We start from the raw sequence: 288,358 nt of genomic DNA, 5'->3' as shown, positions 1-288,358 counted from the left end.
CATTTATTCACTGCGAACGTGGTATTCCTTGAATCTCAACTCCAGGCAGGCTTTCATAAAAGCACTGGCAAATGTCCAAGTAACCCAATGCTGGTTTTCAGCGGCCTGTTCATACACACAGGCGTGCTCTTCAACTGGCTATCCAATAAACCCTAGTCAGCCCTTCATATAAATGTCCACACAACCCAGACTTCAGAAATCATTGGAATCTCAACTCCAGTATGTTCCATTAATTCACTGCTAATCTGGTGTTCTTTGAATCTCCACTCCAGGCAGCCTTTCGTTTCATCTCTGGTAAATGTCCAAGTAACCCAATGATGGTTTTCAGCGGCTTGTGCTGATCACTGGCTATCCACTTCACCCTGTCATCTCTTCATTTTCCTATCTACAGAAGCCAAACATCAGAAATCATTGCAATCTCCACAGAAGAAATTTCCGTTCATTCACTTCGAGTCTGGAATTCATATGAATCTACACTATACGCAGGCATTCGTTACAGCACTGGTGAGTTTAACTAGAAACTTGAAATCATCTGAATCTGCACTCTAAAATCAACCAAGGGCTGCTTTTAATCTTCCTATCCACACTGCCATTCTGGTGGAAAGCACATCAGTAGGACGAATGCGTCACGCTGCCAGCCTGGATAAGCCATTTTCAATTCCTTGTTCTCTCAGAGAGCCCGAGAGTATCTGGCCTTCTTGGCAAAGCCTGGAAAGACACCTCTGAAATATTCCATATGCCAAAATTACAGTCAACGCAAGACTCCAAACGAAGACGCTACTGAACCGTGGCAGTAAATCAATGAAGTCCGGGAGGAATGGGAGAGTGACAGTGATCCACAGGGCTGAGTAGTGAATTCATCTCAATATCCAATGTTTAAAGCCTGTGATTCTTCTCGTTCTCCACGAATTCGAGTCAAATTAGAAATCTGTCAAGTGAGCATTTGCTGTCAACTATCACCAGGCCTGCTGTTCAGCTCCTTAACCAGTCGAATATAGTATTCTGTTCATTAACCCTGCCACACTAACGAGGGACCTGAGTTCATCTAAATATCAACACCTACATATCTGGTTTTCATCTGCCTGTAAACTCAATCAAGCCGAAGTTTTTATCATCCCGTCCACTCTAACCAGGCCTGGTGTGCATGGACTTCTGAATCAATCGAAAACATGTGGTATTCTCCCCGTCAACGCCACCCAGCGGTGGTGATGATCCTATGCCTCTAAAACTCATCAGGTTTGGGATTCTTCTGCATGACCCAGTAACCCAATGCTACTGGTCACGGGCCTGTTAACATACCGCAGGCGTAGTGCTCACTAGCTATCCACTCCACCCTGGTCAACTCTTTGTTTACTGGTGCCCATAATACAGAGTTCTGAAATCATTGGTATCTCAACTACAGAATGTACCATTCATTCACTTAGAACCTGGAATTCATCTAAATCTCCACTCCAGGCAGGCTTTCGTTACATCACTGGTGAATATCCAAGTAACGCAGTGATGGTTTTCAGCGGTTTATTCACACTCGCATGTGTGCTGTTAGGTCAGCTCTTTCTTTTCCTGTCCACACAATCCAGATTTCAGATATCATTGGAATCTCCACTACAGAATGTTCCACTCATTCACTGCGAGTCTGGAATTTATCTGAATCTCCAGTCCATGCAGGTTTTCCTTACACCAGTGTTGAATGTCCAGGTAACCCAATGGGCTTTTCAGCATCCGGTTCACACTCGCAGGAGTGCTCTTCAACTGGCTATACTCTCCACCATGGTCAGCTCTTTCTTTTCCTGTCCACACAAACCAGACTTCAGAAATCATTGGAATCTCCAATAAAGAATGCTCCATTCATTCACTGCGGATCTGGAATTCATCTTAATCTCCACTCCAGGTAGGCTTTCGTTACACAACTGCTGAATGTCCAAGTAACCAAATGCTGGTTTTCAGTGGCCTTTTCACACTCGCAGGCGTGCTGTTCAACTGGCTATCCTCTCCACCCTGGTCAGCACTTCATTTTCCTGTCTACACATCATTGACTTCAGAAACTATTGGAATCTCCACTACAGAAAGTTCCACTCATTCACTGCCAATCTGGAATTCATGGAATCTCCACTCAAGGCAGGCTTTCATTACACCACTGGTAAATGTCCTAGTAACCCAAAGCTGGTTTCCAACATCCTGTTCTCCCTCGCAGGCATGCTGTTCAACTGGCTATCCACTCCACCCTGGTCACCTCTTCATTTCCTGGTGCCCGTAACCCACAGTTCTGAAATCATTGGAATGTCCACTACAGAATATTGCATTCATTCACTGCGAATCTGGAATTCATCTGAATCTCCACTCCAGGCAGGATTTCTTTACACCACTGGTGAATGTCCAAGTAACCCAATGCTGTTTTTCAGTGGCCTGTTCACACTCGCAGGCTTGCTCTTCAACTGGCTATCCAGTCAACCCTGTTCAGCTCTTCAATTTCCTGTCCACACGACCTTGACTTCAGAAACCATTGGAAACTCCACTACAGAATTTTGCATTCATTCACCGCCAATCTGGAATTCATCGAATCTCCACTCGAGGCAGACTTTCATTATACCACTGGTGAATATCCAAGTAACCCAATGCTGGTTTTGAGCGTCCTGTTCACACTCGCAGGCGTGCTGTTCAACTGGCTATCCACTCCAGCCTGGTAAGCTCTTCATATTCCTGTCCACAAAACCCAGATTTCAGAAATCATTTGAATCTCCTCTACAAAATTTTCCAATCATTCACTGCCAATTTGGTGTTCTTTGAATCTCTACTCCAGGTAGGCTTTCGTTACACCACTGGTGAATGTCCAAGTAACCCAATGGTGGTTTTCAGCGGCCTGTGCTGATCACTGGGTATCCACGCCACCCTGGTGAGCTCTTCATTTTCCTGTCCACACAACCCAGACATCAGAAATCATTGGAATCTCCATTGCAGAATGTTCCGGTCATTTACTGAGAGTCTGGAATACATTGAATATCAATTTTACGCATGCATTCGTAACAGCACTGGTGAGTCTACCAAGAAACATGAAGTCATATGAATCTGCACTCTAAAATCGTTCATGTCCTGCTTTTCATCTTCCTATCCACACTTGGATTTGGCGCGAGAGCACAGCAGTAGGACGAGTGCGTGAAGCAGCCAGCCTTTCCGAGCCGGGTTCAATTCTTCTCCCTCTCAGAGAGCCTGGGGAGCTACCAAGAATATCTGGCCCTCGTGGCAAAGCCTGGCAAGACACCCGTGAAATATTCCATATGCCAAATTTACAGTCACCACAAATTTCCAAATGAAGACAGTACAGAACTGCGCCAGCCAATCAATGAAGTCCGGGAGGACTGGGAGAGTGAAAGCGATCTACACTGCTGAGTAGTGATTTCATCTCAGTATCCAATGTATTAAGCCTGCGTTTCTTCTCGTTCTCCATGAAATCTAGTCGAATTCGAAATCTGCCAATTGAGCATTTGCTTTCAACTCTCCCCAGGCCTGCTGTTCATCTCCCTATCCAGTTGATTATAGTATTCTGCTCATTTACCCTGCCACACTACCGAGCCACCTCAGTTTATCTAAATATCAACACCTACATATCTGGTTTTCATCTGCCTGTGCACTCAATCAAGCCGAAGTTTTCATCATACCTTTCACTCCTACTAGAGCTGGTGTGCATCGACTTCTAAATTAATCGAAACCATATGGTACTCTCCTGGTGAACGCCACACAGTGGTGGTGATGATTGTATGCCTCAAAAACTTGTCAGGGTAGGGATTCTTCTGCATGTCCCAGTAACCCAATGCTAGTGTTCAGCGGCCTGTTCACATACCACAGGCGTGGTGTTCACTGGCTATCCACTCCACCCTGGTAAACACTTCATTTCCTGGTGCCCATAAACTAGAGTTCTGAAATTATTGGTATCTCCAGTATAGAATGTTCCATTCACTTACGGCGAAACTGAAATTCATCTGAACCTACACTCCAGGCTGGCTTTCGTTACAACACTGGTGAATATCCAAGTAACACAATGCTGGTTTTCAGCGTCCTATTCACACTCGCAGGCATGCTGTTCAACTGGCTATCCACTCCACAGCGGTCTTCTCTTTCTTTTCCTGTCCACACAAACCAGACTACAGAAACCATAGAAATCTCCACTACAGAATGTTCCATTCATTCACTGACAATCTGGAATTGGTCGAATCTCCACTCCAGGCAGGATTTGGTTACAACAATGGTGAATATCCCAGTACCCCAATGCTGGTATTCAGCAGCCTGTTCACAAACGAAGGTGTGCTCTTCAACTGGCTATCGACTCCAAAGTGGTCAGCTCTTTATTTTCGTGTTCACACAACCCATACTTAAGAAATCATTGGAATCTTCAGGACAGAATGTTCCATTAATTCACTGCCAATCTGGAGATCATCGAATCTCCATTCCAGGCAGGCTTACGTTACACCACTGCTGAATGTCCAAGTAACACAATGCTGGTTTGCAGAGGCCTGTTCACACTCGCAGGCCTGCTGTTCAACTGGCTATCCACTCCAATTAGTCAGCTCTTCATTTTCCTGTCCACACAAACCAGGCTTCAGAAATCATTGGAATTTCCACTACAGAATATTCCATACATTCACTTCCAATCTGGAATTCATCAAATCTACACTCCAGGCAGGTTTTCATTACACCACTGGTGAATATCTAAGTAACGCAATGTTGGTTATCGGCAGCCTATTCAAACTCTCAGGCCTGCTGTTCAACTAGCTATCCACTCTCACCTGGTCTGCTCTTCATTTTCCCATCCACGAAACACAGAATTCAGAAAACATTGGAATCTCCACTACAGAATCCGCCATTCATTCACTGCCAATCTGGAATTCATCGAATCTCCACTCCATGCAGATTTTTGTTAAACCACTGTTGAAAATCCAAGTAACCCAATGGTGGTTATCAGGATCCTTTTAACACTCGCAGGCCTACTGTTCAACTGGCTTTCCACTCCACCTGGTCAGTTCTTCATTTTCCTGTCCACACAAACAAGGCTTCAGAAATCATTGGAATCTCCACTACAGAATGTTCTATTCATTCACTGCGAATCTGGAATTCATCGAATCTCAAATCCAGGCAGGATTTCGTTACAGCACTAGTGAATATACAAGAAACCCATTGCTGGTTTTCAGCAGCCTGTTTAAACTCGCAGGCCTCCTGTTCAACTGGATATCCACGCTAACCTGGTCTGCTCTTCATTTCCCTGTCAATACAACCCAGAATTCAGAAATCATTGTAACCTCCACTACAGAATTTCCATTCATTCACTAACAATCTGGAATTCATCAAATCTCCACGCCAGGCAGATTTTCTTTACACCACTGGTTAATATACAATTTCCCCAATGTTCACCACTGGTTAATATACAATTTCCCCAATATACAATTTCCCCAATTTCAGCAGCCTGTTCACAGTCGAGGCGTGCTGATCAACTGGCTCTCCACTCCACCATGGTCAGCTCTTCATATTCCTGTCCACACAACTCAAACTTCAGAAATATTTGGAATCTCCAATAAGAATGTTCCATTCATTCACTGCCATCTGGAATTCATCGAATCCCTACTCCAGGCAAGTTTTCTTTACATCACTGGTAAATATCCAAGTAACGCAATGCTGGTTATCAGCAGCCTGTTCAAACTCGCAAGCCTATTCTTCAACTGGCTATCCAGTCTAACATGGTCTGCTCTTCATTTTCCTATCCACACATCCCAGACTTCAGAAATCCTTGGAATCAACACCACAGAATGTACCATTCATTCACTGTCAATCTGGAATTCATCGAATCTCCGCTACACCACTGCTGAATGTTGAAGTAACCAAATGCTGGCTTTCAGCGTCCTGTTCAAACTCGCAGGCGTGCTGTTCAACTGACTATCAATTCCAGAGTGGTCAGCTCTTTCTTTTCCTGTCCACACAACCCAGATTTTAGAGATCATTGGAATCCCACTACAGAATGTGCCATTCATTCACTTCGCATCTGGAATTCATCTGAATCTCCACTCCATGCAGGCTTTCGTTAAACCACTGGTGAATGTCCAGCTAACCCAATGCTGGTTTTCAGCGTCCTGTTCACACGCGCAGGGGTTCAATTCAACTGGATATCCACTCCATAGTGGTCACCTCTTTCTTTTCCTGTCCACACAAACCAGACTTCAGAAACCATATGAATCTCCACGACAGAATGTTCCATTCTTTCTCTGACAATCTGGAATTCATCGAATCTCCACCCCAGGCAGGCTTTCATTACAACCCAATGCTGGTTTGCAGAGGCCTGTTCACACTAGCAGGCGTGCTATTCAACTGGCTATCCACTCCACAGTGGTAAGCGCTTTCATTTCCTGTCCACACTTCCCATACTTCAGAAATCATTGGAATATCCACTACAGAATGTTCCATTCATTCACTGCCAATCTGGAGATCATCGAATCTCCACTCCAGGCAGGCTTTTGTTATAACCCTGCTGAATGCTTTAACAATGCTGGTTTTCAGAGGCCTGTTCACACTTGCAGGCATGCGGTTTACCTGGCTATCCACTCAAATCTTGTCAGCTCTTCATTTTCCTGTCCACATTACCCAGTTGTCAGAAACCATTAGAATCTCCACTACAGAATATTCCATTCATTCACTGCAAACATGGACATCATCTGAATCTCCATTTCAGGCAGGCTCTCGTTATACTACTGCTGAATGTGCAAGTAACCCATTCCTGGTTTCCAAAGGCCTGTTTACACTAGTAGGCATGCTGTTGAACTGGCCAAACACTCTACCCTGGTCAGCTCTTCATTTTCTTGTCCATGCAATGTAGAATTCAGAAATCATTGGAAACTCCACTACAGAATTCCATTCATTCACTGCCTATCTAAAATTCACCGAATCTCCACTCCAGGAAGGCTTTCGTTACACCACTGGAGAATGTCCAAGTAACCCAACGCTGGTTTTCAGCATCCTGTTTACACTCGAAGGCGTGCTGTTCAACTGACTATCCAATCAACCCTGTTCAGCTCTTCATTTTCCTGTCCACACAACCAAGACTTCAGAAATCATTGGAATCTCCACTACAGTATGTTCCATACATTCACTGCCAATCTGGAATTCATCGAATCTCCACTCCAGGCAGGATTTCGTTAAACCACTGCTCAATGTCCATGTAACCTAATGCTGGTTTTCAGCGTCCTTTTTACACTCACAGGCTTGCTGTTCAATTGGCTATCAACTCCACAGTTGTCAGCTCTTTCTTTTCCTACCCACACAAATCAGACATTAGAAATCATTGGAAACTCCACAAAAGAAAGTTTTATTCATTCACTGCCAATCTGGAGATCATCGAATCTCCACTCCTGGCAGGCTTTGCATACACCACTGCTGAATGTCCAAGTAACATAATGCTGGTTTTCAGCGTCCTGTTCACAGTCGCAGGCGTGCTGTAAAACTGGCTATCCACTGAAGCCTGGTCAGCACTTCTTTTTCCTGTCCACACAAACCATTCTTCAGAAATAATTGGAATCTCCACTACAGAAAATTCCATTCATTTACAGACAATCTGGAATTCATCGAATCTCCACTCCAGGCAGGCTTTCGTTAAACCAGTGTTGAATATCCAAGCCACCCAATGCTGGTTTTCAGCGGCCTGTTGACACTTGCAGGCGTTTAGTTCAACTGGCTATCAGCTCAACCCTGGTCAGCTCTTATTTTCCCGTCCACACAAACCAGGCAACAGAAATAATTGGAATATCCATTACAGAATGTTCCATTCCTTCACTGCCAATCTGGAAATCATCTGAATCTCAACTCCAGGCAGGCTTTCGTTACACTATGTTGAATGTCCAAGTAACACAATGCTGGTTTTCAGCGTCCTGTTCACACTCGCAGGCATGCTGTTCAAGTGGCTATCCACTCCACAGTGGTCAGCTCTTTCATTTCCTGTCCACACAACCCAGACTTCAGAAATCATTGGAATCTCCACTAGAGAATATTCCATTCATTCACTGCCAATCTGGAGATCATCGAATCACCACTCCAGGCTGGCTTATGTTACACCACTGCTGAAAGTCCAAGTAACCCAATGCTGGTTTTCAACGTCCTGTTCACACTCACAGGCATGCTGTTCAACTAGCTATCCATTCCACTCTGGTCAGCTCTTTCATTTCCTGTCCACACAACCCAGACTTCAAAAATCATTGTAATCTCCACTACAGAATGTTACATTCATTCACTGCCAATCTAGAGTTCATCGAATCTCCACTGCTCTTTCATTTCCTGTCCACACAACCCAGACTTCAGAAATCATTGGAATCTCCACTAGAGAATATCCCATTCAGAAATGATTGGAATCACCACTGTAGAATGTTCAATTCATTCACTGCTAGTCTGGGGTTCTTTGAATCTCCTCTTCAGGCAGGCTTTCATTACACCACTGGAGAATGTCCAAGTCACCTAATCGTGATTTTAAGTGTCCTGTTCACAATCCCAGGCGTGCTGTTCAACTGGCTTTCCACTCAACCCTGGTCGGCTCTTCATTTTCCCATCCACACAACAGAGGCTTCAGAAATCAATGGAATCTCCATTAAAGAATGCTCCATTCATTCACTGGCAATCTGGAATTCATCTCAATCTCCACTGCAGGCAGGCTTTCATTACACTCTCTTGAATGTCCAAGTAACATAATGCTGGTTTTCAGCGTCCTGTTCACACTTGCAGGCGTGATGTTCAACTGGGTATAAACTCCAACATGGTCAGCTCTTCATTTTCCAGTCCACACAACCCATACTTCAGAATCATTGGAATCTCCACTATAAAATGTTCCATTCATACACTGCGAATCTGGAATTCATCTGAATCTCCACCACAGGCAGGCTTTCGTTACACCACTGGTGAATTTCCAAGTAACCCAATGCTGGTTTTCAGCATTCTGTTCACAGTCGCAGGCGTGCTGTTCAATTGTTCATCCACTCCACAGTGGTCAGCTCTTTCATTTCCTGTCCACACAACCTAGACTTCAGAAATCATTGGAAAGTCCACTACAGAATGTTCCATTCATTCACTGCCATCTGGCGATCATCGAATATCCACTCCAGGCATGCTTTAATTACACCACTGTTGAATGTGCAAGTAACACAATGCTGGTTTTCAGCGTCCTGTTCACGCTCACAGTCTAATTGTTCAACGGCTATCCACTGAACCCTTGTCAGCTCTTTCATTTCCTGTCCACAAAACCCAGACTTCAGAAATCATTGGAATCTCCCCTACTGAATGTTCCTTTCATTCACTGACAATCTGGAGCTCATCGATTCTCCACTCCAGGCAGGCTTTCGTTACACCACTGGTGAATATTTAAGTACCCAAATGCGGCTTTTCAGCGGACTGTTCACACTGTCAGGTATGTTGTTCAACTGGCTATCCACTCCAACCTGGTCAGCTCTTCATATTCCTGTCAACATAACCTAGACTTCAGAAACAATTAGAATCTCCACTACAGAATGTTCCATTCATTCACTGCGAATCTGGAATTCATCGGATCTCCACTCCAGGCAGGCTTTCATTACACTACTGGTGAATGTCCAAATAAAAAAATGCTGGTTTTCAGCGGCCTGATCACGCTCGCAGGCGTTCGGTTCAACTGACTATAAACTCAACCCTGACAGCTCTTCATTTTCCTGTCCCCACAACCCAGACTTCAGAAATCATTGGAAACTCCACTACAGAATGTTCCATTCATTCATTGCAAATCTGGAATTCATCTGAATCTCAACTCCAGGCAGGCTTTCGTTAAACTACTGGTGAATGTCCAAATAACCCAATGCTGGTTTTGAGCGTCCTGTTCACACTCGCATGCGTGCTGTTCAACTTACTATCCACTCCACAGTGGTCAGGTCTTTCATTTCCTGTCCACACAATCCAGACTTCAGAAATCATTGGAATCTCCACTACCGAATATTCCATTCTTTCACGGCCAATCTGGAGATCATCGAATCTCCACTCCAGGCAGGCTTTCTTTACATCACTGGTGAATGTCCAAGTAACCCAATGCTGGTTTTCGGCGTCCTGTTCACTATCGCAGGCATGCTGTTCAACAGGCTATCCACTCAACCCTGGTCAGCTCTTCATTTTCCCGTCCACACAAACCAGTCTTCAGAAATCTTTGGAATATACACTACAGAATATTCCTTTAAATCACTGCCTACTTGGAATTCATCTCAATATCCACTGCAGGCAGGCTTTCGTGACACTACTGTTGAATGTCCAAGTAACAAATGCTGGTTTTCAGCGTCCTGTTCTTACTCGCAGGCGTGCTGTTCAACTGGTTATCTACTCCAACCTGGTCAGCTCTTCATTTTCCTGGGCACACAACCCATACTTCAGAAACCATTGGAATCTCCACTATAAAATGTTCCCTTCATTCACTTGCAATAATGAATTCATCTGAATCTTCAGTCCAGGCAGGATTTCGTTACACGATGGGTGAATGTCCTCGTAACCCAATGCTGGTTTTCAGAGACCTGTTCACAGTCGCAGGCGTGCTGTTCATCTGGCTATCCACTCCACCCTGGTCCGCTCGTCCTTTTCTTGTCCACATAACCAGACTTCAGAAATCTTTGGAATCTCCACTACAAAATGTTCCATTCAATCACTGGAATCTGGAGATCATCGAATCTCCACTCCAGACAGGTTTTCATTACACGAATGCTGAATGTCCAAGTAACCCAATGATGGTTTTCAGCGTCCTATTCACAGTCGCAGGCTTGGTGTTCAACTGGCTCTCCACTCAGCAGTGGTCAGCTCCTTCATTTCCTGTCCACACAACCAAGACATCAGAAATCATTGGAATCTCCACTACAGAATGTTCCATTAATTCACTGGAATCAGGATATCATGAAATCTCCACTCCAGGCAGGCTTATTTTACACCACTGCTTATTGCACAAGTATCCCAATGCTGGTTTTCAGAGGACTTTTCACACTCGCAGGCATGCTGTTCAACTGGCTATCCCCTGAACCCTGGTCGTCTCTTCATTTTCGTTTCCACACAAATCAGATTTCAGAAATCATTGGAATCTCCACTACAGAATGTTCCATTCATTCACTGGAATCGGGTGATCATAGAATCTCCACTCCAGGCAGATTTTCGTTTCACCACTGCAAATGTTGAAGTAACCCTATGCTGGTTATCAGCGTATTGTTCAAAATTGCAGGCGTGCTGTTCAACTAGCTATCCAGTGAACACTGGTTAGCTCTTCATATTCCTGTCCACACAACCCAGATTTCAGAAAACATTGGAAACTCCACTACAGTATGATCCATTCATTCACTGCGAATCTGGAATTCATCTGAATCTCTACTCCAGACAGGCTTTCGTTAAACGACTGTTTAATGTCCAAGTAACCCAAAGCTGGTTTTCAGCGTCCTGTTCACATTCGCAGCCGTGCTGTTCAACTGGCTATCCACTGAAATTTGGTCAGCTCTCCATTTTCCTGTCCACATAACCCAGACTTCAGAATTCATTGGAATATCCACTAAAGAATGTTTCATTCATTCATTGCCAATCTGGAGATAATCGAGTCTCCACTCCAGGCAGGCTTTCCTTATACCACTGCTGAATGTCCAAGTAAACAAATGCTAGATTTCAGAGGCCTTTTCACACTCGCTTGCGTGCTGTTCAGCTGGCTATCCACTGAACCCTAGTCAGCTCTTCATTTTCATATCCATCCAACCCAGATTTCAGAAATCATTGGAATCTACACTACAGAATGTTCCATTCATTCACTGGAATCTGGAGATCATCGAATCTCTACTCAAGGTAGGCTTTAGTTACACTACTGTTGAATATTCAAGTAACACAATGCTGGTTTTCAGGGTCCTGTTCACATTCGCAGGTGTGCTGTTCAACTGGCTATCCAATGATCCCTGGTCAGCTCTTAATTTTCCTGTCCACCCAACCCAGGTTTCAGAAATCATTGGAATATCCACTCCAGAATGTTCCAATAATTCACTCCGAATCTGGAATTCATCTAAATCTCCACTCCACGCAGGCTATGGTTAAACCACTCGTGAATGTCCAAGTAACCAAATGCTGGTTTTCAGCGTCCTGTTGACAGTCGCAGGCGTGCTGTTCAACTGGCTGTCCACTCCACAGTGGACAGCTCTTTCATTTCCTGTTCACACAACGTAGAATTCAGAAACCAGTGGAATCTCCACTAAAGAATTTTCCATTCAATTACTGCCAATCTGGAATTCAAGGACTCGCAGCCGTGCTGTTCAATTTGCCATCCACTTAACACTGGTCAGCTCTTCATTATCCTGTCCAAACAACCCAGACTTCAGAAATCATTGGACTTTCCATTAAACAATGTTCCATTCATTCACTGCGAATCTGGAATTCATCTGACTCTCCACTCCAGGCAGGTTTTCGATACACCACTGGTGAATGACCAATTTACACAATATTGGTTTTCAGCCGCCTCTTCATACTCGAAGCCGTGCTGTTCACTGGCTATCCGCTCAAGCCTGGTCAGCTCTTCATTTTCCTGTCCACAAAACCCAGACTTCAGAAAGCATTGTAACCTCCACTATCTATAATTCATCTGACTCTGTTCTCAAAGCAGGTTTTCTTTATACCACTGGTGAATGTCCAAGTAGCACAATGCTGGTTTTCTGAGGTCTGTTCACACTCAAAGCCGTGCTGTTCACTGGTTATCCACTCAATACTGGTCAGCTTTTCATTTCCTTTCCAAACAATCCAGACTTCAGAAATTATTGGATTCTCCACTACAAAATGTTCCATTCACTCACTGCGAATCTGGAATTCTTCTGACTCTGCACTCAAGGCAGGTTTTTGTTACACCACTGTTGAATATTCAAATAACCCAATGCTGTTTTTCAGTGGCATGTTCACAATAGCAGCCGTGATATTCAGTTGGCTATCCACTCAACCCTGGTCAGCTCTTCATTTTCCTGTCCACCAGCCTTCAGAAAACATTTTATCTCCACTACAGAATGTTCCATTCATTCACTGCGAATCTGGAATTAATCTGAACCTGCACTCCAGGCATGCTTTCTTTACACCACTGGTGAATGTCCAAGTAACCCAATGTTGGTTTTCAGTGGCCTGTTCACACTCGCAGAAGTGCTGTTCCATTGCCTATGTACTCCACCCTTGTCAGCTCTTAATTTTCCTCTCGAAACAACCCAGACTTACAGAAATCAGTGGAACTTCCACTACAGAATGTTCCAAATATTCACAGCGAATCTGGAATTCATCTGAATCTCCACTCCAGGCAGGTTTTCGTTACACCACTGTTGAATGTCCAAGTAACCCAATGCTGGTTTTCAGTGGCCTGTTCACAATCGCAGACCTGCTGTTCAATTTGCCATCCACTCCACCCTCGTTAGCTCTTCATTTTCCTTTTCACACAACCCATCCTTAAGAAATTATTGTTATCTGCACTACAGTATGTTCCATTAATTCACTGCAAATTTAGAATTCATCTGAAACGGCACTGTAGTCAGTCTTTCGTTACAGCACAGCTGAATGTCCAAGTAACCCAATGGTGGTTTTCAGCGGCATGTTCACACTCTCAGACGTGCTGTTAAATTGGCTATCCACTCAATGCTGGTCAGCTCTTCATTTTCCTGTCCACACAGTCCAGCCTTAAGAAATCGAGAACAGGCCGCTTAAAACCAGCATGGGTTACTTGGACATTCACCAGTGGTGTAACGAAATCCTGCCTGGAGTGGAGAGTCAGATGAATTCTAGATCATACGGGTTACTTGTACGTTAAACAATGGTATAAGGAAAGACTTCCTGGAGTGCAGATTCAGATTAATTCCATATTCGCAGTGAATGTATGGAACAATCTGTAGTGGAGATTCCAATGATTTCAGAATGCTGGGTTGTATTGACAGGAAAATGCAGAGCTGACCAGAATTGAGTGGATAAGCAATTGAACATCATGTCTGCGAGTGTGAACATGCCGCTGTAACGAAAGCCTGCCGGGAGTGGAGATTCAGATGAATTCCAGATTGGCAGTGGATGAATGGAACATGCTGTAGTGGAGATAACAATGATTTCTGAAGGCTGGGTTCTGTGGATAGGAAAATGAAGAGGTAACCACAGTTTAGTGGATGGAACTTGAACAGCACGGCTGCGAGTGTGAACAGGCTGTTGAAAACCAGCATTGGGTTACTTGGACATTCACCAGTGGTGTAACTAATTCCTGCCTGGAGTTGGAGAGTCAGATGAATTCCAGATTCGCAGTGAATGAATGGAACGTTCTGTAGTGGAGACTCCAATGATTTCTGAAGGCTGGGCTGTGTGGACAGGATAATGCAGAGCTCACCAGCATTGAGTGCATAGGCAATTGAACAGCATGTCTGCGATTGTGAACATGACGCTGAAAACGAGCATTTGGTTACTTGGACATTCACCAGTGGTGTAACGAAAGCCTGCCCGTAGTGGAGATTCAGATGAATTCCATATTCGTAGTGAATGAACGGAACATTACGTAATGGAGTTTCCATTGATTTATGAAGGCTGTGCTGTGTGGACAGTAAATTGAACAGCTGAACAGTTTTGAGTGGATAGCCTTTGAATAGCAGGGCTGCGAGTGGTAACAGGCTGCTGAAAACCAACTTTGGATTACTTCGACATTCACCAGTAGTGTAATAGAGAGCTGCCTTTAGTGGAAAATCAGATGAATTCACGATTTGCAGTGAATGAATGGAACAGTCTGTAGTGGAGATTTAAATGATTTCTGAAGGCTGAGTTCTGTGGACAGAAAAATGAAGAACTGACCAGGGTTGAATCGATAGCCAATTGAACAGCAAGGCTGCGAGTGTGAAAAGACCTCTGAAAACGAGCATTCGTTACTCGCACATTCCCCAGTGGTGAAATGAAATCCTGCCTGGAGTGGAGAGTCAGATGAATTCCAGATTCGCAGTGAATGAATGGAACATTCAGTAGTGGAGATTCCAATGATTTCTGAAGGCTGGGCTGTGTGGACAGGAAAATGAAGAGCTGACCAGGGTTTAAGAGATAGCCAGTTGGACAGCACTTCTGCAAGTGTGAACAGGCCGCTGAAAACCATCATTGGGTTACTTGGACATTCAACAGTGGTGTAACGAAGGACTACCTTTGTTGCAGATTCAGATGAAATCCAAATTCGCAGTGAATGAATTGAATATTCTGTAGTGGAGATAACAATGATTTCTAAAGTCTGGATTGTGTGTACAGGAAAATGAAGACTTGACCATGGTTGTGAGGATAGCCAATTAAACAGCACATCAGCGAGTGTGAAAAGGCGGCTGAGAATCAGCATTGCGTTACTTGGACATTCACCAGAGTTGTATCCAAAACCAGCCTGATGTGGAGATTGAGATATATTCCAGATTCGCAGTGAATGTGTGGAACATTCTGCAGTGCAAGTTCCAATGATTTCTGAAGTCTGGGTAGTGTGGACAGGAAAATGATTAGCTGAGCAGGGTTAAGTGGATAGCCAATTGAACAGCACGTCTGCGAGTGTGAACATGCCACTGAAAACCAGCATTGGGTTACTTGGACATTCAAGAGTGTGTAATTAAAACATGCCTGGAGTGGAGAGGCAGATGAATTCCAGATTCTCAGTGAATTAATGGAACATTCTGTAGTGGAGTTACCAATGGTATCTAAATTTTGGGTGATGTGGACATGAAAATGAAGAGCTGAACAGGGTTGAGTTGAGTGGACAGCCCATTGAACCGCATGGTTGCGAGTCTGAGCAGGCCGCTGAAAAGCAGCATTGGTTTAATTGGACAATCAGCAGATGTATAACGAAAACCTGCTGGTAGTGGAGATTCAGATGAATTCCAGAATCGCAGTGAATGAATGGAAAATTCTGTAGTGGACATTCCAATGATTTCTGAAGGCTGAGTGATGTGGACAGGAAAATGAAGATCTGAACAGGGTTGTGTGGATAGCCAATTGAACAACACGTCTGCGATTGTGAACAGGCCACTGAAAATGAGCATTGGGTTACTTGGACATTCACCAGTGGTCTAACGAAAATATGCCGGTATTGGAGATTCAGATGAATTCCAGATTCGTAGTGAATGAACGGAACATTGTGTAGTGGAGATTCCAATGATTTCTGAAGGCTGGGCTGTGTGGACAGTAAAATGAACAGCTGACCAGTTTTGCGTGTTTAGCTAGTGAATAGCAGGGCTACTAGTGGGAACAGGCTCCTGAAAACCAGCTTTGGGTTACTTGGACATTCACCAGTGGTGTAACAGATATCTCCCTTTAGTGGAGATTCAGATTAATTCAAGATTCGCAGTGAATGAATGGAACATTCTGTAGTGGAGATTTAAATGATTTCTGAAGGCTGAGTTGTGTGGACAGGAAAATGAAGAGCTGACCAGGGTTGAATGGATAGCCAATTGAACAGCAATGCTGCGAGTAGGAAAATGAGGCTGAAAACCAGCATTGTGTTACTTGGACATTCAACAGTGGTGTAACAAAAACCTGGCAGGAGTGGAGAATGAGATGAATTCCAGATTCGCAGTGAATGAATGGAACATTCTATAATGGAGATTCCAATACTATCTGAAGGCTAGTTTATGTGGACAGGAAAATGAAGAATTCACCAGGGTTGAATCTGCAGCCAATTGAACAGAACGGCTGCATGTATGAAAAGTCCGATGAAAACCAGCATTGGGTCACTTGGACATTCACCAGTGGTGTAAAGAAAACCTGGCTGGAGTTGAGATTAAGATGAATTCCAGATTCGCAGTGAATGTATGGAACATTCTGTAGTGGAGTTTCCAATGATTTCTGTAAATCTGGGTGGTTTATACAGGAAAATGAAGAGCTGACCAGGGTTTAGTGGATAGAAAAATGAAAAGCACGGCTGCGAGTTTGAACATGCCGTTGAAAACCAGTATTGTGTTACTTGGACTTTCAACAGTGGTGTAACCAAAACCTGCCTGAATTGGAGAGTCAGATAAATTCCATATTCGCAGTGAATGAATGGAACATTCTGTAGTGGAGATTCCAATGATTTCTGAAGGCTGGGTGATGTGGGCAGGAAAATGCAGAGCTGAACAGGGTTGAGTGGATAGCCAATTGAAAAGCATGGCTGTAAGTCTGAGCAGGCCGCTGAAAACCAGCATTGGGTTACATGGACATTCACCAGTGGTGTAACGAAAACCTGCCGGTAGTGGAGATTCCGATGAATTCTAGATTCGCAGTGAATGAATGGAACATTCTGTAGTCTAGGTTCCAATGCTTTCTAAAGTCTGGATTGTGTGGACAGGAAAATGAAGAGCTGACCAGAGTTGAGTGGAGAGCCAAATGAACAGTATGGCTGCGATCGTCAACAGCCCACTGAAAACTAACATTGGGTTACTTGGACATTCAACAGCGGTGTATCGAAAACTTGAATGCAGAAGCAGATGAATTCCAGATACCCAGTGAGTGAATGGAACATTCTGTAGTGGAGGTTACAAAAATTTCTGAAGTCTGGACTGTGTGGTAAGGAAATGAAAAGATGACCAGTGTTGAGTGGATAGCCAGTGAACAGCACGGCTTCGAGTGTGAACAGACCGCTGAAAACCAGCATTGGGTTACTGGGACATTCACCATTGGTATAAAGAAAGCCTGCCTGGAGAGCATTTTCAGATTAATTGCACATTCGCAGTGAATGAATGGAACATACTGTGGTGGAGGTTCCAATGACTTCTGTATATCTGGGTGGTTTAGACAGGAAAATGAAGAGCTAACCATGGTTGAGTGTATGGGAAATTGAACAGCACAGCTGGGAGTGTGAACAGGCCGCTGAAAACCAGCATTGTGTTACTTGGTCATTCACCAGTGGTTTAACGAAAACCTGCCTGGAGTGGAGAGTCAGATGAATTCCAGATTCGCAGTGATTGTATGGAAAGTTCTGTATTGGAGGTTCCAATGATTTCTGAAGTCTGGTTGGCGTGGAGAGGAAAATGCAGAGCTGACCAGGCTTGAGTGGATATCCAACTGAACAGCACGTCTGCGAGTGTGAACATGCCGCTACAAACCATCTTGAGGTTACGTGGACAGTCAACAGTGGTGTAACGAAAGTATGCCTGCAGTGCAGATTCAGATGAATTCCAAATTCGCAGTGAATGAATGGAACATTCTGTAGCGAAGATTCCAATAATTTCTGAAGGCTGAGTTGTGTGGACAGGAAAATGAAGAGCTCACCAGGGTTCAGTGGATAGCCAGCTGAACAGCACGACTGCAATTGTAAACAGGCCACTGAAAATGAGCACTGGGTTACTTGATCATTCCCCAGTGGTGTAAAGACACCTTCCTCGTGTGCAGAGTCAGATGAATTCCAGATTCGCAATGAATGATTGGAACTATCTGTAGTGGAGATTCCAATGATTTCCTAAGCCTGGGTTGTGTGGACAGGAAAATGAAGAGCTGACCAGGTTTGAGTGGATAGCCAATTAAAGAGCACGTCTGCGAGTGTGAAATGGCCGCTGAAAACCACCATTGGGTTACTTTGACATTCAATAGTGGTGTAACGAAAGACTGCCTGCAGTGCAGATTCAAATGAATTCCAGATTCGCAGTGTATGAATGGAAATTTCTGTAGTGGGGATTTCAATGATTTCTGAAGACTGCGTGATGAGGACAGAAAATGAAGAGCTCAACAGGGTTGAGAAGATAGCCAATTGAACAACACAGTTGCGATTGTGATGAGGCCGCAAAAAACTAGCATTGGGTAACTTGGACATTCACCAGTTGGGTATTGAATTCCTGCCAATAGTGGACGTTCATATGTATTCCAGATTCGCAGTAAATGAATAGAACATTCTGTAGTACACATTTCAATGATTTTGGAAGGCTGGGTTGTGTGGACAGGAAAATGAAGATCTCACCAGGGCTGAGTGGATAGCAAATTGAGTAGCACGTCTGCGTGTGTGAACATGCTGCTGAAAACCAACCATGCGTTACTTGGACATTCAATAGTGGTGTAACGAAAGACTGCCTGCAGTGCAGATTCAGATGAAATCCAGATTCGCAGTGAATGAATGGAAATTTCTGTAGTGGAGATTTCAATGATTTCTGATGGCTGCGTGATAAGGACAGAAAATGAAGAGCTCAACAGGGTTGAGCGGATAGCCAATTGAACAGCACTTCTGCGAGTGTGAATATGCCGCCTAAAACCAGCATTGGGTTACTTGGACATTCACCTTATGTGTCACGCAAACCTACCGGTAGTGGAGATTCAGATGAATTCCAGATTCGCAGTGAATGAATGGAACATTTTGTTGTGGACATTCCAATGATTTCTGAAGGCTGGATGATGTGGAGAGGAAAATGACGAGCTGAACAGGGTTGAGTGTATAGCCAGTTGAAAAGCATGAGTACGAGTCTGAGCAGGCCACTGAAAACCAGCATTGTGTGACATGGACATATACCAGTGGTGTAACGAAAACCTGCCTGGAGTAGAGATTCAGATAAATTCCAGATTCGCAGTGAATGAATGGAACTTTCTGTAGTGGAGATTCCAATGGTATCTGAAGTCTGGATTGTGTGGACAGCAAAATGAAGAGCTGACCAGTGTTAAGTGGATTGCCAGTGAACAGCACGGCTTCGAGAGTGAACAAAGCACTGAAAACCAGCATTGCGTTGCTTGAACATTCAACGGTGGTCTAACGAAAGCCTGTCAGGAATGGAGATTCAGAAGAATTCCAGATTCATAGTCAATGAATGGACCATTCTCTGTGGAGATTCCAATGATTTCTGAATGCTTGGTTGTGTGGACAGAAAAATGAAGAGCTTACCAGCATTTAGTGGATATCCAATTGAACAGAACCTCTGTGAGTGTGAACAGGCCGCTGAAAACCAGCATTGGGTTACTTGGTCATTCACCAGTGGTGTAACGAAAACCTGCCAGTAGTGGAGATTCAGATGAATTCCAGATTCACAGTGAATGAGTCGAACATTCTGTAGTGGAGATTTCAATAATTTCCGAAGTCGGGATTGTGCAGACAGGAAAATTAAGGGCTCACCAGTGTTGAGTGGATAGACAGTGAACAGCACGGCTTCGATAGTGAAAAAACTGATGAAATCCAGCATTGCTTTACTTGGACATTCACCAGTGGTATAACGAAAGCATGCCTGGAGTGCAGATTCAGATTAATTCCAGATTCGCAGTGAATGAATGGAACATTCTGTATTGGAGTTTCCAATAATTTCTGAAGGCTGGGTTGTATGGACAGGAAAATGAAGAGCTGACCAGGGTTGAGTGGATAGCCAATTGAACAGCACGGCTGCGAGTCTGAACAGGCCGCTGAAACCAGCATTGGGTTACTTGGACATTCACCAGCGGTGTAACGTAAACCTGCCGGTAATGGAGCTTCAGAAGAATTTCAGATTCGCAGTGAATGAATGGACTGTTCTCTAGTGGACATTGGAATGATTTCTGAAGTCTGGATTGTTTGGACAGGAAAATGAAGAGCTGAATAGGGTTGAGTGGATAGCCAATTGAACTGCATGTCTGCGAGTGTGAACGGGCCACTGAAAACCAGCATTGGGTTACTTGGACATTCACCAGTAGTCTAACGAAAGCCTGCCTGCAGTGCAGATTCAGATGATTTCCAGATTCGCTGTGAAGGAATGGAACATTCTGTAATGGAGTTTCCAATGATTTCTGAATGCTGGGTTGTGTGGACAGAAAAATGAAGAGCTTACCAGCATTTAGTGGATAGCCAATTGAACAGAAACTCTGTGAGTGTGAACAGGTCGCTGAAAACCAGCATTGGGTTACTTGGTCATTCACAAGTGGTATAATGAAAACCTGCTGGTATTGGAGATTCAGATGAATTCCAGATTCGCATTGAATGAATGGAACATTCTGTAGTGGAGATTCCAATGATTTCTGAAATCTGGATTGTGCAGACAGGAAAATGAAGGGCTCATCAGTGTTGAGTGAATAGCCAGTGAACAGCACGGCTTCGATAGTGAAAAAACTGATGAAATCCAGCATTGCTTTACTTGGACATTCACCAGTGGTATAATGAAAGCCTGCCTGGAGTGCAGATTCAGATTAATTCCAGATTCGCAGTAAATGAATGGAACATTCTGTAGTTTGTTTATACATTTCCTCTGAGTTGCAGAATCCAGGTCACTAACCATAGTAGGCAATACAATTTTAGAATGTAACATACTTGGGCTGGAGCGATAGCACAGTGGTAGGGCGTTCGCCTTACAAGCGGCCAACATGGCCGACCCGAGTTCGATTCCTCCGCCCCTCTCGGAGAGCCCGGCAAGCTACCGAGAGTATTAGATATGCCAGACACAGTAGCAACAAAGTCTCCAATAGAGACGTTACTGGGCCCGCTCGAGCAAATAGACGATCAATGGGAGGGCCTTTACCTTTTACCTTACATACTGAGGTAAATTTAGCCTCTTTTAGAAGTCATTGGATTGAATGTGTTTTTTTTTAAATTCATTAAGGTGCCTCTTTTTCTTGACTTTGTCCATTAATATTTATCCATATATGCCTTTGCAATAACTAGATTGTGAAAAGATAACAAGTGTTGTAACAATAATCCATTGTTTGAGGTGCTTGCAGTTGTCTTAAAAAATTAAAGTATTGGGTTTTTTTTCCAGAAAAAAATGATTTTTTTTATCAAGCAAATTTCCTCTCAGGAAGTTTATTCATGACACTATTTAATTTCTCTCCTAAAACATGGATTGTTCCATCAGTCTAACACAGCCCAGGATTTCTGTCTTCGTATTAAAAGATGAAGCTTAGAACTGGATCAATTGTCCCTTTCTCTTTTGATCGCCTCCCAGTTCAAAATGCTTGCACCTCTTAATGGCCAGCATTCTCTTAGATCTGCAGTTGGGCTCGACACATTCAAATATCAACACAATCTTCTTTGGAGTTTTAGCCTTCTTCCGGAAAATAGGCTTAGTTTGACCTCCGTAACCACTCTGCTTCCTATCATAACCACGCTTTCCCTGAGTATACAGAGAATCCTTGCCCTTCTTGTACTGTGTGACTTTGTGGGGCTGATGTTTGCCACATTTCTTACAAAAAGTCCGGCGGGTTTCGGTACGTTCACCATGCTTGCGGCAGCGGTGTCTGCGAGGAAAGGAATGATTTCTGAAGAATGGGTTATGTGGACAGGAAAATGAAGTGCTGAACATGGTTCAGAGGATAGCCAATTGAACAGTATGGCTACGAGTCTGAACAGGCCGCGGAAAAGCAGCATTAGGTTACTTGGATATTCAACTGTGGTGTAAAGAAAACCTGCCGGGAATAGAGATTCAGATGAATTCCAGATTGAATGAATGAATGAATGAATGGAACTTTCTGTAGTGGAGATAGCAATGATATCTGAAGTCTGGCTTCTGCGGACAGGAAAATGAAGAGCTGACGACTGTTGATTGGACAGCCAGTGAACAGAATGGCTTCAATTGTGAACAATCCGCTGAAAACCAGCATTGCATTACTTGGACATTCAACAGTGGTGTAACGAACGCCTACCAGGAGTGGATATTCAGATGCATTGCAGATTCGCAATGAATGAATGGAACATTCTGTAGTGGACTTTCAAATGATTCCTGAAGGCTGGGTCGTGTGGACAGGAAAAAGAAGAGTTAAACACTGTTGAGTCTATAGCCAATAAAACAGCATGGCTGCGAGTATGAAAAGGCCTCTGAAAACCAGTATTGGGGTACTTGCACATTCTCCAGTGGTGTAACGACAACCTGCCGGTATTGGAGATTCAGATGAATTCCATATTCACAGTGAATGAATGGAACATTCTGTAGTGGAGATTACATTGATTTTTGTAGTCTGGATTGTGTGGAATGGAAAATATAGAGGTGACCAGTGTTGAGTGGATAGCCATTGAACATCACGGCTTCGATTGTGAACAGACCACTGAAACCAGCATTGCGTTACTTGGACATTCACCAGTGGTGTAAGGAAAGCCTGATTGGAGTGCACATTCAGATTGTATGGAACATTCTGTAGTGGATATGCTGATGATTTCTGCAGGCTTGGTTGTGTGGACAGGAAAATGAAGATCTGACCAGCATTGAGTGGATAGAATATTGAACAGCACGTCTGTCAGTGTGAACATGCCGCTGAATACCAGCATTGGGTTACTTGGACATTCACCACTGGTGTCACGAAAACCTGCCTGGAGTGGAGATTCATATGAATTCCAGTTTCAGAGTGACTGAATGGAACATTCTGTATTGTAGGGTCCAATGTTCTCTTAGGTCTTGGTTGTGTGGATAGGAAAATGAAGAGCTGCCCAGGGTGGAAAGTGTAGCCAGTGATCAGCAGGGCTGTGAGTGTTAACAGGCTGCTAAGAACCAGCTTTCGGTTACTAGGACATTTACCAGTGGTTCAACAAAGACCTAACTGTAGTACAGATTCAGATGAATTCCAGAATCTCAGTGAATGAATATAACGTTCTGTAGTGGAGATTTAAATGATTTCTGAAAGCTGGGTTGTGTGGACAGGAAAATGAAGAGCTGACGAGGGTTGAATCGATAGCCAATTGAACAGAACGGCTGCGAGTTTGAAAGGGCCGCTGAAAACCAGCATTGCGTTACTTGGACATTCACCAGTGGTGTAATGAAAAACTGCCGGAAGTGGATGTGGAGATGAATTCCGGATTCGCAGTGAATGAATGTAACATTCTGTACTGGAGATAACAATGATTTCTGAAGTCTGGGTTGTGTGGACAGGAAAATGAAGAGTTGACCAGGTTGAATCGATAACCAATTGAACAGAACGGCTGCGATTGTGAACAGGCCGCTGAAAACCACATTGGGTTACTTGTACATTTAAAAATGGTGTAACGAAAGCCTGATTGGGGTGCACATTCAGATTAATTCCAGATACGCAATGAGTGAATGGAACATTCTGAAGTGGATATTCCAATGATTTCTGAAGTCTTGGTGTTGTGGACAGGAAAATAAAGAGCTGACCAGGGTTGAGTGGATAGCCAATTGAACAGAACGGATGCAACTGTGAACAGGCCGCTGAAAACGATCACTGGATTACTTGGTAATTCACCAGTGGTGTAACGATACTGCCTGGTGTGAAGAGTCAGATGAATTTCAGATTCGCAATGAATGAATGAAACAATATGTAGTGGAGATTCCAATCTTCTCTGAAGCCTGGGTATTGTGGAAAGGAAATGAGAAGCTGACCAGGGTTGATTGCATAGCCAATCTAACAGCACTGCTCCGATTAGGAACAGGCCGCAACAAACCAGCATTGGGTTACTTGGACATTCACCAGTGGTGTAACGAAAACCTTCCGAGAGTGGATGTTGAGATGAATTCCAGATTCGCAGTGAATGTATGGAACATTCTGTAGTAGAGTTTCCAATGATTTCTGAAGGCTGGGTTGTGTGGACAAGAACATGAAGATCTGACCAGCATTGAGTGGATACCAATTGAACAGCACGTGTGCGAGTGTGAACATGCCGCTGAAAACCAGCATTGGGTTACTTGGACATTCAATAGTGGTGTAAGGAAAGACTGCCTGCAGTGCAGATTCCGATGAATTCCAAATTCGCTGTGAATGAATGGAACATTCTATATTGGAGATAACAATGATTCCTGAAGCATGGGTTATGTAGACCGGAAATTGCAGTGCTGAGCAGGGTTGAGTGGATAAGCAGTTGAACAGTATGGCTACGAGTCTGAACAGGCCGCTGAAAACCAGCATTGGGTTACTTGGACATTCATCAGTGGTGTAACGAAAACCTGCCGGGAGTAGAGATTCAGATGAATTCCAGATTTGCAGGGAATGAATCGTACTTTCTGTAGTGGAGATTACAATGATATCTGAAGTCTGGATTGTGTGGACAGCAAAAGGAAGATATGACCAGTGTTAAGTGGATAGCCAGTGAACAGCACGTCTTCGAGTGTGAATAACCCACTGAAAACCAGCATTGCGTTAATTGGACATTGACCGGCAGTGTAATGAAAGCCTGCTGGGAGTGGAGATTCAGATGAATTCCAGATTCGCAGTGAATTAATGGAAAATTCTGTAGTGGAGATTCCAATGATTTCTGAAGTCTGGATTGTGTGGACAAGAAAATGAAGAGCTGGCAGTGTTGAGTGGATAGCAAGTGAACAGCACGGCTTCGAGTGTGAACAGACCACTGAAAACCAGGATTGCGTTGCTTGGACATTCACCAGTGGTGTAACGAAAGCCTACCGGGATTGGATATTCACATGAATTCCAGATTCGCAGTGAATGAATGGAACATTCTCTAGTGGAGATTCCAATGATTTCTGAAGTCTTGGTTGTGTGGATAGGAAAATGTAGAGCTGCCCAGGGTGGAAAGTATAGCCACTGAACATCAGGGTTGCAAGTGTGAACAGGCTGTTGAGAACCAGCTTTTGGTTACTTGGACATTTACCACTGGTTCAACAAAGACCTACCTAGAGTGCAGATTCAGATGTATTCCAGAATCGCAGTGAATGAATGGAACATTCTCTAGTGGAGATTTAAATGATTTCTGAAGGCTGGGTTGTGTGGACAGGAAAATGAAGAGCTCACAAGGGTTGAATTGATAGCTAAATGAACAGAACGGTTGTAGTTTGAAAGGGCCGCGGAAAATCATCATTGTGTTACTTGGACATTTTCCAGTGGTGTAAAGAAAAACTGCCTTTAGTGAAAGTTTAGATGAATTCTGGATTTGCAGTGAATGAATGGAACATCTTGAAGTGGAGATCACAATGATTTCTGAAGGCTGGGTTACGTGGACAGGAAAATTAAGTACTGAACAGGGTAAAGTGGATAGCCAATTGAACAGCATGGCTACGAGTCTGAACAGACCAATGAAAACCAGCATTGACTTACTTGGACATTCACCGTTGGTGTAATGAAAACCTGCCGGGAGTAGAGATTCAGATGAATTCCAGATTCGCAGGGCATGAATGGAAATTTCTGTAGTGAAGATTCCAATGATATCGGAAGTCTGGATTGTGTGGACAGCAAAATGAAGTGCTTACCAGTGTTAAGTGGATAGTCAGTGAACAGCATGGCTTCGAGTGTGAACAGAGCTGAAAAGCAGCATTGCGTTACTTTGACATTCACCAGTGGTTGTAACGAAAGCCTGCCTAGAGTGCAGATTCAGATTAATTCCAGATTCGCAGTGAATGAATGGAATATTTTGTAGTGGAGTTTCCAATGATTTCTGAAGGCTGGGTTGTGTGGACAGGAAAATGAAGAGCTGACCAGGGTTGAGTGGATAGCAAATTGAACAGCACGGCTGTGAGCGTGAAAAAACCACTGAAAACCAGCATTACTTTACTTGGACATTCACCAGTGGTGTAACGAAAGCCTGCCGGGTTTTGTTAGTGGAGATTCAGATGAATTCCTGATTCGCAGTTAATTAATGGAAGATTCTTTAGTGGCGATTCCAATGATTTCTGAAGGCTGGGATGTCTGGACAGGAAAATGAAGAGCTGGCCAGTGTTGAGTGGATAGCAAGTGAACAGCACGGCTTCGAGTGTGAACAGACCACTGAAAACCAGGATTGCATTACTTGGACATTCAGAGGTGGTGTAAGGAAAACCTGCCGAGAGTGGATGTTCAGATGAATTCCAGATTCGCAGTGAATGTTTGGAACATTCTGTAATAGAGATTCCTATGTTTTCTGAAGGGTGGGTTGTGTGGACAAGATAATTTCGATCTGACCAGCATTGAGGGTATAGCCAATTGAACAGCACTTCTGCAAGTGTGTGCATGCCTCTGAAAACCAGCATGGGGTAACTGGGACATACAATAGTGGCGTAATGAAAGACTGCCTGCAGTGCAGATTGCGATGAATTCCAATTTCACAGTGAATGATTGGGACATTCTGTATTGGAAATAACAATGATTTCTGAAGTCTGGTTTATGTGGACAGGAAAATGAAGTGCTGAACAGGGATGAGTGGATAGCCAATTGAATAGCACGGCTACGAGTCTGAACAGGCCGCTGAAAACCAGCATTAGGTTAACTGGACATTCACAAGTGGTGTAACAAAAACCTGCCGGGAGTAGTGTTTCAGATGAAATCCAGATTCGCAGTGAATGAATGGAGCTTTCTGTAGTGGAGATTCCAATGATATCTGAAGTCTGGACTCTGGACAGCAAAATGAAGAGCGACCAGTGTTAAGTGGATAGCCAGTGAACAGCAAGGCTTCGAGTGTGAACAAACCATTGAAAATCAGCATTGCTTTACTTGTATATTCACCAGTGGTGTGACGAAACCCTGCCGCGAGTGGATATTCAGATGAATTCTAGATTCCCAGTGAATGAATGCAACATTCTGCAGTGAATGAATGCAACATTCCAATGATTTCTGTAGGCAGGGATGTGTGGACAGGAAAATAAAGAGCTGACCAGGGTTGAGTGGATAGCCAATTGAACATCACGGCTGCGATTGTGAACAGGCCACTGAAAACCAGCTTTGGGTTACTTGGACATTGATTAGTATTGTAACAAAAGCCTGATTGGAGTGCACGTTCAGATTAATTCCAGATTCGCAATGCGATTGTGAAGAGGCCGCAGAAAACAAGCCTTTGGTTATTTGTACATTCACCAGTGGTGGAACGAAAACCTCCCGAGAGTGGATGTTCAGATGAATTCCAGATCCGCAGTTAATGTATGGAACATTCTGTAGTAGAGATTCCATTGATTTCTGAAGGATGGGTTTTGTGGACAAGAAATTTAAGATTTGACCAGCATTGAGGGGATAGCCAATTGAACAGCACGTCTGCGAGTGTGAGCATGCCTCTGAAAACCAGCATGGGGTTACTTGGACATAAAATAGTGGTGTACCGAAAGACTTCTGCAGTGCAGATTGAGATGAATTCCAAATTCGCAGTGAATGAATGGAACATTCTGTAGTTGAGATAACAATGTTTTCTGAAGGATGGGCTATGTGGACAGGAAAATGAAGTGCTGAACAGGGATGAGTGGATAGTCAATTGAGTAGCACGGCTATGAGTCTGAACAGGCCACTGAAAACCAGCATTGGGTTACTTGGACATTCACCAGTGGTGTAACGAAAACTTGCCGGGAATAGAGATTCAGATGAATTCCAGATTCACAGTGAATGAATGGAACTTTTTGTACTGGAGATTCCAATGATATCTGAAGTCTGGACTGTATGGACAGCAAAAAGAAGAGCTGACCAGTGATAAATGGATAGCCAGTGAACTTCACTGTTTCGAGTGTGAACAAACCACTGAAACCAGCAACGTGTTACTTGGACATTCACCAGTGGTGTAACTAAAGCTTGCCGGGAGTGGATATTCATTTGAATTCCAGATTCGCAGTGAAGGAATGGAACATTCCGTAGTGGATATTTCAATGATTTCTGAAAGTTGGGTTGTGTGGACAGGAAAATGAACAGCTGACCAGCACTGAGTGGATAGAATATTGAACAGCACGTCTGTGAGAGTGAACATGCCGCTGAAAACCAGCATTTGGTTACTTGGACATTCCACACTGGTGTAACAAAAACCTGCCTGGAGTGGAGAGTCAGATGAATTTCAGATTCAGAGTGACTGAATGGAACATTCTGCAGTCGAGTCTAAAGTTTTGGTTGTGTGAATAGGAAAATGTAGAGTTACCCAGGATGGAAAGTATAGCCAGTAAACTGCAGGGTTGCGAGTTTGAACAGGCTGTTGAGAACCAGCTTTCGGTTACTTGAACATTTACCAGTGGTTCAACAAAAAACTGCCTGGAGTGCAGATTCTGATGTATTCCAGATTCGCAGTGAATGAATGGAACATTCTCTAGTGGAGATTTATATGATTTCTGAAGGCTGGGTTGTGTGGACAGGAAAATGAAGAGCTGACGTGGGTTAAATCGATAGCCAAATGAACAGAACGGCTGCGAGTTTGAAAGGGCCTCTGAAAACCAGCATTGCGTTACTTGGATATTCACCAGCGGTGTAACGAAAAGCTGCCAATAGTGGATGTTCAGATGAATTCCGGATTCGTAGTGAATGAATGGAACATTCTGTAGTGAATATGCCAATGATTTCTGAAGGCTGGGTTGTGTGGACAGGAAAATGAAGAGCTGACCAGCATTGAGTGGATAGAATATTGAACAGCACGTCTGCCAGTGTGAACATGCTGCTGAAAACCAGCATTGGGTTACTTGGACATTCACCACTGTTGTATAGAAAACCTGCCTGGAGTGGACAGTCAGATGAATTCCAGATTCGGATTGACTGAATGGAACATTCAGTAGTGAAGAGTCCAATGATTTCTGAAGTCTTGGTTGTGTGGATAGGAAAATGAAGAGCTGCCCAGGGTGGAAAGAGCAGCTAATGAACAGCAGGGCTGCGAGTGTGAACAGGTCGCTGATATCCAGCTTTCGTTTACTAGGACATTTACCAGTAGTTCAACAAAGACCTTCCTGGATTGCAGATTCAGGTGAATTGCAGATTCGCAGTGAATGAATGGAACATTCTGTAGTGGAGATAACAATGATTTCTGAAGGCTTGGTTGTGTGGACAGGAAAATGAAGAGCTGACCAGGGTTGAGTGGATAGGCAATTGAACAGCACAGCTGCGACTGTGAACAGGCCGCTGAAAATGATTAATGGGTTACTTGGTCATTCACCAGTGGTGTAACGAAACCTACTTGATGTGAAGACTCAGAAGAATTCCAGATTTGGAGTGACTGAATGGAACTTTCTGTAGTGGAGATTCCAATGATTTCTGAAGGCTGGAATCTGTGGACAGGAAAATGAAGAGCTGAGCAGGGTTCAGTGTATAGTCAATTGAACAGCACGGATGCAAGTGTGAACAGTCCGCTGAAAACTGGCATTGGGTTACTTTGTCATTCACCAATGGTGTAACGAACACTGCCTGGTGTGGAGGGTCACATGAATTCCAGATTCGCAGTGAATGTATGGAATAATCTGTATTGGAGATTCCAATGATTTCTGTATGCTGGTTTGTGTGGACACGAAAATGAAGAGCTGACCGTGTTGAGTAGAAAGTCAATTGAACAGCATGGCTGCGGTTGTGAACAGGCCGCTGAAAACCAGCATTGGGTCACTTGGACATTCAACAGTGGTGTAACGAAAGCCTGCCGGGACTGGAAAGTGAGATGAATTCCAGATTCGCAGTGAATTAATGGAACATTCTGTACTGGAGATTCCACTGATTTCTGAATGCTGGTTTGTGTGGACAATAAAATGAAGAGCTGAGAAGGGTTGAGTGGATAACCAATTTAATAGCACGTCTGCAAGTGTGAACAAACTGCTGAAAAACAGCATTGCGTTACTTGGATTTTCATCAGTGGTGTAACAAAAACCTGCCATGGCAGGATGTTCAGATGAATTCCAGATTCAGAGTGAATGAATGGTACATTTTGTAGTGGAGATTTAAATGATTTCTGAAGTCTGGATTGTGTGGACAGGAAAATGAAGAGCTGACCAGTGTTGAGTAGATTGCCAGTGAACAGCACGGCTTCCATTCTGAAGAGATCACTGAAAACCAGCATTGCGTTACTTGGACATTCACCAGTGCTGTAACGAAAGCCTAACGAGAGTGCAGATTCAGATTAATTCCAGAATCGCAATGAATTAATGGAACATACTGTAGTGCAGGTTCCAATGACTTCGGAAGCCTGTGCGACGTCGAGAGGAAAATGAACATCTGACCAGCAATTATTGTATTGCCAATTTAATAGCACTACAGCGAGTGTGAACAGGACACTGAAAACCAACATTGGGTTACTTGCTCATTCAACAGTGGTTTAACGAAAACCTGTCTGGACAGTCAGATGAATTTCAGATTCGCAGTGAATATATGGTACAGTCTGTAGTGGAGATTCCAGTGATTTCTGAAGGCTGTGTTGGGTGGACAGGGAAAAGAAGAGCTGAGCAGGGTTGAATCGATAGCAAATGAAACAGCACGGCTGCGAGTATGAAAAGGTCGCTGAAAACCAGCATTGGGTTACTTGGACATTCACCAGTGGTGTTTCAAAAGCATGCCTGCAGTGCAGATTCAGATGAATTCCACATTCGCAGTGAATGAATTTAACATTCTGTAGTGCAGGTTCCAATGATTTCTGAAGGCTGGTCGATGTGGACAGGAAAATGAAGAGCTGACCAGCATTGAGTGTATTGCCAATTGAACAGCACGTCTGCGAGTGTGAACAGTTCGCTGAAAACCAGAATTGGGTTACTTCGACATTCACCAGTGCTGTAACGAAAGCGTAACGAGAGTGCAGATTCAGATTAATTTCAGAATCGCAATGAACGAATGGAACATACTTTGGTGGAGATTCCAATGATTTCTGAAGGCTGGATGATGTGGACAGGAAAATGAAGAACTGAACAGAGTTGAGTGGATAGCAAATTGAACAGCATGGATGCGAGTCTGAACAGGCCGCTGAAAACCAGCATTGGGTTACTTGGACATTCACTAGAGGCATAACGAAAATCTGCCGGTAGTGGAGATTCCGAAGAACTCCAGATTCGCAGAGAAGGAATGGAACATTCTGTAGTGGAGATTTCAATGTTTTCTGAAGGCTGAATTGTGTGGACAGGAATATGAACAGCTTATCAAGGTTGAGTGCATAGCCAATTTAACAGCACTGCTTGAGTGTGAACTGGCTGCTGAAAACCAGCTTGGACATTTGCCAGTGGTGTAACAAAAACCTGCTTATAGTGGATATTAAGATGAATGCCAGATTCACAGTTAATGAATGGAACATTCTGTATTGTAGATTCCAATGATTTCTGAAGGCTTGGTTTTGTGAACAGGAAAATGAAGAGTTGAACAGGGTTGAGTTTATAGTCAATTGAACAGCACGGCTGCGAGTCTGAACAAGCCGCTGAAAACCAGCATTGGTTTACTTGGACATTCACGAGTGGTGTAACGAAAACCTGCCAGGTGTGGAGATTCAGATGAATTCCAGATTCGCAGTGAATGAATGGAACATTCTGTAGTGCAGATTCCAATGATTTCTGAAGACTGAATTGTGTGGACACGAAAATGAATACCTGACCAGAGTTGAGTTGATAGGCAGTGAACAGCACGGGTACGAGTGTGAACAGACAGCTAAAAATCAGCATTGCGTTACTTGGACATTCACCAGTGGTGTAACAAAAACCTGCCGAGAGTGGAGATTCTGATGAACTCCAGAATCGCAGTGAATGATTGGAACATACTGTAGTGGATGTTCCAATGTTTTCTGAAGTCTGGGTTGTGTAGACAGGAATACGAATTGGTGACAGGGTTGACTGGATAGGCAATTGGACAGCAGGTCTGTGAGTGTGAACTGGCCCCTGAAAACCAGCATTGGTTTACTTGGACATTCACGAGTGGTGTAACGAAAAACTGCCAGGTGTGGAGATTCAGATGAATTCCAGATTCGCGGTGAATGAATGGAATATTCTTTAGTGCAGTTTCCAATGATTTCTTAAGTCTGAATTGTGTGGACACGAAAATGAAGAGCTGACCAGAGTTGAGTTGATAGCCAGTGAATAGCACGGGTACGAGTGTGAACAGACCGCTGAAAAATCAGCATTGCGTTACTTGGACATTCACCAGTGGTGTAACGAAAACCTGCCTGGAGTGGAGTTTCAGTTGAATTCCAGATTCCCATTGAATGTGTGGAATATTCTGTAGTGGAGATTCAAATGATTTTTGAAGCCTGGTTTGTTTAGACAGGAAAATGAAGCGTTGACCAGGGTTGAATGAATAGCCAATAGAAAAGCATGGCTGCGAATGTGAACAGGCCTCTGATAACCAGCATTGGGTTACTTGGACATTTAACAGTGGTGTATCGAAAACCTGCCTGGAGTGCAGAGTCAGATGAATTCCAGATTCGCAGTGAATGAATGGAACATTCTGTATTGGAGATTTCAATGATTTCTGAAGGCTGGGTTGTGTTGACAGGAAAATGAAGAGCTGAACAGGACTGAGTGGATATCCTATTGAACAGCACGGCTGCGAGTCTGATGAGGCCGCTGAAAACTGTGATTTCTGAATTCTGGATTGTGTGTACAGGAAAATGAAGAGCTGACCAGGGTTGAGGGGATATCCAATTAACAGCATGACTGCGATTGTGAACAGGCCGCTGCAAACCAGCATTGGGTTCCTTGGACATTCTCCAGTGGTGTAACGAAAGCCTGCCTGGAGTGCAGTTTCAGATTAATTCCAGAATCGCAGTGAATGATTGAATCATTCTCTAGTGGAGAGTCCAATGATTTATTATGTCTGGGTTGTTTGCATAGCAAAATGAAGAGATGACCATGGTGGAGTGGATAGCCAGTGAACAGCAGGGCTGCAAGTGTGAACTGGCTGCTGAAATCCAGCATTGTGTTACTTGGACATTCACCACTTGTGTAAAAAAACCTGCCTGGAGTGGAGATTAGGATTAATTCTAGATTCGCAATGAATGTTTGTAACATTCTGTAGTGGAAATTCCAATGATTTCTGAAGTCTGGATTGTGTGGACAGGAAAATGAAGAGCTGGCCAGTGTTGAGTGGATAGCCAGTGAACACCACGACTTCGAGTGAGAACATACTGCTGAAAACCAGCATTGTGTTACTTAGATATTCAGTAGTGGTGTAACCAAAGCCTGGGTTGAGCGCAGATTCAGATTAATTGCAGATTCGCAGTGAATGAATGGAATGTTCTGTACTGGAGATAACATTGATTTCTTTAGGCTGGTTTTTGTGGACGAGTAAATGAAGAGCTGACCTGGGTTGACTGGATAGCCAATTGAAAAACACGTCTGTGAGTGTGAATATGCCGCTGAATACCAGCATTGGGTTACTTGGTAATTCAGCAGTGCTGCAATGCAAACCTGCCTGTATTGGAGAGTTTGATGAATTCCAGATTCACCGTGAATGAATGGAACATTCAGTAGTGGAGATTCCAATGATTTCTGAAGGCTGGGTTATGTGGACAGGAAAAGAAGAGCTGACCATGGTTGAATCGATAACCAATAAAACAGCACGGCTGCGAGTATGAAAAGGCCGCTGAAACCCAGCTTTGGGTTACTTGGACATTCACCAGTGGTGAAACGAAAGACTGGCTGCAATGCAGATTCAGATGAATTCCAAATTCGCAGTGGATGAATGGAACATTCTGGAGTGGAGTTACCGATAATTTCTGAGGGTTGGGTTCTTTGTAAATGAAACTGTAGTGTGAACAGGCCGCTGAAAACCCGCATTGGGTTTCTTGGTCCTTCACCAGTGGTGTAAAGAAAGCCTGCTGGAGTGCAGTGGTGTAACCTTCACCAGTGGTGTAACGATAACCTGACTGGATTGGAGAGTCAAATGCTTTCCAGATTCACAGTGAATGAATGGAACATTTTGCATTGGAGATTCCAATGTTTTTTGAAGGCTGGGTTATATGGAGAGGAAAACTAAGATCTGAACAGGGTTGAGTGGATACCCAATTGAACAACACGGATGCGAGTCTGAACAGGCTGATGAAATCCAGCATTAGTTTACTTGGACATTCACGAGTGGTGTAAAGGAAACCTGCCAGGAGGGAAGAATCAGATGAATTCCAGATTCGCAGTGAATGAATGGGACATTCTGTAATGCAGATTCCAATGATTTTGAAGTCTAGATTGTGTGGACAGGAAAATGAAGAACTGACGTGTGTTCAGTTGATAGCCAGTGAACACGAGCTACGGCTACGAGTGTGAAGAGACCGCTGAAAACCAGCATTGCGTTACTTGGATATTCACCAGTGGTGTAAAGAAAGCCTGCTGGAGTGCAGATTCTGATTTATTCCAGAATCGCAGTGAATGAATGTAACGTTCTGTAGTGGAGAGTCCAATGATTTCTTAAGTCTGGGTTGTCTGCATAGCAAAATGAAGAGCTGACCAAGGTGGGTTGGATAGCCAGTGAACAGCAGAGCTGCGACTGTGAACTAGATGGTGAAAACCAGCTTTGGGTTACTTGGACTTTCATAAGTGGTGTAACAAAAACCTGCCCGGAGTGGAGATTTAGATGAATTCCTCATTCACAATGAATTAACGGAACATTATGTAGGGGAGATTTAAATGATTGCTGAATGCATGGTTGTGTGGACAATAAAATGATGAGCTGACCAGGGTTGAATCGATAGCCAATAGAAAAGCACGGCTGCGAGTATGAAAATGCCGATGAATACGAGCATTGTGTTACTTTTACATTCACCAGTGGTGTAACGAATACCTACCGAGAGTGGAGATTCATATGAATGCCAGATTGGCAGTGAATGAATGGAAAACTCTGTAGTGGAGATTCCAATGATTTCTGATATCTGGATTTTGAGGACAGTAAAATGAAGAGCTGACCAGTGTTGAGTGGATAGCCATTCAACAGTACGGATTCCAGTGTGAACAGACCACTGAAAACCAGCATTGCGTTCCTTGGACTTTCACCAGTGGTGTAACGAGAGCCTGACGAGAGTGCAGATTCAGATTAATTCCAGATTCGCAGTGAATTAATGGAACCTTCTGTAGTGGAGTTAAAAATGATTTCTGTAGGCTGGGTTGTGTGGACGGGAAAATGAAGAGGTGACGAGGATTGTGTGGATGGCTAGTTGAACAGCACGTCTGCGACTGTGAACAGGCCGCTGAAAGCCATCATTGATTTACTTGGACATTCACCAGTAGCGTAACGAAATACTGCCTGCAGTGCAGATTCAGATAAATTCCAGATTTGCAGTTAATGAATGGAACATTCTGTAGTGGAGATAACAATGATTTCTGAGGTCTGGATTATGTGGACAGGAAAATGATCAGCTAACTTGGGTTGAGTGGGTAGCCAATTGAACAGCACTACTGTGAGTGTGAACAGGCTGCTGAAAACCAGCATTGGGTTACTTGCTTATTCATCAGTGGTGTAACGAAAACCTGCCTGGAGTGGAGAGTTAGATGAATTCCATATTCGCAGTGAATGAATGGAACAATCTTTAGTGGAGCTTCCAATGATTTCTAAAGGCTGGGTTGGGTGGACAAGAAAAAGAAGAGCTGACCAGGTTTGAATCGATAGCCAATAAAACAGCACGGCTGTGAGTATGAAAAGTTCGCTGAAATCCAGCATTGGCTCACTTGGACATTCACCAGTGGTGTAAGGAAAATCTGCATGGAGTGGAGATTTAGTTGAATTCGAGATTCGCATTGAATGTATGGAACATTCTGTAGTGGAGATTCCAATGATTTTTGAAATCTGTGTTTTATGGACAGGAAAATGAAGAATTGACCGGGGTTGAGTGGATAGCCAATTGAAAAGCATGGCGAAGATTGTGAACAGGCCACTGATAAAAAGAATTGGGTTCCTTGGACATTCAACAGTGGTGTATCGAAAATCTGCTTGTAGTGCAGTCAGATGAATTCCAGATTCGCAGTGAATGAATCAATCATTCTGTATTGGAGATTCCAACGATTTCTGAAGGTTGGGTTGTCTGGACAGGAAAATGAAGAGTTGACCAGGGTTGAATCGATAGCCAATTGAACAGCGCGCCTGTGAGTAAGAAAAGGCCGCTTAAAAATAGCATTGGATTATTTTGACATTCACCAGTGGTGTAACGAAACCTGCCTGGAGTGGAGATTCAGATGAATTTCATATGCGCAGTGAATGAATGGAACATTCTGTAGAGGAGTTTCAAATGATTTCTGAAGTCTGTTTTGTGTGGACAGGAAAATAAACAGCTGAACTGGTTTGAGTGGATAGCCAATTGAACAACACATCTACTAGTGTGAACATGCCGCTGAAAACCATCATTGGCTAAGTTGGCATTCACAAGTGGTGTAACGAAAGTCTGCCTGCAGTGCAGATTCAGATGAATTTAAAATTCGCAGTGAATGCATGGAACATTCTGTAATGGAGATAACAATGATTTCTGTAGGCTGGGTTGTGTGGACGGTAAAATGAAGAGCTGACCTGGGTTGAGTGGATAGCGAATTGCACAGCACGGCTGCGAGTGTCAACAGGCCACTGAAAACCCGCATTGAGTTAATTGGTCATTCACCAGTGATGTAAAGGAAACCTGCCTGGAGTGGAGAGTCAAATGTATTCCAGATTCAAAGTGAATGAATTGAACATTCTGTAGTGGAGATTCTAATGATTTATGAAGGCTGGATGATGTGAACAGGAAAATGTAGGGATGAACAGTGTTGAGTGGATAGCCAATTTAACAGCACGGCTGCGAGTCTGAACAGGCCACTGAAAACCAGCATTAGGTTACTTGGACAATAACCAGTGTTGTAACGAAAGCCTGCCTGGAGTGGAGATTCAGATGAATTCCAGATTAGTAGTGAATGTAGGGAACATTCTGTAGTGGAGTTTCCGATGATTTCTGATGGGTGGCTTGCGTGGACAGGAAAATGAAGAGCTGACCAGTGATGAGTGGATAACCAGTTGAACAGCAATGCCGCAGTTCTGAACAGGCCGCTAAAAGCCAGCATTCGGTTCCTTGGACATTCACCAATGGTGAAATGAAAACCTGCCGGGAGTGGAGATTCAGATGAATTCTATATTCGCAGTGAATTAAAGTAACATTCTGGTAGTGGAGATTCCAGTGATTTCTGAAGACTGGGTTATGTGGACAGGACAATGAAGAGCTGAACAAGGTTGAGTGGATAGCCAATTTAACAGTACTACTGCGAGTGTGAACAGGCCACTGAAAATCAACTTTTGGTTACTTGGTCATTCAGCAGTAGTGTAAAGAAAACCTGTCTTTAGTGCAGAGTCCTATGAATTTCAGATTCGTAGTGAATGTATGTAACAATCTGTAGTGGAGATTCCAATGATTTCTGAAGGCTGGGTTGGGTGGACAGGAAAAAGAAGAGCTGACCAGGTTTGAATCGATAGCCAATAAAACAGCACGGGCTGGAGTATGAATAGGTCGATGAAAACCAGCATTGTGTTACTTTGACATTAACCAGTGTTGTAACGAAAGCCTGCCTATAATGCAGATTCAGATAAATTCAAGAATCGCAATGAAAGATTGGAACATTCTGTAGTGGAGAGTTTTCTTATGTCTGGATTGTTTGCATAGCAAAATGAAGAGCTGACCAGGGTGGAGTGGATAACCAGTGAACAGCAGGGCTGCAAGTGTTAACTGGCTGCTGAAAACCAGCATTTGGTTACTTGGACATTCACCAGTGGTGGAATGAAAACCTGTCTGGACTGGAGATTCAGATGAATTTATGATTAGCAGTGAATTTACGGAACATTCTGCAGTGGAGGTTCCAATGATTTCTAAAGGATGGGTTGTGTGAACAGGAAAAGGAAGAGTTGACCAGGGTTCATTCGATAGCCAATCGAACAGCATGACTGGATTGTGAACAGGCCGCTGAAAACCAGCATTGGGTTTCTTGGACATTCAACAGCGCTGTAACGAAAATGTGCCTTGAGTGCAGAGTCAGATGAATTCCAGATTCGCAGTGAGTGAATGGAACACTTTGTAGTGGAGAATCCAATTATTTCTGAAGTCTGGACTGTGTGGACAGGAAATGAAAAGCTGACCAGAGTTGAGTGGATAGCCAGTGAACAGCACGGCTTCGAGTGTGAAAAGACCACTGTAAACCAGCATTGCGCTACTTGGACATTCACCAGTGGTGTAACGAAATACTCCCTGGATTGGAGAGTCAGATGAATTCCAGATTCGATGTGAATGAATGGAACATTCTGTAATGGAGGTTAAAATGATTTCTGAAGGCTGGGTGATGTGGACAGGAAAACGAAGAGCTGACCAGGCTTGAGTGGATAGCCAATTGAACAACATGGCTGCGAGTCTGTACAGGATGCTGAAAACCAGCATTGGGTTACTTGGTAACTCACCAGTGGTATAACGAAAGCCTGCCTGGATTGAAGATTCAGATCCAGTTTTGAGTGGATAGCTAGTGAATAGCAGGGCTGCAAGTGGCAACAGGCTGCTGAAAACCAGCTTTGGGTTATTTGGACATTCACCAGTGGTTTAACAGAGATCTGCATTTAGTGGAGATTGAGATGAATTCAAGATTCGCAGTGAATGAATGGAACATTATGTAGTGGAGATTTCAATGATTTCTGAAGGCTGAGTTCTGTGTACAGGAAAATGAATAGCTGACCAGGGTTGAATCGATAGCCAATTGAAGAGCGAGTGTGAAAATGAGGCTGAAAACCAGAATTGTGTTACTTGGACATTCAATGGTGTTGTAACGAAAACCTGGCAGGTGTGGAAAGTCAGATGAATTCCAGACTCGCAGTGAATGAATGGAACATTCTATAATGGAGATTCCAATGATATCTGAATGCTCGTTTGTGTGGACAGGAAAATGAAGAACTCATCAGGGTTGAATATGTAGCCAATTAAAGAGAACGGCTGCGAATATGAAAAGCCCGCTGAAAACCAGCATTGTGTCACTTGGGTATTCATCAGTGGTGTAACGAAAAGCAGCCTGGAGTGGAGAGTCAGATGAATTCCAGATTCGCAGTGAATGAATGGAACATTATCTATTGGAGAGTTCAATCATTTCTGAAGTCTGGGTTGTGTGGAAAGGAAAATGAAGAACTGACCGGTGTTAAGTGGATAGCCAGTGAACAGCAGGGCTGTGAGTGGGAACAGGCTGCTGAAAACCAGCTTTGGATTATTTAGACATTCACCAGTGGTGTAACAAAAGCCTACCTGGAGTAGAGATTCAAATTAATTCCAGATTACAGTGAATGAATGGAACATTCTCTATTGGAGATAACAATGTTTTCTGAGTGATGGGTTGTGTGGACAGTAAAATGAAGAACTGACCATGGTTGAATTGATAGCCAGTTGAACACCACGTCTGCGAGTATGAAAAAGCCGCTGAAATCCAGCATTGGGTTACTTGGACATACACCAGCGGTGTAACGAAAGCCTACCCGGATTGGAGATTCAGATGAATTCCAGATCCGCAGTGAATGAATGGAACATTCTGTAGTGGAGAAAACAATGATTTCTGAAGGCTGGGTTGTGTGGACAGGAAAATGAAGAGCTAACCAGTGTTTAGTGGATGGCAAATTGAATAGCACGGCTGTGAGTGTGAACAGGCCACTGAAAACCAGCATTGGGTTACTTGGACATTAACCAGTGGTGTAACGAAATCCTGCCTGGAGTGGAGATTCAGATGAATTCCAAATTCGCATTGAATGAATGGAACGTTCTGTATGGAGATTCAAATGATTTCATAAGGCTGGGCTGTGAGGACAGGAAATTGAAGAGCTGACCAGCATTGCGTGGATAGTCAATTGAAAAGCACGTTTGCGAGTATGAATAGACCGCTGAAAACCAGCATTGGGTTACTTAGACATTCACCAGTTGTGTAACGAAAACCTGCCGGTAATGGAGATTCCAATGAATTCTAGATACACAGTAAATGAATGGAATATTCTGTAGTGGAGATTCCAAAAATTATTGAATTCTGAATTGTGTGGACAGAAAAATGAAGAACTGACCAGTATTGAGTGGATAGGCAATTGAACAGCGAGGCTGTGAGTGTGAACAGACCGCTGAAAACCAGTATTGCGTTACTCGTATTTTCACCAGTGGAGTAATGAAAGCCTGCCTGGAGTGCAGATTCAGATTAATTCCCTATTCTCAGTGAATGAATGGAACATTCAGTAGTGGAGATTCCAATGATTTCTGAAGGGTGGGCTGTGTGGACAGGAAAATGAAGAGCTGACCAGGGTTTAGAGGATAGCCAATTGAACAGCATGTCTGTGAGTGTGAACATGCCACTGAAAACGAGCATTAGGTTACTTGGACATTCAAGAGTGGCGTAACGAAAACCTGCCTGGAGTGGAGAGGCTGATGAATTCCAGATTCTCAGTGAATGAATGGAACATTCTTTGCTTTAGATTCCAATGATTTCTGAAGGTTTGGTGATGTGGACAGGAAAATGCAGAGCTGAACAGGTTTGAGTGGATAGCCAATTTAACCGCATGGCTGCGAGTCTGAACAAGCCGCTGAAAGCAGCATTGGGATACTTGAACATTCTCCAGTGGTGTAACGAAAACCTGCTTGTATTGGAGAATCCACTGAATTCCAGATTTGCAGAGAATGAATGGAACATTCTGTAGCGCAGGTTCCAATGATTTCTGAAGTCTGGGTTGTGTGGACAGGAAAATGAAGTGCTGACCAGTGTTTAGTGGATAGCCAATTGAACAGTAGGGCTGTCATTGTGATCAGGCCGCTGAAAACCGCATTGGGTTATTTGGACATTCAAAGGCGGTGTAACGAAAACCTGCCTTGAGTGCAGAGTCAGATGAATTCCAGATTCGCAGTGAGTGAATGGAACATTCTGTAGTGGAGTTTTAAATGGTTTCTGAATGCTAGGTGGTGTGGACAGGAAAATGAAGAGCTGGCTAGGGTTGAATCGAAAGCCAGTAGAACAGTAAGGCTGCGAGTCTGAAAAGGAGACTGAAAACCAGCATTGTGTTACTTGGACATTCAACAGCGGTGTAACGAAAACCTGGCAAGAGTGGAGAGTCAGATGAATTCCAGATTCGCAGTGAATGAATGGAACATTCTATAATGGAGATTTCAATGATTTCTGAAGGCTCTTTGGTGTGGAAAGGAAAATGGAGTGCTCACCAGTGATGAATCGGTAGCCAATTGAATAGAACAGCTGTGAGTATCAAAAGGCCGCTGAAAACCAGCATTGCGTCACTTGGACATTCACCAGTGGAGTAACGGAAACCTGCCTGGAGTGGAGAGTCAGATGAATTCCAGATTCGCAGTAAATGAATGGAACATTCTGTAATGGAGAGTCCAATGATTTCTGAAGTCTGGGTTCTGTGAACAGGAAAATGAAGAGCTGACCAGTGTTAAGTGGATAGCCAGTGAACAGCAGGGCTGAGAGTGGGAAAAGGCTAATGATAACCAGCTTTGGGTTTCTTGGACATTCACCAGTGGTGTTGCAAAGGCCTACCTGGAGTAGAGATTCAGATTTATTCCAGATTTGCAGTGAATGAATGGAACATTTTGTAGTGGTGATAACAATGTTTTCGGAAGGCTGGGTTGTGTGAACATTAAAAGGAAGAGCTGATAATGGTTGAATCGATAGCCAGTTGAACACCACATCTGTGCGTATGAAAAAGCCGCTGTAAACCGGCATTGAGTTACATGGACTTTCTGCAGAGGTGTAATGAAAGCCAGTGTTAAGTTACAATGATTTCTGAAGTCTGGTCTGCGTGGAAAGGAAATGAAAATCTAACCAGTGTTGAGTGCATAGCCAGTGAACAGTACAGCTTTGAGTGTGAACAGACCGCTGAAAACCAGCATTTCGCTACTTGGACATTCACCAGTGGTGTAACGAAAGCCTACCTGGAGTGCAGGTTCAGATTGTTTCCAGATTCGCATTAAATGAAAGGAACGTGCTGTAGTGGAGAATCCAATGGTTTCTAAACGCTGCGTGATGTGGAAAGGAAAAGATAGAGCTGAAAAGGGATGAGTGGATAGCCCATTGAACAGCACGGCTGCGTGTCTGAACAGGCCGTTGAAAACCAGCATTGGGTTACTGGGACATTCACCATTGGTATAACGAAAACCTGACTGGAGAGCAGATTCAGATTAATTCCACATTCGCAGTGAATGAATGGAACATACTGTAGTGGAGGTTCCAATGATTTCTGTATATCTGGGTGGTTTAGACAGGAAAATGAAGAGCTAACCAGGGTTTAGGGGATGGGAAATTGAACAGCAGAGCTGTGAGTGTGAACAGGCTGCTGAAAATCAGCATTGGGTTACTTTGTCATTCACCAGCTTTGTAACGAAAACCTGCCTGGAGTGGAGAGTCAGATGAATTCCAGATTCGCAGTGAATGTATGGAACGTTCTGTAGTGGAGGTTCCAATGATTTCTGAAGTCTGGGTGGTGTGGAGAGGAAAACGCAGAGCTGACCAGTGTTGTGTGAATAGCCAATTGAACAGCACATCTGCGACTGTGAAAATGCCGGAGAAAACCAGCATTGGGTTACTTGGACATTCAACAGTGGAGAAACGAAAACCTGCCTGGAGTGGAGAGTAAGATAAATACCAGAATCACAGATAATGAATGGAACATTCTGTAGTAGAGATTTCAATGATTTCAGAAGGCTGGGTGATGTGAACAGGAAAATGTAGAGCTGACCAGTATTGGTTGGATAGCCAATTGAACAGCACAGCTGCGATTGTGAACATGCTGCTGAAAACCAGCATTGCGTTACTTGGACATTCAACAGTGGTGTAACGAAAACCTGCCCTGAGTGGAGAGTCAGATGAATTCCAGATTCGCAGTGAATGTATGGAACGTTCTGTAGTGGAGGTTCCAATGATTTCTGAAGTCTGGGTGGTGTGGAGAGGAAAACGCAGAGCTGAACAGGCTTAAGTGGATAGCCAATTGAACAGCACAGCTGCGATTGAGAACATGCTGCTGAAAACCAGCATTGTGTTACTTGGACATTCACCAGTAGTGTAACGAAAAGCAGCCTGGAGTGGAAATTCAGATGTATTCCAGATTCGCAGTGAATGTATGGAACATTCTGTAGTGGAGTTTCCAATGATTTCTGAAGTCTGTGTGGTGTTGACAGGAAAATGAATATCTGACCAGGCTTGAGTGGATAGCCAATTGAAATGCACGGCTGCAAATCTGAACAGGACGCTGAAAACCAGCATTGTCTTACTTGGACATTCACCAGTGGTATAACGAAAACCTGCCAGAAGTGCAGATTCCGATGAATTCCAGATTCACAGTGAATGAATGGAACATTCTGTAGTGGAGGTTCCAATGATTTGTGATGTCTGGGTTGTGTGGAAAGTAAAATGCAGAGCTAAACAGGGTTGAGTGGATCGCCAATTGAACAGCACGGCTGCGTGTCTGAACAGGCCGTTGAAAACCAGCATTGGGTTACTGGGACATTCACCATTGGTATAACGAAAACCTGACTGGAGAGCAGATTCAGATTAATTCCACATTCGCAGTGAATGAATGGAACATACTGTAGTGGAGGTTCCAATGATTTCTGTATATCTGGGTGGTTTAGACAGGAAAATGAAGAGCTAACCAGGGTTTAGGGGATGGGAAATTGAACAGCAGAGCTGTGAGTGTGAACAGGCTGCTGAAAATCAGCATTGGGTTACTTTGTCATTCACCAGCTTTGTAACGAAAACCTGCCTGGAGTGGAGAGTCAGATGAATTCCAGATTCGCAGTGAATGTATGGAACGTTCTGTAGTGGAGGTTCCAATGATTTCTGAAGTCTGGGTGGTGTGGAGAGGAAAACGCAGAGCTGACCAGTGTTGTGTGAATAGCCAATTGAACAGCACATCTGCGACTGTGAAAATGCCGGAGAAAACCAGCATTGGGTTACTTGGACATTCAACAGTGGAGAAACGAAAACCTGCCTGGAGTGGAGAGTAAGATAAATACCAGAATCACAGATAATGAATGGAACATTCTGTAGTAGAGATTTCAATGATTTCAGAAGGCTGGGTGATGTGAACAGGAAAATGTAGAGCTGACCAGTATTGGTTGGATAGCCAATTGAACAGCACAGCTGCGATTGTGAACATGCTGCTGAAAACCAGCATTGCGTTACTTGGACATTCAACAGTGGTGTAACGAAAACCTGCCTGGAGTGGAGAGTAAGATAAATACCAGAATCACAGATAACGAATGGAACATTCTGTAGTAGAGATTTCAATGATTTCAGAAGGCTGGGTGATGTGAACAGGAAAATGTAGAGCTGACCAGTATTGGTTGGATAGCCAATTGAACAGCACAGCTGCGATTGTGAACATGCTGCTGAAAACCAGCATTGCGTTACTTGGACATTCAACAGTGGTGTAACGAAAACCTGCCCTGAGTGGAGAGTCAGATGAATTCCAGATTCGCAGTGAATGTATGGAACGTTCTGTAGTGGAGGTTCCAATGATTTCTGAAGTCTGGGTGGTGTGGAGAGGAAAACGCAGAGCTGAACAGGCTTAAGTGGATAGCCAATTGAACAGCACAGCTGCGATTGAGAACATGCTGCTGAAAACCAGCATTGTGTTACTTGGACATTCACCAGTAGTGTAACGAAAAGCAGCCTGGAGTGGAAATTCAGATGTATTCCAGATTCGCAGTGAATGTATGGAACATTCTGTAGTGGAGTTTCCAATGATTTCTGAAGTCTGTGTGGTGTTGACAGGAAAATGAATATCTGACCAGACTTGAGTGGATAGCCAATTGAAATGCACGGCTGCAAATCTGAACAGGACGCTGAAAACCAGCATTGTCTTACTTGGACATTCACCAGTGGTATAACGAAAACCTGCCAGAAGTGCAGATTCCGATGAATTCCAGATTCACAGTGAATGAATGGAACATTCTGTAGTGGAGGTTCCAATGATTTGTGATGTCTGGGTTGTGTGGAAAGTAAAATGCAGAGCTAAACAGGGTTGAGTGGATCGCCAATTGAACAGAACGGCTGCGAATCTGAGCAGGCCACTGAAAACCAGCATTAGGTTACTTGGACATTCAACAGAGGTGTTAAAAAACCTGACTTGAATGCAGAGTGAGATGAATTCCAGATTCACAGTGAGTGAATGAAACATTTTGTAGTGGAGAATCCAATAATTTCTGAAGTCTGGATTGTGTGGAAAGGAAATGAAAAGCTGACCAGTGTTGAGTGGATAGCCAGTGAACAGCACGGTTTCGAGTGTGAACAGACCACTGTAAACCAGCATTGCGCTACTTGGACATTGACCAGTGATGTAACGAAAGCCTGCCTGGAATGCAAGTTCAGATTAATTCCAGATTCGCAATGAATGATTGGAACGTTCTGAAGTGGAGAATCCAATGATTTCTGAAGGCTGCGTGATGTGGACAGGAAAATGAAGAGCTGAAAATGGTTTAGTGGATAGCTAATTGAACAGCACGTCTGCGAGTGTGAACATGCCGCTGAAAACGAGCAGTGTGTTTTTCGTGGACATTCCCCAGTGGTGTAACAAAAGCCTGCAGGGAGTGGAGAATCAGATGAATTCCAGATTCGCAGTGAATGAAAGGAACATTCTGTAGTGGAGATAACAATGATTTATGAAGGCTGGGTTGTATGGACAGGAAAATGAAGAGCTAACCAGGGTATAGTGGATGGCAAATTGAATAGCACGGCTGCGAGTGTGAACAGTCCGCTGAAAACCAGCATTGGGTTACTTGGGCATTCACCAGTGTTGTAACTAAATCCTGCCTGGAGTGGAGAGTCAGATGAATTCCAGATTCGCAGTGAATGAATGGAACTTTCTGAAGTAGTGATTCCAATGTTTACTGAAGTCTGAATTGTGTGGACAGGAAAATGAAAAGCTGACCAGCATTGAGTGGATAGCCAATTGAACAACACGGCTGCGAGTGTGATCAAACCGCTGAAAACCAGCATTGGATTACTTAGACATTCACCAGTGGTGTAACCAAGCACTGCCTCAGTGCAGATTCAGATGAATTCCAAATTTGCAGTGGTAAAAGTTAAGGTAAAGGCCCTCCCGTTGATCGTCGATTTGCTCGAGCCGGCCCAGTAACGTCTCCATTGGAGACTTTGTTGTTACTGTGTCTGGCAAACCGAATACTCTCGGTAGCTTGCCGGGCTGTAATATTCTGTAGTGGAGATAACAATGATTTCTGAAGTCTGGATTTTGTGGACAGGAAAATGAAGTGCTGACCAGGGTTGTGAGGATAGCCAATTGAACAGCACGTCAGCGAGTGTGAAAAGGCCTCTGAAAACCAGCATTGGGTTATTTGGACATTCAACAACGGTGTAACGAAAACCTGCCTTGAGTTCAGAGTCAGATGAATTTCAGATTCGCAGTGAATGAATGGAACATTCTGTAGTGGAGATTCCAATGATTTCTGAAGTCTGGATGGTGTGGAGAAGATGATGAAGAGCTGACCAGGGTAGAGTGGATAGCCAATTTAACAGAATGGCAGCGATTGTGAACAGGCTGCTGAAAACCATCATTAGGGTAACTTGTACATTAAACAGTGTTATAATGAAAGACACCCTGGAGTGCAGATTCAGATTAATTCCAGATTCGCAGTGAATGAATGGAACAATCTGTAGTGCAGATTTCAATGATTTCTGAATTCTGGGTTGTGTGGACAGGAAAATGAAGAGCTGACCAGCATTGATTGGATAGCCAATTGAACAGCACGTCTGCGAGTGAGAACATGCCGCTGAAAACCAGCATTGGGTTACTTGGACATTCAGCAGTGGTGTAATGAAAGCCTGCCTCAGTGCATATTCAGATGAATTCCAGATTCGCAGTGAATGAATGGAACATTCTGAAGTGGAGTTACCAATAGTATCTAAAGGTTGGGTGATGTGAACAGGAAAATGAAGAGCTGAACAAAATTGAGTGGATAACCAACTGAACAGCACCGCTGCGAGTCTGAACAGGCTGCTGAATACCAGCATTGGCTTACCTGGACAATCAGCAGATGTATAACGAAAACCTCCCAGTAGTGGAGATTCAGAAGAATTCCAGATTCGAAGTGGATGAACGAAACATTCTGTAGTGGAGATTCCAATGATTTCTGAAGGCTGGGCTGAGTGGACAGTAAAATGAACAGCTGACCAGTTTTGATTGAATAGCTAGTGAATAGCAGGGCTGCGAGTGGGAACAGGCTGCTGAAAACCAGCTTTGGGTTACTTGGACATTCCCCAGTGGTGTAAAAGAGATATGCCTTCAGTGGAGATTCAGATGAATTCTAGATTCGCAGTGAATGAATGTAACATTCTGTGGTGGATTTTTAAATGACTTCTGAAGGCTGGGTTCTGTGGACAGGAATATGAAGAGCTGACTAGGGTTGAAGCGAAAGTCAATTGAACAGCAACGCACGAGTATGAAAAGGAGGCTGAAAACCAGCATTGTGTTACTTGGACATTCAACAGTGGTGTAATGAAAACCTGGCAAGAGTGGAGAGTCAGATGAATACCCGATTCGCAGTGAATGAATGGAACATGCTATAATGGAGATTCCAATGATTTCTGAAGGCTCTTTGGTGTGGACAGGAAAATGGAGTGCTCACCAGTGAAGAATCGGTAGCCAATTGAATAGAACGGCTGCGAGTGTAAACATGCCGCTGAAAACCAGCATTGGGTTACTTGGACATTCAGCAGTGGTGTAACGAAAGCCTGCCTCAGTGCATATGCAGATGAATTCCAGATTCGCTGTGAATGAATGGAACATTCTGAAGTGGAGTTACCAATAGTATATAAAGGTTGGGTGATGTGAACAGGAAAATGAAGAGCTGAACAAAATTGAGTGGATAACCAACTGAACAGCACCGCTGAGAGTCTGAACAGTCCGCTGAATACCAGCATTGGCTTACCTGGACAATCAGCAGATGTATAACGAAAACCTCCCGGTAGTGGAGATTCAGAAGAATTCCAGATTCGTAGTGGATGAATGAAACATTCTGTAGTGGAGATTCCAATGATTTCTGAAGGCTGGGCTGTGTGGACAGTAAAATGAACAGCTGACCAGTTTTGATTGAATAGCTAGTGAATAGCAGGGCTGCGAGTGGGAACAGGCTGCTGAAAACCAGTTTTGGGTTACTTGGACATTCACCAGTGGTGTAACAGCGTTATGCCTTTAGTGGAGATTCAGATGAATTCTAGATTCGCAGTGAATGAATGGAACATTCTGTTGTGGATTTTTAAATGATTTCTGAAGGCTGGGTTGTGTGGACAGGAATATGAAGAGCTGACCAGGGTTGAAGTAAAAGACAATTGAACAGCAATGCGTGAGTATGAAAAGGAGGCTGAAAACCAGCATTGTGTTACTTGGACATTCAACAGTGGTGTAACGAAAACCTGGCAAGAGTGGAGAGTCAGATGAATTCCCGATTCGCAGTGAATGAATGGAACATGCTATAATGTAGATTCCAATGATTTCTGAAGGCTGGTTGGTGTGGACAGGAAAATGAAGAGCTCACCATTGTTGAATTGGTAGCCAATTGAATAGAACAGCTGTGAGTATCAAAAGGCCGCTGAAAACCAGCATTGCGTCACTTGGACATTCACCAGTGGAGTAACGGAAACCTGCCTGGAGTGGAGAGTCAGATGAATTCCAGATTCGCAGTAAATGAATGGAACATTCTGTAATGGAGAGTCCAATGATTTCTGAAGTCTGGGTTCTGTGAACAGGAAAATGAAGAGCTGACCAGTGTTAAGTGGATAGCCAGTGAACAGCAGGGCTGAGAATGGGAAAAGGCTGCTGATAACCAGCTTTGGGTTTCTTGGACATTCACCAGTGGTGTTACAAAGGCCTACCTGGAGTAGAGATTCAGATTTATTCCAGATTCGCAGTGAATGAATGGAACATTTTGTAGTGGTGTTAACAATGTTTTCTGAAGTCTGGGTTGTGTGAACATTAAAATGAAGAGCTGACCATGATTGAATCGATAGCCAGTTGAACACCACATCTGCGAGTATGAAAAAGCCGCTGAAAACCGGCATTGTGTTACTTGGACATTCAGCAGGGGTGTAACGAAAGCCAGAGTTAAGTTACAATGATTTGTCAACTCTGGACTATGTGGAAAGGAAATGAAAAGCTGACCAGTGTTGAGTGGACAGCCAGTGAACAGCACAGCTTCGAGTGTGAACACATGCCTGAAAACCAGCATTTCGCTACTTGGACATTCACCAGTGGTGTAACGAAAGCCTGCCTGGGATGCAGGTTCAGATTATTTCCAGAATCGCAGTGAATGAAAGGAATGTTCTTTAGTGGAGAATCCAATGTTTTCTGAAGGCATGATGTGGAAAGGAAAAGGAAGAGCTGAAAAGGGATGAGTGGATAGCCAAGAGAATAGCACGTCTGCGTGTCTGAACATGCCATTGAAAAACAGCATTGTGTTTCTGGGACATTCACCATTGGTATAACCAAAGCCTGACTGGAGAGCAGATTCAAATTAAATCCAGATTCGCAGGGAATGAATGGAACATACTGTAGTGGAGGTTCCAATGATTTCTGTATATCTGGGTGGTTTAGACAGGAAAATGAAGAGCTAACCAGGGTTTAGGGGATGGGAAATTGAACAGCACAGCTGCAAGTGTGAAGAGGCAACTGAAATCTAGCATTTGGTTACTTTGTCATTCACCAGTGGTGTAACGAAAACCTTCCTGGAGTGGAGAATCAGATGAATTCCAGATTCGCCGTGAATGAATGGAACACTCTGTAGTGGAGATTCCAATGATTTCAGAAGGCTGGGTGATGTGGACTGGAAAATGCAGAGCTGAACAGGATTTAGTGGATAGCCAATTGAACAGCACGGCTGCAAGTATGAGCAGGCCGCTGAACACAAGCATTGGGTTACTTGGACATTCACCAGTGGTGAAACGAAAACCTGCCTATGGGGCGTATTACGATGAATTCCAGATTCGCAGGTAATAAATGGAACATTCTGTAGTGGAGGTTCCAATGATTTCTGATGTCTGGGTTTTGTGGACAGTAAAATGGAGAGCTCAACAGGGTTGAGTGGATAGCCAATTGAACAGCATGGCTTCGAGTCTGAGCAGGCCACTGTAAACCAGCATTGGGTTACTTGGACATTCAACAGTGGTGTAAAAATTCCTGCCTTGAGTGCAGAGTCAGATGAATTCCTGATTCACAGTGAGTGAATGAAACATTCTGTAGTGGACAATCCATAAATTTCTGAAGTCTGGATTGTGTGGAAAGGAAATGAAAAGCTGACCAGTGTTGAGTGGATAGCCAGTGAACAGCACGGCTTCGAGTGTGAACAGACCACGGTAAACAAGCATTGCGTTACTTCGACATTTACCAGTGATGTAACGTAAGCCTGCCTGGAATGCAAGTTCAGATTAATTCCAGATTCACAATGAATGAATGGAACGTTCTGTAGTGGAGAATCCAATGATTTCTGAAAGCTGCGTGATGTGGTCAGGAAAATGAAGAGCTGTAAAGGGTTTAGTGGATAGCCAATTGAACAGCACATCTGCTAGTGTGAACTTGCTGCTGAAAACGAGCATTGTGTTTTTCTTGGACTTTCAAAAGTTGTGTAACGAAAACCTGCCTGGAGTGGAGAGTCAGATGAATTCCAGATTCGCAGTGAATGAATGGAACATTCTGTAGTGGAGATTCCAATGATTTCTGAAGGCTGGGTGATGTGGACAGGAAAATGCAGAGCTGAACAGGTTTGAGTGGATAGCCAATTGAGTAACCCGGCTACGAGTCTGAGCAGGCCACTGAAAAGCATCATTGGATTACTTGGACATCCACCAGTGTTTTAATGTAAATCTGCCGGTAGTGGAGATTCCGATGAATTCCAGACTCGCAGTGAATGAATGGAACATTCTGTAGTCTAGGTTCCAATAAATTCTGAAGTCTGGGTTGTGTGTACAGGAAAATGAAGAGCTGACCAGGGTTGCGTGGAGAGCCAATTGAACAGTACGGCTGCAATTGTCAACAGGCTGCTGAATACGAGCATTGGGTTGCTTGGATATTCAGCAGCGGAGTAATGAATAAATGCCTTGAATGCAGAGTCAGATGAATTTCAGATACGCAGTGAGTGAATGGAACATTCTGTAGTGGAGGTTACAATGATTTCTGAAGTCTGGGTTTTGTGGAGATGAAAATGAAGAGCTGACCAGGGTTGAGTGGACAGCCAGTGAACAGCACGGCTTCGAGTGTGAACAGTTGGGTGAAAACCAGCATTGGTTTAATTGGTCATTGATCAGTGGTGTAACGAAAACATGCCGTGAGTGGACGTTCAGCTGAATTCCAGATTCGGAGTTTTTGAATGGAACATTCTGTAGTGTAGATTTAAATGATTTCTGAAGGCTGGGTTGTGTGGAGAGGAAAATTAAGAGTTGACCAGGGTTGAATCGATAGCCAATTGAACAGCGCAGCTGTGAGTAAGAAAAAGCTGCTGAAAAACAGCATTGGGTTACTTCGACATTCAACAGTGGTGTATCGAAAACCTGTTTGGAGTGGAGATTCAGATGAATTCCAGGTTCGCAATCAATGTATGAACATTCTGTAGTGGAGATTCCAATGTTTCCTGATTTCTGGGTATGTGGACAGGAAAATGAAAAGCTGACTAGGGTTGAGTGGAAAGTCAATTAAACAGCACGGCTGCGATTGTGAACAGGCCGATGATAACCAGCATTGTGTTCCCTGGACATTCAAAAGTGGTGTAACGAAAAGCTGCCTGAGGTGGTGATTCAGATGAATTCCAGATTCGCAGTGAATGAATGGAACATTCTTCAGTGCAGATTCCAATGATTTCTGAAGTTTGGATTGTGTGCACAGGAAAATGAAGAGCTGACCAGTGTTGAGTGGATAGCCAGTGAATAGCCTGGCTTCGAGTGTGAACAGACCGGTCAAAAGCAGCATTGTGTTACTTGGACATTCACAAGAGTTCTAACGAAATCCTGCCTGCAGTGCAGATTCAGATGAATTCCAGATTCGAAGTGAATGTACAGAACATTCTGTAATGGAGATTCCAATGATTTCTGAATGCTGGCTTTTGTGGACAGGAAAATTAAGAGCTTACATGCATTTAGTGGATAGCCAATTGAACAGAACCTCTGCGAGTGTGAAAAGGCCGCTGAAATCCAGCATTGGGTTACTTGGTCATTCACCAGTGGTATAACAAAAACCTGCCGGTAGTGGAGATTCAGGTGAATTCCAGATTCGCAGTGAATGAATGGAACACTCTGCAGTGGAGATTCCAATGATTACGACATCTGGATTGTTTGGACAGGAAAATGAAGAGTTGACCAGTTTTGAGTCGATAGCCAGTGAACAGCATGGCTTCGTATGTGAACAAAACCGCTGAAAACCAGCATTACGTTACTTGGACATTCAGCAGTGGGGTAACGAAATCCTGCCAAGAGTGGATGTTCATATGAATTCCATTTCGCAGTGAATGAATGGAACATTCTGTAGTGGAGATATAAATGATTTTTGAAGGCTGGGTTGTGTGGAGAGGAAAATGAAGCGATGACGAGGGTTGAATCGATAGCCAATTGAACAGAATGGCTGCGAGTTTGATAGGGCCGCTGAAAACCAGCATTGCTTTACTTGTACATTCACTAGTGGTGTTACGATAAACTGCCTGTAGTTCATATTCAGATGAATTCTGGATTACAGTGAATGAATGGAACATTCTGCAGTGGAGATAACAATGATTTCTGAAGTCTGGGTTGTGTGAAAGGAAAATGAAGAGCTGACCAGGGTTGAGTGGATATCCAATTGAACAGCACGGCTGTGATAACCAGCATTAGGTTACTTGGACATTCAGCAGCAGTGTAACGAAAACCTGCCGGGAGTGGAAAATGAGATGAATTCCAGATTCACAGAGACTGAATGCTATATGCTGTAGTTGAGATTCCAATGATTTCTAAAGGCTGGATTGTGTGGACAATAAAATCGAGAGCTGACCAGCATTGAGTGGATAGCCAATTGAAACAGCACGTCTGCTAGTTGAACATGTCACTGAAAACCAGCATGGGGTTACTTGGACAGTCAACAGTGGTGTAACGAAAGAATGCCTGCAGTGCAGATTCAGATGAATTCCAAATTCGCAGTGAATGAATGGAACATTCTGTAGTGGAAGTTCCAATGTTATCTGAAATATGGGCTCTGTGGACAGGAAAATGAAGAGCTGACCAGCATTAAGTGGAAAGCCAATTGATCAGCACCTCTGCGAGTGTGAACATTCCGCTGAAAACCAGCGTTGCTTTTCATGGACATTCACTAGTGGTGTAACGAAAGCCTGCCTGGAGAGCAGATTCAGATGAATTCCAGATTCGCAGTGAATGAACGGAACATTCTCTAGTGGAGATTCCAAAGATTTCTGAAGGCTGGGTTATGGGGACAATAAAATCGAGAGCTGACCAGCATTGAGTGGATAGCCATTTGAAACAGCATGTCTGCGAGTACGAACATGCCGCTGTAAACCAGCATGGGGTTACCTGGACAGTCAACAGTGGTGTAACGAAAGTCTGCCTGCAGTGAAGATTCAGATGAATTCCAAATTCGCAGTGAATGAATGGAACATTCTGTAGCAGATATTCCAATGATTTCTGAAGGCTGGATTGTGTGGACAGGTAAATGAAGAGGTGACCAGGGTTGAGTGGATTGCCAATTGAACAGCACGACTGCGAGTGTGAACAGGCCGCTGAAAATGAGCACTGGGTTACTTGGTCATTCCCCAGTGGTGCAAGGAAACATGCCTGGTGTGAAGAGTCAGATGAATTCCAGATTCGCAGTGAATGGGTGGAACTATCTGTAGTGGAGATTCCAATGATTTCTGAAGACTGGATTGTGTGGACAGGAAAATGAAGAGCTGACCAGGGTTGAGTGGATAGCCAATTGAACAACACAGCTGCGATTGTGAACAGGCCGCAAAAAACGAGCATTGGGTTACTTGGACATTCACCAGTGGGGTAACGAAATCCTGCCAATAGTGGGTGTTCAGATGAATTCCAGATTCGCAATGAATGAATGGAACAATCTGTAGTAAAGATTCCAATGATTTCTGAAGGCTGGGTTCTGTGGACAGGAAAATCAAGAGCTCACCAGGGTTGAGTGGATAGCAAATTGAACAGCACGTCGGCGAGTGTGAACATACCGCTGAAAACCAGCATTGGGTTACTTGGACATTCAATAGTGGTGTAATGAAAGACTGTCTACAGTGTAGACTCAGATGAATTCCAAATTCGCAGCGAATGAATGGAACATTCTGTAGTGGAGATGTCAATGATTTCTGAAGGCTGGGTTATGTGGACAGGAAATGAATTGCTGAACAGGGTTGAGGGGATATCCAATTGAAAAGCATGGCTAGGAGTCTGAACAGATCGCTGAAAACCAGCATTGAGTTACTTGGACATTCTCCAATGGTGTAACGAAAATCTGCTGGCAGTAGAGCTACAGATGAATTCCAGATTCGTAGTGGATGAATGTAACATTCTGTAGTGGATATTTCAATGATTTCTGAAGGCTGCGTGATGAGGACTGAAAATGAAGAGCTCAAAGGGTTGAGAGGATAGCCAATTGAACAGTACGTCTGAGAGTGTGAACATGCCGCCTAAAACCAGCATTGGGTTATTTAGATATTCAGCAGATGTGTAATGAAAACCTACCGGTAGTTGAGATTCAGATTAATTCCAGATTCGCAGTGAATGAATGGAACATTTTGTTGTGGACATTCCAATGATTTATGAAGGGTGGGTGATGTGGACAGGAAAATGAAGAGCTGAACAGGGTTGAGTGTATGACCAATTTAACAGCATGGCTATGAGTCTGAACAGGCCGCTGAAAACAAGCATTGTGTTACATGGACATATACCAGTGGTGTAACAAAAACCTGCCGGGAGTAGAGATTCAGATGAAATCCAGATTCGGAGTGAATGAATGGAACTTTCTGTAGTGGAGGTTCCATTGATATCTGAAGTCTGGATTGTTTGGACAGAAAAATGAAGAGCTGACCGGTGTTAAGTGGATAGCCGGTGAACAGCTCGGCTTCGAGAGTGAAAAAAGCACGGAAAACCAGCATTGCATTAGTTGGACATTCAACAGTGGTGTAACGAAAGCCTGCCGGGTGTGGAGATTCAGAAGAATTCCAGACTCACAGTGAATTAATGGACCGTTCTCTAGTGGAGATTCGAATGATTTCTGAAGTCTGGATTGTGTGGACAGGAACATGAAGAGCTGACCAGTGTTGAGTGGATATACAGTGAAAAGCCTGGCTTCGAGTGTGAACAGACTGGTGAAAACCAGCACTGCGTTACTTGGACATTCACCAGTGCTCTAACGAAAGCCTGCCTGCAATGCCGATTCAGATGATTTCCAGATTCGCAGTGAATGAATGGAATGTTCTGTAATGGACATTCTAATGATTTCTGAATGCTGTGTTTTGTGGACAGGAAAATGACGAGCTTACCAGCCTTTAGACGATAGCCAATTGAACAGAACTTCTGCGAATGTGAACTGGCCGCTCAAAACCAGCATTGTGTTACTTGTTCATTCACCAGTGGTGAATGAAACATTCACCATTCTGTAGTGGATTCACAGATTCGCAGTGAATGAATGGAATATTCTGTAGTGGAGATTCCAAAGATTTCGACGTCTGGATAGTTTGGACAGGAAAATGAAGAGTTGAACAGTTTTGAGTCGATAGCCAGTGAACAGCATAGCTTCGAATGTGAACAAAACCGCTGAAAATCAGCATTAAGTTAATTGCACATACAACAGTGGTGTAATGAAAGCCTGCCTGGAGTGCAGATTCAGATGAATTCCAGATTAGCAAAGAATGAATGGAACTTTCTGTACTGGATATTCCAATAATTTCTGAAGGCAGGGTGATGTGGACATGAAAATGAAGATCCCAACAGGATTCATTTCATTTTCATGTCCACACAATCCAGACTTCAGAAATCATTCGAATGTCCACTAGAGGATGGGCCATTCATTCACTGAGAATCTGGAATTATTTTGAAGCTCCATTCCCGGCAGGTTTTCGTTACACCGCGGGTGAATGTCCAAGTAATCCAATGCTGGTTTTCAGCGGCCTGTCCAGACTCGCATCCGTGCAGTGCAATCGGCTATCCACGCAAACCTGGTAAGCTATTCATTTTCATGTCCACACAATCCAGACTTCAGAAATCATTGGAACCTCCACTAGAGAATGTTCCATTTATTCTATGCGAATCTGTAATTCATCTTAATCTCCACTCCAGGCAGGTTTTGTTACACCACTGGTTAATGACCAAGTAAACCAATATTGGTTTTTAGAGGCCTGTTCACACTCGCAGCCATGCTGTCCAATTGGCTATGCACGCAACTCTGTTCCGGACTTCATTTTCCTTTCCACACAACCCAGTCTTCATAAATCATTGTTATCTCCACTACAGAATGTTCCATTCATTCACTGCGAATTTGGAATTTATCTGAATCTGCACTGCAGGCAGTCTACCGTTACACCAGTGGTGAATGTGCAAGTAACCCAAAGCTGATTTTCAGCGGCATGTTCACACTCGCAAATGTGCTGTTCAATTGGCTATCCACTCAGTGCTGGTCAACTCATCATTTTCCTGTCCACACAACCCAGCCTTCAGAAATCATTGGAATCATCTCCACTACAAAATGTTCCATTCATTCACTACGAATATGGAATTATTCTGAATCTGCATTCCAGGCAGGCTTTCGTTACACCACTGGTGAATGTTCAAGTAATGCATTACTGGTTTTAAGCTGTTTGTTCACATTCGAAGCCGTGCTGTTCACTGGCTATCCATTCAACACTGGTCAGCTCCTCATTTTCCTCGCCACACAATGCAGACTTCAGAAATCATTGGAATCTCCACTACAGATTGTTCCTTCCATTCACTGCGAATCTGGAATTCATCTGACTCTTCACAACAGGCAGGTTTCGTTACACAACTGGGGAATGACCAAGTAACCCAGTGCTCATTTTCAGTGATTTGTTCACAGTCGAAGCCGTGCTGGTCACTGGCTATCCACTCAACACTGGTCAGCTCTTTGTTTTTCCTGTCCACACAATCCAGACTTCAGAAATAATTGGAAATCATTGGAAACATCTCCACTACAGAACGTTCCATTCATTCACTGCGAATCTGGAATTAATCTGAATCTGCACTCCAGGCAGGCTTTCGTTAGACCACTGTGACTGTCTAAGTAACCCCTGCTGGTATTCAGCGGCATGTTCACACTCGAAGAAGTGCTGTTTCAATTGGTTATCCACTCAATGCTGGTCAGCTCTCGATTTTATTGTCCACACAATCCAGACTTCAGAAAACATTGGAATCTCCACTAGAGAATGTTCCATTCATTCACTGTGAATCTGGAATTCATCTCACTTTCCACTCCCGGCAAGTTTTCGTTACACAACTGTTGAATGCCCAAGTAACACAATTCTGGTTTTCAGCGGCCTGTTCACAAACGCAGTCGTGCTGTTCAATTGGCTATCCACTCAACCCTGGTCAGCTCTTCATTTTCCTGTCCACACTACCCAGAATTCAGAAATCATTCCTATCTCCATGACAGAATGTTCCATTCATTCATTGCGATGTTCCATTCATTCATTCATCTGAACATCCACTACCGACATTTTTTCGTTAAACCACTGGTGAATGTCCAAGTAATGCAATGCTAGTTTTCAGCGGGTCTTTCAAACTCGCAACCATTCTGTTAAATTGGCTTTCGATTCAACCCTCGTCAGCTCTTCATTTTACTGTCCACACAACCCAGCATTCAGAAATCATTTAAATCTCCACTACAGAATGTTCCATTCCTTCACTGTGAATCTGGAATTCATCTGAGTCTGCACTCCAGGCAGATCTTTGTTGAACCACTGGTAAATGTCCAAGTAACCGAAGGCTGGTTTTCAGCAGCCTGTTTAGACTTCCAGCCCTGCTGTTCACTGGCTATACTTTCCACCCTGGGTAGCTCTACATTTTCCTATCGACACAACCAAGATTTCAGAAAACATTGTACTCTCCACTAAAGAATGTTCCATTCAGTCACTCCGAATCTGGCATTCATCTGACTCTCCACTCCAGGTAGGTTTTCATTACACCAGTGGTGAATGTCCAAGTAACCCAATGCTGGTTTTTAGTGCATGTTCACACTCACAGAGATGCTGTTTAATTGGCGGACCAGTGTTAAGTGGATAGCCAATGAACAGCGCATCTTCGAGTGTGACAACCCACTGAAAACCAGCACTGCATTACTTGGACATTCTCCAGAGGTGTAACGAAAGCCTGCCTGGATTGCAGATTCAGATTAATTCCAGATTCACAGTGAATGAATGGAACATTCTGTAGTGGATATGCCAATGATTTCTGAAGGCTGGATTGTGTGTACAGGAAAATGAAGAGCTGACGAGGGTTGAATCGATAGCCAATTGAACAGAAAGGCTGCGATTTTGAAAGGGCCGCTGAAATCCAGGATTGCGTTACTTGGACATTCACCAGTAGTGTATCGAAGAACTGCCTTTAGTGGATGTTCAGATGAATTCTGGATTCGCAGTGAATGAATTGAACATTTTGTAGTGGAGATAACAATGATTTCTGATGTCTGGGTTGTGTGGTCAGGAAAATGAAGGGCTGACCAGGGTTGAGTGGATAGCCAATTGAACAGCAAGGCTGCAATTGTGAACAGGCCGCTGAAAACGATCACTGGGTTACTTGGTCTTTCACCAGTGCGGTAACGAAACCTGCCTGGTGTGAAGAGTCAGATGAATTACAGATTCGCAGTGAATGAATGGAACAATCTGTAGTGGAGATTCCAATCATTTCTGAGGCCTGGGTTGTGTGGACAGGAAATGAGGAGCTGACCAGGGTTGAGTGGATAGCCAATTGAACAGCATGGCTGCGATTGTGAACAGGCCGCTGAAAACCACCATTGGTTTACTTGGACATTCACCAGTGGTGTAACTAAAACCTGCAGAGATGTTGGATGTTCAGATGAATTCCAGATTTGCATTGAATGTATGGAACATTCTGTTGTAGAGATTCCAGTGATTTCTGAAGTTTGGGTTGTGTGGAAAAGAAAATGAAGATCTGACCAGCATTGAGTGGATAGCCAATTGAACAGCACGTCTGCCAGTGCGAACATGCCGCTCAAAACCAGCAATGGGTTACTTTTACATTCAATAGTGGTGTAACGAAATATTGCCTGCAGTGCAGATTCAGATGAATTCCAAATTCGCAGTGAATGAATGGAGCATTCTCTAATGGAGATAAAAATGTTTTCTGAAGACTGGGTTATGTGGACAGGAAAATGACGTCCTGAACAGGGTTCAGTGGATAGCCAATTGAAGATCATGGCTAAGAGTCTGAACAGGCCACTGAAAACCAGCATTGGGTTACTTGGACATTCACCAGTGGTGTAACGAAAACCTGCCGGGAGTAGAGATTCGCAGTGAATGAATGCAACTTTCTGTAATGGAGATTCGAATCATATCTGAAGTCTGGATTGTGTGAACAGCAAAAGGAAGAGCTGACCAGTGTTAAGTGGATAGCAAGTGAACAGCACGGCTTCGAGTGTGAACAGATCTCTGAAAACCAGCATTGTGTTACTTGGATATTGACCGGCGGTGTAACGAAAGCCTGCCGGTAGTGGGTATACAGATGAATTCCAGATTCGCAGTGAATGAATGGACCATTCCATAGTGGAGATTCCAATGATTCCTCAAGGCTGTGTCGTGTGGACAGGAATAAGAACACTTAAACAGGGTTGAGTCTATAGCAAATAAAAAAGAAAGGCTACGAGTATGAAAAGTCCTCTGAAACCCAGAATTGGGTTACTTGAACAATCTCCAGTGGTGTAACGACAACCTGCTGGTAGTGGAGATTCAGATGAATTCCAGATTCGCAGTGAATAAATGGAACATTCTGTAGTGGAGTTTACAATAACTATTGTAGTCTGGCTTGTGTGGAATGGAAAATGAAGAGGTGTCCAGTGTTGAGTGGATAGCCAGTGAACATCACGGCTTCGATTGTGAACATACCACTGAAACCATCATTGCGTTACTTGGACATTCAACAGTGGTGTAACGAAAGCCTGATTGGAGTGCACATACAGATTATTTCCCGATTCGCAGTGAATGTATGGAACATTTTGTAGTGGATATGCCAATGATTTCTGCAGGCTTGGTTATGTGGACAGGAAAATGAAGAGCTGACCAGCATTGAGTGAATAGAATATTGAACAGCACGTCTGCCAGTGTGAACATGCCGCTGAATTCCAGCAGTGGGTTACTTGGACATTCACCACTGATGTAACGAAAACCGTCCTGGAGTGGAGAGTCAGATGAATTCCAGATTCGGAGTGACTGAATGGAACATTCTTTAGTGGAGAGTACAATGATTTCTGAAATCTTGGTTGTGACGATAGGAAAATGTAGTGCTGCCCAGGGTGGAAAGTATAGCCAGTGAACAGCAGGGCTGGAAGTCTAAACAGGCTGCTGAAAACCAGCCTTTGGTTACTTGGACATTTACCAGTGGTTCAATAAAGATCTGCCTGGAGTGCAGACTCAGATGAATTCCAGATTCACAGTGAAGGAATGGAACATTCTGTAGTGGAGATAACAGTGATTTCTGAAGGTTGGATTATGTGGACAGGAAAAGAAGAGCTGACCAGGGTTGAATCCATAACCATTAAAACAGCACAGCTGCAAGTATGAAAACGCCGCCGAAAACCAGCATTGGGTTACATGGACATTCACCAGTGGTGTAAAGAACACCTGCCTGGAGTGGAAAATCAGATGAGTTCCAGATTCGCTCTGAATGTATGGAACATTTAGTAGTGGAGGTTAAAATGATTTCTGAATTATGCGTTGTGTGGACAGGAAAATAAAGAGCTGAACAGGGTTGAGTGGATAGCCAATTGAACAGCACGGCTGCTAGTCTGAACAGGCCGCTGAAAACCAGCATTGGGTTACTTGGATAATCACCAGTGGTGTAACTAAAGACTACCTGCTGTGCAGATTCAGATGAATTCCAAATTCGCAGTGAATGAATGGAACATTCTGTAGTGGAGATAACAATGATTTCTGAAGGCTGAGTTGTGTGGAGAAGAAAATGAAGAGCTGATAAGGGTTGAGTGGATAGCCAATTTAACAGTACTGCTTCAAGTGTGAACTGGCTGCTGAAAACCAGGTTTGGGTTACTTGGACATTCACCAGTGGTGTAACAAAAACCTGCCTGGAGTGGATATTCGGATGAATTCCAGATTCGCAGTGAATGAATGTAACATTCAGTATTGGAGATTCCAATGATTTCAGAAGGCTGGGTTGTGTGAACATGAAAATGAAGAGCTGAACAGGATTGAGTGGATAGCCAATTGAACAGTATGGCTGCGAGTCTCAACATGTCGCTGAAAACCAGCATTGGGTTACTTGGATATTCACCAGTGGTGTAACCAAATCCTGCCTGGAGTGGAGATTCAGATGAATTACAGATTCGTAATGAATGTATGGAACTTTCTGTAGTGGAGGTTCCAATGATTTCTGAAGTCTGGGTTGTGTGGACAGGAAAATGAAGAGCTGAACAGGGTTGATTGGACAGCTAATTGAACAGCACGGCTGCGAGTCTGAACAAGCCGCTGAAAACCAGCATTGGATTACTTGGATATTCACCAGTGGTGTAACGAACACCTGCCAGGGATGGAGATTCAGATGAATTCCAGATTCGCAGTGAATGAATGGAAAATTCTGTAGTGCAGATTCCAACGATTTCTGAAGTCTGGATTGTGTGGACAGGAAAATGAAGACCTGACCAGTGTTGAGTAGATAGCCAGTGAACAGCACGGGTACGAGTGTGAACATACCGCTGAAAATCAGCATTGCGTTTCTTGGACATTCACCAGTGGTTTAACGAAAACCTGCCTGGAGTGGAGATTCAGTTGAATTCCAGATTCGCAGTGAATAAAGGAACATTCTGTAGTGAAGGTTCCAAAGATTTTTGAAGCCTGGGTTGTATAGATAGGAAAATGAAGAGCTGACCACGGTTGAGTGGATAGCCAATTGAAAATCATGGCTGCGAATGTGAATAGGCCTCTGATAACCAGCATTGTGTTACTTGGACATTCAATAGTGGTGTATCGAAAACCTGCCCGGAGTGCAGAGTCAGATGAATTCCAGATTCGCAGTGAATGAATGGAACATTCTGTATTGGAGATTTCAATGATTTCTGAAAGCTGGGTTGTGTGGACAGGGAAATGAAGAGCTGAACAGGACTGAGTGGATATCCAATTGAACAGCACTGCTCCTAGTCTGAAGAGGCCGCTGAAAACCAGCATTTGGTTACTTAGACATTCACCGGTGGTGTAACGAAAGCCTGCCTGGAGAGCAGATTCAGATTAATTCCAGAATCGCAGTTAATTATTGGAACATTCTGTAGTAGAGAGTCCAATAATATCTTATGTCTGGGTTGTTTGCTTAACAAAATGAAGAGCTGACCATTGTTGAGTGGATATCCAGTGAACAGCACGAATTTGAGTGAGAACAGACCGCTGAAAACCAGCATTGCGTTACTTTGAAACTCACCTGTGGTGTAATGAAAGTCTGGGGCTGATTCATATTCATTGCAGATTCACAATGAATGATTGTAACATTCTGTAGTGGAGATAACAATGATTTCTGTAGGCTGGTTTTTGTGGACGGGAAAATGAAGAGCTGACCTGGATTGACTGGATAGCCAATTGAACAGCATGGCTGCGACTGTGAACAGACCGCTGATAACCAGCATTGGGTTACTTGGACATTCACGAGTGGTGGAACGAATGACTGGCTGGAGCAGAGATTCAGATGAATTCCAGATCCGCAGTGAATGAATGGAACATTCTTTAGTGGAGATAACAGTGATTTATGAAGGCTGAGTTGTGTGGACAGGAAAATGAAGAGCTGACCAGGGTTGAGTGGATATATAATTGAACAGCATGGCTGCGATTGTGAACAGGCTGCTGAAAACTAGTATTGGGTTACTTGGGCATTCACCAGTGGTGTAACGAAAGCCTGCCTGGAGTGCGATTCAGATTAATTCCAGAATCGCAGTGAATGATAGAAACGTTCTCTAGTGGAGATTCCAATGATTTCTGAAGGCTGGGTTGTGTGGACAGAAAAACGAATAACTGACCAGCATTGAGTGGATAGCCAATTGAATAGCACGTCTGCAACTGTGAACATGCCGCCGAAAACCAGCATTGGTTTACTTGGACATACACCAGTGGTGTAATGAACGACTGCCTGCAATGCAGATTCAGATGAATTCCAAATTCGCAGAGCATGAATGGAACATTCTGGAGTGGAGTTAACAATAATTTCTGAGGGCTGGGTTGTGTGGACAGGAAACTGTAGACCTGAGCAGGGTTGAGTGGATGGCCAATTGATCAGCACGGCTACGAGTGTGAACAGACCGCTGAAAACCCGCATTGGGTTACTTGGTCCTTCACCAGTGGTGTAAGGAAAACCTGCCTGGATTGGAGAGTCAAATCATTACAGATTCACAGTGAATGAATGCAACATTTTGCAGTGGAGATTCCACTGATTTATGAAGGCTGGGTTATATGGACAGGAAAACGAAGATCTGAACAGGGTTGAGTGGATACCCAATTGAACAACATGGATGCGAGTCTGAACAGGCTGATGAAAACCAGCATTGGTTTACTTGGGCATTCACCAGTGGTGAAAAGAAAACCTGCCAGGAGAGAAGATTCAGTTGAATTCCAGATTCGCAATGAATGAAGGGAACATTCTGTAATGCAGATTCCAATGATTTCGAAGTCTGGATTGTGTGGACAGGAAAATGAAGAACTGAACTGTGTTGAGTTTCAGGCCACTGAAAACCCGCATTGGGTTACTTGGTCATTCAACAGTGGTGTAACGAAAACCTGCCTGGAGTGGAGAGTCAAATGTATTCCAGATTCACAGTGAATGAATTAAACATTCTGTAGTGGAGATTCCAATGATTTATGAAGGCTGGGTTATGTGTACAAGAAAATGAAGCTCTGAACAGGCTTGAGTGGATAGCCAATTTAACAGCACGGCTGCGAGTCTGAATAGTCCGCTGAAAAAAAGCATTGGATTACTTGGACATTCACCAATGGTGATAAGAAAACCTGCCGAGAGTGGAGATTCTGATGAATACTAGATTCGCAGTGAATGAAAGGAACATTCTGTACCGGAAATAAATTTATTTCTGTAGGCGGATTTTTGTGGACAGGAAAATGAAAAGATGAACAGAGTTGAGTGGATAGCCAATTTAACAGCACGGCTGCGAGTCTGAACAGGCTGCTGAAAACCAGCATTGGGATACTTGGACATTCACCAGTGGTGATACAAAACCTTGCCATAAGCGGAGATTCAGAATAATTCCAGATTCGCAGTGAATGAATGGAACATTCTGTAGTGGAGATAACAATGATTTCTGAAGGCTGTGTTGTATCGACAGGAAAATGAAGAGCTGACCAGGGTTGAGTGGATAGCCAATGGAACAGCACGTCTGCTAGTGTGAAAATGCCGCTGAATTCCAGCATTGACTTACTTGGCATTCACCAGTGGTGTAATGAAAGTCTGCCTGCAGTGCAATTTCAGTTGAATTCCAAATTCGCAGTGATTGAATGGAACATTCTGTCGTGGAGATAACAATGATTTCTGTAGGCTGGGTTGTGTGGACAGGAAAATGAAGAGCTGACATGGGTAGAGTGGATAGCGAATTGAACAGCATGGCTTCGAGTGTGAACAGGCCACTGAAAACCCGCATTGGTTTACTTGGTTATTCACCAGTGGTGTAACAAAAACCTGCCTGGAGAGGAGAATCAAATGTATTCCAGATTCACAGTGAATAATGGAACATTCTGTTGTGGCGATTCCAATGATTTCTGAAGCCAATCTAACAGCACTGCTGCGTGTGTGAACTGGCTGCTGAAAACCAGCTTTCGGTTAATTGGACATTTACCAGTGGTGTAAAAAAAAACCTGCCTGGAGTGGAGATTCGGATGAAATCCAGTTTCGCAGTGAATGAATGGAACATTCCGTAGTGGAGATAACATTGATTTCTGTAGGCTGCTTTTTGTGGACAGTAAAATGAAGAGCTGACCAGGTTTGAGTAAATAGCCTATAGAACAGTACAGCTGCGTGCATGAAAAGGTCGTTGAAAATCAGCATGGGGTTACTTGGAACATTCAGTATGGGAGATTCCAATGATTTCTGATGGGTGCCTTGCATGGACAGGAAAATAAAGAGCTGAACAGGGTTGAGTCGATAACCAATTGAACAGAAAGGCTGCGAATGTGAACAGGCGCTAAAAGCCAGCATTCGGTTCCTTGGACATTCAACAGTGGTGTAACGAAATCCTACCTGGAAGAGAGTCAGATGAATTTCAGATTCGCAGTGAATGAAAGTAACATTCTTGTAGTGGAGTTTCCAATGATTTCTGAATGTTGTGTTATGTGGACAACAAAATGAAGAGCTGAACAAGGTTGAGTGGATAGCCAATTTAACAGCACTAATGCGAGTGTGAACAGGCCACTGAAAACAAGCTTTAGGTTACTTGGTCATTCAGCAGTGGTTTAACGAAAACCTGCCTGTAGTGGAGAGTCACATGAATTCCAGATAAGCAGTGAATGAATGGAACAATCTGTAGTGGAGATTCCAATGATTTCTGAAGGCTGAGTTGGGTGGACAGGAAAAAGTAGAGCTGACGAGGGTAGAATCAATAGCCAATAAAACAGCACGGCTGGGAGTATGAAAAGGTCGCTTAAAACAAGCATTGTGTTACTTTGACATTAACAAGTGTTGTAACGAATGCCTGCCTGGAGTGCAGATTCAGATAAATTCCTGAATCGCAGTGAATAATTGCAACATTCTGTAGCGGAGAGATTTCTTATGTTTGGATTTTTTGCATAGCAAAATGAAGAGCTGGCCAGGGTGGAGTGGATAGCCAGTGAACAGCAGGGCTACGAGTGTTAACTGGCTGCTGAAAACCAGAATTTGGTTACTTGGACATTCACCAGTGGTGTAACGAAAACCTGCCTGGAGTGGAGTTTCAGATGAATTTAAGATTAGCAGTGAATGTACGGAACATTCTGTAGTGGAGGTTCCAATGATTTCTGAAGGCTGGTTTGTGTGGACAGCAAAATGAAGAGCTGACCAGGGTTGATTCGATAGTCAATTGAAGAGCACGGTTGGATTGTGAACAGGCCGCTGAAAACCAGCACTGGGTTACTTGAATATTCAATAGTGGTATAACGAAAACCTGCCTGGAGCGGAGATTCAGATGAATTCCAGATTCACCGTGAATGAACGGAATATTCTTGTAGTGGAGATTCCAATAATTTCTGAAGGCTGGGTCATGTGGAAAGGAATATGAAGAGCTGAACAAGGTTGAGTGGATAGCCAATTTTACAGCGCGGCTGCGACTCTGAACTGGCCGCTGAAAACTAGAATTATGCTAGTTGGACATTCAACAGAGGTGTTACGAATACGTGCCAGGAGTGGAGATTCAGATGAATTCCAGATTCTTAGTGAATAATGGAACATTCTGTAGTGGAGGTTCCAATGATTTCTGAAGTCTGGATTGTGTGGACAGGAAAATGAAGACCTGACCAGTGTTGAGTGAATAGCCAGTCAACAGAACGGCGTCAAGTGTGAATAGACGACTGAAAAACAGCATTGCGTTACTTGGACTTTCACAAGTGGTGTGAGGAAAGCCTGCCTGGTGTGCAGATTCAGATTAATTTCAGATTCGCAGTGAATGAATGGAACATTCTGTAGTGGAGATAACAATGATTTCTGTACGCTGTGTCTTGAGGACAGGAAAATGAAGAGCTGACCGTATTGAATGGATAACCAATTGAACAGCACGTCTGCAATTGTGAACATGCCGCTGAAAACCAGCATTGCTTACTTGTAAATTCACCAGTGGTGTAACAAAAGACTGCCAGCAGTGCAGATTCAAATGAATTCCAAATTCGCAGTGAATGAATGGAACGTTCTGTAGTGGAGATTTAAATGATTTCTGAAGGCTGGGTTGTGATGAAAAGAAAAAGAAGAACTAACCAGGGTTGAATTGATAGCCAATTGAACAGACGGCTGCGAGTAAGAAAAGGCCGCTGAAAATCAGTATTGAACTACTTGCACATTCACCAGTGTTGTAAGGAAAGACTGCATGAAGTGCAGTTTCACATGATTTCCAATTCACAGTGAATGAATTGACATTCTGTAGGGGAGATAACAATGAGTTCTGAAGTTTGGGTTCTGTGGACAGGAATATGAAGAGCTGACCAGGGTTGAGTGGATAGTCAATTGAACAGCATGCCTGCTTTTGTGAACAGGCCGCTGAAAACGAGCATTAGGTTACTTGGACATTCAACAGTGGTGTAAAGAAAACTTGCCTGATGTGGAGATTCATATGAATTCCAGATTTGCAGTGAGTGTATGGAACATTCTGTAGTGGAGGTTCCAATGATTTCTGATGTTTGCGTTGTGTGGACAGGAAAATGATGAGCTGACCAGGGTTGAGTGTAGAGCCAATTCAACAGCACTGCTGCGAGTCTGAACAGGCCGCTGAGAACCAGCATAGGGTTACTTGCACATTCACCAGTGGTGTAACAAAAACCTGCCTGGAGTGCAGATTCAGATAAATTCCACTTTCGCAGTGAATGAATAGAACATTCTTTAGTGCAGATTCCAAAGTTTTCTGAAGAATGGGTTGTGTGGACATGAAAATGTAGAGGTGACCAGGGTTGAATCAGTAGCAAATTGAACAGCATAGCTGTGACAGTGAACACTCCGCTGAAAACCAGAATTGGGTTACTTGGGCATTCAGCACTGGGGTAACGAAAACATGCCTGAAGTGGAGATTCAGATGAATTCCAAATTGGAATTGAATGAATGGAACACTTTGTAGTGGAGATTCCAATGTTTATTGAATTCTGGGTGTGTGGACAGCAAAATCAAGAGATTACCAGTGTTGATTGGATAGCCAATTGAACAGCACGGTTGCGAGACTGAACAGTCCACTGAAAACCAGCATTGGTTTACTTGGACATTCAACAGTGGTATAACGAAAACCTTCCAGAAGTGGAAAATCAGATAAATTCCAGTTTCGCAGTGAATGAATGGAACATTCTGTATTCAAGATTCAAATGATTTCTGAAGTCGGGTATATATGGAAAGGAAAATGAAAATCTTAACTGGGTTGTGTGGATAGCCAATTGAACAGCACAGCTGCAAGTCTGAACATGACGCTAAAAACCAGCATTGGGTTACTTGGACATTCACCAGTGGAGTACCGAAATCCTGCCGGGAATGGAGATTCAGATAAATTCCAGATTCGCAGTGAATGAATGGAACATAGTCTAGTGGAGTTAACAATGATTTCTGAAGTCTGGATTGTGAGGACAGAAAAATTTAAATCTGACCACTGTTGAGTGGATAGCCAGTAAACAGCACGGCTTCGAGTTTGAAAAGGCCACTGAAAACCAGCATTGCAATACATAGACATTCACCGGTGGTGTAATGAAAGCCTGCCTGGAGTGCAGATTCAGATTAATTACAGATTCACAGTGAATGAATGGAACATTCTGTCGTAGAGATTCCAAAGATTTCTGAAGTCGGGGTTTTGTGGACAAGAAAATGAAGAGCTGACGAGGGTTGAGTGGATAGCCAATTGAACAGCACTTTTGCGACAATGCACAGGCCGCTGAAAACCAGCATTGGGTTACTTGGTCATTCAGCAGTGGTGTAATGAAAACCAGCCTGGAGTGGAGAGTCAGATGAATTCCAGATTCGCAGTGAATAAATGGGACATTCCGTAGTGGACATTCCAATGATTTCTGAAGGGTTGGTTGTGTGGACAGGAAAAAGTAGAGTTCACAAGGATTTAATCAATAGCCAATAAAACAGCACGGCTGCGAGCAAGAAAAGGCCGCTGAAAACCGTTATTGGGTTATTTGGACATGAACCAGTGGTGTAACGAAAACCTGCTTGGAGTGGAGATTCATATGAATTCCAGATTTGCAGTGAGTGTATGGAACATTCTGTAGTGGAGGTTCCAATGATTTCGGATGTTTGCGTTGTGTGGACAGAAAAATGATGAGCTTACCAGGGTTGAGTGTAGAGCCAATTCAACAGCACTGCTGCGAGTCTGAACAGGCTGATGAGCACCAGCATAGGGATACTTGCACATTCACCAGTGGTGTAACGAAAACCTGCCTGGAGTGCAGATTCAGATAAATTCCACTTTAGCTGTGAAAGAATGGAACATTCTCTAGTGCAGATTCCAAAGGTTTCTGAAGAATGGGTTGTGTGGACAAGAAAATGAAGAGGTGACCAGGGTTGAATCGGTAGCAAATTGAACAGCATAGCTGCGACAGTGAACACTCTGCTGAAAACCAGAATTGAGTTACTTGGTCATTCAGCACTGGGGCAACAAACAATTGCGTGAAGTGGAGATTCAGATGAATTCCAAATTGGCATTGAATGAATGGAACATTCTATAGTGGCGATTCCAATGTTTATTGAATTCTGGGTGTGTGGACACAAAAATGATGAGATGACTAGGGTTGAGAGAATAGCAAATTGAACAACACGGCCTCGATTGTGAACAAAATTCTCAATGAATGAATGGAACATTCTGTAGTGGAGATTCCAATGATTTCTGAAAGGTACCCTATGTGGACAAGAAAATGAAGAGCTGAACGGTGTTGAGTGGATAGCCAATTGTACAGCACGGCTGCGAGTCTGAACATGACGCTAAAAACCAGCACTGGGTTACTTGGACATTCACCAGTGGTGTAACGATATCCTGCCGGGAATGGAGATGCAGATGAATTCCAGATTCACAGTGAATGAATGGAACATTCTCTAGCGGAGATAACAAAAATTTCTGAAGTCTGAATTGTGTGGACAGAAAAATGAAAAGCTGACCAATGTTGAGTGGATAGCCATTAAACAGCACGGCTTTGAGTGTGAAAAGACCGCTGAAAACCAGCATTGCATTACATAGACATTCAACAGTGGAGTAACGAAAGCCTGCCTAGACTGCAGATTCATATTAATTCCAGATTCGCAGTCAATGAATGGATCATTCTGTAGTGGAGTTAACAATGATTTCTGAAAGCTGGTTTGTGTGGACAGGAAAATGAAGAGCTAAACAGGGTTGAGTGGAACGCTAATTTAAGAGCACGTCTGCGACTGTGAAAATGCCGCTGAAAACCAGCGTTGGGTTACTTGGACATTCACCAGTGGTGTAACGAAATACTGGCTGCAGTGCAGATTCAGATGAATTCCAAAATTCACAATGAATGAATGGAACATTCTGTAGTGGAGATTCCAATGATTTCTGAAGGCTGACCTATGTGCACAGGAAAATGAAGAGCTGAACGGTGTTGAGTGGATAGCCAATTGAACAGCACGGCTGCGAGTCTGAACATGACGCTAAAAACCAGCACTGGGTTACTTGGACATTCACCAGTGGTGTAACGAAATCCTGCCGGGAATGGAGATGCAGATGAATTCCAGATTCGCAGTGAATGAATGGAACATTCACTAGTGGAGATAACAATGATTTCTGAAGTCTGGATTATGTGGACAGAAAAATGAAAAGACGACCAATGTAGAGTGGATAGCCACTAAAGAGCATGGCTTCGAGTGTGAACATGCCGCTGAAAACCAGCATTGCATTACATAGACATTCAACAGTGGTGTAACGAAAGCCTGCCTGGAGTGCAGATTCAGAATAATTACAGATTCGCAGTGAATGAATGGAACATTCTGTAGTAGAGATTTCAATGATTTCAGAAGTTGGGGTTTTGTGGACAAGAAAATGAGGAGCTTACGAGGGTTGAGTGGATAGCCAATTGAACAGCATGTTTGCTACAGTGAACAGGCCGCTGAAAACCAGCATTGGGTTACTTGGTCATTCAGCAGTGGTGTAATGAAAACCAGCCTGGAGTGGAGAGTCAGATGAATTCCAGATTCGCAGTGAATAAATGGGACATTCCGTAGTGGACATTCCAATGATTTCTGAAGGGTTGGTTGTGTGGACAGGAAAAAGTAGAGTTCACAAGGATTTAATCAATAGCCAATAAAACAGCACGGCTGCGAGCAAGAAAAGGCCGCTGAAAACCGTTATTGGGTTATTTGGACATGAACCAGTGGTGTAACGAAAACCTGCTTGGAGTGGAGATTCATATGAATTCCAGATTTGCAGTGAGTGTATGGAACATTCTGTAGTGGAGGTTCCAATGATTTCGGATGTTTGCGTTGTGTGGACAGAAAAATGATGAGCTTACCAGGGTTGAGTGTAGAGCCAATTCAACAGCACTGCTGCGAGTCTGAACAGGCTGATGAGCACCAGCATAGGGATACTTGCACATTCACCAGTGGTGTAACGAAAACCTGCCTGGAGTGCAGATTCAGATAAATTCCACTTTAGCTGTGAAAGAATGGAACATTCTGTAGTGCAGATTCCAAAGGTTTCTGAAGAATGGGTTGTGTGGACACGAAAATGAAGAGTTGACCAGGATTGAATCGGTAGCAAATTGAACAGCATAGCTGCGACAGTGAACAGTCCGCTGAAAACCAGAATTGGGTTACTCGGTCATTCAACACTGGGGCAACGAATAACTGCGTGAAGTGGAGATTCAGATGAATTCCAAATTGGCAGTGAATGAATGTAACATTCTGTAGTGGAGATTCCAATGTTTCCTGAATTCTGGGTGTGTGGACACGAAAATGAGGAGATGAATAGGGTTGAGAGAATAGCCAATTGAACAGCACGCCTGCGATTGTGAACAAAATTCGCAATGAATGAATGGAATATTCTGTAGTGGAGATTCCAATGATTTCTGAAGGCTGACCTATGTGCACAGCAAAATGAAGAGCTAAACGGTGTTGAGTGGATAGCCAATTGAACAGCACGGCTGCGAGTCTGACCATGACGCTAAAAACCAGCACTGGGTTACTTGGACATTCACCAGTGGTGTAACGATATCCTGCCGGGAATGGAGATTCAGGTGAATTCCAGATTCGCAGTGATTGAATTTAACATTCTCTAGCGGATATAACAATGATTTCTGAAGTCTGATTTGTGTGGACAGAAAAATGAAAAGCTGACCAATGTTGAGTGGATAGCCATTAAACAGCACGGCTTTGAGTGTGAAAAGACCGCTGAAAACCAGCATTGCATTACATAGACATTCAACAGTGGTGTAACGAAAGCCTGCCTGGACTGCAGATTCAGATTAGTTACAGATTCGCAGTGAATGAATGGAACACTCTGTAGTAGAGATTTCAATGATTTCAGAAATTGGTGTTTTGTGGACAAGAAAATGAAGAGCTGAAGAGTGTTGAGTGAATAGCCAATTGAACAGCACGTTTTCGACAGTGAACAGGCCGCTGAAAACCAGCATTGGGTTACTTGGTCATTCAGCAGTGGTGTAGTGAAAACCTGCTTGGAGTGATGAGTCAGATGAATTCCAGATTCGCAGTGAATAAATGGGAAATTCCGTAGTGGACATTCCAATGATTTCTGAATGCTGGATTGGGTTGTGTGGATAGGAAAATGAAGAGCAGACCAGGGTAGAATCAATAGCCAAAAAAAAGCACGGCTGAGATTATGAAAAGGCCGCTGAAAACCATCATTGTGTTACTTGAACATTCACCATTATTGTATCGAAAATCTTCATGGAATGGAGATTCTGATGAATTCCAGATTCGCAGTGAATGTGTGGAAAATTCTTTCGTGGAGGTTCCAAAGATTTCTGAAGTCTGGGTTGTGTGGACAGGAAAATGAAGAGCACACCAGCCAAGAGTGCATAGCCAGTTGAATAGCAGGCCTGCGAGTTTGAATTGGATGTTGAAAACCAGCATTGGGTTCCTTGGACTTTCACAAGTGGTGATTCCAATGATTTCTGAAGGCTGGCTTGTGTGGACAGGAAAAAGTAGAGCTTACCAGGTTTTAATCGATAGCCAATAAAACAGCACGACTGCAAGTATTAAAAGCCCCCTGAAAACCATTATTGGGTTACTTGGACATTCACCAGAGGTGTAACGAAAACCTGCGTGGAGTGGATATTCAGATGAATTCCAGATTTGAAGTGAGTGTATGGAACATTCTGTAGTGGGAGTTCCAGTGATTTCTGAAGTCTGCGTTGTCTAGACAGGAAAATGAAGAGCTGACCAGGGTTGTGTGTAAAGCCAATTCAACAGCACGGCTGTGAGTCTGAACAGGACGCTGAAAACCAGCATTGAGTTAACCAGTGGTGTAACGAAAACCTGCCGGGAGTGGAGATTCATATTAATTCCAGATTTGCAGTGAATGAATGGAACATTCTATTGTGGAGATTCCAAAGATTTCTCAAGGCTGGGTTGTGTGGACAGAAAAATGAAGAGCTGACCAGGGTTGAGTGCATAGGAAATTGAACAGCACGGCTGGTACAGTGAACAGGCCGCTCAAAATCAGCATTGGGTTACTTGGTCATTCAGCACTGGAGTAATGAAAACCTGCCTGGAGTGGAGATCCAGAGGAATTTCAAAATCCCAGTGAATAAATGGAACATAATATAGTGGAGATAACAAAGATTTCTGAAGGTTGGGTTGTGTAGACAGGAAAATGGAGTACTGACCAGGGTTAAGTGGAGAGTGAATTGAACAGCACGGCTGCGATTGTGAACAGGCTGCTGAAAACCAGCATTGCATTACTTGGATATTCACCAGTGGTGTAAAGAAAGACTGCCTTGGTTGCAGAATCAGATGAATCCCAGAATCGCAGTAAATGAATGGAACATTTTCTAGTGGAGTGTCCAATGGTTTCTTAGTTCTGGTTTGTTTGCATAGCAAAATGAAGAGCTGACCAGGGTGGAGTGGATAGCCAGTAACAGCAGGGCTGAAAGTGTGAACTGGCTGCTGAAAACCAGCTTTCGGTTACTTGGACATTCACCAGTGGTGTAACAAATCTGCCTGGAGTGGAAATTTGGATGAATTCCAGATTCGCAGTGAATGAAAGAAACATTCTGTAGTGGAGATTCCAAAGATATCAGAAGGCTGGGTTGTGTGGACAGGAAAATGTAGAGCTGAACAGGGTTAATTGGAGAGCCAATTGAAGATCATGGCTGCGATTGTGAAAAGCCCACTGAAAACCAGCATTCGGTGACTTGGATATTCAACAGTGGTGTAACGCAAACCTGCCTGTAGTGCACGGTCAGATGATTGGAAAATTCTGTTGCGGAGATTCCGATGATTTCTGAAGGCTGCTTTGTGTGACCAGGAAAATGAAGTGCTGAACAGGGTTAAGTGGGGAGTCAATTGAAGAGCACATCTGCGAGTGTGAACATGCCGCTGAAAACCAGCGTTGGGTTACTTGGACATTCACCAGTGGTGTAACGAAATACTGGCTGCAGTGAAGATTCAGATGAATTCCAAAATTGGCAATGAATGAATGGAACATTCTGTAGTGGAGATTCCAATGATTTCTGAAGGATGAGCTATGTGGAGAGGAAAATGAAGAGCTGTACGGTGTTAGGTGGATAGCCAATTGAACATCATGGCTGCGAGTCTGAACATGAGGCTAAAAACCAGCACTGTGTTCCTTGGACATTCACCAGTGGTGTAACGATATCCTGCCGGGAAAGGAGATTCAGATAAATCCCAGATTCGCAGTGAATGAATGGAACATTCTTTAGCGGAGATAACAATGATTTCTGAAGTCTGGATTGTGTGGACAGAAAAATGAAAAACTGACCAATGTTGAGTGGATAGCCATTAAACAGCACAGCTTCGAGTGTGAAAAGACCGCTGAAAACCAGCATTGCATTACATAGACATTCAACAGTGGTGTAACGAAAGCCTGCCTGGAGTGCAGATTCAGATTAATTACAGATTCTCAGTGAATGAATGGAACATTCTGTAGTAGAGATTTCAATGATTTCAGAAGTTGGTGTTTTGTGGACAAAAAAATGAAGAGCTGACGAGGGGTGAGTGGATAGCCAATTGAACAGCACTTTTGCGACAATGCACAGGCCGCTGAAAACCAGCATTGGGTTACTTTGGTCATTCAGCAGTGGTGTAGTGAAAACCTGCCTGGAGTGGAGAGTCAGATGAATTCCAGATTCGCAGTGAATAAATGGGACGTTCCGTAGTGGACATTCCAATGATTTCTGAAGGGTTGGTTTTGTGGAAAGGAAAAAGTAGAGTTGACCAGATTTTAAACAATAGCCAATAAAACAGCACGACTTCGAGTAAGAAAAGGCCGCTGAATACCACCATTGGGTTACTCGGACATGCACCAGTGGTGTAAGGAAAAACTGCCTGAAGTGGAGATTCATATGAATTCCAGATTTGCAGTGAGTGTATGGAACATTCTGTAGTAGAGCTTCCAATGATTTCAGATGTTTGCATTGTGTGGACAGGATAATGAAGAGCTGACCAGGATTGAGTGCATAGCCAATTTAACAGCATGGCTGCCACAGTGAACAGGCAGCTCAAAATCAGCATTTGGTTACTTGGTCATTCAGCACTGGAGTAATGAAAACCTGCCCGGAGTGGAGATTCAGAGGAATTTCAAAATCCCAGTAAATAAATGGAACATAATATAGTGGAGATAACAACGATTTCTGAAGGTTGGGATGTTTGGACAGGAAAATGCAGTGCAGACCAGGGTTAAGTGGAGAGCCAGTTGAACAGCACGGCTGCGATTGTGAACAGGCCTCTGAAAACCAGCATTGCATTACTTGGATATTCACCAGTGGTGTAAAGAAAGACTGCCAGGGGAGCAGAATCAGACTAATTCCAGAATCACAGTGAATGAATGGTACATTCTCTAGTGGAGTGTCCAAATATTTCTTAAGTCTGCGTTGTTTGCACAGCAAAATGAAGAGCTGACCAGGGTTTAGCGGATAGCCAGTGAACAGTAGGGCTGCGAGTGTGAACTGCTTGCTGAAAACTAGGTTTTGATTACTTGGATATACACCAGTGGTGTAACAAAAAAATGCCTGGAGTGGAGATTCGGATGAATTCCAGATTCGTAGTGAATGAAAGGATCATTCTGTAGTGGAGATTTAAATTATTTCTGAAGGCTGGGTTTTGTGGACAGTAAAATGAAGAGCCTACCAGGGTGGAATAGATAGCCAATAGAACAGCATGGCTGCGAGTATGAAAAGGTCACTGAAAACCAGCTTTGGGTTACATGGACATTCACCAATGGTGTAACGGAAAGTTGACTGGAGTGGAGATTCAGATGAATTCCAGAGTCGCACTGAATATATGGAACATTCTTTAGTGGAGGTTCCAATGATTTCTGAAGACTGGGTTGTGTGGACAGGAAAATGAAGAGCTGACCAGGGTTGAGAGCATAGCCAATTAAACAGCACGGCTGCGATTGTGAACAGACCGCTGAAAATCAGCATTGCGTTACTTGGACATTCACCAGTGTTTTAACGAAAACCTGCCTAGAGGGGAGATTCAGTTGAATTCCAGCTTCGCAGTGAATAAAGGAACATTCTGTAGAGAAAGTTCCAATGATTTCTGAAGCTTGGGTTGTGTGGACAGGAAAATGAAGTGCTAACCAGGGTTGAGTGGATAGCCAATTGAACAGCAAGGCTGCGGCTGTGAACAGGCCGCTGAAAACAAGCATTGGATTACTTGGTCATTCAGCAGTGGTGTAACGAAATCCTTCCTGGAGTGGAGAGTCGTATGAATTCCAGATTCGCAGTGAATGAATGGAACATTCTGTAGTGGAGATTCCAATGATTTCTGATGGCTGGTTTGTGTGGACAGGAAAATGAAGAGCTGAACTGCATTGAGTGGATTGCCAACTGAACTGCACCTCTGCGAGTGTGAACATCCCACTGAAAAACCGCATTACGTTACTTTGACATTCACCAGGGTGTAAAGAAAGCCTGCCTGGAGGGGAGATTCAGATGAATTCCAGATTCGCAGTGAATGTATGAAACATTCTGTAGTGGATGTTCCAGTGTTTTCTGAAATTTGGGTTGTGTGATCAGTAAAATGAAGAACTGTGCAATGTTGAGTGTTTAACCAATTGAACAGAACGGTGTGACAGTGAATAGGGCGCTGAAAACCAGCATTGGGTTACTTGGACATTCACCAGTGGTGTAACGATAGCCTGCCTGGAGTGGACATTAGATGAATTCCAGATTGGCAGTGAATGAATGGAACATGCTGTAGTGGAGATTACAATGATTTCTGAATTCCAGGTTGTGTGAACAGGAAAATGAAGAGCTGACCAGGTTTGAGTGGAAAGCCAGTTGAACAGCACGCCTGCGAGTGTGAAAATAACGCTGAGAACCAGCATTGGGTTACCTGGACATTCACAAGTGCTGTAACGAAAGCCTGCCTGGAGTGGAGATTCGATGGACTCCAGATTGGGAGTGAATGAATGGAACATTCTGTAGTGGAGGTTCCAATGATTTCTGAAGTCTGGGTTGTGTGGACAGGAAAATGAAGAGCTGACCAGGGTTGAGAGGATAGCCAACTGAACTGCACCTCTGCGAGTGTGAACATGCCGCTGAAAAACTGCATTATGTTACTTTGACATTCACCACGGTGTAAAGAAAGCCTGCCTGGAGGGGAGAGTCAGATGAATTCCAGATTCGCAGTGAATGTATGGAACATTCTGTAGTGGATGTTCCAGTGTTTTCTGAAATTTGGGTTGTGTGAGCAGTAAAATGAAGAACTGTCCAATGTTGAGTGTTTAACCAATTGAACAGAACGGTGTGACAGTGAATAGGGCGCTGAAAACCAGCATTGGGTTACTTGGTCATTCAGCAGTGGTCTAACAAAAACCTGCCTGGAGGGTAGAGTCAGATGTATTCCAGATTCGTAGTGAAAGAACGGAACATTCTGTATTAGAGATTCCAATGATTTCTGAGGGCTGAGTTAAGTGGACTGGAAAAAGAAGAGCTGACCAGCATTGAGTGGATAACCAATTGAACAGCACGTATGCGAGTGTGTACATTCCGCTGAAAACCAGCATTGGGTTCCTTGGACATTCACCAGTGGTGTAACGAAAGACTGCCTGCAGTGCAGATTCAGAAGAATTCCAAATTCGCAGTGAATAAATGGAACATTCTGTAATGGAGAATAACAATAATTTCTGAAGGCTGGGTTGTATGGACAGGAATATAAAAAGCTGACCAGTATTGATAGGATAGCCAGTGAAAAGTAGGGTTTCGAGTGTGAATAGACTGCTGAAAACCAGCACTGTGTTACTTGGACATTCACCAGTTGTGTAAAGAAAGCCTGCCTGGAGTGGGGATTCAGATGAATTCCAGATTCACAGTGAATGTAAGGAACATTCTATTATTGAGATTCCAATGATTTCTGAATGCTGGATTGTGTGGACAGGAAAATGAAGAGCAGACAAGGTTAGCGTGGATAGCCAGTTGAACAGCAGGCCTGCGAGTTTGACAAGGCTGCTGAAAACCAGCATTGGGTTACTGTGATATTCAGTAGTGGTGTAACGAAATCCTGCCTGGAGTGGAGATTCTATGAATTCCAGAATGGCAGTGATTGAATGGAACATTTAGAAGTGGAGACACAAATGATTTCAGAACTCTGGATTATTGGCACCAGGAAATGAAAAGCTGACCAGGGTGGTGTGCATAGCCGTGAACACCATGACTGCGGTATGTGAACAGGCCACATTGGGTTACTTGGATATTCACCAGTGGTGTAACGAAATCCTGCCTTGAGTGGAGATTCGATGAATTCCAGATTGGCAGTGAATGAATGGAAATTCTGTAGTGGATATTCCAATGATTTCTGAAGTTAGGGTTGTGTTGCCCGGAAAATGACCAGGTTTCAGTATGAGCCAGTTTAACAGCACGCCTGCGAGTGTGAACAGGATGATGCAAACCAGTATTGGGTTATTTGGACATTCACCAGTGGTGTAAAGATAGCCTGCCTGGAGTGGACATTAGATGAATTCCAGATTGGCAGTGAATGAATGGAACATGCTGTAGTGGAGATTACAATGATTTCTGAATTCTAGGTTGTGTGAACAGGAAAATGAAGAGCTGACCAGGTTTGAGTGGAAAGCCTGTTGAACAGCACGCCTGCGAGTGTGAAAATAACGCTGAGAACCAGCATTGGGTTACCTGGACATTCACAAGTGCTGTAACGAAAGCCTGCCTGGAGTGGAAATTCGATGGACTCCAGATTGGGAGTGAATGAATGGAACATTCTGTAGTGGAGATACCAATGATTTCAGAACTCTGGGTTATTAGCACCAGTAAATGAAGAGAGGACCAGGTGGAGTGTATAGCCAGTGAAAACCACGCCTGCGGTATATGAACAGGCTGCTGATACTTGGCATTGGGTTACTTGGATATTCACCAGTGGTGTAACGAAAGCCTGCATGGAGTGGAGATCCAGATGAATTCCTGATTCGCAATTAATGAATGGAACATTCTGTAGTGGAGATTTCAATGATTTCTGAAGTCTGGGTTGTGTGGAAAGGTAAAGAAAGAACACACTACTGTGGAGTAGATATCCAGTTGAACAGCACGCCTGCGAGTGCAAACAGGATGCGGAAAAACAGTAGTGGGTTACTTGGACATTCACCAGTTTTGTAACAAAAGCCTGCCTGGAGTGGAGATTCAAAGAATTCCTGATTGGCAGTGAATGAATGGAACATTCTGTAGTGGAGATTCTAATGGTTTTTGAAGACTGGGCAATGTGGACAGGAAAATGAAGAGCTGACCAGGCTTGAGTTGATAGCCAGTTTAACAGCACTCCTGCGAGTTTGAAGAGGACTATGAAAACCAGCTTTGTGGTACTTCGATATTCACTTGTGGTGTAATGAAATCCTGCCTGGAGTGGAGATTCGATGAATTCCAAGTTAGCAGTGAATGAATGGAAATTTCTTTAGTGGAAATTACAATGATTTCCCAAGTCTGGTTTGTGAGGACAGGAAAATGAAGAGCTGACCACGGTGGATTGGATAGCCAGATGAACAGCAGACTGGCGAGTGTGAATAGGCCTTTGAAAACCAGCATTGGGTTACTTGGAAATTCAGAAGTGGTGTAACGAAAGGCTGCCTAGAGTGTAGATTCAGATGATTTCCAGATTTTCAGGGAATGAGTGGAACATTCTGTAGTGTCGATAACAATGATTTCAGAACTCTGGGTAATTGGCACCAGGAAATGAAGAGCTGACCAGGGTGGAGTCGATAGCCCATGAACACCACGCCTGCGGTATGTGAAGAGGCCGCTGACAACCAGAATTAGGTTACTTGGATATTCACCAGTGATGTAACGAAATCCTACCTGGAGTGGAGATTCTATGAATTCCAAATTCGCAGTGCATGAATGGAAATTCAGTAGTGGGGATTCCAATGAATACTGAAGGCTGGGTTGTGTGGACAGGAAAATGAAGAGCTGACCAGGGTTGAGTGGAAATCCAGTTGAATAGCATGCCTGCGAGTATGAACAGGATGATGAAAACTAGCTTTCGGTTACTTGGATATTCACTAGTGGCCTAACGAAAGACTGTCTGGAGTGGATATTCAGATGAATTCCAGATTCGCAGTGAATGATTAGAACATTCTGTAGTGGAGATTCCAATGATTTCTGAACTCTGGTTTGTGTGGAGACGAAAATGAAGAGCAGAGCATGTTAGAGTGGATAGCCAGTTGAACAGCAGTCCTGCGACATTGAACAGGCTGCTGATAACCAGCGTTGGGTTACTTGGATATTCAAGAATGTTGTAACCATATCCTGCCTGGAGTGGAGATTCCATGAATTCCAGATTGGCAGTGAATGAATGGAACATTCTGTAGTGGAGATTCCAATGATTTACGATGTTGGGGTAGTGTGGACGGGAAAATAAAGAGCTGACCAGGGTTCAGTGAATAGCCAGTTGAACAGAACACCTGCGAGTGTGAAGAGGCCTCTGCACACCAGCATTGAGTTACTTGGACGTTCAGCAGTGGTGTAAAGAAATCCTGCCTGGAGTGGAGATTCGATGATCTCTAGATTGGCACTGAATGAATTGATATTCCAATGATTTCTGAAGTCTGGCTTGTGTGATTAGGAAAAGAAAGGGTTGACCAATGTGGAGTGAATGCCAGTTGAACAGCAAGCCTGCGAGTGTGAACAGTACGCTGAAACCCAGCATTTGGTTACTTGGACATTCAGCAGTGGTGTAACAAAACCGTGCCTGGAGTGGTGATTCGATGAATTCCATATTGGCAGTGAATGATTGTAACATTCTGTAGTGGAGATTCCAATGATTTCTGTAGTCTGGATTGTGTGGACAGGAAAATGAATAGCTTAACAGTGTTGTGTGGATAGCCAGTTGAACAGCACGCCTGCGAGTGTGAAATGGCCGCTGAAAACCATCATTGGATTACTTGGACATTCGCCGGTGGTGTAAAGAAATTCTGCCTGGAGTGGAGATTCGATGAATTCCAGATTCGCAGTGAATGAATTGAACATTCTGTAGTGGAGATTCGAATGATTTCTGAAGTCTGCGTTGTGTGGAACAGATAATAACGAGCTGACCAGGTTTGAGTGTTTAGAGAGTTGAACAGCATGCCTTCAAGTGTGCACAGGCCTCTGAAAACCAACATTGCTACTTGGGCACTCAACAGTGGTGTAACGAAAGCCTGCCTGGAGTGGAGATTCAGATGATTTCCAGATTTGCTGTGAATGAATGGAACATTCTGTACTGGAGATAACAATTATTTCAGAAATCTGGGTAATTGGCACCAGGAAATGAAGAGCTGACCAGGGTGGAGTGGATAGCCAGTGAACACCACGCCCGCGGTATTTGAACAGGCTGCTGACCACTAGCATTCGGTTACTTATATATTCACAAGTGGTTTAACGAAATCCTGCCTTGAGTGAGATTCGATGAATTCCAGATTGACAGAGAGTGAATGGAAATTCTGTAGTGGAGATTCCAATGAATTCTGACGACTGGGTTGTGTGGACAGGAAAATGAACAGCTGACCAGGCTTGAGTGAATAGTCAGTTGAACCAAATGCCTGCGAGTGTGAAGAGGCCTCTGAACACCAGCTTTTTGTTACTTGGACAATCAGCAGTGCTGTAAGGAAATCCTCCCTTGATTGGAGATTCGATGAGTTCCAGATTGGCAGTGAATGAATAGAAATTCTGTAGCGGAGATTCGAATGATTTCTAAAGTCTTCGTTGTGTGGACAGGAATATGAAAAGCTGTCCAGGGATGAGTGAAAAGCCAGTTGAACAGCAAGCCTGCGAGTGTGACTAGGACGCTTAAATCCAGCTTTGGGTTACTTGGACATTCAACAGTGGTGTAATGAAAGCCTGCCTGGAGTGGATATTCAGATGAATTACAGATTCGCAGTGAATGTATGGAACATTCTGTAGTGGAGATTCCAAAGATTTCTGAAGCCTGGTTTCTGTGGACAGGAAAATGAAGAGCAGACCAGGTTATCGTGGATAGCCAGTTGAACAGCAGGCCTCTGAGTTTGAGCAGGCTGCTGATAACCTGCATTGGGTTACTTGTATATTCACCAGTGGTGTATTGAAACTCTGCCTGGAGTAGGAGATTCGATATATTCCAGATTGGCAGTGAATGAATGGACCATTCTCTTCTGGGGATTCCAGTGATTTCTGAAGTCTGGGTTGTGTGGACAGGATAATGAAGAGCTGACCAGGATTGAGTGAAGAGCCAGTTCAACAGCACGCCTGCGAGTGTGACCAGGCCTCTTAAAACCAGCAATGTGTTACTTGGACATTCACCAGTGGTGTAACGAAAGCCTACCTGGAGTGGAGATTCAGATAATTTCCAGATTTGCAGTGAATGAATGGATAATTCTGTAGTGGAGATAGCAATGATTTCAGAAATCTGGGTTACTGGCACCAGGAAATGACAAGGGTGGTGTGTATAGCCAGTGAACTCCACACCTGCGGTATGTGAACAGGTCGCTGACCACTAGCATTAGGTTACTTGGATATTCAACATTGATGTGACGAAATCCTTCCTGGAGTGGAGATTCGATGAATTCCAGATTGGCAGTGAATGAACGAAAATTCTTTAGTGGAGATACCAATGATTTGTAATGTCTGGGTCGTGTGGACAGGAAAATGAGCTGACCAGGGTTGAGTGGAAAGTCAGTTGAACAGCACGCCTGCAAGTGTTACCAGGACGCTGAAATCCATCATTCTGTTACCTGCACATTCAGCAGTTATGTAACGAAAACCTGCCTGGAGTGGAGATACAGTTGAATTCAAGATTCGCAGTGAATGAATGGAACATTCTGTAATGGAAATTCCAATGACTTCTGAAGTCTGGCTTCTTTTGAAAGGAAAATGAAGAGCAGACCAGGTTATCATGATAGCCAGTTGAACAGCAGGACTGCGAGTTTGAGCATGCTGCTGATAACCAGCATTGGGTTACTTGGATATTCACCAGTTGTGTAACGAAACCCTGCCTGGAGTGGAGATTCGAAGAATTCCAGATTGGCAGTGAATGAATGAACTTTCTGTAGTGGAAATTCCAATAATTTCTGAATTCTGGGTTTTATGGACAGGAAAATGAAGAGCAAATGAGGTTGGCGTGGATAGCCAGTTGAACATCAGGCCTGCGAGTTTGAAACGGCTGCTAAATACCAGGATAGGGTTACTTGTATATTCACCAGTGGTGTGAAAATTAGCAATCTGTTACTTGGACATTCAGAAGTCGTGTAACGAAAGCCTACCTGTACTGGAGATTCGATGATTTCCAGATTGGCAGTGAATGAATGGAACATTCTGTAGTGCAGATTCCAATGATTTCTGAAGTTGGGTTGTTTGTACAGGAAAAGAAAGAGAGGACCACTGTGGAGTGGATAGCCAGTTGAACAGCAGGCCTGCGAGTGTGAACAGGACGCTGAAATCCATCATTGTGTTACTTGCACATTCAGCAGTTACCCAACGAAAGCCTGCATGGAGTGGAGATTTAGATGATTTCCAGATTAACAGTGAAAGAATGGAACATTATGTAGTGGAGATTCCAATGATTTCTGATTCTGGGTTATGTGGAAATGAAAATGAAGAGTTGACCAGGTTGGAGTGGAGAGCCAGTTGAACAACATTCCAGCGAGTGTGAACTGGCTGCTGAAAATAAACATTGGGTTACATGGATATTCACCAGTGATGTAACAAAAGCCTGCCTGGAGTGGAGATTCTATGAATTCGTGATTCGCAATGAATGAGTGGAACATTCTGTACTGGAGATTCCAATGATTTTTGACGTATGCGTTGTGTGGACAAGAAAATTAAGAGCTGACCGGGGTTGAGTGGGTACTCAGTTGAACAGCACTCCTGCGAGTTTGAACAGTACGCTGAAAACCACAATTAGGTTACTTGGACATTCACCAGTGGTGTAACGAAAGCCTGCATTGAGTGGAGTTTCAGGTTAATTCCAGATTCGCAGTGAATGAATGGAACATTCTGTAGTGGAGATTCCAATGATTTCTGAAGTGTGGGTTGTGTGGACACGAAAATGAAGCGCATACCAGTGTTGAGCGGAAAGCCAGTTGAATAGCCCGCCTGCCAGTGTGAACAGGACACTGAAAACCAGAATTTGGTTACTTGGACATTCAACAGTGCTGTAAAGAAAGTTAGTTTGAAATGAAGATTCGATGATCTCCAGATTGGCTGTGAATGAATGTAACATTCTGAAGTGGAGATTCCAATGATTTTTCAAATCTGGGTTGTATGGACAGGAAAAAAAAGAGCTGACCACTCTTGAGTGGATAGCCAGTTTATTAGCTCGCTTGCGTGTGTGAACAGGACACTGAAAAACAGCATCGTGTTACTTGGACATTCAGCAGGGTGTAACGAAATCGTGCCTGGAGTGGTGATTCAGAAGAATTCCAGAATCACAGTGAATGAATGGAACATTCTGTAGTGGACATACCAATGATATCTGAAGTCTGGGTTGTATGGACATGAAAATGAAGAGCTGACCAGGGTGGATTGGAGAGCCAGTGAACACCATGCCTGCGGTATGTGAACAGGCCGCTGACCACTAGAATTTGGTTACTGGGACATGCAGAAGATTCCCAACCCTGACGAGTTTTAGAGGCATATGATCATCACCACCACTGGGTGGCGTTGAACGGGAGAGTACAACATGGTTTCGATTGATTCAGTAGTCGATGCACACCAGGCCTGGTTAGAGTGAACGGGATGATGAAAACTTCGCTTGATTAAGTGCACAGGCAGATGAAATCCAGATATATAGGTGTTGATATTTAGATGAACTCAGGTGGCTCTGTAGAGCGACAGGGTTAATGAATAGAATTCTATATTCGACTGGATAGGGAGCTGAATAGCAGGCGTGGGGAGAGTTGACAGCAAATGCTCAATTGGTAGATTTCGAATTAGACTCGATTTCATGGAGGACGAGAAGAAACGCAGGTATAATACATTTATATTGAGATGAATTCACTACTCAGCAGTGTCGATCGCTGTCACTATCCCAGTCCTTCCCGTATTCAATGATTTTCTGGCACGGTTCAGTAGCGTCTTCATTTGGATACTTGTGGTGAATGTAATTTTGGCATATGGAATATTTCACGGTGTCTTGCCAGGCTTTGTCACGAGGGCCACATACTCTCAGTAGCTTCCCGGGCTCTCTGAGAGGGCGAGGAATTGAACCCGGCTCGGCCAGACTGGCTGTGTGACATACTCATCCTACTGCTGTGCTTTCGCGCCAGATTGGCTCTGTTGTTAGGAAGATAAAAAGCAGCCCATGGATGATTTTAGAGTGCAAAATCAGATGTTTCCAAGTTTCTGGTTAGACTAAACAGTGCTGTAACGAATACCTGCGCAGAGTGGAGATTCAGATGTATTCCAGACCCACAGTGAATGATCGGAATATTCTGTAGTGGAGATTCCAAAGCTTTGTGATGTCTGGGTTCTCTGGACAAGAAAATGTAGAGCTGAACAGGGTTGAGTGGATAGCCAGTTTAACAGCACGCCTGGGAATGTGAACAGGACGCTTAAAACCAGCATTGTGTTACATGGACATTCAGGAGTGGTGTAAAGAATGCCTGCCTGGAGTGGAGATTCGATAATCTCCAGATTGGCAGTGAATGAATAGAATATTCTGTATTGCAGATTGCAATGATTTTTGAAATCTGGGTTGTGTGGACAGGAAAATGAAGAGCTGACTAGGTTGGAGTGGAGAGCCAATTGAAGAGCATGCCCGCAGTGTGAAGAGATTGCTGAAAACTAGCATTCGGTTACTTGGACATTCAGCAGTGGTGTAACGAAAACCTGCCTGGAGTGGATATTCAGATGAATTACAGATTCGTAGTGAATGAATGGAACATTATTTAGTGGAGATTCCAAAGATTTCTGAAACCTGGATTCTGTGGACAGGAAAATGAAGAGCAGACCAGGTAGTCGTGGATAGCCAGTTGAACAGCAGTCCTGCGAGTTTGAGCAGGCTGTTGATAACCAGCATTGGGTTACTTGGATATTCACTAGTGGTATTTCGAAATCCTGCCCGGAGTGGAGACTCGATGAATTCCAGATTGGCAGTGAATGAATGGACCATTCTTTTCTGGGGATTCCAGTGATTTCTGAAGTCTGGGTTGTGTGGACTGAATAATGAAGAGTTGACCAGGGTTGATACAAGAGCTAGTTCAACAGCACTCCTGCAAGTGTGAACAGGCCTCTTAAAACCAGCATTGGGTTACTTGGACATTCACCAGTGGTTATAACTAAAGCCTGCCTGGAGTGGAGATTCAGTTGATTTACAGATTTGCAGTGAATGAATGGAATATTCTGTAGTGCAGATAGCAATGATTTCAGAAATCTGAGTTACTGGCACCAGGAAATGAAGAGAAGACAAGGGTGGAGTGTATAGCCAGTGAACACCACACCTACGGTATGTGAACAGGCCGCTGTCCTCTAGCATTGGGTTACTTGGATATTCAACAGTGGTGTAAGGAAATCCTTCCTGGAGTGGAGATTCGATGAATTTCAGATTGGCAGTGAATGAATGAAAATTCTTTAGTGGAGATTCCAATGATTTCTAAAGTCTGGGTTGTGTGAACAGGAAAACGAAAAGCTGACCAGGGTTGAGTGGAAAGCCAGTTGAACAGCACGCCTGCGCGTGTGACCAGTACGCTGAAAACCACATTGGGTTTCTTGGACATTCACCAGTTGTGTAACGAAAGCCTGCATGGAGTGGAGTTTCAGTTAAATTCCAGATTCGCAGTGAATGAGTGGAACATTCTGTAGTTGAAATTCCAATGATTTATGAAGTCTGGGTTTTGTGGACAGGAAAAGAAAGAGCTGACCACTGTGGGTGGACAGAGAGTTGAACAGAACTCCTGCTAGTGTGTACAGGACGTTGAAAACCAGCATGAGGTTACTTGGACATTCACCAGTACTGTAACGAAAGTCTGCCTGGAGTGGAGATTCAGATGAATTCAAGATTCTCAGTGAATGAATGGAACATTCTGTAGTGGAAATTCCAGAGATTTCTGAAATCTGGCTTCTGTGGACAGGAAAATGAAGAGCAGACCAGTTTGTCATGATAGCCAGTTGAAGAGCAGGACTGTGAGTTTGAGCAGGCTGCTGATAACCAGCATTGGGTTACTTGGATATTCACCAGTTGTGTAACGAAACCCTGCCTGGCGTGGAGATTCGAAGAATTCCAGATTGGCCGTGAATTAATGGGACTTTCTGTAGTGGAGATTCCAATAATTTCTGAATTCTGGGTTTTATGGACAGGAAAATGAAGAGCAAACGAGGTTGGCGTGGATAGCCAGTTGAACAGCATGTCTTCGAGTTTGAAACGGCTGCTAAAACCCAGGATAGGGTTACTTGTATAATCACCAGTGGTGTAACGATATCCTGCCTGGAGTGGAGGGTTGATGAATTCCAGATTGGCAGTGAATGAAAGGAACATTCTATAGTGGAGATTCCAATGATATCTTGAAGTCTGGTTTGTGTGGACAAGAAAAGAGCTGACAGGGGTTGAGTGGATAGCCAGTTGAACAGCAGGCCTGCGAGTGTGAACAGGCCTCTGCAAACCAACATTGGGGTATTTGGACATTCAGCAGTAGTGAAACGAAATCCTAACTGGAGTGGTGATTCGATGAAATCCATATTGACAGTGAATGAATGGAACATTCTGTAGTGGAGATTCCAATGATTTCTGCAGTCTGGTTTGTGTGGACAGGAAAATGAATAGCTTACCAGTATTGAGTGGATAGCCAGTTGAACATCACGCATGCGACTGTGAACTGGCCGCTGAATACCATCATTGGGTTACTTGGACATTCGACAGTGGTGTAATGAAAGCCTGCCTGGAGAGGAGATTCGATGAATTCCAGATTGGCAGTGAATGAATGGAACATTCTGTAGTGGAGATACCAATGATTTCAGAACTGTGGGTTATTGGCACCAGCAAACGAAGATCTGACCAGGGTGGTGTCGAGAGTCAGTGAACACCACGCCTGTGGTATGTGAACATGCCGCTGACAACCAGAATTGGGTTACTTGGATATTCAACAGTGGTGTAACGAAATCCTACCTGGAGTGGTGATTCGATGAAATCCATATTGGCAGTGAATGAATGGAATATTCTGTAGTGGAGATTTCAATGATTTCTGCAGTCTGGGTTGTGTGGACAGGAAAATGAATAGCTTACCAGTATTGAGTGGATAGCCCGTTGAACAGCACGCCTGCGACTGTGAACTGGCTGCTGAATACCATCATTGGGTTACTTGGCCATTCGACAGTGGTGTAACGAAAGCCTGCCTAGAGTGGAGATTCGATGAATTCCAGATTAGCAGTGAATGAATGGAACATTCTGTCATGGAGATACCAATGATTTCTGAAGTCTACTTTGTGTGGAACAGATAATATGGAGCTAAACAGGGTTGAGTGTTTAGCAAGTAGAACAGCATGCCTTCGAGTGTGCATAGGCCTCTGAAAACGAACTATGGGTTACTTGGACATTCAGCACTGGTGTAATGAATGCCTGCCTGGAGTGGAGATTCAGTTGATTTCCAGATATGCGGTGAATGAATGGAACATTCTGTAGTGGAGATAACAATGACTTCTGAAGTCTGGGTTGTGTGGACAGGAAAATGAATAGCTTACAAGGGTTGAGTGGATAGCCAGTTGAACAGCACGCCTGTGAGATTGAACAGGACGCTGAACATCAGCATTGGGTTACTTGGATATTCAGCAGTGGTGTAACGAAAGCCTGCCTGAAATGGATATTCAGATGAATTCCAGATTGGCAGTGAAGGAATGGAAGATTTTATAGTGTAGATTTCAATGATTTCTGAAGTCTGGTTTGTGTGGACAGGAAAATGAATATCTGACCAGGTTGGAGTGGATAGCCAGTTGATCAGCACGCCTGTGAGTGTGAACAGGCAGCTGAAAACTAGCACTGTGTTACTGGATATTCACCAGTGGTGTAAAGAAATACTGCCTGGAGTGGAGATTCGATGAATTCCAGATTGGCAGTGAATGAATGGAACATTCTGAAGTGGAGATTCCAATGATTTTTGAAATCTGGGTTGTGTGGACAGGAAAAGAAAGAGCTGCCCACTCTGGAGTGGAAAGCCCGTTTAATAGCACGCTTGCGAGTGTAAACAGAACGCTGAAAACCAGCATTTTGTTACTTGGAAATTCAGCAGTGGTGTAATGAAATCGTGCCTGGAGTGGTGATTCAGAAGAATTCCAGAATCGCAGTAAATGAATTGAACATTCTTTAGTGGCGATACCAATGATTTCTGAAGTCTAAGTTGTATGGACAGGAAAATGAAGAGCTGACCAGGGTGGACTGGATGGCCAGTGAACACCATGCCTGCGGTATGTGAACAGGCCACTGACCACTAGAATTGGGTTACTGAGACATGCAGAAGAATCGCAACACTGACGAGGTTTAGAGGCATACGATCATTCTCACCACTGGGTGGTGAGAACCGGGAGAGTACCATACGGTTGACCAGGAGAGTTCCATATGCTTTCGATTGATTCAGTAGTCGATGCACACCAGGCCTGGTTAGAGTGAACGGGAAGATGAAAACTTTGCTTGATTAAGTGCACAGGCAGATGAAAACCAGATATATAGGTGCTGATATTTAGATGAACTCAGGTCTCTCAGTTGTGTGGCAGGGTTAATGAATAGAATTCTATATTCGACTGGATAGGGAGCTGAACAGCAGGCCTGGGGAGAGTTGACAGCAAATGCTCAATTGGTAGATTTCGAATTCGACTCGATTTCGTGGAGAACGAGAAGAAACGCAGGCCTAATACATTGGATATTGAGATGAATTCACTACTCAGCAGTGTGGATCGGTTTCACTCTCCCAGTCCTCCAGGACATCATTGATATGCTGGCACGGTTCAGTAGTGTCTTCTTTTGGAGACTTGTGGTGACTGTAATTTTGGCATATGGAATATTTCACGGGTGTCTTTCCAGGCTTTGCCACGAGGGCCAGATACTCTCGGTAGATTCACGGGCTCTCTGAGACGGCGAAGTATTGAACCTGGATAGGCCAGTCTGGTTGGGTGACACACACGGCCTACTTGTGTGCTTTCACGCCAGAATGGCAGTGTGGATAGGATGATGAAAAGCAGCTCATGGATGATTTTAAAGTGCAGATTCAGATGATTTCAAGTATCTGGGTAGACTCACCAGTGATGTAACGAATGCCTGCGTACAGTGGAGATTCTGATGTATTCCAGACTCGCAGTGAATGGTCGGAACATTCTTTGGTGGAGATTCCAAAGGTTTGTGATGTCTGGGTTCTATGGACAGGAAACTGAAGAGTTGACCACGGTTGAGTGTATAGCCAGTTGAACAGCATGGCTGCACGTGGGATCAGGACGCTGAAAAACAGCATTGTGTTCCTTGGAATGGAACATTCTGTAGTGGAGATTCCAATGATTTCTGAAGTGAAGGTTGTGTGAACAGGAAAATGAAGAGCTGAGCAGGTTGGAGTGGATAGCCAGTTGAACAGCACGCGTGTGAGTGTGAACAGAACGCTGAAAACCAGCATTGGGTTACTTGGATATTCACCATTGGTGTAACGAAAGACTGTCTGGAGTGAATAATCAGATGAATTCCAGATTCAGAGTAAATGAATGGAACATTCTGTAGTGGAGATTCCAATGGTTTCTGAAGTCAAGGTTGTCTAGACAGTAAAATGAAGAGCTGAGCAGGTTGGAGTGGATAGCCAGTTAGACAGCACCCCTGTGAGTGTGAACAGGATGCTGAAAACAAGCATTGGGTTACTTGCATATTCACCAATGCTGTAACAAAAGCCTGCCTGGAGTGGATATTCAGATGAATACCAGATTCGGAGTGAATGAATGGAACATTCTGTAGTGGAGATTTCAATGATTTCAGTACTCTGGGTTATGAGCACCAGGAAATGAAGAGCTGACCAGGGTGGAGCGGAGAGCAAGTGAACACCACGCGTACGGCATGGAACAGGGCGCTGACCACTAGCATTGGGTTTCTGGGATGTGCAGAACAATCCCAACCCTGACGAGTTTTAGACCATACGATCATCACCACCACTGGGTGGCATTGACTGGGAGAATACCATATGGTTTCAATTGATTCAGAAGTCGATGCACACCAGGCCTGGTTTGAGCGGACGGGATGATGAAAACACTACACCTGCGAGTGTGAACGGGACGCTGAAATCCAGCATTGGGTTACTTGGACATTCAACAGTAGTGTAACGAAAGCCTGACTGGAGTGGAGATTCAGATGATCCAGATTTGCAGTGAATGAATGGAACATTCTGTAGTGGAGTTTCCAATGATTTCTCAAGTCTGGGTTTTGTGGACCGGAAAATAAAGTGGTGACCAGAGTTGAGTGGTTAGCCATTTGAACAGCACGTCTGCGAGTGTGAACAGCACGCTCAAAACCAGCATTGGGTTTCATGGAAATTCACCAGTGGTGTTGCGAAAGCCTGCCTTGAGTGGAGATTCAGATGTATTCCAGACTCACAGTGAATGACCAGTACATTCTCTAGTAGATATTCCAGTGATTTCTGATGTGTGAGTTCTGTGGACAGGAAAATGAAGAAGAGACCAAGGCGGAGTGGATAGCCAGTGATCAGTACAGGCCGCTGTAAACCATCATTAGGTTACTTGGATATTCACCAGTGGTGTAACGGAAGTCTGCCTAAAGTGGAGATTCGAAGAACTCCAGATTGGCAGTGAAAGAGTGGAACATTCTGTAGTTGAGATTCCAATGATTTCTGAAGTGAAGGTTGTGTAAACAGGAAAATGAAGAGCTGAGTAGGTTGGAGTGGATAGCCAGTTGAACAGCACGCGTGTGAGTGTGCACAGGACGCTGAAAACCAGCATTGGGTTACTTGGATATTCACCATTGGTGTAATGAAAGTCTGTCTGGAGTGAATATTCAGATGAATTCCAGATTCAGAGTTAATGAATGGAACATTCTGTAGTGGAGATTCCAATGGTTTCTGAAGTCAAGGTTGTCTAGACAGTAAAATGAAGAGCTGAGAAGGTTGGAGTGGATAGACAGTTAGACAGCGCCCCTGTGAGTGTGAACAGGACGCTGAAAACAAGCATTGGATTACTTGCATATTCACCATTGCTGTAACGAAAGCCTGCCTGGAGTGGATATTCAGATGAATACCAGATTCGGAGTGAATGAATGGAACATTCTGTAGTGGAGATTCCAATGACTTCAGTACTCTGGGTTATGAGCACCAGGAAATGAAGAGCTGACCAGGGTGGAGCGGAGAGCAAGTGAACACCACACATGCGGCATGGAACAGGGCGTTGACCACTAGCATTGGGTTTCTGGGATGTGCAGAACAATCCAAATCCTGACGAGTTTTAGACCATACGATCATCACCACCACTGGGTGGCATTGACTGGGAGAATACCATATGGTTTCAATTGATTCAGAAGTCGATGCACACCAGGCCTGGTTTGAGTGGACGGGATGATGAAAACAACATGCCTGCGAGTGTGAACGGGACACTGAAATCCAGCATTGGGTTACTTGGACATTCAACAGTGGTGTAACGAAAGCCTGCCTGGAGTGGAGATTCAGATGATCCAGTTTCGCAGTGAATGAATGGAACATTCTCTAGCGGAGATAACAATGATTTCTGAAGCCTGGGTTTTGTGGAAAGGAAAATGAAGTGGTGACTAGAGTTGAGTGGTTAGCTAGTTGAACAGCACATCTGCGAGTCTCAACAGCATGCTCAAAACCAGCATTGGGTTACTTGAAAATTCACCAGTGGTGATGCGAAAGCCTGCCTGGAGTGGAGATTCAGATGTATTCCAGACTCGCAGTGAATGACCGGAGCATTCTGTAGTGGAGATTCCAGTGATTTCTGATGCCTGAGTTCTGTGTACAGGAACAAGAAGAGGTGACCAGGGCGGAGTGGATAGCCAGTGATCAGTACAGGCCACAGAAAACCAGCATTGGGTTACTTGGACATGCAGTAGTGGTGTAACGAAAGCCTGCCTGTAGTGGAGATTCAGATGAATTACAGATTCGCAGTGCATGAATGGAACCTTCAGAAGTGGAGATTCCAATGATTTCTGAAGTCTGGTTTGTGTGGACTGGAAAATGAAGAGCACACCAGATTAGAGTGGATAGCAAGTTTAACAGCAGGCAAGTGAGTTTGAACAGGCTGCTGAAAACGAGCATTGGGTTACTTGGATATTCACCAATTGTGTAATCAAAGCCTGCCTGGAAGGGAGATTCGATGATTTCCAGATTGGCAGTGAATGAATGGAACATTCTGAAGTGGAGATTCCAATGCTTTCTGAAGTCAAGGTTGTGTGGATAGGAAAATGAAGAGCTGAGCAGGTTGGAGTAGATAGGCAGTTGAACAGCACGCGTGTGAGTGTGAACAGGATGCTGAAAACCAGCATAGGGTTACTTGAATAATCACCATTGGTGAAACGAAAGCCTGCCTGGAGTGGATATTCAGATGAATTCCAGATTCGGGGTGAATGAATGGAACATTCTGTAGTGGAGATTCCAATGGTTTCTGAAGTCAAGGTTGTGTGGACAGGAAAATGAAGAGCTGAGCAGGTTGTAGTGGATAGCCAGTTAAACAGCACATCTGTGAGTGTGAACAGGACGCTGAAAACCAGCATTGGGTTACTTGGATATTCACCATTGCTGTAACAAAAGACTGCCTGGAGTGGATATTCAGATGAATTCCAGATTCGGACTGAACGAATGGAACATTCTGTAGTGGAGATTTCAATGACTTCAGTACTCTGGGTTATGAGCACCAGGAAATGAAGAGCTGACCAGGGTGGAGCAGAGAGCAAGTGTGCACCACGCCTGCGGCATGGAACAGGGCGCTGACCACTAGCATTGGGTTTCTGGGACATGCAGAAGAAACCCAACCCTGACCAGTTTTAGTCCATATGATCATCACCACCACTGGGTGGCATTGACCAGGAGAATACCCTATGGTTTCAATTGATTCAGAAGTCGATGCACACCAGGCCTGGTTTGAGTGGACGGGATGATGAATACAACACGCCTGCGAGTGTGAACAGTACGCTGAAGTCCAGCATTGGGTTACTAGGACATTCACCAGTGGTGTAACGAAAGCCTGCCTGGAGTGGAGATTCAGATGATCCAGATTCGCAGTGAATGAATGGAAAATTCTGTAGTGGAGATTCCAATGATTTCTCAAGTCTGGGTTTTGTGGACAGGAAAATAAAGTGGTGACTAGAGTTGAGTGGTTAGCCATTTGAACAGCACGTCTGCGAGTGTGAACAGCACGCTCAAAACCAGCATTGGGTTACATGGAAATTCACCAGTGGTTTGCGAAAGCCTGCCTGGAGTGGAGATTCAGATGTATTCCAGACACCCAGTGAATGACCGGAACATTCTCTAGTGGATATTCCAATGATTTCTGATGTGTGAGTTCTGTGGACAGGAAAATGAAGAGGAGACCAAGGCGGAGTGGATAGCCAGTGATCAGTACAGGCCGCTGTAAACCATCATTAGGTTACTTGGATATTCACCAGTGGTGTAACGGAAGCCTGCCTGTATTGGAGATTCGAAGAACTCCAGATTGGCAGTGAATGAATGGAACATTCTTTAGTGAAGATTCCAATGATTGCTGAAGACTGGGTTGTGTGCACAGGAAAGGGAAGAGCTGACCAGTGCAGAGTGGATAGCCAGTTTAACAGCATGCCTGTGAGTGTGAACAGGCTTCTGAAAACTAGATTTATGTTACTTATACATTCACCAGTGGTGTAACGAAAGCCTTCTTGGAGTGGACATTCGATGAACTCCAGATTGGCAATAAATGAATGGAAAATTCTGTAGCGGAGATTCCTAATATTTCTGAAGTCTGGGTTGTGTGGACAAGATAATTAAGATCTTTCCAGGTTGGATTGTGTCGCCAGTTGAAGAGCACGCCTGTGAGTGTGAAAAGGCCGCTAAAATCCAGCATTGGTTTACAAGGTTATTCACTAGTGCTGTAACGAGAACCTGCCTGGAGTGGAGATTCGATGAATTTCAGATTGGCAGTGAATGAATGGAACATTTTGTAGTGGAGATTCTAATGGTCTCTGAAGTCCAGATGGTGTGGACAGGAAAATGAAGAGCTGACCAGGGATGAGTGGATAGCCAGTTCAGCAGCACGCCTGCGAGTGTGAACCAGCCCTGGAAACCAGCATTGGGTAATTTGGACATTCACCAGTGGCGTAAAGAAAGCTTGCCTGGAGTGGAGATTCCGATGAATTTCAGAATCGCACTGAATGAATGGAACATTCTGTAGTGGAGATACCAATGATTTCAGAACTCTGGATTATGGGCACCAGGAAACGAAGTGCAGACCAGGGTGGAGTGGATAGCCAGTGAACACCACACCTGCAGTATGTGAACAGGACGCTGACCACTCGCATCAGGTTACTGGGATATGCAGAAGAATCCCAACCCTGACAACTTTTAGAGGCATACGACCATCACCACAACTGGGCGGCGTTGACCGGGAAAGAACCATATGGTTTCGATTCATTCAGATGTCCATGCAAACCAGGCCTGGTTAGAGTGGACGATGATGAAAACTTCTGCTTGATTGAGTGCACAGGTAGATGAAAACGATATATGAAAATGTTCGCATTTAGATGAACTCAGTTTGCTCGGTATTGTGGCAGGGTTAATGAACAGAATACTATATTTGACTGGATAGGGAGATGAAAAGCAGGCCTGGTGAGAGTTGACAGCAAATGCTTAATTGGCAGATTTCTAATTCGAATCGATTTTGTGGAGAATGAGAAGAAACGCTGGCATAATACAATGAATATTGAGATGAATTCACTACTCTGCAGTGTGGATCGCTGTCACTCTCCCAGTCCTCCCGGACACTATTGATTTGCTGGCACGGTTTAGTAGCATCTTCATTTGGAGACTAGTGGTGACTGTAATTTTTGCATATGAACTATTTCACGGGTGTCTTGCCAGGCTTTGATACGAGGGCCAGAAACTCTCGGTAGCTTCATGGGCTTTCTGAGAGGCGAAGAATTAAACCCGACTCGGCCAGGCTGGCTGCGTGAAGCACACGTCCTACTGCTGTGCTATCGCCCAAAATGGCAGTGTGGATAGCAGATGAAAATCAGCCCAGGGATACGTTTAGAGTGCAGATTTAGATGATTTCATGTTTCTGGGTAGCCTCACCAGTGCTATAACGAATGCATGTGTAGAGGGGAGATTCAGATGTATTCCAGACTCAGAGCGAATGCCCGGAACATTTTGTAGTGGAGATTCCAATGATTTCTGATGTCTAGGTTGTGTGGAGAGGAAAATGAAGAATGAACCAGGGTGGAGTGGATAGCCAGTAAACAGCAAAAGTGGCTGAAAACCATCATTGGCTTACATGGGTATTCACCAGTAGTGTAAAGCCTGCCAGGAGTGGAGATTTGAAGAACTCCATATTGGCAGTGAATGAATGGAACATTCTGTAGTGGAGATTCCAATGATTTCTGAAGTCTGGTTTGTGTGGACAGGAAAATGAAGAGCTGATAAGGGTGGAGTGGTTAGCCAGTTGAACAGCACGCCTGCGAGTGTGAAAAGTCTGCTGAAAACCAGCATTGTGTTACTTGGATATTCACCAGTGGTGTAATGAAATCCTGGCTGAATTGGAGATTCGATGAATTACAGATTGGCAGTGAATGAAGTCAACATTCTGTAGTGAAGATTCCAATGATTTCTGAAGTCTAGGTTTTGTTGACAGGAAAATGAAGAGGTGACCAGGTTTGAGTGGATAGCCAGTTGAACACCACGCCTGCGAGTGTGAACAGGCCTCTGAAAACCAGCACTGGGTTACTTGGACATGCAATAGTGGTGTAACGAAAGCCTGCCTGGATTGAAGATTCGATGATCTCCAGATTTGCAGTGAATGAATGAATCATTCTGTATTGGAGATTCCAGTGATTTCTGAAGTCTGGGTTGTGTGGATAGGAAATGAAAGATCTGACCACTGTGGAGTGAAGAGCCAGTTGAATACCATACCTGCGAGTGTGAACAGGACGCTAAAAACCAGCATTGGGATACATAGATATTCACTAGTGGTGTAACGAAAGCTTGCCTGGAGTGGTGATTCAGATGAATTCCAGATTAGCAGTGAAAGAGTGGAACATTCAGAAGTGGAGATTCCAATGATTTCTGAAGTCTGGTTTGAGTGGACAGGAAAATGAAGAGCAGTCCAGATTAGAGTGGACAGCGAGTTGCACCACAGGCCTGCGAGTTTGAACAGTCTGCTGAAAACCAGCATTGGGTTACTTGGATATTCACCACTGGTGTAGCCATAGCCTGCCTGGAGGGGAGATTCGATGAATTCCAGATTGGCAGTGAATGAATGGAACATGCTGAAGTGCAGAAGCCTATGATTTCTGAAGTCTGGGTTGTGTGGACTGGAAAATTAAGATCTGACCAGGTTAAGTGGACAGCCAGTTGAACCGAACGCCTGCGAGTGTGCAGAGGCCTCTGAATACCAGCATTGGGTTACGTGGACATTCAGCTGTGATGCAATGAAAGCATGCCTGGAGTGGAGATTCGATGATCTCAAGTTTTGAAGTGAATAAATGGAACATTCAGTAGTGGAGGTTCCAATGATTTCTGAAGTCTGGGTTGTGTGGAAAGGAAAAGAAAGTGCTGACCACTTCTAGATTCAATAGCCAGTTGAACAGCAGGCCTGCGAGTGTGAACAGGACGCTGAAAACCAGCATTCTGTTACTTGGATATTCACCAGTGGGGTAAAGAAATCCTGCCTGGCGTGGAGATTCAATGAATTCCATATTGGCAGCACATGAATGGAACATTCTGTAGCGGAGATTCCAAAGATTTCTGAAGTCTGCGGTGTGTGAACAGGAACATGAAGAGCTGACCTGGGTCGAGTGGATAGCCAGTAAAACAGCACCCGTGATTGTGAACAGGACGCTGAACACCAGCATTGGGTTACTTGTACATTCAACAGTGGTGTAATGTAAGCCTGCCTTGAGTGGAGATTCGATGAATTCCAGATTGGCAGTGAATAAATGGAACATTCTATAGTGCAGATACCAATGGCTTCTGAAGTCTACGTTGTTTGGACAGAAAAATGAAAAGCTGAGTAGGGGGGAGTGGATAGCCAGTTGAACAGCACGACTGCGAGTGTGAACAGGAGGCTGAAAACCAGCATTGGGTTCCTTGAACATTCACCAGTGGTGTAATGAAAGCCTGCCTGGAGAGGAGATTCGATGAACTCCAGATTGGCATTGAATGAATGGAACATTCTGTCGTGGAGATTCCAATGGTTTCTGAAGCCTGGTATGTGTGGAGAGGAAAAGAAAGGGCTGACCAGTGTGGAGTGTATAGCCAATTGAACAGCACGCCTGCGAGTATGAAAAGGACGATGAAAACCAGCATTGGGTTACTTTGACATTCACCAGTGGTATAACGAAAGCCTGCCTGGAGTGGAGATTCAGATGATCCAGATTCGCAGTGAATGAATGGAACATTCTGTAGTGGAGATTCCAATGATTTCTGAAGTGAGGGTATTGTGGAAAGGAGAGTGAAGAGGTGACCAGGGTGGAGTGGATAGTCAGTTGAACAGCACTCCTGCGAGTGTGAACAGGCCACTGAAAACCAGCATTGGGTTACTTGTATATATACCAGTGGTGTAACCAAAGCCTGCCTGGAGTGGAGATTCATATGAATTCCAGATTCGACCTAAATGAATGTATCATTTTATAGTGAATATAACAATGATTTCAGAGCTCTTGGTTATGGGCACCAGGAAATGAAGAGCTGACCAGGATCGAATGGATAGCCAGTGAACACCACGCCTGCGGTATGTGATCAGGCCACTGACCATTAGCATTGGGTTACCTGGATATTCACCAGTGTTGTAACGAAATCCTGCCTGGAGTAGAGATTCAGATGAATTCCAGATTCCCAGTCAATGAATGGAACATTCTGTAGTGGAGATTCCAATATTTTCTGAAGTCTGAGTTGTGCGGACTGGAAAATGAAGAGCTGACCAGGGTTTAGAGGATAGCCGTTGAACAGCATGCCTGCGAGTTTGAAGAGACTAGCTGAAAACAAGCATTGGGTTACTTGGATATTCACCAGTGGTGTAACGAAATCCTGCCTGGAGTGGAAATTCTATGAATTCCAGATTGGCAGTGAATGAATGGAACATTTTGTAGTGGAGACACCAATGGTTTCTGAAGTCTGGGTTGTGTGAACAGGAAAATGAAGAGCTGACCAGGGTTGTGTGGATAGCCAAATGAACTGCACGCCTGCAAGTGTGAATAGGCCGCTGAAAACTATCATTGGGTTACTTGGACATTTACCAGTGGTGTAATGAAAGCCTGCCTAGAGTGGAGATTCAGATGAATTCCAGAATCGCAGGGAATTAATAGAACGTTCTGTAGTAGAGATACAAATGATTTCAGAATTCTGGGTTATGGGCACCATGAAATGAAGAGCTGACCAGTGTGGAGTGAATAGCCAGTGTGCACCACGCCTGCGGTATGTGAACAGGCCGCTGACCACTAGCATTGGGTTACTGTGACATGCAGAAGAATCCCAACCTTGACGAGATTTAGAGTCATATAATCATCACCACCACACGGTGGCGTTGACCGGGAGAGTACCATATGGTTTCAAATTGATTCAGAAGTCGATGCACACCAGACCTGGTTAGAGTGGACGGGATGATGAAAACTTCGGCTTGATTGAGTGCACAGGCAGGTGAAAACCAGATATGTCATGTTGATATTTAGATGAACTTAGGTCGCTCGGTAGTGTGGCAGGGTTAATGAACAGAATACTATATTTGATTGGATAGGGAGCTGAAAACAGGCCTGGTGAGAGTTCACAGCAAATGCTCAGGTGGCAGATTTCTAATTCGACTAGATTTCATTGAGAATGAGAAGAAACACAGGCCTAAGACGTTGGATATTGAGATAAATTCAGCAGAGTTGATCACTGTCACTCTCCCAGTCCTCCTGGACTTCATTGATTTGCTTGCACGGTTCAGTAGCGTATTCGTTTGGAGACTTGTGGTGACTGTACTTTTGGCATATGGAATATTTCCCGGGTGTCTTGCCAGGCTTTTCCAGGAGGGCCAGAAACTCTCGGTAGCTTCCTGGCTTTCTGAGCAGGTGAAGAATTGAACCCGGCTCGGCCAGGCTGGCCGAGTGACACACTCGTCAAACTGCTGTGCTTTCGCGACAGAAAGGCAGTGTAGATAGGAAGCTGAAAAGCAGCCCATGGATGATTTTAGAATGCAGATTCAGATCATTTCCAGTTTCTGGGTAGACTCTCCAGATGTGTAACGAATGCCTGCTAGAGTGTAGATTCAGATGTATTCCAGACTCGCAGTGAATGACCGGAACAAACTGTAGTGGAGATTCCAATGATTTCTGATGTCTGGATTCTGTGGACAGGAAAATGAAGGGCTGCACCGGGTGAAGTGGACGGCCAGTGATCAGCACAGGCCGCTGAAAACAATCATTGAGTTACTTGGACATTCACCAGTGGTGTAACGAAAGCCTGCCTGGAGTGTAGATTTAGATAAAATCCAGAATGGTAGTGAATGAATGGAACATTCTGTAGTGGAAATTCCAATGATTTCTGAAGTCTGGGTTGTGAGGACAGGAAAATGAAGAACTGACAAGGTTGGAGTGGATACCAGTTGAACAACAGGACTGCCAGTGTGAGCAGGACAATCAAAACCAGCATACGGTTAATTGAATATTCACCAGTGGTGAAACAAAAGCCTGCCTAAAATGGAGATTCGATGAATTCCAGATTGGCAGTGAATGATGGAACATTCTGTAGTGGAGATTCCAATGGCTGCTGAAGTCAAGTTTGTGTGGACAGGAAAATGAAGAGCTGACCAGTTTGGAATGGATAGCCATTTGAAAATCACGCCTGCGAGTGTGAAAAGGATGCTCAAAACCAGCACTTGGTTACTTGGATATTCACCAGTGGTGTAACGAAAGCATGCCTGGAGTGGAGATTCAGATGAATTCCAGATTCGAAGTGAATGAATGGAACATTCTGTAGTAGAGATTCCAATGATTTCAGAACTCTGGGTTATTGAAGAGCTGACCAGGGTGGAGTGGATAGCCAGTGAACACCACACCTGCGGTATGTGAACAGGCCGCTGATCACTAGCATTGCATTACTGGGACATGAAGAAGACTCCCAGCCCTGACGTGTTTTAGAGGCATAATCATCACCACCACTGCGTGGCATTGACCGGAGAATACCATATGGTTTCGATTGAATCAGAAATCGATGCACACCAGGCCTGGTTAGAGTGGACGGGATGATGAAAACTTAGGCTTGATTGAGTACACAGGCAGATGAAAACCAGATATGTAGGTGGTGATATTTAGATGAACTGGGGTGGCTCGGTAGTTTGGCCATAACATTCTCTAGTGGAGATTGCAATGATTCCTGGAGTCTGGGATCTGTGGTATGGAAAATGAAGAGCTGAACAGGGGGGAGTGGATAGCCAGTGATCAGCACAGACTGCTGAATCCATCATTGCGTTACTTGGACATTCACGAGTGGTGTAATGAAAGCCAGCCTGGAGTGGAGATTCGATGAACTCCAGCAGTGAATGAATGGAAAATTCTGTAGTGGAGATTCCAGTGATTTTTGAAGTCTGGGTTGTGTGGACAGGAAAAGAATGTGCTGACCCCTCTGGAGTGATAGCCAGTTGAATAGCACGCCTGCGAGTGTGAACAGGAAGCTGAACACCAGCATTGGGTTACTTGTACATTCACTAGTGTTGTAATATTAGCCTGCCTGGAGTGGAGATTCGATGAATTCCAGATTGGAAATTAATGAATGGAACATTCTGTAGTGGAGATTCCAATGGTTTCTGAAATCTACGTTGTGTGGACAGAAAAATGAATATCTGACCAGGGTGGAGTGGATCGCAAGTTGAACAGCACGACAGTGAGTGTTAACAGGACGCTGAAAACCAGCATTGTGTTCCTTGGACATTCACCAGTGGTCTAATGAAAACCTGCCTGGAGTGGAGATTCGATGAAATTGGACGTGAATATATGGAACATATATATATTCCATAAATGGAATATATGGAACATTATGTAGTGGAGATTCCAATGTTTTCGGAAGTCTACGTTGTGTGGACAGGAAAATAATGTGCTTAACACGCTTGCGTGGATAGCCAGATGTACAGCACGCCTGAAAGTGTGAAGAGGACGCTGAAAACCAGCATTGTGTTACTTGGACATTCACCAGCGGTGTAACGAATGCCTGCCTGGAGTGGAGATTCAGATGAATTCCAGATTCGCAGTGAATGAATGGAACATTCTTTCGTGGAGATTCCAATGATTTCTGAAGTCTGGGTTGTGTGGACAGGAAAATGAAGAGATGACGACGGTGAAGTGGACAGCAAGTTAAACAGCACGCGTGCAAATGTGAACAGCACGCTGAAAATCAGCATTTTGTTACTTGGATATTCACCAGTGGTATTACCAAAGCCTGCCTGGAGTGGAGATTCAGATGATGCAGATTAGCACTGAATGAATGGAACATTCTACAGTGGAGATTCCAATGATTTCTTAATTCTGGGTTGTGTGGACAGGAATATGAAATGCTGACCCGATTTGAATGGATAGCCAGTTGAACAACAAGCCTTGGAGTGTGAACAAGACCGTTCAAAACCAGCATTGTGTTACTTGGACATTCAATAGTGGTGTTGCGAAAGCCTGCCTTGTTTGGAGATTCGATGAACTCCAGATTGGCAGTGAATGAATGGAATATTCTGCAATGGAGATTCCAATGATTGCTGAAGTCTGGGTTTTGTGGACCGGAAAAGGAAGTTCTGACCAGAGTGGAGTGGATAACCAGTTGAACAGCATGCCTGTGAGTGTGAACAGGCCGCTGAAAATCAGCATTGTGTTACTTGGACATTCACCAGTGCCGTAACGAAAGCCTGCCTGGAGTGGAGATTCGATGAACTCCAAATTGGCAGTCAGTTAATGGATCATTCTGTAGTGGAGATTCCTCTGATTTCTGAAGTCTGGGTTATGTGGACAGGAAAATGAAGAGCTGTCCAGGGTGGATTTTGTCACCAGTTGAACAGGACGCCTGCGAATGTGAACCAGCATTGTGTTCTTTGGACATCACCAGTGGTGTAGCAAAAGCTTGCCTGGAGTGGAGATTCGATGAATTCCAGATTGGAAGTGAATGAATGGAACATTCTGTAGTGGAGATTACATTGGTTTCTGAAGTTTGCATTGTGTGGACAGGAAAATGGAGAGCTGACCAGGTTGGAGTGGATTGCCAGTTAAACAGCACGCCTGCCAGTGTGAACAGGCCACTGAAAACCAGCATTGGGTTACTTTCATATTCACCAGTGGCGTAACGAAAGCCTACCTGGTGGGGAGATTTGATAAATTCCATACTATCAGTGAATGAATGGAACATCCTGTAGTGGAGATTCCAATGGTTTCTGAAGTCTAGGTTTTGTGGACATGAAAATGAATAGCTGACCAGGGTCGACTGAATAGTCAGTGAAGAGCATGCCTGCGAGTGTGAACAGGACACTGAAAACCATATCCGGTTACTTTAATATTCACCATTGATGTAACAAAAGCCTGCCTAAAGTCGTGATTCGATGAATTCCAGATTGGCAGTGAATGAGTGGAACATTCTGTAGTGGAGATTCTAATGGTTTCTGAAGTGTAGGTTGTGTGGACAGGAAAATGAATAGCTAACCATGGTCGAGTGGATTGTGAGTTGAAAAGCACGCCTGTGAGTGTGAACCGGCTGCTCAATCTAGCATGCAGTTACTTGGACATTCAACAGTGGTGTAACGAAAGTCTGCCTGAATTGGAGACTCTGATGATTTTCAGATTTGCAGTGAATGAATGGAACATTCTGTACTGGAGATACCAATGAGTTCAGAACTCCGGGTTATGGGCACCAGGACATGAAGAGCTGACCAGGGTGGAGTGGATAGCTAGTGAACACCACGACTGCAATATGTGAACAGGCCGCTGACCACTAGCATTGTGTTACTGGGACATGCAGAAGAATCACAACTCTGTCGAGTTTTAGAGGCATACGATCATCACTACAACTGAGTGCCGTTGACCGGGAGAATACCATATGGTTTCGATTGATTCAGTAGTCGATGCACACCAGGCCTGGTTAGAGTGGACGGGATGATGAAAACTTCGGCTTGATTGAGAGCATAGGCAGATGAAAACCAGGTATGTAGGTGTTGATATTTAGATGAACTCAGTTTGCTCAGTAGTGTGGCAGGGTTAATGAACAGAATACTATATTTGATTGGATAGGGAGCTGAAAAGCAGGCCTGGTGAGAGTTGACAGCAAATGCTTACTTGGCAGATTTCTAATTCGACTCGATTTTGTGGAGAACGAGAAAAAACGCAGGCCTAATACATTGGATATTGAGATGAATTCACTACTCAGCAGTGTGTATCACTGTCACTCTCCCAGTCCTCCTGGACTCCATTGATTTGCTGGCCTGGTTCAGTAGCGTTTTCGTTAGGAGACTTGTGGTGACTGTAATTTTGGCATGTGAAATATTTCACGGGTGTGTTGCCAGACTTTGCCACGAGGGCCAGATACTCTCGGTATCTTCCCGGGCACGCTGAGAGGGCGAGAAATTGAACCCGGCTCGGCCAGTCTGGCTGCGGGACACACACGTCCTACTGCTGTGCTTTCGCTTCAGAATGGCAGTGTGGATATGCAGATGAAAAACAGCTTATGGATGGTTATAGTGTGCAGATTCAGATGATTTCATGTTTCTGAATAGACTCACCAGTGCTGTACGACTGCCTGCATAGAGTGGAGATTCAGATGTATTCCAGACTCGCAGTGAATGACCGAAACATTCTGTAGTGGATATTCTAATGATTTTTGATGTCAGGGTTGTGTAGACAGGAAAATGAAGTACTGACCAGGGTGGAGTGGATAGCCAGTGAACAGCACAGGCAGTTGAAAACCATCATTGGGTGACTTGGTTGTTCACCAGTGTTGTACCAAAAGCCTTCCTGGAGTGGATATTCGAAGAAATCCAGATTGGCAGTGAATGAATGGACCATTTTGTAGTGGAGATTCCAATAATTTCTGAAGTCTGGGTTTTGTGGACAGGAAAAGAAAGAGCTGACCATGTTGGTGTGGATAGCCAGTTTAACAACAAGCCTTCGAGTGTGACCAGGCTGCTGAAAACCAGCATTGGGTTACTTGGACATTTACCATTGGTTTAACATTTGCCAGTGGTTTTGTGTGTAAAAAAATGGCCGTCGTTCTGGCCGTTTCCCCAGTCCAGGGAGGTCGATGGTGATTGTCAGGTCAAGGAAGGAAACAGGGGCCAAGCTGGTTGGTCTTAGCAGCAGTTTATTATGTGGAAGAGATATATGTCATGAAGTCCCCAGGATCTCTCAAGCACGTGAACCTTTGTTCTCTCAGTTTCTGTCCTCAGTCCTATCTTCCCAGGTTCTCTGAGCCCTGAAATCTCCCTTATATAGAACATAGTACCTCTAAAGGGAGCAATATAGTGATGTCATCAAAAGGAGTTACAGAAAGAACATTGAGGCACAACATATATTGTTTCTTTACATCCGCAGGCCAGTAATCCTTTTACAAAATACAAGCACTTGGATTAGCACAACAAAGACAAGTCTGGTAGAGCTTGGAATCTACATCTCCAAAATCAACCAGCTTGGAGCTAGGAATCTACATCCCAAAGATCGGGCCTGGCTTAGCACCTGGGACCTCCATACCTAAGGCCAGCTAGTTTCCTATGTGATAAGAGAAACTGCCTCAATATACTGAAATCATTTACTGAAGGCAGTTTGAAGGGGAAAAAGTTCAGTCTCATCCAAGCTAGTCAGGACACAAAGGAAAACTTCTTCTAGGAGTTGTTTCACCTCTCCTTGTCAAACCAACATATAAGCATACATTTTGTATGGACACAGTAAGAAATATTTTGAGCTTATAAAATTGCTCTCCCAGGGCCATCTCAATCTCAGACTCCAGTGCTCAGGCCAGGTAGCTTTCCAATTCCTAGCAGCAGTGTCCTTGTCTCATCGTTAATTTTGGATCATGACAGCATTTGACTATGATCAAACTCTTAACTGATAGTTAAGTATCGTGGCACCTTGGCCAGGCCCATAGCGATGCCAGGGTAGCACATAACTTACCGGCTTGCCCTGGTTCCATCCAGTCCCACGCCGGGACCCTGCCCTTGGGTGCTAGGAAGGGGGGCAAATGAGGCTTAAGTTTAGAAGGCAGATGCCCAGGAGTGAATAATAGTCTAAGCCAATCAATTCCTAAGTTACGAAGCATATTAATTAATTGTCTTCCTGTATCTATAGAAAAGGACATTGCATTAAAGTAAACTGCTCAAAAGACATCAGGAGAGGAGAAAGGCAATATTAACTTAAAGTAAAGCTTCAGTGTCTAAGAAGGATGAGACCTTACAAATTGGTTGGGGAACACAGCATAGCAGTGTTTACAGACAAACAAAGTAATAGGAATGACTTGGGAGCACTGTGATGGGTGCAACCTGATAGACCTAAGCTCCGTGTACTCCAAGAGAAAATCTGCCTGGAGTGAAATTCGATGAACTCCAGAGTGGTAGTGAATGATTGGAACATTCTTTAGTGGAGATTCCAATGATTTCTGAAGTCTGGGATGTGAGGAAAGGAAAATTAACAGCTGACCAGGTAGTTTTGGATAGCCAGTTGAACAGCACGCATGCAAGTGTGAACAGGCCACTGATAACCAGCATTGTGTTACTTGCACATTCAACAGTGGTGTAACGAAAGCCTGCCTGGAGTGGATATTCAGATGATTTCCAGATTAGAGAGAAAGAATGGAACATTCTTTAGTGGAGATTCCAATGATTTCTGAAGTCTGGGTTGTGTGGATAGGAAAATTAAGAGCTGACCAGGTTGGAGTGGATAGCCAGTAAAACAGCACTCTTGTGAGTGTGAGCAGGGCGCTGAAAACCAGCATTGGGCTACTTGGATATTCACCAGTGGTGTAACTAAAGCCTGCCTGGAGTAAAGATTTGACTAATTCCAGATTGGCAGTGAATTAATGGAACGTCCTACAGTGGAGATTCCAGTGATTTGTGAACTCTGGGATGTTTGGACAGGAAAATGAACAGCTCACCAAGGTTAGAGTGGATAGCCATTTGAACAGCAGGACTGCGAGTTTTACAGGCCTCTGAAAACCAGCATTGTGTTACTTTGACATTCAGCAGTGGTTTAATGAATGCTTACCTGGAGTGGAAATTCAATGATCTCCAGATTGGCAGTGAATTTATGGAACATTCTGTACTGGAGATTCCAATGATTTCAGAAGACTGGGTTGTGTGGACAGGAAAATGAAGAGCTGACCATGGTTGAGAGGACATCCAGAAGAACAGCATGACTGCGAGTGCGAACAGTCCTCTGTAAACCAGCATTGGGTTACTTGGACATTCACCAGTGGTGTAATGACAGCCTGCCTGGAGTGGAGATTCGATGAATTCCAGATTTGTAGTGAATGAATGGAACATTCTGTAGTGGAGAATCCAATGGTTTCTGAAGTCTGGGTTGTCTGGACAGGAAAAGAAGACCTGACCAGGGTGGAGTGGATAGCCAGTTGAACAGCACGCCTGTGAGCGTTAATGGCACACTTGAAAATCATCATTGTGTGACTTGGTTATTCACCAGTGGTGTAATGAAAACCAGTCCGGTGTGGAGATTCCATGAAATCCAGTTTGGCAGTTACTTAATGGAACATTCTCTAGTGGAGATTCCAACGATTTCTGAATTCTACGTTTTGCGGACAGGAAATAAATGAGCGGACCACTGTGGAATGGATAGTCCATTGAACAGCACACCTTCGAGTGTGAATAAGACGCTGAAAACCAGCATTGGGTTACTTAGACATTCACAAGAAGTGTAATGAAAGCCTAACTGTAGTGGAGATTCAGATAAATTCCAGATTCGCAGTGAATGAATGGAACATTCTGTAGTGGAGATTCCAATGATTTTTGAATTCTGTGTTGTGTCGATAGAAAAATAAATACCTGACCACTGGGCACTGGACAGCCAGTTGAACAGCACTCCTGCGAATGTGAATAGGACTTTGAAAACCTGCACTGGGTGACTTGGACATTCACCAGTGGTGTAACAAAGTCTACATGGAGTTGAGTTTCAGTTAATTCCAGATTCGCAGTGAATGAATGGTACATTCTGTAGTGGAGATTCCAATGATTTCAGAATTCTGGGTTGTGTGGACAGGAAAAGGAAGAGCTGACCAGGTTTGAGTGGATAGCCAGTTGAACAGCATGCCTACGAGTGTGCACAGTCCGCTGAAAACCAGCATTGTGTTATTTGGATATTCACCAATGATGTAACGAAACCCTGCCTGGAGTGGAGATTCGATGAATTCTAGATTGTCGGTGAATGAATGAAACATTTTGTAGTGAAGATTTTACTGGATTCTGAAGTCTAGGTTACGTGTATAGGAAAATGAAGGGCTGACCAGGGTTGAGTGGATAGCTAGTTGAAGAGCAGGCCTGCGAGTTTGAACAGGCTCTGAAAACCAGCATAGGGTTACTTGGACATTCATTAGTGGGGTAACAAATGCCTGCCTGGAGTGGAGATTTGATGATCTCCAGATTGGCATTGAATGAATGAAACATTCTGTAGTGCAGATTCCAATGATTTCTGAAGTCCAGTTTGTGTGGGTAGCAAAAGAAAGACATGAACACTGTGGAGTGGATAGCCAGTTGAACAGCACGTCTGCGACTGTGAACAGGACGCTGAAAACCAGCAATGGGTTACTTGGACATTCACCAGTGGTGTAGCGAAAGTCTGCCTGGAGTGGAGATTCAGAAGAATTACAATTTCGAAGTGAATGAATGGAACATTCTGTAGTGGGGATTCCAATGATTTCTGAAGTCTGGGATGTGTGAACAGGAAAATGAAGAGCTTACCAGGATGGAGTGGATAGCCAGTTGAACAGCACGTCTGCGAGTGTGACAAGTCCTCTGAAAACCAGCACTGGGTTACCTGGACATTCAGCAGTGGTGTAACGAAAGGCTGCCTGGAGTGGAGATTCGATGATCTCCAGACTGGCCGTGAATGTATGGAACATTCTGTAGTGGAGATTACAATTTTTTCTGAAGTCTGGATTGTGTGGACAGGAAAATGTAGAGCTGACCAGGTTTGAGTGGAAAGCCAGTTGATCAGCACGCCTGCGAGTACGAACAGGACGTTGAAAACCAGCACTGGGTTATGTGGACATTCAGCAGTGGTGTAATGAAAGCCTGCCTGGAGTGGGGATTCGATGATCTCCAGATTGGCAGTGAATGAATGGAACATTCTGTAATGGAGATTACAATGATTTCTGTAGTCTGGTTTGTGTGGACAGGAAACAAAAGAACTGACCAATATGGAGTGGATAGGCCATTGAGCAGCACGCCTGCGAATGTGAACAGCACGCTGAAAACCAGCATTGGGTTACTTGGACATTCACCAGTGGTGTAACAATAGCCTGCCTGGAGTGGAGTTTCAGGGAACTCCAGATTGGCAGTGACAGATTGAACATTCTGTACTGTAGATTCCAATTATTTCTGAAGTCTAGGTTTTGTGAACAGGAAAAGGAAGAGCAGACCAGGGATCAGTGGAGAGCCAGTTGAACAGTACGTCTGCGAATGTGAACAGGACGCTGAAAACCAGCATTGTGTTACCGGTACATTCAACAGTAATGTAAGGAAAGCCTGCCAGGAGTGGAGATTGAGATGAATTCCAGATTCACAGTCAATATAATGGAGATTACAATGATTTCTGTAGTGGAGATTCCAATTATTTCTGAAATCTGGTTTGTGTGGGCAGGAAAATGAAGAGCTGACCAGGGTTCAGTGGATAGTCGTTGAATAGCACACCTGTGAGTGTGAACAGGACTTTGAAAACCACCATTGTATTGCTTCGACATTCAGCAGTGATGTGACTAAAGCCTGCCTGGAGTGGAGATTCGATGATCTCCAGATTTCAGTGAATGAATGAAACAGGCTGTAATAGAGATTCCAATGATTTCTGAAATCTGGGTTGTGTGGAAAGGAAAATGAAGAGCTGAGCAGGGTTCAGTGGATAGCCAGTTGAAGAGCACGCCTGTGAGTGTGAAAAGGCCTCTGAAAACCAGCGTTGGGTTACTTGGACATTTAGCAGTATTGTAATGAAAGCCTGCCTGGAGTGGAGATTCAGATGGATTCCAGATTCGAAGCCAATGATTGGAATATTTTAAAGTGGATATTCCAATGTATATTCAGCAGTGGTATAACGAAAGCCTGCTTTAAGTGGAGATTCGATGATCTCCAGATTCCGGTGAATTAATGGTACATTCTGTTGTGGAGATTCCAATGATTTCTGAAGTCCGGGATGTATGGAGAGGAAATGAAAGAGGTGACCACTTTGGAGTAGATAGCTAGTTGAACAACACGTCTGCGACTATAACAGGACGCTGAAAATCAGCATTGGGTGACTTGGATACTGACCAGTGGTGTAGCGAAAGCCTGCCTGGAGTGGATATTCAAAGAACTCCAGATAGGCAGTGAATAAATTGAACATTCTGTAGTGGAGATACCAATAATTTCTGAAGTCTTGGTTGTGTGTACAGGAAAAAGAAGAGCTGACCAGGTTGGAGAGGATAGCCAGTTGAACAGCACGCCTGCGAGTGTGAACAGCACGCTGAAAACCATCATTGGGTTACTTGGACATTCACAAATGGTGTAACAAAAGCCAGCAGGGAGTGGAGTTTCCATGAATTCCAGATTGGCAGTTACTGAATGGAACATTCTGTAGTGGAGATTCCAAAGGTTTCTGAATTCTACGTTGTGTGGACTGGAAAATGAAGAGCTGACCAGAGTGGAATGGATAGCACGTTGAACAGCACGCCTGCGACTATGAACAGGCTGCTGAAAACCAGCATTTGGTTACTTGGATATTCACCAGTGGTGCAAAGAAATCCTACCTAGAATGGATATTCGAAGAATTCCAGATTGACAGAGAATGAAATGAAACTTCTATAGTGGAAATTCCAATGATTTCTGTAGTCTGGGTTGTGTGGACAGGAAAATGAAGAACAGACCAGGGTTGAGTGGAAAGCCAGTTGAAAAGCACACCTCTGAGTGTGAACAAGACTATGAACACCAGCATTGGGTTACTTGGATATTCACTAGTGGTGTAACGAAAGCCTGCCTGGAGTGGAGATTCGATGAATTCCAGATTGTCAGTGAATGAATGGAACATTCTGTAGTGGAGATTCCAATAATTTCTGAAATATGGGTTGTGTGGATAGAAAAAATGAAGTGCGTACCAGTTTAGAGTGGATAGACTTTTGAACAGCAGGCTTGCAAGTTTGAACAGACCTCTGAAAACTAGCATTGGGTTACTTGGACATTCAGAAATGGTGTAACAAAAGACTGCCTGGAGTGGAGATTCGATGATCTCCAGTTTCTGGTGAGTTAATGGTATGTTCTGTTGTGGAGATTCCAACGATTTCTGAAGTCCGGGTTGTATGGAGAGGAAATAAAAGAGGTGACCACTTTGGAGTAGATAGCCAGTTGAACAACACGCCTGCGACTGTAACAGGACGCTGAAAATCAGCATTGGGTGACTTGGACATTGACCAGTGGTGTAACGAAAGCCTGCGTGGAGTGGAGATTCAAAGAATTCCAGTTTGGCAATGAATGAATTGAACATTCTGTAGTGGAGATACCAATAATTTCTGATGTTTGGGTTGTGTGTACAGGTAAAGGAAGAGCTGACCAGGGTGGAGAGGATAGCCAGTTGAACAGCACGCCTGCGACTATGAACAGGACACTGAAAACCAGCTTTGGGTTACTTGGACATTCACCAATGGTGGAACGAAAGCCAGCCTCGAGTGGAGATTCCATGAATTCCAGATTGGCAGTTACTGAATGGAACATTCTGTACTGGAGATTCCAAAGGTTTCTGAATTCTACGTTGTGTGGACAGGAAAATGAAGAGCTGAGCCGGTTGGAATGGAGAGCTAGTTGAACAGCACGCCTGCGACTATGAACAGGCTGCTGAAAACCAGCATTGGGTTAAATGGATATTCACCAGCGGTGTAACAAAAGCCTGACTGGAGTGGAGATTCGATGAATTCCAGATTGGAAGTGAATGAATGGAACATTCTGTAGTGGAGATTCTAATGGTTTCTGAAATCTGGGTTATGTGGACAGTAAAATGAAGAGCTGACCAGAGTTGAGTGGATAGCCAGTTGAAAAGCACGCCTCTGAATGTGAACAGGACGATGAAAACCAACATTGAGTTACTTGGACATAAACCAGTGTTGTAACGAAATCCTGCGTGGAGTGGAGAATCGATGAACTACAGAATGGCAGTGAATGAATGGAATATTCTGTAGTGGAGAGTCCAAAGATTTCTGAAGTCTGGGTTGTGTGGACAGGAAAAGAAAGAGCTGACCACGGTGGAATGGATAGCCAGTTGAACAGCACTTCTAGGAGAGTGAACATGACGCTGAACACCAGCATTGGTTTACTTGGATATTCACTAGTGGTGTAACCAAAGCCTGCCTGGAGTGGAGATTCGAAGAATTTCAGAATGGCAGAGAATCAATGGAACATTCTAAGTGGAAATTCCAATAATTTCTGAAATCTGGGTTGTGTGGAAAGGAAAATGAGGTCCAGACCAGTTGAGAGTGGATAGACAGTTGAACAGCAGTCCTGCGAGTTTAAACAGGCCTCTGAATACCAGCAATGGGTTACTTGGACATTCAGCAGTGGTGTAACGAAACCCTCCCTTGACTGGACATTCGATAATCTCCAGATTCCAGTGAATGAATGTACATTCTCTAGTGGAGATTCCAATGATTTCTGTAGTCTGGGTTTTGTGGACAGGAAATGAAAGAGCTGACCACTGTGGAACAGATATCCAGTTGAACAGCATACCTGCGACTGTGACAGGATGCTCAAAACCAACCTTGGGTTACTTGGACATTCAGCAGTGGTGTAACGAAAGCCTGCCTGTAGTGGGGATTGGATGATCTCCAGATTGGCAGTGACTGAATGGAACATTCAGTAGTGGAGATTCCAATGATTTCTGAAATCTTGGTTCTGTGGACAGGAAAATGAAAAGCTGACCAGGATTCAGTGGTTAGCCACTTGAACAGCACGCCTGCGAATGTGAACAGGACGCTGAAAACCAGCATTGGGTTACTTGGACATTCACCAGTGGCGTAACGAAAGCCTGCCTTGAGTGGAAATTTGATAATCTCCTGATTCCATTAAATGAATGGTACATTCAGTAGTGGAGATTCCAATTATTTCTGTACTCTGGGTTGCGTGAACAGCAAATGAAAGAGCTAACCACTGTGGACTGGATAGCCAGTTGAACAGCACGCCTACGACTGTGACAGGACGCTCAAAACTAGCTTTGGGTTACTTGGATATTCACTAGTGGTGTAACGAAAACCTGCCTGGAGTGGAGATTCGATGAATTCCAGATTGGCAGTGTATGAATGGAAAATTCTGTAGTGGAGATTCCAATTGCTTCTGAAATCTGGGTTGTGTGGACAGGAAAATTAAGTGCACACCAGTTTAGAGTGGATCGACAGTTGAACAGCAGACATGCGAGTTTCAGCAGTGTTCTGAATAGCAGCATTGGGTTACTTGGATATTCAGTAGTGGTGTAACGATAGCCTGCCTTGAGTGGAGATTCGATGATCTCCAGATTCCGGTGAATTAACGGTACATTTTGTTGTGGAGATTCCAATGATTTCTGAAGTCCGGGTTGTGTGGAGAGAAATGAAAGAGTTGACCACTTTGGAATGGATAGCCAGTTGAACAGCACGCCTGCGACTGTAACAGGACACTGAAAGTCAGAATTGGGTGACTTGGATATAGACCAGTGGTGTAGCGAAAGCCTGCCTGGAGTGGAAATTCAAAGAACTCCAGATAGGTAGTGAATAAATTGAACGTTCTGTAGTGGAGAGTCCAAAGATTTCTGAAGTCTGGGTTGTGTGTACAGTTAAAGGAAGAGCTGACCAGGGTGGAGTGGATAGCCAGTTGAACAGCACGCCTGCGAGTGTGCACAGGACGCTGAAAACCAGCATTGGTTTACTTGGACATTCACCAATGGTGTAACGAAAGCGAGCCGCGAGTGAAGATTCAATGAATTCTAGATTGGCAGTAACTGAATGGAACATTCTTTAGTGGAGATTCCAAAGGTTTCTGAATTCTACGTTGTGTGGACAGGAAAATGAAGAGCTGAGCCGGTTGGAATGGAGAGCTAGTTGAACAGCACGCCTGCGACTACGAACAGGCTGCTGAAAACCAGCATTGGGTTACTTGGATATTCACCAGTGGTGTAAAGAAATCCTGCCTGGAGTGGATATTCGATGAATTCCAGATTGGCAGAGAACGAAAGGAACCTTCTGTAGTGAAAATTCCAATGATTTCTGTAGTCTGGGTTGTGTGGACATGAAAATGAATAGCTGACCAGGGTTCAGTGCATAGCCATTTGAACAGCATGCCAGCGACTATGAACAGGCTGCTGAAAACCAGCATTGGGTTAATTGGATATTCACCAGTGGTGTAACAAAAGCCTGACTGGAGTTGAGATTCGATGAATTCCAGATTGGAAGTGAATGAATGGAGCATTCTGTAGTGGAGATTCTAATGGTTTCTGAAGTCTGGGTTATGTGGACAGTAAAATGAAGAGCTGACCAGAGTTGAGTGGATAGCCAGTTGAAAAGCATGCCTCTGAATGTGAACAGGACGATGAAAACCAACATTGAGTTACTTAGATATTCACCAGTGTTGTAACGAAATCCTGCCTGGAGTGGAGTATCGATCAACTCCAGATAGGCAGTGAATGAATGGAACATTCTCTAGTGGAGATTTCAAAGATTTCTGAAGTCTGGGTTGTGTGGACAAGAAAAGAAAGAGCTGACCACGGTGGAATGGATAGCCAGTTGAACAGCACTTCTAGGAGTTTGAACGTGACCCTGAACACCAGCATTGGTTTACTTGGATATTCACTAGTGGTGTAACCAAAGCCTGCCTGGAGTGGAGATTCGCTGAATTCCAGAATGGCAGTGAATGAATGGAAAATTCTGTAGTGGAGATTCCAATAATTTCTGAAATCTGGGTTGTGTGGAATGGAAAATGAAGTCCAGACCAGTTTAGAGTGGATAGACAGTTGAACAGCCGTCCTGGGAGTTTGAACAGGCCTCTGAAAAGCAGCATTGGGTTACTTGGACATTCAGCAGTGGTGTAACGAAAGCCTGACTTGATTGGAGATTCGATAATCTCCAGATTCCAATGAACGAATGGTACATTCTCTAGTGGAGATTCCAATGATTTCTGTAGTCTGGGTTGTGTGGACAGGAAATGAAAGAGCTGACCACTGTGGAGCTGATAACCAGTTGAACAGCATGCCTGCAACTGTGACAGGATACTCAAAACCAACGTTGGGTTACTTGGACATTCAGCAGTGGTGTAACGAAAGCCTGCCTGTAGTGGAGATTCGATGATCTCCAGATTGGCAGTGAATGAATGGAACATTCAGTAATGGAGATTCCAATGATTTCTGAAATCTTGATTCTCTGGACAGGAAAATGAAAATCTGACCAGGGTTCAGTGAATAGCCAGTTGAGCAACACGTCTGCGAGTGTGAACAGGAGGCTGAAAACCAGCATTGGGTTACTTGGACATTCACCAGTGGTGTAACCAAAGCCTGACTTGAGTGGAAATTCAATAATCTCCAGATTCCAGTGAATGAATGGTACATTATTAGGTGGAGATTCCAATTATTTCTGTACTCTAGGTTGTGTGAACAGCAAATGAAAGAGCTGACCACTGTGGAGTGGATAGCCAGTGAACACCATGCCTGCAGTATGTGAACAGGCCGCTGACCACTAGCCTTCGGTTACTGGGACATGCAGAAGAATTCCAACCCTGAGGAGTTTTAGAGGCACATGATCATCACCACCACTGGGTGGCGTTCACCGGGAGAGTACCATATGTTTTCGAATGATTCAGAAGTCGATGCACAATAGGCCTGGGTAAAGTTGACAGGATGCTTAAAACTTCGGCTTGATTGAGTGCACAGGGAGATGAAAACCAGATATGTAAGTGTTGATATTTAGTTGAACTCAGGTCGCTTGGTAATGTGGCAGGGTTCAAGAACAGATTACTATATTCGACTGGATAGGGAGCTGAAGAGCTGGCCTGGGGAGAGTTGAAAGCAAATGCTCAATTGCCAGATTTCTAATTCGACTCGGTTTCATGGAGAACGAGAAGAAACGCAGGTCTAATACATTGTATATTGAGATGAATTCACTACTCAGCAGTGTGGATCGCTTTCACTCTCCCAGTCCTCCCGGACATCATTGATTCGCTGGCGCGGTTCAGTAGCGTCTTCTCTTGGAGTTTTGTGTTGACTGTAATTTTGCCATATGGAATATTTCACGGGTGGATTTCCAGGCTTTGCCGCGAGGGCCAGATACGCTCGTTAGCCTCCCCGGGCTCTCTGAGTGGGCGAGGAATTGAACGTGGCTCGGCCAGCCTGGCTGTGTGACGCACATGTCCTACTGCTGTGCTTTCGCGCCAGAAAGGCAGTGTGGATAGGAAGATGAAAAGCAGTCTATGGAGGATTTTAGAGTGCAGATTCAGATGATTTCAAGTTTCTGGGTAGACATACCAGGGCTGTAACGAATGCCTGAGTAGAGTGGAGATTCAGGTGTATTCCTGACTCTCAGTGAATAACCGGAACATACTGAAGTGGGAATTCCAATGATTTCTGATGTCTCGGTTCTGTGGACAGGAAAATGAAGAGCTCACCAGGGTGAAGTGGATAGCCAGTGATAAGAACATGCCGCTGAAAACCATCATTGGGTGACTTGGATATTCACCAGTGGTGTAACGACAGCCTGCCTGAAGTGGAGATTCGAAGAACTCCAGATTGGCAGTGAATGAATGCAACATTCTGTAGTGGAGATTCCAATGGTTTCCTACTTTTGGGTTGTGTGGAAAGGAAAATGGAGAGCTGACCTGGTTGGAGTGGAATGCCAGTGGAACATCACACCTGTGAGTGTGAAAAGGCCGCTGAAAACCATCATTGGGTTACTTTTATATCCTCCAGTGGTGTAAAGAAATCCTGCCTGGAGGGGAGATTCGAGGAATTCCAGATTGACAGTGAATGAGTGGAACATTCTGTATTGGAGATACTAATTATTTCAGAACTCTGGGTTATTGGCACCAGGAAATGAAGAGCTGACCAGGGTGGACTTGATAGCCACTGAAGATCACGCCTGCGAGTGTGAACAGGCCGTTAAAAACCAGCATTGGCTTACTTGGATATTCACCGGTGGTGTAACAAAAGCCTGCCTGGAGTGGAGATTCGATGAGTTCCAGATTGGCAGTGAATGAATGGAACATTCTGTAGTGGAGTTTCTAATGGTTTCTGAAGTCTAGGTTGTGTGGACAGGAAAATGAAGAGCTGACCAGGTTGAGTGGATAGCCAGTTGAACAGCACATCTGGGAGTGTGAACCGGCCACTGAAAACAGCATTGGGTAATTGGATATTCACCAGTGATGTAAAGAAAGCCTGCCTGGAGTCGAGACTCGGGTGAATTTCAGATTCGCAGTGAATGAATGGAACATTCTGTAGTGGAGATACCAATGAGTTCAGAACTCTGGTTATGGGCACCAGGACATGAAGAGCTGACCAGGGTGGAGTGAACACCACGTCTGCAGTATGTCAACAGGCCGCTGACCACTAGCATTTGGTTTCTGGGACATGAAGAAGAATCCCAACGCTGATGAGTTTTAGAGGCATACGATCATCAACACCACTGGGTGGCGTTGACAAGGAGAGTAGCATATGGTTTCAATTGATTCAGAAGTCGATGCACACCAGGCTTCGTTAGAGTGGACGGGATGATGAAAACTTTGGCTTGATTGAGTGCACAGGCAGATGAAAACCAGATATGTAGGTGTTGACATTCAGATGAACTCAGTTAGCTCGGTAGTGTTGCAGGATTAATGAACAGAATACTATATTTGATTGGATAGGGAGCTGAAAAGCAAGCCTGGTGAGAGTTGACAGCAAATGCTTACTTGGCAGATTTCTAATTCTACTCGATTTCGTGGAGAACAAGAAGAAATGCAGGCCTAATACATTGGATATTGAGATGAATTCACTTCTCAGCAGTGTAAATCGCTGTCATTCTCCCAGTCCTCCTGGACTTCATTGATTTGCTGGTGCGGTTCAGTAGCATCTTCATTTGGAGACTTGTGGTGACTGTAATTTTGGCATATGGAGTGTTTCACGGGTGCTTGCCATGCTTTGCCAGGAGGACCTGATACTCTCGGTAATTTCCCGGGCTCTCTGAGAGGGCGAGGTATAGAACACGGCTCTGCCAGTCTGCTGCGTGATGCACAGGTACTACTGTTGTGCTTTTGCTCCAGAATGGCAGTGTGGATAGGCAGATGAATAGGAACTCCTGGACGCTTTTAGAGTGCAGATTCAGATGACTTCAAGTATCTGGGTAGACTCACCAGTGCTGTAACGAATGCCTGCGTAGAGTGGAGATTCAGGTGTATTCCCGACTCTCAGTGAATAACCGGAGATTCAGATGTATTCTAGACTCGCAGTGAATGAACGGAGCATTCTGTAGTGGTGATTCTAATGATTTTTCATGCTTGGTTTGTTTGGACAGGAAAATGAAGAACTGACGTGGGTGGAGTGCATAGCCAGTGAACAGCACAGACGACTGAAAATCATCATTGGGTGACTTGGACATTCACCAGTGTTGTAACGAAAGCTTGCCTGCACTGGAGATTCGAAGAACTCCAGATTGGCAGTGAATGAATGGAACATTCTGTAGTGGAGATTCCAATAATTTCTGAAGTCTTGGTTGTGTGGACAGGAAAAGGAAGAGCTGACCAGGTTGGTACGGATAGCCAGTTGAACAGCACGCTTGCGAGTGTGAACAGGCCTCTGAAATCCAGCATTGGGTTACTTGGACATTTACCAGTGTTTGAATGAAAGTTTGTAAATACACAAAAAATTTAAAAGGCCGGCGTTCAGGCCGTTTCCCCACTCCAGGGAGGTCGATGGTGATTGTCAGGTCAAGAAAGGAAACGGGGGCCAAGCTGGTTTGTCTTAGCAGCAGTTTATTACACGGAAGAGATGTATGTCATGAAGGCCCCAGGATCTCTCAAGCACGTGCACCTTTGTTCTCTCAGCTTCTGTGCTCAGTCCCATCTTCCCAGGTTCTCTGATTCACGTGTCCCCTAGAGAGCCCTAAAATCTCCCTTATATAGATCATAGTACCTCTAAAGGGCGCAATATAGTGATGTCATCAAAAGGAGTTACAGAAAGAGCATTGAGGCACAACATACATTGTTTCTTTACATCTGCAGACCAGTAATTCTTTTACAAACTACAAGCACTTGGATTAGCACAACAAAGACAAGTCTGGTAGAGCTTGGAATCTACATCTACAAAATTAACCAGCTTGGAGCCAGGCATCTACATCCCAAAGATCAGGCCTGGCTTAGCACCTGGGATCTGCATACCTAAGGCCAGCTAGGTTCCTGGGAGATAAGAGAAACTGCCTCAATATACTGAATTCATTTCCTGAGGGCAGTTTGAAGGGGAGAAAGTATAGTCTCATCCAAGCTAGTCAGGACACACAGGAAAACTGCATCTAGGAAGTGTTTCACCTCTCCTTGTCCAACCAAAATGTAAGCATACATAATATTAATCATTTCGGATGGACACAGTAAGAAATACCTTGAGCTTATAGAATTGCTCTCCCAGGGCCATCTCAATCTCAGACTCCAGTGCTCAGGCCAGGTAGCTTTCCTATTCCTAGCAGTAGAGTCCAAGTCTCATTGTTACTTTTGGATCATGACAGCATTTGCCTATGATCAAACTCTTAACTTATAGACAAAAATCGTGGCACCATGGCCAGGCCCATCGTGATTCCAGGGTAGCACATAACTTACCGGCTTGCCCTGGTTCCATCCAGTCCCACGTCGGGATCCTGCCCTTGTGGTGCTAGGAAGTGAGGGCAACTGAGGCTTAAGTTGAGAAGGCAGATTCCCAGGAGAGAATAATATTCTAAGCCAATCAATTCCTAAGTTACAAAGCATATTAATTAATTGTCTTCCTGTATCTATACAAAAGGTCATTGCATTAAAATAAACTGCTCAAAAGATATCAGGAGAGGAGAAAGGCAATATAAACTTATAGTACAGCTTTAGTGTCTAAGAAGAGACCTTACAAATTGGTTGTGGAAGAGAGCATAGAAGTGTTTACAGACAAACAAAGTAATAGGAATGACTCAGGAGCACTGTGATGGGTGCAACCTGATAGACCTAAGCTCCTTGTACTCCAACAGAAAGCCTGCCTGGAGTGGAGATTCGATGAAGTTCAGACTGGCAGTGAATGAATGGAACATTCTGTAGTGGAGATTCCAATGATTTCTGAAGCCTGGGTTGTGCGGACAGGAAAATGAAGAGCTGACCTGGGTGGAGTGTGTAGCCAATTGAACAGCACTCCTGCGAATGTGAACAGGACGCTGAAAACCAGCATGGGTTACTAGGTTATTCACCAGTGGTGTAGCATAAGCCTGCCTATAGTGGAGATTTGATGAACTCCAAATTGGCAGTGAATAAATGGAACATTCTTAGTGGAGATACCAATAATTTCTGATATCTGGGTTGCGTGGGCAGGAAAATGAATAAATGAGCAGGGTGAAGTGGATAGCCAGTGAACAGCACAGGCAGGTGAAAAGCATAATTGTGTTACTTGGATATTCACCAGGGGTGTAACGAAAGCCTGCCTGGAGTGGAGATTCGAAGAACTCCAGATTGGCAGTGAATGAATGGAACATTCTGTAGTGGAGATTCCAATGATTTCTGAAGTCTGGGTTGTGTGGACAGAAAAATGAATAGCTGACCAGGGTTGAATGGATAGTCAGTTGAACATCACCCCTGCGAGTGTGAACTGACCGCTGAAAAACAAGATAGTGTTACTTTGACATTCACCAGTGGTGTAATGAATGCCTTGCTGGAGAGAAGGTAAAGGTAAAGGTAAAGGCCCTCCCGTTGATCGTCGATTTGCTAGAGTGGGCCCAGTAACGTCTCCATTGGAGACTTTGTTGTTACTGTGTCTGGCATATCCAATACTCTCGGTAGCTTGCCGGGCTCTCCGACAGGGGCGGAGGAATCGAACTCGGGTCGGCCATTTTGGCCGCTTGTAAGGCGAACGCACTACCCACTGTGCTATATCGGAGAGAAGATTCAGATGAATTCCAGATTCGCAGTGAATAAATGGAACATTCTGGAGTGGAGATACCAATGATTTCAGAACTCTGGGTTAATAGCACCAGGAAATGAAGAGCTGACCAGGATGGAGTGAATAGCCAGTGAAAACCACGCCTGCGGTTTGTTAACAGACCGCTGACTACTAGCATTTGGTTACTGGGACATGCAGAAGAATCCCAACCCTGACGAGTTTTAGAGGCATACGATCATCACCCCCACTGGGTGGCATTGACCGGGAGACTACTCTGTGGTTTCGATTGATTCAGAAATGGATGCAGAGCCTGACAGGTTAGAGAGGACGGGATGTTGAAAACTTTAGCTTGATTGAGTGTACAGGCAGATGAAAACCAGATATGTACGTGTTGATATTTAGATGAACTCAGGTCGCTCGGTAGTGTGGCATGGTTAAATAACAGAATACTACATTTGGCTGGATTGGGAGCAGAGCAGCAAGCCTGGGGAGAGTTGACAGCAAATGCTCACTTGGCAGATTTTTAATTCGACTAGATTTCGTGGAGAATGAGAAGAAACGCCGCCCTAATACATTGGATATTGAGATGAATTCACTACTCAGCAGTGTGGATCACTGTCACTCTCCCAGTCTTCCCGGATTTCATTGATTTGCTGGCGCGGTTCAGTAACGTCTTTGTTTGGAGACTGGTGGTAACTGTAATTTTGGCATAAGGAATATTTCACGGGTGGATTGCCAGGCTTTGCCGCGAAGGCCAGATACTCTCGGTAGCATCTGGGGCTCTCTGAGAGGGCTAGGAATTGAAACCGGCTCGGCCAGGATGGCTGCGTGAGGCACAGGTCCTACTGCTGTGCTTTCGCGCCAGAATAGCAGTGTGGATAGAATGATGAAAAGCAGCCCATGGAAGATTTTAAAGTACAGATTCGGATGATTTCAAGTATCTGGGTAGACATACCAGTGCTGTAACGAATGGTTGCACAGAGTGGAGATTTAGATGTATTCCAGTCTCGCAGTGAATGACCGGAACATTCTGTAGTGGAGATTCCAATGATTTCTGATGTCTGATTCTGTGGACAGGAAAATGAAGAGCTGACCAGGGTGGAGTGTAGAGCCAGTCAAAAGCACAGGCCACTGAAAACCAGCATTGGGTTACTTGGACATACACCAGTGATGTAGCGAAAGCCTGCCTGGAGTGGAGTTTTAGATGAATTCCAGATTCGCAATGAATGAATGGAATTGAGTGGATAGCTACTTGAACAGCACGCCTCTGAGTGTGAACAAGACGCTGAAAACCAACATTGGGTTACTTGTATATTCACCAGTGGTGTAACAAAAGCCTGCCTGGAGTAGAGATTCAGATGAATGCCGGGTTCACAGAGAACAAATGGAACATTCTGTAGGGGAGATTCCAATGATTTCTGAAGTCTGGGTTGTATCGACACGAAAACGAAGACCTGATCAAGTTAGACTGGATAGCCAGTTGAACAGCAGGACTGCGAGTTTGAACAGGCTGCTGAAATCAGCATTGGGTTACTTGGGTCTTCACCAGTGGTGTAACGAAATTCTGCCTGGAGTGGAGATTTAGATGAATTCCAGATTGACAGTGAATGAATGGAACATTCTTTAGTGGAGATTACCATGATTTCTGAAGTCTGGGTTGTGTGGACAGGAAAATGAAGAGCTGAAGAGGTTTGAGTGGATAGCCAGTTGAACAGCATGCCTGCGAGTGTGTACAGACCGCTCAAAACCAGCATTGGGTTACTTGAACATTCACGAGTGGTGTAATGAAAGACTGCCTGGAATGGAGATTCGATAAACTCAAGATTGGCAGTGAATGATGGAACATTCTTTAGTGGAGATTCCAATGATTTCTGAAGTCTGGGTTGTGTGGATAGGAAAATGAAGAGGTGAGCAGTGTGGAGTGAATAGTCAATTGAACAGCACGCCTGCTAGTGTGAAAAGGCCATGGAAATCCAGCATTGGGTTACTCGGACATTCACCAGTGGTAAAACGAAAGCCTGCCTGGAGTGGAGATTCAGATGAATACCAGATTCACAATGAATGAATGGAACATTCTGTAGTGGAGATACCAATGTTTTCAGAACTCTGGGTTATGAACACCAGGAAATGAAGACCTGAGGAAGGTGGAGTGGATTGCCAGTGAACACAACGCCTACGTTTTGTGAACAGGCCGCGGACCACCAGCATTGTGTTACTGGGACATGCAGAGTAATCCCAACCCTGACGAGCTTTAGAGGCATAGATCATCACCACCACTGGTGGCGTTGACCGGGAGAGTCCATATTGTTTCGATTGATTTAGATGTCGATGCACACCAGGCCTGGGTATAGTGGACAGGATGATGAAAACTTCGGCTTTCTTGAGTGCACAGGCAGATGAATACCAGATATGTAGGTGTTGATATTTTGATGAACTCATGTCGCCCGCTAGTGTGGAAGGGTTAATGAACAGTATACGATATTTGACTGGATAGGGAGCTGAACAGGATGATTGGGGAGAGTTGACAGAAATGCTCACTTAGCAGATTCCTAATTCGACTCGATTTCGTGGAGAACGAGAAGAAACCCAGGCCTAATACATTGGATATTGAGAGGAATTCACTACTCAGCAGTGTGGATCGCTGTCACTCTCCCAGTCCTCCCGGACCACATTCATTTTCTGGCACGGTTTAGTAACGACTTCCTTTGGAGACTTGTGGTGACTGTAATTTCGTCATATGGAATATTTCACGGGTGTCTTGTCAGGCTTTGCTTAGAGGGCCAGATAGTCTCGATAGCTTCCCGAGCTCTCTGAGAGGGCAAGTAATTGAACCCGGGTCGGCCAGCCTGTCTGCGTGATGCACACGTCCTACTGCTGTGCTTTCGCGCCAGAAGGGCAGTGTGGTTAGGAAGAAGATAAGCAACCCATATATGATTTTAGAGTACAGATTCAGATGATCTAAAGTTTCTGGGTGACTCACCAGTGCTGTAACATATGCCTGTGTAGAGTGGAGATTCATATGTGTTCCAGACTCACAGTGAAAGACCGGAACATTCTGTAGTGGGGATTCCAATGATTTCTGATGTCTGTGTTGTGTGGACAGGAAAATGAAGAGCTGACCAGGGTGGAGTGGATAACCATTGAACAGCACAGTACGCTGAAAACCATCATTCTTTTACTTGGACATTCACCAGTGTTGTAACGAAAGCCTGTCTGGAGTGGAGATTTGATGAACTCCAGATTGGCAGTGAATGAATGGAACATTCTGTAGTGGAGATTCCAATGATTTCTGAAGTCTGGGTTCTGTGGACAGGAAAATGAAGAGATAACCAGTGTGGAGTGGATAGCCAGTTGAACAACACGCCTGCGAGTGTGAACGGGCAGCTGAAAATCATCATTGGGTTACAAGGGCATTCACCAGTGGTATAACGAAAGCCTGCCTGGAGTGGAGTTTCAGATGAATTCCAGATTCGCAGTGAATGAATGGAACATTCCCTAGTGGAGATACCAATCACTTTAGAAATCAGGGTATGGGCACCAGGAAGTGAAGAGCTGACCAGGTTAGAGTGGAAAGCCAGTTAACACCATTCCTGCGGTATGTGAACAGTCCGCTGATCACTACATTGGGTTACTGAGACATGCAGAAGAATCTCAACCTGGACGAGTTTTAGAGGCATAAGATCATCACCACCCCTGGGTGGTGTTGACCGGGACAGTAACATATGGTTTCGATTGATTCAGAAGTGGATGCACAGCCTGACTGGTTAGAGTGGACGGGATGATGAAAACTTCGGCTTGATTCAGTGCACAGGCAGATGAAAACCTGATATGTAGGTGTTGATATTTAGATGAACTCAGGTCTCTCATTTGTGTGGAAGGGTCAATGAACAGACTACTATATTCGACTGAATAGCGAGCTGAAGAGCAGGCCTGGGGAGAGTTGACAGCAAATGCTCAATTGGTAGATTTTGAATTAGACTCGATTTCGTGGAGTACGTGAAGAAACGCAGGCCTAATACATTGGATATTGAGATGAAATCACTACTCAGCAGTGTGGATCGCTGTCACTCTCTCAGTACTCCCAGCCTTCATTGATTTGCTGGCCCGGTTCAGTAGCGTCTTCGTTTGGAGATTTGTGGTGACTGTAATTTTGGCATATGGAATATTTCACGGGTGTCTTGCCAGCAGATTCAGATGATTTCAAGTTTCTGGGTAGACATACCAGTGCTGTAACGAATTCCTGCGTAGAGTGCAGATTCAGATGTATTCCAGACTCACAGTGAATGACTGGAACATTCTGTAGTGGAGATTCCAATGATTTCTGATGTCTGGGTTACATGGACAGCAAAATGAAGAGCTCAACAGGGTGGAGTGGATAGCCAGTGATCAGCACAGGCTGCTGAAAACCATCATTGGTTTACTTACACATTCACAAGTGGTGTAACGAAAGCCTGCATGGAGTGGAGATTCGAAGAACTCCAGATTGGCAGTGAATGAATGGAACATTTTGAAGTGGAGATTCCAATGATTGCTGAAGTCTGGGTTGTGTGGACAGAAAAATGTAGAGCTGACCAGGTTGGAGTAGAGAGCCAGTTGATCAGCACGTCTGTGAGTGAGAACAGGCCGGTGAAAACCAGAATTGTGTTACTTGGACATTCACCAGTGGTGTAATGAAAGCCTGCCTGGAGTGGAGATTCGAAGAACTCCAGATTGGCAGTAAATGAATGGAACATTCTGAAGTGGAGATTCCAATGATTGCTGAAGTCTGGGTTGTGTGGACAGAAAAATGAAGAGCTGACCAGGTTGGAGTAGAGAGCCAGTTGATCAGCACGTCTGTGAGTGAGAACAGGCTGGTGAAAACCAGAATTGTGTTACTTGGACATTCACCAGTGGTGTAATGAAAGCCTGCCTGGAGTGGAGATTCGATGAACTACAGATTGGCAGTGAATGAATGGAACATTCTGTAGTCGAGATTCCTATGATTTCTGACGTCTGGGTTGTGTGGACAGGAATATGAAGAATTGACCAGGGTGGATTGTGTGGACAGTTGAACAGCACCCCTGCGGTTGTGCACATGACGCTAAAAACCAGCATTGGGTTCTTTGGCTATTCACCAGTTGTGTAGCAAAAACCTGCCTTGCGTGGAGATTCGATGAATTCCAGACTGGCAGAGAATGAATGGGACATTCTTTAGTGGAGATTGCAATGGTTTCTGGACTCTGCGTTTTTTGACGAGGAAAATGAACACAACACCCAATAGGAGAGAGAGAACAAAGGGGAATGCCCTGCTACAGAGGCAGGGTGGGAGGGGATGTGGGGGGAATTGGGCACTGGTGGAGGGATGGGTATTTGATCATTGTATGACCGAAACCCAAGCACAAAGATTTGTAAATCTACAACTGTACCTCATGATGCTTCACTAATAAAAAAAAAAGAAAATGAACAGCTGACCAGGGTGCATTGGATAGCCAGTGAACACCACACCTGCAGTATGTGAACAGGCCGCCGACCACTAGCATTGGGTTACTGGGACATACAGAAGAATCTCAAACCTGACGAGTTTTAGAGTCGTGCAACCATCACCAGGACTGGGTGGCATTGACCGCGTGAGTATCATATGGTTTCGATTGACTCAGAAGTCGATGCATACCAGACTTGGTTAGAGTGGAGGGGATGACGAAAACTTCGGCTTGATTGAGTGCACAGGCAGATGAAAACCATATATGAAGGTGTTGATATTTAGATGAACTCAGTTCAGTCGGTAGTGTGGCAGGGTTAATGAACAGAATACTATATTAGACTGGATAGGGAGCTGAAAAGCAGGCCTTGTGAGAGTTGACAGCAAAGGCTTACTTGGAAGATTTCTAATTAGATTCGATTTCGTGGAGAACGAGAAGCAACGCAGGTCTAATACATTGAATATCGAGATGAATTCACTACTCAGCAGTGTGGATCTCTGTCACACTTCCAGTCCTCCAGGACTTCATTGATTTGCTGGCGCGGTTCAGTAGCGTCTTCATATGGATACTTTTGGTGACTGTAATTTTGGCATATAGAATATTTCACGGATGTCTTGCCAGGCTTTGTCACGAGGGCCTGATTCACTCGGTAGCTTCCCGGGCTCTCTGAGTGGGCGAGGAATTGAACCCGGCTCGGCCAGGCTGTCTGCGTGACGCGCACGTCCTACTGCTGTGCTTTTGCTCCAGAATGGCAGTGTGGATAGGCAGAGGAAAAGCAGCCCAGGGATGGTTATAGAGTGAAGATTCTGATGTTTTGAAGTTTCTGGGTAGACTTGGACCTTCAGCAGTGGTGTAACGAAAGCTGCCTGGAGTGGAGATTCGTAGAACTCCAGATTGGCAGTGAATGAATGGAACATTCAGTAGTGGAGATTCCAATGATTTCTGAAGTCTGGGTTGTGTGGACAGGAAAAGGAAGAACTGACCAGGTTGGAGTGGATATCCAGTTGAACAGAATGCCTGTGAATGTGAACAGGCCTCTAAAAACCAGCATTGGGTTACTTTTACTTTAAGCAGTGTGTAAAGAAATCCTGCCTGAGTGGAGATTCGAAGAACTCCAGATTGGCAGTGAATGAATGGAACCTTCTGCAGTGGAGATTATAATGGTTTCTTAAGTCTAGGTTATATGGACAGGAATATGAAGAGCTGACAATGTTGGAGTGGATAGCCAGTTGAAGAGCAGGTCTGCAAGATTGAACAGGCTGCTGAAATCCATCATCGGGGTACTACGGTATTCACCAGTGATGTAACGAAAACCTGTCTAGAGTGAGATTCGATGAATTCCAGATTTGCAGTGAATGAATGGAACATGCTTTAGTGGAGATTCCAATGATTTCCGAACTCTCGTTTGTGTGGACAGGAAAATGAAGAGCTGACCAGGGTTGAGTGGATAGCCAGTAGAACAGCAGGCCTGCGAGTGTGAACAGGCCTCTGTAAGAGAGCATTGGGTCACTTGGACATTCAGCAGTGCAGTAACAAAAGCCTGCCTGCAGTGTAGATTCGAGGAACTCAAGATTGGCAGCGAATGAATGGAACATTCTGTAGTGGATATTCCATTCATTTCTGAAGTCTGGGTTGTGTGGAGAGGAAAAGGAAGAGCTGACCAGAGTGTACTGAATATCCAGTTGAACAGCATGCCTGCGAGTGTGAATAGGACGCTGAAAACCAGCATTGGGTTACTTGGACTTTCAACAGTGGTGTAACGAAAGCCTGCCTGGAGTGAATATTCGATGAATTCCAGTTTGGCAGTGAATGAATGGAACATTCTGTAGTGGAGATTCCAATAGTTTCTGAAACCTACGGATTGTGGACAAGAAAATGAAGAGCTGGCCAGGTTGGAGTGGATAGCTAGCTGAACAGTAGGCCTGCGACTTTGAACAGACTGCTGAAAACCAGCATTAGGTTACTTGAATATTCACCAGTAGTGTAACAAAATCCTGCCTTGAGTGGAGATTCGATGAATTCCAGTTGGCAGTGAATGATTGGAATATTCGGTAGTGGAAATTCCAATGATTTTTGAAGTCTGGGTTTGTGGACCAGAAAATGAAGAGCTGACCAGGGTTCAGTGGATAGCCATTTGAACAGCACGCCTGTGAGTGTGAACAGGATGCTGAAAAACAGCATTGTGTTACTTGCACATACAACAGGAGTGTAACGATTGCCTGTCTAATGTGACAGATTTGCAGTAAATGAATGGAACAGTCTGTAGTGGAGATTCCAATGATTTCTGAAATCTGGGTTGTGTGGACAGGAAAATGAGGTGCACACCATGCTAGAGTGGATAGCCAGTTGAACAGCAGGCCTGCGAGTTTGAATAGGCCCCTGTAACCAGCATTGGGTTACTTGGGCTTTCAGCAGTGGTGTAACGAAAGTCTGCTGGAGTGGAGATTTGGTGATCTCCAGATTGACAGTGAATGAATGAAACATTCTGAAGTGGATTTCTAATGTCTGCGTTGTGTGGACAGGAAATGAAAGGGCTGACCACTGTGGAGTTGATAGCCAGTTGAACAGCACGCCTGCGACTGTGAACAGAACAATGAAAACCAGCAGTGGGTTACCTGGACATTCACCAATGGTGAAACGAAATCCTGCCTTGAGTGGATATTCAGATGAATTCCAGATTCGGAGTGAATGAGTGGACAATTCCGTAGTGGAGATTACAATGATTTCTGAAATTTGCCTTTTTTGGACAGGAAAATGAAAACCTGACAAGGGTTGAGTGGTTACCCAGTTGAACAGCACGCCTGCATGTGTAAACAGGCGACTGAAAACCAGAATTGAGTTACTTGGATATTTAACAGTGGTGTAACGAAATCCTGACTGTATTGGAGACTCGATGAATTCCAGATTGTCAGTGAATGAATGGAACATTCTGTAGTGGAGATTCTAATGTTTTCTGAAGTCTGCGTTATGTGGACAGGAAAATGAAGAACTGACCAGGGTTGAGTGGATAGCCAGTTGAAGAGCACGCCTCCGAATGTGAACAGGAATATGAAAACCAGCATTGGGTTACTTGGACATTCACCAGTGTTGTAACTAAAGCCTACTTGGAGTGGATATTCGAAGAACTCCAGATTGACAGTGAATGAGTGGAACATTCTTTAGTGGAGATTCCAATTATTTCTGAAGTCTGGGTTGTGTGGACAGGAAAAGGAAGAGCTGACCAGAGTTGAATGTATAGTCAGTTGAATAGAACACCTTCGTGTGAGAACAGGACGTTGAAAACCTGCATTGGGTTATTTGGACATTCACCAGTGGTGTAACAAAAGCCTGCCTGGAGTGGATATTCGATGAATTCCAGATTGTAAGTGAATGAATGGAACATACTGTAGTGGAGATTCTAATGGTTTCTGAAGACTGGGTTATATGGACAGGAAAAAGAAGAGCTGACCAATGTGGAGTGGATAGGCAGTTGAAGAGCACGAATGTGAGTGTGAATAGGACGCTGAAATCCAGCATTGGGTTACTTGGACATTCAGCAGTTTTGTAAGGAATGCCTGCCTAGAATGGAGCTTCAGTTGAACTCCAGATTCGGAGTGAATGAATGGAAAATTCTGTAGTGGAGATTCTAATGTTTTCTGAAGTCTGATATATGTGGACAGGAAAGTGAAGAGCTGACCAGGGTTGAGTGGATAGCCAGTTGAACAGCACACCTCCGAGTGTGAACAGGACGATGAAAACCAGCATTGGGTTACTTGAATATTCACCAGTGGTGTAACAAAAGCCTGCTTGGAGTGGATATTCGAAGAACTCCAGATTGGCAGTGAATGAATGGAATATTCTGTAGTGGAGATTCCAATAATTTCTGAAGTCTGACTTGTGTGGACAGGAAAAGGAAGAGTAGACCAGGGTTGAATGCATAGCCAGTTGAACAGCACCAATGCGAGTGTGAACAGGCCTCTCAAACTAGCATTGGGTTACATGGACATTCAGCAGTGGTGGAATGAAAGCTTGCCTGGATAGAGATTCAATGAATTCTAGATTGGGAGAGAATGAATTGAACATTATTTAGTGAAGATTCCAATGATTTCTGAAATCTGGGTTGTGTGGACAGGAAAATGTAGAGCTTACCATGGTTGAGTGGATAGCCAGTTGAACAGCAGACCTGTGAGTTTGAACAGGCCGCTGAAATTCAGCATCGGGGTACTTGGATATTCACCAGTGGTGTAAGGAAAGCCTGCCTGGCTTGGAGATTCGATGATCTCCAGATTGCCAGTGAATGAATGGAACATTCTGTAGTAGAGATTCTAATGGTTTAGAAAGTCTGGGTTATGTGGACAGGAAAATGAAGAGCTGACCACTGTGGAGTGCATAGTCAGTTGAACAACACCAATGCGAGTGTGACCAGGACGCTGACACCAGCATTGGGTTACTTGGACTTCAGCAGTGGTGTAACGAAATCCTGCGTTGAGTGCAGATTCAGATGAATTCCAGATTTGCAATGAATGAACGGAACCTTCTGTAGTGGAGATTCCAATGATTTCTGAAGTCTGGGTGGTGTGGACAGGAAAATGAAGAGCTGACCAGGGCTCAGTGGATAGCCAGTTGAACAGCACGCCTACGAGTGTGTACAGGACGCTGAAATCCAGCATTGTGTTCCTTGGATATTCAACAGTGGTGTAACAAAAGTGTGCCTGGAGTGGAGATTCAGATGAATTCCAGATTTGCACTGAATGATTGGAACATTCTCTAGTGGATATTCCAATGATTTCTGTAGTCTACGTTGTGTGGACAAGAAAATGAAGATCCGAACCTGTTAGAGTGGATAGCCTGTTGAACAGCAAGCTTAGGAATTTGAACAGGCTACTGAAATCCAGCATTGGATTTCTTGGATATTCACTAGTGGTGTAACGATATCCTCCCTGGAGAGGAGATTCGATGAATTCCAGATTGGCAGTGAATGAATGGAACATTCTGTAGTGGAGATTTCAATGATATCTGAAATCTGGGTAGTGTGGACAGGAAAATGAAGAGTAGAGCAGGATACAGTGGAGAGCCAGTTGAACAGCAGGAATGCGAATTTGAACAATCCCCTTAAAAGCAGCATTGTGTTACTTGGACATTCAGCAGTGGTGTTACGAATACCTGCCTGGAGTGGAGATTCGATGATCTCCAGATTGGCAGTGAATGAATGGAACAATCTGTAGTGGAGATTCCAATGATATCTGAAGTCTGGGTTCTGTGGACAGGAAAAAAAAGAGCTGGCAACTCTGTAGTGGCTAGCCAGTGGCACACCACTCATGCGACTGTGAAAAGGACGCTGGAAATCAGTATTGTGTTACTTATACATTCACCAGTGGTGTAACGAAAACCTGCCTGGAGTGGAGATTCAGGTGAATTCCAGATTCGCAATGAATGAATGTAGCATTCCCTTTTGGAGATTCCAATGATTTCTGAAGTCTACGTTGTGTGGACAAGAAAATGAAGAGATGACCAGTTAGAGTGGATAGCCATTTGAACAGCAAGCCTGTGAATTTGAACAGGCTCCTGAAAACAAGCATTGGGTTACTTGGATATTCACCAGTGGTGTAATGGTACCATTCCTGGAGAGGAGATTCGATGAATTCCAGTTTGGCAGTGAATGAATGGGACATTCTGTAGTGGGGATTCCAATGATTTCTGAAGTCTGGGTTGTGTGCGCAGGAAAATGAAGAGCTGACCAGGGTTCAGTGGATAGCCAGTTGAACAGCACGCCTGCAGTTGTGAACAGGCCTCTGAAAACCAGCATCTGGTTACTTGGACATTCAGCAGTGGTGTAATGAAAGCCAGCGTGTATTGGAGATGCGATGATCTCCAGATTGGCAGAGAAAAAATGGAACATTCTTGAGTAGAGATTCCAATGATTTCTGAAGTCTGGTTGGGTGGACAGGAAAATGAAGAGCTGAGCAAAGTTGATTGGATATCAAGTTGAACAGCACGCCTGCGTGTGTGAATAGGCCTCTGAAAATCAGCATTGTGTTACCTGGATATTTAGCAGTGTTTTATAGACAGCCTGTCTTGAGAAGAGATTCGATTAATTCCAGATTGGCAGTGAATGAATGGAACATTTCGTAGTGGAGATTCCAATGATTTCTGAAGTCTGGTGTGTGTGGACAGGAAAATGAAGAGCAGAAAATGTCAGAGTGTATAGCCAGTAGAACAGCAGGCCTGCGAGCTTGAACAGGCCTCTGAAGTACAGCATTGGGTTACATGGACATTCAGCAGTGGTGTAACAAATGCCTGCCTGGAGTGAAGATTCGATGATCTCCAGATTGGCAGTGAATGATTGCAACATTCTGTATTGGAGATTCCAATGATATCTGAAGTCTGGGTTGTGTGAACAGGAAAAGAAAGAGCTGACAACTGTGGAGTGGATAGCCAGTTAAACAGCATGCCTGAGACTGTGAACAGGACGCTGAAATCCAGCCAGTTGAAGAGCACGAATGCGAGTGTGAACTGGACGCTGAAATCCAACATTGGTTTACTTGGATATTCAGCAGTGGTGTAACGAAAGCCTGCATTGAGTGGAGAGTCAGATTATTCCAAATTTGTAGTGAATGAATGGAACATGCTGTAGTGGAGATTCCAAAGATTTCTGATGTCCGGGTTTTGAGGACAGGAACATGTAGAGCTGAAAAGTTTGGAGTGGATAGCCAGTTGAACAGCAGGCCTGCTAGTTTGTACAGGCCGCTGGAAACCAGCATTGGGTTACTTGGAAATTCACCAGTGGTGTAACAAAAACCTGCCTGGAGTGGAGTTCGATGAATTCCAGATTGTACAATCTCCAGATTGGCAGTGAATTAATGAAATATTCTTTAGCGGAGATTCCAATGGTTTCTGAAGTCGGGTTGGGTGGACAGGAAAATGATGATCTGAGCATGGTTGATTGGATGTCCAGTTGAACAGCACGCCTGCCAGTGTGAAGGGGCCTCTGAAAACCAGCATTGGGTTACCTGAACATTCAGCAGTGGTTTATAGACAGCCTGCCTGGAGTGGATATTCGATTAATTCCAGATTGGCAGTGAATGAATGGAATATTCTGTACTGGCGATTACAAAGATTTCTGAAGTCTGGGTTGTGTGGACAGGAAAAGAAAGAACTGACAACTGTGGAGTGGATAACCTATTGAACACCACGCCTGCCACTGTGAAAAGGACGCTGAAAATCAGTATTGGGTTACTTAGACATTCACCAGTGTTGTAATGAAAGACTGCCTGGAGTGGAGAATCAGGTGAATTCGAGATTCGCAGTGAATTTATGTAACATTCTACAGTGGAGTTTCCAATGATTTCTGAAGTCTATGTTGTGTGGACAAGAATGTGAAGAGATGGCCAGGTTAGAGTGGATAGCCAGTTGAACAGCAAGCCTAGGAATTTGAACAGACTCCTGAAATCCAGCATTGGGTTACTCGTATATTCACCAGTGGTGTAACGATATCCTGGCTGGAGAGGAGATTTGATGAATTCCGGATTGGCAGTGAATGAATGGAACATTCTGTAGCGGGGATTCCAATGATTTCTGAAGTCTGGGTTGTGTGCACAGGAAAATGAAGAGCTGACCAGTGTTCATTTGATAGCCAGTTGAACAGCCCGCCTGCGAGTGTGAACAGGCCTCTGAAAACAAGCATCGGGTTACTTGGACATTATGCAGTGGTGTAATGAACTCCTACCTGGAGTGAAGATTCGATGATCTCCAGATTGGCAGTGAATGAATGGAACATTCTTTCGTGGAGATTCCAATGATTTCTAAAGTCTGGTTGGGTAAACAGGAAAATGAAGAGCTGAGCACGGTTGATTGGATATCCAGTTGAACAGCACGCCTGCGAGTGTGAACAGTCCTCTGAAAACCAGCATTGCCTTTCCAGGACATTCAGCAGTGGTGTAAAGACAGCCTGCCTGGAGTGCAGATTCAATGAATTCCAGATTGGAAGTTAATGAATGGAACATTCTGTACTGGAGATTCCAATGTTTTCTGAAGTCTGGGGTGTGTGGACAGGAAAGTGAAGAGCAGACCATGTTAGAGTGGATAGCCAATTGAACAGCAGGCCTGCGAGTCTGAATAGGGCTCTGAAAAAAGCATTGGGTTACATGGACATTCAGCAGTGGTGTAAACAATGTCTGCTTGGAGTGGAGATTTGATTATCTACAGACTGGAAATGAATTAATGGAATATTCTGTAGTGGAGATTCCAAAGATATCTGAAGTCTGGGTTGTGTGTACAGGAAAAGAAGAGCTGACAACTCTGGAGTGGATAGCCAGTTGAACAGCACGCCTGCAAATATCAACAGGACGCTTAAAACCAGTATTGGGTTACTTAGACACTCAACTGTGGTATAACAAGTGCTTTTCTGGAGTGGAGATTCAGATGAATTCCAGATTTGCAGTGAATCAATGGAATATTCTGTAGTGGAGATTCCAATGATTTCTGAAGTCTGGGGGGTGTGGGCAGGAAAATGAAGAGCAGAACAGGTTAGAGAGTATAGCCAGTTGAACAGCAGGCCTGCGAGTTTGAACAGGCCTCTGATAAGCAGCATTGTGTTACATGGACATTCAGCATTGGTGTAATGTATGCCTGTCTAGAATAGAGATTCGATATATCCAGATTTGTAGTGAATGAATTGAACATTATGTAATGGAGATTCCAAAGATATCTGAAGTTTGGGTTTTGTGGACAGGAAAAGAATGAGCTGACAACTGTGGAGTGGATAGCCAATTGAACAGCACGCCTGCGACTGTTATCAGGATGGTGAAAATTAGTATTGGGTTACTTGGATATTCAGCAGTGCCTGGAGTGGAGATACGAAGAACTACAGATTGACAGTGAATCAATGGAATATTCTGTAGTAGAGATTCCAATGATTTCTGAAGTCTGGATTATGTGGACAGTAAAAGGAAGAGCTGACCAGGGTAAAATGGATAGCCAGTTAAACAGAACGCCTGCGAGTGTGAACATGCAGCTGATTATCAGCATTGTGTTACTTGGACATTCAAAGTGGTGTAACGAAATCCTGCCTGGAGTGGAGATTCAGATGCATTCCAGACTGGCAGTGAATGAATGGAACATTCTTTAGTGGAGATTCCAATGGTTTCAGAAGTATGGTTTGTGTGTATAAGAAAATGAAGAGCTGACCAGGTTGGAGTGGATAGTCAGTTGAAAATTACTCCTGCGACTGTGAACAGGCCGCTGAAAAGCATCATTGGGTTACTTGGATATTCAGCAGTGGTGTAACGAAAGCCTGCCTGGAGTGGAGATTCGATGAATTCCAGATTGGCAGTGAATGAATGGAAAGTTCTGTAGTGGAGATTGAAATGATTTCTGAAATCTGGGTTGTGTGGACAGGAAAATGAAGAGCTGACCAGGGTTTAATGGATAGCCAGTTGAGAAACACGCCTGAGAGTGTGAACAGGACGCTGAAACCCAGCATTGTGATACTTGGACATTCACCAGTGGTGTAACGTAAACCTGCCTGGAGTGTAGATTCAGATGTATTCCAGATTCACAGTGAATGAATGTAATATTCTGTAGTGGAGATTCTAATGATTTCTGAAGTTTACGTTGTGTGGACAAGAAAATGAAGAGCTGACCATGTCAGACTGGATAGCCAGTTGAAGAGCAAGCCTGCGACTTTGATCAGGCTACTGAATACCAGCATTGGGTTACTTGGATATTCACCAGTGTTGTAATGATATTCTGCCTGGAGAGGAGATTCGATGAATTCCAGATTGGCAGTGAAAATATGGTAACTTCTGTAGTGGAGATTCGAATGAATTCTGATGTCTGGGTTGTGTGGACAGGAAAATGAAGAGCAGACCAGGTTAGAGTGGATAGCCAGTTGAACAGCAGGCCTGCGAGTTTGAACAGGCCTCTGAAAACCAGTATTGGGTTACTTGTATATACACCACTGGTGTAACGATATCCTGCCTGGAGCGGAGATTCGATGAATTCCAGATTGGCAGTGAATGAATGGAACATTCTGTAGTGGGGATTCCAATGATTTCTGAAGACTTGTTTGTGTGGACAGGAAACTTAAGAGCTAACCAGGTTTCAGTGGATATCCCGTTGAACAGCACACCTGAGAGTTTGAACAGGACTCTCAAAACCAGCATTGGGTTACTTGGATATTCAGTAGTGGTGTAACGAAAGCCTGCCTGTAGTGGAGATTCGATGATCTCCAGATTGGCAGTGAATGAATGGAACATTCTTTAGTGGAGATTCCAATAATTTCTGAAGTCTGCTTGGGTGGATAGGAAAATGAAGAGCTGAGCATGGTTGATTGGATATCCAGTTGAACAGCATGCCTGACAGTGTGAATAGACCTCTGAAAACCAGCATTGGGTGACCTGCATTCAGCAGTGGTTTATAGACAGCCTGCCTGGAGGGGAGATTCAATGAATTTCAGATTGGCAGTGAATGAATGGAACCTTCTGTCGTGGAGATTCCAAGGACATCTGAAGTCTGGGTTGTGTGGACAGGAAAAGAAAGATCTGACAACTCTGGAGCAGATAGCCAGTTGAACAGCACGCCTGCGACTTCGAAGAGGCGGCTGATTGTCAGCATTGTGTTACTTGGATATTCAACAGTGTTGTAACGAATTCCTACCTGGAGTGGAGATTCAGATGTATTCCAGATTGAGAGTGAATGAATGGAACATTCTGTAGTGGAGATTCCATTGATTCCTGAAGTTTGGATTGTGTGTATAGGAAAATGAAGTGCTGACTAGTTGGAGTGGATAGCCAGTTGAACAGCACACCTGAGAGTTTGAACAGGCCACTGAAAACCATCATTTGTTTACTAGGATACGCACCAGTGGTGTTACGAAAGCCTGCCTGGAGTGGAGATTCGATGAATTCAATATTGGCAGTGAATGAATGGAACGTTGTGTAGTGGAGATTCCAATGATTTCTGAAATCTGAGTTGTGTGGACAGGAAAATGAAGAGCTTACCAGGGTTCAATGGATAGCCAGTTGAGCAGCACGCCTTGGAGTGTGAACAGGATGCTGAAAACCAGCATTGTGTTACTTGGACATTCAACAGTGGTGTAACGAAAGCCTGGCTGGAGTGGAGATTCAGATGTATTTCTGATTTGCACTGAATAATTGGAACATTCTATAGTGCAGATTCCAATGATATCTGTAATATGGGCAGTGTGGACAGGAAAATGAAGAGCAGATCAGGATAGTGTAGATAGCCAGTTGAACAGCGGGACTGCAAGTTTCATCAGGCCTCTGAAAAGCAGCAATGGTTTACTTGGACATTCAGCAGGGGTGTTACGAATGACTGCCTCGAGTGGAGATTCGATGATCTCCATATTGGCAGTGAATGAATGGAACATTCTGTAGTGGAGATTCCAATGATCTCTGAAATCTGGGTTGTGTGGACAGTAAAGAAAGAGTTGACAACTGTGGAGTTCATAGCCAGTTGAACAGCACGCCTGTGACTGTCAACAAGACACTGAAAATCAGCATTGTGAAACTTGGACATTCACTAGTGGTGTAACAAAAGCCTGCCTGGAGTAGAGATTCAGATGAATTCCAGATTTGCAGTGAATGAATGTAACATTCTGTAGTGAATATTCCAATGATTTCTGAAGTTTATGTTGTGTGGACAAGAAAAGGAAGAGCTAACGAGGTTAGAGTGGATAGCCAGTTCAACAGCAAGCCTGCGATTGTGAACAGGCCTCTGAAAATCAGCATCGGGTTACTTGGACATTCTGCTGTATTGTAATGAACTCCTGCCTGGAGTGGAGATTCAATGATCTCCAGATTGGCAGTGAATTAATGGAACATTCTGTAGTGGGGATACCAATGATTTCTGAAGACTGGTTTTTGTGGACAGGAAAATGAAGAGCTAACCAGGTTTCAGTGGATATCCCGTTGAACAGGACACCTGAGAGTGTGAACAGGACTCTGAAAACCAGCATTGGGTTACTTGGATATTCAGCAGTGGTGTAACGAAAGCCTGCCTATAGTGGAGATTCGATGATCTCCTGATTGGCAGTGAATGAATGGATCATTCTTTAGTGGAGATTCCAATGATTTCTGAAGTCTGTTTGGGTGGACAGGAACATGAAAAGCTGAGCACGGTTGATTGGATATCCAGTTGAACAGCACGCCTGCGAGTGTGAACAGTCCTCTGAAAACCAGCATTGGGTTGCTTGGACATTCAGCAGTGGTGTAACGAGACCCTGCCTCGAGTGGTGATTCGATAATCTCCAGATTGGCAGTGAATGATTGGAACGTTCTGTAGTGGAGATTCCAATGATTTTTGAAGTCTGGTTGTGTGGCCTGAAAAATGAAGAGCACAGCATGGTTGAGTGGATAGCCACTTGAAGAGCACGCCTGCGAGTGAGTACAGGCATGTGAAACCCAGCATTGGATTACTTGGACATTCAGCAGTAGTGTAAAGAAAGCCTGCCTGGAGTGGAGATTCGATGTTCTCCATATTGTCAGTGAATAAATAGAACATTCTGTAGTGGAGATTCCATTGATTTCTGAAGTTTGGTGTGTGAATACAGGAAAATGAAGAGCTGATCAGGTTAGAATGAAGAGCCAGTTAACAGCAGGCCTGTGAGTGTTAGCAGGCTGCTGAAAACCATCATTGGTTTACTTGGATATTCACCAGTGGTGTAAGGAAATCCTGCCTGGAGTGGAGATTCGATGAATTCCAGATTGTCATTGAATGAATGGTACATTCTGTACTGGAGATTCCAATGATTTCTGATTTCTGGTTTTTGTGGACAGGAAAAGAAAGAGCTGACCACTTTGGAGTAGATAGCTAGTTGAACAGCACACCTGCGAGTGTAAACAGGACGCTGAAAGCCAGCACTGTGTTACTTGGACATTCTCTAGTGGTGTAACGAAAGCCTGCCTCGAGTGGATATTCAGATGAATTCCAGATTCGCAGTGAATGAATGGAACATCTAGAAAGTCTAGGTTATTTGGACAGGATAATGAAGATCTGACCAGGGTTGAGCGGGTATCCAGTTGAACAGCACGCATGCGAGTGTGAATAGGACTCTGACAACCAGCATTGGGTTACTTGGACATTCAGCAGTGGTGTAACGAAAGCCTGCCTGGAGTGGAGATTCGATGATCTCCATATTGGCAGTGAATGATTGGTACGTTCTGTAGTGGAGATTCCAATGATTTCTGAAGTCTGGTTGTGTGGCCTGAAAAATGAAGAGCACAGCAGGGTTGAGTGTATAGCCAGTTGAATAGCACGCCTGCGAGTGAGTACAGGTGTGTGAAATCCAGCATTGGATTACTTGAACATTCAGCAGTGGTGTAACGAAAGCCTGCCTGGAGTGGAGATACAATGTTCTCCATATTGTCCGTGAGTGAATAGAACATTCTGTAGTGGAGATTCCATTGATTTCTGAAGTCTGGGGTGTGAATACAGGAAAATGAAGAGCAGATCAGGTTAGAATGAATAGCCAGTTGAACAGCAGGCCTGCGAGGGTGAAAAGGCTGCTGAAAATCAGCATTGGGTTACGTGGTCATTTACCAGTGGTATAACAAAAGACTGCCTGGAGTAAAGATTCAGATGAATTCCAGATTCGCAGTGAATGAATGGAACATTCTGTAGTGGATATTTCAATGATTTCTACAGTCTGGGTTGTGTGGCCAGGAAAAGAAAGAGCTGACCACTGTGGAGTGGGTAGTCAGTTGAATGGCGGCACGCCTGTGAGTCTGAACAGGAGGCTGAAAACCAGCATTGGGTTACTTGAATATTCACCAGTGGTGTAACAAAATCCTGCCTGGACCTCAGATTCAATGAATTCCAGATTGGCATTAAATGAATGGAACATTTTGTAGTGGAGATTCCACGATTTCTTTTTCTTTTTTTTTTATGGATGGAAAAGTTTATTGTTTTAAATTTGCCATTTTAAAAATGTACTATGATGTGAGTCTTCACTTACAACAAAACAAAACTTTGCTTTATCAAATAGTATCAAAATCAGGGATGATTATATTACCCTGATCCTTAGATTATAGAACAGAGAATAATAGGGAGGAAAGAAATTACTGGGTGGGGGGAAATAATAAGACACAGGTAGAAGCAGTAGAGGAAAGAGGCAAAAACGTGTGTGTGTGTGTGTGTGTGTGCGTGTATTTTCACCATAAAACAAGTCACACTGAAAGCATGAGACCCAAACTACAACAACCAAACCTAACAATTTTGCTGTCAAGGAGGCAGGTTGAGGGATAGAAAGGAAACTCGGGACACTGGTGGAGGGAATACTGGTGATGGGAGTGGTGTTAGAACATGATATGTCTGCAATACAACTATGAATAACTTTGTAATCATGGTATCTAAATTTAAAAAGAAGAAAAATACCAAAAGGACTCTTTAGCAAACTAGTTAAATATATATAGTTAAATACTAGAAAATTAGCACAAATGAGTAGAGGACAGAAGAATTTTTTTAAAAGGTGAGGATAATTACAACAATGAAAATGGTTTAATATAAATCTGTAATAATTATTTCAGGCTATTTTTGGTACAGAGATGGACCAATAGGCCAGACTAGCTGAGCACTGATACTGTACTCTTGTAAGTAGGGAGTCACACTGTCACTTATGACGGGTACTTACTATATTCACATGATGTTTATTTATTTTTTTTTTTTTCTGAAGTCTGGTTTGTGTGGACACAAAAAGGAAGTGCTGAGCAGGGTTAATTGGATAGCCACATGAACAGCACGCCTGCGACTATGAACAGGCCTCTGATAACCAGCATTGGGCTACGTGGACATTCACCAGTAGTGTAACGCAAGCCTGCCTGGAGTGTAGATTCGATGATCTCCAGATTGGCAGTGAATTACTGGAACATTCTGTAGTTAAGATAGCAATGTTTTCTGAAATCTGGGTTGTGTGGACAGGAAAAATAAGAGCTGACCACTGTGGAGTGTATAGCCAGTTGAACAGCACGCCTGTGAGTGTGAAAAGGACGCTGAAAACCAGTATTGGGTTACTTGCACATTCAACAGTAGTGTAATGAAAGCCTGACTGGAGTCGAGATTCGATGAAATCCAGACTGGCAGTGAACGACTGGAAAATCTAGAAAATCTAGGTTATGTGGACAGGAAAATGAAGAGCTGACCAAGGTTGAGTGGGTAGCCAGTTGAACAGAACGCATGTGAGTGTGAACAGGCCTCTGAAAACCAGCATTGGGTTACTTGGTCATTCAGCACGGTGTAACGAATGCCTGCATGGAGTGGAGATTCAGATGAATTCCATATTTGCAGTGAATGAACTGGAACATTCTGTAGTGGAGATTCCAATAATTTTTGAAGTCTGAGTTATGTGGAGAGGAAAATGAAGAGCAGACCAGGTTAGAGTGGTTAGCCAGTTGAACAGCAGGACTGCTAGTTTGAACAGGCTGCTGAAAAGCAACATTTGGTTACTTGGATATTCACCAGTGGTGTAAACATATCCTGCCTGGAGTTCAGATTGGATGAAATCCAGATTGGGAGTGAATTAATGGAACATTTTTTAGTGGAGATTCCAATGATTTCTGAAGTCTGGAATGTGTGGAAAGGAAAATGCAGAGCTGATCAGGTTTGAGTGGAAAGCCAGCTGAACAGCACACCTGCTAGTGTGAACAAGCCGCTGAAAACCAGCATTGGGCTATTTGGATATTCACCAGTGGTGTAATAAAAGCCTGCCTTTAGTGGAGATTCGATGAATTCCAGATTGGCAGTGAATGAATGGAACATTCTGTAGTGGAGTTTCCAATGGTTTCTGAAGAATACGTTGTGTGGACAAGAAAATGAAGAACTGACAAGGTTGGAGTGGATAGCCTGTTGAATAGCAGGCCTGCGACTTTGAAGAAGCTGCTGCAAACCAGCATTGGGTTACTGGGATATTCACCAGTGGTGTAACGAAAGCCTGCCTGGAGTGGAGATTCGATGATCTAAAGATTGACAGTGAATGAATTGAACATTCAGCAGTGGAGATTCCAATGATTTCTGAAGTCTGGTTGTGTGGACAGGAAAATAATAGCTGACCACTGTTGAGTGGATAGCCAGATGAACAGCAAGCCTGCGAGTGTGAACAGGCCGCTGAAAACCAGTACTGGGCTACTTGGATATTCACCAATGATGTAACGAATGCCTGCCTGGAGTGGAGATTCGATGAATTCCAGATTGGCAGTGAAGGAATGGAACATTCTTCAGTGGAGCTTCCAATGATTTCTGAAGTATGGGTTGCGTTAACAGGAAAATTAAGTGCTGAAGAGTTTGGAGTGGGTAACCAGTTGAACAGCACCCTTGCGAGTGTGAAGAGGCCGCTGAAGACCAGCACTTGGTTACTTGGATATTCACCACAGGTGTAACGAAAGCCTGCCTTGATTGGAGATATGATTAATTCCGGATTGGCAGTGAAGGAATGGAACATTCAGTAGTGGAGTTTATAATGGTTTGTGAAGTCTAGGTTATTTAGAGGAATACCAAGAGCTGACTAGGTTGGAGTGGTTAGCCAGGTGAACAGCACACCTGAGAGTATGAACAGGCCACCGAAAACCAGCATTGGGGTACTTGGGTATTCACTAGTTATGTAACGAAATCCTGCCTGGAGTGGAGATTCGATGAATTCCTGATTGACAGTGAATGAATAGAACATTCTGTAGTGGAGATTCCAATGATTTCTGAAGTCTGGATTGTGTGGACAGGAAAATTAAGTGCTGACCAGGGTTGAGTGGATAGCCCGTTGAAGAGAACGCCTGCCAGTGTGAACAGGCCGCTGAAAACCAGCTTTGTGTTATTTGGACATTCAGCAGTGTGTAACGAAAGCCTGCCTGAAGTGGAGATTCTGTTATCTCCAGATTGGCAGTGAAAGAATGGAACATTCTGTAGTGGAGATTTCAATTAGTTCTGAAGTCTGGTTTGTGTGGACAGGAAAAGAAAGATCTGACCACTGTGGGGTGGATTGCCAGTTGAACAGAATTTTTGCGAGTGTGAAAAGGCCGCTGAAAACCTGCATTGGGTTACTTGGATATTCATCAGTGGTGTAACGAAAGCCTACATGGAGTGGAGATTCAGATGAATTCCAGATTCGCAGTGAATGATTGGAACATTCTGTAGTGGAGAATACAATGATTTCTGGATTCTATGGATTCTATGTTGTGTGTACAGGAAAATGAAGAGCTGTCTAGGTTGAACTGGATAGCCAGTTGAACAGCACGCCTGTGAGTGTGAGCAGGCTGCTGAAATCCAGCATTGTGTTACTTGGATATTCACCAGTGGTGTAACGAAAGCCTGCCTGGAGTGGAGATTTGAAGTATTCCAGATTGCAGTGATTGAATGGAACATTCTGTACTGGAGATTTTAATGGTTTCTGAATTGTAGGTTATGTGGACAGGAGAATGAAGTGCTGACCAGGGTTGAGTTGATAGCCAGTTTAAAAGCACTCATGTGGGTGTGAACAAGAAGCTGAACACCAGAATTGTGTTACTTGGAAACTCACTAGGGTTGTAACAAAAGCCTGCCTGGAGTGGAGATTTGAAGAACTACAGATTGGCAGTGAATGAACGGAACATTCTGTAGTGGAGATTCCAAGTGATTTCTGAAGTCTGGGTTGTGTGGACAGGAAATTGAAGAGCTGACCAGGTTGGAGTGGATTACCAGTTGAACAGCATGCCTACGAGTGTTAACATGCTGTTGAAAACCGGCATTTTTTTACTTGGACATTCACCATTGCTGTAACTAATGCCAGCCTGGAGTGGAGATTCGTTGAATTCCAGATTGGGAGTGAATGAATGGAACATTTTGTAGTGGATATTCCAATGATTTGAAGTTTGGGTTGTGTGGACAGATAAATGAATAGCTGACCAGGTCGTCGTGGGTATCCAGTTGAACATAAAGCCTACAAGTGTGAGCAGGCCACTAAAAACCAGCATTGGGTTACTTGGATATTCATCAGTGGTGTAATGAAAGCCTGCCTTGAGTGGAGATTCGATGAATTCCACATTGGAAGTGAATGAATGGAACATTCTGTAGTGGAGATTCTAACGGTTTCTGAAGTCTAGGTTATGTGGACAGGAATATGAACAGCCTACTAGTTTGGAGTGGATACCCAGTTGAAAAGCATGCCTGCGAGTGTGAACAGGCCGCTGAAATCCAGCATTGGGTTACTTGGACATTCAACAGTGGTGTAAAGCAAACCAGCCTGGAGTGGAGATTCGATGAATTCCAGATTGCCAGTGAATGAATGCAGCATTCTGTCGTGAAGATTCTAATGCTTTCTGATGTCTAGGTTATTTGGATAGGAAAATTAAGTACTGACCAGGGTTGAGTGGATAGCCAGTTGAACAGCATGTCAGCGGGTCTGAACAGGACGCTGAACACCAGCATTGTGTTACTTTGACATTCAACAGTGGTGTAATGAAAGCCTGCCTGGAGTGGAGATTAGAAGAACTCCAGATGGGTATTGAATGAATGGAACATTCTGCAGTGGAGATTCTAATGTTTTCTGAAGTCTACGTTGTGTTGACTAGAAAATGAAGAGCTGACCAGGTTGGAGTGGATAGGCAGTTGAACAGCAGGCTTGCGACTTTGAAAAGGCTGCGAAAACCAGCATTGGGTTTCTTGGATATTCACCAGTGGTGTAACAAAATCCTTCCTTGAGTGGTGATTCGATGAATTCCAGATTGGCTTTGAATGATTGGAACATTCTGTAGTGGAGATTCCAATGATTTCTGAAGTCTGTATTCTGTGGGCAGGAAAAGAATGAGCTGACCTCTGTGGATGGATCGCCAGTTGAACAGAACTCCTGCGACTGTGAACAGGACGCTGAAAATCATCATTGGGTTTCTTGGACATTCACCAGTGGTGTATAGAAAGCCTGAGTGGAATGGAGATTCGATGATCTCCAAAATGGCAGTGAATGAATGGAACATTTTGTAGTGGATATTCCAATGATTTCAGAACTCTGTTTTATTGTCACCAGGAAATGAAGATCTGACCAGGGTGGTGTGGATAGCCAGTGAACATCACACCTGCGGTATGTGAACATGCCACTGACTTCTAACATTGGGTTACTAGGACATGCAGAAGAATCCCAACCCTGACGTGTTTTACGGGCGTGTTCATCACCTCCACTGGTTGGCATTGACCGGGAGAGTACCATATGGTTTCGATTGATTCAGAAGTCGCTGCACACCAGGCCTGGTTAGAGTGGATGGGATGATGGAAACTTCGGCTTGATTGAGTGCACAGGCAGATGAAAACCAGATATTTAGCTGTTGATATTTAGATGAACTCAGGTCGCTCGTTAGTGTGGCATGGTTAATGATCAGAATACTATATTCGACTGGATAGGTAGCTGAACAGCAGGCCTGGGGACAGTTGGCAGCAAATGCTCAATTGGCAGAATTCGAATTCAACTCGATTCCATGGAGAACGTGAAGAAACACAGGGCTAATACATTGGATATTGAGATGAATTCACTACTCAGCAGTGTGGATCGCTGTGACTCACCCAGTCCTCCCAGACTTCATTGATTTGCTGGCACGGTTGAATAGCGTCTTCTTTTGGGACTTGCGGTGACTGTAATTTTGGCATATGGAATATTTCACGGGTGTCTTGCCAGGCTTTCCCACGAGAGCCAGATACTCTCGGTAGCTTCCGGGGCTCTCTGATAGGGCGAGGAATTGTACCCAGCTCGGCCAGGCTGGCTTCGTGAAGCACACGTCCTACTGCTGTGCTTTCGCGCCAGAATTGCAGCGTGGATAGGAAGATGAAAAGCAGCCCATGGATGAATTTAGAGTGCAGATGCAGATGATTTCAAGTTTCTGGGTAGACATACCAATGCTGCAAAGAATGCCTGCGTAGAGTGAAGATACAGATGTATTCCAGACTCGCAGAGAATGATCGGAACATTCTGTAGTGGAGAATCCAATGATTTCTGTTGTCTGAAATCTGTGGACAGGAAAATGCATAGGTGACCAGGGCGGAGTGGATAGCTAGTGAAAAGAACAGGCCGCTGATAACTGTCATTGGGTTACTTGGACATTCACCAGTGGTGTAACGAAAGCCTGTCTGGAGTGGAGATTCTATGAACTCCAGATTGGCAGTGAATGATTGGAACATTCTGTAGTGGAGTTTCCAATGATTTCTGAAGTCTGGGTTCTGTGGAGAGGAAAAGAAAGAGCTGACCACTGTTGAGTGGATACCCAGTTGAACAGCACTTCTGCGAGTGTGAACAGGATACTGAAAACCAGCATTCGGTTACTTGGACATTCACCAGTGGTGTAACGAAAGCCTGCTTGGAGTGGAGATTCAGATGAAATCCATATTTGCAGTGAATGAGAGGAACATTCTGTAGTGGAGATTCCAATGATTTCTGAAGTCTGGTTTGTGTGTACAGAAAAATGAAGAGATGACCAGGTTGGAGTGGATAGACAGTTGAACAGCAGGTCAGCGAGAGTGAACAGGCTGCTGAATACAAGCGTTGGGCTGCTTGGATATACACCAGTGTTGTAAAGAAATCCTGCCTGGAGTGGAGATTCGAGGATCTCCAGATTGGCAGTGAATAAATGGAACATTCTGTAGTGGAGATTCAAATGATTTCTGAAGTCTGGGTTGTGTGGAAAGGAAGATGGAAAGCAGGCTAGGTTGGCTTGTATATCCAGTTGAACAGCACGCCTGCGAGTATGAACAGGCCGCTGAAAACCAGCATTGGTTTACTTGGACATTCAGCAGTGGTGTAACGAAAGCCTGCCTGGAGTGGAGATTCGATGAATTCCAGATTGGCAGTGAATGTATGGAACATTTTATAGTGGAAATTCCAATGATATCTGATGTCTGGGTTGTGTGGACAGGCAAATGAAGAGCTGACCAGGTTTGAGTAGTTAGCTAGTTGAACAGCACGCCTGCAACTGTGAACAGGCCGCTGAAAAGCAGCATTGGTTTACTTGGACATTCACCAGTGGTGTAACGAAAGCCTGCCTGGAGTGGAGATTCGATGAATTCCAGATTGGCAGTGAATGAATGGAACATTCTGTATTGGAGATTCCAATGGTTTCTGAAGTCTACATTGTGTTGTCAAGAAAATGTAGAACTGACCAGGGATGAGTGGTTAGCCAGTTGAACCGCACGCCTGCGAGTGTGAACAAGTGATGAAAACCAGCATTGGGTTACTTGGACATTCCCCAGTGGTGTAACGAAAGCCTGCCTGGAGTGGAGATTCGATGAATAACAGATTGGCAGTGAATAAATGGAACATTCTGTAGTGGAAATACCAATTATTTCAGGACTCTGGGTTATTGGTACCAGGAAATGAAGAACTGACCAGGGTGGATTGGATAGGCACTGACCACCATGCCAGCGGTACGTGAACAGGCCGCTGACCGCTGGCATTGGGTTACAGGACATGCAGAATAATTTCAACTCTGATGAGTTTTAGAGGCATACGATCATCACCACCACTGGGTGGCGTTCACCGGGAGAATACCATATGGTTTTGATTGATTCAGAAGTCAATGCACACCAGACCTGGTCAGAGTGGACGGGATGATGAAAACTTCGACTTGATTGAGTGCACCGGCAGATAAAAACCAGGTATGTAGGTGTTGATATTTAGAGGAACTCAGGTCCCTCGGTTGTGTGGCAGGGTTAATGAAAAGAACACTATATTCGACTGGATAGGGAGCTGAACAGTAGGCCTGGGGAGAGTTGACAGCAAATTCTCAATTGGCAGATGTCGATTTCACTCGAATTCGTGGAGAACGAGAAAAAACTCAGGCCTAATACATTGGATATTGAGATGAATTCACTACTCAGCAGTGTGGATCGCTTTCACTCTCCCAGTACTCCTGGACTTCCTTGATTTGGTGGCGCGTTTGCGTAGTGTCTTCATTTGGAGACTTTTGGTGACTGTAATTTTGGCATATTGAATATTTCACCATTGTCTTTCCAGGCTTTGCCATGAGGGGCAGATACTCTCGGTAGAATCCTGGGCTCTCTGAGAGGGTGAGGAACTGAATCCGGCTCGGCCAGGCGGGCTGCGTGACGCACACATCCTACTGCTGTGCTTTTGCTCCAGAGTGGCAGTGTGGATAGGAAGATGAAAAGCAGCCCATGGATGATTTTAGAGTGCATTTCAGAAGATTTCAAGTTTCTGGGTAGACTCACCAGTTCTTTAAGGAATGCCTGACTAGAGTGAAGATTCAGATTTAGTCCACATTCACAGTGAATGATCGGAACATTCTGTAGTGGAGATTCCAATAATTTCTTATGTCTGGGTTCTGTGGACAGGAAAATGAAGAGCTGAACAGGCTGGAGTGCATAGCCAGTGAACAGGACAGGCCCTGAAAACCATTACTGGTTACTTAGACATTCACCAGTGGTGTAACGAAAGCCTGCATGGAGTGGACATTCAGATGAATTCCAGATTCGCTTTGAATGAATGGAACATTCAGTAGTGGAGATTACAATGATATCTGAAGTCTGTAATGTGTGGACAGGAAAATGAATTGCTCACCAGGTTGGAGTGGATAGCCAGTTTAACAACACACATGCGAGTGTGAACAGGCCGCTGAAAACCAGAATTGGGTTAATTGGATATTCACCAGTGATGTAACGAAAGCCTGCCTGGAGTCGCAATTCGATGAATTGCATATAGGCAGTGAATGAATGTAACATTCTGTAGTGGAGATTCTAATGTTTTCTGAAATCTAGGTTATGTGGACAGAAATATGAAGACAGAAATACTCTTGCGAGTATTAACAGGCTGCTGAAAACCAGCATTGGGTTACTTGGATATTCACCAGTGGTGTAACGAAATTCTTCCTGGAGTGGAGATTCGTTGAATTCCAGATTGGCAGTGAATGAATGGAACTTTCTGTAGTAGAGATTCCAATGATTTATGAAGTCTGGCTGTGTGGAAAAGAAAATGAAGAGCTGAGCAGGGTTGAGTGGATATCCAGTCGAACAGCATGCCTGCGAGTGTGAACAGCCTCTGAAAACCAGAATTGAGTTACTTGGACATTCAGCAGTGTGTAACGAAAGCCTAAATGGAGTGGAGATTCGATGATCTCCACATTGGCAGTGAATGAATGTAAAATTCTGTATTGAAAATTCTAATGATTTCTGATATCTGGATTGTGTGCACAGGAAAGGAAAGAGCTGACCATTGTGGAGTGGATAGCCAGTTGAACAGATCACCTGCAATTGTGAACAGGACGCTCAAAACCAGCATTGTGTCTCTTGGACATTCAGCACTGGCGTAACAAAAGCCTGCCAAGAGTGGAGATTCAGATGAATTCCAGATTCGCAGTGAACGAATGGAACATTCTGTACTGGAGATTTCAATTATTTCTGAAGTCTGGGTTTTCTGGGCAGTAAAATGAAGAGCAGACCAGGTTAGCATAGATAGCAGTTGAACAGCAGGTTTGCAAGTTTGAACAGTTTGCTGAAAACCAGCAGTGTGTTACTTGGATGTTCACAAGTGGTGTAATGAAATCCTGCCTGGAGTGGAGATTCGATGAAATCCAGATTGGCAGTGAATGTATGGAACATTTTGAAGTGGACATTCAATGATTTCTGAAGTCTGGGTTGTGAAGAAAGGAAAAATGAAGAGCTAACCAGGGTTGGTTGGATAGCCAGTTGAACAACACGGCTGCGAGTGTGAGCAGGACACGAAAGCCAGCGCTTGATTACTTAGATATTCACCAGTGGTGTAACGAAAGCCGGACTGGAGCAGAGACTCGATGAATTTCGATTGGCATTGAATGAATGGAACATTCTGTAGTGGAGATTCCAATGATTTCTGAATTCTGGGATGTGTGGAGAGGAAAAGAAAGATCTGACGACTGTGGAGTGGGTAGCCCGTTGAACAGCATTCTAGGGAGTGTGAACAGGCCTCTGAAAAACAGCATTGGGTTGCTTGGACATTCACCTGTGGTGTAAAGAAAGCCTGCCTGAGAAGGAGATTCGATGATATCCAGATTGGCAGTGGATGAATGGAACTTTCTGTAGTGGATATTCCAATGATTTCTGACGTCTGGGTTATGTGGATAGGAAAATGAAGAGCAGAGCAGGTTAGAGTGGATAGCCAGTTGAACAGCAGTCCTGACAGTTTGAACAGGCTGCTGAAAACCAGCATTGGTTTACTAGTATATTCACCAGTGCTGTAATGAAATCCTGCCTGGAGTGGTGATTCGATGAATTCCAGATAGGCAGTAAATGAATAGAATATCCTGTAGTGGAGATTCTAATCATTTCTGAGGTCTGGGTATTGTGGAGAGGAAAACTAATAGCTGAACATTGTGGAGTGGATAGCCAGTTGAACAGCAGGCCTGCGAATGTGAACAGGCATCTGCAAACCAGCATTGGATTTCATGGATATTCAGCAGTGGTGTAAAGAAAGCCTGCTTGGAGTAGAGATTCGATGATCTCCAGGTAGGCAGTGAATGAACAGAATATTCTCTAGTGGAGATTGCAATTATTTCTGAAGACTGGGTTGTGTGGACTGGAAAAGAAAGAGCAGACCAGTATGAAGTGGATAGCCAGTTGAACAGCATGCCTGCAAGTGTGATCAGGACGCTGAAAACCAGTATTGGGTTACTTGAAGATTCACCAGGGGTTTAACGAAAGCCTGCATCGAGTGGAGATTCAGATGAATTCCACATTCACAGTGAATGACTGGAACATTATGTACTGGAGATTCCAATGATTTCTGAAGTCTGGGTTAAGTAGATAGCAAAATGAAGGGTTGGTCAGGTTTGAGTGGATAGCCAGTTAAACAGCACGCCTGTGAATGTGAACAGGCCTTTGAAAACCACCATTGGGTTACTTGGACATTCAGCACTGTATAACGAAAGTCTGCCTGTAGTGGAGATTCGAGGAACTCCAGGTTGGCATTGAATGAACGGAATATTCTCTAGTGGAGATTCCAATGTTTTCTGAAGTCTAGGTTCTGTGGACAGGAAAAGAAAGAGCTGACCACTATTAAGTGGATAGCCAGTTGAGCAGCACGCCTGCCAGTGTGAACAGGGCGCTAAAAACCAGCATTTGGTTACTTGGAAATTCACCCGTGGTGTAACAAAAGACCTGGGTTGATGGGAAAGCCAGTTGAACAGCACGCCTGTGAGTGTGAACAGGCCTCTGAAAACCAGCATTGGGTTACTTGGACATCCACCTGTGGTGTAACGAAAGCCTGCCTGGGGTGGAGATTCGATGATCTCCAGATTGTCAGTGAATGAATGGAACATTCTGTAGTGGATATTCCAATGATTTTTGACGTCTGGGTTGTGTGGACAGAGAAATGAAGAGCAGATGAGGTTATCGTGGATAGCCAGATGAACAGCACTCCTGCGCGTTTGAACAGGCTGCTGAAAACCAGCATTGGTTTACTAGTATATTCACCAGTGGTGTAACGAAATCCTGCCTGGAGTGGTGATTCGATGAATTCCAGATTGGCAGTGAATGAATAGATTATCCTGTAGTGGAGATTCCAATGATTTCTGAGGTCTGTGTTGTGTGGAGAGGAAAATTAAGAGCTGACCAGGGTGGAGTGGATACCCAGTTGAACAGCAGGCCTGCGAGTGTGAACAGGCCTCTGAAAACCAGCATTGGGTTTCTTGGATATTCAGCAGTGGTGTAAAAAATGTCAGCCTGGAGTGGAGATTCGATGATCTCCAGATTGGCAGTGAATGAATGGAACATACTGTTATGGAGATTCCAATGATTTCTTAGCTGTGGGTTGTGTGAACACGAAAAGAAAGAGCATTTCTTGACCACTGTGGAGTCGATAGCCAGTAAAACAACACACTTGCAAGTGTGAACAGGACGTTGAAAACCAGCATTGGGGTGCTTGGATATTCACAGGTGTTGTAACGAAATCCTGCCAATACGATAAATTCCAGATTGGGAGTAAATGAATGGAAATTCTGTATTGGAGATTCTAATGGTTACTGAAGTCAACGCTGTGTAGAATGAAAAATGAAGAGCTGACCAGTGTGGAGTGGATAGCCAGTAGAACAGCTCGCCTGCGAGTGTGAAGAGGCCTAGGAAAACCACCATTGGGTTACTTGGTCATTCAGCAGTGGTGTAAAGAAAGCCTTCCTGAAGGGAGATTCGATGTTCTCCAGGTTGGCAATGAATGAACAGAATATTCTCTAGTGGAGATTCCAATTATTTCTGAAGTCTGGGTTGTGTGGACAGAAAAAGAAAGAGCTGACCAGTATGAAGTGGATAGCCAGTTGAACAGCATGCCTGCGAGTGTGAACAGGGTGCTGAAAACCAGTATTGGGTTACTTGAACATTCACTAGTGGTTTAACGAAAGCCTGCCTCGAGTGGAGATTCAGATGAATTCTAGATTCGTAGTGAATGAATGGAACATTCTGTAGTGGAGAATCCAATGAATTGTGAATTCTGGGATGTTTGCAAGGGAAATGAAAGAGCTGACGACTCTGGAGTGCATAGCCAGTTGAACACATGCCTGCGAGTGTGAACAGGACGCTGAAAATCAGTGTTGCGTTACTTGGACATTCACCAGTGGTGTAAAGAAAGCCTGCATGGTGGGCAGAATCAGAAGAATTCCAGATTCTCAGTGAATGAATGGAACATTCTGTAGTAGAAATCCGAATAATTTCTGAATTCTGGGTTGTGTGGACAGGATAATGAAGAGCAGACCAGGTTAGAGGGGAAAGCCAGTTGAACATCAGGCCTGCGTGTTTGAACAGGCTGCTGATAACTAGCATTGGGTTACTTGGATATTCACCAGTGGTGTCACGAAAACCTGACTGGAGTTGAGATTCGATGAATTCCAGATGGGCAGTGAATGAATGGAACATTCTGTACTGGAGATTCCAATGATTTCTGATATCTGGGTTCTGTGGAGAGGAAAATGAAGGGCTGGCCAGGTTTGAGTGGACAGCCAGCTGAACAGCACGGCTGCGAGTGTTAACAGGCCTCTGAAAACCAGCATTGGATTACTTGGACATTCACCAGTGGTGTAACGAAAGACTGCCTGTAGTGGAGACTCGATGATCTCCAGATTGACAGTGAATGAATGGAACATTCTGTAGTGGAGACTCCAATGATTTCTGAAGTCTGCCTTGTGTGGACAGGAAAATGAAGAGCAGACCAGGTTAGCGTGGATAGCCAGTTGAACAGCAATCCTGCCCGTTTGAATAGGCTGCTGAAACCCAGCATTGGGTTACTTTTATATTCACCAGTGGTATAACGAAAACCTGCCTGGAGTGGTGATTCCATGAATTACAGATTGGCAGTGAATGTCTGGAATATTCTGTCGTGGAGATTCCAATGATTTCTGAGGTCTGGGTTGTGTCGAGAGGAAAATGAAGAGCTGACCAGGGAGGAGTGGATAGCCAGTTGAACAGCACACCTGCGAGTGTGAACAGGTCACTGAACACCAGCATTGGGGTACTTGGATATTCACCAATGTTGTAACGAAATCCTGGCTGGAGTGGAGATTCCATGAATTCATTGGCAGTCAATGAATGGAACATTCCGTAGTGGAGATTCCCTTGGTTTCTGAAATCAACGTTATTTATAAAGAAAAAAGAAGAGCTGACCAGGGTGGAGTGGATAGCCAGTAGAACAGCACGCCTGTGAGTGTGAGACGGCCTCTGAAACCCAGCATTGGGTTACTTGGACATTCAGAATTTTGTAATGAACGCGTGCCTGGAGTGGAGATTCGATGATCTCCAGGTTGACAGTGAATGAACGGAATATTCTCAAGTGGAGATTCCAATGATTTCTGAGTCTGGGTTGTGTTGACAGGAAATGAAAGAGCTGACCACTGCGACGTATATAGCCAGTTGAGCAGCACGCCTGCGAGTGAGAACAGTACGCTAAAAACCTGCATTTGGTTACTTGGACATTCAGCAGTGGTTTAATGAACGCCTGCTTGGATTCAGGAATCAGATGAATTCCAGATTCACAGTGAATGAATGGAACATTCTGTAGTGGAGATTCCAATGTTTTTTGAATTCTGGGATGTGGGGACAGAAAAAGCAAGACCTAACTACTGTGGAGTGGATAGCCAGTTAAGCAGCACGACTGTGAGTATGAACAGGCCACAGAAAACCAGCATTGGGGTAATTGGATATTCACCATTGTTGTATCGAAACACTGCCAACTCGATGAATTCCAGATTGGCAGTAAATGAATGGAACATACTGTAGTGGAGATTCCAAAGATTTCTGAAATCTGGGGTGTGTGGACAGGAAATTGAAGGGCTGGACAACGTTGAGTGGACAGCCAGCTGAACAGCACAGCTGCAAGTGTGAACAGGCCTCTGAAAACCAGCATTGGGTTACTTGGACTTTCACCAGTGGTTTAATGAAAGCCTGCCTGGAGTGGAGACTCTGTGATCTCCAGATTAACAGTGAATGAATGGAACATTCTGTAGTGGATATTCCAATGATTTCTTAAGTCTAAGGTAGTGTCGACAGGGAAATTTAGAGCAGAACAGGTTAACATGGATAGTCAGCTGAACAGCAGTCCTGCGCGTTTGAACTGGCTGCTGAAACCCAGCATTGGGTTATTTGTATATTCACCAGTGGTGTAACGAAATCCTGCCTGAAGTGGTGATGTGATGAATTCCAGATTGGCAGTGAATGTATAGAATATTCAGTCGTGGAGATTCCAATGATGTCTGAGTTCTGGGTTGTGTCGAGAGGAAAATGAAGAGCTGAACAGGGTGGAGTGGATAGCCAGTTGAACAGCACACCTGTGAGTGTGCACAGGCCACTGAAAACCAGCATTGGGTACTTGGATCTTCACCAGTGTTGTAACGAAATCCTGCCTGGAGTGGAGATTCCATGAATTCCAGATTGGCAGTCAATGAATGGAAAATTCTGTAATGGAGATTCTATTGGTTTCTGACGTCAACGTTGTTTAGAAAGAAATCTGAAGAGCTGACCAGGGTGGAGTGATAGCCAGTAGAACAGCAAGCCTGCGAGTGTGAACAGGCCTCTGAAAACCAGCATTGGGTTACATGGACATTCACCAGTAACGAAAGCGTGCCGGGAGTGGAGATTCGATGATATCCAGGTTGGCAGTGAATGAACGGAATATTCTCAAGTGGAGATTCCAATGATTTCTGAAGTCTGGGTTTTGTTGACAGGAAAGGAAAGAGCTGACCACTATGAAGTAGAGAGTCAGTTGAGCAGCAGGCCTGCGAGTGTGAACAGTACGCTAAAAACCAGCATTTGGTTACTTGGACTTTCACCAGTGGTTTAATGAACGCCCGTTGGATTCGAGATTCAAATGAATTCCGATTCACAGTAAATGAATGGAACATTCTGTAGTGGAGATTCCAATTATTTCTGAATTCTGGGATGTGGACAGAAAAAGGAAGAGCTGACTACTATGGAGTGGATAGGCAGTTGAACAGCAGGCCTGCGAGTGTGAGCAGCACACTGAGAACCAGCTTTCGGTTACTTGGACATTTACCAGAGGTGTAAAGAACGCCTGCGTGGATTCGAGATTCAGATGAATTCCAGATTCGCAGTGAATGAATGGAACATGCTATAGTGGATATTCCAATGATTTTGAATTCTGGGATATATGGACAGGAATAGGAAGAGCTAACTACTGTGGAGTGGATAGCCGGTTGAAAAGCACGCCTGCGAGTGTGAGGAGAATGCTGAAAACCAGCTTTAGGTTACTTGGACATTCACCAGTGTTGTACCGAAAGCCTGCCTGGAGTGGAGATTCAGAAGAATTCCGGATTAGCAGTGAAGGAGTGGAACATTTTGTAGTGGAGATCCCAATGTTTTCTGAAGTCTGGGTTTTGTGGACAGGAAAATGAAGAGCTGACCAGGTTAGATTGGAAATCCAGTTGAACAGCAGGCCTGTGAGTTTGAAAAGGCTCCTGATAACCAGCATTGGGTTCCTTAGATATTCAACAGTGGTGTAACGAAAACCTGGCTGTAGTGGAGATTCGATGAATTCCGATTGGCAGTCAATGAATGGAACATTCTGGAGTGGAGATTCCAATGATTTCTGTAGTCTGGTTTGTGTGGATAGGAAAAGAAAGGGCTGACCACTGTGGAGTGGATAGCCAGTTGAACACTAAGTCTGCGAGTGTGAACAGGACGCTGAAAACCGCTTTAGTTTACTTGGACATTCAGCAGTGGTGTAACGAAATCCTGCCTGGAGTGGAGATTCGATGAATTCCATATTTGCAGTAAATGAATGGAACTTTCTGTAGTTGAGATTCCATTCATTTCTGAAGTCTGGGTTTAATGGAAAGGATAATGAAGTGCTGACCAGGACTGAGTGGGTAGTCAGTTCAACACCACACCTTCGAGTGTGAACAGGCCTCTGAAAACCAGCATTGGGTTACTTGGACATTCACCAGTGGTGTAACGAAAGCCTGCCTGTACTGGAGACTTGATGATCTCCAGATTGACAGTGAATGAATGGAACATTCTGTAGTGGAGACTCCAATGATTTCTGAAGTCTGGCTTGTGTGGACAGGAAAATGAAGAGCAGACCAGGTTAGCGTGGATAGCCAGTTGAACAGCAATCCTGCCCGTTTGAATAGGCTGCTGAAAACCAGCATTGTGTTTCTTTTATATTCATCAGTGGTGTAACGAAATCCTGCCTGGAGTTGTGATTCGATGAATTACACATTGGCAGTGAATGTCTGGAATATTCTGTCGTGGAGATTCCAATGATTTCTGAGGTCTGGGTTGTGTGGAGACAAAAATTAAGAGCTGACCAGGGAGGATTGGATAGCCAGTTGAACAGCAGGCCTGCGAGTGAGAACAGCCCTCTGGAAACCGGCATTTTGTATCTTGGGGATTCAGCATTGGTGTAAGGAAAGCCTGCCTGAAGTGGAGATTCGATGATCTCCAGATTGGCAGTGAAATAATGAAACATTCTGTCATGGAGATTCCAAAGATTTCTTATGTCTGGGTTGTGTGAACACGAAAAGAAAGAGCTGACCACTGTGGAGTCGATAGGCAGTTGAATAGTACACCTGCGAGTCTGAACAGGCCGCAGAAAACCAGAATTTGGGTACTTGGATATTCACCATTGTTGTAACGAAATCCTGCCAATTCTATGAATTCCTGATTGGCAGTAAATGAATAGAACATTCTGTAGTGGAGATTCCAATGATTTGTGAACTCTGGGTTGTGTGGACAGGAAAATGAAGGGCTGGGCAGGGTAGAGTGGAGAGCCAGCTGAGCAGCACCACTGTGAGTGTGATCAGGCCTCTGAAAACCAGCATTGGGTTACTTGGACTTTCACCAGTGGTGTAATGAAAGCCTGCCTGGATTGGAGACTCTGTGATCGCCAGATTAACAGTGAATGAATGGAACATTCTCTAGTGGATATTCCAATGATTTCTTAAGTCTAAGGTAGTGTCGACAGGGAAACGCAGAGCAGACCAGGTTAACGTGGATAGTCAGCTGAACAGCAGTCCTGCGCGTTTGAACTGGCTGCTGAAACCCAGCATTGGGTTACTTGTATATTCACCAGTGGTGTAACGAAATCCTGCCTGAAGTGGTGATGCGATGAATTCCAGATTGGCAGTGAATGTCTGGAATATTCTGTCGTGGAGATTCCAATGATGTCTGAGGTCTGGGTGGTGTCGAGAGGAAATTGAAGAGCTGAACAGGGTGGAGTGGATAGCCAGTTGAACAGCACACCTGTGAGTGGGAACAGGCCACTGAAAACAAGCATTGGGTACTTGGATATTCACCAGTGTTGTAAAGAAATCCTGCCTGGAGTGGAGATTCCATGAATTCCAGATTGGCAGTCAATGAATGGAACATTCCGTAGTGGAGATTTCATTGGTTTCTGAAGTCAACTTTGTTTAGAAAGAAAACTGAAGAGCTGACCAGGGTGGAGTGATAGCCATTAGAACAGCACGCCTGCGAGTGTGAACAGGCCTCTGAAAACCAGCATTGGGTTACTTGGACTTTCACCAGTGGTGTAACGAAAGCGTGCCTGGAGTGGAGATTCGATGATCTCCAGGTTGGCAGTGAATGAACGGAATATTCTCAAGTGGAGATTCCAATGATTTCTGAAGTCTGGGTTTGGTTGACAGGAAAGGAAAGAGCTGACCACTATGAAGTAGAGAGTCAGTTGAGCAGCAGGCCTGCGAGTGTGAACAGTACGCTAAAAACCAGCATTTGGTTACTTGGACATTCACCAGTGGTTTAATGAACGCCCGTTGGATTCGAGATTCAGATCAATTCCAGATTCACAGTGAATGAATGGAACATTCTGTAGTGGAGATTCCAATGCTTTCTGAATTCTGGGATGTGTGGACCGAAAAAGAAAGAGCTAACTACTCTGCAGTGGATAGTCAGTTAAGCAGCACGACTGCGAGTGTCAACAGGCCACAGAAAACCAGCATTGGGGTAATTGGATATTCACCATTGTTGTATCGAAATCCTGCCAATTCGATGAATAGATTGGCAGTAAATGAATGGAAAATACTTTAGTGGAGATTCCAAAGATTTCTGAAATCTGGGTTGTGTGGACAGGAAAATGAAGGGCTGGACAACGTTGAGTGGACAGCCAGCTGAATAGCATAGCTGCAAGTGTGAACAGGCCAATGAAAACCAGCATTGGATTACTTGGACTATCCCCAGTGGTGTAATGAAAGCCTGCCTGGAGTGGAGACTCTGTGATCTCCAGATTAACAGTGAATGAATGGAACATTCTGTAGTGGAGATTCCAATGATTTCTTAAGTCTAAGGTAGTGTCGACAGGGAAATGAAGAGCAGACCAGGTTAACGTGGATAGTCAGCTGAACAGCAGCCCTGCGCGTTTGAACTGGCTGCTGAAACCCAGCATTGGGTTATTTGTATATTCACCAGTGGTGTAACGAAATCCTGCCTGAAGTGGTGATGCGATGAATTCCAGATTGGCAGTGAATGTCTGGAATATTCTGTCGTGGAGATTCCAATGATGTCTGAGGTCTGGGTGGTGTCGAGAGGAAATTGAAGAGCTGAACAGGGTGGAGTGGATAGCCAGTTGAACAGCACACCTGTGAGTGTGAACAGGCCACTGAAAACCAGCATTGGGTACTTGGATATTCACCAGTGTTGTAACGAAATCCTGCCTGGAGTGGAGATTCCATGAATTCCAGATTGGCAGTCAATGAATGGAACATTCCGTAGTGTAGATTTCATTGGTTTCTGAAGTCAACGTTGTTTAGAAAGAAAACTGAAGAGCTGACCAGGGTGGAGTGATAGCCAGTAGAACAGCACGCCTGCGAGTGTGAACAGGGCTCTGAAAACCAGCATTGGGTTACTTGGACTTTCACTAGTGGTGTAACGAAAGCGTGCCTGGAGTGGAGATTCGATGATCTCCAGGTTGGCAGTGAATGAACGGAATATTCTCAAGTGGAGATTTCAATGATTTCTGAAGTCTGGGTTTTGTTGACAGGAAAGGAAAGAGCTGACCACTATGAAGTAGAGAGTCAGTTGAGCAGCAGGCCTGCGAGTGTGAACAGTAGTCTAAAAACCAGCATTTGGTTACTTGGACATTCACCAGTGGTTTAATGAACGCCCGTTGGATTCGAGATTCAGATGAATTCCAGACTCACAGTGAATGAATGGAACATTCTGTAGTGGAGATTCCAATGTTTTCTGAATTCTGGGATGTGTGGACCGAAAAAGAAAGAGCTAACTACTGTGCAGTGGATAGCCAGTTAAGCAGCACTACTGCTAGTGTGAACAGGCCACAGAAAACCAGCATTGGGTTAATTGGATATTCACCATTGTTGTATCGAAATCCTGCCAATTCGATGAATAGATTGGCAGTAAAGGTAAAGGTAAAGGCCCTCCTGTTGATCGTCGATTTGCTCGAGCGGGCCCAGTAACGTCTCCATTGGAGACTTTGTTGTTACTGTGTCTGGCATATCGAATACTCTCGGTAGCTTGCCGGGCTCTCCGAGAGGGGCGGAGGAATCGAACTCGGGTCGGCCATGTTGGCCACGTGTAAGGCGAACGCCCTACCCGCTGTGCAGTAAATGAATGGAAAATACTTTAGTGGAGATTCCAAAGATTTTTGAAATCTGGGTTGTGTGGACAGGAAAATGAAGGGCTGGACAACGTTGAGTGGACAGCCAGCTGAGCAGCATAGCTGCAAGTGTGAACACGCCAATGAAAACCAGCATTGGATTACTTGGACTATCACCAGTGGTGTAATGAAAGCCTGCCTGGAGTGGAGACTCTGTGATCTCCAGATTAACAGTGAATGAATGGAACATTCTGTAGTGGATATTCCAATGATTTCTTAAGTCTAAGGTAGTGTCGACAGGGAAATGAAGAGCAGACCAGGTTAACGTGGATAGTCAGCTGAACAGCAGTCCTGCGCGTTTGAACAGCTTGCTGAAACCCAGCATTGGGTTATTTGTATATTCACCAGTGGTGTAACGAAATCCTGCCTGAAGTGGTGATGCGATGAATTCCAGATTGGCAGTGAATGTATAGAATATTCAGTCGTGGAGATTCCAATGATATCTGAGGTCTGGGTGGTGTCGAGAGGAAATTGAAGAGCTAAACAGGGTGGAGTGGATAGCCAGTTGAACAGCACACCTGTGAGTATGAACAGGCCACTGAAAACCAGCATTGAGTACTTGGATCTTCACCAGTGTTGTAACGAAATCCTGCCTGGAGTGGAGATTCCATGAATTCCAGATTGGCAGTCAATGAATGGAACATTCTGTAATGGAGATTCCATTGGTTTCTGACGTCAACGTTGTTCAGAAAGAAAACTGAAGAGCTGACCAGGGTGGAGTGATCGCCAGTAGAACAGCACGCCTGCGAGTGTGAACAGGCCTCTGAAAACCAGCATTGGATTACTTAGACATTCACCAGTGATGTAACGAAAGCCTGCCTGTACTGGAGACTCGATGATCTCCATATTGACAGTGAATGTATGGAGCATTCTGTAGTGGAGACTCCAATGATTTCTGAAGTCTGGCTTGTGTGGACAGGAAAATGAAGAGCAGACCAGGTTAGCGTGGATAGCTAGTTGAACAGCAATCCTGCCCGTTTGAATAGGCTGCTGAAAACCAGCATTGTGTTTTTTGTATATTCATCAGTGGTGTAACGAAATCCTGCCTGGAGTGGTGATTCGATGAATTACACATTGGCAGTGAATGTATGGAATATTCTGTCGTGGAGATTCCAATGATTTCTGAGGTCTGGGTTGTGTGGAGACAAAAATTAAGAGCTGACCAGGGTGGATTGGATAGCCAGTTGAACAGCAGGCCTGCGAGTGGGAACAGCCCTCTGCAAACCGGCATTTTGTATCTTGGGTATTGAGCAGTGGTGTACGGAAAGCCTGCCTGAAGTGGAGATTCGATGATCTCCAGATTGGTAGTGAAATAATGAAACATTCTGTCATGGAGATTCCAAAGATTTCTTATGTCTGGGTTGTGTGAACACGAAAAGAAAGAGCTGACCACAGTGGAGTCGATAGCCAGTTGAAAAGTACACCTGCGAGTCTGAACAGGCCGCAGAAAACCAGAATTTGGGTACTTGGATATTCACCATTGTTGTAACGAAATCCTGTCAATTCTATGAATTCCAGATTGGCAGTAAATGAATAGAACATTCTGTAGTGGAGATTCCAATGATTTGTGAACTCTGGGTTGTGTGGACAGGAAAATGAAGGGCTGGGCATGGTAGAGTGGAGAGCCAGCAGAGCAGCACCACTGTGAGTGTGATCAGGCCTCTGAAAACCAGCATTGGGTTACGTGGATATTCACTAGTGCTTAACGAAAGCCTGCCTGGATTGGAGACTCGATGATCTCCAGATTGACAGTGAATGAATGGAACATTCTGTAGTGGAGACTCCAATGATTTCTGAAGTCTGGTTTGTGTGGATAGGAAAAGAAAGGGCTCACCACTGTGGAGTGGATAGCCAGTTGAACAGCAAGTCTGCGAGTGTGAACAGGACGCTGAAAACTGCTTTAGTTTCCTTGGACATTCAGCAGTGGTGTAACGAAATCTTGCCTGGTCTGGAAATTCGATGAATTCCAGATTTGCAGTAAATGAATGGAACTTTCTGTAGTTGAGATTCCATTCATTTCTGAAGTCTGGGTTTAATGGAAAGGATAAAGAAGTGCTGACCAGGACTGAGTGGATAGTCAGTTCAACACCACACCTTCGAGTGTGAACAGGCCTCTGAAACCCAGCATTGGGTTACTTGGACATTCACCAGTGGTGTAACGAAAGCCTGCCTGTACTGGAGACTTGATGATCTCCAGATTGACAGTGAATGAATGGAACATTCTGTAGTGGAGACTCCAATGATTTCTGAAGTCTGGCTTGTGTGGACAGGAAAATGAAGAGCAGACCAGGTTAGCGTGGATAGCCAGTTGAACAGCAATCCTGCCCGTTTGAATAGGCTGCTGAAAACCAGCATTGTGTTTCTTGTATATTCATCAGTGGTGTAACGAAATCCTGCCTGGAGTGGTGATTCGATGAATTACACATTGGCAGTGAATGTCTGGAATATTCTGTCGTGGAGATTCCAATGATTTCTGAGGTCTGGGTTGTGTGGAGACAAAAATCAAGAGCTGACCAGGGTGGATTGGATAGCCAGTTGAACAGCAGGCCTGCGAGTGAGAACAGCCCTCTGCAAACCGGCATTTTGTATCTTGGGGATTCAGCAATGGTGTAAGGAAAGCCTGCCTGAAGTGGAGATTCGATGATCTCCAGATTGGCAGTGAAATAATGAAACATTCTGTCATGGAGATTCCAAAGATTTCTTATGTCTGGGTTGTGTGAACACGAAAAGAAAGAGCTGACCACTGTGGTGTCGATAGCCAGTTGAATAGTACACCTGCGAGTCTGAACAGGCCGCAGAAAACCAGCATTTGGGTACTTGGATATTCACCATTGTTGTAACGAAATCCTGCCAATTCTATGAATTCCAGATTGGCAGTAAATGAATAGAACATTCTGTAGTGGAGATTCCAATGATTTGTTAACTCTGGGTTGTGTGGACAGGAAAATGAAGGGCTGGGCAGGGTAGAGTGGAGAGCCAGCTGAGCAGCACCACTGTGAGTGTGATTAGGCCTCTGAAAACCAGCATTGGGTTACTTGGACTTTCACCAGTGGTGTAATTAAAGCCTGCCTGGAGTGGAGACTCTGTGATCGCCAGATTAACAGTGAATGAATGGAACATTCTCTAGTGGATATTCCAATGATTTCTTAAGTCTAAGGTAGTGTCGACAGGGAAACGCAGAGCAGACCAGGTTAACGTGGATAGTCAGCTGAACAGCAGTCCTGCGCGTTTGAACTGGCTGCTGAAACCCAGCATTGGGTTACTTGTATATTCACCAGTGGTGTAACGAAATCCTGCCTGGAGTTGTGATTCCATGAATTCCAGATTGGCAGTGAATGTCTGGAATATTCTGTCGTGGAGATTCCAATGATTTCTGAGGTCTGGGTTGTGTCGAGAGGAAAATGAAGAGCTGACCAGGGAGGAGTGGATAGCCAGTTGAACAGCACACCTGCGAGTGTGAACAGGCCACTGAACACCAGCATTGGGATACTTGGATATTCACCAATGTTGTAACGAAATCCTGGCTGGAGTGGAGATTCCATGAATTCATTGGCAGTCAATGAATGGAACATTCCGTAGTGGAGATTCCCTTGGTTTCTGAAATCAACGTTATTTATAAAGAAAAATGAAGAGCTGACCAGGGTGGAGTGGATAGCCAGTAGAACAGCACGCCTGTGAGTGTGAACAGGCCTCTGAAAACCAGCATTGGGTTACGTGGACATTCAGAATTGTGTAATGAAAGCGTGCCTGGAGTGGAGATTCGATGATCTCCAGGTTGACAGTGAATGAACGGAATATTCTCAAGTGGAGATTCCAGTGATTTCTGAAGTCTGGGTTGTGTTGACAGAAATGAAAGAGCTGACCACTGTGTCGTATATAGCCAGTTGAGCAGTAGGCCTGCGAGTGTGAACAGTACGCTAAAAACCTGCATTTGGTTACTTGGACATTCACCAGTGGTTTAATGAACGCCCGCTTGGATTCAGGAATCAGATGAATTCCAGATTCACAGTGAATGAATGGAACATTCTGTAGTGGAGAATCCAATGTTTTTTGCATTCTGGGATGTGTGGACAGAAAGAGAAAGAGCTAACTACTGTGGAGTGGATAGACAGTTAAGCAGCACGACTGACTGCGAGTGTGAACAGGCCACAGAAAACCAGCATTGGTGTAATTGGATATTCACCATTGTTGTATCGAAATCCTGCCAATTCGATGAATTCCAGATTGGCAGTAAATGAATGGAACATACTGTAGTGGAGATTCCAAAGATTTCTGAAATCTGGGTTGTGTGGACAGGAAAATGAAGGGCTGGAGAACATTGAGTGGACAGCCAGCTGAACAGCACAGCTGCAAGTGCGAACAGCCCAATGAAAACCAGCATTGGGTTACGTGGACTTTCACCAGTGTTGTAATGAAAGCCTGCCTGGAGTGGAGACTCTGTGATCGCCAGATTAACAGTGAATGAATGGAACATTCTGTAGTGGATATTCCAATGATTTCTTAAGTCTAAGGTAGTGTCGACAGGGAAACGCAGAGCAGACCAGGTTAACGTGGATAGTCAGCTGAACAGCAGTCCTGCGCGTTTGAACTGGCTGCTAAAACCCAGCATTGGGTTATTTGTGTATTCACCAGTGGTGTAACGAAATCCTGCCTGAAGTGGTGATGCGATGAATTCCAGATTTGCAGTGAATGTATAGAATATTCAGTCGTGGAGATTCCAACGATGTCTGAGGTCTGGGTGGTGTCGAGAGGAAATTGAAGAGCTGAACAGGGTGGAGTGGATAGCCAGTTGAACAGTACACCTGTGAGTGTGAACAGGCCACTGAAAACCAACATTGGGTACTTGGATATTCACCAGTGTTGTAACGAAATCCTCCCTGGAGTGGATATTCCATGAATTCCAGATTGCAGTCAATGAATGGAACATTCCGTAGTGGAGATTTCATTGGTTTCTGAAGTCAACGTTGTTTAGAAAGTAAACTGAAGAGCTGACCAGGGTGGAGTGATAACCTGCAGAACAACACGCCTGCGAGTGTGAACAGGCCTCTGAAAACCAACATTGGGTTACATGGACTTTCACCAGTGGTGTAACGAAAGCGTGCCTGGAGTGGAGATTCGATGATCTCCAGGTTGGCAGTGAATGAACGGAACATTCTCAAGTGGAGATTCCAATGATTTCTGAAGTCTGGGTTTTGTTGACAGGAAAGGAAAGAGCTGAACACTATGAAGTAGAGAGTCAGTTGAGCAGCAGGCCTGCGAGTGTGAACAGTACGCTAAAACCAGCATTTTGTTACTTGGACATTCACCAGTGGTTTAATGAATGCCCGTTGGATTCGAGATTCAGATGAATTCCAGATTCACAGTGAATGAATAGAACATTCTGTAGTGGAGATTCCAATGTTTTCTGAATTCTGGGATGTGTGGACCGAAGAAGAAAGAGCTAACTACTGTGGAGTGGATAGACAGTTAAGCAGCACGACTGCGAGTGTGAACAGGCCACAGAAAACCAGCATTGGGGTAATTGGATATTCACCATTGTTGTATCGAAATCCTGCCAATTAGATGAATAGATTGGCAGTAAATGAATGGAAAATACTTTAGTGGAGATTCCAAAGATTTTTGAAATCTGGTTTGTGTGGACAGGAAAATGTAGGGCTGGACAACGTTGAGTGGACAGCCAGCTGAACAGCACAGCTGCAACTGTGAACAGGCCAATGAAAACCAGCATTGGATTACTTGGACTATCACCAGTGGTGTAATGAAAGCCTGCCTGAAGTGGAGACTCTGTGATCTCCAGATTAACAGTGAATGAATGGAACATTCTGTAGTGGATATTCCAATGATTTCTTAAGTCTAAGGTAGCGTCGACGTGGAAATGAAGAGCAGACCAGGTTAACGTGGATAGTCAGCTGAAAGCAGCCCTGCTCGTTTGAACTGGCTGCTGAAACCCAGCATTGGGTTATTTGTATATTCACCAGTGGTGTAACGAAATCCTGCCTGAAGTGGTGATGCGATGAATTCCAGATTGACAGTGAATGTATAGAATATTCAGTGGTGGAGATTCCAATGAAGTCTGAGGTCTGGGTTGTGTTGAGAGGAAAATGAAGAGCTGAACAGGGTGGAGTGGATAGCCAGTTGAACAGCACACCTGTGAGTGTGAACAGGCCACTGAAATCCAGCATTGGGTACTTGGATATTCACCAGTGTTGTAACGAAATCCTGCCTGGAGTGGAGATTCCATGAATTCCAGATTGGCAGTCAATGAATGTAACATTCTGTAATGGAGATTTCATTGGTTTCTGACGTCAATGTTGTTCAGAAAGAAAACTGAAGAGCTGACCAGGGTGGAGTGATAACCAGTAGAACAGCACGCCTGTGAGTGTGAACAGGACTCTGAAAACCAGCATTGGGTTACATGGACATTCACCAGTGGTGTAACGAAAGCGTGCCTGGTTGGAGATTTGATGATCTCCAGGTTGGCAGTGAATGAATGGAATATTCTCAAGTGGAGATTCCAATGATTTCTGAAGTCTGGGTTTTGTTGACAGGAAAGGAAAGAGCTGACCACTATGAAGTAGAGAGTCAGTTGAGCAGCAGGCCTGCGAGTGTGCACAGTACGCTAAAAACCAGCATTTGGTTACTTGGACATTCACCAGTGGTTTAATGAACGCCCGTTGGATTCGAGATTCAGATGAATTCCAGATTCACAGTAAATGAATGGAACATTCTGTAGTGGAGATTCCAATGATTTCTGAATTCTGGGATGTGTGGATAGAAAACGGAAGAGCTAACTACTATGGAGTGGATAGCCAGTTGAACAGCAGGCCTGCGAGTGTGAGCTGCACACTGAGAACCAGCTTTAGGTTACTTGGACATTCACCAGTGGTGTAACGTGTGACGCCTGCGTGAATTCGAGATTCAGATGAATTCCAGATTCTCAGTGAATGAATGGAACATTCTGTAGTGGAAATTCCAATGATTTTGAATTCTGTGATATATGGACAGGAATAGGAAGAGCAAACTTCTGTGGAGTGGATAGCCAGTTGAAAAGCACGCCTGCCAATGTGGGCAGAACGCTGAAAACCAGCTTTAGGTTACTTGGACATTCACCAGTGGTGTATCGAAAGCCTGCCTGGAGTGGAGATTCAGAAGAATTCCGGATTAGCAGTGAATGAATGGAACATTTTGTAGTGGAGATCCCAATGTTTTCTGAAGTCTGGGTTGTGTGGACAGGAAAACGAAGAGCTGACCAGGTTAGATAGGAAATCCAGTTGAACAGCAGCCCTGTGAGTTTGAAAAGGTTGCTGATAACCAGCATTGGGTTCCTTAGATATTCAACAGTGGTGTAACGAAAACCTGGCTGTAGTGGAGATTCGATGAATTCCAGATTGGCAGTCAATGAATGGAACATTCTGGAGTGAAGACTCCAATGATTTCTGAAGTCTGGTTTGTGTGGATAGGAAAAGAAAGGGCTGACCACTGTGGAGTGGATAGCCAGTTGAACAGCAAGTCAGCGAGTGTGAACAGGACGCTGAAAACCGCATTAGTTTACTTGGACTTTCAGCAGTGGTGTAACGAAATCCTGCCTGGAGTGGATATTTGATGAATTCCAGATTTGCAGTGAATGAATGGAACATTCTGTAGTGGAGATTCCAATCATTTCGGAAGTCTGGGTTTTATGGAGAGGATAATGAAGTGCTGACCAGGGCTGTGTGGATAGTCAGTTGAACACCACACCTTCGAGTGTGAACAGGCCTCTGAAAACCAGCGTTGGGTTACTTGGACATTCACCAGTGGTGTAACCAAATCCTGCCTGTACTGGAGACTTGATAATCTCCAGATTGACAGGGAATGAATGGAACATTCTGTAGTGGAGACTGCAATGATTTCTGAAGTCTGGCTTGTGTGGACAGGAAAATGAAGAGCAGACCAGTTTAGCGTGGATAGCCAGTTGAACAGCAATCCTGCCCGTTTGAAAAGGCTGCTGAAAACCAGCATTGTGTTTCTTTTATATTCATCAGTGGTGTAAAGATATCCTGCCTGGAGTGGTGATTCCATGAATTACACATTGGCAGTGAATGTCTGGAATATTCTGTCGTGGAGATTCCAATGATTTCTGAGGTCTGGGTTGTGTGGAGACAAAAATCAAGAGCTGACCAGGGTGGATTGGATAGCCAGTTGAACAGCAGGCCTGCGAGTGTGAACAGCCCTCTGCAAACCTGCATTTTGTATCTTGGGTATTCAGCAGTGGTGTAAGGAAAGCCTGCCTGAAGTGGAGATTCGATGATCTCCAGATTGGCAGTGAATGAATGAAACATTCTGTCATGGAGATTCCAAAGATTTCTTATGTCTGGGTTGTGTGAACACGAAAAGAAAGAGCTGACCACTCTGGAGAAGATAGCCACTTGAAGAGCACACCTGCGAGTCTGAACAGGCCGCAGAAACCAGTATTTGGGTACTTGGATATTCACCATTGTTGTAACGAAATCCTGCCAATTCTATGAATTCCAGATTGGCAGTAAATGAATAGAACATTCTGTAGTGGAGATTCCAATGATTTGTGAACTCTGGTTTGTGTGGACAGGAAAATGAAGGGCTGGGCAGTGTAGAGTGGACAGCCAGTTGAGCAGTACTCCTGTGAGTGTGACCAGGCCTCTGAAAACCAGCATTGGGTTACTTGGACATTCACCAGTGTTTAACGAAAGCCTGCCTGGAGTGGAAACTCGATGATCTCCAGATTGACAGTGAATAAATGGAACATTCTGTAGTGGAGACTCCTATGATTTCTGAAGTCTGCCTTGTGTGGACAGGAAAATGAAGAGCAGACCAGGTTAGCGTGGATAGTCAGTGGAACAGTAGTCCTGCACGTTTGAACTGGCTGCTGAAACCCAGCATTGGGTTACTTGTATATTCACCAGAGGTGTAACGAAATCCTGCCTGGAGTGGTGATTCCATGAATTCCAGATTGGCAGTGAATGTCTGGAATATTCTGTCGTGGAGATTCCAATGATTTCTGAGGTCTGGGTTGGGTCGAGAGGAAAATGAAGAGCTGACCAGGGAGGAGTGTATAGCCAGTGGAACAGCACACCTGCGAGTGTGAACAGGCCACGGAACATCAGCAATGGGGTACTTGGATATTCACCAGTGTTGTAACGAAATCCTGGCTGGAGTGGAGATTCCATGAATTGATTGGCAGTCAATGAATGGAACATTCCGTAGTGGAGATTCCCTTGGTTTCTGAAATCAACGTTGTTTATAAAGAAAAATGAAGAGCTGACAAGGGTGGAATGGATAGCCAGTAGAACAGCACGCCTGTGAGTGTGAACAGGCCTCTGAAAACCAGCATTGGGTTACTTGGACATTCAGAATTGTGTAATGAATGTGTGCCTGGAGTGGAGATTCGATGATCTCCAGGTTGACAGTGAATGAACGGAATATTCTCAAGTGGAGATTCCAGTGATTTCTGAAGTCTGGGTTGTGTTGACAGGAAATGAAAGAGCTGACCACTTTCACGTATATAGCCAGTTGAGCAGCAGGCCTTCGAGTGTGAACAGTACGCTAAAAACCTGCATTTGGTTACTTGGACATTCACCAGTGTTTTAATGAACGCCTGCTTGGATTCAGGATTCAGATGAATTCCAGGTTAACAGTGAATGAATGGAACATTCTGTAGTGGAGATTCCAATGTTTTTTGAATTCTGGGATGTGTGGACAGAAAAAGCAAGACCTAACTACTGTGGAGTGGATAGCCAGTTAAGCAGCACGACTGCGAGTGTGAACAGGCCATAGAAAACCAGCATTGGGGTAATTGGATATTCACCATAGTTGTATAGAAATCCTGCCAATTCGATCAATTCCAGATTGGCAGTAAATGAATGGAACATACTGTAGTGGAGATTCCAAAGATATCTGAAATCTGGGTTGTGTGGACAGGAAAATGAAGGGCTGGACAACGTTGAGTGGACAGCCAGCTGAACAGCACAGCTGCAAGTGTGAACAGGCCAATGAAAACCAGTGGAGATTCCAATGATTTCTTAAGTGTAAGGTATTGTCGACAGGGAAATGAAGAGCAGACCAGATTAACGTGGTTTTTCAGCTGAACAGCAGTCCTGCGCGTTTGAACAGGCTGCTGAAACCCAGCATGTGTTATTTGTATATTCACCAGTGGTGTAACGAAATCCTGCCTGAAGTGGTGATGTGATGAATTCCAGATTGGCAGTGAATGTATAGAATATTCAGTCGTGGAGATTCCAATGTTGTCTGAGGTCTGGGTTGCGCCGAGAGGAAATTGAAGAGCTGAACAGGGTGGAGTGGATAGCCAGTTGAACAGCACACCTGTGAGTGTGAACAGGCCACTGAAAACCAGCATTAGGGTACTTGGATATTCACCAGTGTTGTAATGAAAACCTGACTGTAGTGGAGATTCGATGAATTCCAAATTGGCAGTCAATGAATGGAACATTCTGTAGTGGAGACTCCAATGATTTCTGATGTCTGGTTTGTGTGGATAGGAAAAGAAAGGGCTGACCACTGTGGAGTGGATAGCCAGTTGAACAGCAAGTCTGCGAGTGTGAACAGGACGCTGAAAACCGCATTAGTTTACTTGGACATTCAGCAGAGGTGTAACGAAATCCTGCCTGGAGTGGAGATTCGATGAATTCCAGATTTGCAGTGAATGAATGGAACATTCTGTTGTGGAGATTCCAATCATTTCGGAAGTCTGGGTTTTATGAAGTGGATAATGAAGTGCTGACCAGGGCTGAGTGGATAGTCAGTTGAACACCATACCTTCGAGTTTGAACAGGCCTCTGAAAACCAGCATTGGTTTACTTGGACATTCACCAGTGGTGTAACGAAAGCCTTCCTGTACTGGAGACTCGATGATCTCCTGATTGACAGTGAATGAATGGAACATTCTGTAGTGGAGACTCCAATGATTTCTGAAGTCTGTCTTGAGTGGACAGGAAAATGAAGTGCAGACCAGGTTAGCGTGGATAGCCAGTTGAACAGCAATCCTGCCCGTTTGAATAGGCTCCTGAAACCAGCATTGTGTTTCTTGTATATTCACCAGTGGTGTAACGAAATCCTACCTGAATTGGTGATGCGATGAATTCCAGATTGGCAGTGAATGTATTGAATATTCACTCGTGGAGATCCCAATGAAGTCTGCGGTCTGGGTTGTGTCGAGAGGAAAATGATGAGCTGATCAGGGTGGAGTGGATAGCCAGTTGAACAGCACACCTGTGAGTGGGAACAGGCCACTGAAAACCAGCATTGGGCTACTTGGATATTCTCCAGTGTTGTAACGAAATCCTGCCTGGAGTGGAGATTCCATGAATTCCAGATTGGCAGTCAATGAATGGAACATTCTGTAATGGAGATTCCATTGTTTTCTGAAAGCAACGTTGTTTAGAAAGAAAACTGAAGAGCTGACCAGGGTGGAGTGATAGCCAGTAGAACAGCACGCCTGCGAATGTCAACAGGCCTCTGAAAACCAGCATTGGGTTACATGGACATTCACCAGTGGTGTAACGAAATCGTGCCTGGAGTGGAGATTCGATGATCTCCAGGTTGGCAGTGAATGAACGGAATATTCTCAAGTGGAGATTCCAATGATTTCTGAAGTCTGGGTTTTGTTGACAGGAAAGGAAAGAGCTGACCACTATGAAGTAGAGAGTCAGTTGAGCAGCAGGCCTGCGAGTGTGCACAGTACGCTAAAAACCAGCATTTGGTTACTTGGACATTCACCAGTGGTTTAATGAACGCCCGTTGGATTCGAGATTCAGATGAATTCCAGATTCACAGTAAATGAATGGAACATTCTGTAGTGGAGATTCCAATGATTTCTGAATTCTGGGATGTGTGGACAGAAAAAGGAAGAGCTAACTACTATGGAGTGGATAGCCAGTTGAACAGCAGGCCTGCGAGTGTGAGCAGCACACTGAGAACCAGCTTTAGGTTACTTGGACATTCACCAGAGGTGTAACGAACGCCTGCGTGGATTTGAGATTCAGATGAATTCCAGATTCGCAGTGAATGAATGGAACATTCTGTAGTGGAGATTCCAATGATTTTGAATTCTGGAACATAGGGACAGGAATAGGAAGAGCTAATTACTGTGGAGTGGATAGCCAGTTGAAAAGCACGCCTGCGATTGTAAGCAGAACGCTGAAAACCAGCTTTAGGTTACTTGGACATTCACCAGTGGTGTACCAAAAGCCTGCCTGGAGTGGAGATTGATAAGAATTCCGGATTAGCAGTGAATGAATGGAACATTTTGTAGTGGAGATCCCAATGTTTTCTGAAGTCTGGGTTGTGTGGACAGGAAAACGAAGAGCTGACCAGGTTAGATAGGAAATCCAGTTGAACAGCAGCCCTGTGAGTTTGAAAAGGCTGCTGATAACCAGTATTGGGTTCCTTAGATATTCAACAGTGGTGTAACGAAAACCTGTCTGTAGTGGAGATTCGATGAATTCCAGATTGGCAGTCAATGAATGGAACATTCTGTATTGGAGACTCCAATGATTCCTGAAGTCTGGTTTGTGTGGATAGGAAAAGAAAGGGCTGACCACTGTGGAGTGGATAGCCAGTTGAACAGCAAGTCAGCGAGTGTGAACAGGACGCTGAAAACCGCATTAGTTTACTTGGACATTCGGCAGTGGTGTAACGAAATCCTGCCTGGAGTGGAGATTTGATGAATTCCAGTTTTGCAGTGAATGAATGGAACATTCTGTAGTGGAGATTCCAATCATTTCGGAAGTCTGCGTTTTATGGAGAGGATAATGAAGTGCTGACCAGGGCTGTGTGGATAGTCAGTTGAACACCACACCTTCGAGTGTGAACAGGCCTCTGAAAACCAGCATTGGGTTACTTGGTCATTCACCAGTGGTGTAACCAAAGCCTGCCTGTACTGGAGGCTCGATGATATCCAGATTGACAGTGAATAAATGGAACATTCTGTAGTGGAGACTCCAATGATTTCTGAAGTCTGGCTTCTGTTGACAGGAAAATGAAGAGCAGACCAGGTTAGCGTGGATAGCCAGTTGAACAGCAATCCTGCCCGTTTGAATAGGCTGCTGAAAACCAGCATTGTGTTTCTTGTATATTCATCAGTGGTGTAACGAAATCCTGCCTGGAGTGGTGATTCGATGAATTACACATTGGCAGTGAATGTCTGGAATATTCTGTCGTGGAGATTCCAATGATTTCTGAGGTCTGGGTTGTGTGGAGACGAAAATTAAGAGCTGACCAGGGTGGATTGCATAGCCAGTGGAACAGTAGGCCTGCGAGTGTGAACAGCCCTCTGCAAACCGGCATTTTGTATCTTGGGGATTCAGCAATGGTGTAAGGAAAGACTGCCTGACGTGGAGATTCGATGATCTCCAGATTGGCAGTGAATGAATGAAACATTCTGTCATGGAGATTCCAAAGATTTCTTATGTCTGGGTTGTGTGAACACGAAAAGAAAGAGCTGAACTCTGTGGATAAGATAGCCAGTTGAGGAGCACACCTGCGAGTCTGAACAGGCCGCAGAAACCAGCATTTGGGTACTTGGATATTCACCATTGTTGTAACGAAATCCTGCCAATTCTATGAATTCCAGATTGGCAGTAAATGAATAGAACATTCTGTAGTGGAGATTCCAATGATTTGTGAACTCTGGGTTGTGTGGACAGGAAAATGAAGAGTTGGGCAGTGTAGAGTGGAGACCCAGCTGAGCAGCACCGCTCTGAGTGTGACCAGGCCTCTGAAAACCAGCATTGGGTTACTTGGACATTCAACAGTGTTTAACGAAAGCCTGCCTGGAGTGGAGACTCGATGAACTCCAGATTGACAGTGAATGAATGGAACATTCTGTAGTGGAGGCTCCAATGATTTCTGAAGTCTGCCTTGTGTGGACAGGAAAATGAAGACCAGTCCAGGTTAGTGTGGATAGTCAGTGGAATAGCAGTCCTGCGCGTTTGAACTGGCTGCTGAAACCCAGCATTGGGTTACTTGTATATTCACCAGTGGTGTAATGAAATCCTGCCTGGAGTGGTGATTCCATGAATTACAGATTGGCAGTGAATGTCTGGAATATTCTGTCGTGGAGATTCCAATGATTTCTGAGGTCTGGGTTGTGTCGAGAGGAAAATGAAGAGCTGACCAGGGAGGAGTGTATAGCCAGTAGAACAGCACACCTGCGAGTGTGAACAGGCCACTGAACACCAGCATTGGGGTACTTGGACATTCAGAATTGTGTAATGAAAGCGTGCCTGGAGTGGAGATTCAATGATCTCCAGGTTGACAGTGAATGAACGGAATATTCTCAAGTGGAGATTCCAATGATTTCTGAAGTCTGGGTTGTGTTGACAGGAAATGAAACAGCTGACCACTGTGACGTATATAGCCAGTTGAGCAGCAGGCCTGCGAGTGTGAACAGTATGCTAAAAACCTGCATTTGGTTACTTGGACATTCACCAGTGGTTTAATGAATGCCTGCTTGGATTCAGGAATCAGATGAATTCCAGGTTAACAGTGAATTAATGGAACATTCTGTAGTGGAGTTTCCAATGATTTCTGAATTCTGGGATGTGTGGACCGAAAAAGAAAGAGCTAACTACTGTGGAGTGGATAGCCAGTTAAGCAGCACGACTGCGAGTGTGAACAGGCCACAGAAAACCAGCATTGGGGTAATTGGATATTCACCATTGTTGTATGGAAATCCTGCCAATTCGATCAATTCCAGATTGGCAGTAAACGAATGGAACATACTGTAGTGGAGATTCCAAAGATATCTGAAATCTGTGTTGTGTGGACAGGAAAATGAAGGGCTGGACAACGTTGAGTGGACAGCCAGCTGAACAGCACAGCTGCAAGTGTGAAGAAGCCAATGAAAACCAGCATTGGGTTACTTGGACTTTCACCAGTGGTGTAATGAAAGCCTGCCTGGAGTGGAGACTCTGTGATCTTCAGATTAACAGTGAATGAATGGAATATTCTGTAGTGGATATTCCAATGATTTCTTAAGTCTAAGGTAGTGTCGACAGGGTAATGAATAGCAGACCAGGTTAACGTGGATAGTCAGCTGAACAGCAGTCCTGCGCGTTTGAACAGCTTGCTGAAACCCAGCATTGGGTTATTTGTATATTCACCAGTGGTGTAACGAAATCCTGCCTGAAGTGGTGATGCGATGAATTCCATATTGGCAGTGAATGTATAGAATATTCAGTCGTGGAGATTCCAATGATGTCTGAGGTCTGGGTTGCGTCGAGAGGAAAATGAAGAGCTGAACAGGGTGGCGTGGATAGCCAGTTGAACAGCACACCTGTGAGTGTGAACAGGCCACTGAAAACCAGCATTAGGGTACTTGGATATTCACCAGTGTTGTAACGAAAACCTGGCTGTAGTGGAGATTCGATGAATTCCAAATTGTCAGTCAATGAATGGAACATTCTGTAGTGGAGTCTCCAATGATTTCTGAAGTCTGGTTTGTGTGGATAGGAAAAGAAGGGCTGACCACTGTGGAGTGGATAGCCAGTTGAACAGCAAGTCTGCGAGTGTGAACAGGATGCTGAAAACCACATTAGTTTACTTGGACATTCAGCAGAGGTGTAACGAAATCCTGCCTGGAGTGGAGATTCGATGAATTCCAGATTTGCAGTGAATGAATGGAACATTCTATAGTGGAGATTCCAAAGATTTCTGAAATCTGGGTTGTGTGGACAGGAAAATGAAGGGCTGGACAACGTTGAGTGGACAGCCAGCTGAACAGCACAGCTGCAAGTGTGAACAGGCCAATGAAAACCAGCATTGGGTTACTTGGACTTTCACCATTGGTGTAATGAAATCCTGCTTGGAGTGGAGACTCTGTGATCTCCAGATTAACAGTGAATGAATGGAACATTCTGTAGTGGAGATTCCAATGATTTCTTAAGTCTAAGGTATCGTCGACAGGGAAATGAACAGCAGACCAGGTTAACGTGGATATTCAGCTGAACAGCAGTCCTGCGCGTTTGAACTGGCTGCTGAAACCCAGCATTGGGTTATTTGTATATTTACCAGTGGTGTAACAAAATACAGCCTGAAGTGGTGATGCGATGAATTCCAGATTGACAGTGAATGTATAGAATATTCAGTCGTGGAGATTCCAATGAAGTCTGAGGTCTAGGTTGTGTCAAGAGGAAAATGAAGAGCTGAACACGGTGGAGTGGATAGCCAGTTGAAAAGCACGCCTGTGAGTGTGAGCAGAACGCTGAATACCAGCTTTATGTTATTTGGACATTCATCAGTGGTGTAGCGAAAGCCTGCCTGGAGTGGAGATTCAGAAGAATTCCGGATTTGCAGTGAATAAATGGAACATTTTGCAGTGGAGATCCCAATGTTTTCTGAAGTCTGGGTTGTGTGGACAGGAAAATGAAGAGCTGACCAGATTAGATTGGAATTCCAGTTCAACAGCAGGCCTGTGAGTTTGAAAAGGCTGCTGATAACCAGCATTGGGTTCGTTAGATATTCATCAGTGGTGTAACGAAAACCTGGCTGTAGTGGAGATTCGATGAATTCCAGATTGGCAGTCAATGAATGGAACATTCTGTAGTGGAGACTCCAATGATTTCTGAAGTCTGGTTTGTGTGGATAGGAAAAGAAAGGGCTGACCACTGTGGAGTGGATAGCCCGTTGAACAGCTAGTCTGCGAGTCTGAACAGGACGCTGAAAACCGCATTAGTTTACTTGGACATTCAGCAGTGGTGTAACGAAATCCTGCCTGGAGTGGAGATTCGATGAATTCCAGATTTGCAGTGAATAAATGGAACATTCTGTAGTGGAGATTCCAATCATTTCGGAAGTCTGGGTTTTATGGAGAGGATAATGAAGTGCTGACCAGGGCTGTGTGGATAGTCAGTTGAACACCACACCTTCGAGTGTGAACAGGCCTCTGAAAACCAGCATTGGGTTACTTGGACATTCATCAGTGGTTTAACGAAAGCCTGCCTGTACTGGAGACTCGATGATCTCCAGATTGACAGTGAATGAATGGAACTTTCTGTAGTGGAGATTCCCATGATTTCTTAAGTCTAAGGTAGTGTCGACCGGAAAATGAAGAGCAGACCAGGTTAACGTGGATAGTCAGCTGAACAGCAGTCCTGCGCATTTGAACTGGCTGCTGAAACCGAGCATTGGTTTATTTGTATATTCACCAGTGGTGTAACGAAATCCTGCCTGAAGTGGTGATGCGATGAATTCCAGATTGACAGTGAATGTATAGAATATTCAGTCGTGGAGATTCCAATGTTGTCTGAGGTCTGGGTTGTGTCAAGAGGAAAATGAAGAGCTGAACAGGGTGGAGTGGATAGCCAGTTGAACAGCACACCTGTGAGTGGGAACAGGCCACTGAAAACCAGCATTGGGGTTCTTGGATATTCACCAGTGTTGTAACGAAATCCTGCCTGGAGTGGAGATTCCATGAATTCCAGATTGGCAGTCAATGAATGGAACATTCTGTAATGGAGATTCCATTGGTTTCTGAAGTCAACGTTGTTTAGAAAGAAAACTGAAGAGCTGACCAGGGTGGAGTGATAGCCAGTAGAACAGCACGCCTGCGAGTGTGAGCAGGCCTCTGAAAACCAGCATTGGGTTACATGAACATTTAGAATTGTGTATTGAAACCGTGCCTGGAGTGGAGATTCGATGATCTCCAGTTCGGCAGTGAATGAACGGAATATTCTCCAGTGGAGATTCCAATGATTTCTGAAGTCTGGGTTTTGTTGACAGGAAAGGAAAGAGCTGACCAATATGAAGTAGATAGTCAGTTGAGAAGCAGGCCTGCGAGTCTGAACAGTACGCTAAAAACCTGCATTTTGTTACTTGGACATTCACCAGTGGTTTAATGAACGCCTGCTTGGATTCAGGAATCAGATGAATTCCAGATTCACAGTGAATGAATGGAACATTCTGTACTGGAGATTCCAATGTTTTCTGAATTCTGGGATGTGTGGACAGAAAAAGAAAGAGCTAACTACTGTGGAGTGGATAGCCAGTTAAGCAGCACTACTGCGAGTGTGAACAGGCCACAGAAAACCAGCATTGGGGTAATTGGATATTCACCATTGTTGTATGGAAATCCTGCCAATTCGATGAATTCCAGAATGGCAGTAAATGAATGGAACATTCTATAGTGGAGATTCCAAAGATTTCTGAAATCTGGGTTGTGTGGACAGGAAAATGAAGGGCTGGACAACGTTGAGTGGACAGCCAGCTGAACAGCACAGCTGCAAGTGTGAACAGGCCAATGAAAACCAGCATTGGGTTACTTGGACTTTCACCAGTGGTGTAATGAAAGCCTGCTTGGAGTGGAGACTCTGTGATCTCCAGATTAACAGTGAATGAATGGAACATTCTGTAGTGGAGATTCCAATGATTTCTTAAGTCTAAGGTATTGTCGACAGGGAAATGAAGAGCAGACCAGGTTAACGTGGTTAGTCAGCTGAACAGCAGTCCTGCGCGTTTGAACTGGCTGCTGAAACCCAGCATTGGGTTATTTGTATATTCACCAGTGGTGTAACAAATCCAGCCTGAAGTGGTTATGCGATGAATTCCAGATTGACAGTGAATGTATAGAATATTCAGTCGTGGAGATTCCAATGAAGTCTGAGGTCTGGGTTGTGTCGAGAGGAAAATGAAGAGCTGAACAGGGTGGAGTGGATAGGCAGTTGAAAAGCACGCCTGTGAGTGTGAGCAGAACGCTGAATACCAGCTTTAGGTTATTTGGACATTCACCAGTGGTGTAGCGAAAGCCTGCCTGGAGTGGAGATTCAGAAGAATTCCGGATTAGCAGTGAATGAATGGAACATTTTGTAGTGGAGATCCCAATGTTTTCTGAAGTCTGGTTTGTGTGGACAGGAAAATGAAGAGCTGACCAGATCAGATTGGAAATCCAGTTCAACAGCAGGCCTGTGAGTTTGAAAAGGCTGCTGATAACCAGCATTGGGTTCCTTAGATATTCAACAGTGGTGTAACGAAAACCTGGCTGTAGTGGAGATTCGATGAATTCCAGATTGGCAGTCAATGAATGGAACATTCTGTAGTGGAGACTCCAATGATTCCTGAAGTCTGGTTTGTGTGGATAGGAAAAGAAAGGGCTGACCACTGTGGAGTGGATAGCCAGTTGAACAGCAAGTCAGCGAGTGTGAACAGGACGCTGAAAACCGCATTAGTTTACTTGGATATTCAGCAGTGGTGTAACGAAATCCTGCCTTGAGTGGAGATTCGATGAATTCCTGATTTGCAGTGAATGATTGGAACATTCTGTAGTGGAGATTCCAATCATTTTGGAAGTCTGGGTTTTATGGAGAGGATAATGAAGTGCTGACCAGGGCTGAGTGGATAGTCAGTTGAACACCACACCTTCGAGTGTGAACAGGCCTCTGAAAACCAGCATTGGGTTACTTGGACATTCATCAGTGGTTTAACGAAAGCCTGCCTGTACTGGAGACTCGATGATCTCCAGATTGACAGTGAATGAATGGAACATTCTGTAGTAGAGATTCCAATGATTTCTGAAGTGTACTTCGTGTGGACAAGAAAATGAAGAGCTGACGAGGGTTGAGTGTTTTGCCAGTTGAACAGCACGCCTGCTAATGTGAGGAGGCCGCTGACCACTAGCATTGTGTTACTGGGACATGCAGAAGGATCCCAACTCTGACGAATTTTAGAGACATACGATCATCACCACCACTGGTTGGTTTTGACCAGGAGAGTACCATATGGTTTCGATTGATTCAGAAGTCGATGCACACCAGGCCTGCTTAGAGTTGACGGGATGATGAAAACTTTGGCTTGATTGAGTGCACAGGCAGATGAAAACCAGACATGTAGGTGTTCATATTTATATGAACTCAGATTGCTCAGTAGTATGGCAGGGTAAATGAACAGAATAATATATTCGACTGTATAGGGAGCTGAACAGTAGGCCTGTGGAGAGTTCAAAGCAAATGCTCAATTGGAAGATTTCGAATTCGACTCGATTTTGTGGAGAACAAGAAAAAACGCAGGCCTAATACATTGGATATTGAGATGAATACACTACTCAGCAGTGTGGATCACTGTCACTCTCCAAGTCCTCCCGGACTTTATAGATTTGCTGGCGCGGTTGAGGAGCGTCTACATTTCGAGATTGTGTTACTGGAATTTTGGCATATGGAATATTTCACGAGTATCTTGCCAGGTTTTGCCACGAGGGCCAGATACTCTCGGTAGCTTCCCGGGCTCTCTGAGAGGCAGAGGAATTGAACCCGGCTAGGCCAGTCTGGCTGCTTGACACACTCGTCCTACTGCTGTGCTTTTGCGTCAGAATCACAGTGTAGATAGGAAGATGAAAAGCAGCACATGGATGATTTTAGAGTGCAGATTCAGATGATTTTAAGTTTCTGGGTAGACATACCAGTGCTGTAACGAATGCCTGCGCAGAGTGGAGATGTAGATATATTCCAGACTCGCAGTAAATGACCGCAACAGTCTGTAGTGGAGATTCCAATAATTTCTGAAATCTGGGTTGTGTGGACAGGAAAAGAAAGAGCAGACCACTGTGGAGTGGATAGCCAGATGAAAAGCACGCCTGCGTGTGTGAATAGGACGCTGAAAACCATCATTGAGTTACTTGGACATTCACCACTGGTGTAACGAACGCCTGCCTGGAGTTGATATTTGATGGATTCCAGATTGGCAGTGAATGAATGGAACACTCTGTAATGGAAATTCCAATGGTTTCTGAAGTCAAGGTTGTGTGGACAGGAAAATGACGAGCTGACCAGGTTGGAGTGGAGAGCCAGTTGAACAGCACGCCTGCGAGTGTGAACAGGACGCTGAAATCCAGTATTGGGTTACCTGGATATTCACCAGTGGTGTAACGAAAGCCTACCTGGAGTGTAGATTCAGATGAATTCCAGATTTATAGTGAATGAATGGAACATTCTATAGTGGAGATTCCAATGATTTCAGAACTCTGGGTTATGGGCACCAGGAAATGAAGACCTGAGCAGGGTGGAGTGTATAGGCAGTGAACACCACGCCTGCGGTATGTGAACAGGCTGTTGACCATTACCATTAGGTTACTGGGACATTCAGAATATTCCCATTGATTTGCTGGCATGTTTCAGTAGCGTCTTCGTTTGGAGATTTGTGAGAACTGTAATTTTGGCATATGCAATATTTCACGGTTGTCTTGCCAGGCTTTGCCACGAGGGTCATATCCTCTCGTTAGCTTCCCCGGCTCTCTGAGTGGGCGAGGAATTGGCTGGCTGCGTGTCGCACACGTCCTACTGTTGTGCTTTCAAGCCAGAATGGCAGTGTGGATAGGAATATGAAAAGCAGCCCATGGATGATTTTAGAGTGAAGATACAGATGATTTCAAGTTTCTGGGTAAACATACCAGTGCTGTAACAAATGCTTGCGCAGAGTGGAGATTCAGATGTATTCCAGACTCACAGTGAATGAATGGAACCTACTGCAGTGGGGATTCCAATGATTTCTGATGTCTCGGTTGTGTGGACAGGAAAAGGAAGAGTTGACCAGGGTGGAGTGGATAGCCAGTGATCAGTAGAGGCCGCTGAAAACCATGTTTGAGTTACTTGGACATTCACCAGTGGTGTAACGAAAACCTGCCTGGAGTGGAGATTCAGAAGAATTCCAGATAGGCAGTGAATGAATGGAACATTCTGCAGTGGAGATTCCAATGATTTCTGAAGTCTGGGTTGTGACGACTGGAAATTGAAGAGCTGACCAGGTTGGAGTGGACAGCCAGTTGAACAGCACGCCTGCGAGTGTGATCAGGACACTCAAAACCAGCATTAGTTTACTTGGATATTCAATAGTGGTGTAACGAATGCCTGCCTGGGTTGGAGATATGATGAATTCCATATTGGCAGTGAATGAATGGAACATTCTGTAGTGGAGATTCCAATGGTTTCTCAAGTCAAGTTTGTTTGGACAGAACAATGAAGAGCTGACCAGGTTGAAGTGGATACCATGTTGAACAGCACACATGCGAGTTTGAACAGGATGATGAAAACCAGCATTGGGTTACTTGGATATTCACCAGTGGTGTACTGGAAGGCTGCCTGGAGTGGAGATTCATATGAGTTCCAGTTTCATAGTGAACGAATGGAACATTCTGTAGTGGAGATTCCAACGATTTCAGAACTCTGGGTTTTGGGCACCAGGAAATGAAGAGCTGACCAGGGTGGAGTGGATAGCCAGTGAACACCATGCCTGCGGTATGTGAAGAGGCTGCTGACCACTAGCATTGATTTACTAGGACATGCAGAAGAATCCCAACCCTGAAGAGCTTTAGAGGCATATGATCCTCACCACCACTGGGTGGCGTTGCCCGGCACAATACCATATGGTTTCGATTGATTCAGAAGTCGATGCACTCCAGGCCTCCCTAGAGTGAACGGGATGATAAAAACGTCAGCTTGATTGAGTGCACAGGTAGATTAATACCAGATATGTATGTGTTGATATTTAGATGAACACAGGTCGCTCGGTAGTGTGGCAGGTTTAATGAACAGTACAGTATTTTCGACTGTATAGGGAGCTGAATAGCAGGCCTGGGGAAAGTTGACAGCAAATGCTCACTTGGCAGATTTTTAATTCGACGCGATTTCGTGTAGAACGAGAAGAAACGCAGGCCTAATACATTAGATATTGAGATGAATTCACTTCTAAGCAGTGTGGTACACTGTCACTCTCCCAGTCCTCCCGGATTTCATTGATTTGCTGGCGTGGTTCAGTAGTGTTTTCGTTTGTAGACTTTTGGTGACTGTAATTAGGGCATATCGAATATTTCACGGGTGTCTTGCCGGTCTTTGCCACGAGGGCCAGATACTCTCAGTATCTTCCCGGGCTCTCTGAGAGAGCGAGGAATTAAACCCGGCTCGGCCAGTCAGTCTGCGTGACGCACTCGTCATGCTGTGTTTTCGCGCCGGAATGGCAGTGTCGATACGAAGATGAAAAGCAGTCGATGGATGATTTTAGAGTGCAGATTCAGATGATTTCAAGTTTCTAGGTAGAATTACCAGGGCTGTAAAGAATGCCTGCGCAGAGTGGAGATTCAGATGTATTCCCGACTCACAGTGAATGACCGGAACATTCTGTAGTAGAGATTCCAATAATTTCTGATGTCTGAGTTGTGTGGACAGGAAAATGATGAACTGACCAGGGTGGACTGGATAGCCAGTGAAGAGCACAGGCGGGTGAAAATCATTATTGGTTTAATTGGACATTCACCAGTGGTGTAGCGAAAGCCTGCCTGGAGTGGAGATTCGATGAACTCCAGATTGGCAGTGAGTGAATGGAACATTCTGTAGTGGAGATTCCATTGATTTCTGAAGTCTGGGTTGTGTGAACAGGAAAATGAAGAGCTGACTAGGATGGAGTGGATAGCCAGTTGAACAGCATGCCTGCAAGTGTGAACAGGCCGCTGAAACCAGCATTGTGTTACTTGGACATTCACCAGTTGTGTAACGAAATCCTGCCTGGAGTGGATATTCAGATGAATTCCAGATTCGCAGTGAATGAATGGAACATTCTGTAGTGGAGATACCAATGATTTCTGAACTATGCGTTATTGGATACCAGGAAATGAAGAACTGTCCAGAGTGGAGTGGGAAGCCAGTGAAGAACACACCTGCGAGTGTGAACATACCGCTGAAAACCAATATGGGTTACTGGGACATGCAGAAGAATCCCAACCCTGACTAGTTTTAGAGCCATACGACCATCACCACCTCTGGGTAGCGTTGACCGTGAGAGTACCATATGGTTTCGATTGATTCAGAAGTCGATGCACACCAGGCCTGGTTAGAGTGGACAGGATGATGAAAACTTCGGCTTGACTGAGTGCACAGTCAGATGAAAACCATATATGTAGTTGTTGATATTTAGATGAACTGTTTGCTCGGTAGTGTGGGAGGGTTAATGAACAGTATACTATATTCAACCAGATAGGGAGCTGAACAGTAGGCCTGTGGGGAGTTAACAGCAAATGCTTACTTGGCAGATTTCTAATACGACTCGATTTCGTGGAGAACGAGAAGAAATGCAGACATAATACATTGGATATTGAGATGAATTCACTAGTCAGCAGTGTGGATCGCTGTCACTCTCCCAGTCCTCCGGGACTTCATTGATTTGCTGGCACGGTTCAGTATCGTCTTTATTTGGAGACTTTTGGTGACTGTAATTCTGGCATATGGAATATTTCAGGGGTGTCTTTCCAGACTTTGCCACGAGGGCCAGATACTCTCGGTAGCTTCCCAGGCTCTCTGAAAGAGCGAAGAATTGAACCCATCTCGACCAGGCTGGCTGCGTGACGCACACGTCCTACTGCTGTGCTTTTGCGCCAGAATAGAGGTGTGGATAGGCAGATGAAAAGCAGTCCATGGATGATTTTCGAGTGCAGATTCAGATGATTTCAAGTTTCTGGGTAGACTCTCCAGTCGTGTAACGAATACCGGCGTAGAGTGGAGATTCAGATGTATTCCATACTCGCAGTGAATGACCGGAAAATTCTGTAGTGGAGATTCCAATGATTTCTGATGTCTGGGATCTGTGGACCGGAAAATGAATAGCTGATCAGGTTGGTGTGTATAGTCAGTTGAACAGCACACCTGCGAGTGTGAACAGGACGCTGAAAACCAGCATTGGGTGACTTGGACATTCACCAGTGGTGTAACCAACGCCGGCCTGGAGTGGAGATTCAGATGATCCAAATTCACAGTGAATGAATGGAACATTCTGTAGTGGAGAATCCAATGATTTCTGATGTCTCGGTTTTGTGGACAGGAAAATTAAGAGCTGACCAGGCAGGAGTGGATAGCCAGTTGATCAGCAGGCCTGCGAGTGTGAACAGGCCACTGAAAACCAGCATTGGGTTATTTGGATATTCACCAGTGGTGTAACCAAAGCCTGCTTGGAGTGGAGATTCCGATGAATTCCAGATTCGCAGTAAATGAATGGAACATTCTGTAGTGGAGATACCATTGATTTTCGAACTCTGGGTTATGGGCACCAGGAAATGAAGACCTGAGCAGGTTGGAGTGAATAGCCAGTGAACCCCTCGCATGCTGTATGTAAACAGGCCGTTGACCACTAGCATTAGGTTACTGGGACACGCAGAATATTCCCATTGATTTGCTGGCGCGGTTCAGTAGCGTCTTCGTTTGGAGATTTGTGAAGACTGTAATTTTGGCATATGTAATATTTCCACGGTTGTCTTGCCAGGCTTTATCCACGAGGACCAGATTCTCTCTTTAGCTTCCCGGGCTCTCTGAGTGGGCGAAGAATTGAACAAGGCTCGGCCAGACTGGCTGCGTGTCGCACAAGTCCTACTGCTGTGCTTTCAAGCCAGAATGGCAGTATGGAAAGGAATATGAAAAGCAGCCCATGGATGATTTTAGAGTGAAGATACAGATGATTTCAAGTTTCTGGTTAGACATACCAGTGCTGTAACAAATGCCTGCGCAGAGTGGAGATTCAGATGTATTCCAGACTCACAGTGAATGAATGGAACCTACTGCAGTGGGGATTCCAATGATTTCTGATGTCTCGGTTGTGTGGACAGGAAAAGGAAGAGCTGACCAGGGTGGAGTGGATAGTCAGTGATCAGCAGTGGCTGCTGAAAACCATGTTTGAGTTGCTTGGATATTCAACAGTAGTGTAACGAATGCCTGCCTGGGTTGGAGATACGATGAATTCCAGATTGGCAGTGAATGAATGGAACACTCTGTAGTGGAGATTACAATGGTTTCTGAAGTCAAGGTTGTGTGGACAGAACAATGAAGAGCTGACCAGGTTGGAGTGAATAGCCAGTTGAACAACACGCATGCGAGTTTGAACAGAACGCTGAAAACCAGCAGTGGGTTACTTGGATATTCTACAGTGGTGTAATGAAAGCCTGCCTGGAGTGGAGATTCATATGAATTCCAGTTTCGTAGTGAATGAACGGAACATTCTGTAGTGGAGATTCCAATGATTTCAGAACTCTGGGTTATGGGCACCAGGACATGAAGAGCTGACCAGGGTGGAGTGGATAGCCAGTTGAACAGCATGCTTCTGGTCTGTGAAGAGGCCGCTGATCACTAGCATTGGGTTACTGGGACATGCAGAAGAATCCCAACCCTGACGAGTTTTAGAGGCATATGATCATCACCACCACTGGGTGGCGTTGACCGGGGGAGTACCATATGGTTTTGATTGATTCAGGGTTCGATGCACACCAGGCCTTGTTAGAGTGGACGGGATGATGAAAGCTTCAGCTTGATTGAGTGCACAGGCAGATGAAAACCAGATATGTAGTTGTTGATATTTAGATGAACTCATGTCGCTCGGTAGTGTGGCAGGGTTTATGAACAGAATAATACATTCGGCTCGATGGGGAGCAGAACACCCGGCTTGGGGAGAGTTGACAGCAAATGCTCACTTGACAGATTTGTAATTCGATTCGTTTTCCTGGAGAACGAGAAGAAACGCAGGCCTAATACATTGGATATTGAGATGAATTCACTACTCAGCAGTGTGGATCACTGTCACTCTCCCAGTCTTCCCGGACTTCATTGATTTGCTGGCGCGGTTTAGTGACATCTTTTTTTGGACACTTTTGGTGACTGTAATTTTGGCATAAGGAATATTTCACGGGTGGATTGCCAGGCTTTGCTGTGAGGGCCAGATACTCTCGGTAGCTTCCGGGCTCTCTGAGAGGGCTAGGAGTTGAACCCGGCTCGGCCAGGCTGGCTGCGTGACGCTCACGTCCTAATTCTGCGCTTTCTCACCAGAATGGCAGTGTGGATAGGAAGATGAAAAGCAGCCTATGGATGATTTTAGAGTGCAGATTCAGATGATTTCAAGTTTCTGGGTAGACATACCATTGCTGTAACGAATGCCTGTGCAGAGTGGAGATTAAGATGTATTCCAGACTCGCAGTGAATGACCGGAACATTCTGTAGTGGAGATTCCAATAATTTCTGATGTCTGAGTTCTGTGGACAGGAAAATGAAGAGCTGACCAGGGTGGAGTGGAGAGTCAGTTGAACAGCACGACTGCAGTTGTGAAAAGGCCACTGAAATCAAGCATTGGGTTACTTGGACATTCACCAGTGGTGAAACGGAAGCCTGCCTGCAGTGGAGATTCAGATGAATACCAGATTCGCAGTGAATGAATGGAACATTCTGTAGTGCAGATACCAATGATTTCAGAACTCTGGGTTATGAACACCAGGAAATGAAGAATTAACGAGCATGGAGTGGATAGCCAGTGAACACAACGCCTGCGGTTTTTGAACAGGCCGCTGACCACCAGCATTGGGTTACTGGAACATGCAGAAGAATCCCAATCCTGGTGAGCTTTAGAGGCATAGGATCATCACCACCACTGGTGACATTGACCGGGAGAGTATCATATGGTTTCAATTGATTCAGAGGTCTATGCACACCAGGCCTGGGTAGAGTGGACAGGATGATGAAAACTTTGGCTTGCTTGAGAGCACAGGCAGATGAAAACCAGATATTTAGTTTTTGATATTTAGATGAACTCAGGTGGCTCGGTAGTGAGGCAGGGTTAAAAGATAGCATACAATATTCGACTGCATATGGAGCTGAAAAGCAGGCTTGGGGAGAGTTGATAGCAAATGCTCACTTGGCAGATTTCTAATTCGAATCGATTTCATGGAGAACGAGAAGAAACCCAGGCCTAATACATTGGATATCAAGATGAATTCACTACTCAGCAGTGTGGATCGCTGTCACACTCCCAGTCCTCCCGGACTTCATTCAATTGCTGGCGCGGTTCAGTACCGTCTTTGTTTGGAGACTTGTGGTGACTGTAATTTGTCATATGGAATAGTTCACGGGTGTCTTGCCAGACTTTTACACGAGGGCCAGGTATACTCGGTAGCTACCTGAGCTCTCTGAGAGGGCAAGGAATTGAATCCGGCTCGGCCAGGCAGGCTGTGTGACTCACACGTCCTACTGCTGTGCTTTAGTGCCAGAATGGCAGTGTGGATAGGAAGATGATAAGCAACCCATACATGATTTTATAGTGCAGATTCAGATGATGTCAATTTTCTGGGTGACTCAATAGTGCTCTAACTAATGCCTGCGTAGAGTGGAGATTCAAATGTATTCCAGACTCGCAGTGAATGACCGGAGCATTCTGTAGTGGAGATTCCAATGATTTCTGATGTCTGGGTTGTGAGGACCGGAAAATGCAGAGCTGACCAGAGTGGAGTGGATAGCCATTGTAAAGCACAGGCCGCTGAAATCCATCATTCAGTTACTTGGACATTCAACAGTATTGTAAGGAAAGCGTGCCTGGAGTGGATATTCGATGATCTCCAGATTGGCAGTGAACAAATGGAACAATCTGTAGTGGAGATTCCAATGACTTCTGAAGTCTGGGTTGTGTGGACAGGAAAATGAAGAGCTGACCAGTGTGGAGTGGATAGCCAGTTGAACAGCACGCCTTCGAGTGTGAATAGGCCGCTGAAAACCAGCATTTAGTTACTTGGACATTCACCAGTGGTGTAACGAAAGCCTGTCTGGAGTGGAGATTCAGATGAATTCCAGATTAGCAGTGAATAAATGGAACATTCCATAGTGGAGACACCAAGTATTTCAGAAATCTGGGTATGGGCACCAGGAATTGAAGAGCTGACCAGGGTAGAGTATAACCAGTTAACACCATGCCTGCGGTATGTGAACAGGCTGTTTACCACGTGCATTTGGTTACTGGGACATGCAGAAGAATCTCAACCCTGACGAGTTTTAGAGGCATACGATCATCACCCCCACTGGTTGGCTTTGACCGGGACAGTAACATATGGTTTCGATTTATTCAGAAGTAGATGCACAGCCGGACTCTTTTGAGTGGACGGGAAGATGAAAACTTCGTCTTGATTCAGTGCACAGGCAGATGAAAATCTGATATGTAGGTGTTGATATTTAGATGAACTCAGGTCTCTCGGTTGTGTGGCAGGGTTAATGAACAGACTACTATATTCGACTGAATAGCGAGCTGAAGACAGGCCTGGGGAGAAAATCATTATTGGTTTAATTGGACATTCACCAGTGGTGTAGCGAAAGCCTGCCTGGAGTGGAGATTCGATGAACTCTTGATTGGCAGTGAGTGAATGGAACATTCTGTAGTGGAGATTCCATTGATTTTTGAAGTCTGGGTGTTGTGGACAGGAAAGTGAAGAGCTGACTAGGGTGGAGTAGACAGCCAGTGAGCAGAACGGCTGCGAGAGTGAACAGGCCACTGAAAACCAGCATTGTGTTACTTGTACATTAACCAGTGGTTTACCGAAAGTCTGCCTGTAGTGGAGATTTGATGAACTCCAGATTGGCAGTGAATGAGTGGATCATTCTGTAGGGGAGATTGCAATGATTACAGGTAGATGAAAACCAGATATGTAGGTGTTGATATTTAGATGAACTCAGGTCGCTCGATAGTGTGGCAGGGTTCATGAACAGAATACTATATTCTACTGGAGAGGTAGCAGAACAGCAGGCCTAGGGAGAGTTGACAGCAAATGATCACATGGCAGATTTCTATTTCGACTCGATTTCGTTGAGAATGAGAAGAAATGCAGGCCTAATACATTGGATATTGAAATGAATTCACTGTTACTCTCCCAGTACTCCAGGCATTCATGGAATTGCTGGCGCAGTTCAGTAGCGTCTTTGTTTGGTGAAAATTGTTGACTGTAATTTTGGCATATGGAATATTTCAGGAGTAGCTTGCCAGTCTTTGCTACGAGGGCGAGATACTCTCAGTAGATTCCAGAGCTCTCTGAGAGGGCGAAGAATTGACCCTTGCTCAGCCAGATTCAATGAACTCCAGATTGGCAGTGATTGAATGGAACATTCTGTAGTGTACATTCCAATGCATTCTGATATCTGGGTTGTGTGGACAGGAAATTGAAGAGCTGACCAGGGTGGAGTGGATAACCAGTTGAGTAGCACACCTGCGAGTGTGAACAGGCCGCTGAAAACCAGCGTTGGGTTACTTGGACATTCACCAGTGCTGTAATGAAAGCCTGCCTGGAGTGGAGATTCAGATGAATTCCAGATTGGCAGTGAATTAATAAAACATTCTGTAGTGGAGATGCCGATGATTTCTGAAGTCTGGACAGTGTGTACAGGAAAATGAAGAGCTAACCAGGGTGGAGTGGATAGTCAGTGAACACCATGCCTGCGGTATGTGAACAGGCATTGTGTTACTGGGACATGCAAAAGAATCCCAACTCTGACGAGTTTTAGAGGCATAGGATCATCACCACCACTGGGTGGTTTTGACCGGGACAGTAACATATGGTTTCGAGTGATTCAGAAGTCGATGCCGATCCAGCCTGGTTAGAGTAGACGGGATGATGAAAACTTCGGCTTAATTGAGTGCACAGACAGATGAAAACCTGTCATGTAGGTGTTGATATTTAGATAAACTCAGGTCTCTCGGTTATGTGGCAGGGTTAATGAATATACTACTATATTTGACTGGATAGCAAGCTGAGGAGCAGGCCTGGGGAGTGTTGACAGCAAATGTTCATTTGGCAGATTTCTAATTCGACTCGATTTCATATAGAACGAGAAGAAATGCAGGCCTAATTCATATGGATATTGAGATAAATTCACTACTCATCAGTGTGGATAGCTGTCACTCTCCCAGTCCTCCCGGACATCATTGATTTGCTGGCTCGGTTCAGTAACGTTTTCGTTTGGAGACTTGTAGTGACTATAAGGTAAAGGTAAAGGCCCTCCCGTTGATTGTCGATTTGCTCGAGCGGGCCCAGTAATGTCTCCATTGGAGACTTTGTTGTTACTGTGTCTGGCATATCGAATACTCTCTTGCCGGGCTCTCCGAGAGGGGCGGAGGAATCGAACTCGGGTCGGCCATGTTGGCCGCTTGTAAGGCGAACACCCTACCGCTGTGCTATCACTCCAGACCATAGTGATTATAATTTCGGCATATGGAATATTTCACGCGTGGTTGCCAGGCTTTGCCGCGAGGACCAGATACTCTCGGTAGCTCCCCGGGCTCTTGAGAGGGCGAGTAATTAAACCCGGCTAGGCCAGGCTGGCTGCGTGACTCACACGTCCTATTGCTGTGCTTTAATGACAGAATGGCAGTGTGGATAGGAAGATGAACAGCAGGCCATGGATGATTTTAGACTGCAGATTCAGATGATTTCAAGTTTCTGGGTAATTTCACCAGTGGTGTAACGAATGCCTGCGTAGAGTGGGGATTCAGATATATATTCCAGACTCGCAGTGAATGACCGGAACATTCTGTAGTGGAGATTCCAATGATTTCTGATATCTTGGTGTTGTGGGTAGGATAATGAAGAGCTCGCCAGGTTGGACTAGATAGCCAGTGAACAGAATGGCTGCAAGTGTGAACAGGACGCTGAAAACCAGCATTGGGTTACTTGGACATTTATCAGTGGTGTAACGAAAGCCTGACTGGAGTGGAGATTCGATGAACGCCAGATTGGCAGTGAATGATTGGAACATTCTGTAGTGGAGATTGCAAGGATTTCTGAAGTCTGGCTTGTGTGTACAGGAAAATGAAGAGTTTACCAGAATGGAGTGGATAGTCAGTTGTACAGCACTCCTGCGAGTGTGAACAGGACGCTGAAAACCAGCATTTGGTTACTTGGATATTCACCAGTGGTGTAACGAAAGCCTGCGTGTAGTGGAGATTCAGATGAATTCAAGATTGGCAGTGAATGAATGGAATATACTTTAGTGCAGATTCTGATGATTTCTGAAGTCTGGTCAGTGTTGACAGGAAAATGAAGAACTGACCAGGTTGGAGTGGATATCCAGTTGAACAGCATGCCAGCGAATGTGAACACGACGCTGAAAACCAGCACTGGGTTACATGCACATTCACCAGTGGTGTAACAAAAGCCTGCCAGGAGTGGAGATTTGATGAATTCCAGATTAGCAGTGAATGAATGGAGCATTCTGTAGTGGAAATTCAAATGATTTAAGAATATGGGTTGTGTGGAAAGGAAAATGAAGTGCTGACAAGGATGGAGTGGATAGTCAGTTGAGCAGCATGCCTGCGAATGTGAACAGGACACTGAAAAGCAGCATTGGGTTACTTGGACAATCGCCCGTGGTGTAACGAAAGCCTGCCTGGAGAGGAGATTCACATAAATTCCAATTTCGCAGTGAATGAATGGAATATTCTGTAGTGGAGATTCCAATGATTTCTGAAGTCTGGCTTGTGTGACAGGAAAATGAAGAGCTGACCAGGGTTGAGTGTATAGCCATTTAAACAGCACGCCTGCGAGTGTGAACAGGACGCAATAAACCAGCATTGGATTACTTGGATATTCACCAGTGTTGTAACGAAAGACTACCTGGAGCGGAAATTCAGATGAATCCCAGATACGCAGTGAATGAATGGTACGTTCTGTATTGGAGATACTAATGATTTAAGAACTCTGGGTTATGGGTACCAGGAGATGAAGAGGTGAACAGGGTGGGGTGGATAGGCAGTGAACACCACTTCTGTGGTATGTGAACAGGCCGCTGACCACTAGCATTGGGTTACTGGGACTTGCAGAAAAATCCCAACCCTGAATAGTTTTAGAGATATACGATCATCACCACCACTGGGTGGCATTAACCAGGACGGTAACATATGTTTTCAATTGATTCAGAAGTCGATGCACACCAGGCCTGATCTGAGATAAAGGGATGACGAAAACTTTGGCTTGATTCAGTGCACAGGCAGATGAAAACCAGATATGTAGGTGTTGATATTTGATGAACTCAGGTCGCTTGCTATTGTGGCAGGGTTAATGAACAGAATACTATATTCAACTGGATTTGGAGGTGAAATGAAGGCCTGGGGAGTGTTGACAGCAAATGCTCTATTGGAAGCTTTCTAGTTCGACGTGATTTCATGGAAAAGGAGTAGAAACGCAGGCCTAATATATTGGGTACTGAGATGAATTCACTACTCAGCAGTGTGGATCGCTGTCACGCTCCCAGTCCTCCCAGACTTCATTGGTTTGCTGCGGCAGTTCATTTACGTCTTCGTTTGAAGAATTGTGGTGACTGTAATTTCGGCATATGAAATATTTCCCGGGAGGCTTGCCAGGCTTTTCCCCGAGGGCCAGATACTCTCAGTAGCCCTTTTATGCTCTCTGAGAGGGCGAGGATTTGAACCCGGCTCGGCCAGGCTGGCTGCGCGAGGCACACGTTCTACTGCTGTGCTTTCGCGCCAGAATGGCAGTGTGGATAGGAAGATGAAAATCAGCCCATGGATGATTTTACAGTGAAGATCCAGTTTCGGGGTAGACTCACCACTGGTGTAACAATTGTCTGCGTAGAGTGTAGATTTAGATGTATTTCACACTCGCAGTGAATGACCGGAACATTCTGTAGTGGAGATTCCAATAATTTCTCATGTCTGTGTTCTGTGGACAGGAAAATGAAGAGCTGACCAGGGTGTAGTGGATAGCCAGGGAACAGCATGGCTCCGAATGTGAACAGGCCAAAGAAAACCAGCAATGTGTTACTTGGACATTCACCAGTGGTGTAACGAAAGCCTACCTGGAGTGGAAATTCAGATGAATTTCAGGTTCCCAGTGAAAGAATGGAACATTCTTTAGTGGAGATTCCAGTGATTTCTGAAGTCTGGGTTGTGTGGACAGGAAAATGAAGAGCTGACCAGCGTTCAGTGTGTAGTCAGTTGAACAGCATGATTGTGAGTGTGATCAGACCGCTGAAAACCAGCATTGGGTTACTTGGACATTCACCAGTGGTGTAACGAATGCCTGCACGGAGTCGAGATTCAGATGAATTCCATATTGGCAGTGAATTAATTGAAAATTTTGTATTGGAGATACCAATTATTTCAGAACTCTGGATTTTGAGCACCAGGAAATGAAGACATGACCAGGTTGGAGTGGATACCCAGATAAACAGCAGGCCTGCGAGTGTGAAGAGGCCGCTGAAAACCAGCATTGGGTTACTTGGACTTTCAGCAGTGGTGTAACGAAAGACTGCATGGAGTGAGATTCAGATGAATTCCAAAATAGCAGTGAACGAATGCAACAGTCTGTAGTGGATTTTCCAATGATTTCTGGATTCTGGATTATGTGAAGAGGAAAATTAAGAGCTGAAAAGGTTAGAGTGGATAGCCAGTTAAACGGCACGCCTGCAAGTGTGAACAGGCTGCTGAAAACAACGTTATGTTACTTGGATATTCACCAATGGTGTAACGAAAGCCTGTCTGGAGTGGAGATTCGATGAACACCAGATTGGAAGTCAATGAATGGAATATTTTATAGTGGAAATTTCGATAATTTCTGAAGTCTGGGTTGTGTGGACAGGAAAACGTAGAGCTGCGCAGGTTAGAGTGGAAAGCCAGTTGAACAGCACGCTGCGAGTGTCAGCAGGATGCTGAAAACCATCACTGGGTTTCTTAGAAAATCAGCAGTGGTGTAAAGAAAGACTGCTTGGAGTGGAGATTCTATGAATTCCAGATTCGCAGTGAATAAATGGTACATTCTGTTGTAGAGATTCTAATGGTTTTTGAAGTCTAGTTTATGTAGATAGGAATATGAAGAGTTGTCCAGGTTGGAGTGGATAGCCTGTTGAACAGCATGCCTGTGAGTCTGAACAGGCCGCTAAAAACCAGCAATGGGCTACTCGATATTCACCAGTGGTGTAACGAAATCATGCCTGGAGTTGAGATTGGATGAATTCCAGATTGGCAATGAATGAATGGAACATTCTGTAGTGGAGATTCCAATGATTTCTGAAGCCTGGGTTGTGTGGACAGGAAAATGTACAGCTGACCCGGTTGGAGTGCATAGCCAGTTGAACAGCACACCTGCGAGTCTTAACAGGCCTCTGAAAACCAGCATTAGGTCACTTGAATATTCACCAGTGGTGTAACGAAAGCCTGCTTGGAGTGAATATTCGAGGAAATCCAGATTGGCAGTGAATGAATGGAACATTCTGTAGAGGAGAGTCCTATGATTACTGAAGTCTGTGTTGTGTTGACAGGAAATGAAAGAGCTGACCACCGTGGAGTGGATAATCAGTTGAACAACATGTCTGCGACTGTGAACAGGATGCTGAAAACCAGAATTGCGTTACTTTGATATTCACCAGTGGTGTAACGAAAGCCTGAATGAAGTGGAGATTCAGATGAATTCCAGATTGGCAGTGAATGAATGGAACATTCTGTAGTGGAAATTCCAATGATTTCTGAAGCCTAGGTTGTGTGGACAGGAAAATGAAGTGCTGACCAAGTTGGAGTTCATAGCCAGTTGAACAGCATGCCTGCGACCGTGAACAGGATGCTGAAAACCAGCACTGGGTTCCTTGGACATTCTGCATTGGTGTAAAGAAAGCCTGCTTGAAGTGGAGATTCTATGAATTCCAGATTGGCAGTGAATGAATGGAATATTCTGTTGAGGAGATTCTAATGGTTTTTGAAGTCTAGGTTATATAGACAGGAATATGGAGAGCTATCCAGGTTGGAGTGTATAGCCTGTTGAACAGCATGGCTGTGAGTGTGAATAGGCCGCTAAAAACCAACATTGGGTACTTGGATATTCACCAATGGTGTTACGAAATCCTGCCTGGAGTGGAGATTCAATAATTTCCAGATTGGCAGTGACTGAATGGAATATTCTATAGTGGTGATTCCGTGATTTCTGAAGTCTGTGTTGTGTGAACAGAAAAATGAAGAGCTGAACAGGGTTGACTGTATAGCCAGTTGAACAGCACGCCTGCGAGTGTGAATAGTCCGCTGAAAACCAGCTTTGGGTTTCTTGGACATTCAGCAGTGGTGTAACGAAAGCCAGCCTGGAGTGGAGATTCCGTGAATTCCAGATTGGCAGTGACTGAATGGTACATTCTGTAGTGGAGATTCAAATGGTTTCTGAATTCTACGTTATGAAGACATAAAAAGGAAGAGCTGACCAGGTTTGAGTGGATAGCCAGTTGAAAAGCATGCCAGAGACCTTGAAAAGGCTGCTGAAAACCAGCATTTGGTTACTTGGATATTCACCAGTGGTGTAACGAAATCCTGCCTGGCGTGGAGAATTGATGAATTCCAGATTGGCAGTGAATGAATGGAACATTCTGTATTGGAGATTCCAATTATTTTTGGAATCTGGATTGTGTGGACAGGAAAACGTAGAGCTGACCAGGGTTGAGTGGAAAGCCAGTTGTAAAGCACGGCTGCGAGCGTGAACAGTACGCTGAAAACCAGCACTGGGTTACTTGGACATTCAGCAGTGGTGTAAAGAAAGCCAGCCTGGAGTGGAGATTCCATGAATTCCAGATTGAAAATGACTGAATGGAACATTCTGTTGTGGAGATTCCAATGGTTTCTGAATTCTACGTTGTGAGGACAGGAAAATGAAGAGCTGAACAGGTTGGAGTGGATAGCTGTTTGAAAAGCACACCTGCGACTTTTAACAGGCTGCTGAAAACCAGCATTGGGTACTTGAATATTCAGTGGTGTAAATAAATCCTGCCTGGAGTGGAGATTCGATGAATTCCAGATTAGCAGTGAATGAATGGAAAATTATGTAGTGGAAATTCCAAAGATTTCTGAAATCTGGGTTGTGTTGAAAGGAAAAAGAACAGCTGACCAGGGTTCAGTGGATTGCCACTTGAACAGCACTCCTGCGAATGTGAACAGGATCCTGAAAACCAGCATTGTGTTACTTGGACATTTAACAGTGGTGTACCGAAAGCATGCCTGAGGTCGACATTCAGATGAATTCCAGATTCGTAGTCAATGAATGAAACATTCTCTAGAGGAAATTCAAATGATTTATGACACCTGGATTATGTGGACAGGAAAACGAAGTGCAGACCGGGTTAGAGTGGATACCCAGTTGAACAGCAGGCCTGCAAGATTGAACAGGCCTCTGAAAACCACCATTGATTACGTGCACATTCAGCAGTGGAGTAACGAATGTCTGCCTGGAGTGGAGATTAAGTGATCTCCAGTTTGGCAGTGAATGAAAGGAACATTCAGTAGTGGAGATTCCAAAGTTTTCTGAAGTCTGTGTTGTGTGGAGAGGAAATGAAAGAGTTGACCACTGTGCAGTGGATAGCCAGGTGAACAACAGGCCTGCGACTGTGAACAGGACGCTGAAAACCAGCATTGGGTTACTTGGACATTCACCAGTGTTGTAACGAAAGCCTACGTGGAGTGGAGATTCGAAGAATTCCATATTGGCCGTGAATGAACGGAACATACTGCAGTGGAGATTCCAATGATTTCTGAAGTCTGGGTTGTGAGGACAGGAAAAGAAGAGCTGACCACGATGCGATGGAGTGGATAGCCAAGTTGAAAACAGCATGCATGCGAGTGTGAATAGGACACTTAAAACCAGTATTGTGTTACTCGGATAATCAGCAGCAGTGTAACGAAGGCCTGCCTGGAGTGGAGATTCAGATAAATTCCAGATTAGAAGCGAATGAATGGAACATTTTATAGTGTAGATTCCAATGATTTCTGAAGTATGGGTTGTTTGGACAGGAAAATGAAGAGCTGACCAGGATGGAGTGGATAGCCAGTTGAACAACACACCTGCGAGTATGAATAGGACTCTGAAAACCAGCATTTGGTTACTAGGACATTCACTAGTGGTGTAAAGAAAGCCTGCCTGGACTGGAGATTCAGATGAATTCAAGAATAGCAGTGAATAAATGGAACATTCTATAGTGGAAACTCCAATGATTTCTGAAGTCTGAGTTGTGTGGACAGGAAATTGAAGAGCTGACCAGGGTTCAGTGGATAGCCAATTGAACAGAACGCCTGCGAATGTGAACAGGACATTGAAAATCAGAATTGTGTTATATGGACATTCAAAAGTAGTGTAACGAAAGACTGACTGGAGTGGAGATTCAGATGAATTCCAGATTCGTAGTGAATGAATGGAACATTCTGTAGTGGAGATTCCAATGATTTCTGAAATCTGGGTTCTGTGGACAGGAAAATGAGAGCTGACCAGGATTCAGTGGATAAACTTTGAACAGCACGCCTGCGAGTATGAACAGAACGCTGAAAACCAGCATTGTGTTACATGGACATTCAGCAGTGGTGTAACGAAAGCCTGCCTTGAGTGGAGATTCGATGATCTCCAGTTTCCAGTGAAAGAATGTTACATTCTGTAATGGAGATTCTAATGATTTCTGAAGTCTGGGTTGTCTGGAGAGGAAAAGAAAGAGCTGCCCACTGTGTAGTGGATAGCCAGTTCAACATGACGCATGCGACTGTGAACAGGACGTTGAAAACCAGCTTTAAGTTACTTGGACATTCACCAGTGATGTAACAAATGCCTGGTGGAGTGAAGATTCAGAGGAATTCGAGATTTCCAGTGAATGAATGGAACATTCTGTACTGGAGATTCTAAAGATTTCTGAACTCTGGGTTGTGTGGACAGGAAAAGGAAGACCTGACCAGGGTGGAGTGGATAGCCCGTTGAACAGCACACCTGCAAGTGTGAACACGACGCTGAAAATCAGCATTGGGTGACTTGGATATTCACAAGTGGTGTAAGGAAAGCCTTCCGGGAGTGGAGATTCAGGTGAATTCCAGATTCCCAATGAATGAAAGGAACATTCTTTAGTGGAGATTCCAATGATTTCTGAAATCTGGATTGTGTTCACAAGAAAATGAAGAACTGACCAGGAATCCGTGGATAGCCTTTGAACAGCACGCCTGCAAGTGTCAACAGGACGCTGAAAACCAGTATTGTGTTACTTGAACATTCAGCAGTGGTGTAACGAAAGCCTGCCTGGAATGGAGATTGGATGATCTCTAGATTGGCAGTGAATGAATGGAGCATTTTGTCTTGGAGATTACAATTATTTCGGAAATCTGCGTTCTGTGGACAGGAAATGAAAGTGCTGACCAGTGTGGAGTGGATAGGCAGTTGAGCAGCACGCCTGCGACTGTGAACAGGACGCTGAAAACCAACATTGTGTTACATGGACATTCAGTAGTGGTGTAACGAAAGCCTTCCTGGAGTGGAGATTCGGTGATCTCCAATTTCCATTGAATGAATGGAACATTCTGTAGTGGAGATTCCAATGATTTCTGTAATCTGGGTTGTGTGGATAGGAAAATGAAGAGCTGGCCAGGGTTCAGTGGGTAGCCATTTGAACAGCATTCTTGCGAGTGTAAAAAGGCCTCGGAAAACCGGCATTGGGTTACTTGGACATTCAGCAGTGGTGTAACGAAAGCTTGCCTTGAGTGGAGATTCGATGATCTCCAGAATCCAGTGAAAGAATGTTACATTCTGTAATGGAAATTCCAATGATTTCTGAAGTCTGGGTTGTGTGGAGAGGAAAATAATGAGCTGACCGCTGTGTAGTGGATAACCAATTCAACATCACGCATGCGACTGTGAACAGGACGCTGAAAACCAGCTTTAGGTTACTTGGACATTCACCAGTGATGTAACAAATGCCTGGTGAAGTGAAGATTCAGAGGAATTCGAGATTTGCAGTGAATGAATGGAACATTCTGTACTGGAGATTCTAAAGATTTCTGAAGTCTGGGTTGTGTGCATAGGAAAAGGAAGAGCTGACCAGGGTGGAGTGGATAGCCCGTTGAACAGCACGCCTGCAATTGTGAACACGACGCTGAAAATCAGCATTGGGTGACTTGGACATTCACAATTGGTGTAACGAAAGCCTGCCGGGAGGGGAGATTCAGATGAATTCCAGATTCGCAGTAAATGAATGGAACATTCTGTAGTGGAGATTCCAATGATTTCTGAATTCTGGGATGTGTGTACAGGAAAATGAAGAGCTTACCAGGGTTAAGTGGATAGACAGTTGAACAGTGCGCCTCGAATGTGAACCGGACTCTGAAAACCAGCATTGTGTTACTTGGACATTCAACAGTAGTGTAATGAAAGCCTTCCGGGAGTGGAGATTCAGATGAATTTCAGATTCACAATGAATGAAAGGAACATTCTTTAGTGGAGATTTCAATGATTTCTGAAATCTGGATTGTGTGGACAAGAAAATGAAGAGCTGACCAGGATTCCGTGGACAGCCTTTGAACAGCACGCCTGCGAGTGTGAACAGGACGCTAAAAACCAGTATTGTGTTACTTGAACATTCAGCAGTGGTGTAACGAAAGCCTGCCTGGAATGGAGATTGGATGATCTCTAGATTGGCAGTGAATGAATGTAGCATTCTCTCTTGGAGATTACAATTATTCTGAAGTCTGGGTTTTGTGGACAGGAAATGAAAGTGCTGACCAGTGTGGAGTGGATAGGCAGTTGAGCAACACGTCTGCGACTGTGAACAGGACGCTGAAAACCAGCATTGTGTTACTTGAACATTCAGCAGTGGTGTAATGAAGGCCTCCCTGGAGTGGAGCTTCAGATGAACTTCAGATTCGAAGTGAATGAATGGAGCATTTTATAGTGGAGATTCCAGTGTTTTCTGAAGTATGGGATGTGTGGACAGGAAAATGTAAGGTGACCAGTTTGGATTGGATACCCAGTTGAACAGCACGCCTGAGAGTGTGAAAAGGACCCTGAAAATCAGCATTGGGTGACTTGGGCATTCACTAGTGGTTTAACAAAAGCCTGCCTGGAGTGGAGATTCAAAGAACTCCAGATTGGCCGTGAATGAATTGAACATTCTGTAGTGGAGATTCCAAAGATTTCCGAAGTCTGGGTTGTGTGAAAACGAAAAGGAAGTGCTGACCACGGTTCCGTGGAGAGCCAGTTGAACAGCACGCCTGCGATTGTGAACAGGACGTTGAAAACCAGCATTGGGTTATTTGGACATTCACCAATGCTTTAAACATAGCCTGCCTGGATTGGAGATTTAGATGAATTCCAGATTCGCAGTGAAAGATTGGAATATTCTGTAGTGTATATTCCAATGACTTCTGAAGTCTGGGTTGTGACGACAGGAAAATGAAGACCTGACCAGGGTTCATTGTATATCCAGTTGAACAGCACTCCTGCGAATGTGAACAGGACCCTGAAAACCAGCATTGTGTTACTTAGACATTGAACAGTAGTGTAACGATAGCCTGCCTGGAGTGGAGATAAGATGATGTCCAGATTCCAGTGAATGAATGAAACATTCTATATTGGAGATTCCAATGATTTCTGAAATCTGGGTTGTGTGGACAGGAAAATGAAGAGCTGACTAGGGTTCAGTGGATAGCCAGTTGAACAGTACTTGTGCGAGTGTGAAAAGCCTCTGAAATCCAGAATTTGGTTATTTGGACATTCAGCAGTGGTGTAAGGAAAGCCTGCCTGGAGTGGAGATTCGATGTTCTCCAGATTGGCAGTGAATGAATGAAACATTCTGTAGTGGAGATTTCAATGATTTCTGAAGTCTGGATTGTCTGGACAGAAAATGAAATAGACGACCACTGTGGAGTGGAAAGCCAGTTGAACACTATGCCTGCGACTGTGAATAGGACGCTGAAAACCAGCATTGGGATACTTGGACATTCACCAGTGGTGTAACGAAAGCCTGCCGGGACTGGAGATTCAGATGAATTCCAGAATCTAAGTGAATGAATGGAACATTTTATAGTGGAGATTCCAATGATTACTGAAATATGGGTTTTGTGGACAGGAAAATGAAAAGCTGACGAGGTTGGATTGGTTAGCCAGTTGTTCAGCACGCCTGCGAGTATAAACAGGCCACTGAAATCCAGCATTAGGTTACTTGGACACTCAGCAGTGGTGTAAAGAAAGATTTCCTGGAGTTGATTTTCGATGATCTCCAGATGCCAGTGAATGAAAGGAACATTTTGGAGTGGATATTCCAATGATTTCTGAAATGTGGTTTGTGTGGATAGGAAAATGAAGAGCTGATCAGGGTTCAGTGGATAGTTATTTGTACAACACGCCTGGGAGTTTGAACAGGACGCTGAAAGCGAGCATTGGGATACTTGGACATTGAGCCCCGGTGTACCGAAAGCCTGCCTAGAGTGGAGATTCGAAGATCACCAGATTGAGATTGAATGATTGGAACATTCTGTAGTGGAGATTCTAATGATTTCTGAAGTCTGGTTAGTGTGGACAGGAAAAGAAAGATCTGACCACTGTGGAGTGGATAGCCTGTTGAACAGCACGCCTGTGACTGAACAGGACCCTGATAACCAGCATTGTGTTACATGGACATTCACCAGTGATTTAACGAAAGCCTGACTGGACTTGAGATTCAATGATTTCCAGATTGGTAGTGAATGAATGGAACATACTATATTGGAGATTCTAATAGTTTCTGAAGTCTGGTTTAATGGGCAGGAAAATGAAGTGCTGACGAGGGTTGAGTGGATAGACAGTTGAAGAGCGCACATCCGAGTGTATACAGGACGCTGAAATCCAGCATTGGGTTACTTGGACATTCTCCAGTGGTGTAACGAAAGCCTGCCTGGAGTGGGTATTCGAAGAACTCTAGATTGGCAGTGAGTGAATGGAACATGCTGTAGTGGAGATTCCAATCATTTCTGAAGTCTGGGTTGTGTGGACAGGAAAAGGAAGATCTGACCACGGAGGAATGGATAGCCAATTGAACAGCACGCCTGGGAGTGTGAACATGACGCTGAAAACCAGCATTTGGTTACTTTGACATTCACCAGTGGTGTAACGAAAGTCAGTCTGGAGTGGAGATTCGATGAACTCCAGTGAATGAATGGAACATTCTGTAGTGTAGAATCCAATAGTTTCTGAAGTCTAGGTTATGTGGATAGGAATTTGAAGAGCTGAGCAGGTTGGAGTGGATAGCCAGTTGAACAGAATGCCTGCGAGTGTGAACAGTCCGCTGAAAACCTGCATTCGGTTACTTGGATATTCACCTGTGGTGTAACGAAATCCTGCCTGGAGTGGAGATTTGATGAATTCCAGATTGGCAGTGAATGTATGGAACATTCTGTAGTGGAGATTCCAATGATTTATGAAGTCTGGTTTTTGTGAACAGTAAAATAAAAGCTGACCAGGGTTCAGTGGATATCCAGGTGAAAAGCACTCTTGCGAGTGTTAACAGGACGCTGAAAACGAGCATTGGAATACTTGGACATTCAGCCATGGTGTAACGAAAACCTGCCTGGAGTGGAGATTCGATGACCTCCAGATTCCAGTGAATGAATGGTACATACTGTAGTGGAAATTACAATGATTTCTGACGTCTGGGTTGTGTGTACAGGAAAAGAAAGAGCTGACCACTGTGGAGTGGATAGACAGTTGTGCAGCATGTCTGCGAATGTGAACAGGTGGCTGAAAACGAGCATTGTGTTACATGGACATTCAACAGTGATGTAACGAAAGCCTGACTGGAGTTGAGATTCAATGAATTCCAGATTGGCAGTGAATGCAAAGAACATAATGTATTGGAGATTCTAATAGTTTCTGAAGTCTGGTTTAGTGGACAGGAAAATGAAGTGCTGACCAGGGTTGAGTGGATAGTCAGTTGAACAGCACACATCCGAGTGTGTACAGTACGCTGAAAACCAGCATTGGGTTACTTGGACATTCAGCAGTGGTGTAATGAAAGCCTGCCTGGAGTGGAGATTGGATGATCAACAGATTGGCAGTGAATGAATGGAGCATTTTGTCGTGGAGATTACAATAATTTCTGAAGTCTGTGTTGTGTGGACAGGAAATGAAAGAGCTGACCACTGTGGAGTGGATAGCCAGTTGAGCAGCATGCCTGCGACTGTGAACAGGGCGCTGAAAAACAGCATTGGGTTACTTGGACAATCACCAGTGGTGTAACGAAAGCCTGCCTGGAGTGGAGATTCAGATGAATTCCAGATTCGCAGTGAATGAATGGAACTATTTATAATGGACATTCAAATGTTTTCTAAAGTATGGGTCGTTTGGACAGGAAAATGTAGCGTGACCAGTTTGGAGTGCATAGCCAGTTTAACAGCACGATTGTGAGTGTGAACAGAAAGCTGAAAACCAGCATTGTGTTACTTGGACATTCAACAGAAGTGTAATGAAAGCCTGCCTAGAGTGGAAATTCGATGATCTCCAGATTGGCAGTGAATGAATGGAACATTCTGTACTGGAGATTCCAATGATTTCTGAAATCTGGGTTGTGTGGACAGGAAAGTGAATAGCTGATCAGGGTTAAGTGGATAGCCAGTTGACCAGCACCCCTGCGAGTGTGAACAGGATGCTGAAAACCAGCATTGAGATACTTGAACATTCAGCCATGGTGTAATGAACACCTGCCTGGAGTGTAGATTAGATGACCTCCAGATTGGCAGTGAATGAATGGAACATTTTTTAGAGGTGATTCCAATGATTTCTGAAATCTGGATTGTGTGGAGAGGAAATGAAAGAGCTGACAACTGTGGATTGGATAGCCAGTTGAAAAGCACGCCTGCCAGTGTGAAAAGACTTTGAAAACCAGCATTGGGTAACTAAGACATTCACCAGTGGTGTAATAAAAGCCTGCCTGGACTGGAAATTCAGATCAATTCCAGAATCGAAGTGAATGAAATAACATTTTATAGTGTGGATTCCAATGATTTCTGAAGTCTGGGTTGTGTGGACAGGAAATTGAAGAGCGGACCAGGGTTCAGTGGACAGCCAGTTGAACAGTACGCCTGCTCATGTGAACAGGAATTTGAAAACCAGCTTTGGGTAACTTGGACATTCAACAGAAGTGTAAAGAAAGCCTGCCTGGAGTGGAGATTCAGATGAATTCCAGATTCGCAGTGAATGAATGGAACTTTCTGTAGCCGAGATTTCAATGAGTTTTGAAATCTGGGTTCTGTGGACAGGAAAATGAAGAGCTGACCAGGGTTAAATGGATAGCCATTGAACAGCACGCCTGCTAGTGTGAACAGGACGTTGAAAACCAGCATTGTGTTACTTGGACATTAAGCAGTGGTGTAACGAAAGCCTTCCTGGAGTGGAGATTCAATGATCTCCAGATTCCAGTGAATGCATGGAACATTTTGTAGTGGAGATCCCAATGATTTCTGAAAAGTGGTTTGTGTGGATAGAAAAATGAAGAGCTGACCATGGTTCAGTGCATAGCCTGTTGAACGGCACGCATGTGAGTGTGAACAGGACGCTGAAAACGAGCATTGGGATACTTGGAAATTCAAACGTGCTGAAACGAAATCCGGCCTGGAGTGGAGATTCGATGATCACCAGATTGGCAGTGAATGAATGGAACATTCTGTAGTGGAGATTCTAATGTTTTATGAAGTCTGGTTTGTGTGTACAGGAAATGAAAGATCTGACCAGTACGGATTGGACAGCCAGTTGAACAGCACGCCTGCGACTGTAAACAGGACGCTGAAAATCCAGCATTGTGTTACATGGACATGCACCAGTGATTTAACGAAAGCCTGACTGGAGTTGAGATTCAATGAATCCCAGAATGGTAGTGAATGAATGGAACATTCTCTACTGGAGATTCTAATAGTTTCTGAAGTCTTGGTTGTGTGGACAGGAAAATGAAGAGCTGACAGGGTTGAGTGGGTAGTCAGTTAAACAGCACGCACCCGTGTGTGAACAGGACGCTGAATACCAGCATTGTGTTACTTGAACATTCACCAGTTGTGTAACGAAAGTCTGCCTGTAGTGGAGATTCGAAGAACGCCAGATAGGCAGTGAATGAATGCAACATGCTCTAGTGGATATTCCAATGATTTCTGAAGTCTGTTTTGTGTGGACAGGAAGATTAAAAGCTGACCAGGTTTCAGTGGATAGCCAGTAGAAAAGCACGCCTGTGAATTTGAACAGAACGCTGAAACCCAGCATTGGGTTACTTGGACATTCAGCAGTGGTGTAACAAAACCCTGCCTGGAGTGGAGATTCGATGATCTCCAGATTCCAGTGAATGAATGGTACATTCTGTAGTGGAGATTCCAATGATTTCTGACGTCTGGGTTGTGTGTATAGGAAATGAATGTGCTGACCACTGTGGAATGGATAGCCAGTTGAACAGCACGCTTGCGACTGTGAAAAGGGCGCTGAAAATCAGCATTGGGTTACTTGGACATTCAGCAGTGGTGTAACGAAAGCCTGCCTGGAGTGGAGATTGGATGACTTCCAGATTGGGAGTAAATGAATGGTACATTCTGTAGTGTAGATTCCAATGACTTCTGAAGTCTGGGTTGTGTGGACAGGAAAATGAAGAGCTGACCATTATTCAGTGGAAATCCAGTTGAAAAGCACACCTGCGAGTGTGAACAGGACGATGAAGTCCAGCATTGTTTACTTGGACATTCAGCAGTGATGTAACGGAAGCCTGCGTGGAATGGAGATTCGATGAATTCCAGATTGGCAGTGAATGAATGGAACATTCTGTACTGGAGATTCCAATAGTATCTGAAATCTGGGTTGTGTGGACAGGAAAATGAAATGCAGACCAGTTTAGAGTGATTAGACAGTTGAACAGCAGTACTGCGAGTTTGAACAGGCCTCGGAAAACAAGCATTGGGTAACTTGGACATTCAGCAATGGTGTATCGAAATCCTGCCTGGAGTGGAGACTAGATGATCTCCAGATTGGCAGTGAATGAATGGAACATCCTGTAGTGGAGATTCCAATAATTTCTGTAGTATGGGTTGTGTGGACAAGAAATGAAAGAACTGACCTCTGTGGAGTGGATAGCCAGTTGAACAGCACGTCTGCCACTGTGAACAACACGCTGAAAACCAGCATTGGGTTACTTGGACTTTCACGAGTGGTGTAACGAAAGCCTGCCTGGAGTGGAGATTGGATGACCTCCAGATTGGGAGTAGATGAATGGTACATTCTGTAGTGTAGATTACAATGACTTCTGAAGTCTGGGTTGTGTGGACAGGAAATGAAGAGCTGACCATTATTCAGTGGAAATCCAGTTGAAGAGCACGCCTGCGAGTGTGAACAGGACGCTGAAGTCCAGCATTGTTTACTTGGACATTCAGCAGTGGTGTAACTAAAGCCTGCGTGGAGTGGAGATTCGATGAATTCCAGATTGGCAGTGAATGAATGGAACATTCTGTACTGGAGATTCCAATAGTATCTGAAATCTGGGTTGTGTGGACAGGAAAATGAAATGCAGACCAGTTTAGAGTGATTAGACAGTTGAACAGCAGTACTGCGAGTTTGAACAGGCCTCGGAAAACAAGCATTGGGTAACTTGGACATTCAGCAATGGTGTATCGAAATCCTGCCTGGAGTGGAGACTAGATGATCTCCAGATTGGCAGTGAATGAATGGAACATCCTGTAGTGGAGATTCCAATAATTTCTGTAGTCTGGGTTGTGTGGACAAGAAATGAAAGAACTGACCTCTGTGGAGTGGATAGCCAGTTAAACAGCACGTCTGCCACTGTGAACAACACGCTGAAAACCAGCATTGGGTTACTTGGACTTTCACGAGTGGTGTAACGAAAGCCTGCCTGGAGTTGTGATTCAGAGATCTCCAGATTGGCAGTGAATGAAAGGAATATTCTGTATTGGAGTTTCCAATGATTTCTGAAATCTGGGTCATGTGGACAGGTAAATGAAGAGCTGACCAGAGTTCAGTGGATAACCAGTTGAACAGCATGCCTCGAATGTGAACAGGACGCTGAAAACCAGCATTTTGTTACTGGTACATTCAACAGTACTGTAAGGAAAGCCTGCCTGGAGTGGAGATTCAGATGAATTCCAGACTCGCAGTGAATGTAGTGGAGATTACAATGATTTCTGTAGTCTGAGTTGTGTGGACAGGAAATGAAAGAACTGACCACTGTGGAGTGGATAGCCAGTTGAACAGCACGCCTGCGACTGAAAACAGCACGCTCAAAACAAGCATTGTGTTACTTGGACATTCACCAGTGGTGTAACAAAAGCATGCCTGGAATGGAGATTCAGAGAACTCCAGATTGGCAGTGAATGAGTGGAACATTCTGTACTGGAGATTTCAATGATTTCTGAAATCTGGTTTGTGTGGACAGGAAAAGGAAGAGCTGACCAGGGTGGAGTGGATAGCTAGTTCAACAGAACCCCTGCGAGTGTGAACAGGACGCTGAAAATCAGCATTGGGTGACTTGGACATTCACCACTGGCATAACGAAAGCCTGCCTGGAGTGGAGATTCAAAGAACTCCAGATTGGCAGTGAATGAATGGAACAATCTGTAGTGGAGATTCCAATGATTTCTGAAGTTTCTGTTGTGCGGACAGGAAAATGAAGAGTTGAGCAGGGTGGAGTGGATAGCCAGTTGAACAGAATGCCTGCGAGTTTGAACAGGATGCTGAAAACGAGCATTGGGTTACTTGGACTTTCAGAAGTGGTTTAACGAATTCCTACCTGTAGTGGAGATTCGATAGCCTCCAGATCGGCAGTGAATGAATGCAACATTCTGAAGTGGAGATTCCAATGATTTCTGAAGTCTGGGTTGTGTGGAACAGAAAAGAAACTGCTGACCATTGGGATTGGATAGCCAGTTCAACATCACGCCTGCGACTGTTAAGAGTACGCTGAAAACCGGCATTGGGTTAATTGGACATTCACCAGTGGTGTAAAAAGAGCCTGGTGGAGTGAAGATTCAGATGAATTCCAGATTTGCAGTGAATGAATGGAACATTCTGTAGTGGAGATTCCAATTATTTTTGAAATCTGGGTTGTGTGGACAGGAAAATTAAGGGCTGACTAGGGTTCTGTGGATAGCCAGTTGAACAGCACGACTCGAATGTGAATAGGACACTGAAAACCAGCATTGTGTTACTTGGACATTCAACAGTAGTGTAAGGAAAGCCTGCCAGGAGTGGAGATTCAGATGAATTCCAGATTCGCAGTAAATATAGTGGAGATTCCAATGATTTTTGTAGTGGAGATTCCAATGATTTCTGAAATCTGGTTTGGGTGGGAAGGAAAATGAAAAGCTGACCAGGGTTCAGTGGATAGCCATTGAACAGCATGCCAGCGAGTTTGAACAGGACTCTGGAAACCAGAATTGTGTTACTTGGACATTCAGCAGTGGTGTAACGAAAGCCTGCCTGGAGTGGAGATTCGATGATCTCCAGATTCCAACTAATGAATGGAACAGTCTATAGTGGAGGTTCCAATGATTTCTGAAGTCTGGGTTGTGTGGACAGGAAAATGAAGAGCTGACCGGGGTTCAGTGGATAGCCAGTTGAACAGCACGCCTGCGAGTGTGAAAAGACCATTGAAATCCAGCATTTGGTTACATGGACATTCAGCAGTGGTATAACTAAAGCCTGCCTGGAGTGGAGATTCGATGTTCTCCAGATTGTCAGTGAATAAATTGAACAATCTGTAGTGGAGATTCCAATGATTTCTGACGTCTGGGTTGTGTGGAGAGAAAATGAAAGAACTGACCACTGTGGAGTGGATAGCCAGTTGAACAGCACGCCTGCGACTGTGAACAAGGCTTTGAAAACCTGCATTGGGTTACTAGGACATTCACCACTTGTGTAACGAAAGACTTTCTGGACTGAAATTCAGATGAATTCCAGATTCGAAGTGAATGAATGGAACATGCTGTAGTGGAGATTCCAATAATTTCTGAAGTCTTGGTAGTGGAGACAGGAAAATGAAGAGCTGACCAGGTTGGAGTGGAGAGCCAGTTGAACAGCACGCATGTGAGTAAAAACAGGCCGATGAAAACCAGCATTGGGTTACATGGACATTCACCAGTGGTGTAACGAAAGCCTGTCTGGAATTGAGATTCAGATGAATTCCAGATTCGCAGTGAATGAATGGAACATGCTGTAGTGGAGATTCCAATAATTTCTGAAGTCTGAGTTATGTGGACAGGAAATTGAAGAGCGGACCAGGGTTCAGTGGATAGCCAGTTGAACAGCACGCCTGCGAATGTGAACAGGAAGCTGAAAACCAGCATTGTGTAACTTGGGCATTCAACAGGAGTGTAAAAAAAGCCTGCCTGCAGTGGAGATTCAAATGAATTCCAGATTGGCAGTGAAGAAATGGAACATTTTCTAGTGGAGATTCCAATGAGTACTGAAATCTGGGTTCTTTGGACAGGAAAATGAAGAGCTGAACAATGTTAGTGGATAGCCACTGAACAGGATGCCTTCGAGTGTAAACGGGAGTCTTAAAACCAGAATTGTGTTACTTGTACATTCAGCAGTGGTGTATCTAAAGCCTGCATAGAGTGGAGATTCAATGATCTCCACATTTCAGTGAATGAATAGAACATTTTGTAATGGAGATTCCAATGATTACTGAAATGTGGTGTGTGTGGATAGGAAAATGAAGAGCTGATCAGGGTTCAGTGGATAGCCATTTGTACAGCACGCCTGCGACTGTGAACAGGACGCTGAAAACAAGCATTGAAATACTTGGACTTTCAGCCGTGGTGTAACGAAAGCTTGCCTGGAGTGGAGATTCAATGATCACCAGATTGGCAGTGAATGAATGGAACATTCTGTAGTGGAGATTCTAATGATTTCTGAAGTCTGGTTTGTGTGGGCAGGAAATGAAGGATCTGACCACTGTGGAGTGGATAGCCAGTTGAACAGCACGCCTGCAACTGTGAACAGACGCTGAAAACCAGCATGTATTACGTGGACATTCACCATTGGTGTAACGAACGCCTTACTGGAGTTGAGACTATATGAATTCCAGATTGGCAGCGAATTAATGGAACATTCTGTAATGGAGATTCTAATAGTTTCTGAATCTGGGTTATGTGGACAGGAAAATGAAGAGCTTACCAGTGTTGAGTGGAAAATATGTTGAACAGCACGCATACGAGTGTGAACAGGACGCTGAAAAACATCATTGGGTTACTTGGACATTCACCAGTTGTATAACGAAAGTCTGCCTGGAGTGGAGATTCGAAGAACTCCATATTGGAAGTGAATGAAAGGAACATGCTGTAGTGGAGATTCCAATGATTTCTGAAGTCTGTGTTGTGTGGACTTGAAAATGAAAAGCTTACCAGGGTTCATTGGATAGCCAGTTGAAAAGCATCCCTGCGTATTTGAACAGGACGCTGAAAACCAACATTGGATTACTTGGACATTCAGCAGTGGTGTAACGAAAGCCTGCGTGGAGTGGAGTTTTGATGATCTCCAGTTTACAGTGAATGAATGGTACATTCTGTAGTGGACTTTCCAATGATTTCTGATTTCTGGGTGGTGTGTACAGGAAATGAAAGAGCTGACCACTGTGGACTTGATAGCCACATTCCCTATTCGCAGTGAATGAATGGAATATTCAGTAGTGGAGGTTCCAATGATTTCTAAAGGCTGTGATATGTGGACAGGAAAATGTAGTGCTGACCAGGGTTTAGAGAATAACCAATTGAACAGCACGTCTGCGAGTGTGAACAGGCCGCTGAAAACCAGCATTGGGTTACTTGGACATTCACCAGTGGTGTAACAAAAGGCTGCCTTCACTGCAGATACAGATGAATTCCAAATTCGCAGTGAATGAATGGAATATTATGTCGTGGAGAAAACAATGATTTCTGAAGTCTGGATTGTGTGGATAGGAAAATGACGAGCTGACCAGGGTTGTGAGGATAGCCAATTTAACAGCACCTCAGCGAGTGTGAAGAGGCCACTGAAAACCAGCATTGGGTTACTTGGACATTCACCAGAGTTGTATCCAAAACCTGCCTGGAGTGGAGATTGAGAAGAATTTCAGATTCGCAGTGAATGTATGGAACATTCCTTAGTGCAGGTTTCAATGGTTCATGATGTTTTGGTGGTGTGGACAAGAAAATGATAAGCTGTACAGGGGTAAGTAGATAGCCAATTGAACAGCACGTCTGCTTTTGTGAACATGCCACTAAAAACCAGCATTGGGTTACTTGGACTTTCAAGAGAGATGTAACGATAACCTTCCTGGAGTGGAGAGGCAGAAGAATTCCAGATTCTAGTGAATTAATGGATTTTTTTTAGTGGAGATTCCAATGAGTTCTAAAGAATGGGTGATGTGGACAGGAAAATGAAGAGCTGAATAGGGTTGAGTGGATAGTCAATTGAACAGCACGGCTGCGAGTCTGAACAGGCCGCTGAAAAGCAGCATTGTGATAGTTGAACATTCACAAGTGGTCTAACGAAAACCTGCCGTTTGTGGAGATTCCGTTGAATTCCATATTTGCAGTGAATGAATGGAACATTATGTAGTGCAGGTTCCAATGATTTCTGAATGCTGGGTTGTGTGGACAGGAAAATGAAGAGCTGACCAGGGTTCAGTGGATAGCCAATTGAATAGATCGGTGGCCATTATGAACAGGCCGCTGAAAACCAGCATTAGGGTTACTTGTACATTAAACAGTGGTATAACGAAAGACTGCCTGAAGTGCAGATTCAGATTAATTCCAGATTCACAGTGAATGAATGGAACAATCTGTAGTAGAGATTCCAATGATTTCTGAATGCTCGGTTGTGTGGACAGGAAAATGAAGAGCTGACCAGAATTGAGTGGATAGCCAATTGAACAGCAAGTCTGTGTGTGTAAACATGTCGCTGAAAACCAGCATTGGGTTACTTGGACATTCACCAGTGGTGTAACGAAAGCGTGCCTCAGTGCATAGTCAGAAGAATTCCAGATTCGCAGTGAATGAATGGAATATTCTGTAGTGGAGATTCCAATGAACTCTGAAGGCTGGGCTGTGTGGAGAGGAAAATGAAGAGATGATCAGCATTGAGTGGATAGCCCACTGAACAGCACGTCTGTGAGAGTGAATAGGCCACTGAAAACCAGCATTGTTTTACTTGGACAATCAGCAGATGTATAACAAAAACCTGCCGGCAGGGGAGATTCAAATGAATTCCAGAATCGCAGTGAATGAATGGAACATTCTGTAGTGGAGATTCCAATGATTTCTGAAGGCTGGGTGATGTGCACAGGAAAGTGAAGAGCTGAACAGGGTTGAGTGGATAGCCAATTGAACAGCAAGGCTGCGAGTATGAAAAGGAGGCTGAAAACAAACATTATGTTACTTGGATATTCACCAGTGGTGTAACGAAAAACCGGCAGGAGTGGAAGTCAGATGAATTCCAGATTCGCAGTGAATGAATGGAACATACTATAATGGAGATTTCATTTATTTCTGAAGGCTGGTTTGTGTGGACACTGAAATGAAGAGTTGACCATGGTTGAATAGATAGCCAGTTGAACACCACTTCAGCGAGTATGAAAAAGCCGCTGAAAACTGGCATTGGGTTACTTGGCCATTCACCAGTGGTGTAACCAAAGCCGGCCTGGAGTGGAGAATCAGATGAATTCCAGATTCGCAGTGAATAATTGGAACATTCTCTCGTGGAGGTTCCAATGATTTCTGAAGGCTGGCCTGTGTTGACAGGAAAATGCAGAGCTGACCAGCATTGAGGGGATAGCCAATTGAACAGCATGTCTGCGAGTATGAATAGACTGCTGAAAACCAGCATTGGGTTACTTAGACATTCAGCAGTTGTGTAATGAAAACCTGCCGATAGTGGAGATTCCGATGAATTCCAGATTCGCAGTGAATGAATGGAATATTCTATAGTGGAGTTTCCAATGATTTCTGAAGGCTGGGTTTTGTGGACAGCAAAATGAAGAGTTGATCAGCATTGAGAGGATAGCCATTTGAACACCACGTCTGCGAGTGTAAACAGGCCGCTGAAAACCAGCATTGGGTTACTTGGTCAATCACCAGTGTTGTAACGAAATCCTGCCTGGAGTGGAGAGTCAGATGAATTCCAGATTCTCAGTGAATGAATGGAAAGTTCTGTATTGGAGATAACAATGATTTCTTGAGGCTGGGTGATGTAGACAGGAAAATCAAGAGTTGACCAGGGTTGAGTAGATAGCCCATTGAACAGCACGGCTGCGAATCTGAAAAGGACGCTGAAAACCAGCCCTGGGTTAATTGGAAACTCAACAGTGGTATAACGAAAGCCTGCCTGGAGTGCAGATTCAGATTAATTCCAGATTCGTAGTGAATGAATGGAACATTCTGTATTAGTGATTCCAATGATTTCTGAAGGCTGCACTGTGTGGACAGGAAAATGAAGAGCTGATCAGCATTGAGTGGATAGCCAAATGAACAGCACGGCTGCGATTGTGAAGGGACCGCTAAAAACCAGCATTGAGTTACTTGGATATTCAACAGTGGTGTAACAGATACCGGCTTTGAGTGCTGAGTCAGATGATTTTCAGATTAGCTGAGAGTGAATGGAACATTCTGTAGTGGAGATAACAATTATTTCTGAAAGGTGGGTTGTGTGGACAGGAAAATGAAGAGCTAACCAGGGTTAAGTGGATGGCAAAATGAACAGCACGTCTGCGAGAGTCAATAGGCCGCCGAAAACCAGCATTGGGTTACTTGGACAATCACCAGTGGTGTAACGAGAACCTGCCTTGAGTGGAGATTCAGACTGAATTGCATATTCGCTGTGAATATTTGGAACACTCTGTAGTGGAGGTTCCAATGAATTCTGTAAATCTGGGTGATTTGGAGAGGAAAATGAAGAACTGACCAGAGTTGAGTAGATAGCCAATGGAACAGGACTGCTCCGAGTGTGAACAGGCCGCTGAAAACAAGCATTCACCAGTGCTTGTCCACTCACTTGGACATTCACCAGTGATGTAACGAAAGCCTGCCTGGAGTGCAGGTTCAGATTAATTCCAGATTCTCAGTGAAGGAATGGAACATTCTGTAGTTGAGATAACAATATTTTCTGAAGGCTGGGTTGTGTGGACAGGAAAATGAAGAGCTGACAAGGCTTGAGTGGATAGCCAATTGAACAGCAAGACTGCGGTTGTGAACAGGCCACTGAAAACCTGCATTGGGTTTCTTGGATATTCAACAGAGGTGTAACGAAAACGTGCCTTGAGTGGAGAGTCAGATAAATTCCAGATTCTCAGTGAGTGAATGGAACATTCTGTAGTGCAGAATCCAATTATTTCTGAAGTCTGGATTGTGTGGACAGGAAATGAAAAGCTGACAATAATTGAGTGGATAGCCACTGAATAGCACCACTTCGAGTGTGAACACACCGCTGTAAACCAGCATTGCGCTACATGTACATTCACCAGTGGTTTAACGAAAGCCTGCCTGGAGTGCAGATTCAGATTAACTCCAGATTCGCAGAGAATGAATGGAACATTCTGTAGTGGAGATTCCTATGATTTCTGAAGGCTGGGTGATGTGGACAGAAAATGAAGAGCTCAACAAGGTTGAGTGGATAGCCTATTGAACAGCACGCCTACGAGTGTGAACTTGCCGCTGAAAACCAGCATTGGGTTACTTGAACATTCACCAGATTGTTAACGAAAACCTGCCGGTAGTGGAGATTCAGATGAATTCCACATTCGCAGTGAATGAATGGAACATTCTGTAGTAGAGATTCCAATGATTTCTGAAGGCTGGGCTGTGTGGACAGGAAAAAGAAGAGCTGAAAAGCATTGAGTGGATAGCCAATTGAACAGCACGTCTGCGAGTGTGAACAGGCCGCTGAAAACCAGCAATGGGTTACTTGGTCATTCACCAGTAGTGTAACAAAAACCTGCCAGTAGTGGAGAGTCATATGAATTCCAGATTTGCAGTAAATTAATGGACCATTCATTAGTGGAGATTCAAATGATTTCTGAAGTCTGGATTGTGTGGACAGGAAAATCAAGATCTGACCAGTGTTGAGTGGATAGCCAGTGAACAGCCTGGCTTCGAGTGTGAACAGACCGGTCAAAACCAGCATTGTGTTACTTGTACATTCACAAGAGGTCTAACGAAATCCTGCCTGCAGTGCACATTCAGATGACTTCCAAATTCGCAGTGAATGTATGGAACATTCTGTAATGGTGATTCCAATGATTTCTGAATGCTGGGTTTTGTTGACAGGAAAATGAAGAGCTTACATGCATTTACTGGATAGCCAATTCAATAGAACCTCTGCGAGTGTGAAAAGGCCGCTGAAATACAACATTGCGTTACTTGGTCATTCACCTGTGGTGTAACGAAAACCTGCCGGTAGTGGAGTTTCAGATGAATTCCAGATTCGCAGTGAATGAATGGAACATTCTGTAGTGGAGATTCCAATGATTTCGACGTCTGAATTGTTTGGACAGGAAAATGAAGAGTTGACCAGTTTTGAGTCGATAGCCAGCGAACAGCATGGCTTCAAGTGTGAAAAAAACCGCTGAAAACCTGCATTACGTTACTTGGACATTCAGCAGTGGGGTAACGAAATCCTGCTAAGAGTGGATGTTCAGATGAATTCCATTTCGCAGTGAATGATTGGAACATTCTTTAGTGGAGATTTAAATGATTTCTGAAGACTGGGTTGTGTGGACAGGAAATGAAGAGCTGACGAGGGTTGAATCTATAGCCAATTGAACAGAAAGGCTGCGAGTTTGAAAGGGCCACTGAAAACCAGCATTGCGTTACTTGGACATTCACCATTGGTGTAACGATAAACTGCTGGTAGTTGATAAGGTAAAGGTAAAGGTAAAGGTAAAGGTAAAGGCCCTCCCGTTGATCGTCGATTTGCTTGAGCGGGCCCAGTAACGTCTCCATTGGAGACTTTGTTGTTACTGTGTCTGGCATATCGAATACTCTCGGTAGCTTGCCGGGCTCTCCGAAGTAGTTGATGTTCAGATGAATTGCGGATTCGCAGTGAATGAACATTCTGTAGTGGAGATAACAATGATTTCTGAATTCTGGGTTGTGTGGAAAGGAAAATGAAGAGCTGACTAGGGCTGAGTGGATATCCAATTGAACAACACGGCTGCGATTGTGAACAGGCCGCAAAAAACCAGCATTGGGCTACTTGGACATTCACCAGTGGGGTAACGAAATCCTGCCAAGAGTGGAAAATGAGATGAATTCCAGATTCACAGTGAATGAATGCAACATTCTCTAGTGGAGATTCCAATGATTTCTGTAGGCTGGGTTTTGTGGACAGTAAATTCGAGAGCTGACCAGCATTGAGTGGATAGCCAATTGAAACAGCACGTCTGCGAGTGTGAACATGCCACTGAAAGCCAGTATGGGGTTACTTGGACAGTCAACAGTGGTGTAACGAAATAATGCCTGCAGTGCAGATTCAGATAAATAACAAATTCGCAGTGAATGAATGGAACATTCTGGAGTGGAGGTTCCAATGATATCTGAAATCTGGGCTGTGTTGACAGGATAATGAAGAGCTGACCAGCATTGAATGGAAAGCAAATTGATCAGCACGTCTGCGAGTGTGAACATTCCGCTGAAATCCAGCATTGCGTTACTTGGACATTCACCAGTGGTGTAATGAAAGCGTGCCTGGTGAGAAGATTCAGATGAATTCCAGATTCGCAGTGAATGAATGGACCATTCTCTAGTGGAGATGCCAATGATTTCTGAAGGCTGGGTTGTGTGGACAATAAAATCGAGACCTGACCAGCATTGAGTGGATAGTCATTTGAAACAGCACGTCTGCGAGTGTGCACATGCCGCTGTAAACCAGCATGGGATTACCTGGAAAGTAAACAGTGGTGTAACGAAAGACTGCCTGCAGTGCAGATTCAGATGAATTCCAAATTCGCAGTGAATCAATGGAACATTCTGTAGCGGAGATTTCAATGATTTTTGAAGACTGGGTTGTGTTGATTGGAAAGTGAAGAGCTGACCATGGTTGAGTGGCACGACTGCAAGTTTGAACAGGCCGCTGAAAATGAGCCCTGGGTTACTTGGTCATTTCCCAGTGGTGTAACGAAATCTGCCTGGTGTGAAGAGTCAGATGAATTCCAGGTTCGCAGTGAATGAATGGAACAATCTGTAGTGGAGATTCCAATGAATTCTGAAGGCCACGTTATGAGGACAGAAAATGAAGAGCTCAACAAGGTTGAGAGGATAGCCAATTGAACAGCACGTCTGCGAGTGTGAACACGCCGCTGAAAACCAGCATTGGGTTACTTGGAAATTCACCAGATGTGTAATAAAAACCTGCCGGTAGTGGAGATTCAGATGAATTACAGATTCGCAGTGAATAAATGGAACATTTTGTTGTGGACGTTCCAATGATTTCTGAAGGCTGGGTGATGTGGACAGGAAAATGTAGAGCTGAACAGGGTTCAGTGGATAGTCAATTGAACAGCATGGCTACGAGTCTGAAAAGGCCGCTGGAAACCAGCATTGTGTAACTTGGACATTCACCAGTGGTGTAACTAAAACCTGCCAGGAGTACAGATTCAGATGAATTTCAGATTCGCAGTGAATGAATGGAACTTTCTCTAGTGGAGATTCAAATGATTTCTGAGATCTGGATTGTGTGGACAGAAACATGACGAGCTGACCACTGTTGAGTGGATAGACAGTGAACAGCCTGGTTTCGAGTGTGAACAGACTGGTGAAAACCAGCATTGCGTTACTTGGACATTCACCAGTGGTCGAACGAAAGCCTTCCTGCAGTGCAGATTCACATGAATTCCAGATACACAGTGAAAGAATGGAATATTCTGTAATGGAGTTTCTAATGATTTCTGAATTCTGGGTTGTGTGAACAGGAACATGAAGTGCTTACCAGCATTTAGTGGATAGCCAATTGAACAGAACCTCTGCGAGTGTGAACAGGCCGCTGAAAACCAGCATTGGGTTACTTGGTCATTCACCACTGGTGTAAAAAAAACCTGCCGGTAGTGGAGATATAGATGAATTCCAGATTAACAGTGAATGAATGGAACATTCTGTAGTGGAGATTCCAATGATTTCGACGTCTGGATTGTTTGGACAGGAAAATGAAGATTTAACTAGTTTTGAGTCGATAGCCAGTGAACAGCATGGCTTCGAGTGTGAACAAAACCGCGAAAACTAGCATTACGTTTATTGGACATACACCAGAGGTGTAACGAAAGCCTGCCTGGAGTGCAGATTTAGATGAATTCCAGATTCGCAATGAATGAATGGAACATTATGTATTGGAGATTCCAATGATTTCTGAACGCAGGGTGATTTGGACAGGAAAATGAAGAGCTCAACAGGGTTGAGGGGATAGCCAATTGAACAGCACGCCTACGAGTGTGAACATGCGCTGAAAAGCAGCATTGGGTTACTTGGACATTCACCAGTTGTGTAACGAAAATCTGCTGGTAGTGGAGATTCAGATGAATTCCAGATTCGTAGTGAATGAATGGAACATTCTGTTGTGGATAGTCCAATAATTTCTGAAAGCTAGGCTGTGTGGACAGGAAAATGAAGAGCTGAAAATCATTGAGTGGATAGCCAATTGACCAGCGCTTCTGCGAGTGTGAACAGGCTGCTGAAAACCAGCACTGGGTTACTTGGTCATTCCTAGTGGTGTACCAAAATCTGCCTTGAGTGGAGAGTCATATGAATTCCAGATTCGCAGTGAATGAATAGAACATTCTGTAGTGGAGATTCCAATTATTTCCGAAGTCTGGATTGTGTGGACAAGAAAATGAAGATCTGACCAGCATTGAGTGGATAGCAAATTGAACAGAACGTCTGCGAGTGTGAACATGCCGCTGAAAACCAGCAATGGGTTACTTGGACATTCACCAGTGGTCGAACGAAAGCCTTCCTGCAGTGCAGATTCAGATGAATTCCAGATACACAGTGAAAAAATGGAATATTCTGTAATGGAGTTTCTAATGATTTCTGAATTCTGGGTTGTGTGGACAGGGAAATGAAGAGCTGTCGAGGGTTGTATCCATAGCCAATTGAACAGAACGGCTGCGAGTTTGAATGGGCCGCTGAAAACCAGCATTGCGTTACTTGGACATTAACCAGTGGTGTAACGAAAAACTGCCTTTAGTGGATGTTCAGATTAATTCCTGATTCACAGTGAATGAATGGAACATTCTCTAGTACAGATTCCAATGATTTCTGAAGTCTGGGTTGTGTGGAAAAGAAAATGAAGATCTGACCAGCATTGAGGGGATAGCCAATTGAACTGCACGTCTGCGAGTGTGAACATGCCGCTGAAGACCAGCGTAGGGTTACCTTGATATTCACTAGTGATGTAACGAAAGACTGACTGCAGTGCAGATTCAGATGAATTCCAAATTCGCAGTGAATGAATGGAACATTCTGTAGTGGATATGCCAATGATTTCTGAAGGCTGGGTTGTGTGGACAGGAAAATGAAGAGCTGTCGAGGGTTGTATCCATAGCCAATTGAACAGAACAGCTGCGAGTTTGAAAGGGCCGCTGAAAACCAGCATTCCGTTACTTGGACATTCACCATTGGTGTAATGAAAAACTGCCTTTAGTGGATGTTCAGATTAATTCCTGATTCGCAGTGAATGAATGGAACATTCTGTAGTACAGATTCCTATGTTTTCTGAAGTCTGGTTTGTGTGGAAAAGAAAATGAAGATCTGACCAGCATTGAGGGGATAGCCAACTGAACTGCACGTCTGCGAGTGTGAACATGCCGCTGAAGACCAGCATAGGGTTACCTGGATATTCAATAGTGATCGAACGAAAGACTGCCTGCAGTGCAGATTCAGATGAATTCCAAATTCGCAGTGAATGAATGGAACATTCTCTACTGGAGATGATTCCAATGATTTCTGAAGGCTGGGTTGTGTGGACAGGAAAATGAAGAGATGACCATCTTTGAGTGGATAGCCAATTGAACAGCACATTTGGTAGTGTGAACATGCTGCTGAAAACCAGCTTTGGGTTACTTGGACAATCACCAGTGGTGTAACGGAAGACTGCCTGCAGTGCAGATTCAGATGAATTCCAAATTCGCAGTGAATGAATGGAACATTCTGGAGTGGAGATAACAATGATTTCTAAAGGCTGTGTTGTGTGGAGAGGAAAATATAGTCCTGAACAGGGTTGAATGGATAGCCAAATGAAAAGCATAGCTGCGAGTGTGAACAGGCCAGTGCTGTAACGAAAACCTGCCGGGAGTAGAGATTCCGATGAAATGAGACTCTCAGAGAATGACCAGTGTTAACTGGGTAGCCAGTGAACAGCACGGCTTCCAGTGTGAACAGACCGCTGAAAACCATCATTGCGTTTCTTTGACATTCAGGAGTGGTTTTAACGAAAGCCTGCCTGGAGTTCAGATTGAGATTAATTCCAGATTCCCAGTGAATGAATGGAATATTCTGTAGTGGAGTTTCCAATGATTTCTGAAGGCTGGGTTTTGTGGACAGCAAAATGAAGAGCTGACCAGTATTGATTGTATAGCCAATTAAACAGCACGGCTGCTAGTGTGAACAGGCCGCTGAAAACCAGCATTGTGTTACTTGCACATTCACCAGTGGTGAAACGAAAACCTGCCTGGAGTGGAGAGTCAGATGAATTCCAGATTCGCAGTGAATGTATGGAACTTTCTGTAGTGGAGTTTCCAATGATTTCTGAACGCTGGGTTGTGGACAGGAAAATGAAGAGCTGACCAGGGTTGAGTGGATAGCCAATTGAACAGCACGGCGGTGATTGTGAACAGGCCACTAAAACCAGTCTTGGGTTACTTGGTCATTCACCAGTGGTGTAAGGAAAACCTGCCTGGAGTGGAGATTAAGATGAAGTCCTATAAACTCCTATAAGCTCCCAAAGCTGAATCAAGAAGAACCTGGAGTATCTGAATATTAACATCAACGAAATAGAAACTGCAATCAAAAGCCTTCCCAAAAACAAAAGCCCGGGCCCAGATGGATTCACTAGCGAATTTTTCCAAACATTTAAAGAGGACCTCAGGAAATTGAAAAAACGGAAACTCTCCCAAACAGTTTCCATGAAGCCCATATCTCTCTAATACCAAAAGGAAACAAAGATATCACGAGAAAAGAAAACTACAGGCCCTGATGAACACGGATGCAAAGATTCTCAACAAAATAGTAGCAAATAGAATTCAACAACACATAAAAAATATCATACACCATGACCAAGTAGGATTCATCCCGGGGATGCAAGGCTGGTATAACACTAGGAAATCAATCAACATAATCCACCACATCAACAAAAGAAAAGATAAAAATCATATGATCATATCAATAGATGCAGAGAAAGCATTTGACAAGATCCAGCACCCATTTATGATGAAAACCCTAGCCAAAATGGGGATAGAGGGGACTTTTCTCAATATAGTTAAAGCCATCTACCACAAGCCTACAGCAAGTATCGTCCTCAATGGCGAAAAACTGAGAGCCTTCCCTCTAAGATCAGGGACGAGACAAGGATGCCCACTCTCTCCACTGCTGTTCAATATAGTATTGGAAGTACTTGAAATAGCGATTAGGCAAGAAAAGGATATTAGGGGCATCCAGGTAGGAAAGGAAGAAAATCAAGCTCTCACTATTCGCAGATGATATGATACTATACTTAGAAAACCCTAAAACCTCTATCAAGAAACTTCTAGAAACAATAGGCTTGTATAGTAAAGTGGCAGGCTATAAAATCAATGCCCAAAAGTCCATGGCTTTCCTATATGCAAATAGTGAAAGAGAAGAAAAAGACATGAAGTAAACAATCCCATTCACAATTGTGCCCCAGAAAATCAAGTACCTAGGAATCACCTTAACTAAGGAAGTAAAGGACTTATACAAAGAAAACTATAAAACTCTACTACAGGAAATAAAAGAGAATACGAGGAAATGGAAAAATATCCCCTGTTCATGGATTGGGAGAATTAACATTGTCAAAATGGCAATACTTCCCAAAGCACTGTATAAATTCAACGCAATCCCTATTAAGATACCCATGACATTCTTTAAAGAATTGGAACAAACACTCCTGAAATTCATATGGAACAATAAGCCCCCACGAATAGCTAAAGCAATTCTAGGGAAAAAGAAAATGGGAGGAATCAACCTCCCTAACTTCAAACTCTACTACAAGGCAGTAATAATTAAAACAGCATGGTACTGGAACAAAGGCAGAGCTGTAGACCAATGGAACAGGGTTGAATATTCTGACGTCGACCCCCAAGTATACGAGCATCTAATCTTCGATAAGGGGGCAAGAAAAGTGAAGTGGAGCAGGGAAAGCGTCTTTAACAAATTATGCTGGCAAAACTGGATGGCTATATGCAAAAAAATGGGCTCAGATCTCTGCCTAACTCCATGTACAAAAGTAAGATCTAAGTGGATTAAAGACCTAAACATCAGACTGGAATCTATAAGATACATTGAGGAAAATGTTGGCAAAACCCTTCATGACATAGAAGCTAATAGTGTCTTCAAAGATGTCACACCACTGACCAAGCAAGTGAAAACAGAGATAGATAAATGGGACTATCTTAAACTAAGAAGCTTCTGCACCTCAAAAGAAACAGTGACCAAAATACAAAGACAGTCAACTGAATGGGAAAGGATATTCGCCAACTACACATCTGATAAGGGGTTAATTTCAAGGATATACAAAATACTGGTTCAACTCCACAAAAAGAAAACATTCAACCCCATCAAAAAATGGGGAGATGAAATGAATAGAAACTTTGACAAAGAAGAAATCCGAATGGCTAAAAGACACATGAGAAAATGTTCCACATCATTAATCATCAGGGAGATGCAGATCAAAACCACAATGAGGTATCACCTCACACCACAGAGACTGGCCCATATCCACAAGAACAAAAGCAACCGGTGCTGGCGCGGATGTGGTGAGAAAGGGACACTCCTTCAATGTTGGTGGGAATGCCGACTGGTTCAGCCCTTCTGGAAAACAGTATGGATGATTCTCAAAAAACTAGAAATTGAGTTCCCATTTGACCCAGAAATACCACTCCTGGGAATATATCCCAGAGAGGCAAAAAAGTATAACCGAAGTGACATCTGCAATTGTCTGTTTATTGCAGCACTCTTTACAATAGCCAGAATCTGGAAAAAAACCTGAGTGCCCGAGAACAGATGACTGGTTGAAGAAACTCTGGCACATTTACACAATGGAGTACTATGTAGCTGTTAGGAAAGACGAAGTCATGAAGTTTACATACAAGTGGTACTACATGGAAAGTATCATGTTAAGCGAAATGACTCAGAAAGAAAGGGATAAACATAGAAATATTGCATTCATCTGGGGAAGATAAAGTAACAAAATAGGAAACTAACACCCAAGTATGGCAGAGATTAGTACCAGGAATTTTACTCAATGACCCGGAGGACAACCACACATGTTAGGGGAAGGGGGAGCTCAGAAAGAGAAGGGAACACCAAATAAAGGGTGTTGGGAGGATCCGCCCATGATGGAAGAGCATGCTGAGGGTAGACTGTCGACCAAGCATGATTGCCACTCAATGCCTCTTTTGCTGACCATGGCACTCAATAGGAGAGAGACGGAAATGCCCTGCCACAGAGGCAGGGTGGGATAGGGGCTGGCGGGGGGAGGGGATGCTGGGATCTGAGGTGGTGGGAAATGCCCACTGGTGGAGGTATGGGTGTTTGATCATTGTATAATCGAAACCCAAGCACAAAAATGTGTAAGTCTACAACTGTACCTCATGGTGCCTCACTATTAAAAAAAAAAAAAAGATGAAGTCCAGATTCGCAGTGAATAAATGGAATATTCTGTAGTGGAGGTACCAATGATTTCTGAAGTCTGTATTGTGTGGACAGGAAAATGAAGAGCTGACCAGGGTTGAGTGTATAGCCGATTGCACTACACGGCTGCGAGTCTGAACAGGCCGCTAAAAACCAGCATTGGGTTACTTGTACATTCACCAATGGTGTAAAGAAAACCTGCCGGGAATGGAGCTTCAGAAGAATTCCAGATTCGCAGTGAATGAATGGACCATTGTCTACTAGACATTCGAATGTTTTTTGAAGCCTGGATTGTGTGGACAGGAAAATGAAGAGCTGACAATTGTTGAGTGGATAGCCAGTGAACAGCCTGGCTTCGACTGTGAACAGACCAGTGAAAACCAGCATTGCGATACTTGGACATTCACCAGTGGTCTAACGAAAGCCTTCCTGCAGTGCAGGGTGGAAAGTATAGCCAGTGAACAGCAGGGCTGCGAGTGTGAACAGGCTGTTGAGAACCAGCTTTCGGTTACTTGGACATTTACCAGTGGTTCAACAAAGACCTGCCTGGAGTGCATATTCAGATGTATTCCAGATTCACAGTGAATGAATGGAACATTCTCTAGTGGAGATTTAAATGATTTCTAAATGCTGGGTTGTATGGACAGGAAAATGAAGAGCTAACGAGGGTTGAATCAATAGCCAAATGAACAGAAAGGCTGCGATTTTGAAAGGGCCGCTGAAAACCAGCATTTGGTTACTTGGACATTCAACAGCGGTGTAACAAAAGCCTGATTGGAGTGCACATTCAGATTAATTCCAGATTCGCAATCAATGAATGGAACATTCTTTAGTGGATATGCCAATGATTTCTGAAGGCTGGGTTGTGTGGACAGGAAAATGAAGAGCTGACGAGGGTTGTTTCGATGGCCAATTGAACAGAACGGTTGCGAGTTTGAAGGAGCCGCTGAAAACCAGCATTGCGTTACTTGGACATTCACCAGTGGTGTAATTAAAAACTGCTTTTAGTGGATGTTCAGATGAATTCCGGATTCACAGTGAATGAAAGGAACATTCTGTAGTACAGATTCCAATGATTTATGAAGGCTGGTTTGTGTGGACAAGAAAATGAGGATCTGACCAGCATTTATGGGATAGCCAATAGAACTGCATGTCTGCGAGTGTGAGCATGCCGCTGAAAATCAGCATAGGGTTACCTGGATATTCAATAGTGGTGTAACGAAAGACTGCCTGCAGTGAAGATTCAGATGAATTCCAAATTCGCAGTGAATGAATGGAAAATTCTCTACTGGAGATGATTCCAATGATTTCTGAAGGCTGGGTTGTGTGGAAAGGAAAATGAAGAGCTCACCATATTTGAGTGGATAGCCAATTGAACAGCACGACTGTGCGTGTGAACAGGCCGCTGAAAACGAGGATTGGGTTTCCTGGTCATTCACAAGTGGTGTAAGGACACCTGCCTGGTGTGAATAGTCAGATGAAATTCAGATTTGCAGTGAATAAATGGAACAATCTGTAGTGGAGATTCCAATCATTTCTGAAGCCTGCGTTATGTGGACAGGAAGTGAGGAGCTGACCAGGGTTGAGTGGATCGCCAATTGAAAATCACGGCTGCGATTGTGAACATGCCACTGAAAACCAGCTTTGGGTTACTTTGACATTCACCATTGGTGTAACGAAAACCTGCCTGGAGTGTATAGTCAGATGAATTCCAGATTCCGAGTAACTGAATGGAACATTCTGTAGTGGAGGGCCCAATGATTTCTGAAGTCTTTGTTGTGTGGATAGGAAGATGAAGAGTTGCCCAGGGTGGAAAGTATAGCCATTGAACAGCAGGGCTGTGAGTGTGAACAGGCTGCTGAAAACCAGCTTTCGGTTACTTGGACATTTACCAGTGGTTCAACAAAAAACTTCCTGGAGTACAGATTCAGATGAATACCAGATTTGGAGTCAATCAATGGAACATTCTTTAGTGGAGATATAAATGATTTCTGAAGGCTGGGTTGTGTGGACAGGAAAATGAAGAGCTGACGAAGGTTGAATCGATAGCCGATTGAACACAATGGCTGCGAGTTTGAAAGGCCCGCTGAAAACTAGCATTGCGTTACTTGGACATTCACCACAGGTGTAACGAAAAACTGCCGGTAGTTGATGTTCAGATGAATTCCGGATTTGCAGTGAATGAATGGAACATTCTGTAGTGGTGATAACAATGATTTCTGAAGTTTGGGTTGTGTGGACAGGAAAATGAAGAGCTGACCAGGGTTGAGTGGATAGCCAATTTAACAGCACGGATGTGATTGTGAACAGGCCGCTGAAAACCAGCATTGGGTTACTTGGACATTCAACAGTGGTGTAATGAAAACCTGCCGGGAGTGGAAAGTGAGATGAATTCCAGATTCGCAGTGAATGAATGGAACATTCTGTAGTGTAGATTCCAATGATTTCTGAAGTCTGGATTGTGTGGAGAAGAAAATGAAGAGTTGACCAGTGTTGAGTGGAAAGCCAGTGGACACCACGGTTTGGAGTGTGAACAGAACGCTGAAAACCAGCATTGTTTTACTTGAACATTCACCACTGGTGTAAAGAAAGCCTGCCTGGAGTGCAGATTTAAATGAATTCCAGATTCGGAGTGAATGAATGGAACTTTCTGTAGTGGAGATTCCAATGATTTCTGAATGCTGGGTTGTGTGGACAGGAAAATGAAAGCTGACCAGGGTTGAGTGGATAGCCTATTGAACAGCACGGCTGCGATTGTGAACCGGCCGCTGAAAACCAGCATTGGGTTACTTGGTCATTGACCAGTGGTCTAACGAAAGACTGCCTGCAGTGCAGATTCATATGAATTCCAAATTCTTAGTGAATGAATGGAACATTCTGTAGTGGAGATTCCAATGATTTCTGAAGGCCGTGTAATGTGGACAGGAAAATGAAGGGCTGAACAGGTTTAGAGTGGATAGCCAATTGAACAGCACGGCTGCGAGCTTGAACAGACCGCTGAAAACCAGCATTGTGTTACTGGGACATTCATAAGTGATGTAACGAAAGCCTGCCTAAAGTGCAGATACAGATGAATTTCAGATTTGCAGTGAATGAATGGAACATTCTGTAGTGGAAATAAAAATGATTTCTGAAGTCTGGGTTGTGTGGACTGGAAAATGTAGAACTAACCAGTGCTGAGAGGAATGCCAGTGAACAGATGGCTGCGATTGTGTACAGGCCATAAAAAAACAGGATTGGGTTACATGGACATTTACCAGTGGTGTAATGAAAACCTGCAGAGAGTGGATGTTCAGATAATTCCCAGATTCGCAGTGAATGAATTCAACATTCTGTAATGGAGATAACAATTATTTCTGAAGTCTGGTTTGTGTGGACAGAAAAATGTAGAAATGACCAGCATTGACTAGAAAGCCAATTGAACAGCACGTCTCCGAGTGTGAACAGGCCCCTGAAAACCAGCATTGGGTATTTGGACATTCAATAGTGGTGAAACGATAGACTACCGGCAGTGCAGATTCAGGTGAATGCCAAATTTGCAGTGAATGAGTGGAAAAATCTGTAGTGGAGATAACAATGATTTCTGACGTCTTGGTTATGTGGACAGGAAAACTATGAGCTGAGCAGCTTTGAGTGGATAGACAAATGAAGAGCACGTCTGCGAGTGTGAACATGCCGCTGAAAACCAGCATTGGGTTACTTGGACATTCAATAGTGGTGTAACGAAAGACTGCCTGCAGTGCAGATTCAGATGAAGTCCAAATTCGCAGTGAATAAATGGAACATTCTGTAGTGGAGATAACAAGAATTTCTTGTCTTGGTTATGTGGACAGGAAAATGAAGTCTTGAACAGGGTTGAGTGGATAGCCAATTGAACAGCATGGGTACGAGTCTGAACAGGCCGCTGAAAACCAGCATTGTGTTACTTGGACATTCACCAGTGGTGTAATGAAAGACTCCCTGCAGTGCAGATTCAGATGAATTCCAAATTCTCAGTGAATGTATGGAACATTCTGTAGTGGAGATAACAATGATTTCTGAAGGCTAAGTTGTGTGGAGAGGAAAATGAATTGCTGATCAGGGTTGAGTGGATAGCCAATTTAATAGCACTGCTGCGAGTGCAAACTGGCTGCTGAAAACCAGCTTGGGTTACGTGGACATTCACCAGTGGTGTAACAAAAACCTGCCTGAAGTGGATATTCGGATGAATTCCAGATTCGCAGTGAATGAATGGAACATTCTGTATTGGATATTCCAATGATTTCTGAAGGCTGCGTTCTGTGGACAGGAAAATGAAGCGCTGAACAGGGTTGAGTGGATAGCCAATTGAACAGCACGGCTGCGACTCTGAAAAGGCCGCTGAAAACCAGCATTGGGTTACTTGGACATTCAACAGTGGTGTAACGAAAGCGTGCCTGGAGTGGAGTTTCGATGAATTCCAGATTAGCTGTGAATGTATGGAACATTATGTAGAGGATATTCCAAATGTTTCTGAAGTCTGGGTTGTGTGGACAGGAATATGAAGAGGTGACCAGGGTTGATTTTATAGTCAATTGGACAGCACGGCTACGAGTTTGAACAGGCCACTGAAAAGCAGCATTGGGTTATTTGGACATTCACCAGTGGTGTAACCAAAACCTGCCGAGAGTGGAGATTCAGATGAATTCCATAATCGCACTGAATTATTGGAACATTCTGTAGTGGATAGGAATATGAAGAGGTGACCAGGGTTGACTGGATAGGCAATTGAACAGCCGGGCTGCGAGTGTGAACTGGCTGTTGAAAACCAGCATTGGGTTACTTGGACATTCACCAGTGGTGTAACGAAAACCTGCCTGGAGTAGAGATTCGGTGAATTTCAGATTCGCAGTGAATGAATGGAACATTTTATAGGGGAGATTTAAATGATTTCTGAAGACATGTTTGTGTGGACAGTAAAATGAAGAGCTGACCATGGTTGAATAGATAGCCAAGAGAACAGCACGGCTGCGAGTATGAAAAGACCGCTGAAAACCAGTATTGGATTCCTTGGATATTCAACAGTGGTGTAACAAAATTCTGCCTGGAGTGGAGATTCTGTTAAATTCCAGATTCCAATTGAATATATGGAACATTCTGTAGTGGAGATTCCAATGATTTTTGAAGCCTGGGTTGTATAGACACGAAAATGGAGAGCTGACTAGGGTTGAGTGGATAGCCAATTGAAAAGCATGGCTGCGAATTTGAACAGGCCTCTGTTAATCAGCATTGGGTTATTTGGATATTCAACAGTGGTGTATCGAAAACCTGCCTGGAGTGCAGAGACAGATGAATTCCCCATTCGCAGTGAATGAATGGAACTTTCTGTATTGGAGTTTTCAAAGATTTCTGACGTCTGGGTTGTGTGGACAGTAAAATGAAGAGCTGAACAGGGTTGAATCGATAGCGAGTATAACAGTATGGCTACGAGCATAAAAAAGCCACTGAAAGCCAGCATTGGGTTACTTGGACATTCACCAGAGGTGTAAAGAAAACCTGCCTGGAGTGGAGATTCAGATGAATTCCAGATTAGTAGTGAATGTATGGAACATTCTGTAGTGGAGGTTTCAATGATTTCTGAAGGCTGGGTTGTATGGACAGGGAAATGAAGAGCTGACCAGGGTTGAGTGGATAGCCAAGTGAACAGCACATCTGCTAGTGTGAACATGCAGCGGAAAACCAGCATTGGCTTACTTGGCATTCACCAGTGGTGTAACGAAATCTGCCTGCAGTGCAGATTCAGTTGAATTCCAAATTCGCAGGGAATGAATGCAACATTCTGTAGTGGGGATAACAATAGTTTCTGTAGGCTGGGTTGTGTGGATGGTAAAATGAAGAGCTGACCTGGGTAGAGTGCATAGGGAATTGAACAGCACTGCTGAGAGTGTGAACAGGCCACTGAAAACCCGCATTGGGTTATTTGGTCATTCACCAGTGTTGTAACGAAAACCTGCCTGGAAAGGAGAGTCAAATGTATTCCAGATTCACAGTGAATGAATTGAACATTCTGTAATGGAGATTCCAATGATTTATGAAGGCTGGGTTATGTGGACAAGAAAATGAAGTGCTGACAGGGTTGAGTGGATAGCCAATTTAACAACTCGCCTGAGAATTTGAACAGGCCGCTGAAAAACAGCATTGGGTCACTTGTACATTCACCAGTGGTGATACGAAAACCTGCTGGGAGTGGAGATTAAGGTGAATTCCAGAGTCGCAGTGAATGAATGGAACATTCTGTAGTGGAGATAACATTGATTTCTGTAGGCTGGTTTTTGTGGACAGGAAAATGAAGAGCTGAACAGGGTTGAGTGGATAGCCAATTTAACAGCACTGCTGCGAGTGTGAACTGGGTGCTGAAAACCAGCTTTGGGTTACTTGGAAATTCACAAGTGGTGTAACAAAATCCTGCCTGGAGTGGAGAGTCAGACCACTGAAAACCAACATTGCGTTACTTGGACATTCACCAGTGGTGTAAGGAAAGCCTGCCCTGAGTGCAGATTCATATTAATTCCAGATTAGCAGTGAATGAATGGAGCATTCTGTAGTGGCGATTCCAATGATTTCTGTAGGCTGTGTTTTGTGGGCAGGAAAATGAAGAGCTGACAGTATTGAATGGATAGCCAATTGAACAGCACGTCTGCGAGTGTGAACATGCCGCTGAAAACCAGCATTGTTTACTTGTATATTCACCAGTGGTGTAATGAAAGACTGCCAGCAGTGCAGATTCAAATGCATCCAAATTTGCAGTGAATAAATGGAACTTTCTGTAGTGGAGATTTCAATGATTTCTGAAGGCTGGGTTGTGTTCAAAAGAAAAAGAAGAATTAACTAGGGTTGAATCGATAGCCAATTGAACAGATGGCTGCGAGTATGAAAAGGCCGCTGAAAATCAGTATTAGGTTACTTGGACATTCACGAGTGTTGTAAGGAAAGACTGCGTGAAGTGCAGATTCAGATGAATTCCAATTCGCAGTGAATGAATTGACATTCTGTAGTGGAGATAACAATGAGTTCTGAAGTTTGGGTTCTGTGGACAGGAAAATGAAGAGCTGACAGGGGTTCAGTGGATAACCATTTGAACAGCACGCCTGCTTTTGTGAACAGGCGACTGAATATGAGCATTGGGTTACTTGGACATTCAACAGTGGTTTAAAGAAAACCTGCCTGTAGAGGAGAGTAAGATGAATTCCAGATTCGCAGTGAATAAATGGAACATTCTATGTTGGAGATTCCAATGATTTCTGATGGCTGGAGAGGAACATGAAGAGCTGAACAGGGTTGAGTGGATAGCCAATTGAACAGGACGGCTGCGAGTCTGAACAAGCCGCTGAAAACCAGCATTGGGTTACTTGGACATTCACCAGTGGTGTAACGAAAACCTGCCAGGAGTGCAGGTTCGGATGAATTTCAAATTCGCAGTGAATGAATGGAACTTTCTGTAGTGGAGATAACAATGAATTCTTAAGGCTGGGTTGTGTGTACAGGAAAATGAAGAGCTGACCAGCATTGATAGGATAGCCAATTGAACAGCACGTCTGCGAGTGTGAACATGCCGCTGAAAATCAGGAATTGTTACTTGGACACTAACCAGTAGTGTAACGAAAGACTAGCTGCAGTGCAGATGTAGATGAATTCCAAAATTCGCAGTGAATGAATATAACATTCAGTAGTGGACATAACAATGATTTCTGAAGGCTGGTTTTTGTGCAAAGGAAAATGAGGAGCTGACCAGGATTGAGTGGATAGCCAATTGAACAGCACAGCTAGGAGTGTGAAAAGGCCTCTAAAAACCAGAATTGGGTTACTTGGACATTCCCCAGTGGTGTAATGAAAACCTGACAGGATTGGAGATTCAGAAGAATTCTTGATTCGCAGTGAATGAATTGAACATTCTGTAGTGGAGATTACAATGATTTCTGAAGTCTGGATTTTGTGGGCTGAAAATGAGGAACTGACCAGTGTTTAGTGGATACCCAATGAACAGCACGTCGTCGAGTGTGAACAGACCGCTGAAAACCAGCAACGCTTTACTTGGACATTCACCAGTGGTGAAACTAAAGTCTGCCTGCAGTGCAGATTCAGATTAATTCCAGATTCACAGTGAATGAATAGAAAATTTTGTGGTGGAGATACCAATGATTTCTGAAGGCTAGTTTATGTGGACAGGAAAATGAAAAGTTGACCACCATTGAGTGGATAGCCAATTAAACAGCACCTCTGCTAGTTTGAACATGCCGCTGAAAACCAGTAGTGGGTTACTTGGACATTCACCAGTAGTGTAACGAAAGACTGCCTGCAATGTAGATTCAGATAAATCCCAAATGTTCAGTGTATAAATGGAACATTCTCTAGTGGAGATAACAATAATTACTGAAGGCTCGGTTGTTTGGACAGGAAAATGAAGAGTTGACCAGCATTGAGTGGATAGCCAATTGAACAGCACGTCTGCGAGTGTGAACATGCCGCTGAAAACCAGCAGTGGGTTACTTGGAAATTCACCAGTGGTGTAACGAAAGACTGCCTGCAGTGCAGATTCAGATGAATTCCAAATTCGCAGTGAATGAATGGCACATTCTATAGTGGAGAGTCCAATGATTTCTGAAGGCTGAGTTGTGGGGAACAGAAAAAGAGGAACTGACCAGGGTTGAATCGATAGCCAATTGAACAGCACGGATGCACAGTGAACAGGCCTCTGAAAACCAGCATTGGGTTATATGGTCATTCAGCAGTGGTGTAACGAAAACCTGCCTTGAGTGGAGAATCAGATGAATTCCAGATTCACAGTGAATGAATTGAACACTCTGTAGTGGAGATTCCAATGATTTCTGAAGGCGGGTTGTGTCGACAGAAAAAAGAAGAGCTGATCAGGGTTGAATCGATAGCCAATAAAACAGGAGGGCTGTGAGTATGAAAAGGCCGCTGAAAACCAGTATTGGGTTACTAGTACATTCACCAGTGGTGTAACGATATCCTGTCAGGAGTGGAGATTCAGATTAATTCCAGATTTGCAGTGGATGAATGGAACATTCTGTAGTGGACATTCCAAAGCTTTTTGAAGGCTGGATTGTATAGAGAGGAAAATGAAGTGCTAACCAGGGTTGAGTGGATAGGCAATAGAACAGCATGCTGCGACAGGAAAAGGCCGCTGAAAACCAGCATTTTATTACTTGCTCATTCAGCACTGATGTATCGAAAACCTGCCTGGAGTGGAGATTCAGATGAATTCCAAATTCACAATTAATGAATGGAACATACTATAGTGGAGATTCCAATGATTTCTGAAGGATATGTTGTGTGGACATTAAAATGAAGAGCTGAGCAGGGTTGAGTGGATAGTCAATTGAACATCACTGCTGCGACAGTGAACAAGCCATTGAAAACCAGCATTGGGTTACTTGGTCATTCAGCAGTGGTGTAATGAAAACTTGCCTGGAGTAGAGATTCAGATGAATTCCAGATTCGCAGTGATCGAATGGAACATTCTGTATTGGAGATTCCAATAATTTCTGAAGGCTGAATTATGTGGACTGTAAAATGATTAGCTGACCAGCATTGAGTGGATAGCCAATTGAACAGCATGTCTGCGAATGTGAACATTCCGCTGAAAACCAGCGTCGGATTAATTGGACATTCACCAGTGTTGTAACGAAAGACTCCCTGCAGTGCAGATACAGATGAATTCCAGATTCACAGTGAATGAATGGAACATTCTGTAGTGGAGATAACAATATTTTCTGAAGGCTGGGTTGTGTGGACAGGAAAATGAAGAGCTGAGCAGGGTTGAGTGGAGAGCCAATTGAACAGCACGGCTGCGAGTGTGAACGTGCCGCTGAAAACCAGCATTGGCTTACTTGGACATTCACCAGTGGTGTAACGAAAGACTGCCTGCAGTGCAGATTCAGATGAATTCCAAATTCGAAGTGAATGAATGGAACATTCTGGACTGGAGATTCCAATGTTCTCTGAAGGCTCGGTTGTGTGGAAAAGAAAATGCAGAACTGAACAGGGTTGAATTGATAGCCAATTGTACAGCACGGCTGCAAGTCTGAACAGGACGCTGAAAACCAGCATTGGGTTACTTGGACATTCACCAGTATTGTAACGAAATTTTGCCAAGAGTGAAGATTCATATAATTCTAGATTAATAGTGAATGAATGGAACATTCTTGCCAAGAGTGAAGATTCATATAATTCTAGATTAATAGTGAATGAATGGAACATTCTGCGTGGAGATTCCAATGATTTCTGAACTCTGGATTGTGTGGACAGGAAAATCAATAGCTGAACAGTGTTGAGTGGGTAGCCAGTGAACACCACGGATTCGAGTGTGAACAGACCGCTGAAAACCAGGAATGCGTTACTTGAACATTCACCAGTGTTGTAATGAAAGCCTGCCTGTAGTGCAGATTCAGATGAATTCCAGATTTGCAGTGGATGATTGGAACATTCTGCAGTGGAGATAAAAATGATTTTTGAAGGCCTGGTAGTGTGGACAGGAAAATGAAGAGCTGACCAGGTTTGAGTGGATAGCCAATTGAATAGCACGGCTGCAAGTGTGAACAGGCCGCTGAAAACCAGCATTGGGTTACTTGGTCATTCACCAGTGTTATAACGAAACCTACTTGGAGTGGAGAGTCATATGAATTCCAGATTTGCAGTGAACGAATGGAACATTTTGTAGGGAGATTCCAATGATTTCTGAAGGCTGGGTAGTGTGGACAGGAAAATAAAGAGCTTACCAGGGAAGAATCTATAGCCAATAAAAAAGAACGAATTCGAGTATGAAAAGGCTGCTGAAAAACTGCATTAGATTACTTGGACATTAACCAGTGGTGTAACGAGAACCTGCTTGGAGTGTAGATTTAGATGAATTCCAGATTCGCAGTGAATGTATTGAACATTCTGTACTGGAGCTTCCAATGATTTCTGAAGTCTGGGTGGTGTGGACAAGAAAATGAAGAGCTGACCAGGGTTGAGTGGATAGCCAACTGAACAGCACGGCTGCGATTGTGAATATGCTGCTGAAAACCAGCATTGTGTTACTTGGACATTCACGAGTGGTGTAACGAAAACCATTCGAGAGTGGAGATTCATATGAATTCCAGATTCGCAGTGAATGAATGGAACATTCTGTAGTTGAGATTCCAATGTTTTCTGAAGTCTGAGTTGTGTGGAGAGGAAAATGAAGAGCTGATCAGTGTTGAGTGGATAGCCAGTGAACAGCACATCATCGAGAGTGAACAGACCGCTGAAAACCAGCATTGCGTTACTTGGACATTCACCAGTGGCGTAAAGAAACCCTACCTGGACTGCAGATTCAGATTAATTCCAGATTCGCACTGAATGAATGGCACATTCTGTATTGGAGATTCCAATTATTTCTGAAGGCTGGGTTATGTGGACAGGAAAATGAAGAGCTGAACGCGGTTGATTGGACAGCCAGTTGAACAGCACGACTGTGAGGCTGAATAAGCCGTTAAAAACCAGCATTGTGTTACTTGGACGTTCACCAGTGGTGTAAAGAAAGCCTGCTAAAGTGTAGATTCAGATAAATTCCAGAATCGCAGTGAATGAATGGAACATTCTTAGTAGAGTGTCCAATGATTTCTTAAGTCTGTGTTGTTTGCATAGCAAAATGTAGAGCTGACCAGTGTGGACTGGATAGCCAGTGAACAGTAGTGCTCTTAGTGTGAAAGGCTGCTGAAAACCAGCTTTTGGTTACTTGGACATTCACCAGTGGTGTAACAAAAACCTGCCTGGAGTGTAGATTCGGATGAATTCCAGATTCGCAGTGAATGAATGAATCATTCTATAGTAGATGTGGCAATGTTTTCTGAAGGCTGCGTTGTGTAGACAGGAAAATGAAGAGCTGACCAGGGTTGAGTGGATAGCCAATTGAACAGCACGGCTGCGATTGTGAACAGGTCGCTGAAAAACAGCATTGGGTTACTTGGATATTCAACAGTGGTGTAACAAAAACCTGCCTGGAGAGGAGATTCAGATGAATTCCAGATTCGCAGTAAATAAAAGGAACATTTTGTAGTGGAGGTTCCAATGATATCTGAATTCTGGTCTGTGTGGACAGGAAAATGATGTGCTGAACAGGGTTGAGTGGCTAGACAATTGAACAGCACGTGTTCGAGTGTGAACAGGCCGCTGAAAACCAGCATTGCGTTACTTGGACATTCACCATTCGTGTATCGAAAGACTGCCTGCAGTGCAGATTCAGATGAATTACAAATTCGCAGTGAATGAATGGCACATTCTATAGTGGAGAGTCCAATGATTTCTGACGGCTGGGTTGTGTGGACAGGATAATCAAGAGTTGAACGGGGTTGAGTGTATAGCCAGTGAACTTCATGGCTGCATTTGTGAAGAGGCCGCTGAAAACCACTATCGGATTACTTGGTCATTCACGAGTGTTGTAACAAAAACCGACCTGGAGTGGAGAGTCAGATGAATTCCAGATTCGCAGTGAATGAATGGAACATTCTGTAGTGGAGTGTCCAATGAATTCTAAAGTTCGGGTTGTTTGCATAGTAAAATGAAGAGCTGACCAGGGTGGAGTGGATAGCCAGTGAACAGCAGGGCTGCAAGTGTGAACTGGCTGCTGATAACCCACGTTTGGTTACTTGGACATTCAACAATGGTGTAATAAACCCTGCTTTGAGTGCAGATTCAGATGAATTCCAGATTCACAGTGACGGAATGAAACATTCTGTAGTGGAGATTAAAATGATTTCTGAATGCTGGTTTTTGTGGACAATAAAATGAAGAGCTGACCAGCATTTAATCGATAGCCAATAGAACAGCATGGCTGCGACTATAAAATGGCCGCTGAAAACCAGCATTTGGTTACTTGGACATTCAAAATTGGTGTAACATAAATCTGCCGGGAGTGGAGAATCAGATAAGTCCCAGATTCACAGTGAATGAATGGAACATTTTGCCGTGGAGGTTCCAATCATTTCTGAAGGCTGGATTATGTGGCCAGGAAAATGAAGAGCTCACCATGGTTGAATGGGTAGGCAATTGCCTACCTACAGTACGCCTGCACGGGTGAACATGCCACCGAAAACCAGCATTGGGTTACTTGGACATTCACCATTGGTCTAACAAAAACCTGCCTGGAGTGGAGATTCAGATGATTCCAGATTCGCTGTGATGGAATGTAATATTCTGTAGTGGAGATGACAATTATTTCTGAAGGCTGGGTTGTGTGGACAGGAAAATGAAGTGCTGAACAGGGTTAAGTGGAAAGCCAATAGAACAGCACGGCTGCAATTTTGAATAGGCCGCTGAAAACCAGCTTTGGGTTACTTGGACATTCAATAGTGGTGTAACGAAAACCTGCCTGGAGTGAAAAGTCAGATGAAATCCGATACGCAGAGAATGAATGGAACATCCTTGTAGTGGAGATTCCAATGATTTCTGAATGCTGGTTTATGTAGACAGGTAAATGAAGAGCAAAACTAGGTTGAGGGCAGAGCCAATTTAACAGCACGGCCGCTCATCGGAACAGGCCACTGAAAACCAGCATTGGTTTACTTGGACATTCACCAGTGGTGTAAAGAAAGACTTCCTGGAGTGCAGATTCAGATGAATTCCAGAGTCGCACTGAATGAATGGAACATTCTCTAGTGGAGTGTCCAATGATTTCTTAAGTCTGGTTTGTTTGCATAGCAAAATGAAGAGCTGACCAGGGTGGAGTGGATAGCCAGTGACAGCAGAGCTGCGAGTGTGAACTGGCTGCTGAAAAGCACTTTTGGTTACTTGGACATACACTAGTGGTGTAACAAAAAGCTCCCTGGAGTGGAGATTCGGATGAATTCCAGATTCGCAGTGAATGAATGGAGCATTCTGTAGTGGAGGTTCCAATGATTTCTGAAGTCTACGTTGTGTTGACGGGAAAATGAAGAGTTGACCAGGGTTCAATCGATAACCAATAGTATAGAACGGCTGCGAGTATTAAAAAGGCCACTGAAAACAAGCTTTGGGTTACTTGGACATTCACCAGTGGTGTAACGAAAACCTGCCTGGAGTGGAGAATCAGATGAATTTCCAGATTCGCAGTGAAGAATGGAACACTATGTAATGGAGATTCCAATGATTTCTGAAGGCTGGTTGTGTGGACAGGAATAAGAAGAGCTGATCAGGGTTGAATCGATAGCCAACAAAACAGGATGGCTGCGAGTATGAAAAAGCCGCTGAAAACCAGTATTTGGTTACTTGGATATTCACCAGTGGTGTTAGGAATACCTACCTGGAGTGGAGATTCAGATGAGTTCCCAATTCGCAGTGAATGTATGGAACATTCTGTAGTGGAGGCTCCAATGATTTCTGAATTTTGCGTTGTCTGGACAGGTAAATAAAGAGCTGACCAGGGTTGAGTGTATCGCCAATTCAACAGCTCGGCTGCGTGTCTGAACAAGCCGCTGAGAACCAGCATTGGGTTACTTAATGTCACCAGTGGTGTAACGAAAACCTGCCCGGAGTGGAGATACAGATTAATTCCTGATTCGCAATGGATGAATGGAACATTCTGTAGTGGAGATTCCAAAGATTTCTGAAGGCTGGGTTGTGTGGACAGGAAAATGAAGTGCTGACAAGGGTTAAGTGGCCAGGCAATTGAACAGCATGCTGCGACAGTGAAAAGGCCGCTGAAAACCAGCATTGGGTTACTTGGTCATTCAGCACTGGTGTAACGAAAAACTGCCTGGAGTGGAGATTCAGATGAATTCCACATTCGCAGTGAATGAATGGAACATAGTGTAGTGGAGATTCCAATGATTTGTGAAGGCTATGTTTTGTGGACATTAAAATGTAGAGCTGAGCAGGGTTGAGTGGATAGCCAATTGAACAGCACGGCTGCGACAGTGAACAGGAGCTTAAAAACAGCACTAGGTTACTTGGTCATTCAGCAGTGGTGTAACGAAAACCTGCCTGGAGTGGAGATTCAGATGAATTCCAGATTCACACTGAATGAATGGAACATTCTGTATTGGAGATTCCAATAATTTCTGAAGGCTGGATTATGTGGACTATAAAATGATTAGCTGACCAACATTGAGTGGATAGCCAATTGAACAGCACGTCTGTGTGTGTGAACATTTCGCTGAAAACCAGCATTGGGTTACGTGGACATTCACCAGTGGTGTAACGAAAGACTCGCTACAGTGCAGATACAGATGAATTCCAGATTCGTAGTGAATGAATGGAACTTTCTGTAGTGGAGATAACAATAATTTCTGAACGCTGGGTTGTGTGGACAGGAAAAGGAAGAGCTGAGCAGGGTTGATTGGAGAGCCAAATGAACAGCACGGCTGCGACAGTGAACAGGCCGCTGAAAACCAGCATTGGGTTACATGGTAATTCAGCAGTGGTGTAACGAAAACCTGCCTGGAGTGGAGAATTTGATGAATTCCAGATTCGCAGTGACTGAATGGAACACTCTGTAGTGGAGATACCAATCATTTCTGAAGGCTGGTTGTGTGGACAGGAAAAAGAGGAGCTGATCAGGGTTGAATTGATAGCCAATCATACAGGACGGCTGCGATAATGAAAAGGCCGCTGAAAACCAGCTTTGGGTTACTTGGACATTCACCAGTGGTGTAACGAAAACCTGCCTGGAGAGGAGATTCAGATGAATTCCAGATTCGCAGTAAATAAAAGGAACATTCTGTAGTGGAGGTTCCAATGATATCTGAATTCTGGTCTGTGTGGACAGGAAAATGAAGAGCTGACCAGCATTGAGTGGATAGCCAATAGATCAGCACGTCTGAGAGTGTGAACATGCCGCTGAAACCAGCATTGCATTACTTGGGCATTTACCAGTGGTGTAACGAAAGCCTCTCTGTAGTGAAGATTCAGATTAATTACAGATTCGCAGTGAATGAATGGAACATTCTGTAGTGGAGATTCCAACGATTTCTTTAGGCTGGGTTGTGTGGACAGGAAAATGAAGAGCTGACCAGCATTCAGTGGATACCCAATAGAACAGCAAGGCTGCGACATTGAATATTCCACTGAAAACCAGCATTGGGTTACTGGTGATTCACCAATGTTGTAACGAAAACCTATCTGGAATGGAGAGTCAGATGAATTCCAGATTCGAAGTGAATGAATGGAACATTCTGTAGTGAATATTCCAATAATTTCTGAAGGTTGGGTTGTGTGGAAAAGAAAAAGAAGAGCTGTCCAGGGTTGAGTGGATAGCCAATTGAACAGCACGGCTGCGAGTCTGAACAGGCCGCTGAAAACAAGCATTCGGTTACTTGGACATTCAACAGTGGTGTAACGAAAACACGCCTGGAGTAGAGAGTCAGATGAGTTCCAGATTCGCAGTGAACGAATGGAATATTCTGTAGTGGAGATTCCAATGATTAGTGAAGGCTGGGTGATGTGGACAGGAAAATGAAGAGCTAAACAGGAATGAGTGGATGGCCAGTCAGATGAATTACAGATTTCGCAGTGAACGATTGGAACATTCTGTAGTGGAGATTTAAATGATTTCTGAATGTTGGGTTGTGTGTACATTAAAATGAAGAGCTGACCAGGGTTGTATCAATAGCCAATAAAAAAGCACGGCTGCGAATGTGAAGAGGATGCTGAAAACCTTCATTCTGTTACTTGGACATTCAACAGTGGTGTTGCGAAAACCTAACTGGAGTGGAGATTCAGATGAATTCCCGATTCGCAGTAAATGTTTGGAACATTCAGTAGTGGAGCTTCCAATTATTTCTGAATTCTGTGTTATCTGGACGGGAAAATGAAGAGGCTACCCGGGTTGAGTGTATAGCCAATTAAACAGCACGGCTGCAAGTCTGAACAGGACGCTGAAAACCAGCATTGGGTTACTAGGACATTAACCAGTGGTGTAAGGAAAACCTGCCCGGAGTGGAGATACAGATTAATTCCAGATTCGCAATGGATGAATGGAACATTCTGTAGTGGAGATTCCAAAGATTTCTGAAGACTGGGTTGTGTGGACAGGAAAATGAAGTGCTGACCAGGGTTGAGTGGATAGGCAATTGAACAGCACTCTGCAACAGTGAAAAGACCGCATAAAACCAGCATTGGGTTACTTGGTCATTCAGCACTGGTGTTACGAAAACCTGCCTGGAGTGGAGATTCAGATGAATTCCAGATTCGCAGTGAATGAATGGAACATTATCTAGTGGAGATTCCAATGATTTCTGAAATCTGGTTTGTGTGGACAGGAAAATGAATAGCTGCCCAGGGTTGAGTGGATAGCCAATTGAAAAGCACGGCTGCACAATGAACAGGCTTCCGAAAACCAGCATTGGGTTACATGGTCATTCAGCAGTGGTGTAACGAAAACCTGCCTTGAGTGGAGAATCAGATGAATTCCAGATTCACAGAGAATGAATTCAACACTCTGTAGTGGATATTCCAATGATTTCTGAAGGCTGGTTGTGTCGACAGGAAAAAGAAGAGCTTATCAGGGTTGAATCGATAGCCAATAAAACAGGAGGGCTGCGAGTATGAAAATGCCGGTGAATACCAGCATTGTGTTACTAGGACATTCACCAGTGGTGTAACGATATCCTGTCGGGAGTGGAGATTCAGATTAATTCCAGATTTGCAGTGGATGAATGGAACATTCTGTAGTGGACATCCAAAGATTTATGAAGGCTGCATTGTATAGAGAGGAAAATGAAGAGCTGACCAGGGTTGAGTGGATAGGCAATAGAACAGCATGCTGCGACAGGAAAAGGCCGCTGAAAACCAGCATTTTATTACTTGCTCATTCAGCACTGGTGTATCGAAAACCTACCTGGAGTGGAGATTCAGATGAATTCCAAATTCACAATGAATGAATGGAACATACTGTAGTGGCGATTCCAATGATTTCTGAAGGATATGTTGTGTGGACATTAAAATGAAGAGCTGAGCAGGGTTAAGTGGATAGTCAATTGAACATCACTGCTGCGACAGTGAACAATTCGTTGAAAACCAGCATTGGGTTACTTGGTCATTCAGCAGTGGTGTATTGAAAACTTGCCTGGAGTAGAGATTCAGATGAATTCCAGATTCGCAGTGAACAAATGGAACATTCTGTATTGGAGATTCCAATAATTTCTGAAGACTGAATTATGTGGACTGTAAAATGATTAACTAACCAGCATTGAGTGGATAGCCAATTGAACAGCACGTCTGCGAGTGTGAACATTCCGCTGAAAACCAGCATTGGATTAATTGGACATTCACCAGTTTTGTAACGAAAGACTCCCTGCAGTGCAGACACAGATGAATTCCAGATTCACAGTGAATGAATGGAACATTCTGTAGTGGAGATAACAATATTTTCTGAAGGCTGGGTTGTGTGGACAGGAAAATGTAGAGCTGAGCAGGGTTGAGTGGAGAGCGAATTGAACAGCATGACTGTGACAGTGAATAGGCCGCTGCAAACCAGCTTTGGTTACTTGGAAATTCACCAGTGGTGTAACAAAAACTGCCTGGAGTAGAAATTTGGATGAATTCCAGATTCACAGTAAATGAAAGAAACATTCTGTAGTGGACATTCCAAAGATATAAGAAGGCTGGGTTGTGTGCACAGGAAAATGAAGAGCTGAACAGGGTTGAGTGGATAGTGAATTGAACAGCACGGCTGCGACAGTGAAAAAACCGCTCATAATAAGCATTGGGTTACTTGGTCATTCAGTACTGGTGTAACGAAAACCTGCCTAGAGTGGAGATTCAGAGGAAATCCAAAATCTCAGTGAATGAATGGAACATTCTGTAGTGGAGATAACATTGATTTCTGAAGGCTGGGTTGTGTGGACAGGAAAATGAAGTGCTAAACAGGGTTACGTGTAGAGACAATTGAACAGCACGGCTGCGATTGTGAAGAGGCCGCTGAAAACCAGCATTTGGTTACTTGGATATTGAACACTGGTGTAACGAAAACCTGCCTGGAGTGGATAGTCAGATGAATTCCAGATTGGCAGACAATGAATGGAACATTCTTGTAGTGAGATTCCAATGATTTCAGAAGGCTGGGTTATGTGGACAGGAAAATGTAAAGCTGAACAGGGTTGTGTGGAGAGCCAATTAAACAGCACCGATGCGAGTCTGAACAGGCCACTGAAATCCAGCATTGGGTTACTTGGACATTCACCAGTGTGTAAAGAAAGACTGCCTGGAGTGCAGATTCAGATTAATTCCAAAATCACAGTGAATGAATGGAACATTCTCCAGTTGACTGTCCAGTGATTTCTTAAGTCGGGTTGTTTGCACAGCAAAATGAAGAGCTGAACAGGGTGTAGCGGATAGCTAGGGAACAGCAGGGCTGCGAGTGTAATCTGGCTACTGAAAGATAGGTTTTGATTACTTGGATATTCACCAGTGATATAACAAAAACCTGCCTGGAGTGGAGATTCGGATGAATTCCAGATTTGCAGTGAATGAAAGGAACATTCTGTAGTGGAGATTTAAATTATTTTTGAAGGCTGGGTTGTGTGGACAGTAAAATGAAGAGTCGACCAGGGTGGAATCGAGAGCCAGTAGAACAGCACGGCTGCGATTGTGAACAGGCCACTGAAAACCAGCATTGGGTTAATTGGACATTCACCAGTGGTGTAAAGAAAACCTGCCGAGAGTGGAGATTCATACAATTCCAGTATCGCAGTGGATGAATGAAACATTTGTCATGGACATTCCAATGATTTCTGAAGTCTGGTTTGTGTGGACAGGAAAATGAAGAGCTGACCAGTGTTGATTGGATAGCCAGTGAACAACACGGCTTCGAGTGTGAGCAGACCGAGGAAAACCAGCATTGCGTAACTTGCACATTCACCAGTGGTGTAATGAAACCCTGCATTGAGTGCAGATTCAGATGAATTCCAGATTCTCAGTGAATGAATGGAACATTCTGTAGTGGACATAACAATGATTTGTGAAGGCTGGGTTGTTTGGACAGGAAAATGAATAGCTCACCGGGTTGAGTGGATAGACAATTGAATAGCACGGCTGCGAGGGTGAACATACCGCCGAAAACCAGCATTGGTTTACTTGGACATTCACCAGTGGTGTTACGAAAAACTTCCTGGAGTGGAGATTCAAATGAGTTCAAGATTCGCAGTGAATGAATGTAACATTCTGTAGTGGAGATAACAATGATTTCTGAAGCCTGGGTTGTGTGGACAAGAAAATGAAGAGCTAACCAGGGTGGAGTGGTTAGCCAATTGAAAAGCAAGGCTGCGGCAGTGAACAGGCCGCTGAAATCCAGCATTGGGTTACTTGGTCATTCAGCAGTGGACTAATGAAAATCTGCGTGGAGGGTAGAGTAAGATGAATTCAAGATTAGAAGTGAATGAACTTAACATTCTGTAGTGGAGATTCCAATGATTTCTGAAGGCTGGGTTTTGTGGACAGGAAAATGAAGAGCTAAATAGCATTGAGTGGATTGCCAATTGAACAGCACGTCTGCGAGTGTGAACATGCTGCTGAAAACCCTCATTGGGTTACTTGGAAATTCATCAGTGGTGTAATGAAAGCCTGACTGGAGGGGAGAGTCAGATGAATTCCGGATGCACAGTGAATGTATGGAACATTCTGTAGTGGAGGTTCCAATGTTTTCTGAAGTTTGGGTTGTGTGATCAGGAAAATGAAGAACTGTCCAGTGTTGAGTGTTTAGCCAATTGAACAGCACGGTATGACAGTGAATAGGGCGCTGAAAACCAGCATTGGGTTACGTGGTCATTCAGCAGTGGTCTAACGAAAACCTGCCTGGATGGGAGAGTCAGATGAATTCAAGATTTGTAGTGAACGAATGGAACATTCTGTATTAGAGATTCCAATGATTTCTGAGAGATGAGTTATGTGGACTGGAAAAAGGAGAGGTGACCAGCATTGAGTGGATAGCCAATTGAACAGCACGTATGCGAGTGTGAACATTCCGCTGAAAACCAGCATTGGGTTACTTGGATATTCACCAGTGGTGTAACGAAAGACTGCCTGCAGTGCAGATTCGATGAAATCCAAATTCGCAGTGAATAAATGGAACATTCTGTAGTGGAGAATAACAATAATTTCTGAAGCCTGGGTTGTGTGGACAGGAAAATGAAGAGTTGACCAGTATTGAGAGGATACCCAGTGAAATGCATGGCTTCGAATGTGAATAGACTGCTGAAAACGAGCATTGCGTTACTTGGACATTCACCAGTTGTGTAACGAAAGCCTGCCTGGAGTGCAGATTGAGATGAATTCCAGATTATAAGTGAATGAATGGAACATTCTGTAGTGGAGATAACAATGTTTTCTGAAGATTGGGTTGTGTGGACAGGAAAAGGAAGAGCTGACCAGGGTTGTGTGAATAGCCAATTGAACAGCACATCTGTGAATGTTAACAGGCCGCTGAATACAAGCATTGGGTTACTTGGACATTCACCAGTGGTGTAACGAAAACCTGCAGGGAGTGGAGAATCAGATAAATTCCAGATTCGCAGTGAATGAATGGAACATTCTATAGTGGATATAACAATAATTTCTGAAGACTGGGTTGTGTGGACAGGAAAGTGAAGCGCTGACCAATGTTTATTGGATAGCCAGTGAACAGCACGGATGCTAGTGTGAACAGGCCGCTGAAAACCAGCATGGGGTTACTTGGTCATTCATCATTGTTGTAGCGAAAATCTACCTGGATCAGAGAGTCAGATGAATTCCAGATTCGCAGTGAATGAATGGAACATTCTGTGGTGGAGATAACAATGATTTCTGAAGTCTGGGTTCTATGTACAGGAAAATGAGGAGCTGACCAATATTTATTGGATAGCCAGTGAACAGCATGGCTTCGAGTGTGAACAGACTGCTGAAAAACTGCATTGCGTTTCTGGGATATTCACCAGTGGTATAACGAAAGCCGGCCTGGGGTGCAGATTCAGATTAATTCAAGAATCGCAGTGAATGAATGGAACATTCTGTATTGGAAATTGGAAATGACTTCTGAAGGGTGACTTATGTGGAATAGAAAATTAAGAGCTGACCAGCATTGAGTGGACAGTCAATTGAACAGCATGTCTGCGAGTGTGAACATGCCACTGAAAACCAGCATTGGGTTACTTGGACATTCACCAGTGTTGTAACGAAAGGCTACATGCAGTGCAGATTCAGATGAAATCCAAATTCGCAGTGAATGAATGGAACATTCTTTAGTGAATATAACAATAATTTCTGAAGGGTGGGTTGTGTGGACAGGAAAATGAAGAGCTGACCAGGGTTGAGTGGATAGCCAATTGAACAGCACAGATGCGACAGTGAACAGGCCGCTGAAAAACAGCATGGGGTTACTTGGTCATTCACCATTGTTGTAACGAAAAGCTACCTGGATCGGAGAGTCAGATGAATTCCAGATTTGCAGTGAATCCATGGAACATTCTGTAGTGGAGATAACAATGATTTCTAAAGGTTGGTTTGCGTGGACAGGAAAATGAAGAGCTGACCAGGGTTGAGTCAATAGCCAATTGAACAGGATGTCTGCTATTGTAAACAGGCTGCTGAATACCAGCATCCGGTTACTTGGAAATTCAACAGTTGTGTAATGAATACCTGCCGGGAGTGGAGAATCAAATAAATTCCAGATTCGCAGTGAATGAATGGAAAATTCTGTATTGGATATTCCAATGATTTCTGAAGGCTGGTTTATGTGGACAGGAAAATGAAGAGCTGAACGGGGTTGAGTGGATTGCCAATTGAACAGCACGGCCACGAGTATGAACAGGCCGCTGAAAACCAGCCTTGGGTTACATGGACATTTACCAGTGGTGTAACGAAAGCCTGCCGGGAGTGGAGATTCAGATGAATTCCAGATCGCAGTGAATGAATGGAACATTCTGCAGTGGAAATTCCAATTATTTCTGAAGTCTGGATTGTGTGGAAAGGAAAAATGAAGAGCTGACCAGTGTTGAGTGGATAGCCAGTTAACAGCACGGCTTCGAGTGTGAACAGACTGCTGAAAACCGGTATTGCATTACTTGGACATTCACCAGTGGTGTAACAAAAGCCTGCCTGGAATGAAGATTCTGATTAATTCCAGATTCGAAGTGAATGAATGGAACATTTAGTAGTGGAGATTCCAATGTTTTCTGCAGGCTGGGTTGTGTGGACAGGAAAAGAAAGAGCTGTCCACTCTGGAGTGGATAGCCAGTTGAACAGCCCACCTGTGAGTGTGAACAGGCCGCTGAAAACCAGCTTTTGGGTACTAGGATATTCACCAGTGTTGTAAAGAAATACTGCCTGGAATGGAGTTTCAATGAATTCCAGATTGGCAGTGAATGAACGGAACATTCTTCAGTGGAGATTCCAATGATTTCTGAAGTCTGGTATGTGTGGAAAGGAAAATGAATAGCTGACCAGGGTTGAGTGGATAGCCAGTTGAACAGCACGCCTGTGAATGTGAACAAGCCTCTGAAAACCAACATTGGGTTACTTGGAGATTCACCAGTGGTGTAACGATCGCCAGATTGGAGTGGAGATTCAGATGTTTTCCAGATTTGCAGTGAATCAATGGAACATTCTGCAGTGTAGATAACTATGATTTCAGAACTCTGGGTCATTTGCACCAGGAAATGAAGAGCTGAACATGGTGGAGTGGATAGCCATTGAACAGCATGGCTGCGGTAAGTGAACAGGCAGCTGACCATTAGCATTGGGTTACTTGGATATTCACCAGTGGTGTAACGATATCCTGCCTTGAGTGGAGATTTGGTGAATTCCAGATTGGCAGTGAATGAATGCAACATACTGTACTGGAGATTCCAATGATTTCTAAAGTCTGGGTTGTGTGGACAGGAAAGGAAAGAGAAGACCACTTTGGGTAGACAGCCAGTTGAACAGAACTCCTGCGAGTGTGAAGAGGATGCTGAAAACCAGCATTGGGTTACTTGGACATTCACCAGTGGTGTAACGAAAGCCTGCCTAGAGTGGAGATTCAGATGAACTCAAGATTTGCAGTGAATGAATGGAACATTCTGTAGTGGAAATTCCAATGACTTCTGAAATCTGGCTTCTGTGGACAGGAAAATGAAGAGCAGACCAGGTTATCGTGGATAGCCAGTTGAATAGCAGGCCTGCGAGTTTGAGCAGGCTGCTGATAACCACCATTGGGTTACTTCGATAGTCACCAGGGGTGTATCGAAACCCTGCCTGGAGTGGACATTCGATAAACTCCATATTGACAGTGAATGAATGGAACTTTCTGTAGTGGAGATTCCAATAATTTCTGAATTCTGGGATGTATGGATAGGAAAATGAAGAGCAAACGAGGTTGGCTTGGATAGCCAGTTGAATAGCAGTCCTGGAGTTTGAAACGGCTGCTAAAACCAGGATAGTGTTACTTGTATATTCACCAGTGGTGTAACAAAATCCTGCCTGGAGTGGAAATTCGATGGATTCCAGATTGGCAGTGAATTAAAGAACATTCTATGCTGGAGATTCCAATGATTTCTTGAAGTCTGGTTTGTTTGGACAGGAAAATAAAGAGCTGACAGGGGTTGAGTGGGTATACAGTTGAACAGCAGGCCTACAAGTGTGAACAGGCCTCTGAAATCCAGCATTGGGTGATTTGGACATTCAGCAGCGGTGTAACGAAAACCTGCCTTGAGTGGAGATTGGATAATCTCCAGATTGGCAGTGAATGAATGGAACATTCTGTAGTGGAGATTCCATGATTTCTGAAGTCTGGGTTGTGTTGAGAGAAAAAAAAGAGCTGACCACTCTTGAGTGGATAGTAGTTTAACAGCACACCTGCGAGTGAGAACAGGCCTCTGAAAACCAGTATGGGGTACTTGGATATTCATCAGTGTTGTAACGAAATTCTGCCTGGAGTGGAGATTCAGATGAATTCCAGATTCGCAGTGAATGAATAGAACATTCTGTAAGGTATATTCCAATGATTTTTGAAGTCTGAGTTGTGTGGACAACAAAAAGAAGAGCATACCAGTTTAGCTTGGATAGCCATTTGAACAGGAAGACTGCGAGTGTGAACAGTACGCGGAATACCATCATTGGATTACTTGGACATTCAGCAGTGTTGTAACCAAATCCTGCCTGGAGTGGAGATTTGATGAATTCCAGATTGGCAGTGAATGAATGAATCATTCTGTAGTGGAGATTCCAATCATTTCTGCAGTCTACGTTGTGTGGACAAGAAAATGAAAAGCTGACCAGGGTTAATTGTTTAGCCAGTTGAACAGCATGCCTGCGACTGTGAACAGGCCGCTGAAAACCAGCATTGGGTTACTTGGATATTCATCAGTGGTGTAACGAAAGCCTGCCTGGAGTGGAGATTTGATGAACTCCAGATTGGCAGTGAATGAATGGAACATTCTGTAGTGGAGATACTAATGATTTCAGAACTATGGTTTATTGGCACCTGGAAATGAAGAGCTGACCAGGGTGGTGTGGAGAGCCAATGAACACCATGCCTGCGGTATGTGAACGGGCCGCTGACAACTAGAATTGGGTTACTTGGATATTCACCAGTGGTGTAACGAAATCCTACCTAGTGTGGAGATTCGAGAAATTCCAGATTGGCAGTAAAGGAATGGAAATTATGTAGTGGGGATTCCAATGATTTCTGAACCCTGGGTTGTGTGGATAGTAAAATGAAGAGCTGAACAGGGTTCAGTGAATAGCCAGTTGAACAGAAGGCCTGCGAGTGTGAACAGGCGTCTGAACACCATCATTTCGTTACTTGGACATTCAGCAGTGGTGTAACGAAATCCTGCCTGGAGTGGAGATTCGATGATCTCCAGATTGGCACTGAATGAATGGATCATTATGTAGTGGATATTCCAAATATCTCTGATGTCTGGCTTGTGTGGTTAGGAAAGGAAAGGGTTGTGCACTGTGGAGTGGATTGCCATTTGAACAGCAATCCTGCGAGTGTGAACAGCACGCTGAAATTTGGTTCCTTGAACATTCAGCAGTGGTGTAATGAAACCCTGCCTGGATTGTTTCGCCTGTTGGACAGTACACCGTGAGTGTGGACAGGCCGCTGAAAACAAGCATTGGTTTACTAGGTTATTCCCCAGTGGTGTAACAAAAAGCTGCCTGGAGTGGAGATTCGATTAATTTCAGATTGGCAGTGAATGAATGGAACATTTTGTACTGGAGATTCCAATGGTTTCTGAATTCCAGGTTGTGTGGACAGGAAAATGAAGAGCTGACCAGGGTTCAGTGGATAGCCAGTTGAACAGCATGCCTGTGAGTGTGAACCGGCCGCTGAAACCAGCATTGGGTAACTTGGACATTCACCAGTGGTGTATCTAAAGCTTGCCGGGAGTGGAGAATCAGATGAATTTCAGATTCACAGTGAATGAATGGAACATTCTGTAGTGGAGATACCAATGATTTCAGAACTCTGGGTTATGGGCACCAGGAAATGAAGAGCTGACCAGGGTGGAGTGAATAGCCAGTGAACACCACACCTGCAATATGTGAACAGGCCGCTGACCACTCGCATTAGGTTACTGAGACATACAGAAGTATCCCAACCCTGACGAGTTTTAGAGGCATACGACCATCACCACAACTGGGTGGCGTTGACCGGGACAGTACCATATGGTTTCGATTCATTCAGATGTCGATGCACACCAAGACTGGTTAGAGTGGACGATGATGAAAACTTCAGCTTGATTGACTGCACAGGAAGAAGAAAACGATATATGAAGATGTTGGTATTTAGATGAACTCAGTTGCGCTCGGTAGTGTGGCAGGTTAAATGAACAGAATACTAGATTAGACTGGAAAGGGAGATGAAAGGCAGGCCTGGTGAGATTGGCAGATTTGTAATTCGAATCGATTTCGTGGAGAACGAGAAGAAATGCTGGCATAATACATTGAATATTGAGATGAATTCACTTCTCTGCAGTGTGGATCGCTGTCACTCTCCCAGTCCTCCCGGACTTAATTGATTTGCTGGCGCGGTTCAGTAGCGACTTCATTTGGAGACTTGTGGTGAGTGTAATTTTGGCATATGAAATATTTCACGGGTTTCTTACCAGGCTTTGTCACGAGGGCCAGAAACTCTCGGCAGCTTCCCGGGCTCTCTGAGAGAGCGAGGAATAAACGCGGCTCGGCCAGGCTGGCTGCGTGACACACACATCCTACAGCTGTGCTATTGCGCCAGAGTGGCAGTGTGGATAGGCAGATGAAAATCAGCCCAGGGATGCGTGTAGAGTGCAGATTTAGATTATTACAAGTTTCTGGGTAGACTCAGCAGTGCTGTAACAAATGACTGCGTAGTGTGGAGATTCAGATGTATTCCAGACTCAGAGTGAATGACTGGAACATTCTGTAGTGGAGATTGCAATGATTTCTGATGTCTAGTTTGTGTGGAGAGGAAAATGAAGAACGGACCAGGGTGGAGTGGATAGCCAGTAAACAGCAAAGGAGGCTGAAAACCATCATTGGCTTACTTGGATATTCACCATTGGTGTAACTAAAGCCTGCCTGGAGTGGAGATTTGAAGAACTCCAGATTGGCAGTGAATGAATAGAACATTCTGTAGTGGAGATTCCAATGATTTCTGAAGTCTGATTTGTGTGGACAGGAAAAAGAAGTGCTGATCAGGGTGGAGTGGAAAGCCAGTTGAACAGCACGCCTGCGAGATTGAAAAGGCTGCTGAATACCAGCATTGGTTTACTTGGATAATCACCAGTGGTGTAAAAGAAATCCTGAATGAAGTGGAAATACGATGAATTCCAGATTGGCAGTGAATGAATGGAACATTCTGTAGTGGAGATTCCAATGTTTTCTGAAGTTTAGGGTTTGTGGGCAGGAAAATGAAGAGCTGACCAGGGTTGAGTGGATAGCCAGTTGAAAACCACGCCGGCGATTGTGAACAGGCCTCTGAAATTGGGTTATTTGGACATGCAATAGTGGTGTAACGAAAGTATCCCTGGATTGGAGATTCGATGATCTCCAGACTTGCAGTGAATGAATGGAACATTCTGCATTGGAGATTCCAATGATTTCTGAAGTCTGAGTTGTGTGGACAGGAAAAGAAAGATCTGACCACTGTGCGGTGGATAGCCAGTTGAACAGCACGCCTGCGAGTGCGAACAGGACGCTGAAACCAGCATTGGGATACTTGGATATTCACCAGTGGTGTAACCAAAGCTGCCTGGAGTGGAGATTCAGATGAATTCCAGATTCGCAGCGAATGAATGGAACATTCAGAAGTGGAGATTCCAATGATTTACAAAGTCTAGTTTGTGTGTACATGAAAATGAAGAACAGACCAGATTAGAGTGAATATCGAGTTGAGCAGCAGGCCTGCGAGTTTGCAACAGGTTGCTGAAACCAGCAATGGTTTACTTGGATATTCACCAGTGATGTAACCTAAGCGTGCCTGGAGGGAGATTCGATGAATTCCAGATTGGCAGTGAATGAATGGAACATTCTGAAATGGAGATTCCTATGATTTCTGAAGTTTGGGTTATGTGGACAGGAAAATGAAGAGCTGACCAGAGTTGAGATGACAGCCAGTTGAACCGAACGCCTGCGAGTGTGAACAGGCATCTGAATACCAGCATTGGGTTACTTGGGCATTCAGCATTGGTGTTACAAAAAAAACTGCCTGGAGTGGAGATTCGATGATCTCCAAATTTGAAGTGAATGAATAGAACATTCTGTAGTGGAGATTCCAATGATTTCTGAAGTCTGGGTTGTGTGGAAAGGAAAATAAAGAGCTGACCACTTCTAGAGTGGATAGCCAGTTGAACAGCAGGCCTGTGAGTGTGAACAGGACACTGAAAACCAGCATTATGTAACTTGGATGTTCACCAGTGGGGTAACGAAATCCTGCTTGGTGTGGAGATTCGATGAATTCAAGATTGGCAGTGCATGAATGGAACATTCTGTAGCGGAGATTCCAAAGATTTCTGAAGTCTGCGTTGTGTGGACAGGAAAATGAAGAGCTGACCTGGGTCGAGTGGATAGCCAGTTGAACAACACGCCTGCGATTGTGAACAGGACGCTGAACACCAGCATTGGGGTACTTGTACATTCAACAGTTGTGTAATGTAAGCCTGCTTGGAGTGGAGATTCGATGAATTCCATATTGGCAGTGAATGAATGGAACATTCTGTAGTGCAGATACCAATGGCTTCTGAAGTCTCCATTGTGTGGACAGAAAAATGAAAAGCTGAGCAGGGTGGAGTGTATAGCCAGTTCAACAGTAAGACTGCGAGTGTGAACAGGAAGCTGAATTCCAGCATTTTGTTCGTTGGACATTCACCAATGTTATAATGAAAACCTGCCTGGAGGGGAGATTCGATGAACTCCAAATTGGCAGTGAATGAATGGAACATTCTGTAGTGGAGAATCCAATGGTTTCTGAAGTCCGGGATGTGTGGACAGGAATAGAAAGAGCTGAACAATGTGGAGTGTATAGCCAATTGAACAGCACGCCTGCGAGTGTGAACAGGACGATGAAAACCAGCAATTGGTTATTTTGACATTCACCAGTGGTATAACGAAAGCCTGCTTGGAGTGGAGATTTAGATGGTCCACATTCGCAGTGAATGAATGGAACATTCTGTAGTGGAGATTCCAATGATTTCTGAAGTCTGGGTAGTGTGGACAGGAAAATGAAGAGGTGACGAGGGTGGAGTGGATAGTCAGTTGAACAGCACTCCTGCGAGTGAGAACAGGGTGCTGAAAACCAGCATTGGGTTAGTTGGATATACACCAATGGTGCAACCAAAGCCTGCCAGGAGTGGAGATTCATATGAATTCCAAATTCGCAGAAAATAAAAGGAACATTTTGTTGTGGAGATACAATGATTTCAGAACTCTGGATTCTGGGCACCAGGAAATGACGAGCTGACAAGGGTGGAATGAATATCTAGTGAATACTTCGCCTGCGAATTGAACAGACCGCTGACCACTAGGATTAGGTTACTGGGACATGCAGAAGAATCCCAACACTGACGAGTTTAAGAGGCATAAGATCATCACCACCACTGTTTGGCGTTGACCGGGAGAGAACCATATAGATTTGGTTGATTCAGTATTCGATGCACACCAGGCCTGGTTACAGTCGACGGGATGATGAAAACTTCGGCTTGATTGAGTGCACAGGCAAATGAAAACCAGATATGTAGGTGTTGATATTTAGATGAACTCAGGTCGCTCGGCAGTGTGGCAGGGTTAATGAACAGAATACTATATTCGACTGGATAGGGAGCTGAACAGCAGGCTGGGAGAGAGTTGACAGCAAATGCTCAATTGGCAGATTTATAATTCGTCTCGATTTCGTGGAGAACGAGACGAAACGCAGGCCTAATACATTGGATATTGAGATGAATTCACTACTCAGCGTTGTGGATCGCTTTCACTCTCCCACTCCTCACAGCCTTCATTGATTTGCAGGCGCGGTTCAGTAGCGTCTTCGTTTGGAGATTTGTGCTGACTGTAATGTTGCCATATGGAATATTTCACGGGTGTCTTGCCAGGCTTTGGCATGAGGGCCAGATACTCTCGGTAGCTTCCCGGGCTCTTTGAGAAGGAGAGTAATTGAACCTGGCTCAGCCAGGCTGGCTGCGTGATGCACACGCCCATCGCTGTACTTTCGTGCCAGAATGGCCCTGTGGATAGGAAGATGAAAAGCAGCACATGGATGATTTTAGAGTGTAGATTGAGATGATTTCAAGTTTCTGGGTAGACTCTCCAGTGGTGTAACGAATGCCTGCGTGGAGTGGAGATTCAGATGTACTCCAGACTCTCAGTGAATGACTGGAATATTCGGTAGTGGAGATTCCAATAATTTCTGATGTCTGGGATCTGTGGAGAGGAAAATGAAGAGCTGTACAAGGTGGAGTGGATAGCCAGTGATCAGGAAAGGCCGCTGAAAAACATCACTGGGTTACTAGGACATACACCAGTGTTGTAACGAAAGCCAGCCTGGAGTGGATATTTGAGGAACCCCAGATTGGCAGTGAATGAATGGAACATTCTGTATTGGAGATTCCAATGATTTTGTTTGTGTCAACAGGAAAACGAAGAGCTGACCAGGGTGGAGTGTATATCCAGTTGAACAGCATGCCTGCGTGTGTGAACAGGACGCTGAAAACCAGCATTGGGTTCATTTGATATTCACCAGTGGTGTTACGAAAGCCTGCCTGGAGTGGAGATTCAGATGATCCAGATTTGCATTGAATGAATGGAATATTCTTTAGTAGAGATTCCATTGATTTCTGAAGTCTGGGTTGTGTGTACAAGAAAATGAAGTGCTGACCAGAGTTGAGTGGATAGCCAGTTGAACAGCATGCCTGCGAGTGTGAACACGGCGCTAAATCCATCATTGGGTTACTTGGATATTTACCAGTGGTGTTGCGAAAGACTTCCTGGTTTGGAGATTCGATGAACTCCAGAATGGCAATGAATGAATGTAGCATTCTGTACTGGAGATTCCTATGATTTCTGAAGTCTGGGTTGTGTGGAGAGGAAAATGAAGAGCTGACCAGGGTGGAATGGAGAGCCAGTGAACACCACGCATGCGATATGTGAACAGGCCGTTGACCACTAGCATTAGTTTACTGGGACATGTAGAAGATTCCCAACCATTATTAGTTTTAGAGGCATACGATCATCACGAGCACTGGGTGGCGTTGACCGGGAGAGTAACATATGGTTTTGATTGATTCAGAAATCGATGCACACCAGGCCTAGTTAGAGTCGATGGGATGATTAAAACTTCGGTTTGATTGAGTGCACAGGCAGATGAAAACCAGATATATAGGTGTTGATATTTAGATGAACTCAGTTCGCTCGGCAGTGTGGCAGGGTTAATGAACAGAATACTATGTTCAACTGGATAGGGAACTAATCAGAAGGCTTGGGGAGAGTTGACAGCAAATGCTCAATTGGCAGATTTATAATTTGACTCGATTTCGTGGAGAATGAGACGAAACAGAGGCCTAATACATTGGATTTTGAGATGAATTCACTACTCAGCAGTGTGGATCGCTGTCAATCTCCCAGTCCTCCCGGACTTCATTGATTTGCTGGCAAGGTTCAGTAACGTCTTCGTTTGGAGATTTGTGGTGACTGTAATTTTGGCATATTTCCATATTTCCCGGATGTCTTACCAGGCTTTGCCATGAGGGCCAGATACTCTTGGTAGCTTCCCGGGCTCTATGAGAGGGAGAGGAATTGAACTCGGTTCAGCCTGGCTGGCTGCGTGACGCACACGCCCAACTGCTGTGCTTTCGCGTCAGAATGGCCGTGTGGATAGGAAGATGCAAAGTAGCCCATGGATGATTTTCGAGTGTAGATTCATGTGATTTCAAGTTTCTGGGTAGACTCTACAGAGGTGTAACGAATGCCTGCGTAGATTGGAGGTTCAGATGTACTCCAGACTCGCAGTGAATAACCGGAACATTCTGTAGTGGAAATTCCAATAATTTCTGATGTCTGCGATCTGTGGACCGGAAAAAGAAGAGCTGAACAGGGTGAAGTGGATAGACAGTGACCAGCAAGGGCCACTGAAAACCATCATTGGTTAACTTGTACTTCACCAGTGGTGTAACTAAAGCCCGCCTGGAGTGGAGATTCAAAGAACTCAAAATTGGCAGTGAATGAATGGAACATTCTTTAGTGGAGATTCCAATGATTTCTGAAGTCTGGGTTGTGTGGAGAGAAAAATGAAGAGCTAACCAGATTGGATGGGATTGCCAGTTGAACACCACACCTGCACGTGTGAACAGGCTGCTGAAAACCAGCATTGGGTTACTTTTTTATTCACCAGTGGTGTAAAAAAAGACTGCCTGGAGGGGAGATTTGATGAATTCCAGATTGGAAGTGAATGAATGGAAAATTCTGTAGTGGAGATTCCAATGGTTTCTGAAGTTTGGGTTGTGTGGACAGGAAAATAGAGAGTTGACCAGGTTAGAGTGGATAGCCAGTTGAACAGCACGCCTGTGAGTGTGAACAGGCCGCTGAAACACCAGCATTGGGTTACTTTTATATTCAACAGTGGTTTAATGAAAGCCTGCCTGGTGGGGAGATTCGATGAATTCAAGATTGGCAGTAAATGAATTGAACAGTCTGTTGTGGAGATTCCAATGGTTTCTGAAGTCTAGGTTGTGTGAACATGAAATTGAAGAGCTGACCAGGGTTGAGTGGATAGCCAGTGGAACAGCACGCCTGGGAGTGTGAAAAGGCCGATGAAAACATGCATTGTGTTACTTGGACATTCACCAGTGGTGTAAGGAAAGCCTGCCTGAAGTAGAGATTCAGATGAATTCAAGATTGGCAGTGAATGAATGGAACATTCTGTATAGGAGATACCAATGAATTCAGAACTCTGGGTTATTGTCACCAGGAAATGAAGAGCTGACCAGGGTGGACTGGATAGCCAGTGAAGAGCATGCCTGCGAGTGTGAACAGACCGCTGAAAACCAGCATAGGATTACTTGAACATTCAGCACTGGTGTAAAGAAAGCCTGCCTAGAGTGGAGATTAGATGATCTCCACATTGGTATTGAATGAAAGGAACATTCCGTAGTGGAGATTCCAGCAGTGGCATAACGAAAGCCTGCATTAAGTGGTGATTCAGATGAAATCCAGAGTTGAAGTAAATGAACGGAACATTCTGTAGTGGAGATTTCAATGATTTCTGAAATCTGGTTTGTGTGGACAGGAAAATGAAGAACTTACCATGTTGGAGTGGATAGCCAGTTGAACAGCACACCTGTGAGTGTGAACAGGCCGCTGAAAACCAGCATTGTGGTACTTGTATATTCAAAACTGATGTAACCAAATCCTGCCTGGAGTGGAGATTCGATGAATTCCATATTGGCAGTGAATGAATTGAACATTCTGTAATGTAGATTCCAAGAATTTCTGAAGTCTGGGTTTTGTGGAAAGGAAAATGAAGAGCTGACCTGTGTTGAGTGTTTAGCCAGTTAAACAGCACGCCTGCGAATGTGAACAGGCCTCTGTAAAACAGCATTGGGTTACTTGGTCATTCCGCAGTGGTGTAACGAGAGCCCGCTTGGAGTGGAGATTCAGATGATTTCCATGTTTGCAGTGAATTAATGGAACATTCTGTAGTGTAGATTCCAATAATTTCTGAAGTCTGGGTTCTGTTGACAGGAAAATGAAGAGCTGACCAGGGTTGACTGGATATCCAGATGAACCGCACGCCTGCAACTGTGAACAGGCCTCTGAAAACCAGCATTGCTTTACATGAAAATGAATGGAACATTCTGTAGTGGAGATTCGAATGATTCCTGAAGTCTGGGTTGTGTGGACAGGAAATGAAGAGCTGACCAAGTTGGAGTGGATACACAGTTGAACAGCAAACCTGCGCGTGTGAACAGGACGCAGAAAACCAGCATTGGGGTACCTGGATATTCACCAGTGGTGTAAAGATATCCTGCCTGGAGTGGAGATTCGATGAATTCCAGATTGGCAGTGAATGAATGCAACATTCTGTAGTGGAGATTCCAGTGATTTCTCAAGTCTGGGTTGTGTGGACAGGAAAGGAAAGAGCTGAACACTGGAGAGGATAGCCAGTTGAACAGCACACCTGTGAGTGTGAACAGGATGCTGAAAACAAGCATTGTGTTACTTGGAAATACACCAGTGTTGTAACGAAAGCCTGCCTCGAGTGGAGATTCAGATGAATTCCAGATTCACATTGAATGAATGGAACATTGTGTAGTGGAGATTCCAATAATTTCTGAATTCCGGGTTGTGTGGACAGGAAAATGAAGAGCTTACCATATTGGAGTGGAAAGTCAGTTGAACAGCACGCCTGCGAGTGTGAACAGGCCTCCTAAAACCAGCAATGAGTTACTTTAACATTCAGCAGTGGTGTAACAAAAGCCTGACTGGAGCGGAGATTCAATGATCTTCAGATTGACAGTGAATGAATGCACCATTCTGTAGTGGAAATTCCAATGATTTCTGAAATCTGGTTGTGTGGACAGGAAAATGTAGAGCTTACCATGTTGGAGTGGATATCCAATTGAAGAGCACACCTGCGAGTGTGAACAGGCCGATGAAAAGCAGCCTTGCGTTACTTGGATATTCAGCAGTGGTGTAAAGAAGGCCTGCGTGGAATGGAGATCCGGTGAATTCTATATTGGCATTAATGAATGGAACATTCTGTAGTGGAGATTCCAATAATTTCTGAAGTCTGTGTTTTGTGGACAGAAAAATGAAGAGTTGACCAGGGTATAGTGGATATCCAGTTGAACAGCACACCTACGAGTGTGAACAGGCCTCTGAAAATCTGCATTGGGTTACTTGGACATTCAACCGTGTGTATCAAAAGCCTGTCTCGAGTGGAGATTCGATGATCTCCAGATTTGCAGTGAATGAATGGAACATTCTGTAGTGCAGATTCCGATGATTTCTGAAGTCCGGGATGTGTGGACAGGAAAAGAAAGAGCTGACCACTGTGGAGTGGAAAGCCAGTTGAACAGTAGACCTGCGAGTGTGAACAGGACGCTGAAAACCAGCATTGGGTTACATGGATATTCACCATTGTTGTAGCAAAATCCTGCCTGGAGTGGAGATTCGATGAATTCTAGATTGGCAGTGAATGAATGGAAATTCTGTAGAAGGAGATTCCAATGATTTCTGAAGTCTGGTCTTTGTGGACAGGAAAAGGCAGAGCTGACCAAGGGTGAGTGGATAGCCCGTTGAACAGCACGCCTGCAACTGTGAACAGGACACCGAAACTAACATAGGGTTACTTGGATATTCACCAGTGGTGCAACGAAAGCTTGCTTGGAGTGGAGATTCTATGAATTCCAGATTTGCAGTGAATGAATCGAACATTAGATAATCTCCAGATTGGCGGGTAATGAGTGGAACATTCTACAGTGGAAAGTCCAATGATTTCGGAAGTCTGGGTTGCCTGGACAGGAACACTCTGGAGTGGAGAGCCAGTTGAACAGCACGCCTGTGAGTGTGAACAGGGCGCTGAAAATCAGCATTGTGTTACTTGGACATTCAGCAGTTGTGTACTACAAGCCTGCCTGGAGTGGAGATTCACATGAATCCAAGATTCGCAGCGAATGAATTGAACATTCTGTAGTGGATATTCCAATGATTTCTGAAGTCTGGGTTGTGTGGACAGGAAAATGAAGAGCAGACTAGGTTAGAGTGGATAGCCAGTTGAATAGCAGGCCTGTGAGTTTGAAAAGGCTGCTGATAACCAGCAGAGTGTTACTTGGATATTCACCAGTCGTGTAACGAAATCCTGCCTGGAGTGTAGATTCCATGAATTCAAGATTGGCAGTGAATGAATGAAAATTTCTCTAGTGGAGATTCCATTTATTTCTGAATTCTGTGTTGTGTGGACAGGAAAATGAAGAGATGACGAGGGTTGAGTGTATAACCAGGTGAACAGCACGCCTGTCATTGTGACAGGGTTCTTAAAACCAGCACTGGGTTACTTGGACATTCACAAACGTTGTAACGAAAGCCTGCCTGGAGTGCAGATTCGATTAATTCCAGATTTGCAGTGAATGAATGGAACATTTTATAGTGGATATTCCAATGATTTCTGAAGTCTGTGTTGTTTGCACAGGAAAATGAAGTGCTGACTATGTTGGATTATAGCCAGTTCAACAGCACGCCTGCGAGTGTGAGCAGGCCGCTGAAAACCAGCATTGGATTACATGGACTTTCAACAGTGGTTTCACGAAAGCCTGTCTGGAGTGGAGATTCGATGAACTCCAGATTGGCAGTGAATGAATGGAACATTCTGTAGCAGAGATTCCAATGATTTCTGAAGTCTATGTTGTGTGGACAAGAAAATGCAGAGCTGACCTGGGTTGAGTGTTTAGCCAGTTGAGCAGCATGCCTTCGAGTGTGAACAGGCCTCTGGAAAAAAGCATTGGATTACTTGGGCATTCCACAGTGGTGTAATGAGAGCCCGCCTGGAGTGGATATTCAGATGATTTCCATGTTTGCAGTGAATGAATGGAACATTCTGTAGTGGAAATTCTAATGGTTTCTGATGTCTGGTTTATGTGGACAAGAAAATGAAGAGCTGAGCAGCGTTGAGTGGACAGCAAGTTGAACAGCACACCTTTGAGTGTGTACAGGACGGTGAAAACCAACATTGGGGTACTTGGACATTCACCAGTGGTGTAACGAAAGCCTTCCTGATGGGGATATTCAGATGATTTCCAGATTTGCAGTGAATGAACGGAACATTCTGTAGTGAAGATACCAATGATTTCAGAATTCTTGGTTATTGGCACCAGGAAATGAAGAGCTGACCAGGGTGGAATGGATAGCCAGTGAACACCATGCCTGCGGTATGTGATCAGACCATTAGCATTGGGTAACTTGGATTTTCACCAGTGTTGTAACCAAATCCTGCCTGGAGTGGAGATTCATATGAATTCCAGATTCGCAGTGAATGAATGGAACATTCTGTAGTGGATATTCCAATGATTTCTCAAGTCTGGGTTGTGCGGATTGGAAAATGAAGAGCTGACCGGGGTTTAGAGGATAGTCAGTTGAATAGCATGCCTGCGAGTGTGAACAGGCCACTGGAAACCAGCATTGGGTTACTTGGAGATTCACCGTTGGTGGAACGAAAGTATGCCTAAAGTGGAGATTCAGATAAATTACAGATTGAGAGTGAATGAATGGAACAATCTGTAGTGGAGATCCCAATGATTTCTGAGTTCTGGGTTGTGTGGACAGGAAAATGAAGAGCAGACCAGGTTAGAGTGGAAAGTCAGTTGAAAAGCAGGCCTCCGAGTTTGAACACGCTAGCTGAAAACCAGCATAGGGTTACTTGGATATTCACCAGTGGTGTAATGAAATCCTTCCTGGAGTGAAAATTTGATGAATTCTAGATGGGCAGTGAAGGAATGTAACATTTTGTAGTGGAGATTCCAATGATTTCTGAAGTCTAGGTTTTGTGAACAGGAAAATGAAGATCTGACCAGGGTTGTGTGGATAGCCAGTTGAACTGCACGCCTGTGAGTGTGAACAGGCCGCTGAAAACCATCCTTGGGTTACTTGGACATTTAACAGTGGTGTAACAAAAGCCTGCCTGGAGTGGAGATTCAGATTAATTCCAGAATCGCAGGGAATCAATGGAATGTTCTGTAGTATAGATGCAAATGATTTCTAATTCTGGGTTATGGGCAACAGGAAATGAAGAGCTGACCAGTGTGGAGTTGATAGCCAGTGAGCACCACGCCTCCGGTATGTGAACAGGCAGCTGACCACTAGCATTGGGTTACTGGGACATGCAGAAGAATCCCAACCTTGACGAGTTTTAGAGTCATACGATCATCACCACCACACGGTGGCGTTGACCGGGAGAGTACCATATGGTTTCAAATTGATTCATAAGTCAATACACACCAGGCCTGGTTAGAGTAGACGGGATAATGAAAACTTCGGTTTGATTGAGTGCACAGGCAGATCAAAAACATTATATGTAGTTGTTTATATTTAGATGAACTTAGGTCGCTCGGTAGTGTGGCAGGGTAAATGAACAGAATACTATATTCGACTGGATAGGGAGCTGAACAGCAGTCCTGTGGAGGGTTGACAGCAAATGCTCACGTGGCAGATCTCTAATTCGACTCGATTTCTTGGAGAACGAGAAGAAAGGCAGGCCTAATACATTGGATATTGAGATGAATTCAATATTCAGCAGTGTGGGTCACTGTCACTCTCCCAGTCCTCCTGGACTTCATTGATTTGCTTGCGCGGTTCAGTATCGTATTCGTTTGGAGACTTGTAGTGACTGTAATTTTGACATATGAAATATTTCACGGGTGTCTTGCCAGGCTTTGCCACAAAGGCCAGATTCTGTCGCCAGCTTCCCGGGCTCTCTGAGCGGGCGAAGAATTGAACCCCGCTCGGCCACGCTGGCTGCGTGACGCACTCATCAAACTGCTGTGCTTTCGCGACAGAATCGCAGTGTTGATAAGAAGATGAAAAGCAGCCCATGGATGATTTTATAGTGCAGATTCAGATTATCTCAAGTTTCTGGGTAGACATACCAGTGCTGTAATGAATGCCTGTGCAGAGTGGATATTCAGATGTATTCCAGACTCACAGTGAATTACCGGAACAAACTGTAGTGGAGATTCCAATGATTTCTGATGTCTGGACTCTGTGGACAGGAAAATGAAGAAACCACCAGGGTGGACTGGATAGCCAGTGAATAGCACAGGCTAGCTGAAAACCATCATTGGGTTGCGTGTACATTCACCAGTGGTGTAACAAAAGCCTTCCTGGAGTAGAGATTCGAAGAACTCCATATTGGCAGCAAATGAATGGAATATTTTGTAGTGGGTATTCCAATGATTTCTAAAGTCTGGGTTGTGTGGACAGGAAAAGGAAGATCTGACCAGGATGGAGCCATTTGAACAGCACACCTGCGAGTGTGAATGGGCCGCTGAAAACCAACATTGGGTTACTTGGATTTTCACCAGTGGTGTAACCAAAGCCTGCCTGGAGTGGAGATTTAGATGAATTCCAGATTCGCAGTGAATGAATGGAACATTCTGTAGTAGAGATACAAACGATTTCAGAACTTTGTGTAATGGGCACTAGGAAATGAAGAGCTGACCAGGGTGGAGTGGATAGCCAGTGAGCACCACGCCTGATGTATGTGAACAGGCCGCTGACCACTAGCATTGGGTTACTGGGACATGCAGAAAAATCCCAACCCTGACGAGTCTTAGAGGCATACGATCATCACCACCACTGGGTGGCATTGACCGGGAGAATACCATATCGTTTCTATTGATTCAGAAGTCCATGCACACCAGACCTGGTTAGAGTGGACGGGATGATGATAACTTCGGCTTTATTGAGTGCACCGTCAGTGAAAACCAGATATGTAGGTGTTGACATTTAGATGAATTCAGGTTGCTCGGTAGTGTGGCAGGGTTAATAAACAGAATACTGTATTCAACTGGATAGGGAGCTGTACAGCAGGCCTGGGGAAAGTTGAAAGCAAATGCTCACTTGGCAGATTTCTAATTCGATGCAATTTCGTGGAGAACTAGAAGAAACGCAGGCTATATACATTGGATATTGAGATGAATTCACAACTCAGCAGTGTGGATCACTGTCACTCTCCCAGTCCTCCCGGACTTCATTGATTTGCTGGCATGGTTCAGTAGCATCTTCGTTTGAAGACTTGTGGTGAGTCTAATTTAGGCATATGAAATATTTCACGAGTATCTTGCCAGGCTTTGCCACAAGACCCAGATACTCTAGGTAGCTTCCCGGGCTCTCTGAGAGAACGAGGAATTGAGCGTGGCTCGGCCAGGATGGCTGCGTGACGTAGACGTCCTACTGTTGTGCTTTCGCGCCAGAATGGCAGTGTAGATAGGAAGATGTAAAGCAGCCCATGGATGATTGTAGAGTGCAGATTCACATCATTCCAAGTTTCTGGTGGACATACCAGTGCTGTAACGAAAGACTGCGCCGAGTGGAGATTCAGATGTATTCCAGACACGCAGTGAATGACCGGAACATTCTGCAGTGGGGATTCCAATGATTTCTGATGTCTGCGTTGTGTGGACTGGAAAATGAAGGGCTGCAAAGTGTGGAGAGGACAGCCAGTGACCAGCACAGGCCGCTGAATACCATCATTGAGTTACATGGACATTCACCAGAGGTGTAACGGAAGCCTGCCTGGAGTGTAGATTTAGATGAAATCCAGGATGGCAGTGAATGAATGGAACATTCTGTAGTGGAAATTCCAATAATTTCTGAAGTCTGGGTTGTGTGGACAGGAAATGGAAGAGTTGACCAGGTTGGTGTGGATAGCTTGTTGAGCAGCACGAATGCGAGTGTGAACAGGCCGCTAAAAACCAGCATTGGGTTACTTCGACATTTACCAGTGGTTTAACATTTACCAGAGGTTTTGTGTGTAAACACAGAAAAAATAAAAAGGCCGGCGTTCAGGCCGTTTCCCCACTCCAGGGAGGTCAATGGAGATTGTCAGGTCATGACAGCATTTGCCTATGATCAAACTCTTAACTTATAGTTAAGAATCGTGGCACCTTGGCCAGGCCCATCGCGATGCCAGGGTAGCACATAACTTACTGGCTTGCCCTGGTTCCTTCCAGTCCCACGTCGGGACCCTGCCCCTGGGTCTAGAAAATGAGGGCAACTGTGGCTTAAGTTGAGAATGCAGATGTCCCGGAGTGAATAATATTCTAAGACAATCAATTCCTAAGTTACAAAGCATATTAATTAATTGTCTTCCTGTATCTATACAAAAGGACATTGCATTAAAGTAAACTGCTCAAAAGACATCAGGAGAGGAGAAAGGCAATATTAACTTATAGTAAAGCTTCAGTGTCTAAGAAGGATGAGACCTTGCAAATTGGTTGGGGAACAGAGCATAGCAGTGTTTACAGACAAAGTAATAGAAATGAATCGGGAGCACTTTGATGGGTGCAACCTGATAGACCTAAGCTCCGTGTACTCCAAGAGAAAGCCTGCCTGCAGTGGAGATTCGATGAACTCCAGATTGGAAGCGAATGAATGAAAAATTATGTAGTGGAGATTCCAATGATTTCTGAAGCCTGGGTTGTGTGCACAGGAAAATGAAGAGTTGACCAGGGTGGAGTGTGTAGCCAGTTGAACAGCACGCCTCCGAGTGTGAACAGGACGCTGAAAACCAGCATTGGGTTACTTGGACATTCACCAGTGTGTAGCGAAAGCCTCCCTGGAGTGGAGATTCGATGGACTCCAGATTGGCAGTGAGTGAATGGAACAGTCTGTAGTGGAGATTCCAATGATTTCTGAAGTCTGGATTGTGTGGACATGAAAATGAAGAGCTGACTAGGCTTGAGTGGATAGCCACTTGAACAGTATGCCTGTGAATGTGAATAGATAGCTGTAACCAGCATTGGGTTACTTGGACATTCACAAGTGGTGTAAGGAAAGCCTGCCTGGAGTGAAGATTCAGATGAATTCCAGATTCGCAGTGAATGAATGGAACATTCTGTAGTGGAGATACCAATGATTTCAGAACTATGGGTCATTGGCACCAGGAAATGAAGAGCTTTCCAGGGTGGAGTGGGAAGCCAGTGAAGAACACACCTGCGTGTGTGAACAGGCCGCAGAAAACCAGCATTGGGTTATTGGAACATACAGAAGAATTCCAACCCTGACTAGTTTTAGAGGATTTCGACCATGACCACCACAGGGTGGCGTTGACTGGCAGAGTACCATATGGTTTCCATTGATTCAGAAGTTGATGCACACCAGGCCTGGTTAGAATAGACAGGATGATGAAAACTTTGGCTTGATTGAGTGCACAGGCAGAAAAAAACCAGATATGTACGTGTTTATATTTAGAAGAACTCAGGTCACTCGGTAGTGTGGCAGGGTTAAAGAACAGATTACTACATTCGGCCAGATTGAGAGCAGAACAGCAGGCCTTGGGAGAGTTGACAGCAAATGCTCACCTGGCAGATATTTAATTCGACTCGATTTCATGGAGAACGAGGAGAAATGCAGGAATAATACATTGGATATTGAGATGAGTTCACTAGTCAGCAGTGTGGATCACTGTCACTCTCCCAGTCTTCCCTTACTTCATTAATTTGCTGGCGTTGTTCAGTAATGTCTTTGTTTGGAGACTTGTGGTGACCGTAATATTAGCATAAGGAATATTTCACGGGTGGATTGCCAGGCTTTGCCGGGAGGACCAGATACTCTCCGGAGCTTCCTCTATTAGAGGGCAAGGAATTGAACCCGATATTGGCAGGGAATGAATGGAACATTCCGTAGGAGAGATTCCAATGATGTCTTAAGTTTGGGTTTTGTGTACAGGAGAATGAAGAGCAGAGCAGGGAAGAGTGGATAGCCTGTTGAACAGCAGACTGCGACTTTGAACTGGCTGCTGAAAACCAACATTGGGGTACTTGGATATTCACCAGTGGTGTCAAGGAATCCTGCCTGGAGTGGAGATTCGATGAATTCCCGATTGGGAGTGAATGAATGGAACATTCTGTAGTGGAGATTCGAATTACGTCTGAAGTCTGGGTTTTGTGGACAGGAAAATGAAGAGCTGACCAGGGTTGAGTGGACAGGCAGTTGGACAGCACGCCTGGGAGAGTGATCATGCCTCTGAAATCCAGCATTGGATTCCTTGGACATCATCAGTGGTGTAACGAAAGCCTGCCTGGAGTTGGAGATTCGATGAATTCCAGATTGGAATTGAATCAATGGAACAGTCTGTATCGGGGATTCCAATGAATTCTGAAGTATGGTTTCTGTGGACAGGAAAAGAATAATCTGACCACTGTGTAGTGGATTTCCAGTTCAACAGCACGTCTGCGAGTGAGAACAGAACGCTGAAAATCAGCATTCAGCTATTTAGAAATTCACCAGTCGTGTAACTAAAGTCTGCCTGGAGTGGAGATTCGATGAATTCCAGATCGGCCGTGAATGAATGGAACATTCTGTATAGGAGATTATAATAGTTTCTGAAGTCTAAGTTAGGTGGACAGGAAAATGTAGAGCTGACCAGGGTTGAGTGGATAGTCAGTTGAACGGCACTCCTGCGAGTGTGAACAGGCCGCTGAAAAGCAGCCTTGGGTTACTTGTACATTCAACACTAGTGAAACGAAATCCGGCCTTGAGTGGAGATTCGATGAATTCCAGATTGGGAGTGAATGAATGGAACATTCTGTAGTGGAGATCCCATTGAATTTTGAAGTCTGGGTTGAGTGGACAGGAAAATGAAGAGCTGATCAGGTTGGAGAGGATAGCCAGTAGAATATCACACCAGCGAGTGTGAAAAGGCCGCGAAAAACCAGCATTGGGGTACTTGCATATTGACCAGTGGTGTAACGAATTCCTGCCTGGAGTGGAGATTCGATGAATTCCAGATTGGCAGTGAATGAATGGAACATTCTGTACAGGAGAATCCAAACATTTCTGAAGTCTAGGTAGTGGGGACAGGAAAATGAAGAGCTGACCAGGGTTCAGTGGATAGCCAGTTGAAAAGCACGCCTCCGAGGGGGATCAGGACAATGAAAACGAGAAATGTGTTACTTGGACATTCAACAGAGGTGTAACGAAAGCCTGCCTGGAGTGGAGATTCAGATGAATTCCAGATTCGCAGTGAATGAATGGAACGTTCTGTAGTGGAGATTCCAATTATTTCTCAAATCCGATGTGTGTGGACAGGAAAATCAAGAGCAGGCCAGGTTAGAATGGATAGCCAGTTGAACAGCAGGCCTGCGAGATTGAACAGCCCTCTGAAAACCAGCATTGGGTTACTTGGACATTCACCAGTGGTATAAAGCATGCGTTCATGGAGTGGAGGTTCAGATGAATTCCCGATTCGCAGTGAATGAATTGAATATTCTGTAGCGGATATTTCAATGATTTCTGTCGTGTGGGTTGTTTGGACAGTAAAAGAAAGACTTGACCACTGTGGAGTGGATATCCAGTTGAATAGCATGCATGCGAGTGTGAACAATATGCTGAAAACCAGCAATGTGTTACTTGGATATTCATGAGTGGTGTAAAGATAGCCTGCCTGGAGTGTAGGTTCCAAGAATTCCAAATAGGCAGTGAATGAATGGAACATTCTGTAGTGGAGATTCCAATGGTTTCTGAATTCTACGTTGTATGGACAAGAAACTGAAGAGCATTCCAGGTGGGATTTGATAGCCAGTTGAAGACCAGGCCTGTGAGTTTGAACAGGATGCTGAAAACCACCATTTGGTTACTTGAATATTCCCCAGTTGTGTAAAGAAATCCTGTCTGCAGTGGAGATTCGATGAATTCCAGATTGGCAGTGAATGAGTGGAACATTCTGAAGTGGAGATTCTAATGGTTTCTGAAGTCTCGATTATGTGATCAGGAAAAAGAAGAGCTGACCAGGGTTGAGTGGACAGCCAATTGAACAGCACGACTCCGAGTGTGAACACGTCTATGAAAACCAGCATTGGTTACTTGAACATTCACCAGTGGTGTAACGAAAGTTTGCCTGGAGTGGAGATTCGAAGAACTTCAGATTAGCAGTGAAAGAGTGGAATATTCTGTAGTGGAGATTCAAATGATTTCGATAGACTGGGTTGAGTGGACAGGAAATGGAAGAACTGACCAGGTCAGAGTGGATAGCCCGTTGAACAGCACGCCTGGGTGTTAAGCGGATGCTGGAAAACAGCATTAGGTTACTTGGATATTCTCCAATGGTGCAACGAAAGCATGCCTGGAGTGGAGATTCCATGAATTCGACATTGGCAGGGAATGAATGGAACATTCCGTAGGAGAGATTCCACTGATTTCTGAAGTCTGGAATTGCGTACAGGAAAATGAAGAGCAGAGCAGGGAAGAATGCATAGGCTGTTGAACAGCAGACTGCGACTTTGAACTGGCTGCTGAAAACCCACATTGGGTTACTTGGATATTCACCAGTGGTGCAAAGGAATACTGCCTGGAGTGGAGATTCGATGAATTCCCGATTGGGAGTGAATGAATGGAACATTCTGTAGTGGAGATTCCAATTACCTGTGAAGTCTGGGTTTTGTTGACAGGAAAATGAAGAGCTGACCAGGGTTAAGTGGTTAGGCAGTTGGAGAGCACGCCTGCGAGTATGATCATGCCGCTGAAATCCAGCATTGGATTCCTTGGACAGGATCAGTGGTTTAACGAATGCCTGCCTGGAGTTGGAGATTCGATGAATTCCAGATTGGAATTGAATCAATGGAACAGTCTCTATCGGGGATTCCAATGAATTCTGAAGCATGGTTTGTGTGGACAGGAAAAGAATAATCTGACCACTGTGCAGTGGATTGCCAGTTCAACAGCACGTCTGCGAGTGAGAACAGAACGCTGAAAATCAGCATTCAGTTACTTTGATATTCACCAGTCGTGTAACTAAAGTCTGCCTGGAGTGGAGATCCGATGAAATCCAGATCTGTAGTGAATGAATGGAACATTCTGTAGTGGAGATTATAATGGTTTCTGAAGTCTAATTTATTTGGACAGGAAAATGTAGAGCTGACCAGGCTTGAGTGGATAGTCAGTTGAACAGCACTCCTGCGAGTGTGAACAGCATGCTGAAAACCAGCAATGTGTTACTTGGACATTCACAGTGGTGTAAAGAAAGCCTTCCTGGCGTGTAGGTTCCAGGAATTCCAAATAGGCAGTGAATGGATGGAACATTCTGTAGTGGAGATTCCAATGGTTTCTGAATTCTACATTGGATGTACAAGAAACTGAAGAGCTTGCCAGGTATGATTTGATAGCCAGTTGAAGACCAGGCCTGCGAATTTGAAGAGGCTGCTGAAAACCACCATTGAGTTACTTGAATATTCACCAGTGGTGTAAAGAAATCCTGTCTGCAGTGGAGACTCGAAGAATTCCAGATTGGCAGTGAATGAGTGGAACAATCTGAAGTGGAGATTCTAATGGTTTCTGAAGTCTCGGTTATGTGAACAGGAAAATATAGAGATGACCAGGGTTGAGTGGTGAGTCAGTTGAACAGCACTCCTGTGAGTGTGAACAGGCCGCTGAAAAGCAGCTTTGGGTTACTTGTACATTCAACACTAGTGAAACGAAATCCGGCCTGGAGTGGATATTCGATGAATTCCAGATTAGGAGTGAATGAATCGAACATTCTGTAGTGGAGATCCCATTGAATTTTGAAGTCTGGGTTGAGTGGACAGGAAAATGAAAAGCTGATCAGGTTGGAGAGGATAGCCAGTAGAATAGCACACCAGCGAGTGTGAATAGGCCGCGAAAAACCAGCATTGGGGTACTTGGATATTGACCAGTGGTGTAAAGAAATCCTGCCTGGAGTGGAGATTCTATGAATTCCAGATTGGCAGTGTATGAATGGAACATTCTGTACAGGAGATTCAAATGAATTCTGAATTCTAGGTTGTGGGGACAGGAAAATGAAGTGTTGACCAGGGTTCAGTGGATAGCAAGTTGAACAGCATGCTTCCCCGGGTGATAAGGACAATGAAAAAGAGCAGTGTGTTACTTGGACATTCAACAGAGGTGTAACGAAAGCCTGCCTGGAGTGGAGATTCAGATGAATTCCAGATTCGCAGTGAATGAATGGAACGTTCTGTAGTGTAGATTCCAATTATTTCTGAAATCCGAAGTGTGTGGACAGGAAAATGAAGAGCAGACCTGGTTAGAATGGATAGCCAGTTGAACAGCAGGCCTGCGAGATTGAGCAGTCCTCTGAAAACCAGCATTGCGTTACTTGGTCATTCACCAGTGGTATAACGAATTCGTTCATGGAGTGGAGGTTCAAATGAATTCACTATTCGCAGTGAATGAATTGAACATTCTGTAGTTGATATTCCAATGATTTCTGTCGTGTGGGTTGTTTGGACAGTAAAAGAAAGACTTGACCACTGTGGAGTGGATAGCCAGTTGAATAGCATGCATGCGAGTGTGAACAGTATGCTTAAATCCAGCAATGTGTTACTTGGACATTCACCAGTGGTGTAAAGAAAGCCTGCCTGGAGTGTTGGTTCCAAGAATTCCAAATAGGGAGTGAATGAATGGAACATTCTGTAGTGGAGATTCCAATGGTTTCTGAATTCTACGTTGTATGGACAAGAATCTGAAGACCTTACCAGGTGGGATTTGATAGACAGTTGAAGAAAAGGCCTGCGAATTTGAACAGGCTTCTGAAAACCACCATTGGTTTACATGGATATTCACCAGTGGTATAAAGAATGCGTTCATGGATTGGAGGTTCTTATGAATTCCCGATTCGCAGTGAATGAATTGAACATTCTGTTGTGGATATTCCAATAATTTCTGTCGTGTGGGTTGTTCGGACAGTAAAAGCAAGACTTGACCACTGTGGAGTGGATAGCCAGTTGAATAGCATGCATGCGCGTATGAACAGTATGCTGAAAACCAGCAGTGTGTTACTTGGACATTCACCAGCGGGGTAAAGAAAGCCTGCCTGGAGTGTAGGTTCCAAGAATTCCAAATAGGCAGTGAATGAATGGAACATTTTGTAGTGGAGATTCCAATGGTTTCTGAATTCTACGTTGTATTAACATGAAACGGAAGAGCTTAACAGGTGGGATTTGATAGCTAGTTGAAGACCAGGCCTGCTAATTTGAACAGGCTGCTTAAGACCTCCATTGGGTTACTTGAATATTCACGAGTGGTGTAAAGAAATCCTGTCTGCAGTGGAGATTCGATGAATTCCAGATTGGCAGTGAATGAATGGAACATTCTGCAGTAGAGATTCTAACGGTTTCTGAAGTCTGGGTTGTGTGAACAGGAAAAAGAAGAGCTGACCAGGGTTGGGTGGACAGCCAGTTGAACAGCACGACTCCGAGTGTGAACACGCTTATGAAAACCAGCATTGGTTAATTGGTCATTCACCAGTGGTGTAACGAAAGCTTGCCTGGAGTGGAGATTCGAAGGACTTCAGATTAGCAGTGAAAGAGTGGAATATTCTGTAGTGGAGATTGAAATGATTTCAAAAGTCTGGGTTGTGTGGACATGAAATGGAAGAGCTGACCAGGTTTGACTGGATAGCCCGTTGAACAGCACGCCTGAGAATGTGAAGCGGACGCTAGAAAACACCATTAGGTTACTTGGACATTCTCCAATGGTGCAACGAAAGCATGCCTGGAGTGGAGATTCCATGAATTCGATATAGGCAGGGAATGAATGGAACATTCCGTAGGAGAGATTCCAATGAATTCTGAAGTCTGGGTTTTGTGTACAGGAAAATGAAGAGAAGAGCAGGGAACAGTGGATAGCCTGTTGCACAGCAGACTGCGACTTTCAACTGGCTGCTGAAAACCAACATTGCGTTACTTGGATATTCACCAGTGGTGTCAAAGAATCCAGCCTGGTGTGGAGATTCGATGAATTCCCGATTGGGAGTGAGTGAACGGAACATTCTGTAGTGGAGATTCCAATTACTTCTGAAGTCTGGGTTTTGTGGACAGGAAAATGAAGAGCTGACCAGGTTTGAGTGGATAGGCAGTTGGACAGCACGCCTGCGAGTGTGATCATGCCTCTGAAATCCAGCATTGGATTCCTTGGACATCATCAGTGGTGTAACGAAAGCCTTCATGGAGTTGGAGATTCGATGAATTCCAGATTGGAATTGAAACAATGGAACAGTCTGTAGTGGAGATTCCAATGAATTCTGAACTATGGTTTGTGTGGACAGGAGAAGAATAATCTGAGCACTGTGTAGTGGAATGCCAGTTCAACAGCGCGTCTGCGAGTGGAAACAGAACGCTGAAAATCAGTATTCAGTTACTTAGATATTCACCAGTCGTGTAACTGAATTCTGCCTGGAATGGAGATTCGATGAATTCCAGATCGTCAGTGAATGAATGGAACATTCTGTAGTGGAGATTATAATGGTTTCTGAAGACTAAGTTATGTGGACAGGAAAATGTAGAGCTGACCAGGGTTGAGTGGATAGTCAGTTGAACAGCACTCTTGCGAGTGTGAACAGGCCGCTGAAAAGCAGGCTTGGGTTACTTGTACATTCAAGACTAGTAAAAAGAAATCGGGCGTGGAGTGGAGATTCGATGAATTCCAGATTGGGAGTGAATGAATGGAACATTCTGTAGTGGAGATTCCATTGAATTTTGAAGTCTGGGTTGAGTGGACAGGAAAATGAGGAGCTGACCAGGATTCAGTGGATAGCCAGTTGAACAGCACGCCTCCGACAGGGATCAGGACAATGAAAACGAAAAGTGCGTTACTTGGACATTCAACAGTGGTGTAACGAAAGCCTGCCTGGAGTGGAGATTCAGATGAATTCCAGATTCGCAGTGAAGAAATGGAACGTTCTGTAGTGGAGATTCCAATTATTTCTGAAATCCGATGTGTGTGTACAGGAAAATGAAGAGCAAAACAGGTTAGAATGGATAGCCAGTTGAACAGAAAGCCTGCGAGAATGAACAGTCCTCTGAAAACCAGCATTGGGTTACTTGGACATTCACCAGTGGTATAACGAATGCGTTCAAGGAGTGGAGGTTGAGATGAATACCCGATTGGCAGTGAATGAATTGAACATTCTGTAGTTGATATTCCAATTATTTCTGTCGTGTGGGTTGTTTGGACAGTAAAAGAAAGACTTGACCACTGTGGAGTGGATAGCCTGATGAATAGCATGCATGCGAGTGTGAACAATATGCTGAAAACCAGCAATGTGTTAATTGGACATTCACCAGTGGTGTAATGAAAGCCTGCCTGGAGTGTAGGTTCCAAGAATTCCAAATAGGCAGTGAATGAATGGAACATTCTGTAGTTGAGATTCCAATGGTTTCCCTGTTCTACGTTGTACGGACAAGAAACGGAAGAGCTTACCATGTGGGATTTGATAGCCAGTTGAAGACCAGGCCTGCGAATTTGAACAGGCTTCTGAAGACCACGATTGGGTTACTTGAATATTCCCCAGTGGTGTAAAGAAATCCTGTCTGCAGTGGAGATTCGATGAATTCCAGATCGTCAGTGAATGAATGGAACATTCTGTAGTGGAGATTATAATGGTTTCTGAAGTCTAAGTTATGTGGACAGGAAAATGTAGGGCTGACCAGGGTTGAGGGGATAGTCATTTGAAAAGCAATCCTGCGAGTGTGAACAGGCCGCTGAAAAGCAGGCGTGGGTTACTTGTACATTCAAAACTAGTGAAAAGAAATCGGGCCTGAAGTGGAGATTCGATGCATTCCAAATTGGCAGTGAAGGAATGGAACATTCTGTACAGGAGATTCCAATTATTTCTGAAGTCTAGGTAGTGGGGACAGGAAAATGAAGAGCTGACCAGGGTTCAGTGGATAGCCAGTTGAACAGCACACCACCGAGGGTGATCAGGACAATGAAAACGAGCAGTGCGTTACTTGGACTATCAACAGTGGTGAAACGAAAGCCTGTCTGGAGTGGAGATTCAAATGAATTCCAGATTCGCAGTGAATAAATGGAACGTTCTGTAGTGGAGATTCCAATTATTTCTGAAATCCGATGTGTGTGGACAGGAAAATTAAGAGCAAAACCGGTTAGAATGGATACCCAGTTGAACAACAGGCCTGCGAGAATGAACAGTGCTCTGAAAACCAGCATTGGGTTACTTGGACATTCACCAGTGGTATAACGAATGCGTTCATGGAGTGGAGGTTCAGATGAATTCCCGATTCGCAGTGAATGAAATGAACATTCTGTAATGGATACTCCAATGATTTCTGTCGTGTGGGTTGTTTGGACAGTAAAAGAAAGACTTGACCACTGTGGAGTGGATAACCAGTTGAATAGCATGCATGGGAGTGTGAACAGTATGCTGAAAACCAGCTATGTGTTACTTGGACATTCACAAGTGGTGTAAAGAAAGCCTGCCCGGAGTGTTGGTTCCAAGAATTCCAAATAGGCAGTGAATGAATGGAACATTCTGTAGTGGAGATTCCAATGGTTTCTGAATTCTACGTTGTATGGACAAGAAACTGAAGAGCTTACTAGGTGCGATTTTATAGACTTTTGAAGACCAGGCCTGCGAGAATAAACAGTCCTCTGAAAACCAGCATTGGGTTACTTGGACATTCACCAGTGGTATAACGAATGCGTTCATGGAGTGGAGGTTCAGATGCATTCCCGATTCGCAGTGAATGAATTGAACATTCTGTAGTGGATATTCCAATAATTTCTGTCGTGTGGGTTGTTTGGACTGTAAAAGAAAGACTTGACCACTGTGGCGTTGATAACCAGTGGAATAGCATGTATGCGAGTGTAAACGGCATGCTGAAAACCAGCAGTGTGTTACTTGGACATTCACCAGTAGTGTAAAGAAAGCCTGCCTGGAGTGTAGGTTCCAAGGATTCCAAATAGGCAGTGAATGAATGGAACATTCTGTAGTGGAGATTCCAATGGTTTCTGAATTCAACGTTGTATGGAAAAGAAACTGAAGAGCATTCCAGGTGGGATTTGATAGCCAGTTGAAGACCAGGCCTGCGAATTTGAACAGGCTGCTGAAGATCACCATTGTGTTACTTGAATATTCACCAGTGGTGTAAAAAAATCCTGTCTGCAGTGGAGATTCGATGAATTCCAGATTGGCAGTGAATGAATGGAACATTCTGAAGTGGAGATTCTAATGGTTTCTGAAGTCTGGGTTATGTGAACAGGAAAACGAAGAGCTGACCAGGGTTGGGTGGACAGCCAGTTGAACAGCACGACTCCGAGTGTGAACACGCCTACGAAAACCAGCATTGGTTACTTGGACATTCACCAGTGGTGCAACGAAAGCTTGCCTGGAGTGGAGATTCGAAGAACTTCAGATTAGCAGTGAATGAGTGGAATATTCTGTAGTGGAGATTCAAATGATTTCGAAAGTCTGGGTTGTGTGGACAGTAAATGGAAGAGCTGACCAGATTTGACTGGATAGCCCGTTGAACAGCACGCCTGAGAATGTGAAGCGGACGCTAGAAAACAGCATTAGGTTACTTGGACATTCTCCAATGGTGCAACGAATGCATGCCTGGAGTGGAGATTCCATGAATTCGATATTGGCAGGGAATGAATGGAACATTCCGTAGGAGATATTGCAATGAATTCTGAGGTCTGGGGATTGTGTACAGGAAAATGAAGAGCAGAGCAGGGAAGAGTGGACAGCCTGTTGCACAGCAGACTGCGACTTTGAACTGGCTGCTGAAAACCAACATTCCGTTACTTGGATATTCAACAGTGGTGCCAAGGAATCCTGCCTGGAGTGGAGATTCGATGAATTCCCGATTGGGAGTGAATGAATGGAACATTCTGTAGTGGAGATTCCAATTACTTCTGAAGTCTGGGTTTTGTGGACAGGAAAATGAAGAGCTGACCAGGGATGAGTGGATAGGCAGTTGGACAGCACGCCTGCGAGTGTGATTATGACTCTGAAATCCAGCATTGGATTCCTTGGACATCATCAGTGGTGTAACGAAAGCCTGCCTGGAGTTGGAGATTCGATGAATTTCAGATTGAATTGAAACAATGGAACAGTCTGTATTGTAGATTCCAATGAATTCTGAAGTATGGTTTTTGTGGACATGAAAAGAATAATTTGACCACTGTGTAGTGGATTGCCAGGTCAACAGCACGTCTGCGAGTGAGAACAGAACGCTGAATATCAGCATTCAGTTACTTAGATATTCACAAGTCGTGTATCTGAATTCTGCCTGGAGTTTAGATTCGATAAATTCCAGATCGGCAGTGAATGAATGGAACATTCTGTAGTGGAGATTATAATGGTTTCTGAAGTCTAAGTTATGTGGACAGGAAAATGTAGATCTAACCAGGGTTGAGTGGATAGTCAGTTGAACAGCACTCCTGCGAGTGTGAACAGGCCGCTGAAAAGCAGGCTTGGGTTACTTGTACATTCAACACTAGTGAAAAAAAATCGGGCCTGGAGTGGAGATTCGATGAAGTCCAGATTGGGAGTGAATGAATGGAACATTCTGTAGTGGAGATTCCATTGAATTTTGAAGTCTGGGTTGAGTGGACAGGAAAATGAAGAGCTGATCAGGTTGGAGAGGATAGCCAGTAGAACAGCACACCAGCGAGTGTGAACAGGCCGCGAAAAACCAGCATTGGGGTACTTGGATATTGACCAGTGGTGGAATGAAATCCTGCCTGGAGTGGAGATTCGATGAATTCCAGATTGGCAGTGAAGGAATGGAACATTCTGTACAGGAGATTCCAATCATTTCTGAAGTCTAGGTAGTGCGGACAGGAAAATGAAGAGCTGACGTGGGTTCAGTGGATCGCCAGTTGAACAGCACACCTCTGAGGGGGATCAGGACAATGAAAACGAGCAGTGCGTTACTTGGACATTCAACAGTGGTGTAACGAAAGCCTGTCTGGAGTGGAGATTCAAATGAATTCCAGATTCGCAGTGAATAAATGGAACGTTCTGTAGTGGAAATTCCAATTATTTCTGAAATCCGATGTGTGTGGACAGGAAAATGAAGAGTAAAACAGGTTAGAATGGATAGCCATTTGAACAAAAGGCCTGCGAAAATGAATAGTCCTCTGAAAACCAGCATTGGGGTACTTGGATATTCACCAGTGGTATAACGAATGAGTTCATGGAGTGAGGGTTGAGATGAATTCCCGAATCGCAGTGAATGAACTGAACATTCTGTACTGGATATTCCAATGATTTCTGTCGTGTGGGTTGTTTGGACAGTAAAAGAAAGACTTGACCACTGTGGAGTGGATAACCAGTTGAATAGCATGCATGCGAGTGTGAATAGTATGCTGAAAACCAGCTATGTGTTACTTGGACATTCACAAGTGGTGTAAAGAAAGCCTGCCTGGAGTGTAGGTTCCAAGAATTCCAAATAGGCAGTGAATGAATGGAACATTCTGAAGTGGAGATTCTAATGGTTTCTGAAGTCCGGGTTATGTGAACAGGAAAAAGAAGAGCTGACCAGGCTTGGGTGGACAGCCAGTTGAACAGCACGACTCCGAGTGTGAACACGCCTATGAAAACCAGCATTGGTTACTTGGACATTCACCAGTGGTGTAACGAAAGCTTGCCTGGAGTGGAGATTCGAAGAACTTCAGATTAGCAGTGAATGAGTGGAATATTCTGTAGTGGAGATTCAAATGATTTCGAAAGTCTGGGTTTTGTGGAGAGGAAACGGAAGAGCTGACCAGGTTGGAGTGGATATACCGTTGAACATCACGCCTGGTAGTGTGAAGCGGACGCTAGAAAACAGCATTAGGTTACTTGGACATTCTCCAATGGTGCAACGAAAGCATGCCTGGAGTGGAGATTCCATGAATTCGATTTGGCAGGGAATGAATGGAACATTCCGTAGGAGAGATTCCAATGATTTCTGATGTCTGGGTTTTGTGTACAGGAAAATGAAGAGCTGACCAGGGAAGATTGGATAGCCTGTGGAACAGCAGAGTGCGACTTTGAACTGGCTGTTGAAAACCAACATTGTATTCCTTGGATATTCACCAGTGGCGTCAAGGAATCCTACCTGGAGTGGAGATTCGATGAATTCCCGATTAGGAGTGAATGAATGGAATATTCTGTAGTGGAGATTCTAATTGCTTCTGAAGTCTGGGTTTTGTGGACAGGAAAATGAAGAGCTGACCAGGATTGAGTGGATAGGCAGTTGGACAGCACTCCTGCGAGTGTGATCATGCCTCTGAAATCCAGCATTGGATTCCTGGGACATCATCAGTGGTGTAACGAAAGCCTGTCTGGAGTTGGATATTCGATGAATTCCAGATTGGAATTGAATCAATGGAACAGTCTGTAGTGGAGATTCCAATGAATTCTGAAGTATGGTTTGTGTGGACAGGAAAAGAATAATCTTACCACTGTGTAGTGGATTGCCAGTTCAACAGCACGTCTGCGAGTGAGAACAGAACGCTGAAAATCAGCATTCAGTTACTTAGATATTCACCGGTCTTGAAACTAAAGTCTGCCTGGAGTGGAGATTTGATGAATTCCATACCAGCAGTGAATGAATGGAACATTCTGTAGTGGAGATTGTACAGATTTCTGAATTCTACGTTGTATGGACAAGAAACTTAAGAGCATACCAGGTGGGATTTTATAGCCAGTTGAAGACCAGGCCTTTGAGAATAATCATTCCTCTGAAAACCAGCATTGGGTTACTTGGACATTCACCAGTGGTATTACGAATGTGTTCATGGAGTGGAGGTTCATATGAACTCCCGATTCGCAGTGAATGAATTGAACATTCTGTAGTGGATATTCCAATGATTTCTGTCGTGTTGGTCGTTTGGACAGTAAAAGAAAGTCTTATCCACTGTGGAGTGGATAGCCTGTTGAATAGCATACATGCGAGTGTGAACAGTATGCTGAAAACCAGCTATGTGTTACTTGGACATTCACCAGTGGTGTAAAGAAAGCCTGCTTGGGGTGTAGGTTCCAAGAATTCCAAATAGGCAGTGAATGAATGGAACATTCTGTAGTGGAGATTCCAATGGTTTCTGAATTCTATGTTGTATGGACAAGAAACTGAAAAGCTTACCAGGTGGGATATGATAGCCAGTTGAAGACCAGGCCTGCTAATTTGAACAGGCTGCTGAAAACCACCATTGGGTTACTTGAATATTCACCAGTGGTTGAAAGATATCCTGTATGCAGTGGAGATTCGATGAATTCCAGATTGGTAGTGAATGAATGGAACATTCTGAAGTGGAGATTCTAATGGTTTCTGAAGTCTGGGTTTTGTGAACAGGAAAAAGAAGAGCTGACCAGGGTTGAGTGGACAGCCAGTTGAACAGTACGACTCCGAGTGTGAACACGCCTATGAAAACCAGCATTGTTTACTTGGAAATTCACCAGTGGTGTAAGGACTGCTTGCCTGGAGTGGAGATTCGAAGAACTTCAGATTATCAATGAATGATTGGAATATTCTGTAGTGGAGATTCAAATGATTTCGAAAGTCTTTGTTGGGTGGACAGGAAACGGAAGAGCTGACCAGGTTGGAGTGGAAATCCCGTTGAACTGCATGCCCGGGACTGTGAAGCGGGCGCTGGAAAACAGCATTAGGTTACTTGGACATTCTCCAATGGTGCAACGAAAGCATGCCTGGAGTGGAGATTCCATGAAATCTATATTGGCAGGGAATGAATGGAACATTCCGTAGGAGAGATTCCAATGATTTCTGAAGTCTGGATTTTGTGTACAGGAAAATGAAGATCAGAGCAGGGAAGAGTGGAGAGCCTGTTGAACAGCAGACTGCGACTTTGTACTGGCTGCTGAAAACCAACATTGCGTTACTTGGATATTCACCAGTGGTGTCAAGGAATCCTGCCTGGAGTGGAGATTCGATGAATTCCCGATTGGGAGTGAATGAATGGAACATTCTGTAGTGGAGATTCCAATTACTTCTGAAGTCTGGGTTTTGTGGACAGGAAAATGAAGAGCTGACCAGATTTGAGTGGATAAGCATTTGGACAGCACACCTGCGAGTGTGATCATGCCTCTGAAGTCCAGCATTGGATTCCTTGAACATCATCAGTGGTGTAACGAAAGCCTGCCTGGAGTTGGAGATTCGGTGAATTTCAGATTGGAATTGAATAAATGGAACAGTCTGAAGTGAAGATTGCAATGCATTCTGAAGTATGGTTTGTGTGGACAGGAAAAGAATAATCTGACGACTGTGTAGTGGATTTCCAGTTCAACAGCACGTCTGCGAGTGAGAACAGAACGCTGAAAATCAGCATTTAGGTACTTAGATATTCACCAGTCTTGAAACTAAAGTCTGCCTGGAGTGGAGATTTGATGAATTCCAGTTCGGCAGAGAATGAATGGAACATTCTGTAGTGGAGATTATAAAGGTTTCTGAATTCTACGTTGTATGGACAAGAATCTTAAGAGCAAACCAGGTGGGAATTTATAGCCAGTTGAAGACCAGGCCTTTGAGAATAAACATTCCTCTGAAAACCAGCATTGGTTTACTTGGACATTCACCAGTGGTATAATGAATGCGTTCATGGAGTGGAGGTTCAGTTGAATTCCCGATTCGCAGTGAATGAATTGAACATTCTGTAGTGGATATTCCAATGGTTTCTGAGGTGTGGGTTGTTTGTACAGTAAAAGAAAGACTTGTCCACTGTGGAGTGGATAGCCTGTTGAATAGCATACATGCGACTGTGAACAGTATGCTGAAAACCAGCAGTGTTTTACTTGGACATTCACCAGTGGTGTAATGAAAGCCTGCCAGGAGTGTAGGTTCCAAGAATTACAAATAGGCAGTGAATGAATGGAACATTCTGTAGTGGAGAATCCAATGGTTTCTGAATTCTACGTTGTATGGACAAGAAACTGAAGAGCTTATCAGGTGGAATTTTATAGGCATTTGAAGCCTAGGCCTGCGAGAATAAAAAATCCTGGGAAAACCAGCATTGGGTTACTTGGACATTCAACTGTGCTATAACGAATGCGTTCATGGAGTGGAAGTTCCGATGACTTCCTGATTCACAGTGAATGAATTGAACTTTCTGTAGTGGATATTTCAATAATTTCTGTCGTGTGGGTTGTTTGGACATTAAAAGAAAGACTTGACCACTCTGGAGTGGATAACCACTTGAATAGCATGCATGTGAGTGTGAACAGTATGCTGAAAACCAGCTATGTGTTACATGGAAATTCACCAGTGATGTAAAGAAAGCCTGCCTGGAGTGTAGGTTCCAAGAATTCCAAATAGGCAGTGAATGAATGGAGCATTCTGTAGAGGAGATTCCAATGGTTTCTGAATTCTACGTTGTATGGACAAGAAACTGAAGAGCTTACCAGGTGGGATTTGAGAGCCCGTTGAAACCAGGCCTGAGAATTTGAACAGGCTGCTGAAATCCACCATTGGGTTACTTGAATATTCACCAGTGTTTGAAAGATATCCTGTGTGCAGTGGAGATTCGATGAATTCCAGATTGGCAGTGAATGAATGGAACATTCTGAAGTGGAGATTCTAATGGTTTCTGTAGTCTGGATTATGTGAACAAGAAAAAGAAGAGCTGACCAGGGTTGAGTGGACAGCCAGTTGAACAGCACGACTCCGAGTGTGAACACGCCTATGAAACCAGCATTGGTTACTTGGAGATTCACCAGTGGTGTAACGAATGCTTGCCTGGAGTGGAGATTCGAAGAACTTCAGATTAGCAGTGAATGAGTGGAATATTCTGTAGTGGAGATTCAAATGATTTCGAAAGTCTGGGTTGTGTGGACAGGAAACGGAAGAACTGACCAGTTTGGAGTGGATATCCCGTAGAACAACACGCCTGGGAGTGTGAAGCGGACGCTGGAAAACAGCATTAGGTTACTTGAACATTCTCCAATGGTGCAACGAAAGCATGCCTGGAGTGGAGATTCCATGAATTCGATTTTGGCAGGGAATGAGTGGAACATTCCGTAGGAGAGATTCCAATGATTTCTGAAGTCTGGGTTTTGTGTACAGGAAAATGAAGAGCAGAGCAGGGAAGAGTGGATAGCCTGTTGAACAGCAGACTGCGACTTTGTACTGGCTGCTGAAAACCAACATTGCGTTACTTGGATATTCACCAGTGGTGTCAAGGAATCCTGCCTGGAGTGGAGATTCGATGAATTCCCGATTGGGAGTGAATGAATGGAACATTCTGTAGTGGAGATTCCAATTACTTCTGAAGTCTGGGTTTTGTGGACAGGAAAATGAAGAGCTGACCAGATTTGAGTGGATAAGCATTTGGACAGCACGCCTGCGAGTGTGATCATGCCTCTGAAGTCCAGCATTGGATTCCTTGAACATCATCAGTGGTGTAACGAAAGCCTGCCTGGAGTTGGAGATTCGGTGAATTTCAGATTGGAATTGAATAAATGGAACAGTCTGAAGTGAAGATTGCAATGCATTCTGAAGTATGGTTTGTGTGGACAGGAAAAGAATAATCTGACGACTGTGTAGTGGATTTCCAGTTCAACAGCACGTCTGCGAGTGAGAACAGAACGCTGAAAATCAGCATTTAGGTACTTAGATATTCACCAGTCTTGAAACTAAAGTCTGCCTGGAGTGGAGATTTGATGAATTCCAGTTCGGCAGAGAATGAATGGAACATTCTGTAGTGGAGATTATAAAGGTTTCTGAATTCTACGTTGTATGGACAAGAATCTTAAGAGCAAACCAGGTGGGAATTTATAGCCAGTTGAAGACCAGGCCTTTGAGAATAAACATTCCTCTGAAAACCAGCATTGGTTTACTTGGACATTCACCAGTGGTATAATGAATGCGTTCATGGAGTGGAGGTTCAGTTGAATTCCCGATTCGCAGTGAATGAATTGAACATTCTGTAGTGGATATTCCAATGGTTTCTGAGGTGTGGGTTGTTTGTACAGTAAAAGAAAGACTTGTCCACTGTGGAGTGGATAGCCTGTTGAATAGCATACATGCGACTGTGAACAGTATGCTGAAAACCAGCAGTGTTTTACTTGGACATTCACCAGTGGTGTAATGAAAGCCTGCCAGGAGTGTAGGTTCCAAGAATTACAAATAGGCAGTGAATGAATGGAACATTCTGTAGTGGAGAATCCAATGGTTTCTGAATTCTACGTTGTATGGACAAGAAACTGAAGAGCTTATCAGGTGGAATTTTATAGGCATTTGAAGCCTAGGCCTGCGAGAATAAAAAATCCTGGGAAAACCAGCATTGGGTTACTTGGACATTCAACTGTGGTATAACGAATGCGTTCATGGAGTGGAAGTTCCGATGACTTCCTGATTCACAGTGAATGAATTGAACTTTCTGTAGTGGATATTTCAATAATTTCTGTCGTGTGGGTTGTTTGGACATTAAAAGAAAGACTTGACCACTCTGGAGTGGATAACCACTTGAATAGCATGCATGTGAGTGTGAACAGTATGCTGAAAACCAGCTATGTGTTACATGGAAATTCAGCAGTGATGTAAAGAAAGCCTGCCTGGAGTGTAGGTTCCAAGAATTCCAAATAGGCAGTGAATGAATGGAGCATTCTGTAGAGGAGATTCCAATGGTTTCTGAATTCTACGTTGTATGGACAAGAAACTGAAGAGCTTACCAGGTGGGATTTGAGAGCCCGTTGAAACCAGGCCTGAGAATTTGAACAGGCTGCTGAAATCCACCATTGGGTTACTTGAATATTCACCAGTGTTTGAAAGATATCCTGTGTGCAGTGGAGATTCGATGAATTCCAGATTGGCAGTGAATGAATGGAACATTCTGAAGTGGAGATTCTAATGGTTTCTGTAGTCTGGATTATGTGAACAAGAAAAAGAAGAGCTGACCAGGGTTGAGTGGACAGCCAGTTGAACAGCACGACTCCGAGTGTGAACACGCCTATGAAACCAGCATTGGTTACTTGGAGATTCACCAGTGGTGTAACGAATGCTTGCCTGGAGTGGAGATTCGAAGAACTTCAGATTAGCAGTGAATGAGTGGAATATTCTGTAGTGGAGATTCAAATGATTTCGAAAGTCTGGGTTGTGTGGACAGGAAACGGAAGAACTGACCAGTTTGGAGTGGATATCCCGTAGAACAACACGCCTGGGAGTGTGAAGCGGACGCTGGAAAACAGCATTAGGTTACTTGGACATTCTCCAATGGTGCAACGAAAGCATGCCTGGAGTGGAGATTCCATGAATTCGATTTTGGCAGGGAATGAGTGGAACATTCCGTAGGAGAGATTCCAATGATTTCTGAAGTCTGGGTTTTGTGTACAGGAAAATGAAGAGCAGAGCAGGGAAGAGTGGATAGCCTGTTGAACAGCAGACTGCGACTTTGTACTGGCTGCTGAAAACCAACATTGCGTTACTTGGATATTCACCAGTGGTGTCAAGGAATCCTGCCTGGAGTGGAGATTCGATGAATTCCCGATTGGGAGTGAATGAATGGAACATTCTGTAGTGGAGATTCCAATTACTTCTGAAGTCTGGGTTTTGTGGACAGGAAAATGAAGAGCTGACCAGATTTGAGTGGATAAGCATTTGGACAGCACGCCTGCGAGTGTGATCATGCCTCTGAAGTCCAGCATTGGATTCCTTGAACATCATCAGTGGTGTAACGAAAGCCTGCCTGGAGTTGGAGATTCGGTGAATTTCAGATTGGAATTGAATAAATGGAACAGTCTGAAGTGAAGATTGCAATGCATTCTGAAGTATGGTTTGTGTGGACAGGAAAAGAATAATCTGACGACTGTGTAGTGGATTTCCAGTTCAACAGCACGTCTGCGAGTGAGAACAGAACGCTGAAAATCAGCATTTAGGTACTTAGATATTCACCAGTCTTGAAACTAAAGTCTGCCTGGAGTGGAGATTTGATGAATTCCAGTTCGGCAGAGAATGAATGGAACATTCTGTAGTGGAGATTATAAAGGTTTCTGAATTCTACGTTGTATGGACAAGAATCTTAAGAGCAAACCAGGTGGGAATTTATAGCCAGTTGAAGACCAGGCCTTTGAGAATAAACATTCCTCTGAAAACCAGCATTGGTTTACTTGGACATTCACCAGTGGTATAATGAATGCGTTCATGG

General features: G+C 44.2%; 1 pseudogene; it reads right to left on the bottom strand.

Moving 5' to 3' along the window:
- Window positions 1-21,752: 21,752 nt before the first annotated feature.
- LOC130039561 (60S ribosomal protein L36a-like) lies at window positions 21,753-22,162 on the bottom strand (annotated as a pseudogene).
- Window positions 22,163-288,358: the final 266,196 nt, after the last annotated feature.

The sequence above is a fragment of the Sorex fumeus genome, unplaced genomic scaffold, assembly GCF_029834395.1.
Source record: "Sorex fumeus unplaced genomic scaffold, SorFum_2.1 ptg000087l, whole genome shotgun sequence".
NCBI lineage: Eukaryota > Metazoa > Chordata > Mammalia > Eulipotyphla > Soricidae > Sorex > Sorex fumeus.
Note: the sequence above shows the minus strand (reverse complement) of the source record. Positions and strands in the feature narration are given on the sequence as shown.